Source organism: Dendropsophus ebraccatus, chromosome 6 (genome assembly GCF_027789765.1).
Source record: "Dendropsophus ebraccatus isolate aDenEbr1 chromosome 6, aDenEbr1.pat, whole genome shotgun sequence".
Classification (NCBI taxonomy): Eukaryota; Metazoa; Chordata; class Amphibia; order Anura; family Hylidae; genus Dendropsophus; species Dendropsophus ebraccatus.
This window is the reverse complement of record NC_091459.1, coordinates 54353816-54642173: the sequence shown is the minus strand read 5'-3', so window position 1 is coordinate 54642173 and position 288358 is coordinate 54353816. Positions and strand designations below refer to the sequence as shown.

Sequence of the window (288358 nt, the reverse complement as noted above, 5' to 3'; positions counted from 1 at the left end):
CCATACAGAACCATACAGTACAATATACAGCCATACAGAACCATACAGTACAATATACACCCATACAGAACCATACAGAACCATACAGTACAATATACACCCATACAGAACCATACAGTACAATATACACCCATACAGAACCATACAGTACAAAATACACCCATACAGAACCATACAGTACAATATACAGCCATACAGAACCATACAGTACAATATACAGCCATACAGAACCATACAGTACAATATACACCCATACAGAACCATACAGAACCATACAGTACAATATACACCCATACAGAACCATACAGTACAATATACACCCATACAGAACCATACAGTACAAAATACACCCATACAGAACCATACAGTACAATATACACCCATACAGTACAATATACACCCATACAGTACAATATACACCCATACAGAACCATACAGTACAATACACACTCATACAGAACCATACAGTACAATATACACCCATACAGAACCATACAGTACAAAATACACCCATACAGAACCATACAGTACAATATACACCCATACAGTACAATATACACCCATACAGAGCCATACAGTACAATATACACCCATACAGTACAATATACACCCATACAGAACCATACAGTACAATATACACCCATACAGAACCATACAGTACAATATACACCCATACAGTACAATATACACCCATACAGAACCATACAGAACAATATACACCCATACAGAACCATACAGTACAATATACACCCATACAGAACCATACAATACAAAATACACCCATACAGAACCATACAGTACAATATACACCTATACAGTACAATATACACCCATACAGAACAATATACACCCATACAGAACCATACAGAACAATATACACCCATACAGAACCATACAGTACAATATACCCACATACAGAACCATACAGTACAATATACACCCATACAGTACAATATACACCCATACAGAGCCATACAGTACAATATACACCCATACAGAACCATACAGTACAATATACACCCATACAGTACAATATACACCCATACAGAACCATACAGTACAATATACACCCATACAGAACCATACAGTACAATATACAGCCATACAGAACCATACAGTACAATATACACCCATACAGAACCATACAGTACAATATACACCCATACAGAACCATACAGTACAAAATACACCCATACAGAACCATACAGTACAATATACACCCATACAGAACCATACAGTACATTATACAGCCATACAGAACCATACAGTACAATATACACCCATACAGTACAATATACACCCATACAGAGCCATACAGTACAATATACACCCATACAGTACAATATACACCCATACAGAACCATACAGTACAATATACACCCATACAGTACAATATACACCCATACAGAACCATACAGTACAATATACACCCATACAGAACCATACAGTACAATATACACCCATACAGAACCATACAGAACAATATACACCCATACAGAACCATACAGTACAATATACACCCATACAGAACCATACAGAACCATACAGTACAATATACACCCATACAGAACCATACAGAACAATATACACCCATACAGAACCATACAGTACAATATACACCCATACAGAACCATACAGTACAATATACACCCATACAGTACAATATACTACCATACAGTACAATATACTACCATACAGAACCATACAGTACAATATACACCCATACAGAACCATACAGTACAATATACACCCATACAGTACAATATACACCCATACAGAGCCATACAGTACAATATACACCCATACAGTACAATATACACCCATACAGAACCATACAGTACAATATACACCCATACAGAACCATACAGTACAATATACACCCATACAGTACAATATACACCCATACAGTACAATATACACCCATACAGAACCATACAGTACAATATACACCCATACAGAACCATACAGTACAATATACACCCATACAGTACAATATACACCCATACAGAGCCATACAGTACAATATACACCCATACAGTACAATATACACCCATACAGAACCATACAGTACAATATACACCCATACAGAACCATACAGTACAATATACACCCATACAGTACAATATACACCCATACAGAACCATACAGAACAATATACACCCATACAGAACCATACAGTACAATATACACCCATACAGAACCATACAATACAATATACACCCATACAGAACCATACAGTACAATATACACCAATACAGTACAATATACACCCATACAGAACCATACAGAACAATATACACCCATACAGAACCATACAGAACAATATACACCCATACAGAACCATACAGTACAATATACACCCATACAGAACCATACAGTACAATATACCCACATACAGAACCATACAGTACAATATACACCCATACAGTACAATATACACCCATACAGAGCCATACAGTACAATATACACCCATACAGAACCATACAGTACAATATACACCCATACAGTACAATATACACCCATACAGAACCATACAGTACAATATACACCCATACAGAACCATACAGTACAATATACAGCCATACAGAACCATACAGTACAATATACACCCATACAGAACCATACAGTACAAAATACACCCATACAGAACCATACAGTACAATATACACCCATACAGAACCATACAGTACAATATACAGCCATACAGAACCATACAGTACAATATACACCCATACAGAACCATACAGTACAATATACACCCATACAGTACAATATACACCCATACAGAGCCATACAGTACAATATACACCCATACAGTACAATATACACCCATACAGAACCATACAGTACAATATACACCCATACAGAACCATACAGTACAATATACACCCATACAGTACAATATACACCCATACAGAACCATACAGTACAATATACACCCATACAGAACCATACAGAACAATATACACCCATACAGAACCATACAGTACAATATACACCCATACAGAACCATACAGAACCATACAGTACAATATACACCCATACAGAACCATACAGTACAATATACACCCATACAGAACCATACAGAACAATATACACCCATACAGAACCATACAGTACAATATACACCCATACAGAACCATACAGTACAATATACACCCATACAGAACCATACAGTACAATATACCCACATACAGAACCATAGAGTACAATATACACCCAGACAGTACAATATACACCCATACAGAGCCATACAGTACAATATACACCTATACAGAACCATACAGTACAATATACACCCATACAGTACAATATACTACCATACAGAACCATACAGTACAATATACACCCATACAGAACCATACAGTACAATATACACCCATACAGTACAATATACACCCATACAGAACCATACAGTACAATATACACCCATACAGAACCATACAGTACAATATACAGCCATACAGAACCATACAGTACAATATACACCCATACAGAACCATACAGAACCATACAGTACAATATACACCCATACAGAACCATACAGTACAATATACACCCATACAGAACCATACAGTACAAAATACACCCATACAGAACCATACAGTACAATATACACCCATACAGAACCATACAGTACAATATACAGCCATACAGAACCATACAGTACAATATACACCCATACAGAACCATACAGTACAATATACACCCATACAGAACCATACAGTACAAAATACACCCATACAGAACCATACAGTACAATATACACCCATACAGTACAATATACACCCATACAGAGCCATACAGTACAATATACACCCATACAGTACAATATACACCCATACAGAACCATACAGTACAATATACACCCATACAGAACCATACAGTACAATATACACCCATACAGTACAATATACACCCATACAGAACCATACAGAACAATATACACCCATACAGAACCATACAGTACAATATACACCCATACAGAACCATACAATACAATATACACCCATACAGAACCATACAGAACAATATACACCCATACAGAGCCATACAGTACAATATACACCCATACAGTACAATATACACCCATACAGAGCCATACAGTACAATATACACCCATACAGAACCATACAGTCCAATATAAACCCATACAGAACCATACAGTCCAATATAAACCCATACAGAACCATACAGTCCAATATACACCCATACAGTACAATATACACCCATACAGAACCATACAGAACAATATACACCCATACAGAACCATACAGTACAATATACACCCATACAGAACCATACAGAACAATATACACCCATACAGAACCATACAGTACAATATACACCCATACAGAACCATACAGAACCATACAGTACAATATACACCCATACAGAACCATACAGTACAATATACACCCATACAGAACCATACAGTACAATATACACCCATACAGAACCATACAGAACAATATACACCCATACAGAACCATACAGTACAATATACACCCATACAGAACCATACAGTACAATATACACCCATACAGAACCATACAGTACAATATACACCCATACAGTACAATATACACCCATACAGAGCCCTACAGTACAATATACACCCATAGAGAACCATACAGTACAATATACACCCATACAGTACAATATACACCCATACAGAACCATACAGTAGAATATACACCCATACAGAACCATACAGTACAATATACAGCCATACAGAACCATACAGTACAATATACACCCATACAGAACCATACAGAACCATACAGTACAATATACACCCATACAGAACCATACAGTACAATATACACCCATACAGAACCATACAGTACAAAATACACCCATACAGAACCATACAGTACAATATACACCCATACAGTACAATATACACCCATACAGAACCATACAGTACAATACACACTCATACAGAACCAAACAGTACAATATACACCCATACAGAACCATACAGTACAAAATACACCCATACAGAACCATACAGTACAATATACACCCATACAGTACAATATACACCCATACAGAGCCATACAGTACAATATACACCCATACAGTACAATATACACCCATACAGAACCATACAGTACAATATACACCCATACAGAACCATACAGTACAATATACACCCATACAGAACCATACAATACAATATACACCCATACAGAACCATACAGTACAATATACACCTATACAGTACAATATACACCCATACAGAACCATACAGAACAATATACACCCATACAGAACCATACAGAACAATATACACCCATACAGAACCATACAGTACAATATACACCCATACAGAACCATACAGTACAATATACCCACATACAGAACCATACAGTACAATATACACCCATACAGTACAATATACACCCATACAGAGCCATACAGTACAATATACACCCATACAGAACCATACAGTACAATATACACCCATACAGTACAATATACACCCATACAGAACCATACAGTACAATATACACCCATACAGAACCATACAGTACAATATACAGCCATACAGAACCATACAGTACAATATACACCCATACAGAACCATACAGTACAATATACACCCATACAGAACCATACAGTACAAAATACACCCATACAGAACCATACAGTACAATATACACCCATACAGAACCATACAGTACAAAATACAGCCATACAGAACCATACAGTACAATATACACCCATACAGAACCATACAGTACAATATACACCCATACAGTACAATATACACCCATACAGAGCCATACAGTACAATATACACCCATACAGTACAATATACACCCATACAGAACCATACAGTACAATATACACCCATACAGAACCATACAGTACAATATACACCCATACAGTACAATATACACCCATACAGAACCATACAGAACAATATACACCCATACAGAACCATACAGTACAATATACACCCATACAGAACCATACAGAACCATACAGTACAATATACACCCATACAGAACCATACAGTACAATATACACCCATACAGAACCATACAGTACAATATACACCCATACAGTACAATATACTACCATACAGAACCATACAGTACAATATACACCCATACAGAACCATACAGTACAATATACACCCATACAGAACCATACAGTACAATATACACCCATACAGTACAATATACACCCATACAGAACCATACAGTACAATATACACCCATACAGAACCATACAGTACAATATACACCCATACAGAACTATACAGAACCATACAGTACAAAATACACCCATACAGAACCATACAGTACAATATACACCCATACAGAACCATACAGTACAAAATACACCCATACAGAACCATACAGTACAATATACACCCATACAGTACAATATACACCCATACAGTACAATATACACCCATACAGAGCCATACAGTACAATATACACCCATACAGTACAATATACACCCATACAGAGCCATACAGTACAATATACACCCATACAGAACCATACAGTACAATATACACCCATACAGAACCATACAGTACAATATACACCCATACAGAACAATACACACTCATACAGAACAATATACACCCATACAGAACCATACAGTACAATATACTACCATACAGAACCATACAGTACAATATACACCCATACAGAACCATACAGTACAATATACACCCATACAGAACTATAGGATATTAATTATTGATAATAATTAGGCACATCTGGTTTCTGGCATGGTGTCATTTGAACAAATAACAATTGTTCTGCATGCTGCACTATTTTGGGTATTTTGGACACGAACTGCCAAAGCCTCACTCCCCACTCGTTCATTTTAGCAAGATGTCCCCAAAGACTTTCATTATGTGACCGTCACAGTCATGTGGCACAGAGCTGAGGGAACATACGGAGCATGGACCTTTCTCACCATCTTATACTCAGTATGATGTGTTCACCCAGCTTTCTACCCATCTTATACTCAGTATGATGTGGTCACCCAGCTTTCCCAGCATCTTGTCAGTATGATGGAGGTCACCCAACTTTCCCAGCATCTTGTAGTCAGTATGATGGAGGTCACCCAGCTTTCCAGCATCTTATATTCAGTATGATGGAGGTCACCCAGCTTTCTACCCATCTTATACTTAGTATAATAGAGGTCACCCAGCTTTCCCACAATCTTATACTCAGTATTATGGAGGTCACCCAGCTTTTCCACCATCTTATACTCAGTATTATGGAGGTCATCCAGCTTTCCCACCATCTTATACTCAGTATGATGTGTTCACCCAGCTTTCTACCCATCTTATACTCAGTATGATGTGGTCACCCAGCTTTCCCAGCATCTTGTCAGTATGATGGAGGTCACCCAACTTTCCCAGCATCTTGTAGTCAGTATGATGGAGGTCACCCAGCTTTCCAGCATCTTATATTCAGTATGATGGAGCTCACCCAGCTTTCTACCCATCTTATACTTAGTATAATAGAGGTCACCCAGCTTTCCCACAATCTTATACTCAGTATGATGGAGGTCACCCAGCTTTCCCAGCATATTGTGCTCAGAATGATGGAGGTCACCCAGCTTTCCCACCATCTTGTACTCAGTATAATATGGTCACCCAGCTTTCCCACCATCTTATACTCAGTGACTGGTAGCCTCGGGGAGCTGTATAGTATATCTATACTGTGCAGCTGAAAACCATATCATCACAACTGTGATAATTGGTTCCCTATAAAGGAGCACTCCAGCCCTTACTACCCTCCTCACATCAGTGCAGGGACGGTAGATGGCAACCCGGGCCTGAACTTCCGGCAGCAGTGATGTTCCAACATTTCGGATAACGTCTCCAGCCCTTCTGGTAATTTGTGACAGGGAATTCCTACTGCTCTGTGTGAAGGGGCCAGAAGTCACTTTGTCAATGTAAGTCTATGGGACTATGGTTCTGTGTCAGCTATGAGCTACCCCATAGACTTATACAGGAAGGAGATCTCCGACCCCTTCACAGCGAGCAGTAGGAATTCCTTGTTTACAAATGACTGGAAGGGCTGAATGTGTTATCCGAAGTGTCAGAGCATTGCTGCTGGAGGAAGTAGAGGTCCGGGTGGCATCAACCTTCCTTGCACTGATGTGGGAAGCGTAATAATAAGTGAGGGCCAGAGTGGTCCTTGAAGGATGGGCCGCTAGCCGGCTACTCATGGGCCACTGCTGTGTGCTTGCCCCCCAGGCTAAAATTTGCCAGCCAGCCCCTGGGTAGTACCCACCCCCAGACACACAGGCACCGGACCTTGGTAGAACTGGTATGAAGTGGAGGTGCAAGGTCTGACGTAAGAGATGACAAAGTCCCAACTTAAACAGTAGTTTAACTTTACTTGAAAAGCTTCAGTGCAATACACAATATAACAAAACACGGCTTACAGGCTTCTAGTGCAAAAATACAGTATTACTTTAGGTAGGCCTTTGAGATAGGCTGATCTGGGGATTACTCCCTCTTCCTTTCCTTTTGGGGGTGACTGTCCTGACTGGAGAATTCTCTGCGTAGACAAGGGTTGGTTCTAATGTCCAGTTACCCCCACTCTAGGGTTTAACACATCATACTTGCTGTTAGAATCTCTGGATCAGAACTAAACTTAACTAGGTCAGAACTTAGACTCCTCTAAAAAATCGTCTGAATTAGGAAAGCCCTATCTTATATAGGTTGGTGTGACAGGAAGCAAGATTGAGAGAGAAAGTGGTGTATGGAGTGTAAACACAGTTAAAGGAAAAGTCCAGAGAAAAATGTTTATGAAAGTATTGTATTGCCCCCCAAAAGTTATACAAATCACCAATATACACTTATTACGGGAAATGCCTATAAAGTGCTTTTTTCCCTGCACTTACTACTGCATCAAGGCTTCACTTCCTGGATAAAATGGTGATGTCACAACCCGACTCCCAGAGCTGTGCGGGCTGTGGCTGCTGGAGAGGGTGATGGCAGGGGGACACTGAGGGACACAGGACACTGGATTGACACTGAGCATCCCTCTGCCATCATCCTCTCCAGCAGCCACAGCCCGCACAGCACTTTATAAGCATTTCCCATAGTAAGTGTATATTGGTAATTTGTAAAACTTTTGGGAGGCAATACAATACTTTAATAAAAAATTTTGCTGGACTTCTCCTTTAACCCTTAGGCAACCCTGGACGTACCCGTACGTCCAGGGCCGCCTCACCACGCTCAGAGCGGGGCCGCGCAGCGGCCGCGCTTTGAACCGCCGCAGTCCCGGGTGCTGCTCGTAGCCCGGGACCGCAGGTATTAGCGGGCACGGTCTGATCGCCGTGCCCGCTAATACAGTAATTGGATGCAGCTATCAAAGTTGACAGCTTCATCCGATTACCGAATGCAGCCGTTCCCTGGTGTCTAGTGGGGAGGATTGCTCCTCTGGGACGTTGTCCCGGAGGAGCAATCCACACATCTTACCCCTTCCGGGGTCAGCGCCGTAATGGCGCTGATCCCGACTCGGCACTCGATTGCTTCCGGCTGCAGCAGCCGGAAGTAATCAATCTGCCTATCTCATGGATCTGTGCTGCATATCTATGCAGCACAGATCTCAATGAGAGATCAGTGCACTTATGCTAGAAGTCCCCCAGGGGGGCTTCTAGTATAAGTGTAAAAGTTAAAATAAAAGTGTTATTATAAGTAAAAAGCCCCCTCCCCTAATAAAAGTCAGAATCACCCCTCTTTTCCCATGTTATAAATTAAAATAAACAAATAAATAAATAAACATGTTTGCTATCACCGCGTGCGTAATCGCCCAAACTATTAATTAATCACATTCCTGATCTCACACGGTAAATGGCATAAGCGCCAAAAATCCCAAAGTGCAAAATTGCGCATTTTTGGTCGCATCTAATCCAAAAAAATTGTAACAAAAAGCGATTAAAAAGTTGCATATGCGCAATCAAGGTACCGATAGAAAGAACATATCATGGCGCAAAAAATGACATCTGACACAGCCCCATAGACCAAAGGATAAAAGCGCTATAAGCCTGGGAATGGAACATATATTTGTTTAAAATGGTTTGAATTTTTTACAGGCCATCAGATACAATGAAAGTTATACATGTTATATATCGTTGTAATCGTAATGACTTGAGGAACATATATAACAAGTCATTTTTACCCCAGGGCGAATGGCGTAAAAACGAAAAACCCCAAATAAAAGAAATGCGTTTTTTTTTTTTCAATTTCACCACACTTTGAATTTTTTTCTGGTTTTGCAGTATACTTTATGAAAAAATTCAGCCTGTCATTGCAAAGTACAATTAGTGACGCAAAAAATAAGGGCTCATGTGGGTTTCTAGGTGGAAAAATGCAAGTGCTATGGCCTTTTAAGCACAAGGAGGGAAAAACGAAAACGCTAAAATTGAAATTGGCAGGGTCCTCTAAGGGTTAAAGGGGTAGTGCGGCGGTAAACAATTATTCACAGAATAACACACATTACAAAGTTATACAACTTTGTAATGTATGTTATGTCTGTGAATGGCCCCCTTCCCCGTGTCCCACCCCCCCCACCCGTGTACCCGGAAGTGTGGCGCGCTATACATACCTGTCACGTGCCAACTCGTCTCCGATCTTCAGTCAGCGATGTCGTCTTCGGCCGAATCCCTCCGTCCGTCCTGAGTGCCGGCTGCCTTCTGCCGCTTCATCGGCTGCTCAGCCGCGATTGGCTGAGCATAACTGTGCTCAGCCAAATCACGGCTGAGCATATGATGACGCTTAAGAGGGCGGCCAGCACTCAGGACGCTCGGAGGGATTCAGCCCGGCCGTCCGAAGACGACATCGCTGACTGAAGATCGGAGACGAGTCGGCACGTGACAGGTATGTATAGCGCACCACACTTCCGGGTACACGGGTCGGGGTGGTGGGACACGGGGAAGGGGGCCATTCACAGACATAACATACATTACAAAGTTGTATAACTTTGTAATGTGTGTTATTCTGTGAATAATTGTTTACCGCCGCACTACCCCTTTAAGGTAAAGTAGGACTGCAGCTATGCACAGAGGAGTGAGACTTCTAGTGGCTGGAGTGGAAATCAGCAGCTACCAGCACTTGGTGTGACACCTAAGAGAGTTACTTTATCTGGGTGGTATAAAGACTCAGGCTGTGTTCCCACGTTCAAACACGGACGTGGATTGCCTGTAACAGAGTCTTCCCCGCCCGGACAGCATCTGTAATTAGATGCTGGGAGTGGGGGAACTGTAAAGATATGCGGCGCCCTGTAATGACAGCGCTGCGCAGCTGATTCATTACAGCGCGGCGCATATCTGTACAATTCCCCTGCTCTCAGCATCTTATCACAGATGCTGTTCAGGCGGGGGAGACTCTGTTACAGGCAATCCACGTCCTTGTTCCGTGAGGAACAAGGAACGTGGGAATACAGCCTTAGGGACCCACCTGTGGTTGGACAATACAAGATCATTGGCCACTTTTGTGAGGGCAGTTTCCTTGAAGTTGTGAGGGGCTGAAAGCGAGATTGTAGATTGTCCAAAAGTGACTTGGATGAAAAGCTGGTCGATGATTGATTGGAGCAGAATAAATAGAATCTGGTTAGGAGACCAAGGGTTAGCAGAAATTAAACCAGTGCTCACAGAGATGGGGATAGTATGTGCAGTAGCGGATTATAATAGGTCCTTTTCGGGCTGTAGCCCGGGGCCCTGAGCTCCTGGGGGGCCTGAGGCCACCCAAAAAGACTTATACTTTCAGAAGTGTTGTCTCCTGGCTACAGTTCTGCAAAAATGCTGCTTTTTACTATAATTTTGCACAAATCAGGGCATTAGAGATGAGCGAACCGTCTGGAAAACTGGGATACAGACATAGCCATAGGCTGTATCCCAGTTTTCTAGGCGGTCCTCAAGCTGTATCCACCCTCTCCATGGAGCGGCAGACAGCGGGAATAAGAAGCCGAGAGTTCAGGTTCAGTTTGACTAAACCATATAGTTATGGTTTAGTCAAACTTTATTGAATCACATAACACGGTACTGGTTAAAGTACAATGAGCTTAATGAAAAAAAAAATCGACTATAAGAGAGAGGATGATTAAGGAAGAACTAAATAATTGAAGAACCAAAAAAGAAAGCAATATTCTCAAAGGACAACTGCAACCCAGCAATACAGTTAAGACAATGACAGACTCACATACAGCATATACAAGACAAGGGGACATCACTTTCAAGTACAGCTCATTGAGGACTTTCCAGAATGGTGAAATAACCTAGCATTACCAAAAAACATACAGATTGGTGCCCCTCTGATGCACCAATCTCTGATGCACGTGCTGCCGGGGGTAGGACGGGACACCCCCGGCAGCCGCACATCAGCCGAGGGCAGAAGGGGGCTGCAGAACAAGAGAGGCTCGACGGGGGAGCGGGTGGTTAGGTAAGTTATGTGTCTTTTTTAATTTTTTTTATTTGCTTGCATGGAGGAAAGAGGGGGCCATCTATAGGAGGGGTGGAGGGAGAGGGGGCCATCTATAGGAGGAGTGGAGGGAGAGGGGCCATCTATAAGGAGGGGGAGAGGGGGACATCTTTATGGAGGGGGAGAGGGGGCCATCTATAAGGACAGGGGAGAAGGGGACATGTATAGGAAGAGGGGAGAGGGGAGCCCTCTATAAGGAGAAAGAGGGGGCTATCTATAAAGGGGGAGAGGGGGCCATCTTTAGGGGGGCTATCTATAAGGGGGGAGAGGGGGCAACATAGGGGGAGAGAAGGGCCATCTATAAGGGGGGCAACATAGAGGGAGAGGGGGCCATCTATAAGGGGGTGCAATATAGGGGAGAGGGGGCCATCTATAAGGGGGCAACATAGGGTAACAGGGGGCCCTTTATAAGGAGAAAGAGGGGGCTACCTATAAGGGGGGAGAGGGAGCTATATATAAGGGGGGAGAGGGGGGCTATCTATAAGGGGGGAGAAAAGGGCCATCTATAAGGGGGCAACATAGAGGGAGAGGGGGCCATCTATAAGGGGGTGCAACATAGGGGGAGAGGGGGCCATCTATAAGGGGGGGCAACATAGGGGAAGAGGGGGTCTATCTATGGAGGGACAACATGGGGGAAGAGGGGGCCATCTATTAAAGGGGGCAACATAGGGGGAGAGGAAGCCATTTATAAGGGGGGAAACTATAAGGGGGACAACACAGGGGGCCATCTATAAGAGGGGATACACAGAGGGGCATCTAAAAGGAGGCTACACAGAGGGGGGCATATACTATAAGGGTGTCACATAGAGTCAGCCTACCCACTAAATAAGGGTGTAAAGGGGCCAATACAGATGTGCAGTTTATAGAGAGATAAGAATGGTGCCAGAGTGAGGAGCCTAATATCTCTGTCTGGCAGATTCTGTGGATTCGTGGCTCGGAGAAGTTCTAATGGCCCAGGGCAGATGGAGAAGAAGATGAAAATGGAAAAACTCTGATCAGAGAAGACGTCCCCTGTGAGTCACCGGATATAACTGCACTGTAATGTATATGATGTACAGAACCTGTGTAGAGCTGTGTCCACCTCTATATGACTGGATGAGGTGATAGAGTTTTGTGTATAGTGGATCGTATTCAGTAGCACCAGTGGTGTTAGTCAGTATGTGGTGGTATTAGTTAGTATGTGGTGGTATTATTCAGTAGCAGCGGTGGTGTTAGTCAGTATGTGGTGGTATTAGTCTGTATGTGGTGGTATTATTCAGTAGCAGCGGTGGTATTAGCCAAGTTGACCTCTCGCACCAGGGCCCAGGAGACAATAGCTACATCCCTGTATCCAAGCAATTTGGAAAGATCTGTTCATATCTCACCAGGGTGCTCCCAATACGAAAACGATTTAATTTTTTTCCCTGAGGCTTACAAGAGACCAAAGCTCTGTATGTGAATATAAAGACCCCAAGACATTGCTCAGGATCTAATGTGCCATTTTGTGGAATGCCAGTGGCTTTTCTATTATTACATGAAGATATGGGGGGAGATTTATGAAAGGGTGTAAATATACACCTGGTGTAAACTGCCCACAGCAAACAATCACAGCTCAGCTTTCAGCTCTGGTAAAATATAAGAGGAGCTGTGATTGGTTGCTGTGGGCAGTTTGCACCAGGTGTATATTTACACCCTTTCATAAATCTCCCTCATGGTGTCAAGAAGCCATCAATGGCTAAACTATGGACTTTTCATTTCTGCAGTATATTAGCTATGTCTGGGCCTCTTTTTCTTTCAAGAGTTCAGTTGCGCTAAAGCGCACCACATGAATAGTTCATCATTCCATTCCTTAAATCCTTAGTGAGTCCCTATAACATACTGACCAGGTCCTCTGGAAAAAATAGACGTTCCTTGTAGCCAGTAAACGATCTCCTAGTTTCCCTCTATATATTCTGACATTCAGTGGTATGTGTTAATGGGCAACCATGCAGTGAAGGACGACTACTTTTTGGAGTCAATGCAGTAATCTTTAAACTTTAAGACTTTGAGAAGTGAGTTATCTTTTACTTTTGTTTAAAGGGGTACTCAAACTGAAGGAATGCACAGTATTTAGAGAGAATAGGAAAATAGCAGTTAGTTTGAATATTACTGGTTGTGGATAGAGATGAGCAAACCAAATCTTAAGAACTGAGATTCGTTCCAAACTTTGCAAAAAGTTTAGTTTGGTTCCAAGACAATCTTTTTGCACAGGTTGGAACAAGTTCATAAATGTGGCGGCCTCACAATAAAATACAGGTCTCTGGTATCTCTAGCCTGCTCAACCAATCACTGACAGAGACCGGACAGCGCTGCAGCCAGGGATTGACAAGAATGACAGCCCTCTTAGCCAATCACTGGTTGTTCCATCTCTGTCAGTGAGTAGGCTGAAGACAGCTGGAGGAACACCAAGATACAAGGACGAGACCAGAGATGAAGGACGCCAGGGGAGTGTGGACAAGTAAATAGAGATAGGTGAATTTGCAGAACCACATTAAAACAGCTAACAGCCTGCAATTGTTTAATAGTTGGGTTCGGGCAAACTCGAACTTTGCCTCAAAGTTCGTCAAACCTGCTAAACCAAACTTTTGAAAAGTTTGCTGATCTCTAGTTACTAGGTCTTTCTGTTATATGTTTGTTAAAGTGTTTCTTTTCTTTCGAGTTTCTTCTTCCATGTATACTTTTTTTGTCACTTCATTATTGGAAGAAACTTGTATACTGCACGCTCCCAAGTACTAACACTGATTGTTTTTAGATCAATAATATAGCTTTACTTCAGATGTATTTACTTATATCCGGACAGTCCTGATTTAACTTAATAAATGAGAGAAGACTAAGGCTCTAGACGTTTTGTGCTGTAGTCTCCTGCATAATTTCCACCACGACATTCACACATAATTTACTGTACGTCTTTTACAAATCAAAATATCAGAATCATTGGGAATTCAGGGTTCCCGTCACCCTCATCCTTCACCTTCGTTTTCCTGAAATCCTCTGATTTAATAATATGTAAATTAGGCAGCTTGGTGCACTGGGGGTGGGACAGCAGCCCTTGGTGCACTGACCTGCCCACCTGCCCATCGCTCCTGATGAATATTTATCCAGCACTCTGTAGTGGTGTGTGGACAGAGCAGGGCTGGCTTCAGCGCCTGGCTTATTCGAGCAAGTGCTGGAGCCCACAACACCTCTAGGGGCCCATTACCGCCCAGCATAACCTGTCAGCCAAAATAATAAGGGCTTGACCCAAATGTTTTTGTCCCCTGCCATTGCATTGGGGTCAGTATTTGGGGAGTAACCAGTATATGGGGCAGTATTGAGATTTGGGAGGGATTGGCAACTATATGGTGCACTATTGGGGGCTTAACTACTATATGGGGCACAACTGGGGGATTTTAGTATATAGGTCAGTATTTGGAGGGATTACCTACTGTGGGCACTATTGGGGATTAACTACTATATGGGACACTAGTACAGGATTACTTACAGCATGGGGTAACTACTGTGTGGGGACACTATTAGGGATAACTAATGTGGGGGGGCACTATAATAAAGTAACTTCTGTATGGAGCACTATAAAGGGGTATTTTTAAAGGAGTTAATACTGCATGGGCCACAGAAGGGAATATTATTACCATTTAGGGCACAAGTACAACTAGTAAGGACCTGTGATAAAGAAAAGAAAGGAAAAACAAGTAAAAATATGTTTCTTAACTCTCACAGTTTATACAGACTACTTCGCAAACTTTAAGGGGTGATTCCACATTTTAATTTATTTTATTTAATGAATTCTCTTAGCCTTTTACATGCTGGTAACAACTAGAAAGTACATGTCCACCTACATAAGGTGAGTGCTGCTGGACACACATGCTCAGTCACTCCGCACAACCATTTTACTCCTCTGTTCATTGTAGAGCAAATTATAGAAATAGCTTTCTTCCCTTTATACCATGCACCATGAAGTATAAATAACACATTACCTATATTCTATCCATCTATACGAGGCATTGCGGCCCCTCTTCAGTGCAGATAGGGTGTTGGCTGACTGAGGAAAGGACAATAACCGCCAAACAGCTGTCTGCATTTGGGAAGTCTTTCCTTTTGCTGAGACTGTTTGGCTTGGCATAGATCCCCAGTCAATGCTCTCAGTCCCCTAGATAAAGTGAAACACTGGATTGAAGGGAGACGGCTTTGCCTAAGTAGTGTGAGAGCTATTTTGCATATCCTTTCTTATCAGAATTTCCAGTGGAGCAGAAATGGCCTTTAAGTTTTCACATGACTTTATGATGGACTCTCCTTAAGGAGAACTAGTATCCCTTTGCCCCTAATTTATTGGACATTTACTGGAGAATAAGGTGCTTAACCAGTGGATATGAGAACACAGGAGGGCTGACAAAACTCCTCAACTCCAGGCTTGATAGATATAGTTTTATTTTACAGTCAAAGCATCTTTGTCCTGCACAGCTCACCCACAGCCATGAATGAAAGACGTATAGAACAGATCTCCATTCAGTCATGTCTAGCAAACATTTAATGTGAAAGAATGCATATATGCTTATATGCTAAAAGGTATTTTAGTCATTTACTGCCTTTTGCTATAAAATATATATTACATTTGTGTCCTTGTATTTCATTTTATTATTATTTTTTTATACATAAGATTTGGAAACCAACATTCATGTTTGTCATGTTTTCCGGTCTCAGACCGCATTTAAGAACATCTATGCTTCAGATTGTAAGAATAAATATAGGTTTACACATTGGATTTCTCTTCACATAATTCAGTACATTTACTAGAACTCCATAGTACAAACAATAAATAATATTTAAAGTTTTTTACAATTTAAGAAAGTCCACGTTTTACAAGGCTTACATCATCGTAGTGCAGTACTGCGTCATACTTCTGTGCACAAGTCACTTGAGTGAAGGAGTTGTAACAATATATTATTTTGAACACATAATTCATGATGTATAATATGATTTTTCTTTCCATATGACGATTCTGTGCATAAACAGAGAACTGTAAGGAAAATGTGCGCTTTACTATTGTTATTCTTTTGGAAGAAAATTTGGATTAAGCCATCTTCACACGCCATCAAGCCATCTTCATCTTCATTACTTTTTAAAATGCTTTGTAAAAAAATATCATGCTTTTCACACGTGTGTGTGTGTATATATATATATATATATATATATATATATTTATATATATCTTTGTTTAAGGGTTTTTCTTGCTTGTTCTTCATTTTGCTTAATTTAAAGTGTACGTGTCACAAAAGTGTTTTTTTTTTTAAATAAAATCAACAGGGGTTGTGATCATAAGAAGTTTTGCAAAATTTTCTATGCTTACATCAACTTTATAAATACAGCCAAACTATGGTCCATGCTCCCTCCGTGCTGATATTTGGTCTTTTCTCAGTTAAAAAAAGAGACCAAACACAGGAAGTCCCAGTCCTTTGTGCGCTCACACAAGGAAAGACACCTGTTCATCATGCAGGGTGTATATCAACTGAGGGCAATTAACGTGGGCTAATTATATATCGGCACAGAAGGAGCATGAACCAGAGTTTGATAGGAAGAGGAACACCTAGTGGTCATAAGTATAATGTTAATTTAAACTTAGAAAACCTAGAGGTTGTCTAAGAAAAATTTACTTTTCCCCTCTCCACAGGACAGGGGAAAAGTAAGAGATTGTGGGGGGGTCGGACCTCCTTGCCCCCTGCCGATCTCTGTATCAGGTCCCAGCTCCTTTGTTATGAATAGAGCTATGGGTAAGGCACGTGACCTGTCACTCTAATCATTTTTTATGGAGGTGCCATAAGAATAAAGCCGCCGGTAAGCACTCCATTAGAAGGAATAGGAACACAGGTCACATGCTGTACCCACGGATCTATTCCAAACAAAGAAGCCAAGGGTCTTATATGGAGATTGGCGGGGAGGACCGGAGGCGGGACCCTTGCAATCTCTTACTTTTTCCCTATCCCGTTACTTTCCCGGCCAACCTCTTAAAAAAAATGAATAAAAAGAGTATGATACAAAACTGCTTACGATCACAACCTCTGTTGAATTTGTGACAGATAAACTTTAAATTGTGTTTTTTATTTTGGCATCCTAAAATCCTAAATAGTGGCTTATGGAGAAAAATAAAGAAAAAGCCATACCCAATGTATGCTATGTTTTTAGGGAAAAAATGGAAAAAATATAAAAGCTGTATACATACACTTTGGAATAATTTGCCATATACATATGGCTGCAGCATACTTGACCAAAAAAAACAATGTGAATTTAACCAAACAATTAACACTATGAGGGAGATTTGTCAAACATGGTGTAAAGTGAAACTGGCTCAGTTGCCCCTAGCAACCAATCAGATTCTGTGAGGAATTAAAAGTGGAATCTTATTAGTTGCTAGGGGCAACTGAGCCAGTTTTACTTTACACAGTGTTTGATAAATCTCCCCCTATATCTTCATGGAAATATAGACCATAATCATCACATAGAATCTTCTGTTAAAGGGAAACTCCTTAATAAAAATTATCTCAAATTAACTGGTTTCAAAAAGTTATATAGATTTGTATTTTACTTCTATGTAAAAATATCCAGGCATACAGTACTTATCAGCTGCTGTATGTCCTGCAGGAAGTGGTGTACTCTTTCCAGTCTGACACTGTGCTCTCTGCTGCCACCTCTGTCCATGGCAGAAACTGTTTAGAGCAGTAGCAAATCCCCATAGAAAACCTATCCTGGTCTGAACAGTTCCTAACATCGACAGAGGTGGCAGCAGAGAGCACTGGAAAGAATCCACTACTTCCTGCATACATACAGCAGCAGCAGATAAGACTTGAGATTGTTTAAAAGAAATAAATCACTAATCTATATAACTTACTGACACCAGTTAATTTGAGAGAAGAAATGCAGGCATTCCCCTTTAAGGTTATTATACAGTCTTTATGGCCTATTCCTGCTTATCTATCTTAGATTGGTAGGGGTCTGACTCCTGACACCTCCACCAATCAGCTGTTTATGCTTGTATGAGCATTGCAGCTTCTTCCGGGTTTACCTCAGTGTTGTCCCATTCATTTGAACATCCACCACAATATCTTTAAAATGTTGGTCGATGGGGGTGCCAGGAGCCCTGCCAATCTAATACCAATAGTTTCTCCTCAGGATACACTATCAGTTTTTAAAGGATGGAAACCCCCTTTAGGTCCATTAATAGAATATTTGCATCACATTAATTTGTGGACTGTAATCTGTTTTGAATTGTGGACTGTAGTCTGCTAAAATTTGAATTAATCTGTTAGAAAATACATGTAATTAACCACTTAAAGGGGTCATCCAGTAACTGAGCCAATCTGTCCATGGGTCTAAGCTGGATGTGAACAGGGACGCCTATTTAAATTTTAGAGCATAAATATCAAAGGACTATCACCAATTTACATTTACAGTATATTCTATCTAACTGATTATCTAGGGATTAATGACCCAGGACAAGAGTCTGATTAAAACAGGTTGAGTTATAGGCTCCCTCTCTATTACATTCAGAAGCACATAGCAGAACAACATCTGGATCACATTCACATTATACACAGAAAGCTTTGGACCATGTGTAATACAACAGAAATGTTACTTTTGCACGGATTTTGAGAATATTATCTATAATCCCCTATATGTGTGGTTTGGACCTTAGAATTATAATTAACTTCTCATTTTACAATTTCATTATAAATTCTCATTAAAGCCATAGTCAAGCTAAATTTTCTTTTCTTTCAAATAAACTGGTGTCAGAAAGTGCCAGAGATTTGTAATTTACTATTAAAAAAAATCCTTAGTCTTCCAGTATTTATCAGCTGCTGTATGTCCTGCAGAAAGTGATGCATTCTTTCCAGTCTGACACAGTGCTCTGTGTTGCCACCTCTGTCCATGTCAGGAACTGTCCAGAGCAGTAGCAAATCCCCCCAGAAAACCTCTCCTGCTCTGGACAGTTCCTGACATGGACAGAGGTGGCAGCAGGGAGCACTGTGTCAGACTGGAAAGAGCACACCATTTCCTGCAGGACGTATAGCAGCTGATAAGTACTGGAACACTTGAGATTTTTTTTTTGATAGAAGCAAATTACAAATCTCTGCCACTTTTTGGCACCAGTTCATTTGAAAGAATATGTTTTTAATTGAGTACCCCTTTAAGTCTTATATTTGATGTAATGTTACTTTTAGGAGGGTTATTGGAAGCACCTGTGATAAGTTATGTACAGAAACGCATGAGCCCTCTCCCATCAGTAGATAATGCCGGGGCTACACTGTGACTATTTGTAGCACTTGATTGATTTTAACTGTTTAGTCACAGCTGTCATTTATTAGATTGCATAAAACTCAGTGTGGACTATGGACTGAATCTGTAGCTTCGGAGTTAAAATGAATCTTGTAGCGCTATAAATAGTCTCAGTATAGCCGTAGCATAAAGCTATATTATGTATGGCTTAGATCAAGGCTGGCTCCAGGTTTATATGGACATTTGGGTGTTAGAGCCTTATTCACACGTTCCATAAATCTGTCCAGAATTGCAGATGAACAATTACAGACAAACTTGGGGCCATGCACACACACATATAGGTAGCCCACCAGGTAGTTAGCCCCCCAGTAGGTAGTATGCCTCATCTCTCTGCAATCACTATTTCAACATACTTTCTGCAGCCATTGAGATAAAGATTTGTTTATCTCTTTGGACTTTTTGTTAGCTTATAGAGGCTAGTGCTTACTATGAGTCTGCATTTAAAAGCTTCTCGAAAAATTGTCCATGCAGTCATTCACATGATCTGTGCCGTGACCCGCACCATAAAAAAATAGGACATATCGCGGCCCGGATCACCCACCACCACCTGGCAGCAGAGGTGACCGGGGAGCATGATGTGCGCTCCTGTCATCGCATCTACTACTCACTTATTCCCCCATGCTGACCGGCTTACATATTCACCAGAAGTGGCCTGGGCTACGTTGCCTTCTTCTTCCGGGAACGTAGTCCCAGCCACTTCCGGTGAGGGTGTGTAGCCAGCCTGAAAGGGGGAATAGGTGAGAAGTAGATGCGATGGCACACCTCATGCTCTCCTGTCATCTTTGCTGCTGGGGGGATCAGTTCCAGGCAGGACGGATCTCAGCACGGATCGTTTGAATAGGGCATTAAAGGGAACCAGTCAGCTCCCCAGTACCTTGCAGCTGCCGGGCACAGCAAGCATGAGTAGTTGACAGGATACTGGAGGTAACATGACTACATGCTGCTACAGCTGTGCCCCCACGCCTACTTATCTGGACTCAGGAGCAGTAATTCAAATTGCTTAGTTTGAAGATGCGGCCTCACGGGAGTCTGACAGACACAACATCCATTCAGATACCAGGTACCATTGATCATTTATAAACCATAGGGGAACTGAATGGTGCCTGTTAACCCGTGATCCCTTCCATAGATCAGAGTATAATCAGAAGGGAAGAAGAACTTTCAATGGGGCACCTGACAAATTGCAATTAAAGGGGACCTCCATGTAAGAAAATTTTGACCCTTGAAGCTTGTGTGTAATAGGTTTCTATTACATGAATTGGGCTGTTTGTCAGCAGCACATCCTGACTCACACCCTGAAGCTGCTGAAAATCCTCCCTGCCTGCTCCACTCTGTCTCCACTCCTCTGTCCTCCCCCTCCCTTCTGAGACACAAGTCACATGATCTCTTTCTCTTCTGTAGCCAGGCAACTGTAACACCTTATCTGTAACCCTGCCCACCATTGACATCACATAGTGATCACATGAGAAAAGCAGGGAAACCCTCTCTCTTGATTAGTACAGGGGAGAGAAGACACGCTTGATCTCTCTCTCTCTCTCTCTCTCTCTCTCTCTCTCTCTCTCTCTCTCCCTCCCTCTCCAGTCTATTTATGTAGATGAATGGATGGGAAACAACTACAGGGGGGGATATACAGCATGGGTTCCCTAACTGTGCAGAGGGGTGGGTGTATACAGTATGGTCAGAAGGACTACAGAAAGGGGAGGGTGGTATTACAGTATGGGGAAAGGACTACACAGTGGGGAGGGTGGTATTACAGTATGGGGAAAGGACTACACAGTGGGGAGGGTGGTATTACAGTATGGGGGAACAACTACAGAAGAGGAGAGAGGAATACAGTATAGAGGCCTAACTACAGGGCAGTGAGAAATTTGTGCCGTGAGAAATGTGTTCCCCAGCTCACTGTCAGAGTAGATTTAAACTTCTGTTGCAAAAGGAAAGAAAAAGTCTGCCATTTTAGGCATAAAACCAGCATCAGTAAATTCCCCCCTTATAATTCAGATTGTACCCATAGCTAAAATCCTCTCCCAGATTTTGAAGTCTTACTAAACTGTATATTATGCACCATATCCTTCCTGACTTAGTAAAAGAATGGTTTGTGATAATGTCATCCAGTGGAAAAAGGAATTCCAATAATAATGGTGTCAAAAAGTTATGTAGATTTGTAATTGACTTCTATTTAGAAATCTCCATTCTTACAGTACTTAGTACTTTTCAATACTAGTACAGTACAGTACTAGCTTTTCTTTCCAGCCTGACACAGTGCTCTCTGCTGCCACCTCTGTCCATGACAGGAACTGTGCAGAGCAGCAGAGGTTTTCTATGGATCTTTGTTGCTGCTCTGGACAGTTCCTGACATGGACAGAGGTGGCAGCAGAGAGCACTGTGTCAGACTGGAAAGAATACACCACATCCTGCAGAACATACAGAAGTAAATTACAAATTTATATAAGCGAAACCAGTTGATATGAAAGAAAAAATGTCACCAGAGTACTCCTTTATTGAGTTCTATCCAACGAATGCACTGCATTGTTTAATGTTAAAAAGAAAAGTGGGAATTAAATCAGTCCATTAGGTAATGTTATATAGGAAACATTGTTAAGTGTTTCCTATATTACATGTACCAAACTCTTTACCAATTTCAAATGCCCCTTGAAGGAACAAATGGACTGTATCACAAACAGTTTTATTTATTATTTAAAGGGGTAGTTCATTAAAAAAAATCAAATCAACTGATTCAAGCAAGTGACAGAGATTTGTAATTTACTTCTGAAAATTTAAAGTCTTCCAGTACTTATCAGCTGCTGTATGTCCTGCAAGAAGTAGCGTCTTCTTTCCAGTCTGACACAGTGCTCCCTGCTGCCACCTATGTCCATGTCAGGAACTGTTTAGAGCATAAGCAAATCCCCATAGAAAACCTCTTCTGCTTTCCAGACTAGCTGCAGGACATACAGAAGCCGACAAGTACTAGAAGATTTTTCTAATCTTTTTACTAAAAAAATGTTTCTACTTGAGATTTTCTAATAGAGTTAAATGACAAATCTCTGGCACTTTCTGACTACCCCTTTCAGGATGCATTCTAGAAGATTCAAGAAGTTTGTAGAACAATCCTGTGGCATGACATCATAGTATGTGCAGAGATTTAATAACATGAAAGGAAACTAGTCTTCTTTAAAAATCTGGTACCTTGTTCTTTTAAGTTACCTTTTTACTGAAATATGAATGGTGCATCCACATTGACACACTACTGGAAAAGGAGTTTTATGTGATCAGAATACCAGATATACACCACCAACAAACACCAAACTGATCCGATTTTTGTAATAATGTAAGTCAATAGAAATCGGATCCTAACGGATGGCATACGAATACATTTGTTTTACCATTAATGCTTTTTTTTTTATAAAATGGATATGATAAATGGACAGCAAAAATGTACTACAGAATCCGTTTTCTATTGACTTACAAAAAAAATTCTTTTTTGTACGTACACAAAAACCTGGTTGACCTAATTTTTGTCTACATTAAAGTTAAACTTACAAAAATGGAAACCATGAGACGTATGGGAAAACGCAGTGAGCACCTAGTCTTAGGAGGTTTTCCCTCCAACAACACTCATCACCTATGCACAGGAGAGTGACTTACTGGTGGGAGCACAGCTGCGGGGACCACACCTATATCATACAAACAGGGATCCCCTACGCAGCTGAGACACTGATGTCACTGCAAAACTTGCAGGATGAATTGGGGTCGAGGAGGTAAGTGTCTATTTTTTTCACCCACCCAAGTTTTAAAAATATGCCTGGACTTCTCCTTTAAATAGTACAGTAGCCTGAATATTTAAACTGCGCCCCAAGCACCATAAAGTACTCGGTCGAGCACTTGACCAAGCACTGAGCTCAACATTGATCTTATTGACACTTATCATTAATGCAGATAGGTAGAGTGTTTTTGGTAAGCAAGTCCCCTTTAAGTACAATCAAAACTTTTCTATTTAAATAAGGAAATTTTTAGAATTACATGCGGTGAATCCTAAAATATCTGCTATATCCTTCTGACTCACCAGACTGATCATAATGGATTACATTTAATTTAGTGGCTAGCTGATGGAATGCCCCATTTGTTGTGTGTATAATGAATGTTCCGTACTCGCGTAGCATTTAGTGGTGAATGTAAATAAGCATCCTCTGGTTAAATTTCCTGTTTCCCATATTTCTCAGACGAAGCATACACATTTTATTTTTACCTTTGTAGGAAGACTGTAATAATGTATACATGATAAATATGTATGACTGATAAAACGAAAATATAACGCTCTCTATTACAGAAGGAAGATGTCTTAAAGGGGCGTGTATGAATATTTGTCTTGTCCCTTTGCAAATGAATAGAAAATGTAAGTTCCATAATTACCATCATTTCCCTAAATGTTATGTTAAGGACTAGGAAGTTCCTCATTTTCTATAAGGTAATCCTTCTTTAAAAATCTAGTACCCCTGACCATCCTCCATACTCCAAGATATGCATCTTTTAAAAGACTCCTATTCTCTTCCTCAGAAGTCTTAGGTGGGCCATGTGACTGTAGAACATCGGCCCATGTGCTTTCTTTCTTCTCCTCTGGATTCTCAGCTTCGGCCGCTGGCTTTTCTGGTGCCTGTCCTTCAGAACTATTGTCCTGTAAAATTTCTTCCATTACAAAGGGTGAAGGCTGTCCATCTTGTGCCTCCTTTTCATCTTTCATAGTTTCTTTTTCCAAATCTTCATAGTTGATCTGTCTCCGTGTTTCAATGTATTTGGCCACACAGTAGATAATGGATCCAAGTGTATTGACGACTACACCGGCAATGAAAAGAGAGGTGGGTGCCACGTCATTAAAGGCAAGCATACCTACTGTTATGGTGGCAATGCTTTTCACCACTCCCACAAAACTCGTTGTGACCGCTGAATTTATATACGTACAATGTAGGGTGGTAAAATTCATGGCACAACCGATTAGAGTACATGCAATGAAAGTACAGACCATGACTGGATCTTTCCAACCTGGGAAGGACCATGCATTGATCATGTCCATACTGGCAAAGGAGAAAATAATAAGCAGAGGGGTTGCAGTAATGGCAATGATGTACTGTGCAGTCAGAGGCCCATGGTCACTATCTGTACTAGTCTTTTGGATAATCACAAGATATGCAGCATGAACTAATACAGCCAACACTCCAGTTATGTATCCTACAGGTTCTCCACTCAGGTCACCAGCCCCTGTTTGGAATAAAAGAAAAAAAAGGTGATTAAGCACAATATCTTATTTAACAACCTTCTAGACTTAGTTCCCACAATGTCCTTTTTGGCCGCTTTTTGGACATTTTGGCTAAATTACAGTCATTATTACATAATGATGGCCATTATTTGTACAATAACGGCCATCATTATGGCCGTTTGGCCAAAAAAGACATTGTGGAAACATAGACGTAAAGGGGTACTCCAATGAAAAAAAACCCTTTCTTTTAAATCAACTGGTGCCAGCAAGTGCCAGAGATTTGTCATTTAGTTTAAAAATCTCCAGTCTTCCAGCACTGCAGGAAGTGGTGTATTCTTTCCAGTCCTACCCTGTGCTCAATGTTGTCACCTCTGTCCGCAAAAGGAACTGTCCAGAGCTGTAGCAAATCCCTATAAAAAACCTCTACTGCTCTCCAGACTGGAAAGAATACAACTTTCTGCAGGACATACAGTACTGGAAGACTGGAGATTTCTAAGTAGAAGTAAATTACAAATCATTGGCACTTTCTGACACCAGTTGATTTGATAAAATAAATAAATTAGCTGGAGCACCCCTTTTAAATGAATGACATCCTTAGAGAAGCCATCAATATAAGATTAGCTGGGGTCCTACACCTGGCACTTCTGCCAATCAGCTGTTTAAGAGTCTGCAGGACTTGTGTGAACGTCACAGCCTCTTCAGTGTTTACTGCTACTTGTCCTGCAATTGCTGTAATTATAGTAGCAGCAATTAAGGGAAATGCATTGTTGTCCCAGTCAGTTATTAAAATTATAGCATTTAAGAGGATGCAATGCTAGTCTTCAGCGAGTATCAGGGGGTTTGAACAAGCTCGATGCTTAGCCGAGCACCTCCTTCAATCTTTTGGCCTTCAGTTATATCTCCCGTCTGCTGCAGTAAACTATTAAATTTTTTCGTTTACATTTTTGCATGTTGAAGGGATGTTTAAATGAAATATACAAAAATTGGTTTCTGCAAGACACATTAGAATTCCAGCAGTATGCTAGCAATTGACAGCATACCACTTCCCACTTCCCTTCAAGGGACAAAATATACAAAATAATAGAATGAAATTTTTTTTAAGTTATCCAAGAAGCCTCCGCTCTGCCAAGCAGATTAAATGCACCACTCTCCCATGGATTTCAATGGGGTTCATTACTCGAGTTGCAATTTTAGTGCTTTCTCAACCAGGGCCGATTCTGGGGTTTCTGCCGCCTGAGGCAAACCTCAGGCGGCCGCCCCCTGACAACCCCCCCCCCGCCGCCGTAACCGGATCACCCGCGCCGGCACCCCCCGCACCCCCCCCCCACCCCCCCCCGCCGTAACCGAATCACCCGCGCCTGCACCCCCCGCACCCCCCCCCCCCACCGTAACCGAATCACCCGCGCCTGGACGCCCCGCACTCACCTGTCCTGCAGCAGCCGTCCCGTCCCGCTCACCGCTGTCTCCCGACCCTGCAGCCGCTCACCTGTCCTGCCGCAGCCGTCCCGTCCCACCGCTGTTCCTTTCCGCGTTCCAGTGCCGTCAGTCAGCAGCTGTCATCGCCCTCCAGAGAGTCGTGAGTGCCTGGGGTCAGCGGGGGCATCGCAGCCCCCGCTGACCACGGGCACTCACGACTCGCTGGAGGGCGATAACAGCTGCTGACTGACGGCGCGGGACAGCGGTAAGCGTTGGCGGCGGGACCGGACGGCTGCGGCAGGACAGGTGAGCGGCTGCAGGCGCAGGGCTGCTGTCTGCCGCCCCCTGCAGGGGCGCAGAATCTGCCGCCTGAGGCGGAATACTCATTCCGCCTCATGGCAGAAACGGCCCTGTTCTCAACACTTTGCAATGCACATGTGAATGATGCAGTCTCTTCAAACAGCGGATTGAAGGGGGTGCCAGGTGTCAAATCTTCACTGATCTGATGTTAATGGCCTATCTGGAGGATATGGTTTTAAAAAGACAGAAAATCCCCTTAATGGTGCGTTCACACCTACAGGATCTGCAGCTGATTTTCTGCAGCAGATTTCATTTAAATAACTGAACACAGCATCAAATCTGCTGCAGATCCTGTAGGTGTGAACGGCGCACACGGCGTATATGCAGCAGATACGCAGCAGATTTGATGCTGTGTTCAGTTATTTAGATCTAATCTGCTGTGTATCTGCTGCTTATCTGCTGTGTATCGCAGCAGTAAATACGCAGCGTATACGCTGTGTGTGTTTGTACCCTTAGGGTACGTTCACACGTACCGAATCTGCAGCAGATTTTATGGCGTAGATTTGAAGTTGCAGATTTGCTTTGAATCTGCAACTTCAAATCTGCGCCATCAAAACTGCTGCAGATCCTGTAAGTGTGAATGCACCCTTAAGAAAACTAAACTAATGTAGTAAGCAGTCATTTAAGCATATACATTTGCTACCCCCCCCCCCCCCCCCCCCCGTCACATCCCATTCGGCAAACTGCCTTTTTTTGTGGTTTCCTCACTATGTACAGCCCATGTGATCTGCCCTCCTTGTATCCTTCTGTGCTTTTCCCACAATGCTGCTTTGTATATCCCTCTTCTCCCTACTGCTATGCTTAACACGGAGAGAAGGTAATAGCAGAAAGTTCATCTTATTTACTGTATATCATATCTCTACAATTAATGACTAGCGGACTAATGCGTAAACAAATAGATAAAGAAAATCAGATGCCCATAGGCTGGGAAAGCCTCCACAAAGCCTCCATATATGAAGATCTAAGAGCATTGTGAAGCTTTTATTTTTCACTGGAGACATAGTTTAAAGTTCTGCATTTGCCTGTAAAGCTTGTTTTTGTGACCGTGCAGGTTCTATACAAATTACAATTGACTTCCATGAAAAAATGGGAACATGAATGTTTAGCACTAGTATGGCCAGGTCTCATTTTATAGTGAATTCAATTAATTGGACCATTGCCTGTGTACTGAAAACAAGTTCCATTTTTTGCTTAATAAATACAATTACCGCTGCTCATTACCTTATTTTGTTTCTCTTATTCAGAGCAATAAGACATTATAGTAAAATAACATAACAGCCTCGAAGCTATGATACCTTAATGGCTAACGCAAGTACTTAAAAAGAAATTATATTAAAGGAGAACTCCAGCAAACAAAAAATCAAATCAACTAGTTTTAGAAAGTTATATAGATTTGCAATTTTCTTCTATTTATAAAGTTTCCAGTACTTATCAGCTGCTGTATGTCCTGCAGGAAGTGGTGTATTCTTTCCAGTCTGACACAGTGCTCTCTGCTGCCACCTCTGTCCATGACAGGAACTGTCCAGAGCAGTAGCAAATCCCATAGAAAACCTCTTCTGCTCTGGACAGTTCCTGACATGGACAGAGGTGGCAGCAGAGAGCACTGTCTCAGACTGGAAAGAATACACCACTTCCTGCAGGACATACAGCAGCTGATTTGTACTGAAATGATTAAGATTTTTAAATAAAAGTTAATAGCTAATCTATATAGCTTTCTGACTCTAGTTGTTCTGACCCCTTTAAAGCAAAAAAAATCACACACACATCTGTGCGCCTGTGCACTGGGTGGGGCAGGGTGGGGGCCCTGGGTTCATTTAATTTGCCCCTGTTACAGACAACCTCCAAAACGTAATAAACAGTTCCTTGTCCTCACATACACGAGAAGGAACCTATCTCTGCAGTTGTAAGAAGTTGTTTCATATAATGACCACAGACATAAACCAGATCCCCAATATACTGTTATGTGTAACTTGGAAAAGTGATGATTGTTTTCCACTTTTTATATCTTCACTTGAATATCAGTCCAACACAACTATAGCAATGGGATCTCAGTTAGCAATTTTTACTAAAAACCCCCAAATCTCCCTTCACTCAATGTTCTATTCATTACACTGATTCTGATTCACCAGTCTTAGGCTATGTTCACACATCGTTTAACAGCGTCCATAGCATAGCAACGGACGCTGTTAAACAGCCGGCCACCGGGCTGCCCTCAGCCCGTTCCTGCAGCCAAAACCTCTGTATCTGCTGCAGGAACATTCTTTTTTCACAATTGATTTGCGGGCACCATTGGATGTATCCGCAAATCAATTAGCCATTAACTTTAATGCAATGTAAGGCCGCCGCTGCACATTGCATTGTGTGAACAGCTGATGTTTCCGGACGCTGTTCAGTGAACAGCGTCGGAAATAATTGACAGGCACATTATTCTAATGCCCGATCTAAAGATTGGGCATTAGAATAACGATGTATGAACACAGCGGGCGGCATTGCATTGACTTCAATGCAATGCCGCCCCTGCAGTAAAGAACTGATGCTGATGCCATTGCAATCAGCGTTCGTTCTTTACTAAAATAAAACAATGTGTGAACCTAGCCATATACTGAAGTTGTGCCAAGCTGTCCCCTATAATAAATCTATGGTCCATCCACCAATCTCTGCAGTCTCTACAAACAATAAACAGATGCAAGACACCGCAAAATATAAATATAAATGGCTGACTGCAAATGGATTTTCTATTCAAATACATTAGTACCAAGGGTTAAATAGTATATTTATATACCCCCTCAAGGAAGGGTTTGGGCCATAATATTCTGGGCTTTTCTATGAACTTTTTCATTTGTACTTGTGAGTCTGTGTTCACACACTGTCAAGATAACATTATTTAAAACACAGACATTATTATACAGATAAATGACAACCATCCTATAAAAATGGACGTTATTTCAACAGTGTGTTTTTATTATTATGATCATCACTTGATGTTTGCATGATAAAGTCTAAAAGGGGATAGGTGGAACATAATTTACAAAAACACCATTTGTCCTCAAGCACTTCGCTTTCTTGGATGTCCGTCATTAACAATCCTCCCTTTTCTCCAGTAGTAGCAAAAGCAAGGTCCCCCTTCCTTAAATCTGGATAAATTACACTTGTATTGGGCATGGACACCCTTCAATATTTTTCCTAAAGGGTGTATATTCCATAAATTAGGTCAAAAACATACCTAATTATAGTATAGGCCTATCTGGAGGCCTAGGCCCTGCCCCTTTCACAGAGAGAAAGGGAGCTATGCCCCATTCTGATGACACTGCAGAAGGGACTGGGCCTAGACATCTATGACATCACAGGGTGATAGGCCTACGGCACCGATGTGGGTGGAGATATAGGGTTCTACTGACGTTAAGCCCTGCCCCTATAACACTGTTTACCAACAATAACATGCATTTTTGAGGGGAGAGACCACAAATAAAACCTTTATATGGTAAGATATGAAATGTCCACAATATAAGTTAAGAATTGTGCTGAGAACTCCTGATATGGAAAGGGGGTGATAATATCACTTTAAATGCAATACAGTGATTGACAGAGCCATTGGCTCTCCACCCTGCCAATCACTATTGTGGCTGGAGGCAGCATTATACCTCTGTCCACAAGAGGCTGCTCTTTCCCCCAGCATTGCAGCACACAACTGATGTCACTTATGCGCCCGCAGAGCAGGAAGAGACTGAGACGCTAGAGGAGAGCCCTACACCAGCTGTACAGCAGGTGAGTATGGCTTATTGTTTGTTCTTTTCTCTGTTGAGTTTTTACTGTCAGAAAATACTGATGGTTATCTGAAACTTCATCAAGCAATTCCTGATTAGTATTTCTTGACAGTAAAAATTAAGTGAAGTGTCCTACCACGGGTGTTGCTATTGGTTACACCCTTCGTAAAAGCCTGTACTTATTGTAAGTAAGTGGTGATAAAGTAGTGTTAGAGTTTCGCCACTAGATGTCATTATTACAGATGTATGTACACAGATGCTGCACGGCTGAAGTATGGAAAGGGTTATTGTTTATTTGTGTGTCACATGGATTTGTGAACCAATGGGAGTATCTTCTTCTTCTGTCCTATCATCTCTCACTTTACTTCTTCTTACGCACTCTTTACCCACTCACAGCGCCCTTTAGATACGCTGGAGATAGGAAGTCACATGGGTAGAGAAAGTGTGAAGGTCTTTTGTGTTGGATGTTGTAGGGGAAGGACGCAAGCTAGAACGCCCCCTGCAGTGGTCCCTTTGGGCCCTGGCCCTCTACAAGGTCCTCTCACCCTAAAGTGTTAGTCTTAGTCAGGTCCCCGTATGGGTAGGAAGCAAGACAAGACACAGCTAACAGTTTCTCCTCAGCTTACTCTACACAACACTATGCATTGTTAAATTCCTACAGGAGTAGACAAGTCAAAGATCATCTCTACCCACGCTGTGGACTAGGAGAGTCATAATGCAGGACAATATCCACAGACATCAAAAAGCTAGGAACTGATCCAGATAGAGCAAAGTTGCTGAGAGCCTAGGAACTCTATCTCGCAGCGCGGTTGTCAGCAGAGAACCCTCAGCATTCTGCTCATCCCAGGTAACGGGGTCTGGGGCTTGTCTTACCCTCATAGGATGGGTCACCCGACACTGATGGGCATAAGGTGGTGCGAAGACCCAAAGGTCAAAGCACAGGTTTAAGTATTCTCTTCCTCTTCTTTAGTATTCTTCTACCTCATCCTCCAAAATCCCAGCAGAGCACAGTACTACTTGGGTTGGGACTCTCACGACATCCTCCTCTCTGCTCCTCTGATTCCTTGCATCTCTCAACACGCAACTTAGTCAGCACGACTATACTCTTTACAATACTTCTATCACAGAACTCGATCCTGTATTGTCAAGAGTATTATCAAGTGTTTTGAAGAGAAATGTATCCTATCAATGCACAGCTGTATATTCTGCTGTACACCAGAACTTTCAAAGTAAACAAGAGATTATTTATGCTAAAGAGACTCTGTGATTCTTTGCCCCACACCAACACAGTGTACACTACATCCTTTCTGTGGGTACATTTCCCCTTTCTGTGGGTGGCAGTACCGATAGTCCAGGAGGGTCACAACACCACTCTGGCCCACCATGATAATAACCCAAGGGACCCCGTAGCAACCCGTCAGGTCATTGACCACAGGGGAACAAGGTAAAACCGGACCTTTAAAATAAGCTGAGTGCACAGTGCCTGGTTCACCTATTGCATTTTTCCATTCAAATTTTTTTTATTTTAGCCCTTGAAGGGATTTGTAAAGAAATATACAAAAATTTGAATTAGTGTTTAAACAGTTTCAGCGCTCCCGGCATCATCGTGAATGATGTGGGGAACTCTGAAACTGTTTGAATATTCACACTACTACACACTAGGGTGAATATTTAAACAGCACCACAAATCAATCCAAACAGTCACAGCAGCACAAGACAAAAAATATATGGGTGCAAGTCTCACAGGACGCATTTACGTAGAAATCCAAAAAAGAGATGAAGGAGACCACACATCCAAAAAAGATCTTCACTTGTTAATCACACCAGTGCAACGTTTCAGCTATATATATAGCATTTCTTAAGCATTGTATTGGTGTGATAAAAAGTGAAGATATTTTTTGGGTTTTTTTTAAACAGCCCCATGAGGTACTGTACTTGGTCGAGAGTCGAGCTCAACACTGGTTAGTGCATAAGATGAGAGTGCTTGAGCCGGGGGAAATAGAATTGTATAAATAACTGGCTGAGGGTCACAGTTACTAGTGGGAGACCACAGGGGTCAGTATTGGGCCCTATTTTTGTTATATTTAGCAGTGATCTTGCAGAGGGATAGCACAGAAAGCTGTCAGGCAGCTGCCACCAAAGCAAAAAAAAAAAAATCATGGGGTGTATAAAAAACATGGAATGTACATGCGCATGACTAAGAAATATTTCTAACTTTGTACAAATCTCTAGTCTGGAGATATTATTTATAGTTTTGGGCAACATGGTAAAATGAAGACTTGCATAGAGAGTTCAGAGATGTGTAACCAAAGTAATTAATGGAATAAGAGGACTACAGGACCCAGAAAGATAATCAAAATTAGGGTTATTTAGTTTCGAAAAACAATAACTGAGGGGCGACCTAATAACTCTGTGTGAGTATATGAAGCTGCAGCGAAGCAGTCGGTTTGCCGTTGGCCGGGGTAGCTTTGAGGGTGTTGTGGCTGGTAGGTGGATGTGGGGCACTCGGGCACTTGTTATGGTAGCCTAAAGTTGCGTTGGTACCCACTCCCAGTCAGACAGAATAACCAGAATAACGTCCATATACTGTACTTCTTCAATGCAATACAAAAAAAATAAGGATTCAGTAACTGCATATGCAGGTGAGAAGTATAAGAAGTAGTAACTGTAGAAGTGAGAGAAGAATAGCGTCTTGAGGGCCCTGTCCAATGTAGCTGAATACTCTGCCCGGATAGCGTGGTTGAAAGGAGAAGAAGAGGAAGATATACTCGTACTCATGTATACATGCCTTACTTCCTTACTTGATCTGACCACTTTATGCCCTACAGTGTCAGGATAACAGTCCTATTAGGGTAGTACGAGGTCCCAGGTCCCTGCACTGGGTTGAGCAGACTTCCCAAAACTTTTCAGAACAACTATGTGTTACAGCAGGATACATAGGCGTAATCTGCAGCTTTGTCCTGCTTGGGTCAATACCAAATTTAGGTATGCTGCCCTGTATCTTGTTGAGAGCATCCCTGGTGTAGACAATGTGATCCTAAGAGGACGTCCTTTCTCCTGGGGGGTCTAGCACTGCATGCTAGCGGTGGTTACTTTTATAAAGAAAAAGTCTATTTCTTGGTCCCTGATAAGCGTCCTGGCCTAAGCCAGCATTGCAGCAGGAACTGTGTCTCTGTCTGACTCTCTCGCACTGACTAAACTGAAAGACCCTCCCACCAGGAACTAACCTTGTTTTATAGGGTCAAACTAGCTTACTTGTGATTGGTGGGGCTGTGTGGTGTAAGAGAGAGGGTGCAGGAAATAGGATAGAAAAAGTAAGGAAACAGGCCTGCACCTGTGACAGATGGAGAACAAACATGTGAATAAAACAAATAAAGGACAACTTCAGTGGGGGGTAAAAGACAAAAGAAAAACAACAGCAAACGCTGTTGCTATGCTCACCTTCCCTCATGGGTCCCACCGATCGTGGGTCCCCGGAGCTCCCGTCAGTGGGGTCTTCCTTCTTCTTCGGCCAGCAGCCAATCGGAGTCATGTCCCAGGGGACTGGAGAGCAGGATGACTGGGAGCTTACTCAGCCAATCAGAGCTGAGCAAGCTGTCATACATCTGCTGACATCTCACAGTGGGGCTAGCTCGCTGTAAAAACGTCATTGACACAAGATGGCGGCGGCCTGGTCAACAGGGATCAGGTACGTATGAGTTTTAATACTTCGGGGGTGGTAGGGAAGAGGGGTAGAACACTAATTACAAAGTTATAAATCTTTTGTAATGTGTTTTAATTACCGAGGGGGAAAAAAATCACCGGAGTTGTCCATTAACCAAATGCTTCCTTCAGCTGTGCAGAACATAAGGTATACAAAAACATAGTAGTGACACCCATTTCCCACTGTGCCAGGGTGCATAAAAGACTTACTGGCACACATGTGCGTGGCCACCTCAAAGGGGCAGCACAAAGATCTCTCCCAACATTTTTATTATTATTGTTAAAACGGGACATCCTTTATGTCTGGGGGGGGGGGGGGGGGGAATAAAGTTTCTACACCAGCACAGAGAAGAAATGTTATCCTGTATCCTGAGCAGTGGGACTATAGAACTCTCCCAGAGGATGTCGTAGGTTTGAGGTTCTCTAGATTCTGGGATTTTTTGATCCAGGAACTTGCTCAGATTTGGAGTTTGGAACACATTTTTTCTGTAAAATAAGAAAAACTGGTTTCTACTTCATAGTGGTTTTTCTGAAGTGCTAAAGTAGCCTTGTAGTGTCCCAATACGGGTGGTCCACTAAGTCTTGTGTCACCTAGGTCAAAGGTAACTCTGTCAGGTGTCACACAAAGAGGATGAAGCTGCCTTTTGCACATTTAACACTTGACCTCTCACTCTCCCCTAAATGTCTGTAAGAGCACAGCTGAGGGTGAAGGGTTAACTATTGCACTGTATGTTTTCTGTTCTGACCAATCACATTTGCAGGTACCACACACAGCTATCAGCCAACTACACTTCTTCTTTCTCCTCTTTCTTACATAGCCCCACCAATAGGAGGTTAGACACGGTCAACCCTATTTAAGCCTAGTTAGTTCCTGGTGGGAGGTCTTCAGTCAGTCGTCTTCAGCGAGAAGAGACAGAGAGAGAGAGAGTATTCTGCTGCAGTTGCAAGCCAGGCCTGGCTTAGGCCAGGGCCCTGGGAATTTTTAGTTGGCTGGTTTTGGAGAGGGAGAGACTAAAGACACAGACACAGATTCTAATGAGAGAGACTCTTACTATGATGCACTGCTAAACCCACAGGAGAAGTAACCATCCTCTAGGGACCCCCATCTCCATGCAAGGGACCCTTCTAAAGTTTCGGGACAGTTTAAAGAAGGTACAGGACTGATCCTTAGTAAGGCAAAGCACAACAAGCCAAAGTATCCTATTGGTTTCCCACAGTTGTCCTGGGAAGTCTTGGGAAGTCTACTACTATGACAGTTGGTCATTACTTCACACACTACAGTCACCTGCAATTGTCAAGTTCTGACTATTGTTACCTGTATTGCACTGAAGTTTACAAGTAAAAGTCATCTTTGGTTAAGTGCTCGACTGATCTTTTTTTTTTTTCGCCACCAGTGCTACCATTTCAAGCGCACTGCCCATGTGTCTGGGGGTGGGTAACACCACTCCTGGCCACTGTGACAAGTGTCCCAGTAGAAACACCAAAGCCCAGCTGCTGCATAACATCCTTAGCAGCCACGGCTGCCTCTCTCCATTTTTTAGACAAGGGCAGCTGCCCTGTCACTGTAGATCTTTACAATACAAGGTAGTCATCAGGCCCTGGCCCACTCCCCATAATACCATCCTTTCTGCTGCAGCGTCTACTTGGTTCTGATGTTAGCACTACCTTAAGGGATTGGCTAACATTTATTTGGAATTCCTGATGGGAGGGATGCCCCCCTACCCACCTGATGAATCCTGTGACATCATGTTCACTGGAAGCTACGGGAAGTCAAAGCTTCCAGACTACATGACATCACAACAAATAAGGAAACCACAGACAAAGCCGTAATGTGACCCAGCCTGGAAACACAAGAAGTAGAACATACAACATAGAACAGCAACAAAAGTCAATGCAACTTCAGTTTATTGAGTCATTCATTTCTGTTCCCATTAGAAATGCTTTAATTTTATCCCGAGATTTTATTTTGCCATGTACCTCGACAAGAGACTCTTACTAGAGATGAGCGAACCTCGAGCATGCTCAAGTCCATCCGAACCCGAGCGTTCGGCATTTGATTAGCGGTGGCTGCTGAACTTGAATAAAGCCCTAAGGCTATGTGGAAAACATGGATATAGCCAATGACTATATCCATGTTTTCCAGACAACCTTAGAGCTTTATCCAAGTTCAGCAGCCACCGCTAATAAAATGCCGAATGATCGGGTTCGGATCGACTCGAACTCGAACCCGGTTCGCTCATCTCTAACTCTTACATTTTCTTGCCTACCTTTCAACTCTGTTCCACTCCCTGCCGCTCCTCCCCAGGTACCAGGAAAAGCTGGATCCAGTCCTGGGAAACTTCTCCCAGTTCTCAGCTATGGAGTATGGAGTGAAACTGTTAGTCTCACCATGGTCAGCAACATATCAAAATTTATGTTTGAGTGGAATACCCCTTTAAGAAACCCAACAAGAGGTTTACTACAGATTTTTTAAATAAATGCTGGCATTTTGTGGTGAACAAGTGTCACATTTGGGTGCAAAAATAATCTGCTTAAAAAAAATGCTAGAAATAGAAAAACTTTGTTGCAGGAAAAAATGTTGTAATGTAAAAAATTACTGACAGCATGCGCTACTTTTAAAAGTCAGGGAACAGCTGAGAACACAAGCAGACTTTTTAAAGATTTTTTGGCTGGGTGCACATATATCCAGCAGTCCGGCTGAGTTGTTCTAATCAGAAACTGATGACAACTGCTGTCACTAGAGATGAGCGTAACTCCAGCATGCTTGAGTCTGACCATTGGCATTGGATTACCGGTGGCTGTGGAAGTTGGATGCAGCCCTAGGGAGTCTGGGAAAACATGGCTACAGCCTATGGTCTAAGGCAGTGCTTCTCAATTCCAGTCCTCAGGCCTCACCAACAGGTCGTGTTTTGAGGATTTCCTTAGTATTTCACAGGTGATATAATTGTACTCAGTGCATCAGGTATTAGCACAGGTGTCCTTTGTATGGGAAATCCTCAAAACATGACCTCTTAGTGAGGCCTGAGGGCTAGAATTGAGAAGCACTGGTCTAAGGCTGTATCTGTGTTTTCCAAGTCCCCCTAGGGCTGCATCCAACTTCTTCAGCTACTGGTAATCAAATGCCATACAACTGGACTCAAGTTGCGCTCATCAATAGCTATCACAACTTATGGCAAAAATGCATCAGATATTATCAGGCTTTTTTTTTTTTCCAAAGAAACCATCAGCTCTTGGACATGAAGGACAGGGGAACGCTAGATGGGGGACATTTATCAAACATGGCGTAAAGTGAACCAATCAGATTCCACCTCAGACTCAGATTCCTCATAGACTCTTTGGAAAATGAAAAGTGGAATCTGATTGGTTGCTAGGGGCAACTGGGCCAGTTTCACTTTACACCATGTTTGATAAATCTCCCCCGATGTGTTTTCCTGTTAGGCCTGTCCAGCGTTCCAGCGCCTAGAGGTGGACACATTTATGTAGATATTAGAATCCTGTTAAGCCACCCAAGGAGCCTAGAGAAGATTTCTAGGTTTACAGGCTCCTTGAAACATGAACTTAAAAAAAAAAAATTTCATAAACAACCTGAACATATGTAATGAGAAAAGAGAAGAGAACCTCAATTAATCTGCAATTTTAGTTTAAAAAGTAAGCAGTTTAAATAGGGGGGAGGGACATATTACTTACTAGAACAACAGCATAATGTCATCAGATTAGAGTCATACAGTAAATATCGTAAAATAGCTAAATATTTTGTATTAATAGATGAACAGAGGAACGTGTACTGAGCAGATGGATTTCGTAATTCTTAATCAATGGTAAATATAATATTAAGATAAGATGATTACCCTTTCTACCTTTATTCTATATCTGTTTTAATTTCAATTACATGGTATGGTCTTAGGGTCCTATTACACAGGACGATTATCGTGCGGGAAATCATTATATCGTTCGAATTTAAATGATAATTATCCTGTGTAATTGCAGGCAATGATCAAAAAATTGTTTGTGTGTCGTTGATCAAATCGTTCACTGTAATTCCACATTTGTTCACTAATCGTTCAGTGTAATTACGCATTGTTCCTTCTTCTGCTGGGATTAGATGGAATAAGCGATCATAGTAACCATCATGGTAACGATCATAACTAGCAACTATCGTTCTGTGTAATATGGTGAACAATTTCAAGTTAACGGTAAAACAATATCCTTTGTGACCGTTTTTTTGAAAGTTTTTAATTGTTAAAAATCGATTAGTCTAATAGGAACCTTAGCTCAATGGTCGTCAGCCTGTTTTGTGTGAGACCAGAAAGTGCAGTCTCAGAGATTATACTATTCAGGAGTTTACTGCCACTTTGGGGGGTCCTAGTGCAGGAATATTCTGTCTACAATTATTATAACCAATAGAAGAAAACATTCCTATTGAAAGCGTAAAGAAGCAATACTCAGTGATGTGACCAAATTGGCCAACTAGCCATGTACCATACATGTGATCTGTTCCTTTCAAGTGCACTTATTGCATTCCGAATAATCAGGTGGTCTTAGCACTGATTGTGAAGATTATAGCGTATAATGTCAAATAAGGGGAAAAGAAATGAATAATTCCTGAAAACATGCCAGCAGCAGTGTTAAATATACACATTCTACTCACAGATCTACTCACTGTAACTATACTGCATCTACAGTATGTTAGTATCAGGACAGTATATCATTTATATAACTCAACCTGAAGCTTTACTTCTATTGAAAAATCTTTCTGTACTCATCAGCTACTGTATGTCCTGCAGGAAGTGGTGTATACTTTCCAGTCTGACACAATGCTCTCTGCTGCCACCTCTGTCCATGTCAGAAACTGTCCACAGCAGTAGCAAATCCCCAGAAAACCTCTCCTGCTCACCAGGCTTAAAGAATCCACCACTTCCTGCAGGACATACAGCATCTGATGTACTGGAAGACATCAGGTTTACAGAAGTATATTAGAAATATCTGTCACTTTCCGGCACTAGTTGATTTGAAAGATTTTTTTTTTTTTTTGCTGGAGTACCCTTTTAAGAAGAATAACAGGCAGGCAAATACAAGAACACTTCAATTCTGTTTTCCTCAGGATTAGGGCTTTACACTTGATCAAAACTCTTCTTCCATGGATGAAAGCAATGAGTTAAATGTAGCTTACAGATTTTTTGTCTTGATGCCAGTGTTCTTTTGCTTGGAAGCCTATCTGAGGGCTTTCTGGCCCCAATTGCTCTCCGCTTTATAAACTCATGTGTAGGTGTCAATGGAAAACTTGATTGATTAACTACTGTAACTCTCCAGTGAAGGTAAATCAAGTGTATTTAAGACTGTGGCCATAGCTGGTATAAATATACTGAACTATCGTATGAGAAAAACACCTAAAAATCACACAAATGAGGTTTAATGGAAAATGCTAATATTCCTGCAATAGCTTCAGCTATAATAGGAAGACAAGGTGCACTTAATGTTAATTGTATCTAGCAGTATCTTTGGATACCACTTATTTTTAGATATATGCACAAAACAAGACCCTGCAGATTTCTTCTTCATGCTTTTTAAATTAGCATGATAATACAGGAGAAAAGCCAGGCTGTTAAATACAGTACAATCTGACATAATAAATACAACGTTAAACTGAGTAAGTTCATAAGAAGACAGGTTAATGGGGGATTTCATGGGAGGTGCGGGGGTGACTACAAAAACATCAGACATGACACAAAGTCATTATATCACACTTTGCTTCGATAACCTTTTAGTCGAAGGCTAATAAAATATAGAAATATGGATACAAAATATCAGTTTTTATACTGCAAAATATAATGTATAAAAAATCAGGTCAACACTGCAGACTGCATATGTCTGTCAAACAAACGCAGAATTTTACAAAAAAAGCTTGATTTCATTGGTAAGTCACTTACTTCTTCAATGAGACTTGGAGTACACCCTCACACTAATTTCATATGATTTATTATACAGTATGGTCCCTATATGTGAGTATCTGGGACAAGTGAATGTAGAAGTTTGTCCAGAGTGTCCTCAAAGTCTCCTTATTTCCAGTAAAGTCACCACATTCATTCTGACAGGACCATAAAATCCAATCATGTAAAAGATAATGTAATGGTACAGTAAGATCCTATATAAGCAGGTAGCTTACAGGGGTGATATGATACATGTACAGGTCCTGGAGATATATAAGGTAAGGTAGTGATTGTGGGGACAGGTTTTCTGCATTAGATAGAGCAGAGAGTTGCATCCTATGATGTATAAAGTATTGTGGAAGCTAAAGCAGATGTAGCTGAATGCAGTGCCTGCTGGATAGTAGTAGTGCACTTACCTGCTAGAGCAGCCCCACAAGTGGTGATGAATACTGCAATGAGCACCCCTACAGAGGGCAGCCCGTTCCTCAGCACCAGCACTCCAATTAAGAGAGTCACCAGGGGCAGACATCGCTTGAACACAACGTACATAGGGAGGCTGAGTCCTCGCAGAGACCAGAGGGTGAGGCTGGACTGCAGAGTGGAGAGGATAGTTACCCCTGCAAACATCCTGGCGAGCTGGAAACCATATGGAGGGACTGAGATCTTCCCACATCGCCTGAGCACCTCCAGGGTGAGAGCTGCAGTGGAGCTGGTCATGCACTGCACTAGGGTCAGGAAGGAGAAATTGTATTTGCTTATTAGGAACTTAAGCAGAATGTTGAGGGAGCCAGAGAACACCCCATGTGCTATGGCCACAGAGATCCCCAGGGCACGTCCCTTGCAGAGCTGCATCCTGAGCTGCACAAGGCAGAAACTCAGCACCAAGAAGACTTTCTGCACAGAGGGGAATCCCCTGATGTCTTAGAGCCTGAGACTCTGTGCACTAACTGTAGCCAGTGAATCCCCTTCTAGATACTGTGTGCTCAGCCTATGGACAGCAGCTGGAGCACAAGCATCACCTCCCTATTGGTGAAGCTGAAAAAGAAGAGGAGGAAAAAGTAACTCCCTGGATGAAGACAATCAATAGGGGAACAAAAATTGTACAGTGTATAGGATAAGTGGAATGCCTCCCCCCACCCCACACACAGTGATCTGACTGACGCATTTGGACAAGGGTGTCTGTGCAGATTCAATGCAGTTCATCCATTGTGAGGAGTCTGATTGCTTTTCTCATGTATCATAAAGATATATATATATATGTGTGTGTGTGTGTGTGTGTGTATATATATATATGTAAATATATGTAAATATATATATATATATATATATATATATATATATATATATACACACATATATATTACTTTAGTGGTATTTGAATTTAGTGACTAGGGGATCAATGAATTTCCCTTAATTGATTGGTGGTGACAGAGGTCAGAGGACAATAGCTCTCAGTGGTCACAGCAGCAGGTATTGAGTGGCTACTAAATCAAATCAACCAAACTATTAAGTACCAGGACCAATTCTCACTAATGGAAGAGACTATTAACTAAAGCACAGTCCAGCTTCATGTGAGGTCCCAGGAGCTGCTCATCTAAACTTCTAGATGTCTGCTGAATGTAAAGATTTGTGATTTATCTTCTAGATATGGAAGAGAAGAGGTCACACAGTGGACATTGGAATAGGATGCTAGTCTTTGGGAGGTCACCATGCTGAGATGGAAATGTGGAGGAACATATAAGCTTTCATTCAGGTATAATAGATCTGCTGCCCTTGTCTAGAAGAATTGCTTACTGGAATGAATAAGGTTTCAAGGTAAAACCTTGTTGAGCTATAACCATGTGATAACCCTGCCCTGAACTTTTCCCAGCACTCTGTATATGTAGTGCAGTGTAAAGGTGTTAGGCAGCAAGAAGCTCACCCTAGGGTCCTAGTTCAAGCTTGCATCCTGCTTCCTAGCTGCAGGGGATGGAGGGGACAGGAGATGGAGGGGGGGGGGGGGGGTGGAGGGGACAGGAGATGGAGGGGATGGAGGGGACAGGAGATGGAGGAGATGGAGGGGACAGGAGATGGAGCAGGTGGAGGGGACAGGAGATGGAGGGGGTGGAGGGGACAGGAGATGGAAAGGACAGGAGATGGAGGGGATGGGATGGGGGGCAGGAGATGTAGGGGATGGAGGGGACAGGAGATAGAGAGGACAGGAGATGGAGGGGATGGAGGGGACAGGAGATGGAGGGGATGGAGGGGACAGGAGATAGAGAGGACAGGAGATGGAGGGGATAGAGGGGACAGTAGATGAAGAGGACAGGGGATGGAGGGGACAGGGGATGGAGGGGACAGGAGATGGAGGGGACAGGAGATGGAGGGGACAGGAGGTGGAGGGGACAGGAGATGGAGGGGGTGGAGGGGACAGGAGATGGAGGGGTGAAGGACAGGAGATGGAGGGGTGAAGGACAGGAGATGGAGGGGGCAGGAGATGGAGGGGACAGGAGATGGAGGGGGCAGGAGATGGAGGGGGCAGGAGATGGGGGGGTGGAGGGGACAGGAGATGGAGGGGATGGAGGGGACAGGAGATGGAGTGGATGGAGGGGACAGCAGATGGAGGGGATGGAAGGGACAGGAAATGGAGGAGGTGGAGGGGACAGGAGATGGAGGGGATGGGGGGCAGGAGATGCAGGGGATGGGGGGGACAGGAGATGCTGGGGATGGAGGGGACAGGAGATGGAGGGAACAGGAGATGCTGGGGATGGAAGGGACAGGATATGGAGGGGATAGAGGGGACAGGAGATGCTGGGGATGGAGGGGACAGGAGATGCTGGGGATAGAGGGGACAGGAGATGCAGGGGATGGGGGGACAGGAGATGCTGGGGATGGAGGGGACAGGAGATGCTGGGGATGGAGGGGACAGGAGATGCTGGGGATGGAGGTACAGAAGATGCAGGGGATGGGGGGACAGGAGATGCTGGGGATAGAGGGGACAGGAGATGCTGGGGATGGAGGGGACAGGAGATGCTGGGGATGGAGGGGACAGGAGATGGAGGGGATGGGGGGCAGGAGATGCAGGGGATGGAGGGGACAGGAGATGCTGGGGATGGAGGGGACAGGAGATGCAGGGGATGGGGGGACAGGAGATGCTGGGGATGGGGGGACAGGAGATGCTGGGGATAGAGGGGACAGGAGATGCTGGGGATAGAGGGGACAGGAGATGCTGGGGATGGGGGGACAGGATATGGAGGGGATAGAGGGGACAGGAGATGCTGGGGATGGAAGGGACAGGAGATGGAGGGGATGGGGGGCAGGGGATGGAGGGGACAGGAGATGCTGGGGACAGGAGATGGAGGGGATAGAGGGGACAGGAGATGCAGGGGATGGGGGGCAGGAGATGCAGGGGATGGAGGAGACAGGAGATGGAGGGGATGGGGGGACAGGATATGGAGGGGATAGAGGGGACAGGAGATGCTGGGGATGGAAGGGACAGGAGATGGAGGGGATGGGGGGCAGGGGATGGAGGGGACAGGAGATGCTGGGGACAGGAGATGGAGGGGATAGAGGGGACAGGAGATGCAGGGGATGGGGGGCAGGAGATGCAGGGGATGGAGGGGACAGGAGATGGAGGGGATAGAGGGGACAGGAGATGCAGGGGATGGGGGGCAGGAGATGCAGGGGATGGAGGGGACAGGAGATGCAGGGGATGGAGGGGACAGGAGATGCAGGGGATGGAGGGGACAGGAGATGCTGGGGATGGGGGGGCAGGAGATGCAGGGGATGGAGGGGACAGGAGATGCTGGGGATGGGGGGGCAGGAGATGCAGGGGATGGAGGGGACAGGAGATGCAGGGGATGGAGGGGACAGGAGATGGAGGGGATGGGGGGGGGGCAGGAGATGCAGGGGATGGAGGGGACAGGAGATGCAGGGGATGGAGGGGACAGGAGATGGAGGGGATGGGGGGGGCAGGAGATGCAGGGGATGGGGGGGGCAGGAGATGCAGGGGATGGGGGGGCAGGAGATGCAGGGGATGGAGGGGACAGGAGATGCTGGGGATGGAAGGGACAGGAGATGGAGGGGATAGAGGGGACAGGAGATGCAGGGGATGGAAGGGACAGGAGATGGAGGGGATAGAGGGGACAGGAGATGCAGGGGATGGAGGGGACAGGAGATGCTGGGGATGGAAGGGACAGGAGATGGAGGGGATAGAGGGGACAGGCTTGTGCAGCAGGCAGCCTCCCTGAGCAGGCGGTCCTGGCTGGTGCTGAAGGACAGCTCCTCATTCCTAGCAGCTGCCTGGGTGCATGTGTCGCAGCATTGCGGCACGTGCTGCTGGCCAGACAATTGTTGCAACTTGTGACTTCTAAGATTTATGACATACCTGGTGTACAGATCAGCCTGCAATAAAGTTTTATGTAGATTTTAGGGGGCACATGTGGGTGCATATTGTCACACCCTTATGACTGATATTATGATAAGTATAAGCTCATTGAGGAAGGTGATCTCTTACTGAGCTGATTCAGACCCTTTTATTATAATTGACTACAAATAAATAACATGATTTATATAAAGCCATATATGACTGGTCAGCCTTAGAGTTATGCAGGTGGTGGTGTTTATTATGCTTCTGTCTGTATTTCCCAACCTGTGGCTCTCCATCTGTTGCAAATCAGCATGATGGGAGTTGTAGTTTTGCAAGAGATGAAGAGCCTCAGGTTGGAGAACACTGTTGTATACAATGTGCAAATGAGTTCACTTAGTTGCCTTGCAGGGGTGCTTTCACTGGTGTCCACTCGGGATATCCCTGTTATTAAGGAAGCTAGTGTGGCAACCCTCTATTCTTATTTTGTTAGAGTTGGTACACACCAGCTGTCCTATAATAATTGTACTCTACCAGCTTATATCCAGAGTGTTCATACATGAACTCAACTAGGTGTTCTAGCTCTGCTCCAAAATGCATTGAGAGCAACTGGGTTATAAACTTCCTGTTTAAGTAGATGTGTTCCAGGTATGTTAAAGGGGTATCCCAGCTTTTGTTTTTATTTAGTTACTGATCTAGTTTACTGATGACATATAGCGACTTTGTAATATTTGTGATTGGGTCCTCTGCTATTTTTAGTATACTGTAAGCCTCTTTGCACATCCACCTAGTGAGGGGAGGGCTGGTGGACACACATGCGCAGTAAGAATGGGACTTCAGCCACATCCTAGGAGCACACAGGTACATTAATACACCTTTTGCTCTATCTCAATTCCTGTTATGTCTGTAGGCAGTATGTACTACACACTATATTCAATACAGCAGAAGAGGGGGATTGGTTTGGAGACTCCAGGAAGTGCTCCAGGGAGGAAGAACATAAGCTATAAAAAAACAATCAAAGTTATTGATTAAGCAAACTCCCCAGTAGTGTACACAGCAGTGTCACCATTCCTTATCACCACCATGATTTCTTCCAGGCATGATTCAGACAAATTTAGATTTTACACTTTCTGACTACATCTCACGCTCTCCACAAACCTCTTTCTTGCTGACCCTGTAACCTACAGAGACCCATTTAGTCACAGACCAAGTTTCCCATCTTTCATTCCTACATGGAATTACCAAATTTGTTTGTCCAAACTAAGGTTAGTTACCTAAAGCAATAGAACGGCCTAGTTTCAGAGATCCTGAAGAAACATTGCTTATATATTATATACAGACCAGTCTACTGGGACCCCTCCTATACCAATCTAAACCTGTAAGGGTAAGGTCAGTGTATATATATTGTGTACTGACTGGACACTGGATAGTTTGTACAAATACAGGGTACTGTTCTCTGGGATATTATGGGCCATACATATTTATGATTTGTCTGCATATGATAATTATCTCCAAAGGATTAGAGAGGCTGCAAAAAGAAAACATATATATATATATATGTATATATATAAAATTTTGCACCCTCTCTAGTCCTTTGGAGATAATTATTATATATATATATATATATATATATCCACTTAAGAAGAAGACACAGCAAACTGTGTGTGAGCTCCTCCTCCTCCTCCCTTCTGAGACAGCTCATGTAAACAGCATCCCTGGCCAGCTGTCTCTCCACTCAGTAATGCTGGGAGGGTTAATCACAGTGAGGTCACCAGTAACTTGACCTCAGATAAACCCTCCCAGCATTACAGAGTGCAGAGACAGCTAGGGATGCTGTTTACATCAGCCGTCTCAGAAGGTTGGAGAATGAGGGGGAGAGAACAGCTCACACACAGTTTTCTGTGTCTTCAGCAGAAAGCAGCATCTCAAAACTCAGGGAAGGAGACTTAAAAGATAACAGAATGAACTGTTAGTATCCAGCAGGGGGAGGGGGTGATTCAACATGTTATTTTACCTGACCAGAATACCCCCTTAATAGCAGTCCTGGCTCAGTATGACACAGATGATGGCAGCACGTCTTTCAATGTTGCAACACAGTGTCTGTGTGTAAGCTGAGGTTCTAATGGAGCGAAGCCTGCTGGCTGCTGCTGATACTGCTTAGGAGAGGGAAGAGAATTACTTGTCTCCTTCCTTATCACTCTGCCACCCCAGGAAAGACACAGAGGTTACTACTTAAAGTCTAGTGGGTTGCTGCCCTAATATAACCCAATATTGGGAGGAGGTCTTTGATCTTATTTCAAAAATAAATTCAGCTCCATGTGGTAAGCACCCCTCTCTAGCCATTTTAGATATCCATTTGGCTACTTTTCCTATCTCCATTAGAAATGTTATACACAATATCTTGATTGCTGCCAGATTTTGCTAGAGCCTGGAAGCCGCCCACACCTCCTTGCTTAACTGATGTCCTTAGACGTGTCAACTGTCATTGCTGCCATGAAGCTTTCTTGTCCCCTGCCTTATTATCTGCCAAGAAGATGCTTCAGAGTGTGCACCCATGGACTACTTCGTCTCATTTCAAGCAATTATGATAATGTTTAAGTTTAAATATTGTAGGCATGTATGCAATTGTTTCTTGTTTACTGTCATTGCTTGTTTTTTGCCCTATTGTATGGTCGTTATGGTTGCATTAAAATTTAATGCAAAAAAAAAGTTCAGTGGGTGTCAGGAAGTTTAAAAAAAATGTCCCTCTCTACTGGCATGACCCTTCACAAAATGCCAAACCTAGACACGGGATATGGCAGCCTACTTCTCTTTGTGAACAGAACATGTAGGGTTTTCTCTCTGATGACTCTTACAGGACTCCATGCGTGTCCTCACACATTAGATTTAGTTTGAGTCGCTTATTGGGTGGATTTAACAACACATAATAGCCAACAGATTATCTTTTTCTGGCTGTGCTTGAAATTTTTACCTGATAATTGCTAGTCCATTATTCCATAGAGGATGTTTTGAGAAGGAACATTTCCAGAAAGCTCATTCTTCCTTCTCTAAGTGTCATTGATCATGGTTGGACAGAAGGACTAACTGTAATAGTTGATAGTTCATATGTTCAGAACAGAGGGAAGGGATAAGCTGCTGCTAGTGGGAATATAAGGATCAGGCAGTTCAACTTCAACATGCATAACCCATCTGTCTTTTGACACCATCTGTTGGTGCAGAATTGTAAGGTCCCCATACACATTATATGGTGGACCGGTGCTGCCAAAATTGCCATCTAATGGTACTAGGTTTAGTTTCATGGGAGTCAAACTTCCATCCTAGTCCAGCCATGATGTAGAGGATATCAATCTCTTTTGTATGACCAGTCTATAAGGAGGTCTGCCATGTGCCAGGGAAGCTGTGCAGTTTTGTGGCGGGAGTGTGGGTGTTGGGTCACTTGGGCTCTTGTCATGGTGGCCAGGAGTGGAGTTAGAACCCACCCCCAGACAAACTGGCACTGCGCTCAAGGTTTGGATAGCCCAAGTGTAACCTGGTGCATAGGTGCAGGTGCAATAAAGAATAGACCAGAGTCCAAGACTTAACCAGAGGAACTTCCGTTTACTTAAAATCTTTAGTGCAATACAAGATAATAAGAAGACTTTGGCATGCAGGTGCAGGCAGGAGGTAGCAGAGTTGTAAGAACAAAGTAGAGGAGAGGAACGTCTTAAGGGCCCTGTCCAATGTAGCTGTGTACTCTGTCGGGATAGCATAGTCGAGGATAGAAGTAACAAAAGAAGAAAAAGATACTCATACTCACAGTATCTTATACTGACCGCCTTTTGCCCTATAGTGTCAAGTTACCCATCCTGCTAGGGTAGTACAAGGTCCCTGCACTGGGTTAAGCAGACTTTCCAAGACTTCCTAGAATAGCCGTGCACTGCAGTAGGATACGTAGGCTTACACTCTGCTCTGTCCTACTTGGGCCAGTACCTAAACTCAGGAATACTGTCCTCCTCTGCTGCTGAAGGTATCCCTGGTGTGGACAATGTTCTCATCAGAGGACGTCACTCCCTCCTTTCTAGCGATGCATGTTAGTGGTAGTTAAAACCAGGACAAAACACTAAAGTTAACACTAAAGACAAAAGACCCACCCACCAGGAACTAGCTTCTTTTTTATAGGGGTTACCTAGCTAGTGTATGATTGGTGGGGCTTCTTTTGTGGAAGAGAGAAGGGAGGTGATAGGGTGAAAGAAGAGGGGAAAAGGCCTGCACCTTTAATAGGAGGAAAAATAACATGTGACAAAAATAGTTAAACTTTGAGACCTTCAGCTGTGCTTAGTACAGTATACATAAGAAATACAGCAGCGACACCTTTTTGTGAGACCTGGGTGGGTTACTTTACCCAGGTGCATAAGAACTTATTGGCACACCTGTGCTGGGACACTACAGGTCTAGCAGTGATTTTTTTGATCTTTTAGGTCTAGTCTTTTAAGAGAAATTGTGCAATTTTGATCGTTCTTCCGCCAGTTATCTCTTGCATTCAGTCCCCCTCCCCATACACAGGAACATTTAGAACGGCAGAGCATTCCTGTGTTCTCTATGGGGAGGGTTAAGCCAGAGAGCCACATACACAAACCATTCCCAAACTATACCAACAAACGATGGGCATGAGGTGTAGGGGGATCTTAACTTCTGTTTATAATTACAATTCAAAGTGTGAAAATTTTCTCCCAGGAAGTGCCTACATGAATCAACGTCTACCGAGTGTTAGTGCAAAGGTTTCAAGGGTAGCAGAATGCATTACGTTCTGGAATTTTCTACACCTGATTTAGATTTAGGTCTAACAAGCTAATTAAGTCAATAGAAAAAAAAATCAACTGGAAAGACATCCAAGCATTTGCAGGTGACATTTTTCCCTACAGGTTGTGTTCACTTACCAGGCTGTGTAATTTGACAAGAAGTGCCCCGAATACTCGCATAAGACTGTAAATCTATAGCTATGGTATGTATGTGAGAAATAGTCTATTTTTGGCATTACTAGTGCTCTAGGAGTTAACAAAAATGATAATATCCAGATGTATTATGTTTTCATGTCAGACATCTCAATGTGCTCGTCTTCACTGTTTTGACATTGTAGTCAGGCTTTAGAAACTTTGCATATGTAGCAGCGCGCTTCTCCTCTTAAACTCATAAGTTAAAATAGACAACAAAATTCATGTTGTGACATGTAACTGGGTCAATTATGCAATGGATCTCCCATTTTTTTGAGACTTTAGTGTAACATTGTCAAGAGACGTGTGAACATTTATGATCTTGAGATGACATTTCCATTAGAGATATTCTCAGACAGGTTCTGCAGGTATGTGCTGTGCTACTCAAAAATATCAAGTGACTGAGGTATGAAGGTTTTGGGTATAATCATTTAGCATGTACTAATAAAGTGACAGTGACTGTTCTGATGTTTAAGATGCTCACTGTCCCGTGCAGAAGATAGAGGGTGAAGGCTCTGCGGCTGCACAAATATGAGAGGAGGAGGCTTCCTAATAGTGAAGTCAAGTGGAGGTTTGTCAATCTTTGTACAGTACTGCCAAATATGATGGTGCCATGTAAATAAATACATATCAGCAGGGGCTCACATACCATAGGACAGACCATGCAGCTGCTATGGGGCCTTTAGAGAGAGGGTCTCTAGCCATAGCTGGTCCTATTCTTTTTGCCACCAGTAGAAAACTGTACATGGCTCCTCTTTATAAGGTACTGCATTGTCACAAAACAGGGGTAGAGATGAGGGAACCTCGAGCATGCTCGAGTCCATCCAAACCTGATTGTTCGGCATTTGATTAGCGGTGGCTGCTGAAGTTGGATAAAGCCCTAAGGCTATGTGAAAAACATGGATATAGTCATTGGCTGCATTTTCCAGACAACCTTAGAGCTTTATCCAACTTCAGCAGCCCCTGCTAATCAAATGCCAAATGATCGGGTTTGGATGGACTCGAGCATGCTCGAGGTTCGCTCATCTCTAAACAGGGGTATATGGATATTATTCTAGAGGGTTATGGAAAGCTAGGGGGAATAAACAGGTCCTAGCGTCCATGAGAGGCAAAATCAGACACCATTATAGGAAGCCCATTTTGATCTTTGCATTGCATGCAACAAAAACTTTCCGATTCTTGCTCTGTTTTCCTGTGTACACCCCTGTATTATGTACCACACTGATGATGTTTACTAGAGATGAGCGAACCTCGAGCATGCTTGAGTCCATCAAAACCCGATTGTTCGGCATTTGAGTAGCAGTGGCTGCTGAAGTTGGATAAAGCTCTAAGGTTGTCTGGAAAACATGTATACAACCAATGACTATATCCATGTTTTTTAGATAGCCTTATGGCTTTATGCAGCTTTAGCAGCCATCGCTAATCAAATGCCGAACGATTAGGTTCGGATGGACTCGAGCATGCTTATCTCTAATGTTTACCAATTCACTTTATAAAATATCTTTTTCTTGTTCTTCTACAGAGCTTCAAATCCCCTGCATAGTTATAGATATAAGGAACAACCTGCTGACCGCCGGCAGCCCTATTGAGTCCAGTGTATGATACAATGCAATACGCTTCTAATCTCCTTCTAGTGGTAGCTCCAGGCAGTCAGCGTGTAAATGTTTAGATCTATGTCTATGCTGGCGATTTACAGCTCTACAGCAGAAACACAACACTACGGTCACTATAACAAAATAATCAAAAATTCATAAAGATATTCATCAGCGCTGAATTTTATATCTATTTAGATACATAAGTGAAGGGACATTCAAGGGTAGACATTCACTTTAAGATTCTGCAAAGAAGAACTGAAATGATCAAGATAAGTCTATGGTTATATAAATGGAAGAAGATAAATGATGCCATCTTTGCTTGCCTTGAGTACAGTATGTAGATAAGTAAGGAATTTATTTTAGTTATCAAGCATGATGCACTGATGAAAAGTATACGGGTAACCAATGTAAGCCATCAAGTTTGTAGGGAGCAGTGCAGATAAAACTAGGATTTGCATTTTGGTATTTTGATCATGTATTTATAAGCAGTTAAGAGTGCTGGATACATACTGCAGGATTCCTTAAACACGGCTGTTCCTAGGGTACCATATTATCTAATAGTCAGGAATAATTTATCTATAAACAGTCTATGGGGGCAGATGTACAGATATAGCATATATTTAGCTTTTCTACCTAATTACTAGCCTACGTTATCACACTGAACTGGAACAAAAGGAGAACAGGGATCATCATTACACAGCATAAATGTCATGGAACTATTAGCCAGAGACATATGCTTAAGATATTCACTAAATAAGAGACACTTGTGGCACATACGGGGAGCACACTTCTTTCATTATACACTCTTCTCAGGCTTAGTGTTCACCAGATTTACAAGCCACTTCTTATTTTGCAGAAGTGTTCACCAAAGCTTCAAGGTCAGACGCATCCACATTCATCTCAGCTTATGTCCAGCAGCCTCTGCAGAGGGAGCGGTGACTGCTATCACTGGACTGCTATCACCGCTCGCTCTGTTAGTGGTTCTAACACAATGATAGCATTCGCCGTTCACTGTGCAGAGGCTGACGGACACAGCGATCATGGAAGACAGCCTCCCCACTGTGTGCTGTATATAAGTATGGTATATACAGTACACAGGAGGAACAAGACCCTGCTTTGTATAGCGCTGTGGAACAGAGCAGAGCATCGGGAACTGCTAGGGAAGAATCCTGCAGTTCCTGACACAAACATTGGTGGCAGCAGAGGGAGCCGTGTCACCCCTTACTGCTGCCACTCAACAGAAATGTATACGTAAATAAAAAAACAATAATTTTTTTTTTTTTACAATAAAGTCCGCATAGAAATAAATAAAAATGTAAGTCTGATAAGGCTCAGCTTGTGAAGTTTATGTTTCTTATATAAAATAAAACATCTACTTTTTTTTTTACTGTGAGTGCCGTTGCTTTGCTCTTCTCGACTGGATTTTTAAAAAATAAGGTTATATTAATTAAGTAATGTTACTTTATTCAAGCACTAAATTGAAAGTTAAAGGGGAACTCCAGCGGGAAAAAAAATATCTTTCAAATCAACTGGTGTCAGAAGGTTATATAGATTTGTAATTTACCTCTACTAAAAAAAATCTTGTCTACCAGTACATATCAGCTGCTGTATGTCCTGCCGCAGTGGTGTATTCTTTCCAAATGTGCGTAATTTGTCTAGGAAATATGCTGCAAAACTGAAAAAAAAAATGATTTGGCTGGTGGAATTGAAAACAAAAAAAGCAAAACATTTTTCAAATTCTGTTGGCGAAGGATGGATTGATTTTACGCTGTCTGTATATTCCTCAAGTCAGTAACAATACCCAATTTACTGTATATAACTTTTATTTGTTTTTAAAAAGTAAAAATTTTTTAAAAGAAGTTAAATAAAATAAATGTGTTTAAAGTTGCTCTATTCTGATCATTATAACTGTTTTATTTCTTGGTCTATGTGCCATGATCTGTAGTTTTTATCAGTACCATAGTTGTGTATATGCGACTTTTTGATCATTTTGTATACATTTTTTTCTGGGATTTGATGTGACCCAAAGCAGCAATTTTGCACTGTGGCGGGTTTATGCGCTTATGCTGTTTACCGTGTGATATTGTTAGGGCCACGGCGGCGTCCCGCGCTCCGGACCGCCGCCGTGATTCCTCACCCAGTTCTGCAGCAGCCGGTGTCCACATGCAGGGACCCAGCCTCCTAGGGCGCACGCGCCCCGGCTATCTCAGATTTAAAGAGACAGTGCGCTCCTAATTGGTTTTAGTGTCAATCACTCCCCTATAAGTTCCAGCCCTGCCCCCTCCCCGGTGTTGGAGCCTCTACATGCTTCCCATAGCGTTTAGCCCAGCTCCCTGTTGTTCCTGACCTCAGTCCTTGTTCCCAGTTCCTGTCCACTGTCCCTAGCTCCTGCCCGCTGCTTAACCCGTTGTTTCCTGAGTACTGTCTGCCACCTGCGGTTACGCCTACAGACCTCTGCCTGCACTATCTTCTGCCTACTGCTCCTGCCACGCCTCGCCTGCTGTCACTAGCAACCGAGCCAGGGGTAGCGACCTGGGGGTTGCCTGCCGCAGCAAGTCCATCTCGCCTTGCGGCGGGCTCTGGTGAAAACCAGCGGCCCCTTAGACTCCGCTCCCTGGTGAGGTTAGTGCCATCGCTAGTGACGGTTCAGTGGATCCACGACTCCAGGCGTTACAGATATTTTAATACTTCTGACTTCGGCTTCTAAATGGTTAAATAGCTGTAACGAAGGATCACTCCGTGCTTGTTATCTGCAGTGGCCCCTGGCAGGGTGCCATGTATAATGCGGGTTTGAGTCCTGAGTGCGCTCTATACATTGTTGATGGCACCAAGAGGAAAATACTTGCCCACTGTCTGTGTCGTCAACCAGTTAACAGGGCAGTAGCAGAAGCCAAAGCATAAAGCTATAGCATGGCATTCTTTATTAGCAATGCAAATTCATATCAATTTACAGGAATATTAGATCTGTCTGATGAAAAATTTAATTAAAGGGGTTATTCAGCCTATACAAATTGATGTCATATTCTCAGGCTAGGCCATCAATTTTAGATAAGTGGGGGTCCAACTCCCAGCCTCTTGTGTGGTCAATATTTCATTTAAACAAGGAAAACCATATGTTTTTCAGTTGACTGAAGTTTGAAATATTCATTCTGTTTACCTATATAGTGCAGCAGATAAATCTTGCAGCAGTGGAAAGTTGACAACATTGACTTGGAGGGATTTGGTTTTAATGAACCATAAAAACATGTATGATTTTCTACCCAGAAATAAGCAAATAACAGCAACTCCATTAAAAGAACACCTAATGTAAAATACACAAGCAATCCAGCAATTATAAATTCTTTCTTAACATACCCTGGACTTTGCCTCTGTCACATACTGAAATAAGAATTTTTCTATTTGTCTCAGTAAATCTTCTGTTCCTCTCTTCCTCTCACAACCTCAGATCCCACCTCTTCATGGCTGTATGGAAACTCATTGCAGCAGGAGCCCTATCCCTGTCTTAAAGGGGTACTCCGGGCCGGGGGGAATTTGGGGGGATCGCCGGGAAAGGGGTGGAAATTGAAGCCGGAGGTTACTTACCTCCCCTGTTCCAGCGCCGATGCCCGGATCGCGCCGCCCAGTACTCCCATCCTGCAGCCGCTTCCTGGTCAGGGCTGCCACATGAGACGTGATGTCTCAAGGCAGCTCTGCCAATCAGCATCCGTAGCAGAGTCCCACCTCGGCTGCTGAATAGCAGAGCTGCCTTGAGATGTCACGTCTCATGCAGCAGCTCTGACAAGGAAGGGGCCACAGGACGGGAGTATGACCTCCGGCTTCAATTTCTACCCCCTCCCCAGTGATCCCCCAATATACCCCCCGGCCCGGAGTACCCCTTTAGTAGCTGCATGCCATTTTTGCTGAACTGCTAAATATAAGGCCTTGCCGGAAAGCAAAGTTTTTGTTTGGGCATGCAGCTGTGATTCCTTTTAGCCTGACACCACTGTCTCCTACCTTCGCCATCTGCTGCAGAACAGCTGCATGCAGGACATAAAAACCATCACCTGCCGCCAGCCCTGATGTTCCCTTCCAAGGCTGATCCCTACTGCCAGATGTAGAGCTGCACACAGTCTGTCATTGTCCTAACACCTGGCGCCATACCATATGATTTCCCTGGTGTGCTGGATGAGTGTTCTGTGGTGACCTCCCCTGGTGGCCGGAAGCCGCCATACTGTACACTCATACTTCATGGAAAAATAAGACAGCACCAACCCCTACCAAGTGCAAAGGATGAGATGGCAATGGTCCCAGATTGGTGATTGCTGTCATTGATGGATCTGTACTGACTTCCGGATTGTAGCATCAGAAAACTATTTAAGGCTATGTTCCAACACAGTATTTTTGCTCAGTATTTTGCAACCAAAACCAGGAGTGGATTCAATTGACTCCTGCTTTTGGTCGCAAAATACTGAGCAAAAATACTGTATAGCCATGGCCATGTTGACATGCTGTAAAGCAGCGGCCGTTCTGTGACACAGCCGTCTGAGATGTTCAACCCGGCCGGCCATGTTAACATCACTTCTTTTTAATTGGGATACAGGAACATTCGGTGTGCTCTCACTCCAATTAGCCATAGCAGGTAATGTAAAGTACGCACGGAGCCGTACTTTACATTGTCTGCACAGTCTATTTCGTGTGGCCGCTACTTAAGGAATAACGGGCACTAAAATAGTCATGTCAGTTTTCTGTGTGGCGCATTGGGAACCCGGCCGGACTGTATACAGTGGGAGAAATATATATTTCTCACATCTTTTATTCATCAGAGATTAAAGGGGTATTCCTGCTATCTCATAAAAAAATAAAATGCACTAAAAGAATATAGGTGCACTCACCGACCCCCACTGATTGTTTGTGTAATGTGTGGCAGGCTGTTTAGTTGCCCATTTTTCACAGACACCAAAACTGAACAGAGAATCCTATGCCAGCCATGATGACAAAATTGAAAGAGTGACTGGATTTGGCGAAGCATGGGTTTCGGGACACAAACAGGTAGGGTGTCAAATAAATATAGGAATTTAAGAAGACCAATCATCTTATGGGCAGCTTCGTCCACATAGTGTGTCATTTGGAAACCTCAGCAATTAACCCCTTAACGACAATGGACGTAAATGTATGCCATGAAAGTCGTGGCCCAAATGACACATGGCATACATTTACTTCTTGTTGTCCAGGGGCACTCTGAAGGGAGCTTAGGAGCTGAGCTTGCTTCATAGAGACTGAGGGCTGACTGCTATGAGCAGCCGGGTCCTCACTGTTAACAATGGTCTACCGCGATCCCGCGGCCGCCCGCCATTAACCCTTTCAATGTCGCAATCACGGAATAGCAATGATGAGTGTATGGTATGTAATGCATGTAAGTTATAGTCCCCTAGGGGGACTTAAAAAGTGTTAAAAGGTAAAATAGAAAAAGTTTTTATAAATGTGCCCAAGCCCCTCCCCCAATAAGAGTTGAAATCCCCCCTTTCCTATTTTATAAGTAGGGATGCAGCCTGTTGTTGAAGTACTAATTTTGTTACCTGACATCTGGCCAAAGGTCACAACTAAAGATGAGCACGGCACAAGCATGCTCAAGTCTGATCATTCAGCATTTGATTACTGGAGGTTGAAGAAGTTGCATACAGCCCTAGGGTGTCCTAAAGAACAGTCTGTGACCTTATCCATGTTTTTCAGGACTCCCTAGGGCTGCATCCAACTTTTTCAGCCACCGGTAATCAATTGTCGAACTATTGCACTCCAGCATGCTCCAGTTGTCCTCATATCTGGTCACAAGAAGCTTATGGAGAGAGGGAAAGAGTGTCAGGGATTGTGCGATAGTCATCAGTACATCATCTGAATAGTAAAATACTTTTTTGGATGGCTGGTTACACCTTATTAAGCAATTTACCCCTTCAGTTAAAACTGAAAGTTGTGGGACTATAGAAAGTATAGATGTGGTAGAGTTACTATTGGTTTTAGTTGCCTCAGCAGACCGGATATTAAAATGGTGCAGAGTCAGTAAAAATGACAACTAGAACATTATAAACGGTATGGTGTTAAGGATAAATGGGGGAGGACACAATAAATCATACGGAAGAGCAGTAGAAAACCGGTTGAGTTATATACCACAGCAAACATAGCCCCTACGTAGTAGAATGCAGTGTTGAATTGAACATGGGAAGATGAATTGCCTCTCAGAACATGCAGAAGTGATTACGTTTCAAAGAGCAATCTGTGTAATAAGGGGCATGAGCTTTATATGCTGTAAAACCGATGCCGGTTTATGGTTCTTTTATTTACAACTTATGTTTCTTCTATTACGTATAATGAAGTCATTATACGAATCGAATGGAAAAGAAGTCACAAAATCCACATAGTAGTTACTTCAAAGAATTCAGAGACTGTGTGATCTCTTCCAGTAATTTTGTTTAGATTTTCAATTTCACAGTGGGCAATAATGGGGCTTGTGAACTGGGGGCAAATCCAGCACTGAAGCTTCAATTCATTTCACCCGTTTTAGTATAAAAAAAGGCAAAATTTGTGGATCAATTATGTATCCTTAAAATACTGCATATATATATATATATTTTTTATTTGTTAAACAAGGAAAATCAACATCAGTGCATTCACAACTGTGTGCAGTCACAAGCAACATATAATGCACTATAGTACAACAATACAGGTTAAATTATAGAAGGGTAACAGTGGTCTGAGAGGAAATCCTTCATCTCTTTATACGTAGATGCATTGTAATAAGCATATCAGGCCAACATTCATTCATTATATGTTCACGCAACCCTCTAGTGCTGTGCTTCCTCTGTCAGCTGTGCAAGTGGTTTAGGGCTTTAACTCCTTAAAGACCGGACCAATTTTCATTTTGGCACTTTCTTTTTTCCTCCTTGTGCTTAAAAGGCCATAGCAGTTGCATTTTTTTCATCTAGAGACTCACATGAGCCCTTATTTTTTCCACCGCTAATTGTACTTTACAATGACAGGCTTAATTTTTCTCTCATTGAGATCTATGCAGTGTAGCTGCCGAAAGCAATAGAATGCCGCGCCCGGGATCAGTGCCATTACGGCGCAGACCCCGACCTGGCAGAGATGCAGGGGTCGATCCTCCGCGATCATGTCGCAGGGGCGATCCCCCCCCACTAGACCACCGGGGACCAGGAAAGGCAGCATTTTAAACGCAGCTGTCACCTTTGACAGCTGCATTTAAAAAGCTAATTAGCGGGAACTGTCCAATTGCTGTGCCCTCTAATTAGCTTTTTAAATGCAGCTGTCAAAGATGCATAGTACCCTGGATCACGGCGGTTCAGAACGGGGGCGCCGTGCGGCCCCCCCTCTGAATTACCTTGACGACGCAAGGGTGTATATTTACGCCCTTGGTCGTTAAAGGGGTTATCCAGCGCTACAAAAACATGGCCACTTTCTCCCCTCTCATGACTCCAGTTCAGGTGTGCTTTGCGATTAAACTCCATTTACTTCAATGGAACGGAGTTTGAAACCCCACCCAATCTGGAGACAAGAGAGGGGGAAAAGTGGCCATGTTTTTGTAGCACTGGATAACCCTTTTAGAGTGCGTTCACATATACAGAATCTGCAGCAGATTTGATGGCCCAGAGTTACTTTGCATTGATTCTGCAACTTCAAATCTGCGCCATCGAATCTGCTGCAGATCCTGTATGTGTGAACACACCCTTAAGGGTTTATCCAGTGCTACAAAAACATGGCCACTTTCTTTCAGAGGCAACACAACTCTTCACTTCAATGGAACTGAGCAGAAAAACACTACCCAAGTTGGAGACAAGAGCAGAGCTCTCTCTGGAAGAAAGGGGCCATGTTTTTGTAGTGCTGGATAACCCCTTTAATTAAAGCAAATGTATATCGTTTTTTGTTTATTGTGGGAAAATATCCAACAATCATGCAGTCTTTTATAGACAAGGTAGATAAAGCTTTTTTTTTTTTTTTAACCCCTTTAAGACAGAGCCCTTTGATGCACAAAAGTCCGGGTCAAATTAATGCAATGTTCCTCCCTGCCTTCTAAGAGCCACAACGCTTTTATTTTTCAACCTACAGGGCTGGTTGAGGTATCATTTTTCGTGCCATGATCTCTAGTTTTTATTAATGTCATATTGGTGTAACAGAAAAATTTTGATTGCTTTTTATAATTCTTTTCCTGATATATCACTTTAAAAAAATCAGCAATCCTGGTGTGTTTTTTTTCCGTTTATGCCGTTCACCGTGTGGGAAAAATAATGTAATGACTTAATAGATCGGACAATTCCGCATGCTACGATATGTAATATGTGTATTTAATTTTTTTTTAAATATTTTTATTTTTATAATGGGCAAGGGGGTATATTAAACTTTTATAATTTTTCCTTGATAAATTTCATTCTATGTGTTTAATTAAACATTATAAAACTCTTTGTAAGCAAAGACTAAATGTGATACTTTTTTTAAAAAAAAATTTTTTTTTTTTTTTTTAAACTGAAAACTCGAAGCATGCATTCTATAGCTATAAAAACAGCATACATCTGAATTTGGTGCAACTAATTAAACCTGACTTACCAGTTGTGATTCTATGTGAGGTCAGAGGAGGTGCTGGGTGAAAAAAATAACATCCACTAACCTCCCCTGTCTCCGCTGCTCTGGTCCCAGGTGTCTGGCCACTTCCTGTTCCTGAGATGTAATGTAGCAGGCCTGTTTAAACATTCAGTGGTAGAGGCAGGACATAGCTACAGCCAATGAATGGCTGAGCTGACCTATCACTTCTCAGGATCAGAAATAAGCCGGACATCGACCGGGGGAACAGAGCAGCGCAATGCATGAAGCAGCATGGGAGCCATGAATGTAAGTTGATATAATTGTTTTCACCCACCCCCTCCTGTCCAGAGTGCCCCTTTAAACACAATTTCCTTCAGTAATAAATATGCATTTGTAATTGTCAAAGTGATGGTAAGCAGTGGTGAAATGACAAAAATTTTATTAATAAAAACAATACAAATAAAGATCTTTTAGAACTGTGTGTCATAAAGTGACATTCTCTTTTTATTCCCTGGTATATTAGTACTGAATGAAAGGTCAGGGGAAACAGCTTATTACAATGAATGACATTATCTGTCCATCATCACATTACACTCCCGCCCACAAAACATTATGATCCCAAATCTGCAGAGACATAGAGTGTACAGTTTATGTGCTTTTACAATAAAGTGTGAGGTCAGAAACACCCTTTAATTGAGAAATCTGAGGGCGAAATAAAATGTTGTTGTGGACATCTGATTTGTAAAAATATTCATTCTAAGTGTAAGCTGCAGAAAAAGCTGTCTCTATAAAACGCTGTGGATCATTTCACAGTCAAATAAACAGATACATCTGAAAACTTAAAAGGGTTTATTTTACCACCACTGATTCAGAAAAGGGAAATTTAACCGAGAAATAAAAAAAAGCACAAAGAAAAAAATACTTAAAGAGGAAGTATGGGACCTCTCCTTTAAGTGTTAACTAGCAGAGCAAACTGGTGCACATTTATTCATAACTACACAGATAGGGTGTGTTTAACTAGAGATGGGTAATAGCTAAAGATGAGCGAACCTCGAATATGCTCGAGTCCATCCGAACCCGATCGTTCGGCATTTGAGTAGCGGTGGCTGCTGAAGTTGCATAAAGCCCTAAGGCTATGTAGAAAACATGGATAAAGTCATTGGCTGTATATATGTTTTCCAGACAACCTTAAAGCTTTATCCAAGTTCAGCAGCCACCGCTAATCAAATGCCAAACGATAGGGTTCGGATGGACTCGAGCATGCTCAAGGTTCGCTCATCTCTACTAATAGCTAGAGATGAGTGAATCTCAAGCACACTTGGGTCTATTTGAACCGAAGCGTGCAGCATTTTTATACTGGTGTCTGAAGAAGTTGGATGCAGCCCTAGGGAGTCCTGGAAAACATGGATACATGCATTCCAGGCAGCCTTAGCCTTATCAAACTTCTGCCGCCACTGCTAATCAAATGGCACACGCTCAGGTTTGGATGGACTCAAGTATGCTCAAGGTTTCCAATCTCTAGTAATAGCATGTCAGATCTTCCACTGTTGACAGAGCAATGGAGATAAATAATTGCCAGAGACTAGTATTAACTGAAGTTTGTGAGCGGAATTAGGTCACAAGGGGGGACTTTTATCATTTGTGATTTTTTTTTGGCTAGCGCACTTTTCACGTACTGTACAGAAACCATGTGCAAAATTTAAACTATGCCCCCCATGAGCAAAAAATTTCAAGAATTTGACAGCTGTCGCAAACTGCTTAAAAATAAATGATAAAGGATGCTTAAACATTTACGCTGTGTTCTTATTTACCGTTCATTGTTTAGCTTATAATATGGGAGTTGTTCCTAGCACTTTTTGATTTTATTTTTGTTTTTACATTTAGTAATTATTTAATTCATACAAATATGGTAATGTCAGTATGCAAAAATAGGATTTCTATCATTTTCAGTGTAATTGTGAAACTAAGATTTATGTCGCTTCAGTATGTCATCACAGAATATCCTCACTTTCAAGTCCAATTAACTTCTTTTCTGATGACATACTGTTATTGCATTAGGGTTAAACATTAAAGAGACTCTCTATTAGTAGGTTTATGCTGTTCTGTGATGCTGATTCGGAGATATCCTCCTGAATAACATGAAAAATAAGTAGTCCCCTTCATTATGTACATGTGCTCAGTAGTGCTGGATATTCATGAGCACCAGCACACTCCACCCTTCAGCCGTTGATTGGCAGTGGTCTATCTATACTGTGTATAGGCAAACAACTGTCAATCAGCAGCTGTGGGATGGAGAGAGTGTTGCAGGATGAAGCCCAACCTTCTGCATATTAGGAAAACAGCTGAACAGAATGATTTAAAGGGGTTGTCCGGCGATAAAAAATTATTCACAGAATAACACACATTACAAAGTTATACAACTTTGTAATGTAGGTTATGTCTGTGAATGGCCCCCTTCCCCGTGTTTCCCCCCACCCACGCTAGACCCGGAAGTGTGGTGCATTATACTCACCGCATGTCGTGTCGTCCACGGTCTCCGATCGTCAGCAGTGACGTCTTCTTCGGGAGCTTGGCGGATCTTCCCGAGTGCCGGCCACCCTCTGCAGCGTCATCCGAAGCTCAGCCGCGATTGGCTGAGCATAACTGTGCTCAGCCAATCGCGGCTGAGCGGCTGATGACGCGGCCACGTCATCAGCTGCTCAGCCGCGATTGGCTGAGCACAGTTATGCTCAGCCAATCGCGGCTGAGCTTCGGATGACGCTGCAGAGGGCGGCCGGCACTCGGGAAGATCCGCCAAGCTCCCGAAGAAGACGTCACTGCTGACGATCGGAGACCGTGGTCGGCACGCGACAGGTAATGTATAGCGCACCACACTTCCGGGTACACGGGTGGGGGTGGTGGGACACGGGGAAGGGGGCCATTCACAGACATAACATACATTACAAAGTTGTATAACTTTGTAATGTGTGTTATTCTGTGAATAATTTTTTATCGCCGGACAACCCCTTTAAGTAATACATTCAGCATTTCCATCAGATGGTAATGCACCATGAACCTAGTGAAAGATTTCCTTAATAAAATGAGCACTAGTATCATAACTAAGCTAGTGAGTTTCTGTGGACCCTACTCCTGGTACATCCATCGAGTAAATAGGGGACTATTGGGGAAAACGTTTCTAATTTACAAAAAAACTAAGCAAAACTTTCTTTCCTAACAGGTCGAGATTTTTTTGGTGAACTTATAAACAGATTACAAACACACAATGTTTTGCTGAGGGAAAATTATTCTTCTACAAACAACAAAAGATGTTAGGTTCTTAGAGCTTATACATAAATATCAGCAATCATTTCAACATTAAGTAATATTTCCTTACAGTATATCCACCTTTTAGTTATACTATCTAATACATATGCTTTGAAGCACTGATTGTTAATTGGTAGATGATGGTAGCGAAAACAATCAGGGATTTACAAACCACAAGTTAAAAAACCCAAAAACAAAACAATGGCAGAAATAAGGTCACAATTGAATGATAATCAGTAGAGGAAGATCTCCTTTTCTTCTTTGTAGATAAATGAATATCATTGAGGTACTGATAGAGAAGATGGGGCATATACTTTAACAGTTTCATCCCACGCACAGTCTGCTACCTGAAAAGATTAAAAAGAAAAAATCTTAAATGAAAGACAATAAATATGGAAATCAATTATATCCTCCCCCCCCAAAGGAAAAGAAGAGCAATGGAAAGCTGTATACTTCTAATCTCTTTCAGGCTCATTACTAGAGATGAGCGTATGAACGTGAACTATCGGTTTCTGATTGCCGCTGCCTTCCCGCACCGTGGAGAGGGTGGGTACAGCCTGAGAACCGCCTGGAAAACTGGGATACAGCCATAGCCATAAGCTGTATCCCAGTTTTCTAGGCGGTCCTCAGGCTGTATCCACCCTCTCCATGGAGCGGGCAGACAGCGACAATCAGAAGCCGAGAGTTCAGGTTCATACGAACCCGAACCTCAGCCGGTTCGCTCATCTCTACTCATTGATAGAGATGAGCACAACTTGGGCATTCTCGGGTCTGTTTGAATCTGAGCATGCAGCATTTGATTACTAGTGGCTAAAGGAGTTGGATGCAGCCCTTGAGAGCCCTGGAAAACATGGATACAGCCTCTAGCCTATGCAACTTCTACAGTCACTGCTAATAAAATTCTGCAGCCTCAGATTTTAACAGACCTGAGCATGCCTGAGTTGCGTACATCTCTATTCTTTACTAATTTCTCACTTTGGCAATGTGTAGAAATACCTGCCATTTTTAAACTGTTTGGACAAGTCCTAGTGACACATCAGAGGTTTTCACTGCTGTCGGGTGCCACTGTCAGCCGCCTGTCTCCTGCAGTTCTTCCAGCTGCAAAGTCACGTTTCTGTCACTGCCCCAGTCTCTGACTGGTTGAGTGGGCAATCGCTCAGTCGACCCCTGACACTGCAGCTGGAAGAGCTGGGTATGTCACATACCCAGTTCCAGTCGAAAATTACAGCTGGTGGCTGTAAGTGGGACCTGGAGGCAGCACTATGGAGGCACAAGGATGAGCAAGTTTACTTTATTTTCCCACACCCGTCTGCCTTCCTCCCTTTTTGCAGGACTTCTTTAATGCATTTTTTTCAATTATTATACAGTCCATATGTCTTAGGCCAGAAGACAAGGTGACACGCCATGCAGCAGGATGCAGACTTCATCCACCATCACATCTGTCTGTAAAATGGTGGTGGTGAGTTGTGAATAACAACCAAACCTCCTGCATTTCTGCTGAACTGAACTTATTTGTCTGTAACCAACCTAAATAATATAGTAATACCTATCCATCATTCACTGAGAACTGAAGCTATGAATAAGCTCCAAGGGATCAATGCAATAAAACTCTGCACTGGGGCAAACCATAATAAATGTATTATATCTTTAAAAAGGATTATCAAATATAAGGAATATTTACCATAGTTTTTTTTGTTTTTTTTTAGATTTTTAACGTGTATAACAAATTCAATGTCATGAATAGCCAGAGCATAAAATGGATGATTGTAAGATGATGTCCTGCTTAACTGAAGCACAACTGCACTGTACACGGGCAGCAGCTAGGCTGGAATTGACTAGTAAATCAATCCACTGATCTAGTAAGATTACCAGACCGACGGAATATGAAATAGAGTCATGGGAGATGAAGTTAAATTGGTAATTGACTTCTTCTCAGCCATGGAATTTAGCTTGATGGGAATACTATATAGCACACAATACTTGGTATTGACATAATAGCGCTTATACTGTTTGTGTCATGGTTTTGATTTTTACCTAACGTTAGCGCTATTATGACCGGAATACAAAATAAATTAAGAAATTTTAAGGGTCATCACTAAAATTGAAAAAAAGAAAAAAAGAAACAAATAAATAGGCTATGTTATTGATTAATATATTGAAACAGGTATTACAAGAAACAGGCTCTTAAAAATATTTTCATATTTGTGGCTACCGTAGATTTCAGCTGTAATCTACACTGATTTCAGGTATGAATTATAGTGGGTCTGCTGGCCTATGACAGGACAAGCCCCTTCCACAAAACCCTGGTTAATTTTTTGAAAATGTGGCATAAAAGTGGAATAAAATCTTTAACTCCTTCAGGACCAGAAATGTGACTGTACGTCCATTTTTGTGGTGCAGTCCCCTTCTTGGGCACACAGTTACACCCTCGGATGTAACAGGCGCAGAGGCTACACTCGGATCCCGGCAGTTAACCGTATAGATGCTGCAGTCAGTGTGATTGTGGCATCTTTAGGGAAAACCAGAGTGCAAAGCAATCAAACAGCCCCAATGGTAGCTATAACAACTGGAGACCTCCAGTGTCACAGCTACGGAAGCTGATCAGGCTCAGCGTTAAGGCAGAGTCTGATGAGCAATGCCTAGGACAGGCACAATAAACTGCACTGTATTACGCCTGTCATCAGGCGATCAATGGGACAGTAAAATAAAGTAAAATGTACAATAAATAACCTCCCAATGCAAATAATAAATGTAGAAGGAAAAAGAAAAACACATGTGGTATTGCCACATGTGAAATGACGCTTGCAAAACCATTATCACATGATTAAACCCACACGTTGAAAATATAAAGTTAACAGACTGTAAATTTTGCCTTTTTTTTTTTCCATAAAATGAGGGCATTTTTCACAAAAAGATTGTACATTGGCCAACATTTACCAAAAACCCAAAGTATCAGAATTAGACATGAGTGAATTTACAAGCTGACTGCTGAACTAACCAAGTGCTTCGCTTCATTAATACTGTAAATTCACTCATCTCTAATCAGAATCGCATTGATTCGTTAAAGCATCACAAAGCAATAACCACATAAAGTGAGACAGGTCAGAATTAAAAAATGGAAATTTGCCCAGTCATGAAAGGGTTAAAGTCACAATTGTATGTACAAAACAGGCATGCACAAAAAGCTGCAACTTACTTAAAAGGAGTTGCCTGGTTTGGGGGAAAAACTGTTTTAAATACCCAGTTTGAGGGTTCTTTTCACACAAATTTTTACACTGGAATCTGTGTGAGAAAGCTGGTGGATTTTATTTCCAATTGTTTTTAATGTAAATCTTCACTATAGTTCACACTATGGCAAGTTATGGGACTATTGTTTGGCTGTAAAAATAAAGACGCGACACGTCTGAGCACTTGTGGTGCTGCATGGCTATAGCTATGTGTCCTTATTATCAGGACACCTTATGGTAGTGTTATGTTGGTACTGTTAGGCTGGGTTCACACTACGGTTTTCCAATCCGTTTTTTTCAACAAAAACAGATGCAAAAAACTGATGTATGTGTGTGCATCCGTTTTTCCATTGAATTCCATTATTAAAAAAATAAAAAAGGGATCAAAACGGATCAGTTTTTTTTACGTACACAAAAATGAGGTCAACTGCGTTTTTTTGGCCGTCAATGGAAGTCAATGGAGAAACAGATCAAAACGTATGCACACAGTTGCATCCGTTTTTTTTCACCAGTTTTTCGCAAAAAAATGGATTGCAAAAATGTAGTGTGAACCCAGCCTTATTTAGGCATAGTACTGTAAGGTAGGGATCATTACAGCCCTGCTTTCACCCACAGCCTCTGCTCCTATTTACTTGGATGATCTGCCAGGGGCGTAGCTAAAGGCTGATGGGCCCTGGTGCAAAATTTTAGCTTGGGGCCCCCCATCTCACCCGATCAGGCAAAGTCCTATCTAACGTTATATCCAATTACTCTTATGTGCCACCATGTTCTAATGCCCTGTCACTGCCTCCACCTCATGTACTGCACTACTGCCCCCTATAATTAATGGACTGTACTGTGTCATTGTCTAATCATTGTATTCCAATCTTTGACTCTCCAGCTAAAAAACTACAACTCTCATCATGAACTGCCAGTTGGATATGATGGGGGTTGTAGTGCTGCAACCTGAAGAGCCAAATGCTGCAAAACTCCCATAATAAACTATCAGCAGGGCACGATGAAGTTTGAACTTTTGCAACCTGGAGAAGTCACCTGATATCACCTGCAGTCCTATGTAACACCAAAGATAACACAGTAATATCTGAGTACAGATAATGTAGTAGTCACCTGCAGTCCTATGTAACACCACAGATAACACAGTGATATCTCTGAGTACAGATAATGCAGTAGATGTCACCTGCAGTCCTATGTAACACCACAGATAACACAGTGATATCTCTGAGTACAGATAATGTAGTAGTCACCTGCAGTCCTATGTAACACCACAGACAACACAGTGATATCTCTGAGTACAGATAATGTAGTAGTCACCTGCAGTCCTATGTAACAGAACAGATAACACAGTGATATCTCTGAGTACAGATAATGTAGATATAGACCCCCTGTGTAGCCCCCCCATAGTATAGACCCCCTGTGTAGCCCCCCCACAGTATAGACCCCCTGTGTAGCCCCCCCACAGTATAGACCCCCTGTGTAGATCCCCCCAGTACAGACCCCCTGTGTAACCCTCTCATAGTATAGACCCCCTGTGTAGCCCCCCCTCCCATAGTATAGACCCCTTGTGCAGCCCCCCCAGTATAGACCCCTTGTGCAGCCCCCCCAGTATAGACCCCTTGTGCAGCCCCCCCCAGTATAGACCCCTTGTGCAGCCCCCCCCAGTATAGACCCCTTGTGCAGCCCCCCCCGGATAGACCCCTTGTGCAGCCCCCCCCCAGGATAGACCCCTTGTGCAGCCCCCCCAGGATAGACCCCTTGTGCACCCCTCCACCCAGTATAGACCCCTTGTGCAGCCCCCCACCCAGGATAGACCCCTTGTGCAGCCCCCCCCAGGATAAACCCCTTGTGCAGCCCCCCCCCCCAGGATAGACCCCTTGTGCAGCCCCCCCCAGGATAGACCCCTTGTGCAGCCCCCCCCCCCAGGCTAGACCGCTTGTGCAGCCCCCCCCCCAGGATAGACCCCTTGTGCAGCCCCCCCCCCAGGATAGACCCCTTGTGCAGCCCCCCACATAGCAACATTTATGTAAACAATGAAAAAAAACAAAAACAAAACTAAATAAACTCACCTCACCTGGATCCTTGATCTCCCTCAGGCCTGGCAGCTTCTCTTCAGTTCAGTGAGCTTCCGGGATGCCGGCCCTGGCTGGAAGCTCACTGATGCAGGACCGCGGCGCCCGGATTTCTCCTCTCTACTGCACGGCGGCTGACATGTGACGTGATGACGTCACATGTCAGCTGCCGAGGAGGAGAAGTCCCGGCGCCACGGTCCTGCATCAGTGAGCTTCCGGCCAGGGCCGGCATCCCGGAAGCTCACTGAACTGAAAGAGGTCCGGCGCGGCTATTTAACTGCACGGGGGGCGGGGGGCATATACCCTGCTGCGGCCCCCCCGGATTGGGGGAGCACAGGAGGAAGTGGCAAGGGGGGCCGGTCGCCATGGCGACCCCTATAGCTACGCCACTGTGATCTGCCCTAAATGGTTGCCCCCCAACTGGGCAACAGTCCCTACTATGAACTACATTGCAGGTGAGGAATGGAATAAATGGACACAGATAAACAAGCATAACCAGATTAGCAAAAGTCAAAACATAAATAGTAGAATTGAGTAAACTTTAAAGCACGCTCGGGTTCAGACGGCATTTGATTAGCTGCGTCTACTGCTGAAGTTGGATGCAGTCCTGGATAACATGCATACAGCCTATGGCCTCGAAGTTTGCTCAACTAAACACCAGTACAGTACAAAATCAGAATTCAACAGAGCAATCAAAACATGGAGGGTAAAACCAGGGTAGCACATCCAGAGACAGCAAAGGCAAGGTTAGAAGACAAGACAGACAATTAGGGCTGAAGGAAACAGAATTCTCATAAGGCAACTGGGACTAATTACAGGCAACTGGGACCAGGGAACAGACGCAGCTAGTTTAAAAAGAGGGCTGGGACGCCTGCAGCAAGCCTGCCATTGACAGCACTGGTAACCAGGGGTCTATGTCAGGATGCTCCCCCTGGCTTTACTGCACAGATGGACATGGCACTGGAGCATGGATAGGTGAGAGTTCCTGACAGTATGACATTACTTAGGCATTATATTGCAGTATATTGGGCACTGTATGGCTTTTTACTATAAAAACATTGCTATACTACACTGTTATAAAGATAGTTGATGGCACTATTATGAGGGCATTAAGAATATTAACTGTGCATATTAGAGGTAAAGAAAAAGAATAAGGGGGAAGATTTATCAAACTGGTGTAAATGTAGAACTGTCTTAGTTGCCCCTAGCAACCAATCAGATTCCACCTTTCATTTTCCAAAGGACCCGTGATGAATGAAAAGTGGAATCTAATTGGTTGCTAGGGGCAACTGAGACAATTCTACTTTTACACCAGTTTGATAAATCTCCCCCAGAGTGCTTAATAAACACTTGGTTAAATGGATTGATTTGTCTTAATTCAATAGATGTTTAGTGGTACTCAAACTGTTACCAAGAAACTCTAAGTAGGGGTCATCTGGGATTAGAAAAACATGGCCGATTTCTTCGAGGAACAACATCTATCCTGTCTCCATTTCAGGTGAGGTTTGCAATTAAGCTCCATTCGCTTCAATGGAAATGCAAAACATGCACCCAAACTGAGACAAGAATCATGATGTTTCTGAAAGAAAACGGACATGTTTTTCAAAGCCTGGATTACCCCTTTAATACAGGATTTGTACATTTCAAGTAAGTTTCTGCTTAATTTAACATACATATGTGGCAAACTATTATATATGAGGCATCATGTATTGTAGATGACGCCTCATATGGAATAGTTTGCCACATATATAGGTTAAATTAAGCAGAAACATACTATCTAAGTCTTGTATTGTTGGAAGATGTGTGAGGTGTGAACCCACACAATGAACCTTTTTCGCAGCCATATAAATTATTGTTATAGGTTGTGCGTGTTCCTGCCTAAACAAGTGATGTGCGGCCAAAAGGAATGCATTTAAATGACTTCTGTTTAAAAAATCTCAAGTCTGAGTGTGTGAAATTGAGTATTAACCCCTTAAGGTCCAAGCCAATTTTCGTTTTTGCACTTTTACTTTTTCCACTTTATGTTTAAAAGTCCATAGCGCTTGCATTTTTTCACCTACAGTCGTATATGAGCACTTATTTTTTGCGAAACCAATTGTACTTTGCAATGACAGGCATTATTTTTCCATAACATATGCTGCGAAACCGGAAAAAAATCATTTGCGCTGTCAAATTGAAAAAAAAAAAGGAATTTGTTTTGATTTCGGGGAGTTTTGCATTTACGCTGTTCGCCCTGTGGTAAAACTGACTTGTTATACATGTTCCTCAAGTTGTTACGATTACAACGATATGTAACATGTACACTCACCGGCCACTTTATTAGGTACACCTGTCCAACTGCACGTTACCACTTAATTTCTAATCAGCCAATCACATGGCGGCAACTCAGTGCATTTAGGCATGTAGACATGGTCAAGACAATCTCCTGCAGTTCAAACCGAGCATCAGTATGGGGAAGAAAGGTGATTTGAGTGCCTTTGAACGTGGCATGGTTGTTGGTGCCAGAAGGGCTGGTCTGAGTATTTCAGAAACTGCTGATCTAATGGGATTTTCACGCACAACCATCTCTAGGGTTTACAGAGAATGGTCCAAAAAAGAAAAAACATCCAGTGAGCGGCAATTCTGTGGGCGGAAATGCCTTGTTGATGCCAGAGGTCAGAGGAGAATGGGCAGACTGGTTCGAGCTGATAGAAAGGCAACAGTGACTCAAATAGCCAACCGTTACAACCAAGGTAGGCAGAAGAGCATCTCTGAACGCACAGTACGTCGAACTTTGAGGCAGATGGGCTACAGCAGCAGAAGGAAACACCGGGTGCCACTCCTTTCAGCTAAGAACAGGAAACTGAGGCTACAATTTGCACAAGCTCATCGAAATTGGACAGTAGAAGATTGGAAAAACGTTGCCTGGTCTGAGGAGTCTCAATTTCTGCTGCGACATTCGGATGGTAGGGTCAGAATTTGGCGTCAACAACATGAAAGCATGGATCCATCCTGCCTTGTATCAATGGTTCAGGTGGGTGGTGGTGGTGTCATGGTGTGGGGAATATTTTCTTGGCACTCTTTGGGCCCCTTGGTCCCAATTGAGCATCGTTGCAACGCCACAGCCTACCTGAGTATTGTTGCTGACCATGTCCATCCCTTTATGACCACAATGTACCCAACATCTGATGGCTACTTTCAGCAGGATAATGCGCCATTTCATAAAGCTAGAATCATCTCAGACTGGTTTCTTGAACATGACAATGAGTTCACTGTACTCAAATGGCCTCCACAGTCACCAGATCTCAATCCAATAGAGCATCTTTGGGATGTGGTGGAACGGGAGATTCGCATCATGGATGTGCAGCCGACAAATCTGCGGCAACTGTGTGATGCCATCATGTCAATATGGACCAAAATCTCTGAGGAATGCTTCCAGCACCTTGTTGAATCTATGCCACAAAGAATTGAGGCAATTCTGAAGGCAAAAGGGGGTCCAACCCATTACTAGCATGGTGTACCTAATAAAGTGGCCGGTAAGTGTATAACTTTTATATTATCTGATGGCTTGTAAAAAAAATTCAAACCATTGTTAACAGATATACATTCACCGGCCACTTTATTAGGTACACCTGTCCAACTGCACGTTACCACTTAATTTCTAATCAGCCAATCACATGGCGGCAACTCAGTGCATTTAGGCATGTAGACATGGTCAAGACAATCTCCTGCAGTTCAGACCGAGCATCAGTATGGGGAAGAAAGGTGATTTGAGTGCCTTTGAACGTGGCATGGTTGTTGGTGCCAGAAGGGCTGGTCTGAGTATTTCAGAAACTGATGATCTACTGGGATTTTCACGCACAACCATCTCTAGGGTTTACAGAGAATGGTCCGAAAAAGAAAAAACATTCAGTGAGCGGCAGTTCTGTGGGCGGAAATGCCTTGTTGATGCCAGAGGTCAGAGGAGAATGGGCAGACTGGTTCGAGCTGATAGAAAGGCAACAGTGACTCAAATAGCCAACCATTACAACCAAGGTAGGCAGAAGAGCATCTCTGAACGCACAGTACATCCAACTTTGAGGCAGATGGGCTACAGCAGCAGAAGACCACACTGGGTGCCACTCCTTTCAGCTAAGAACAGGAAACTGAGGCTACAATTTGCACAAGCTCATCGAAATTGGACAGTAGAAGATTGGAAAAACGTTGCCTGGTCTGATGGGTCTCGATTTCTGCTGCGAGATTCATATGGTAGGGTCAGAATTTGGCGTCAACAACATAAAAGCATGGATCCATCCTGCCTTGTATCAACGGTTCAGGCTGGTGGTGGTGGTGTCATGGTGGGGGGAATATTTTCTTGGCACTCTTTGGGCCCCTTGGTACCAATTGAGCATCGTTGCAACGCCACAGCCTACCTGAGTATTGTTGCTGATTATGTCCATCCCTTTATGACCACAATGTACCCAACATCTGATGGCTACTTTCAGCAGGATAATGCGCCATGTCATAAAGCTAGAATCATCTCAGACTGGTTTCTTGAACATGACAATGAGTTCACTGTACTCAAATGGCCTCCACAGTCACCAGATCTCAATCCAATAGAGCATCTTTGGGATGTGGTGGAACGGGAGATTCGCATCATGGATGTGCAGCCGACAAATCTGCGGCAACTGTGTGATGCCATCATGTCAATATGGACCAAAATCTCTGAGGAATGCTTCCAGCACCTTGTTGAATCTATGCTACAAAGAATTGAGGCAGTTCTGAAGGCAAAAGGGGGTCCAACCCGTTACTAGCATGGTGTACCTAATAAAGTGGCCGGTGAGTGTATGTTCCTTAAAATGGCCCTATTCCCATGCTTACAGCGCTTTTATCCTTTGGTATATGGGTCTGTGTGAGGTGTCATTTTTTGCGCCATGATGCATTCTATCAGTTCCTTGATTGCAATCCATAGCAATCTATTGCCGAGCCAGGATCAGCGTCATTCCGGCGCTGAGGCCTGGCACGGGCAGAAGAACGGATCTCCCCACGATCGCGGGGGGGAGATCCGTCCCACTAGACACCAGGGACGTGAGATCTGAAGCCTCTAAGTGCAGCTGTCAGGTTTGACAGTTGCACTTAGAGGCTTAATTAGCCGGCGCGGCAACAGGACCCGCGCCGGCTAATAGAGGCACTGCCCGGCTGCACATGTCAGCCGGGATCAGCGCCGTTCAGCTCTGAACACCCCCCGCAGCACCATGACGTATCAGATACGTCATGGGTCGCTAAGGGGTTAAAGAGAAAATATGCAGTGTCAGAAAGTTATACAGATTTGTAAATTGCATCTATTTCAAAATCTACCTTCTTCCAGTAATTATCAGCTGCTGTATGTTCTGCAGGAAGTGGTGTATTCTCTCCAGTCTGACACAGTGCTCTCTGCTGCCACCTCTGTCCTTGTCAGGAACAGTCCAAACAGGAGAAGTTTTCTATGAGGATTTGCTCAGGACAGTTTCTGACATGGACAGAGGTGGCAGCAGAGAAAACTGTGTCAAACTGGAAAAAATACACCACTTCCTGCAGGACATACAATAGCTGATAAGTACTGGAAGACAGTAGATTTTTAAATAGACACAATTTACAAATCTGTTTAACTTTCTGACACCAGTTCATTTGAAAACAGTTTATTTTCTCTTTAATACTCCATTAAGTCTTCGCATAAGAAATGTGAAAAGATCATGCAAGAGTTAAATAAAGCCACAAACACAATCTGAAGAGAACAAGAAAGATTTCTCCCTGTCTCCTCAAGTGATCATATAAGTAGAAGAAAAAAAAAAAAAGGTGAAAAAAACTCTTTCTACTAACTCTATACCTGATGTATTGTGTATAAAAAGCCTGTATATACAGTAAATTGTCTATGTTGCAAACAATGCTATTCAAAGAATAAGGATTACATATTTCTTTTCATACAAGAATAGCCAGTGAAGTTGACATTACCTAGACACTGGTGTAAGAGACAAGTTAGAAATATATAATTTAGAGAATGGTTTCTTACTGAATGCTTATGAGGAAGAGAAAATCAGCCTAGCACGTGTAGTGATGCATACCATAGCAAGCACGTAAGCGAGCCACTTGACAAAGAACGCCAACTTTATGCCTATAAATGAAACATGAAGAAAACCAACCATAACATGTAATAAACTTTAAGCCCTTACTTGGATATATCAACCAATAGAATAGCAAACAGAAAAGACTAGTATCAGCCCATTATCCAGATTTGTTACACCTACATGAGAAGCTTATATATGTATATTTTCTAGGCTGAAAATCTGACTTTATACTATTAAATTGGATAGAAATCTTTTTATTCTTTTCTTGTTATTGTAACAAGGGTGTTAGAGGAGGTACAGTACTCTTTACTAGAGTGTTGTGATAGACAAAGGACACAGAAATTAGGTGGACGTTGATCATAAGGGATGCATTTGGTCAGCTGCAATATTTATCAGGTTTGTGCATAGGAATCTGCTGATATCTCCCAGTAGCCGTCTACCTCCTCTTTCCATGGATACTCTTCTTATCTCAGTGTGTCCCCACCGTTTTTTTTAAAAAATTTGACCCAACAGAAATATATAAATGAGTTGCTTTGGTGCATTGGGGGCGTTCCTCAGCCTCAACAAACAGGTAGGATTTAGCCTGCTCAGCCAATCAGTGACTCCATCATGTCCCATTTCAGTCACTGATTGGCGTAGCTGCAGGGCATCTAGAACAGGGGTGTCAAACTCAAATATACAGTGGGCCAAAATTTTAAGATTGGTCAAAGTCGCGGGCCAACCTTGATAAATATTGAAGCACGAATGCGGCGGCCCTGGCACTGTCAGAGCAGTGTTTCTGGCATCAGTGGTGTACGTCTCCCAGCGATATGATAAATGACATGATAAATTGCTATGATATGAATAAACCCCAACCCATGTAATAGCCAACCTCCCTAATATTGCCCCATGTAGTAACCAACCCAACCAAAACTGACCCACATATTAGCCAGCCCTCCCAATAGTGCCCAAATAGTAGCCAGCCCCCCAAGTGTCCCATATACTAGCCAGCCCTCCCCAATGGTCTTTTATAGTAGCTATCCCTCCCCTGTAGTCTCATATAGAAGCCAGCCCTCCTCAATAGTCTTTTATAGTAGCCAGCCCTCCCCAAAAGTCTCATATAGTAGCCAGTCCTCCCCAATATTCTCATTTAGTAACCAGCCCTCCGCCATGGTCTCTTACATAGTAGTAATTGAAATTGAGTGTAATTCAAACTCTGAATTGCCCGGCGGGCCAAAAATGATTGCGCTTCGGGCCAGATTTGGCCCACGGGCCAGAGTTTGACATGACTGATCTAGAAGGACTGTCGGTGGGGGTCCAATGCGCAGGCATCAGAACAGGTAAATATTAGAGATGAGCGAACCTCGAGCATGCTCGAGTCCATCCGAACCCCGTCGTTCAGCATTTGATTAGCGGTGGCTGCTCAAGTTGGGTTGGATAAAGCCCTAAGGCTATGTGGAAAACATGGATATAGTCATTGGCTGTATCCATGTTTTCCAGACAACCTTAGAGCTTTATCCAACTTCAGCAGCCACCGCTAATCAAATGCCAAACGATTGGTTTCAGATAAACTCGAGCATGCTCGAGGTTCGCTCATCTCTAGTAAATATACCTTCTTCATTATGTCCCCCCCCCCCCAACCCCAAAATATTTTTTTTCCCCACTCCGGGATTCTTATTTAGGGTGCCTTCACACCTACCGGATCCACAGCGGATTTCACGCTGCCGATCCAGTCCCATTCATTTCTATAGAGCACATGCTCGCAGCAGGATCCCGCTTTGAGTATGTGGTTTAACTCCCTGCCGCCCGCAGCCCTGCCGCCGAGATCATACATTACCTGCTCTGGTGACGCGGCTGCATGTCAGGTTCCCGACTCCGGTGCCGCTTAGCCAATCAGTGGTGCTGATTGGCTGAGCGGGACTGAAGGGCCTGACATGCAGCCGCGTCGCCAGAGCAGGATGTATGATCTCGGAGGCAGGGCTGCGGGCAACAGGGGGTTAAAGCACATACTCAAAGCGGGATGTCAGTCCCGCTGCAAGTATGTGCTCTATAGAAATGAAATGGGACTGGATCCACAGCGGATCTTGCTGCTAATCCGCAGCATGAGATCTGCTGCGGATCCGGTAGGTGTGAAGGCACCCTTAAGGTAAAAGCTCTCCTAAAAGGTGCTGTCCGGCAACTTTAAGTATACTGCTGCTGTTATATATGAATCTCCATTGTCCTCCACCGATCACAGCTACCTCCAGTTCACAGACAAACTTGTCTTGGGAGGTACAGTCTGCTCAGCCAATCACCGATTGAGACAGGACTGCACAGTGACCAGTCATTGCAGGCTGTCCGTGTTAGTCTTGGAAATGAAGATGGCTGCGATCAGTGGAGAACACCAGAGACCTGCAGGAGGACACCATGGGACCACAGAGAGGTAAGAAAAGGTCTTCTAGATGAAAGCATACTAAGGGCCCTATTCCACCGGACGATTATTGTTCAGATTATCGTTAAATCGTTCGAATCTAAACTATAATCGTTCGGTTGAAATGCAGTTAACGATTAAGGACCGAACGAGGAATCGTTGTTCGCTTTATAAGACCTGGACCTATTTTTATCGTTGCTCGTTCGCAAAACGTTCGCAAATCGTTCGCATTGAATAAGACATCGTTCGGTCGTTTGCAATAGATACGAACGCAATAGCGAATAAATAGCGAAGAAAAAACAATCGCAATTACGATCATAAGTAACGATTATCGTTCCATGGAAATGAGTGAACATTTTCAGGTCTTTCGCAATAGCGGTCGTTTGAGATCGTTAATCGTTAACGATTATGCAAACGATAATCGTCAGGTGGAATAGGGCCCTAAAAGTTGTCTTAACACTGGACAATCTCTTTAAGAAGAAATATTATCCATTTGGTACCATAAAGATTATTTATAAAACACAAGCATAAGAGTGAAAAAGTGGCTTCTTTGCAAAAGGTTATGTGCAGAAAAAAATTATACCCTCAACAGCAAATATATGTTAATTTTTAAATAGCAGAAAATAAGAGAAGCATATTTTGCATTTCATTCATACTTTTCCTGTAAAGATGTGTCACTAACATAACACAGGCAGTTGCCTTCAGCTAAATTAGTCCATGCATACATTAATGGTTGACTTTATGACATCCACTGAACTGGAGGCAAATCATGGCATTTCTGCCTCATGGTGGTTTGAGGAGACTACCATATGGGCAAAATTGCCTGTCCGCCTCAAAAATCTCCTAATGAAGAAAAGGAAAAAAGTCATTTTGTAATGGTTTAAGAAGCAAAAAAAGATACCTACTGTAGCAAAGTACGCCACACATTTGTTTCAAGAGGCACACTTCTGTAAACTTTTAATATATAAAGTTATATGTGATAGTAATTTTTTTTTATTGTATAATTTCCTACACTATTGCATAGCACTGATCAGTGATATTAAGCAGATCACTGATCAGACCGCACAAAGGGAAAACGATTGGAATCGCTGCAGGTTTAGATCGGACACTGACAGGTGCAGCTCCTGTCCCAGAAACACCCAAAGACTGTGATTGCTTTAGGTGGCGGTGTTTATGGCGTTAATGGCGGACAGTAGCTTGATCGTTGCTGTCTGTAACAGACATTAGTCTGACATGATCTGCCTGCAATAAAGCCATGCTGGTTCGGATCCATCATATTACCAATTTTAAGTATTTTTTTTTTTTATACAGTGTTCCCATCATTTTTACTACTTCAGATGTCAAACTAACTGGCCTGTAGTTATGGGGCTCTTCTCTACAGCCCTTCTTGAGGATGGAAATACCACTGGCCATTCCCCGATCATCAGGAACACCTCCTTGGTTATACAGATCCATCAGTGGGGAAACAATCACAGAGAGGAGTTCTTTAAAGGGGTTATCCAGCGCTACAAAAACATGGCCACTTTCTTCCAGAGACAGCCCCACTCTTGTCTCCAGCTTGGGCGGGGTTTTGCTGCTCAGTTCCATTGAAGTGAATGGAGTTTAATTGCAAACCGCACCTGAACTGGAAACCAGAGTCGTGTTGTCTCTGAAAGAAAGTGGCCATGTTTTTGTAGCACTGGATAAACCCTTTAAGAATTGATCTAATGTCTTCCTTCTCTACTGGTGTGACATTTCAATGAAAGGCTATGTTCACACTACGTAAAAGTACGGCTGTTGTTGCCGCGGTGTGGAACACTGCCTATTCTTCGATGGGATCCCGGCTGGAGCGTATACACATAGTATACGCTCCGGCCGGGATCCCATGCAGCGCCGCAAAGAACTGTCACGTCAGTTTTCTATGGCCGCAATTCATTGATTTGCGGCCGCAGAAAGACCTGTCAGTTGACACAATGAAGCGAGCGGGTCCGGACGCTTGCTTCATTTTGTGCTATGGGGAGTTCTGATGCAGACGCCCGCTGATGCGCCCGCATCAGAACTCTGTGGCCGGGAAGATCATCCGGCCGGTACTGCAGTACTGTCCGGGATGATCTTTGCACCTAGTGTGAACATAGCTTAATGCTGTACAGATTACATTCCACTAACCTCTTCCTAATCGTTATGGCCGATAATAGTCCTGTGTAATAGGAGGCAGCGATCAGCCGGAACAATGTCAGCTGATTGTTGCAGTTGTTTGTCTTTCAACATGTTGAAAGACAAACGACTTAAACAGCAGCAATCTGATGCCATCACTCTGCGGACTAGGAGCGGCGGCAGCAGACTGCTGCTATCTGCTATGGGCTGCCCAGATGATCTAGCAATCAACCAGGCAGCCCCCCCCCCCCCCCCCCCCGCAGCTCCCCCTGTACTCACCCACTGGGGGAACAAGGAGCAATGGATCACTGACAGCGCTTTCTTCTTTACAGAGAAGGAAGTCTCAGTTTAGTTGGAAGCCGAGTGCCAATATGTTAACATAAAAACTTGATTTAAATAAGAGATCTTTTTGATTCCACATTCCGTTACATCTAGTACCTCTTGGAGGTTTAAGTTACTCTACAGGGTGTGTGTGTGTATGTATCTATATCTATATCTATATATATATATATATATATATATATATATATATATATATATATATTGATCAGGTTCCCTCTGCTCTTTCCAGAAAATTATCAATAGTACGGGTTAACTCTAAAAAAGTGAAAACTGACCGTAATGTAATAAATATAATAAAAGTAGATAGATTAATTTTTTTTTGCACTAAATAAATTTGCAATAAAAACAAGTTTGTATTACCCCAAGGGGCCTGGCTGTGTATATTAGTAAAATCAGTGGTCTTTTTTCCTCCTATTGGAAGAGTAATGGCTTTGAATAAGAGTAATTAATTATATAGAATGAAAGCCAGAAGAATGTTATGTTTTATATCTGCTGCGTTTGTGTGCACGTAGTCCAAAAAGAAAGCATTATTAGTTGGAACTTCTTTTTAGCTATTTAATCACTGAACAGATTTTAAGGTTTATGCAAAAAAACTTCTTTTTAGCTATTTAATCACTGAACAGATTTTAAGGTTTATGCAGCTTTATTCTGAGGGGAAAGAAAGTTTAGATATTATCTATCCATAGAGGCACAGTGAGTCCTGACTAGAACCCAGCCTACTGTCCCTGCCTACTAGGATGCCCTAGGCAGCAGTCCCCAACTAAGCGACGTTCCCTAGGCTACTAAGTACGGGGCCCATCAGGGAAGGAATGATAAATAGTCTGCGTCAGAAACCAGCCAAGCATAGATAAGCCAAAACACAAACTAGAGAAGTCTGAATAACAAGCCAAGAAAGCAACTTTAGGAACCTAAGAACAAGGAGAACAGAAAAATGTTTGCAGTCTGCTCTCCACTACCTGTTGGGTCTAGTAACAGAGCAAGACAAATTTTACAGGATGTGGGGGGCAGAGTTTAGCTATGGGCAAGAAATGGGGCGGGCCTGGGCTGCACGCTTGCAACGTGTGAGCCTATCTGCATACTGAAGATGACCCAGACTGTTACTAAAAGGTAAACCAGGGCTTCCCTTTCATCACCTATAAAGCTTCGGCAGCTATCTATAGTATGAACAGCAGTGTATCTATGGCTGTATGTCCAAAGTGCTGCAATGTAATCCACCCCCTCCCCCCTTAGTTTCTTAGAAGCAATAATAGTAGGCCAATGTAAATTGCTTCTGCTATATCTTAATTTCTCACATAGCACCTTGCAAAACCAGCAAAAAGTATATTCTCCCCTCCACATGCCATCTACAGTAATATACTGTGTAAATAATTGTTGTGTGTGTGTGTGTGTAATACTGCAATACTATGCATACAAATTGCCCTGAGGAAAAAAATTACCCACTTCCCAACAACCTAATAAAACATAGAACTTCATTCACTACACTTAAAATTATAAAGCATTTGACGACCACTCTGAAAAAAATAAAAATTATTCAAAAAAATTTGATTCTAATATATGTGTTCTATATGGCCACTAATGCATTCAAAACTTTATTTCCCCTTTAAATAAATCTATGGTTTGTCACAATAATCTTTTTATTATTTATTTATTTTTTATTTTTTTGAGCTTCAAAATCGCCCCAAATCAGGCATACGAATTACTGGTGCCTGTAGCGTGCATGTGGATACATTAGCCATATATTATGACTTATTTATTCTGTCATGGTGGTCATTTTTGTAGTCATTTCTCTACATTTCGATTGAAAAACAATTTCCTTTAAATGGCTCCTATTACAGTTTATACAAGGATTCGATGGTTAAAAAGTTAAAGGGGTATTTCCGAAAATAAAAACTGCTTTTAAATTAACTGATGTCAGAAAGATATACAGATTTTTTTTATTTCTATTAAAAAATCTCCGGTATTCCATTACTTATCAGCTGCTGTATGTCCTGCAGTAAGTGGTGTATTCTTTCCAGTATGAATGAGAGAAGATAGGGGTACACGACAGGTCTCTGGTTTTGGAGGTGCTTCACACGGAAGAGTAGCAACCCAAAGTCATATACTAAAGAAAATCCGGAGCACTCTTTAGTAGTACTACTAAAGAGTGCTCCAGATTTCTTTACTATATTCTTTCCAGTATGACACCGTGCTCTCTGCTGCCACCTCTGTCCATGTAAAGAACTGTGCAGAACAGGAGAGGTTTTCTAGAGGGATTTGTTGTTGCTCTGGACAGTTCCTGTCATGGACACAGGTGGCAGCAGAGAGCAATGTGTCATACTGGAAAGAATACAACACTTCCTGCAGGACCTACAGCAGCTGATAGGTACTGGAAGACTGGAAATGTTTTAACAGAAATAATTTACACATTTGTATAACTTTCTGACACCAGTTGATTCTTTCTCCAAAGTACACCTTTAAAATGACACCACCACCTAGGCTCTAACCTCCAGCTCCCCCCACCATGTACAACTCATCACTGAGGACACTCACTATTGATCCCCTAGCAGTGACGTATATATTCTACTGGATGCCGTAAATAACAATCCAAAGCGAAGAAATAAGGCAGTAGTATTTGAGTGACTAACACATTTATATTCAAATACAGATTATAACTACTCCCCTCTAGTGTTGTGTTTATCCATGCATATGTGTGTCTACTATCATTGATGGTCATATAGGGCTTGTATTATATATATGTATTAAAAATAGATCGGTTCAAAGAACTGTAATTTTTTTCAGTGAAATACTTTAATATTTTTAATATAGGGAATAAAGTTATTTTTTTTCTTTTTGCCTCAGAGCAATTTGCATGCATATGTTGTTATCCTTCCACACATCAGGATTCCTTTAAAATACTTTGTTTATTACAGGTAAATAGCTCTGGTCCAGTCCCCTGAAATGGAAACAATGAGAAATAGGTGTGCACCATGGAGGGGACTCTGGGGCTTAATAACAGCTGTCAGAGCACTAAAATCTCCTTGTCACCAAAAGTTAAAGGTTTTTTTTTTCTTCCCCTAAAACAACTGGTGTCAGAAAGTTATATAGATTTGGAAATGACTTCTAATTGAAAATCTAAAAAGTAAGTTACAGATCTATATAACTTTCTGACCCCAGTTCATTTGAAAAAAACATATCCCTACTGTAGTACCCCTTTAATAACAAATTCAGGTAGGTTTTTAAAAAAATCTTTTAAAACCATCGGTTCACTTTAATGACCTAAAGAATAGGTATTTAGGGGTTAAGATAATAAGAATAGGGAAGAGCTTTCTGTTACTAATGCTGACATTTATTGTATATTTTAACATATGTATTTAATATTATACTTGTGTTTGCAACAATGGTCATTCCCTATGTACTGCTACTGGTATATCACACTAGATACTGGTCTGGTATACAATCACAAACAATTTTACATTGTAGTAAGCTTGTCATCAGTAGATACATACATCAATTTATTTCCAATCTCTTTTCTGACAAGCACTGTGTGGAACTGTCATAGAGGCAACCTGGGAATCATCAATCTACATCCTCCCTGACTTCACATAATGGATCTGCTCTATCTTAGTACTCCATACATAGACACTAATGATAACAGGTATAATATGAGGTCTGAGCAAATAATGGCCCACCAAAAAAAAAAAATGGACAACCCCCATATTTAAATTCATACCTTCAATAATAATACACTATACTATAATAACTATACTACACTAACCAACTCTAATAGTTATTATATGCTGTTATATATGATGATGTTTAAAGGGGAACTCTCAACAGGTTAGATGTATCTAACCTGCTGATAGCTTCTCTGTTGCGCAGAAGGTGTCAAGGATAAAGGTATGTCACTTGCCTTCATCCTTAGTCATTTACTCCGCGGTCCAGTGAGACAGTTTGGATTCCTGGGGCGTAGTTAGGAGCACTGCCCAGCCCCCATAGTGCTGATCCACACCCAGATGGCCTACCCTTTCTAATGATTATCAATGAAGCAGGCCGGATCGGAGCTAGGTGGGCAGGGCAGTGCTCCTGATCAAGGAGTACCGACTAAGTGTACAGAACGGTGAAGAGGATGAAGGTAAGAGACATAACTTCATCTTTGGTGCCTCCTTGGCAATATGGGGCCATTAGCAGGTTAGATTAATATTTTCCCTTTAATAAGATTTGGTTCTCAACAACACCGACATTTTTTGGATATGGACCAATGACAAACATACTTGCTTGCAATAGTCTCTGGGGTTAATTTTGTTTTGGATTTACTTGGATTTCTGACCTCCATTTTTGCCAGCTGTTTTATACTGTTTTGCCATCTTCGGTTTCATCTGCGTCATTCTTCTTTACTGTGTTTTTCTGTCTTGCTCTAGTTTACTTACCCAGCCTGGGGACCATCACCCAGTTGTTGACGACCGCCTACTGTGGGGCTGAGAAGCAGGCAGGGACAGACTTAGGGGCCAAGTGGTAGAGCTTACACAGTCTGTCCCTGTATTCCATCCAGGCCTTGGGTTCCTTTACAACATGTTAGGATGTCAGCAATAGCAAAGAATAAAGTTATAGGAAACAAAAAAAGGCCCCTACTTTTTTAACACTGGGAACAGGGTGTCTGTGGCCCCTAGATTATTGGCTATTTCACATATTATGTGGCAGAGGCTTCATTCATAAAGTGCAGTCATATCTAACTGAACTTAATGGAGATTATTAGTTAACATGGCTAACTTTAGTTATTATTTATATACCGGCTCTTACACTCAGCACCACGTATGTGCATTACATGAACGTTCCAGCAAACTTGTATATGCCTCGAATGATGCCACTCTAATAGAAACAGGACCTTTAAGGAAGGAACTGCAGCAGCTCTGAGTATTTGAGGTAGATACTCAGATACAGGTAGATACATATACATACTCAATAACAACACGACTTGGGTTTAGAACAAACTCTTCTTCAGAATTATGTCTTAGGGTACCGTTATGCACTAACCTGACAAACCATTCAATCCGAATGAGAGATGAGTTACTGTATGTAACAAAGAGTGAGTGTGAACCCGCTGTGCTACTCAATCAGTTTGGCTTTGGGCCGCACAAGGGAGCAAGAGTCTAAATGCCCTCTAGGTTTTCACCCTTTATACCTCTTTAGGATGCAGAAGCTGGACTTCTGCTGCTAGAGGACACCAGATAATTCTACAAGTGTAGTGCCAGTGTGAGCGGGAACTCTTTCCCAAGAACCTGGCAGAGTCGGGGAAAGGCACTGGAGAACAATGAAGGATGAGACAAGTATTGCAGTCAAATAGGTGAGGGGTCAGGGCAGGCAGCTTCAGAGGCAGGTCAGGCAATCAGAGTCAGCAACAGGTAAGTGATAGGAGAGACAGGGAGAACAGAAGAGGGTCAGGCAGAAAGCGTAAGAACAGGCAAGGGTCAGGATTCACAGGAATACAGCAGGAACTGCGGAAAGACACCTTCACTTGGAATGCTAGAATCCAACAATGCACAGGCAAATAAATGGCAGGTGGACCTAGTTTAAAAAGATGCAGGTGGCTCTGGATTAGCAAATGGCAGTAGCAGTTGAAGACATGCTAACTCTATAAATTCTAAGCAGATGGCCACATGCACAGTGGCCCTAGTGGCCACAGTTGTCACTGGAGCAGAGACCAGAGGGAAGAAGACGACGCCGGAAGACAAGGACGAGCAGCCCCAGTACCAGCACAGAACACAGCAGAGGAGTGGACAGGAGCACAGTGAGGAGTGGGACTTGAGAGTATAACACTGTGCATGTATGTATCAGTAGACTTCTCTCTGAAATGCTCAGAAATACTGGAGTTTTTATCCTTAAACTGCGCTGGTGAGGCAGCATCACTGTACAAGTTTGATGTGATTTCCACTACAGACAGAACCATATCCTCTGGGGATGGACCCAGGTTAAAGCTACAATTACTCTATATATGTATTTTAGGGTGTTCATCTTGAGGTCAGTGTGGTCGGTTCTTTACCTTGTTCCATCTCCTGGTATCATCCTACACATTGGCACTCTCCCTCTGTTTCTTTTACTATTGGGTTTTATGAAAGTTTTTCACTCTGTGCATACTTTCTAGAAGAACATTGTTGCCCACTATTACTCTGGGTACTTTCATTTCAGTGATGTGTAAACTATCTTAATTGGTAGCCGGCAAGAGATTGTACTTCTCAAGGGAAAAGCCTTTCCATTATGTGGTCCAGCAATTTCTTCCTCCTTGAATATAGAATAAAAGAAAATTTTCTTTGCTAACACCAATAGGCTAGTCGTCTGACATTTCAATAAAAATTATGGAAAGGGAGAAAATATTGTACAGATATCAAAAGTCAGGAGCACGTTTCTCCACATATATAGATGTGTGTACATTCGTTTTCCTTTATGAAAACGTCCAAGGAAATGTTCCAGTTCACTCTGTAGTACAAATTCAGTGTGATAAGAATGAAAGAGGTTTCTTCTCCTCCTGAATTTTTATATTAATAGATTGATGCATTCACCTATGTATATGTTTTACTTTGTCGAGAGAATGTTTTGAAGAATGAGTGAAGGGTGACTGAGAATAAATGTGGACAGACAGCCTCCATTGTTCCCACCAAATTTGATTTATATACAGTAGCACTCCTTTTAAAGTCTACATTCACAAAACGGCAAGCATTTAAACACTTTCAGCACTTTCCGATTCAGACACTGCCTCTCAATACATAATCCACGCATTGGCTGACTAAAAGGAAGGAATTTGCATGATAAAAAAAATGTTGGCATAATATAGAGTGAGTGTGATTCACAAGGCTCGAGTCACATAAACAAATGTTAGATTGAATTAGTCTGTTTTGCTTACTTTGCTCTAAATTTACAGAATAATTCTCTATAGGTGTGCAATAGATGATTGACTCTATAGATACAAATAATGCTTAAGGGATACATATGCTCTATAAATCTGCTTTTAAAGGTTTCTTTTGTATATAATGAGTCCATGAATTACATCATGATAATAGAAGTTCTCAACAACAGTTTGCTAGGGGAACAAACTGGTATTATCATTCATAGTCTTAAAAATTGTAGACACATGCTACACATTAATATAAGAACTCATTTACACGTTAAGGGATTATTTGTGGTCCAGACATTAATGTTAGCAATCTTGTCCCTTATTCGAAGAAAAATCATCCATAGTGCATATCCATGTTTCCCAGGACTCCCTAGGGCTGCATCCAACTTCTACAGCTAATCAAATACCGCACGTTCGGGTAGACCTTAGCATGCTCGAGTTGCGCTCATCTCTATTAGTAATACTAACAACGCTTTCCCTTTTGATAAAATAAACATCAGACATCACTGACAATAGTTGATGCCAAATACAAGCAAGTTCCAACAGCACCAAAGCACCAAGGAACACGGTCCAGGCAACATCTCGACCCAATGGGTCTTTGTCCAGCATCATCTTGCTTGACAAAGACCCATTGGGTCTAAACGTTGCAACTTTGTACCAAATTATGTAAATAAACCTTGGACTTAATTTATCTACGGATACTGTTGGATTATTGACAATAGTTGACAGTCCAAGCTTAACTAATGCCTTCAAACCTCTACCACAGAAGCCAATAACCATCACCATTGTACGGCTATAGACTGTGTTGGCTGCTGTAAAACACCTCTATAAATTCTGTTAACAGCAGTTCAAGCAAGATGGCCATTCCCATAATCATATACAGAAAATCTACCATCCAAAAACAAAAACATAAAAAAAATGTATATTTATTAGTATTTGGTTTTAATCTGTAAAAACATGGGTGAAATATAACCTCTAACATAGTGTATTTACAGGAAAATCTGTCTATGCATATCAATGTCCATATTACACTACAGATCCAGCATTAAATATAAAGTCTGATTTCAGCATTGTACCGAACAGTCTAACAATCTACAGTACATTTGTAATATATTGTTTACAGTTCCTGGCTACATGGCTTGGTGGTCAAGCTGTGTGGTAAGTTAAAGAAACATGCAAGGATTTCAAGCTGCAAGAAAACCTGCCTGCCTCTAAAACTCCAACTGTGAATTTTAACTCCGTAGCCACTTTTGCCCAAGCTCTATTTTTAAAATCTCACCAGCCTCATATTATGTGCAGATAATCTAGTGGAACTTAAACCTATTACTTATATTAAGTTAGACTGGGTTCACACTGTTTAACATATACAGTTTATGGAAAAAAGGGATTCAAAATGGATGCAATTGTGTGTAATCTGTTTGAATCTGTTTTTCCATTGACTTTCATTATAAAAAAAAAAAACGGATCAGAACGGATGTTTTTTTTTTCTTTTTTTTAAGTGTACACAAAAACACTGTTGACCACATTTTTGTGTACATTAAAAGTAACCATTTAAAAACATAAGTTAAACGAACTTCCAAAAAGCAGTGGGAACTCAGCCTTCTGATATTGTTTTCTCATGATAAAATGTGCTTCATGTTAGTAGCAAATTTTGGTTGATATGTTACCCCTTTTTTTGTGAAAAACTGTAAAATCTCATTAAAAAGTTGAATTTGCATTTTTTTGAGGTTTGAAAATCTCTGCGTGTAACAAAGATAGTGACCCAACACATATGTCTACTGTATGTCGGCATTATTTGGTGAGGGTTCTTTTACTTTTTAGAATTATATAGGTCTTAGAAGTTTAGCAGAAAATTCTTAAAATTTCTTGTACAGTAACAGCAGCGACAATCAGGTACATTAACAGAAGCGAATATTGCTTACAGAAACAGAAGCGACAATCACATACAGTAACAGGAACGATGATGATGTACAGTAACAGGAGAGATGGCCACACACTAATAGTGGCAACAATTAGGTACAATAACAGGGGTGACTATAGGTACAGTAAAGGGGGAAGGGGTGGTTCTAGGCACAGTAACAGGGGAGAAAACAGATTATCAGACACAGCAACAGGGAACAGGGATGACTATTAGTTACAGCACGAGTGAACCTGGGCGACTATTAGGTAAAGCAACAGGGGTCAGGATATGACTATTAGTTAAAGCAACAGGGAACTGGGAAGACTATTAAATAAAGCCAAAGGGGTCAGGGGTGACTATTAAGTTTTGACTTCCTCGCAAAGACAACAGAGGAGATCAGAACAAAAAGAGTGTCCCTTCTTGTCATTCTCACTGTAATTGATCTGTGATTGGACCAATAGTAGCAATCTCCAGTAGAGGGGAGTGGTGATAAGTTCCTGGCTAGTTGCCAGGACCTGTCACTACTTGCTAACATCATTCAAAGTTAAACTGTCGCCATGCAGACAGTTTAACTCATTGATGTACATGTACGTGGTGTTGTGCTAACATGCGGGCACCCCAGATGTGCGAGGTTAAACCCATTTTTTCATTGTGGAAAAGAGGTTACTGTTCAGCACAGCACATGAATGATTCACAAGAAGTGAGCTAAACAATACATTTACAAGTGATACTGAACAAAATATATGTTCAACTGTACAGCTCATATTAACATCAACACAATTCATTAAGTTGTCTATACATTTAAAAAAATCCTTTTTGTGTTTTATTTTTTCCTCTGTGCTTTAATTTCTCCATGTACAGGGTGGTCATATAAGGACTTTTTTTTTCTATTCTATGCGAGTCTACAGGGATTCTTCCAATTCCATATACCGTATGCTTTAGCAGCCAGTTACACACTTGCCGGGAAGACTGAATGCTTATCCTGCCAATGCAGCAAGATGATAGTTACCCTATCAGGGTACCTAGGGGTTAATGATAATTAAAGGAGAAGTCCATCCATTAGCATAATCTCTAAGCTGGCAGGGGAGAAAATAACACTCAACCATTGCTTACTGTGCCCACGATGCGCCGCTTGACTGGCTGCAGGATCTCCGCCAGAAGGCATTTCCCCCCGAATTGTAGTGTTGTCACAACCTGGAGGAAAAAGCCTGCTCAGCCAATCACTGACTGGAGCGGCATCTCGTCCCTGTCACTGACTGGCTGAGCGGGCTTTCCATCAGCCAGGGTGCGACGTCGACTCTGCTGGATATTTCGGAGCCCGGCGATCCAGTGCTGGAGAGGCACAGGGAGAGGTGAGTTGGTGTAGTTTATTATGTTCCCCCCATGCCCTGCAGTTTGAAAAAAATCCCAGTGGCCGGACTTTTCCTTTTTAAGTTGTTTTAATTACTATATACCTATTCTGTAATTATCCATTACATTACCCTATTCAGCCACCATTTTTCAATAATGTACATATAAAGAGACCATTAGGAAAAAAATGTATACATACCTGTCCTGGATTAAGAACACTGAAGTCAAGGCCACAAGTAAACTCTGTATGATGCTCCACACTTTCAAGTAGTGGTGATGGTTTAGAAAAGTCCCATAGCCTGTAGAGAAAGCAAAACTGTATGTTTATAATTCACACACATTTTTATTTTTGTTAAAGGGGTAGGTCTCCCAAGAAAAAATTCTTTCAAATCAACTGGTGCCAGAGATTTGTAATTTACTTCTGTTCTGTTTACTAACAGAAAGCGACCACTCCCCGAGGGGCGCACTCCCAAAAGGCCTGGTGACGCCAGACGCGCCGTGCCCGTGTGGCCTTTATCAGAGTGCACGGCCGCCGGCGCTCCTGCACCACGGGAGGACAGTTCTCCATCTTCTCAAGACAGCTCTGTAAGTTTCTTCAGTCTACTTCTTACACTATATGTACTAAATGAACGCACTAAGGGGGAACTTACCTTTGAATATCATTTTCCTTTGGACGGACATCCCTAGGATTACTGTGCACTTAGAATCATGAGCACTGAGGGAGACTAAGTATATAAACCTATCTTTGGGGTTTTACGGTGGGATCGGTTTAGCAGCACTGACACCCACGTATTTATTCCTCATAGCGTCTACTTTAGCCACTGCTTATTAGGACCATCCCTCTGGTCGTTCTTGACACCAGGACAGTGAGTAGCCACAACAATTGCTGTCCTCTGAAATTATCAACAGTCTCTTTATTTCTATATGTGTACTGTATCTAACTGTATATACACTGTCACTAATAAGCTAATGCCTCGGCGTCCCTGATGAGGTCACGGATACTAGTGACTGAAACACGTTGGGCGAGGTGTTACATAACACGTGATTCATGTGACTGACTCTTGTACCTATACACCCAAACTGGACATAGTTATTTGGTTGGCAATGCCATCACGGTGTAGGCTTGATACAGATACTGTTCATGGATCTGGTTACAGCTGATAGACAGACAAGGGTTTCTGACTGTACTGGACAGTTTGGACATAGGGAAAGAACGACACAACATGGTGCATGAATTTCCACAACTAGCAGACCTCTAGAGATTTATATTTGTACAAAATTGTATATAATGGTGAAGGTGTTACCTAAATAATTGTTGTTTCATTAAAGTGTCACTTTTTTTGCAGAAATCAATAGGCAGGCGATTTTAAGAAACTTTGTAATTGGGTTTATTAGCCAAAAAAGGCATTTTTATCATGAAAAAGCAGTTTGAAGCTCTCCCCCCTGTCTTCATTGTTCTCCTATGGAGAGAGCTAAATAAAACACCAAAACAGGACAACAAAGAGTTAATCTACAAATACCTCACCCGTTATCCTCTCTGACAGTCACCACTGACCTCTCTGACCTCTGAATACAGCTGTCACCCAGCTCTGTGCCTGTAATTCCTTTGTTCTCAGCTTTCTGCTGTCGGCTAACTCCCTCCTTCCTCCTCCCCCCTCCCCTCTCTATAGACCAGACTGGGTATGTCCGATGCAACAAGTCACAATTTCCAGATTTTTTTCAGTGGATGGAAAAGAGGAGGAAGGGGGGACCTGGGAAAAGGATTTTTAATTGCAGATAATGGCATATTTGGCTAATAAACCCAATTACAAAGTTTCTTAAAATCACCTGGACTATTGATTTCTGCCCCCCAAAAAATACGACAGTGACTCTTTAAGCATATACTGTTTTGTAGTTATTGTAATCTACTTTTATTGAGAAACCTCCCCTGTTCCAGTACTTATCAGCTGCTGTATGTCCTGCAGGAAGTGGTGTATTATTTCCACTCTGGAGAGCAGGAAAAGTTTTCTATGGGGATTTACTACTGTTCTGGACAGTTCCTGACATGGACCGAGGTGGCTGCAGAGAGCACCGTGTCATACTGGAAAGAATACACCACTTCCTGCAGAACATGCAGCAGTTCATAAGTACTGAAAGACTGGAGATTTTTTATTTGCAAATGGTAACCAAGAGCCTCATTACTTTTATGGAGATTTTTTAGCAGCTGGGGGGCTGCTTTTAGGTAGCTTCACACGTACAGACTCGGCTAGGTCCTGGCAGATCACTTTCACTACATACACGCAGCGGTCTGAACGACCGCTGCGTGTATGTAATTCTGCCAGCCCCTTAACCCCTTCAGCTGCCGCCCGACTCCAGCTCTGTATACATTACCTCTCCTTGCTGCACGGGTCCCGGCGTACTGCTCTCCCGCACGTGCGGGATCAGTGGCTGCGGCAGGGCAACACACTGATTGGCCGGGCGGGAGAGCAGTATGCCGGGACCCTGTGCAGCGAGGACAGGTAATGTATACAGAGCGGGAGCGGAGCAGGAGCCAGGCGGCAGCTGAAGGGGTTAAGCGGCCGGCAGAATTACATACACGCGGCGGTCGTTCAGACCGCTGTATGTAGTGAAAATGATCTGCCAGGACCTAGCCGACTTGCAGCGTTATTAACCCTGCGAGTCGTTACGTGTGAAGCTACCCTTTAGCGATTTTCATATCTCTGTTGGGTCTGTATCTTGCCATTGCAGTGAGCTGTTGCATTCCTTTGTGTTTTTGTATGTGTACATATGTAGCCAGCATCATCTTGATCTTACATAGTTAGAATGGCTGAAAAAACACATCTTTGATGTGTTAATCCCAATGCTGTGGGATATGGAATCGCAATGCTGACTGTGTCGAGGTAATGCATCGAAGAAACCTATGGCTACATCTGCATGTAGAAGAGCAGTCTGTTTTTGTAGGAGAACTTTGTGTATGAGTGTTTATGTAGCAGAGCTGTTTGTACAGTATGTGTGTATACAACAAAGCTGTGTATGTAGCCGGACTGTGTATGTGTATATATGTAGCAGAGCAGTGTAATTATATATACAGTATGTAGTAGAGCTGTGTGTTTATTAGTAGATGTGTGTGTATGCATATTAAAGGAGTAGTGCCGCGCTAAACATTTATTCACAAAATAACACACATTACAAAGCTATACAACTTTGTAATGTGTGTTATGTATGTGAATGGCCCCCTTCCCAGTGTTTCCCCCCACCCACGCTAGACCTGGAAGTGTTGGTGCATTATACTTACCGCATTCGTGTCGACCCCCATCCGCCAACTTGTGACAATGACGTAGTCTTCGGGAGGCCGGCTGAACCGCTCCATCCGTCCCTCATGCCACGTCATTGTCACAAGATGGCGGACAGGGGTCGACACGAATGTGGTAAGTATAATGCACCAACACTTCCGGATCTAGCATGGGTGGGGGGGAACACGGGGAAGGGGGCCATTCACATACAAAGCACACATTAAAAAGTTGTATAGCTTTGTAATGTGTGTTATTTTGTAAATAAATGTTTACTGCCGCACTACCCCTTTAAGCAAAATTGTGTATATGTAGCAGAGCTGTGTGTAAATGTGTGTAAACATGAAATAAAGCTGTTGGTGTATATAGCACAGCAGGACTGCGCATATGTAGCAGAATCGTGTGTGTGTGTGTATGTATCTGGTGGTGCAAGGTGGCTGGGGCAGGTGTGTGTGCTGGCTGCTCTGTTCCTAGGGGATGTTGTGATCTGCTCTGTGTGTGCAGGCTCTACGCTTTGACAGACTGTGATAGGCCACTCTAAGCCCCCTGCAAGTGCAGGCTGCTCTATGCTGCTTTGAGACGCTGTCCCCCTGCGGCTACGGTTGTACCACAGAGAAAGGGACTGTAAATGTTGTAGCACTATGGAGGCAGGCCATGCTCTGCCCCATAGCAGTCATGTGGTCGTTCTCCATGGTAGCTACGCCACTGTGCTTATTTTTAAAGGAGGTGGCACAACACCTGGTTAGCACTGTGTGCTAGCGTCCCCTTTTGATCGATGGGGTGATGTGTCCCAGCTCTCTTCAGGTCATTGACCAGGTTCTCCTGTGTAGTTCTGGGATGATTGCTGACCTTTTTTAGAATCATCCTTATCCCATGAAGCGAGATCTTGCATGGAGACCCAGAGCAAGGAAGATTGATAGTCACCTTGTGTTTCTTCTATTTTCTAATAATTGCACAAACAGTTGTGGATTTCTCACAAAGCTGCTCATCTACTGTCCCAGCCTTTTGCCCATCCTAGCCTTGTACAGGTCTACAATTTTGTCCATGGTGTCCTTAGACAGCTCTTTGGTCTTGGCCATAGTGGAGAGGTTGGAGTGTGATTGGAGAGTTTTTTTTTTTTATATATACAGGTAACATGTTTACACAGGTGTAATAAATACAGGAAAAAAGTGCAAAGTAGTAGGAGCTTCTTAACCTCTTAAGAACCCATGATGTACCAGTACGCCATTAGATCCACAGGCTCTATGAAGATTCAAAGAAGGTAAGGATTGCGCCGCTGCCCGTTCAATCGGGGCATTTAAGTGCCAGCGACAGGAGTGGCTGTGTTTAAAGGTGTCAGTGAAAAAGTACCTGTCACTGACTAACCGGGACCCCAGGAGCATGACTGTGAGAGTCCCGATCACCTTCCCCGACAGACGGAGGACTATTACTTACCTCTGTCCTGTCGGATCAGCAATTTTCTCATAGAGTCAGCCCTCAGGCAGAGAATAGTACTCATCAATGCTAGTCCGTAGGGGTACTTAAAAAGTGTGTAATAAAAGTTTAATTTCCTCCCTTTCCCATTTTACAAATAAAAATATGTAGGAAAAAAAAGAAACATATTGTAGCATGTGGAATTATCTGATTGATATAATATTCTTACACTGAAAAAGTAAAAAAATACTAGAATTGATCATTTTTATTATATATATGAGGGGGAAAAAAATTATAAAAAGCCATCAAAAAGTGCAACTTACACTGATATGATGCAAACCTAGAGAAAAAGAAATGGCTGCACCTTACATCCATGGCTCACACTCATGCCTCTGGGGGGGGTTTGGGGTCGGGCGGCCTTCACCCCGGAACGGGGGATGACAGGTCTCCTTTAAAAACCAACGCCAGAATGTTGGTATGTAACTTGATCAAACCATATTGCGTCATGTACCGCGTGCAGGTCTTCTGGTCCCTAAACTTACACTGATATGATGCCAACAAAAAAAATATAGATCATGGCCCCCAACCAGCCTTCTAAGAGCCGTAACTCTTATTTTTTCACCTACGGGTAAAAAATAAAAGCGTTATGGCTCTTAAAAGGCAAGGAGAGCACTGTTTTAGTGTGACCTGGACATGCAGGCATTAACGACCTTTGGTCATGAAGTTGTTAATAAAATTTAAAAAAAATTACGGACCATATACTCTTTCAGCTAGATATTTTTTACAGTGCAACTTGAAATAGACACCTAGTTTTCTGAGCTGAATACTTGTTGCTGCATTTTCCCCCACTCGTCTGAAAGACACAGAGGGTTTCCAGGCAACTCCAAGGTACCACAGTCCAATGATTTACCATCTTTTGATTACAATTAATTATAAGCCAGGAGATACGTATGAATAGTCTATTGCCTTAAATAAATGCTTTAGAGATGAGCCAACTGACCCTACAAAAGAAATGATGCTGTGAATGGGCCAGGTGTGTTGTTGCTAAATTGCTTATCTAGTCCTGTTAGTTATCTTTTGTCATTTGTATAAGAGTTCGAGAAAATTGTACTGTGCAGTCTTATTACATGCTCTCCTTAAACCACTATAAAGTCTAGCATTAGAGTCCTACCGCCTTTTCCAAAGAAACAGTAATTTCATGTGTGACTCACAAACTCCCTTCAGTGAGAACGCTAGAATCAAACCAGGTTGAGCAAACAAAAGTCTGAGAGGAACATTTGCTTAGTGAGTCCATGCTGCTATGAGGTAAACCGGCACGGAAGCACATTGTCATCAGAATTATTTACTTTGTTAAGTATCTTGTTAACGTAAGCCAAATTCATAGAACATGATTGTTCTATGGAAATCTGTTACTCCATTCTCATGATTAGTTACTGTTTACAGTACTTATCCCATTCCTTTCACAGGTGGTTTAATCCCAATATCTCTTCATTCAGAGTAAAAGTGACAGTGTTGAGTTGTCCACAAATAGCTTACGTTTTTGTTTTTTTTGGCTTGATCTAAATATTTTATCTAGCCAACTTCCGATTCCCAACATGCAGCAAAAGAAATCCTGATTAAAGGATTATTTCACTCAAACATAACTCTTCAAATATAGCCACCCATGGTGAAAAAAATCATATCCTGGTATTCCCTGGTGCCCTCCCACAGCATGTCTTGGTCTTGACAATCCCACCTCCACTTCCGAGACGGCCTCATCTGAGGGTGACAGCCTGCTCATTTAATCACTGAATGTGTCGCTACGCAGTCTCGGCCAATCATTGGCTGAGCGGACTGTCACCCCAGATGAGTCCATCTCGCAAATGGAGGAGGGATCAACTTGACAGGGACCTGAATTTGCTGTAGGTGCACACCAGGGAGTGCGGAAGAATAGTCTGTTTGTTAATTTCCAACCATAGAACCATTCAACCAGCAACATATGAAAATTTATGTTTAATGGAACCCTGTCATATGAAACAATTTTATTCAATCTGACAGCCAATGTGATGATTTCAAACTTAAAGTGAAACCTCTGTAAATGGCCACTTCTTTGAGAAGACAATACATTATGCATAGAGACAATTTGCTTTGAGAACCCCACCACCACCACCACAGAAGACTATTTCTGATGTAATATTGGATGGTCTTCTAATAGTGTAGCTGTCATGATATATAAAAAATAAAAAAAATCCCAACAAATATATATAGTTAATATATGCCTTATGGATGCTTTTGGTCTTGATTTTAATATCATCCCTCAAGTGGTATATTTAGTGCCCCAATGCACTGCTTATGCCTTTGCATTTCACTCTGAGCTGGTGGTAAGATCACAGGAAGCAGGGATGAGGCTTGGCTAAAACTATGCAAAGCAGAGAAACTGTGTGCATTCAATCTGGGCCTGTCTGCTTCTTCCAGAGGATCTATGTTGTGCCTTAAATGTAAATCAAGTCTTCCCATATATCTTTTACCAATTATAATGGACTGCACAGGTGACCCTTATGTAAATACCTGTTGCTGCTATGTACCACAGTGCTACCTCCTGAATGTAATGCCCTCTACCCTTACCCTAGTCATAATTAAAGATGAGCGCAACTCGCGCATACTTGAGTCTGATTGTGTGGTATATAAATACTGGTGGCTAAGGAGGATGGATGCAGCCTTAGGGAGTCTGGGAAAACATGGATACAATCTAGGCCAAACTATCAGTCTTGAGCATGCTCAAGTTGCACTCATCTCTAGTCATCATTATCTGGAGGTTACTGCTTAGACCAGGGATGTTTGTGTGATGTAACCTCTTCTTTGGTGTAATTTTTTCCTGCTGCTGTTTGTCTGATTTTTTGCTCACATGGCACCTTGAACATCAGGTATAATCCTCCGAAATATATCATAAATAGCTTTAGCCCATTTATACAAACCATAAAAAAACTAAAGAAGTGCCCAGAGGCTTACCTCTGTGATGCTACAAGAGCGTTATTACAACCAGAGCAAGATCAGTGCAGACTACAAGTGTACAGTAGTATGGCACCAAACGCACCATGACGGTACAAGCTATGAGAACGTGACACTGAACATGAACATGCAGTGACAGTGTCACAAATTGATTTATTACAAACAACGTGTCATTTACTCTGAGTACTAAAACAGATGCAGATGAAAGAACTGTGAGTTAGAATAGCAAGCACGTGTGGAGGAGACGCTGGGATATTTATTATGTTAACATATGAACAATGGTAACTAAAATTAAAAACTGCATTTATAATGTAAAACATTGCATATTACCTAATACATATTTAGACAATATCTCTATTCTAGTGACTTGAAAGCCTGAATTTTCATGAATACATGACATAGTTCAGCAGGAAAATACTTGTACAAGTGATTCATATTAACGTGGAAAAATACATTTTTGCAGAAATGTAAGCTGGCTGACAACACCACTAAGTAAATGTTAACTGATATTTTTTGTCTTTTTGTAAACTTACAGTATGACCGCTGGGGAAAGATACCTGTCATGACAGCAATGACTGGATCTGCGTTAGATCCAGTCAGCATCTTCCACTGTAACGAATGGGCGAGAAAAGACTACTGGAGAGATGTGCACCGGCAGCCTTTTCATTGGCTGGATTGCAGCTTGCTTGCTCAGCCAATCAGTAGTGAGCAAGCTGGAAGCCACCTTATGCGCTCCAGCCAATAAACACATATGACAAAGTTATACAAGTTTGTAATGTGTGTTAATTAAGGAGTTGTCCTTTGAAACAACTTTTGTTAATTTCCTGACATTTGCCTACCTCTCTGTATGCGGCAATTGTTATCATATTGGTCTATATTGTACTTTTCAAAATTGAAGGGGAAGAAAAAAAAAGAACTTTTATATTTCTATGTTTTTATTTTAAAGTTACATAATTGGTAAACTTTTTGCAGATTTTATTGAACTCTGTCATTTTTGAAGGCTACAGATGACCCCTCCAATTTGTATTTGTTAATGCCTTTTTTGTCATTTATAGCCCTTCTGATATTAGTTTTAAACCATGTGGGATTTGATTTTAATTGTTTATATTTGTCACCTGCAGGAATAGATTTGGCAGTGTAGTTATGTGGTGTTGATTTAAAGATTTCCAATTTATCATCTGTACCAGTATTTGACAGCAGCTGCTCCCAGTCAATGTCCTGAAGTTAACCCAGGGAAATTGCCCTTTTTTAAATAAAATTTTTTTGCCCTCCCAACAAGTCTATATTTTCCTAATTAGTGCATGCAAAAAACGAAGAGTGGTCAGCACTCACAACAAAAAAGTCCCTTTAGATGGAATGTGGTGTTCTTATTATGGCTGTATGCCTCTCCACGAGCACGCGAGAAAAAACCCCCGGACCCAAGGGCATCCAACAAGGTATAAGCACGAAAGTACTCTCCAGCTCGCTTGATTACTTTTAAACCTTTATTGTATAATGTTTAAAAGGCCGACGCGTTTCGGGCTCTCTTGCCTTTATTCATGGCTCTAAACAACATGGAATACGGTGTGTTAGAACATACATATCTGCATATACAACCATGTAAGTAACAAAACAGATAAAAGAAAAAACCCACATATAAAGCATATATACATACAGAAATGTGAATGACATGCACAAGAACAAATACATGAAATTAGTAATGTTAATATTAAAACATGCAATGTCACGTATGAATTGAAAAAAGTACTGGGATGAAAAGAAAACTGGAATGAAAATGCTAGGATAGGAAAAAAGAAAAAAAAAAACAAACAAACAAAAAAACACAAAAAAACACAAAACACCCTCTTATATGATGTGTCCTGAATGTGCCTATCTGGTTCCTACTTCATAGAAATATGTCTAGGTACTAATTGAACATGGGTTTACCTTATACCTATAGACATGTGTATGTAAAGACTGCCCGAATACACTGGTATGATGAACTTATTATATGTACAAGAGAAAACCTTGTTTGACTATCGGTTCAAATGATACCAAATGTTATTTAAAATGCTTTATATGTGGGTTTTTTCTTTTATCTGTTTTGTTACTTACATGGTTGTATATGCAGATATGTATGTTCTAACACACCGTATTCCATGTTGTTTAGAGCCATGAATAAGGGCAAGAGAGCCCGAAACGCGTCGGCCTTTTAAACATTATACAATAAAGGTTTAAAAGTAATCAAGCGAGCTGGAGAGTACTTTCGTGCTTATATTTTCCTACACTCCCTTTCACAGTATATCACTTCTAACATACAGACATACTCCTCCTGCCTTCCTGCTCACCCTGGTCCTATTAGACAAAGCTATTTTTAACTATTAACGATCGCAAACATTTATTGTTAACTTGAAATCATCAACCATATTACACAGAGCGATAGTGGTTAGTTACGATCAGTACTGCGATCGTTTTCTCCATCTGAATCCAGCAAATGAAGGAATGATGTGGAATTACACTGAATGTTTAGTGAACGATTAGTGAATGAATGCGGAATTACAGCAAACGATTAGCAAAGGGTTAACAATGATTTTGGTGTCAGCACCAAACTAACAATGAAGGTTTTCTCTTTGGTTGTTTGATCATTGCCTGCATTTACACGAAACGATTAAATTTAAAAAATATAACGATAATTCACAGGAAAATCACCCCATGTATTAGGGCCCTTAGACCCTGAATACTGGCAACCCAGACTTAAGGTGTCCTGCCATGTCTCAGTGACACCAACTACATCAATGTGTTCCTCCAGAATCAAGGCCTCAAGCTCCCTCTATTTTGCTGGCTAGACTTCTAGTATTAGGGCTTTTTCCCACATTCTGTTGAACACACATCCTATCGAGGGGGAACCCCTTTAGTGGACTCTTTCCCTACTGACATCATGTATAAATATGATGCCAGGAGCGGGAAAACTGTTTGAATCTTCGCGGCACTGTAATGAAAAGGCTGTGTGGCTCTGTCTTTACAGTGCCACGAAGATTCAAACACTTTTCCCACTCCCGGCATCATATTGATACATGATGTTGGGTGGGGAAAAAAGTCCACTACAGAGCTTCCTCATCCATTGGATTCGCATTTCACGGATTGTGGGAATAAGCCCTTATTGAACACACTTTTCAATATTCTTGAATATTCGCTTGGTGTAATAGGGCCTATACAGTAAGAGTTAAAGGGGTTGTCCCGCCAGTACTCCTTTATGCGCTATGCCCAGGTAGAGGGCGAGTATAAAAAATTACATGCAATTACTTCACTGACTCCCGTAAATACTGTGCTGCTCTGGTCCTTATTGTGTGGCCCAGTATGGCGAAGTGATGTAGCAGGCCCATTCAGCCCTTCAGTGGCAGAGGCGGGACACAGCTACAGCCAGTAAATGTTATTTATTTTTTATGACAATTATTTTGATGGATACTATGAATATACTTCTAGTCTAGGGAGGCGACAACTGCGACGACTAGGGCTACACTATATGATCTTCTATTGACCTCATGTGTATATAATACCCTAATATTTTTGGCCATACCCTGTCCTTCAACCTATCCCGCCGCATCTGCTCTAGTACATTTAGGGGAACATTTAACATCTTTTTGGGCGCTTGAGCAATTTTTTTTTTTTTTTTGCTAAAACAGCTTGGCTAAAAAACTATGCAAGGATAGGAGTGGATTACAGCTGTATGATTTTTTGCACAAGAACTTAATAAATGCACATGATAAATCTGCCTAATAAAGTAGCTAACATGATACTACCCCCCCACCCCAGCGTAAAAAAAATGAAAAAAGGTGCAGCTGATGCAAACTCCTAAAAAATACTCCATAAACCTTGAGCAAAATTTTAAGTCTTGTGCAAAAATTCAAAATTAGCCAAAATAATAGGAGAAATACAATGATTATGAGCCCCTTAATGTCTATTCATCCAGCTAGCTCATTAAAGCCAGACAGGGATCACCAAAAGTACCAGACAAAAACAGCACAGCATGCTGCAGTGTTTTGTCTAGTAAAATGATGGACACCATGATGGAAATCTGATGGACAGCATTAAAGTCAATTGGGTCTGTTATACACTACTGGTGATCAGGTCCGCTATTACCATTTCTTTTTCATTGTTCTGCTCCAATGACGTAGTTCCACATGTTTCAGCAATGAAAAATAATAAATGTAAGCAATAATAACCTGGAACCAAGTAGACATAGCACGTACAAGACACAAAATAAACTACCTCCTCAATCGAAAAGCAAATAGTATATGAGTAACAATTTCTAAAGAACGTTCTAAATGGTATGTTATATATGTGTATACACTGTATATAAATTTATATACACTTAATGGCCACTTTATAGGAAACATTAATCTTACAGCACTTTAACCCTTTCAGGACCAGTTGAAAAATGGTCTTAAGGACGAGAGCCCATTTTTCAAATCTAAACTGTCTCACTTTATGTGATTACAGCTCTAAGATGCTATAACTTATCCTAGTGAGTTTTTTCATGACATATAGTACCTTAGGTTAGTGGTAAATTCAGGACAGAGTCTGATCGGCTTCTGTAGCTATAACACCGGGGGTCTCCTGGAGGCCTCCGTATATCATAGCTACCATCGGGACTTTGCGATCCATTCACAGAGCCTGGATGATGGACAGAGGGAGAATTCTCTATCTGTTCTCCCTATAGATGCAGTAATTTCATTGACTGCAGCATTTATATGGTTAACTAGCAGGATCTGGGTCCCAGCAGTTGCAGCGGGTGCCCAGCTATCACTGAAAGCGAGGACCCACCATGGAAGGCGCGAGCACAGCCTCTGTGCCCTTTTTAACCACCGATGTAACTGTATGTCCATGAGTGGGAACTCACCACTGGTCGTATCTACGGTCCTAAACGGGTTAAACCTCACAGCGTCACAACCACAGCAATTAATTGCGGCATAGATTCCATTAAGTGTAGAAATCGTTTTGCAGGGATACTGAACTTTGTGTACAGGATAGCTTCTAACATCTGAAACAAATTAGATGTAATGACATGTTCCTAACAGCCTATTCACACTATAAATTAAGGGACAACTCTGGGGGGGGGGGGGTGCAGATTTGCATAACTGGACTTTTACATCCAGAAGGAACACCTCCTGAGCTTTTGGAGCATTGGTTGGGTGGTACAGTAGGTTCACATGTGTTGCCTTTTACAGCAACATATGCCACTGTAAGCCTACACACTGGTAAACATTAGAGGCTTCCATCAGAGGTTTAAATAGAAAGGGTTAAACTAATAAGGCTTTCTGTACAAAAAAAACCCTTAAACCACACAGTTTTTTCATTTTTACAATGGTTGTCAATGACCGACATATACCACTGTATGCTATAGAGCAGTGGTTCTCAACTGGCTACATAGGGGGTAGGTATCTGGCTACATAGGGGTAGGTATCTGTAGCCAGATACCTACCCCTATGTAGCCAGATACCTACCCCCTATGTAGCCAGATACCTATCCCCTATGTAGCCAGATACCTACCCCTATGTAGCCAGATACCTACCCCTATGTAGCCAGATACCTACCCCTATGTAGCCAGATACCTACCCCTATGTAGCCAGATACCTACCCCTATGTAGCCAGATGCCTACCCCTATGTAGCCAGATACCTACCCCTATGTAGCCAGGTATCTGGCTACATAGGGGTAGGTATCTGGCTACATAGGGGTAGGTATCTGGCTACATAGGGGTATCTGGCTACATAGGGGTAGGTATCTGGCTACATAGGGGTAGGTACCTGGCTACATAGGGGTAGGTACCTGGCTACATAGGGGTAGGTACCTGGCTACATAGGGGTAGGTACCTGGCTACATAGGGGTAAGTATTTGGCTACATAGGGGTAGGTATCTGGCTACATAGGGGTAGGTATCTGGCTACATAGGGGTAGGTATCTGGCTACACAGGGGTAGGTATCTGGCTACATAGGGGTAGGTATCTGGCTACATAGGGGTAGGTATCTGGCTACATGGCGGAGGTATCTGACTAAATGGGGAGGTATTTGACTACATGGTGCAAGTATAAGCTATAAGGAGGGATCTTGCTACATAACGAGATATTTGAGTACATGAGAAAGTATCTGGCTATGATGGGGGAGGTATCTGGCTATGATGGGGGAGGTATCTGGCTGCAGGGGAACATATTTAGCTCCATGGGACATATCTGGCTGCAAGAGACTTACCTAGCTGAAAGAGGCATATGTGGCTGCAGGGCATCTGGCTCCAGGGCCACATCTACTGTAGCTGAAAGGGGCAGATTAAACTGCAAGTGGTGTATCTGGCTGCAGGGGGCATATCAGGTTACAGGAGGCAGTGCAGCAAGCTACAGGTTGGGCATTATTACGGTCCACAGGGGGCATTATTATTGTAGAAGAGGGCACTATTATATGACATTACTTGAGCATTATTACTTGGTCCTACAGATCAGTCACGTTGTTATGGGGGGATCTTATCTGTAAATCAATTGCTAACAGAGAATTTATCCAGAGCCTATGGCTGCAGTGTGATCCTGTCCTAATTAGGGGTAGATTCACATGTACAGAGATTGTAGCGGAGTCCGCTGCAATACTCTGTGCTGTTATGGCCTGTGGCGCTGCATTCTCACAGCAGATTTTCATTGTGCTGTGAGAATAGGCAGTGGCAACATTCTCTCAGTGCAGGGCCATAGGCCATAACAGTACAGAGTATGGCAGTGGATTCCACTGTGAAATGTACAGGTGAATCAACCCTAAGACAATGTTTATAAATCGATTACATTCTTGGGGGTACTCGGCTGGGGCATCTTGTTGCCCGGGGGTACTTGGCTTGAAAAGGTTGAGAAACACTGCTATAGAGTGACATGCTTCCAGAATACACCTGGCATCTATTTCCAAATAAAAGACAAAGAGGGATTTGAACAGAGTCTAAATCTGGCCTTTTAACAACAAATTTCCTGTTCTCTTCAAGTGGTTCTTGTACTAAACAAGTAACAATCCCCCATGCATTTCAAATGCAATTATGCCTAGTGTAAAGACCAGGCATCAGACTGGCACATTTAAGGCTTGCACATATACTGATTACTCTACCTTTGGCAAGTTGTAGCCATATTTGTAAGAAGTAATGGTTGGTATGTCTGTGATAACAGTCCTCTACAGTATGAAAAACTGTGTTGCAAAATTCCTCCTGAGCTTATTCCATCAGCCTTATAAACAGTGTGCAATACATTCTGCATAATCTCCTTTATCACAGGTTTGCAGAGCTTTACACAATCTTCAACCTGTATTCCCATACTTCATTTAGCATACTTACATTTATTCACAGCAGAGTAGTGGCATGCATAGACACAGACTATGATAAACTATATTAAGCTATTAAGCTGGTACATGGCCAGTACACAAATCTTATTTCATATGCAAAAAGTTGTCTGGACAAAGAAAAGAATTAATAACACTTGCGGCAAGCGGGAAGTCACCAGATCTATGCACATAAATAATAAGCCAAACAAACCTCAGACTACTAAATCTTCGCTTTCACACTATGTGCTACCAATGCATTTGTCACAGTCATCTGCTTAGTAAATGTACGGTGAAGTAAACTAAATAAAAATGTCACCACTTCTTGGAAACAAAACTCTTCTTTTGGTAAACCACAGATGTTACATAATGGTCATATGGAAAGAGGTAAAGGTAACTGTAGGGTCAGACTACAAAGGGTTTGCTGATAGTCTGTAACAATGGAAACAGACTGGTGTCCATAGATTGTGTAGGCCTTAAATGGTATGGTTTCATTTTTTTCCCCGCTATTTGCAAGCTTGTACTACCCTGGTTGAATATGGCTCTGTAGGAATACCCATTTGATTAGATTTCTTTACACACAGCATATAGTTATCCATAAAATAAATTATATACCTGTTGACTTTTAAGATGAAACCTGACACTATTACAAGGTACCACTCCATCAGCATGCATAGTCTACAGCTGTGCTGCTCAAAACTTTTCAAATACATATTTGGCACTCCTGTATATTTGGGAAATATCCAAAGAAGCAGATCAAATGGATGGGTTGGGGAGGCCAACAACTCTATGTGGACCCACTGAGAAGCCCAGGGCCAACCTGTCTGCCTGATTTCCTGGGGTTTGGCATGGCCTAGTGGAAGTGCAAGGTATATAGAGTGGTGGAGCCGTCCCCTCCTTCATGGGTACCCCACATAAACTTCAATATATCCGACTGGAAGCAATCTAGAGCAGCAATGTGCAGTTAACTTTTTAAGCACCCAGCACTTTGTCCCTATTGATTTGGCAATCAGTGGGGGCCTCAGCATCCAGACCCCACCAATAAGGCCCCGTTCCCACTGAGCAAAACTAGCGGAGTCTATGGGAGGTGCGCGCTCCTGCCTTGTCCGCGCTGAAGAATGAACATGTTCATTCTTCAGCGCGGACAGGGCAGGAGTGCGTGCCTCCCATAGACTCCCATTATGTCCGCCGCGGAATTCCGCTAGTTTTGCTCAGTGGGAACGGGGCCTAACACTTTCCGACAAGTGTGTGTATATATACACACAGTGATGCCTCAACTTACAATTTCCTTTCTGGACCATTGTTACCATTGCGGGGCTAAGTGGCGCTAGTGCCGTGAGGCCACGCCCACTTAATACAATCTGCAGTTGATAAAAGGACACTTTTTACTTGAACAAGCACCATGACGTTTGATATGAAATAAGGTATAAAAAACGCTAAATTTACCCTTAACACCTGTGTAGAGATGTCAGAATGCACAAAGGGGGTGACAGTGTCACTTTAAAATACAATGCTAAAGACAGCTTGGATGTGCACACATATAAATAATTAGATGATCAACCAATAAAGTGGCAATTTTATTGGTAAAACCCCAGTATTGCTGAAGTGCATGCAATGTTTGGCTGTCTAGCAGCGCCTCCTTACAGCACAGTGCACTGCTATTTATCTGTACAGTACCTCTTTACCTGTGCCAAGATCAGTTGCTCCTTTGGGCACCAGGTGAGGGCGTTTTTACTTTTTTTTCTCCAGTAGCTCTTTATGACTGTTATATGTATGGACTTGCTTTATCCATATTATTAAGCATTGTATTTTTCTTTAAATCTTTATATTTTTTTTTTTTCATTTTTGGATTGAGGCTTTAGGACCAATTACCAGTTTTCCAAAGAGTTTTGTTCTCAAGATAAAATATTTTTAACATACAATGGTCGTCCTGGAACCAATTAATATTGTAACTTGAGGGACCACTGTGTGTATAAATGGTACAATTGCAGGCAACTAAACTGATAAGAGGCACGGATCTGAAGACCCTTTTACACAGGCCAATTAGAAACACTTAATCGGTCTATGTTAGGGTCCGTTTACACACACAGATTATTTGACAGATATCTGACAGATTTTTGAAGCCAAAGCCAGCAATGGACTATAAACAGGGAACAGGAAAGACTGGTCATAAAGGAAAGACTGAGATTTCTCTTTTTGTTTAAATCCATTTCTGGTTTTGGCTGCAAAAATCTGTCAGATAATCTGTGTGTGTAAATGGACCCTAAAGGTGCCAGTCATCAGTCGATCAATCAATTTTTTTTTGTGCAGCCATAATATTTATCATTATCGTCTGTTCATAGAAGAAGAAAAGAAAAACATCCATGAACAGACCCCACTTTACTGTGCTAGAAAATATAACAAAGTCCATTGTTTATTAATATATCCAAACAAAAAATTACAACAGGTTAAAAAAAAACACAATTAAAAGGTAAAAAAAAGACTGGTTGGAGATCTATAATAATCTTGTAGCTAAACAATCAACCCTGATAGGTATCAAAGTATTGACAAGCATATTATTCAACAGTAACAAAGGAATACAAAGGACCATTGTGTCCTACTATAATAAGATGCAACAAAAGAAGTGAACAGGGTAAAAATACAGTATATACAATAAGACCTATTCCTGCCAGGTGACTTGTTTTTTCCTTACTGGGCCCTAACGTAGTTATTTACCTAAAGGTTGTCTTACACATCTCAGCCGCACTGTAAAAGAGCACAGATCTCCTACATCAGCACATATTTTCAGAGCCTATTACAAGGCTTGATGATCGTATGGCCAGGGTTGCACTAACAATTACAAAGGGTTAAAGAGGCTTTCCTGAGCTCCTAAAGTGCAGCAAGCTGTAGCAGTATCTGATAGCAATCAATTATATGTTCAGAAACTGTGTGGGTGGCTTCATAATGATGTATGGATAGCTGCAAAGCTATCCATACTAGTGATAGGCTCCCTTTAAAGGGGTTGTCCAGCAAAAATCTTGTTCTTTTAGAAAGTTATATAGATTTGTAATTTACCTCTATTAAAAAATCTCAAGTCTTCCCATACTTATCAGCTACTAAATGAGGTCCAGGAAATGTCTTATTTTCAGTCTGACACAGTGATCTCTGCTGACATCTCTGGCCGATACAGGAACTCTCGGTTTTATATGAATCCCCGTAGAAAACCTCTCCTGCTCTGAGATGTCAGCAGAGAGCACTGTGTCAGACTGAAAATAAAACAACATTTCCTGCAGGACATACAGCAGCTAATAAGTATGAGAGGACTTGAGATTTTTTTGTAAAAGTAAATTACAAATCTATATAACTTTCTGACACTGGTTGATTTAACCCCTTTAATGTGCATTTACACTTAGATGAGCAGCATGTCACTAAAAAGCACCTTTATCTTAATGGGCATTGCTTAAAATCTGAACAAGTTTTTTTACACATAGATTTAATTCTTACATTATATTTCAGATGATTGATAAAATATAGGTAAAACATTATTATTATCATTACTTATTAATGTTAATAAGATATTTCTAAAAGTAATAATATTAATTGATTATTATACCAACAGCTGCACTAGTTTAATCCTTTAATGACGGAGCCAGTTTTAATTTTTGCACTTTCGTTTTTCCTCCTCGTGTTTAAAAGGCCATAGCGTTTGCATATTTTCACCTTTTTTTGCGACACCAATTATAATTTGCAATTACAGACTTCATTTTTCCATAAAATCTGCTGCAAAACCAGAAAACAATTATTTGTGTAGTGAAATTGAAAACAAAAGTGCATTTCTTTTTATTCTATGGGGTTTAGTGTTTCCGCTGTTCACCTTATGGTAAAACTGACATGTTAGCTATGTTCCTCAAGTCAGTACGATTACAACGATATGTAACGTGTATAACTTTTAGTTTATTTGATGGCTTTTAAAAAATTAAAACCTTTTAAAAAAAATTAAATGTCTTTAAAAATTGCTCCATTCCCATCCTTCTAACGCTTTTATTGTTTGGTCTATGGAGCTGTATGAGGTGTCATTTTTTTTGGCACCATGATCTGTTCTTTCTTTAGGTACCTTGTTTGTGTATATGCTTTTTGATCACTTTTTATTACATTATTTCTGGATTTGATGTAAACAAAAATGCGCAATTTTGCACTTTGGTGGGTTTTTGCACTTACGCCATTTACCATGCAAGATCATGAATGTAACAATTTAATAGTTTGGGCGATTACGCACGTGGGCGATACCAAATATATAATTCAAACTTTTATTAGGGAAGGGGATTTTTTATGAATAAAAACACTTTATTTTTTCCCCACACATATTAATTAGAAGTTCCCTGGGTGACTTCTAAATACACAGTACTAATCTCCCATTGAGATCAATGCTGTGTATATAATAGAGCACTGACCCATCAGATCAGTGCTCTATTACTCCGGTCTGCAGCAGACGAGATACACTGATTGCCGAGGCGGGATCAGCGCCATTCAGATGCAGAGCCCCGGCCGGATCAGTAGAAGGGATCTCCCCTCCGTGATTGCATCGCAGGAAGAGATCCCCCCACTAGATACCAGGCACAGATACTATTTAAATGCAGCTATCAGCTTTAACAGTTGCATTTAAATAGTTAATTAGCCGGGAGCTGTGATCAGCCGCGCCAGCTAATACCCGTGGTCCCCAGGTGCACATAGCAACCGGGAACCGTGGGATGCAGAGAGGGTTTTACGACGGGAGCCCTCTTTGTTTACCTTCAACAGCGCATGAGTATACTCGTCATGCGTCGTTAAGAGGTTAAACTTTGTTGACAACATTCATTTACTGCTTTCCTAAGTTAAAGGGGTACCTCTTCAAAAAGAAAAAAAAAAGGTTTTCAGTTCAACTGGCATCAGAAAGTTATACAGATTTGTAAATTACTTCTATTTAAAAATCTTCATTCTTCCGGTACTTATCGACTGCTATATGTTCTGTCATGGACAGAGGTGGCAGCAGAGAGCACTGTGTCATAATACAATGGAAAGAATTCACCACTACCTGCAGGACATGCTGATAAGTACTGGAAGACAGGACATTTTTTAAATGGATATAATTTATAAATCTGTATAACCTAAAACCAGAAGATTTGAAAACATTTTTTTTTTCATCAGAGTACCCCTTTAATCCATGATGTTATGGGGAAAAAACTGCTTTAGTTCTACATACACCATATGTTAATTTTTGTACATGCCATTTTTAAAAAATCTACATGGTTATTGAACTAGGGGAAATGATGGTATTAATATAGCTGGATGGGGCTTTATACCAGAGAAGGAAATTGAGCAGAGCCCAATAAATAACATGTCCTCCTATAACGTAATAGGAGCATGTTTTAGATACAAATAAAAATTAAGCAATTTATTGCCGCCGGTAAGACATGAGCCTGAGTCAGCTCTGGCAGAGGTTCCGCTGTGCATCGTGCTGCACTTAAACAGCCTCAAATGGGCTTCTGGCTTTGTCTACCTGAAAGGAGCAATTAGCAGGGTGATAGATCTTTTCAGTTGACTGACACAAGAAATAACACCCATAGCAAGCAGATAGAGAGCAGAAGAGTAAGGAAATAGGGAATCTCACACTGCTTAGCTTCTGACCGGAGAAATCAATACAAAGGAACAGATTAAAAGACTTATCCTGTTTACAGACATAGGGCACACCGTTGTAGCATCTCTTAGAATATAGCAGCCCAGTATGTGTTAATAATACAATCATTACAGCAGCTGCACTCACTAAAACACTCCTGGACGAGTATTGTGGGGACGAGAAAAAGGCCAGCACTGTCCAGAGTGAAATCTGCAAGCCACGTTTTATGCTTTATAATAAAATCCATTACGCACATATAGACAGAATATGGTGTAAACATGTTTCAAACAGCGTATGGCCTTTTGTAACCATCACCATATTCTAAAAAGGGAATCAGAGACAAAAAAATACTATTCCAGTCAACACTGATTAACCCCTTGTAAGTGTCTGTATTTAAAGGGGTATACCCATCAGGGACACTTATGGTATATTCACAGGACATGTCATAAGTGTACCTAATGGACTACGCTGTTTGTGCTGAATACAACAAAAGTGTCCTGGATGAGTATACTTTAGGCTATGTTCACACTGCGTAAATTACCAGCTGTTGCTTTCACCCGGCCGGACACGTTCACCTGAAACTACGTTTACATTTGCTTCCTAGCATGTTTCTAAGCGGGCTGACACAGGTCATTTACTTTAAATACTGCGCCCAGCCTGAGAAACCACTCAGAACATTTTTTACATTAAAATCAAGTTTAATTCGGCAGATATAAGTTTTACGTTCGCGGCCTCATTAAAATCCACGGCTGTTGTTGGAGCATTACCGGCCGGAAATAATTGACATGTTCATTTTTCACGGGGCCGTGTAAACAACGGCCGTTGTCTGATACGTAGTGTGCATTGTACGACCGGAGTTCGTATATATTGCAGGCAAGTTTATAAACCTCAAACCAACGGCCGTAGTTTTGCGGCGACGATTACGGCCATTGTTTTACGTAGTGTGAACATAGCCTTAAACTTATCGCCTGCTTGGACACTTGGCCATGAACATGCACCTGTAATATGCTTGTGTAAAACTGGCTTTTCTGATCTCTGAATCCAATACAGAACTGAACACAAGTCACTGGATGTGTCTACGTAACAGTTAAAGGAGAACTCTGATCAGAACCCATTTTTTTTCAAAATGCCTGGGGAGGGGTTGGGTGCACACAATAACATGCACTTCTTCTTCAAGCTCTAGCACTGCCACCTGCATTACGCTGCTCTGGACCCCTGTGGCCAGCCACTTCCTGGTCTAAAGGCCCTATATTACACCAGCCGATTCAGAGGAGCAAGCGAGGGCCGACCTGTCAGAACACATGCTCCTCATTCCCCACTTGTTGCCGGAGCAATTACAAGCTCGGGGTCACTGTGAGCTGCGGGGATCATCCGGGGAGCCCACAGTAGATAGCGATGGTCTGCTGCCTATTACACGGAACAAGGGCAGCAGATTGTTGCTAGGCTGATCGTTTTGTGTTTCAGCCTGTTGAAAGACAACAATCAGCCAACATTGTTTTATCGGTTTATCGCTGCCTTTTATTACATGAAGTGATTAGTGGCTATAATGGCCCATATCGGCCGATAATTATTTTGTGTAATAGGGCCTTAAGACAGGATTTGGGACCTGATGTGGCTGGCCCGCTCAGCCATTTAGCAGCAGCAGTGGGACACCACTACAGACCCTAAATGGCTGAACGGGCCAGCCCACTTCATGTCCCATCTCAATAAGCGGACGGACGTTAGGGATGGGAGTGGAGATATGCGGGCAGCGAGGAGTTAAATGGATGCTATTGTTTTCACCCAGTCCCTCTCCAGGCGATTTGAAAAAATGTGTCCTGGTCAGACTAGCCCTTTAAATCTCACTTAGACACATCAAGTGACTAGCGTTCAGTGATAGTTATGTTACATTTTCTACCCTTTCATTTCATGCTCTCTCTTCTTTTTCCATAGGAATTATTTTATTTTATTTTTTGCATTTGAAAAATCCCATGTTTCTGTAGGTTAAACTTGGACTCTTGTCTTTTTTCAACCTTATTAACTATGTTACTATGTTGCATTAAAGCTACAGTAGGTGTACGTGCACCTTTCACATTACCGTAAAGGAAAAATGCTGAAAAACTTTCTAAAATCACTGAGAAATCTCATCTAGCAGGATCCATAATAAAGTGTACGACTGTCACAAATAAATGAAATTTACATGCTACTTAATGTATTCTAATGAACAGTGACTGTTGTGTAGACCCAGCCTGAGACTATACGAGACCTTTTACATGGCAACTGTCATACGGGATTTATCATTCTGAAGCTTGAAATATAAGCCACTTCTCCTACTTTTAGGCACTTCCAATACTGTAGGTGGATAAAGGGTATTACGGTGATGGGTTAAGGTACAAGACATTAATTATTGCTATCACTTTCAGAATCCACATAAAACCTACATGGTTAATTGGTCATGAGCTCTGACTGCTCAGGGCCGCCAGACAGGGAGCTGACTGTAGAACAGTCAGTACTTGAGGGGTATACAGCACACTGCACACGAGTCGATGCTTAACAAACTAATTGTTTTAATGGAGGTATCCTGCAGTTCTGAAAAAAAAAAATCACTAAATGACAAATTTTATTTGTGCACTTTAGCAATTAGTAAGAAATGCTGACGTCCCCGAAGCCAATGATTTAGTCACTCAGACTAATCATTTTATTTAGAGCTGAATATCAACAATTCTTAGATTGAAGGATGGAGGCACATGTAACAGATGAGGGATGCCGCTCAGACTATACGCTAACCAACCATAGTATTGACTCAAAGAGAGACAATTATTAACTAAAGTGCAAAGCTGGACATATCATAGACAATATATGGCTTTTCATTGAACACTGACCTGGCGATACATAGTATTAGGGTATATACCCAGATATAGGTAGCAAAGGCATTTACACATTTGAAAGTCCGTGTGACTGCTGCGCCGCAGGACTACATTTATTATCCCTACAAATATAACAAAAATAAACAAAGGAGGGATTCATCAGGACAAGTACACCAGCTTTCTGGTATAAAAAATAAATAAATCACAAAATATAAGCATTTTACATTGCGGTTGACAGTTAAAAAAAGTGTGTGGGATTTAGCTTAAAGGGGTACTCTAGCAAAAAAAAATTATTTCTTTCAAAGCAACTTGTGCCAGAAAGTTATACAGATACGTAAATTACTATTTAAAAATCTTTAGTCTTCCAGTACTCATCAGCTGCTGTATGTCCTGTAGAAAGTGGTGTATTCTTTCCAGTCTGACACAGTGCTCTCTGCTGCCACCTCTGGCTATGTCTGGAACTGTCCAGAAGGTAGCAAATCCCCATAGAAAAATCTCTCCTGCTCTGGGAAGTTCCTGACATAGACAGAGGTGGCAGCAGAGAGCAGACTGGAAATAAGAATACACCACTTCCTGCAGGACTTACAGCAGCTGATAAGTGCTGGAAGACTATGGAATTTTTTTAAGTAATTTACAAACCTGTAAAACTTTCTGGTACCAGTTGATTTGAAAAATCAATATAAATTTTTCACTGGAGTACCCCTTTAAAGCTCTGTAAAATTAATGAGGCTCTTGGCATAGCATTTGCAATTACTGTATACCAGTGCTTCTCAAACTGTGAGGCTGGCCTCACCAGTGAGGCGCCCCCTAGTTGTTGGTGAGGCCCAGCTGGAGAGCCAGTTTTCACAAAAGTAACTATGATCTGCACAACCCTCTTGCCCTTTGCAAAAATCTCCATTTTAGCAACATTATTAATTTATTTTGTACTTGCTTTGTTGGTATATAGAGCTTGGGAGATGGGTGAGAGCTAGTCCTAGCATTATTTTCAGCTTTTAAATGGACTTTCACCACTGATGGTGAGGCCCGGCATCCTCTTAGTCAGTCTGGTGAGGCCCAGGCATTGCCCTGGTCTGTTAAGTGAGGCTCCAGTAGAAAAAGTTTGAGAAGCACTGCTGTTTACCATCCTACCAAGCTAAGGTGGCCTCACGCCCGGGATGGAACCTACACTAACTCTGCCCTCTCCAAGGCTAATAATAAACCTGTACTCTGGGCATGCAGGATCCAACTGATACTGACAAAAATAACCCCCAGAGTGGGATGTGTGGAGCGCACGACTAAGCAGAGGCAGCTACTCTGCCCATGTGGAACACAGACAAAAAGACATATTTGGTCAGCTCTCCTACAGCACCATTCACACTAGACAGGAGCATGTTGCTATGGCGGAAATTGCAGATACACAAAAACACAAAAAATGCAACAGCTCACCGCTAATGGCAAGATACAGACCCAATACAGATAGAAAAATTGGTAAAAGCAGCCCCCCAAGTGCTTAAGAAAATTTCCATAAAAATGAGGCTCTACCATTTGCAAAGAGTATGTACCTCCTCACCATGATGAGGTGGCCTCATGCCCAGATTGAACCTACTCTAAACCTTGGCCTCTCCTGGGCTAATAATAAGCTAATAATATCCAAAGAGGATACAAATGATACTGGCAAAAATATGGAATAGGTGGAGTGCACGACCAAGTAGTGTTTCTTCAATTTTAGACATAGCAACGTGCCCCTGCCTAGTGTGACTGGTGTAGTAGGAGGGCTGACAGAATATGTCTTTTTGCCTATGTTCCAGGTGGGGGGAGTGGCTGCTTCTACGTGGTCGTACACTCCACCTATGCCACCCTGGGGATTAATATTGCCAGTATTAGTTGGATCCTACAAGTAGAGGCCAGAGTTAGTGTAGGTTCCATCCCAGGCATGAGGCCACTTTACTGTGGTGGGATAGTACACACTATTTACAAATGATATGCAAAGAGCCTCATTATTTTTATGGAGATTTTTTTTAGAAGTTGGAGGGCTGCTTTTAGTGATTTTCATGTATGTATTAGGTCTGTATCTTGCCATTAGCGGTGAGCGGTTGCACATTTTGTGTTTCTGCAATTTCAGCCATAGAAATGTGCTCCTGCCTAGTGTGAATAGTGTTGTAGGAGAGCTGTCTTTTTGTCTGTTCCCCTTTAAAGCGAGTGCAGCTATCTGTGGACCTCCAAATTTACACCAGAACACTGGCATAAATTACAGCTGAAACATCTGCAAGCTCCTAGCTGGTGTAGATGTCAGTCTTTGGTGTCCATCAGAGGTATATGTCAGAAGTTTTTCTCGGCTAACACATCTAACAGAGGGCAATAGCTTGATGTGGTTAAGGTCAATCCTCTACTAAAGATGCCATTTTTTTTAAACAGGCTTTATTTATAATTTAAGAACAATAATAAATGAACCAACAACACATTGGTAAGCAACATACAAGGAATGAAACCTTGTTTTAAACTGCGGCAAAGTCAGGAGTGAAATTGACTCTTAAAAGGGATGGCGACTTAAAGCAAAGGAGGTACACGTGTACCACATACATATTTGTAAAGACGTACAAATATTCTGTTTTTAGTAAAGAAGCCAACATTACAGCTAGTGGATGTTTGTTGGGGTGGAACTAAGGGCAACAGGTTATCAAACAACACAGACACATGGGGGATTAGTGAGTCTATATCTCCCAAACGATACTTTTTAAGAATTGCTTGTAAATTGGAAATATGTTACATTTAACTTAATGCATTACTATAGACTTAATTTTCTTCGAGACACAATCACTTCAATCCAGTAATCCTTGGTTATGAAAGGATCAGAATGGAGGTATCACACATTTCCATCATGTGTGGTTTGTAACGAAAGATAACCATGTGATGGAGAGTCAACTTCGCAGCTGATCTGGTAGTGCTGGCAGGTACTTTGTTAAGTGTATGTAAGAAACTTTGTAAGATATTTTATCAGGGTAAATGCCTATTTTTCCTCTTATAAGGCTCCTTTCCTGACACCGCACCTCCCAAACTTTTGTTCATATTAAGAAAACAGCTGAATTCCATTGTTAATAAGGCAGATTAGAAGTTCACTGAATGAACATGTTACATACTGTACATAAAAGTCTATGGAAAGGGAATGAAGAGTGATTGGACAGCCAAAGGCATACAATGACGGTGAAGATTACACAAGTTTATTGTGAGCTTAAGATCCTATCCCAGTACTGTCCTCTATGCTGCTGCTGCTTCTCATGGTGTGGTATGAAGACGTAGCAGAGCAGGGTCTCCTATTTTGTGTGTGTGCATGCAGCACATGAGTTTAGTCTCCACCCAGTAGCTCAGGGACAACAAAAACATTTACAGTAAATTAACCCTTTGAGGACTAAGCCCAAAATGACCCTGCGGACCGCGCCAATTTTCATTTTTGCGTTTTCCTTTTTTTCCTCCTCCCCTTCTAAGAGCTCTAGCACTTTCTTTTTTCTTTCATTCTACCATAACATGTATGATGGAACCCCAAGAGCTGCTCCTGTCACTCACACTTGAACGCTGCGATTGCACTGTTAAAGGGGTTAATGACAGGCTGCAGCGCGATCACTGCTTAGAGACCCAGGACGTACATTAACGTCCAGGGTTATCTGGTGACAGACACCCATGACGTCACTGTACATCCAGGGTCGTCTAGGGGTTAAAGGGGTACTCTGGGCCTTTTTTTTTTTTATCTTTCATATATTGCTGCACTGAAGTCAAACACTGCTGTCATAACCCAATATTTAAATTTAAAGGGTACCTGTCACCCCCCATGCCGGGGCAGAGCCCGGCCGACCCCCCCGAGGCCGACACATATACTTACTGCTCCCACGAAGTCCCGGAGCCCGTCCTGCCGCAGAGATATCCCCGTCCGAAGAATGACGGCTCCAGTCATTCTCTATGGACACCGGACTCATCTCTGGGGAGCGCACGCGCAGCTTCGGACGAGGATATCTCTGCGGTGGGACGGGCTCCAGGACTTTGTGGAAGCAGTAAGTATGTGTGTCTGCACCGGGGGGTCGGTCGGGCTCTGTCCCGGCACGGGGAGCGACAGGTTCTCTTAAATCATGCATCCTTACCAGACAGTAAACTTAATATATATAAAAAAGTGTGGTATGTAACACTAAGTACCAGATGATTCCAAAAATCCTAGAACTACAGACAAGAATAACAAAAAATAGGATATGCTTTAATAAGGAGTATTTATTAAGGTGACACCTTCACCAATATTTACAAATTAGGTAAATTATGGAAATTCATGCACATGGTCGTGCCATTCTTTCCCTATGTCGAAATTGTCCAGTACAGTCCAGAACCTTTGTCGGTCTATTAGCTGTAAACAGAGATAACGTATAATACCAATCAACTCTGAACGAGGCTCGGGCGAGGCATTTTGTAAATTGTATGGACTAATACTACATAAAACGTGATTGGTTAGACTGACTACTATACTCGTAGATTGACACGGGACGGAGTAGCTTGGTTGTTGATGCCATCACGGTGTAGAGTTGATTGATTGGTATTATACGTTATCTCTGGTTACAGCTAATAGACCAACAAAGGTTCTGGACTGTACTGGACAATTTCAACATAGGGAAAGAACGGCACGACCGTGTGCATGAATAAACACCATAAACAACACCTGTTAGAATTCACATCAAAGAACCTGTTTGGAAAAAAGTTGCTTAGGCTAGGTTCACATCTGCGTTTGTCTCATTCATATATGTATCCATCCATATTAAATAAATGGATAATCACAAACTGATTGTAAAATTATCTTAAAGGTCTGTTTGCATTTTGGCTTTAAAAAACTGACTTTAGTTTATCGGTTTGCTTCAGACGGCAACTGTTTGCATATGAGTTTATATTCCTTCCTTGATTCTCTCCTTTTCTGCACATGCTCAGTGAAGAAAATAGCTGGTGACCGATAACCTGCAATAACATGTGAACGCAAATACCTTCTGCAAATTCTATGTCCATCTAAAAAACAGAGCACACTAAAAACCCATTGAAATTAATGGGTAGTATGACAGATCTGCTATGTTCCAAACTGGAAAAGAGAAACAGAATTGTGGTGGAGGGTAAAACGCTGGTGTGAACCTGGCCTAACATTGATGAGATACATAGAGCACAGAATCACAGAGAAGACTTATAGACATTTATTTAATAGTGATTACAATTCCTACCTCACAGTGAAATCATAGGAACATGATCCTAAAATACTTGCATGAAAGGGAGAAAACTAAAAGAGAAAAGAAAGAATAATCAGGTAAAACACACCACTGATGTTCCTATATTACAAGAAATAATACAAGCAAATCTAAGGAGGAATCACAAACCAAACAAATATTTCTATACGACTGATCCATAATAAACATGTTTAAATGCGCCAATGTTCCTTTAAAGCTGCATTCTGAAATGCCTAAAGTAAAATGTTAACACAAAGTAATAAATCTGTTATTATTTTGCCAACAACTCATAAGTTATATATTGACAGCTGCGATGCCTTGGGCATCATGTAAAATTAGTTCGATGGTGGTATACCCCCATGTTGTGTGAATGCGGCCATGTGATGAACAGCGACAATGACAAATCTGCTTTATACTTACATATTGTAATAGTAACTAACATTTGATTAAATCACTTTGGGTTATGAATATACTATGATTGACTTTCTATAAACTAAATTGGACATACTGTTGTTTTTGTTGTTTTATACAGAGCACGGTATACAAATACTATACATAGGGAAAGTGTGTATATTTCATGGTTATATTTTATACTCTGCTAAATTCACTTGTGGTTTATATTTTGTATCAAATTATAATTTGACCCCCATAATCCTTTTCATGTCCCGGTACATGCCTGTACTCTTGTATTTCCCCCACTGTCCAGAAGACACTGGCAACTAGATAAAGTGGCATGCGGAATCTGTATCTGTCTGTAGCTACAACAGGTGAATGTACATTTGTACAGACCAAAAGAGGACTACTGAGATATTTTCTGACCACAGCCAGGATGGTGATCCGTAGACATTAGAAAACAACTGATGTCTCTTCCATTAGGGAATGGCTCTTGGGTAGTGATGAGTAAACTTGCCGCACGTTCAGGTTTGGCCGAACCTAAACATTCACCATTTGACTCCCGATGACTAGCAAAGTTGGATGAAGCCCTAGGAAGTCCTGGAAAACATGGATACAGCCTATGTTTTCCTGGCAGCCCTAGGTCATCCGACTTCTCCAGCTGTCGGGAATCAAATGCCGAGCTTTTGGGTTCAACCAAACCCTGAACGATCAGTAAGTTCGCTCATAAGTAGGGGTGGGGCTTGATTTCTTGCACCGAAATAAATCTCTAATTAAGCTTTTGCAGCTCAGTTCCACTAAAATGAATGGAGCTGAATTGTAATACATACAACCTGTGGACAAGGGTAGTGCTGTTTTTGCAAGAAAGTAGCCAAGTCACTTGGTCAATGCTGCCAGAGAGCCAATAGCCCTGGTTTGCTACATTATCATGTACCATCTTTTCTGCTGGAATGTTTTGCCCTACTGCTTGATATTTTCCGCAAATCTGCAGGTGCTGTTTGTAATTTCTTTTTATGGAAAATTTAATAAAACTCATTAAAAAAAAAAAAAAAAAGAAAGAAAGTAGCCACGTTTTATCTAAGGGCGCTATTACACAGAGTGATAATCTGCTGAATCAGGTCGATTCAGGAAGATAGAGCTCCGTGTAACAAAGACAACAATCAGCCAATGAAACAATTGGCTGATCATTGTTTAATCCAGCTCAAAAAACAGTGTCCGCCACATGCACATTGCCAAGCGTAATATCAATGTGTGGCCTAATAAATGTGTAAAAAAAAAAAAAAAAAAATTATACATACCTGTCCTTCTAGCTTCTGCTCTCCTCATTGCCACTGAAGCTTCAACACCGGTCTTTACAGTACCAGGCCACTAAGCCAATCTCTTTCGGAGGCGCTGTCCCATCTCAGCCAGTGATTGGCTGAGCAGCCTGTCACTTCAGAGACCGGCTCAGAAGTTCGGGTGGCAGCTCTGAGGAGCGGATACAAGCTAAAATGACATCAGGTAGCATGGAGAGGTATGTATAAAGTTTATTATTTTACAGTTAAGGCAAGGGCTGCACGGACATCGCTGCACGCTTATTAAGGCGCGTAACAGGCTCAGTTAACATTAGTGATTGGGGTTACAGCTATGGAGAGATTACCTTCACAGTCCTGTCCCCTGATGTAAACCCCAGCCTGAAGTGGATCTGCTATGATTTGGAAGGTGAGGGAGACTTCCTGCGTCAGAGTACAGGGCTGTAGACCCCGCTACGCAGACCATGCCCCTACCCCACTTACGTTCCCACCCAGTACAGGGAGCTCTTAAACCAAAGCAATGCTCTTACACAAAGTCACAATTTTGAAGAACTGTGAGCTCTTAAACCAAATCGCTCTTAAACCAAGGTACCACTGTACTTCTATTTAAAAGACTCAAATCTTCCAGTACTTCAGCTACTGAATGTCCTGCAGGAATTGGTTTCATGACCCCTCTCTATACCCCCTTCCCAGCATCACAACACAACTGTACGTTAGGATGCATAAAGAGGTTAATTAATGACCGCGGCGCAGAGGATAAAGGTAAGAAATCTACCTACAGAACATTCTCAGCATCCGCTGCTCTATGGAAGCAAAACAGCAGATTAGAGACTTACTTAAATATTACTCTCTTAAATGCTTGGGCAATGTTGGGTTTTACCTTAATAGTAATCCTGGTTTTAGACTGGCAGAATATACTGTGGGAAATCTACAGACACATGCATAAAATGGTCACACAATTTATTTTATTTTGTCTTTTAAATAGTAATTTTAACAAATGCAAATTAAAAATGTGGAATGAGCAGTGTAAACGCCATTATTTCATATAGTGCATTCAGATGGTAGTTGGTAGGTCTAGATGTATGCAGACTGCTTTGATCTTGGGAAAGGAAACATTCATTAGGTGTATCTTACCCGCCATTTACTTAATTATCTGCTGAAAGGAATTTCTTTGCTTTATGCACAAAAGATTGAAAGCCCCACTGAGTCATGGAAGTAAATGGCCAGTTATTAAATGAACAACAAATGAGAACTTTTGCCTGAGCCAAAAGGCCTTTGTATCACAGGATAATAGTGGAAAATTGGTTACCTAACAGATTATATGCAGATTAGGTCTGCACAATCCGCAGCTACAGCATAAAATGTGGATATTTACAGGAGGTACAACACAGCCAAAGAGATTTCTGTACACTTTGGGTGTGCGACTGTAGGTGTATACACTTTTTACTATATACTGACTGACTGCCTATCAGGTATATTTTCTAGAATGTAATAAAACCCACACCCCTTATCCACTTGCCCCAGAATATCTCAAATTCGGCTGCTAGACCAATGAAGACATTCTTTATCACACAGTGGATAGACTACAATCATAAAAGGGTGCAGACAGTTGTCATTATAGAGCTTGAAAAAGCACTTTATTGTAATCCGTATTCTTCTTCTTCCGTTTCTTCTTCCAGCCATTCTTCTGTGATTAATTCAGCTCAAACCCTTTGCGCTCCACTTTCGAAGCCCTCTGCGGTGACAGGTGTGCTATCTAGTTTTGGTTACAATCAGATTTGTCGTTTTTAAGAAATTTACGTTCAACCCCTTAAGGACCGGGCCTGAAATGGCCTTAAGGACCGGAGTAAATTTTATGAATATGACCAGTGTCACTTTATTCATTAATAACTTCGGGATGCTTTTACCTATCCGGCTGATTCTGAGATTGTTTTCTCGTGACATATTGTACTTCACATTTCTAGTAAATTGGAGTCGATACTTATAACAAATCTTTATGAAAAAAAACAAAATAGCGTGAAAAATTGTGAAAAAATGCATTTTTCCAACTTTAAAACTTTTCTGCTTATACAGAAAATGGTTATATCACATAAATTATATATTAAATAGCATTAGCAACATGTCTATTTTATGTTGGCGGCATTTATTAAACTATCTTTCATTTTTTTTAAACAATAGAAAGCGTAAAACATTAGCAGCAAATTTCCAAATTTTCGGTAAAATTTCAAAATCAGATATTTTTAGGGAACTGTTCAGGTTTAGGGTACAAACCCACTTGACGTATTTGCTGCGTGAATCAGTGTTAAAAATAAGCAGGCAAAACGCAGGTTGGCTTTATACAATTGTTCTGTGTTAAAATACGCAATTGCGTATTTTTGAAGCATGAAGCTACATGCGTTTTCACTGATGCTTTGCTTACAACAAGCTTCACGCTTCAAAAATACGCAATTGCGTATTTTAACGCAGAACAATCGTATAAAGCCAACCTGCGTTTTGCCTGCTTATTTTTAACACTGATTCACGCAGCAAATACGTCAAGTGGGTTTGTACCCTTAAAGTGTATTTGAGGGGACTGTGTGTTAGAAAGCCGCACAGTGCACCCCATTTCAGAAACTGCACCCCCCAAACTCTGCAAAAGCATATCCAGAAAGTTTTTTAACCCTTTAGGGGAGTCACAGAAATAAAAGCTAAGTGTGTAAGAAATTTGAAAATTTTTATTTTCAGTGCAGAGATTTTATTGTAATCCAATATATTTCATAATTATAAACCTATTACCAGAGAAACGCACCCCAATAATTATTGCCCCGTTTCTGCAGTTTATAGAAATACCCCATATGTGGCCCTATTGCGCTATTTGACGCAACCACAAGCCTCAAATACAAAGGAGCGCCTAGTGAATTTCAATGGCTCCATTATATTTGGTCATTTCTGACTGTACCACTTCAGGTTGGCAGAGGCTCTGGGGTGCCAAAACATAAGAAACACCCCTAAAGGGACACCATTTAGAAAACTAAACCCCTCAAGGAATGTAACAAGGGGTGCGGTGAGCATTTGGACCCCACAGGTGCTTCACAGATTTTCCGAACAATGTGGCGTGAAAAAAGACAAAAGTATTTTTTACACTAAAACGTTGTTCTAGCCTTCAATTTTTCATTTTCACAAAGGGATAAAAGGAAAAAAAAGACACAAAAAGTGTAGCGCAGTTTCTCCCGAGTACAGAAATACCCCACATGTGGACATAAAGTGCCAAGCGGGCGCAGGACGAGCCTCCAAAGGGAAGGAGCGTTTGGAAGCTGGATTTCACTGGAATGGATTTCAAGGGCCACATCGCATTTACAGAGCCCTCGTGCTACCAAAACACTGGAAACCCCCCACAAGTGACCCCATTCTGGAAACTACACCCCTCAAGGAATCTAACAAGGGGGGCAGTGAGCATATGGACCCCACTGGTGACGGGCACAAATGGAACAATGTGACGTGAAAGTGAAAAATTTCATTTTTTCACTTTCACGGCACAAATGTGCCCGTCATCAAGGGGTCCATTTGCTCACTACACCCCTTGTTAGATTCCTTGAGGGGTGTAGTTTCCATAATGGGGTCACTTGTGGGGGATTTCCACTGTCTTGGCAGCACAAGGGCTCTGTAAATGCGACATGGTGTTCATATTCCATTCTAGCCAAATCCAACCTCCAAAATCCAAGGCTTGCCCTGCGCCCACATGGCGCTTTATGTCCACATGTGGGGTATTTACGGACTCGGGGGAAATTGCTCTACATATTTTGTGTTTTTTTTCTCTTTTAACCCCTTGTGAAAATGATAAATTCAAGGCTAGACCAACATTATAGTGTAAAAAATGAAATATTTCATTTTCGTGCCACATTGTTCCACATTTGTGCCCGTCACCAGTGGGGTCCATATGCTCACTACACCCCTTGTTACATTCCTTGAGGGGTGTAGTTTCCATAATGGGGTCACTTGTGGGGGGTTTCAACTGTCTTGGCAACACAATGGCCTTTTAAATGCAACATGGCCCCTCGAAATCCAATCCAGCCTCAAAAAACCAAATGGCGCTCCTTCCCTTTGGAGGCTTACCCTGCACCCGCATGGAGCTTTATGTCCACATGTGGGGTATTTCCGTACTCAGGAGAAATTGCGCTACACATTTAGTGTTTTTTTTTACCTTTTAGCCCCTTGTGAAAATGAAAAAATCATGACAAGATTAATGATTTAGAGTAAAAATTTTAAAAAAATTACACTAAATGTTGGTCTAGCCTTGATTTTTTTCCATTTCCACAAGGGGTTAAAAAAGAAAATGAACACAAAACGTATAGGGTAATTTCCCCTGAGTACGAAAATACCCCACATGTGGGCATAATGTGCCATATGGGCACAGGGCAAGCCACCAAAGGGACAGAGCGCCATTTAGAGGCTTGAATGGAGGATGGAGGCCACGTCGCAATTACAAAGCTCCTGTGCTGCCAGGACAGTAGAAACCCCCGACAAGTGACCCCATTCTGGAAATTACATCCCATAAGGAATCTAACAAGGGGTGCAGTGAGCATATGGACCCCACTGGTGACGGGCACATGTGTAGAACATGTGCCGTGAAAATAAAAAATACCATTTTTTTCATTTTCACGTCCCAAATGTGGCCGTCACCAGGGGGCCATATACCCGCTGGCCCCCCCCTTGTTAGATTCCTTATGGGGTGTAGTTTCCAGAATGGGGTCACTTGTGGGGGGTTTCTACTGTCCTGGCCGCACAGAGGCTTTGTAATTGCATCATGGCATCCTCTAATGGGAATGGCGGCCATACCTACTTAGCTGGGGAAAAGGGACAATTCTAATTTATTTGGGAGTATTAGGCCAATTATTAGTTTATAGGGTTGAAAATGACAGGTGTCCATCAAACTCAACCTGTGTTGATCCAGAGGAAGGCAAAAAACCCTCGTGAGGCAGACGACAGTAGCCTCATCACTGGGAAAAATTCCTTCCCGACTCCATAATGGCAATCAGAATAATCCCCAGATCAGCGTGACCCCTGAAATAGGAATAAGGGACAAAATTTAGATAATGTAGAATCCCAATGACGTGTGGTGCGCCTTGAAGTGATCCAGTATGCAGAGGCCAGGGGGATCAGGACAGGTGTCACACTGGAAAATGGTGTCCTTCCTAAACCCCCTGTTACGCCACACTCTGCACTTCTTCTGGGGTCTCCCGTTCTCCAGTGTGGGGGACGTCACCTGGAAAATGTTGTCCTGGTGCGATACAGGGTCCTTCATATCCAGAAGCGCTGGGTCCGCTCCATGGCTGCTAAATATTAGGGCTCTGTTACGGCTTCTGATATGTTCGGATCGTGCCGCAAGCTACAGTAGCTCGGGCAGCGAGGGACCAGAAGAGGGGGTGCTGGTATAAAAGTTATCCCCGTACAGGTGGTGACCTTTATCCAGCAGTGGGAAGATCAGTTCCCGGCCGATCTTCCCACTTGTTCCAAGGATGGGGGGGGGGGGCATCTGGGGGCTGCATTCGGGTGTCCCTTCCTACATACACTCTAAGGGTACGTGCACACTGCGGAAAGGCGAAGGATAACCCTTCGTGCATTCCGCAGTTGGCACCCACCGGCGGACTCATGCGGGCGCGCGTCTCCGTCCGTGTCATAGACTCCATTCTATGCACGGGCGGATTCCGCTCTCTGTCCAACATATTCATTCTTTGGAGGGACGATGGAATCCCCCTGTGCATAACATGGAGTCTATGACACGGGTGGAGACGCGCGCCTGCATCAGTCCGCCGGTGGGTGCCAGCTGCGGAATGCACAAAGGTTTATCATCGCCATTGCGCAGTGTGCACCTACCCTAAATCTGTAAGAGTACCCTGAGGTACGCTCACAGAGTTAGTAGAATTTTACGCCATACTGTGATCTCTTATTGGGATGGTACTGGTGGAAAAGACGTGTCTGGGAGGCAGCATACACTACGCTACCCCCAGACACGTCACTGGAGGATGAGGATGAATGGAGGAACGAAGGATCCCCCCATTTATCCTCACTGGCTGTTTCGGTGTCGGAGGCAATAATAACGTATCCCTCTGACGCCGAAAACACCCTGGGGGTCATCTTTATATGGGGACTAGTATTTGGGGTATGTAGTGGTGTAGTGTCAAACTTTATTCAATGTAGTGTAGTGTGGTGTAATGTAGTGTTTTTTACGTGTTTTTTTACAGTAAGTATAAAAAAAAAAACCTACGCCAAAAATGGTGTTGCTGATAAATGCCGCACTTATCAGCAGACCGTGGCAGTAGGATAGAGAAAAAAACACCCTACTCCAAAAAGGAGGAGTTGCTGATTAGCAGCGCACTTTCGTGCGATGCTGATCAACACTCAGCGGCGATAGGGTGCGGAAAAAAGAAAAAAAAAAAAAAAAACTTTATTACATACTGAACATCCCTGTAGCTGCTGATAAGTGTATTACACATATTAGCCGCTAGAGGGCAGCAGAGCGGAAAATCCCGAAAACCCGACGCTGGAGCCGAAAATAGCCGAACGTGACGTCACGGAAGAAGCCGAAGACCCGAACGAGACCACGAGGACGCCGCGAACCCGGAAGACGCCGATCAGGACCCCGGGACAGGTGAGTAATGTACGAATACCTGTTCTGGACCCCTCAGCTACCTAGCTGAGGGGTCCGGAGCAGGTAATGATAACTTTTGGGGACTTTGATCGCCGTGAACGGCCGGCCGTTCACGGCGATCGGGCCAGTGGCACCTGGCCACCATTACTTTTTACAGTAATGGCGGTTGGTGCCGTCCTCGGACAGCACCGACCGCCATTTTTTCCGGGTCATTGGGTCACGATGACCCGGAAAGGTTCCGATCGCCGCTATTGGCTGATCTGAACTGATAAGCCAATAGCGGCGATCGTCGGCATGGGGGGGTTAACAACCCCCCATGCCGACAGGGAGAGATGGCCTGCAGTGTATTTCTGCAGGCCATCTCTCCCGATCGCATGCGGCCGGTCCGCGGCGCCCTCTTAAAGGACCCGCGTACCGGTACGTCATGGGTCCTTAAGTGACAGTGATCCATGACGTACCGGTACGACATGGGTCCTTAAGAGGTTAAAGACCCCTAATTTCCCATAGGAAATAATGGCCACACTGTAAACGCTAACAGCCAATTACAGCACATATGCAAATAGCTGAAATATAGCAGCCAATAGATATTCTAAGGTCTTGTCAGTCAATGAATCACAACATCCACACATTCACATGTCCACTATTGGTCAATAAAAGATGTAGAAGATGGAAGGTCCTTAAAGGGGTAGGGCGGCGATAAGCAATTATTCACCAAATAACACACATTACAAAGTTATACAAGTTTGTAATGTATGTTATGTTAGTGAATGGCCCCCTTCCCCGTGTGTTATTTAGTGAATAATTGCTTACCGCCGCACTACCCCTTTAACCCTTAGGGGACACAGGCAGTTTTCATTTTTGCAATTTTGTTTTTTCCTCCTTGTGTCTTGTTATATATGTTCCTCAAGTTGTTACGATTACAACGATATGTTACATGCATTATTTTTATTTTATTTAATGACTTTTAAAAGATATGTTCCTTAAAATCAATTTATTCCCTGGCTTATAGCGCTTTTATCCTTTGGTTTATGGGGCTGTGTGAGGTGTAATTTTTTGCGCCATGATGTGTTCTTTCTATCGGTACCTTGATTGCGCATATGCGACTTTTTGATTGCTTTTTATTACAATTTTTCTGGATTTGATGCGACCAAAAATGCGCAATTTTGCACTTTGGGATTTTTTGCGCTTATTCTGCTTACCGTCCGAGATCGGGAATGTGATTAATTAATAGTTTGGGCAACTGTTCATTGTTATATGTTGAAGTATTGAATATAAAACAAAGAATCGTAACACATGTGTCAGTACTTAATTGATTGGACTTCTAGTATAAGTACACTGATATCTCATTGAGATCTATGCTGTATAGATATGCAGCATAGATCGATGAGATAGGCACATTGATTGCTTGCGGTTGCTGCAGCCGGAAGCAATGGAGTGCCGAGCCAGGATCAGCGCCATTACGGCGCAGACCTCGGGGCGAAGTAAGATGTGTGGATCGCTCCTCTGGGACGTTGTCCACCCCCCTAGACATCAGTGATGGCTGCATTCAAGTAATCGGATGCAGCTGTCAACTTTGACAGCTGCATCCGATTACTTTATTAGCGGGCACGGCAATCGGACCATGCCCGCTAATAGCCGCAGTCCCGGGCTACGAACGGCACCCGGTACCACGGCGGTTCAGAGCGTGGCCGCCGCACGGCCCTGCTCTGAACACATGGAGGCGCCCTGGATGTACATGTACGTCCAGGGTCGCCTAGGGGTTAAGGGACTGTACCAATGTTGCTCTTAAAGAGACAGTACCAAAGTTGCTCTTAAAGGGACTGTACCAAAGTTGTTCTTAAAGGGAGGGTATCAAGGGTTAAAGTTTCTCTTAAAGAGAAGTCACTGTTAAAGGGGCACTCTTTTTAAGCACTATGTATTTCCCTGGAAATGTAAATCTAGTTTAATATTGTCATTTAATATTCAGGTGATAAGAAGATGAGACTATAAGAAAATAATTGATGAATGTTTACACCTATTTTGTCCTTAAATCGAATGTACCACATGAATGCATATATTAAGTTTTCCATAAGACTTTATTAACACTGAAGCACTGATTCTGCCTGTCTGGTCCTTTTTTTAACCCTCAGCCCAGTTCCTGATATTTTCACAATTTTATACAGATTCTAATGCAGTCTTCTGGTGCACTGGAAGCTCTGGGCCTGGGGCCTCTAGTGCATAGGTATGACCGTTCCTGGCAACTCACGCCTTCTATATTCCCCCAGCCCCAGCTTCTGTGTCAGCTCCGGCCTACAAGTGGCCTGCCTACGAGCTATGTCATCAAAGCAGGCCGGGCCCAGAGCTGACATAGAAGGTGGGGCTTGGGGAAGACAGAAGGCGCACGTCACCAGGAGTGGACATACCCATGCACTGTCGGCTCTGGGCCTGCCAACAGTGCACCAAAACACTGCATTAATATATGTATAAAACTGTGACTATATCGGGAAACAGGCCCTTAAAATAACGACGTATGGAATGAATATGCATTCATATGGTACCTTCACTTTAATAGTGTTGAGCAATAGTGTCTGTCAAAATGTTCAGGGTCGGCAATATTATCCAAATTCAGATGCTCAGCATTTGATGCCCTGCTGCTGCACAATTTCGATGCCAACCTAGGGAGTCATGGAAAATATAGATACAGACATACGCCATAGACTGCATCCATGTTTTCCTGGCAGCCCTGTGGTGGCATCCAACTTCTGCAGCTATGGGGCACCAAATACCAAGAATTCAGGCTTAGAGAACACTACTATCAATATTTTTCAGTCTGTCTGTATTGTATATAAAATGTAACCGTTAGAATCAATGGAGCCGCGTCATACAGGGGAGGGACCCGCCCTTGAGCACCGGCCCGGGACCCGTGGATAGAACGGTGCCGTTCACGGAACCGGTCCACGGATCGAAAAACAGATCACGGTACTGGCTTCCCGTGACGGCGCGGTTCTATCCCTGTGTCAAATTAAAGAGGATGTACCTGGTGGTACATCCTCTTTAAGCTATTGGACCAGCCTCTTCCATCGGCTCCACGTCCCTCTTCCATCTGGATCAGCTTCTTTCTACCTCCTTATGTGTATCACCGGAAATAATACATCAATAAATAAAAGATAAGCTCTTGTTATTAGTACCCATTGCCTGCAGGGTTTGAAACACCCTTTTGAAACACCCTTTTTTGACAATTAGCAAGAAAACATGTATTTTCTAACACCATGCACTTCTTTCCCACCGAAATCTGCAGTGAAATATTTGTTTGGATATCCCTTAGAATAATGTTATATGGTTTACTTTACTGGTTGCGCTGGTTTTATATTAGTAGCAAACTAAGTTCTTAACCACATGCATAAGGAAAAAACAGTTAAATGAAATAGACCCGCATGACGCTGGGTAATTTATATATATATATAATATATATATTTATTATTTTTTTAACTTGTTTCAAGACTTGAACATTTCTATTGTCGTATTTTGTTTATTTATTTATTTATATTAAATAAAAAACAGGTAGAAAAAGGAAACTGGTAGAATAGAATGGGAAAAATTAATGGTTAGGTCACTTCAATTACGTTAGGTTCACGCCGTGCTTCTTTTTGACATACAGTTAAGGTATATGTTGTTAGTTTTATTTCCATGTCCAATTTACCCTACAGCTGTTCACACACAGTAAAATAAAATCAAAGTACAAGTGTAAAATAAGGAAAAAGTATTGATATTTTTCAAATCTAATATTCTGCTACATTAAAAAGATATTCTGGCCAGAACTTCTTTTAGAGCTATGCCCAGTGTGAGAAAAATACCATACATTTAATTCCCCTGGAAGCAAACCCAGAGATACTGTACATGTATGTGAATTTGCGTCAAGAGTTTAAAGAGGTAGTTCTGCCAGTACTCCTTCTATGCTCAGGGAGGGGGGAGTGAAAAAAACAACATACACACACTTCGCTGGCTCCTGCGCTGCTGTCTATACTACACTGCTCTGATCGCCATTGTTTGGCTGCTTCCAGGTTAAGGGACGTGATTAAGCAGGTCTTAGCAAATGAGCAGCTGCAGCGTTGTCCCGCCTCAGCCACAGAATAGCTGAGATCTGCCACGTCATGTCTTGAATCCAGAAGCGGCCGACCAATGGAAACCACATCGGCGTAGTACATCTTAGGGAGCCAGGGAGGTTTGTATATGTTATTTTTTTCACTCTGACCCTCCCTGGGTATAGGAGTACTGGCCGGACTACCTCTTTACAAGCTTGATACAAATTCAAGTACACGTAGGTCTGAAGTTAATGCCCTTTAGCACAATCCCAAATACACGTACATGAATAAGTTAAACTATCACCACACAAAATTGCACCGTGACAGTTTAGGTTTCCCTGCGGCCAGCAACTGGTGACTTGTCAGGAATCACTAAGGTTGGCCCATCATTACAGGTGGAAAAGTCACAGAGTAAAATGACAGGAGGGGGTAGCTTTTGACTGGCTCTGGTCCCCTCTGTTTTGTGCAAAACTAGATCAGAGCCGGAAAGGAAGAAAAGTCCCACACCACAGCAAAGTAACAAACAAGGAATAAAGACAAGTCATCCCATTACTACCCTGATTGTTACCTCTGTGCCCTGTTGCTGTACCTAATCATTGCCCCCTGTCCCCTGTTGTTGTACCTGACAGTCTCCATTTCCCAATTACTGTACCTATTATCATGCCTGTTGGTCTACCTGATCGTTGCCAGTTACTTGTCACTGCTGTTAATGTAAAAATTGCTGATAAAAAGTCCTAAAACATTCTAAAAAGTAAGAGGACCTTTACCATATAATGCTGAAATTAAGTAGAGATATTGTAAATGTAAATTATCTCATTTGTGTAACATGAATTCAATTTTTTTAATGAAATGTTAGCCTATTTTAGTTTAATGTTAATTTATCAACCAAAATTTACTACTAAAATGAAGTACATTTCAAGGAGAGTGATAAGGATTGGTTAGGGAAACTATTCTGTAAAGCTTGGAAAGAAATTAAAAGGGTGTGTAAGGTAGAAAGTAGTTTGGAGATCACAGAGATTTGGCATAATAAAAACTTTAATGACACAACAAACTATGGGCATGAAGTCTGAATCATAACACAAATTCTTTATTTACCATGATTGTATCGATAACATGATAGAAACAATAAAATAAAACAAGATATATAGATTTAAAAACAACCATATACTGATAAAATTGCATATATTTAAAAACAGACCACATAGGACGAATGGATTCATAAGTACTGGGTGCAAAGGGATAGTCTGATAATAATAAGTGATTCAAAGTGATTATATACGTGTCACTTTATAACTGTATAATCACTTTGAATTATGCACATCTATATAGAGTTAATGTTAATTATAATTTGGTACACATATATATATATATATATATATATATATATATATATATATATATAAATTCTTTTTATTGGCATAATTATTCTATATCACTGTTTATTTAGTTAATTGTGACTATCATGTTGCATTACGATTATTGCACTATATCATGCGTATACCAGTATCATTGTATTTTTAGCCACCGCTGTCCCAGGTAGGTTAGAGTTAATTGGGGAGTGCATTGTAGATGGGTGAGCGCGCCGGATCGGTCGTTAATGCAGCAGTCACTTCCGGGCGGCCGCCGCGGTGACGCCGCGGTGGTGCGTACTTGGGGTGAGCTGCTGACCCGGAAGTGACGCAGTCTCGACTTCCGCTCCGGCGCGCCGACAAGCCCGGAAGCAGTGTTAACTCATAGAGTGGCCCGGTATGTATATAAGGGAGACGGGGATTTAGGGGGGCAGTTCCCTGAGAAAGCCTGGTTGAGGCGAAACGTACGTAGGGATAGCTGTGACCCTCATAGTAAGAATGGGTGAGTGTTGATAAGATAAAGGGTTCTTTTTGTCTTTTTATAATATTGCCTGAATAATTGTTTATTTTATTGAATCCATGTTTACAATTGTATAGGCACTTTATCAGACTATCCCTTTGCACCCAGTACTTGTGAATCCATAGGGTCACTTACAATGAAGGTATTCACAATATTGTAAATATTAAAGGAACAAGGCACTTTATGTCTAAAATATATAAAATACCGTTGTCACAGAAATACGATTAATTTTTAAGATCATACATAGAGTACAGTATACCCCAGCACTAATGAAGAGAATTGGATTCAGGGAAGACTCTAATTGTATGAAATGTGAAATGGAGGGGGCAGGTCTGTATCACTCATTGTGGTCGTGTCATGTGATTCATAGGTTCTGGTTAGAGGTCATGGAGGAGTTGGAGAGAAGGGGATTATTGGAAGACAAACTGACCTTTGAACAGGCAGTACTAGGTGAGGAAAAGGAGAAAAAGGAGATAAAAGATTAATGAGTACAGTACTATTTGTACTATTTTTGGCTAAATTAAGCATTTTGAGGAATTGGCTCTCTCCTAATAGTCCATCGAGGCAAGAATGGCTTAACCTGGTGAACAGGGTTAGATGTTTAGATGGCTGGTCTCAGAAGGCAGAAGGGAGCAAAGTCGTAAAGAGGTGTACCAAGAGACTAAGTACTGATTTATGGGGGTTTTATTCTTTGTTTGTTTGTATTTGTTTTTTTTTTCCTCCCTTGTATGGAGGGGGGGGGGGGGGGCCGGATATGAGGACAAGAGGATATGTCTAGATATGTTTATATAAAATGTTAATTGCTATTAATGATGATATGTACAGGTCTATTTTTTCTGGAAAATGTATCTGGAATTTTTTTATGTGTCCTCTTGTTCCTTTTTTATGAAAATTATAAACAATAAAAAAAAAAAAAGTACATTTTGTTACGAAAAATAATTCTCAGAACCAGAATTACCTCCTCCTGACCTCTAACTGCAACCAAGGTCGGCTTATGGCCGGAGTGTGCCACGTAATATTTGGTGCCTTTTCTGTCGCACATGCCAAGGGCGCAGACTTTAAGATAACATATTATTAGATAAGAAAATCGGCCAAGTTGTTTCTATATTTTATGGCCGTATATTGCTTTAATTTTACTGTGTGTGAGTCAAAGGCTGCAACATATGTGCATTCAGTTTGTATATGAAATAAAGACAGTAAATTAAATATTTTAATAATGTATATGAGATGGTACTGCAATACTTACTTTCACCCGCCTGATGGCATAGGTATGACCATGGAGTTCAAAGACTGGTTGACGGATCGCCCTTAAATCCCAGCCTTTTAAAGAGCAGTCAACTGCACCCGTTACAAGCAGATACTAAAAGAGAGAAAATAATACTATGAATACCATGAAAAGAAGGAAAATGATAATGCTAGAGGCACAATCACAATAGACCAATTTTCTTTTTCAATACTTCTAAAATCTTAGAATATTAACATAAAAGACCAACTTATGGTTACATACACTATATAAAGGAAAATATTGGAAGACACCTCTTAATCCCTTAATTCAGGTGTTTCATTTAGGCCCCATTCACACATCTATGGACATTTTTACGGCCAAGAAAGACTGATCTCCCAGATCTTTCACTATCAACGGTGGGTGGTATTATTGAAAACCGGAAGCATTTAGGAACTACAGAAACTCAATAACTGCAGAGTTCCAAACCTTACCTGACATTAAAGGAAAACTACCAGGTCCCTTAAGCTGTGGACTTTCCACACATTGAATATACTTCAACCTAGGCCAGTGAACTGACTTAAAGTGACACTGTCATCCCCTTTTTGCATTATAACTTCCCTACACAGGTGTAAAGGGTACATTTTGCAGTTTTCATAGGCTAATTGTGCATTGCTACTGGTAATAGTGATGTGCGGACTACTAAACTTATGCATACCTGTCCGTGCTCCCTGATGTTCTGCTAGCTTCGGCCCACTCACTGCAGTGTCTTAGTGTAAGGCCACTCAGCCAATCCCCGAATCAGTGCCACGGCCAGTGGCTGGCTGAGTGACCGGTCACTTCAGACAGTGTTACATGTACTGATGTGCGCCCAGCAGCCGTTGATTGAAGATCAGGAGCTAAAGACACAATTAGCCGATGATCGCTGTCATCGGCTAACCGTTGTCTTCATTATATGGAGCGATGATCTGCCAAATCGGCCTGTAATAGGGCTCTTAGCCTTGAAGGTCTCTAGAAGAGTCCAGTATAGACTTCTGGATGATGTGTGTTAGGATAGCAAGAATATCACTGAATCCACAAGCCATTTTAGGGCTTTCTATAGTGAGGGACAAGTTGCAGCTATGGTTACACATATTACAGCAGTCACCCCTGGAAGAGTAGCACCCAATTAGGGAATAATAGGGAGATACAATCCCTACACTAGGACTCAAAAGACATTATAACAACTGGAGCATGCTCGAGTACGATCATTTGGCATTTGTTCACTGGTGGACTATGGCTGTATCCATGTTTTCAATGGCTCCCCCTAAGGCTGCATCCAACTTCTTCAGCCATCGGTATTCAAATTGCCAATATAGTTTGTTAAATTATTTACTACATTGGTTTCCACAACTACAGTACATTGGTTTAAGGGTTTTCCCAAGTAAAGCAGCACTTAGAATTAGTAATAAATGTCAAAAGTGTTGATCAATGGGGGTCTGGGTGCTAAGAACCCCACTGCCTGCTGGAGGCGATTGGCTGAGCGGTTTGTAGGATACGGGTTCCATAGAGTTTCTACAGAATCTGTGCAGTGAGTAAAGAGATGTGGTGAGGGTCTAAGTACCCAAACCTCGACCAATCAAAGGTTGTGACATTAAAAGTTGTTAAATAACGGTAACCCTTTACCATGGTGGGTGAGTGATGAATACACTAACAATATAACGTAAAAACGTTCTATCACATTACATTTGTGAAAATGTTACCCATAAGTTTACCTGTAACAATTCAGCCTTTCTAATCTTATACTTGCAGGAAGATCCTGTAGTCTCTGATCGGTTTTCTTTAGGCTCTCTCCAATCACTCCTCCTCCCATCTCCCTCTTTGCCCCTCCACTCTTCTTAGATTTGTATGGGAAACATGTAACCTAATCCCTCAGTGAGCCACTAGTCTGTCTTGTAAATGCAAGCTGGAACTGTGATATTTTTCAAACAAAAATAAAATTTGGGGAGGAGGGCAGGACACAAATTCCTGCAGGACATACAACAGCTAATAAGTACTGGATTTCAGATTTTTAAATAGAAGTAATTTACAATTCTGAAACTTTCTGACCAGTTGATTAGAATTTATTTTTCACTGGAGTGCCCCTTTAACAAGTGACTGCAAACCATGTTCACATGAAATTTAGTGCAGCTTCATTGCTGCTTTGCGGCTGTAGGGTGGATGCTCCATGTAGCCGTACCCTTAAGAGTTTGCTCAGATTGTGTCCAGTCATGACAATTCCCTGTGAGCTAAACACAGCATAAGATCAAGCCTTTTCCTGTCCTCAGGATTTTTTACAGTGCATCAGACCGCATAAGAGCTTGCAGCAAGGAGCTCAATCTGTTTAGCTCTCGGAGCTGTTGGATCTGTATAGTTCTTTATTCTATGATTGCTTCAAATCCCTAACAACAAGCAGAGACCTTGAAAACTGTGACAGACAGAAATGTACAGAACATTACAATATAGTTAAATATGTTGTTTTTCCATGCATTTACACAGCTTTTGGGGATTTTTTTAATTCCTGATACATCATCACTAAATTATAAGGACCCCCAATAATAATCACTAGGCAGACACAAATGACTGCACATTTTATTTTTCAAGGACGAGACAATACTTATCGAGAGTTAAGACCATACTCTGTCTTTCCTCAGGGTGGCTGCAGCTGCAGTATAAAGTAATTTATTATGACCTGAATCACTGCCAAATGTAATTCAAGGGTAATGTCAAATCACGGGAGACATAAGGAACCGCAAGAGATAATTATTATAAAACAAGACCAACTTTATTTTCTAAGTTATCTGGAGCTACTGTATGACTGCTCCAAGAAATAATGCAAAAGTCCAAGGATTCAGACCACTGTACCCAGCCAGTCTGGGGCAATTATTGGCTTTAGCCTGTTAACTAAGCCTGGAACAAATAATGATTCTCAGTGGGATATGCTATCTGGAAGAGCGAGAGCCTGAGCAGAGTTGCATTTCAATGAATGAAGCTGAGTTTTAACGTTTCATTGTGCAAACAGGAATCTATCTACATGAGGATGGCTAAAACAATAAACGGTTCTGTCACCTTGCTACATTGGGGTGCACTTCTCCTCTTAAAGGGATCCCAGCAAACTTTGCAGTGCTTAACATTGAAGTATTAAAAGGAAAACACATTCATGGTAACAAAATGCAAATGTTACAAATTGTATTAAAGGGGTACTCATTTATTTCTATTTAAAAATCTCCAATCTTCCAGTACTTATCAGCTGCTATATATCCAGCAGGAAGTGGTGTGGTGTACTGGAAGTGGTGTACTGTCTAAAGCAGGGAGGTTTTGTGGGGATTTGCTACTGCTCTGGACAGTCACTAACATAGATAAAGGTGGCAGCAGAGAGCACTGTGTCAGACTGGAAAGAATACATCACTTACTGCAGGGAATACAGCAGCTGACAAGGAAAAGAAGACTAAAGATTTTTTAATAGAATTAATGGTGCGTTTACACAGACAGATTTATCTGACAGATTTTGGAAGTCAAAGCCAGGAACAGACTATAAACAGAGAACATGACATAAAGGAAAGACTGAGATTTCTCCTCTTTACAGATCCATTCCTGGCTTTGGCTTCCAAAATCTGTCAGATAAATCTCTCTGTGTAAACGCACCATTATAAACATCTATACCTATCCTATTTGACACCTGGTGATCTCGGCTACATTTAATAACTGGTGCAGTGGTGAGTGGTAAGGCCTTGTTCACACTTCTGTTGGTTGGTGGCCGCTTTCTCAGTCGGTGGCGCCTGCTGGGTTTGCAGGGGCCCTTGGGGTTTGGTCCTGTGACAGTGAGGTTGCAGGGCTATTCTGTGGCCCCCCTTCCCTGCTTGCGCTCGCTTTGCAGGGTTGGCGGTCGCTGACCTACACAGTGTGGGTTTAGTGTAGGGACCCATGTGGGCCAGGAGACCGGCTTGGGGTACATGAGGCAATATGGTTTGATCAAGTTTGATCAACACATCCTGGTGTTGGTTTTTAAATGTAGCCGAGAAGCATTAGTGTCAGCCATAGGTGTGAGGTGCAACAGCTCCTTTCTCTCAATGTCCATAATTACCTAAAACTCAATGTTATTCTAATTAGAAAAAAGCCAGTCAAAATACATGTATAATGCTTCATAGCTAACAAAAGAGATTTTTTTTTTTGTACTAAATACACTAATCCTTTCGTCTAATACTCTCACTAGGTAGCTGTTGGTAGGGAAGTACAATTTTAATTTGCTGCTGTGTTACAAATGACAGAAGAGCAAGTCATGCATACTAACATTATGCATAATTATTGGCAATGGACCAGGCTACAGTACACAGAGTCTTTTTTAACTGTTCACCTTGCAGCAGACCAGAACGGTCAATGCAAGTCAATGAATGTTTTACGTGTCATCCCTTAATGATAGGTATATTTCTTCAATTCTATTGCTATAGTAATCTGATATTTATTATTAAAGCATTGACATATTCTGCAGCCGTTTTCAATTCATATATAATTTATAGGGAAAAAAGAAAAGCCCTGCCTACATTCTTAAGAGAGATATGCCATGGATGTCAGGGAACAAACACCAAACCTGAAAGGAAGATAAAAGGTGACAAGGGAGGACATGACTTTGTCCCTTACCCTGGCCATGCATATATCACTGTAATATACAGACCATCCTCCCCAAAAAGCAGACCATGCAGAAAGCTATCCTTACTGCACACCCTCCAAAATCCTAACTCTACCATCCTAATATGTTTTCTAGGTCAACAATGGTTCTTCGGAGGATGAGATGGACTTTTGAATGATGTTATGGTGTTAAAGGGGAACTATCAGCAGGTTAGAGGAATCTAACCTGCTGATAGCCCCCTATAGCGCCCAGGATGCTGAGGAGGGAGGTATGTGTTTTACCATCCTCCTTGGTGCTGATGCAGCAATGTTAGTCGGAGTAATCGTCGCTCCGTTGCACTGTTAGGAGCACTGCCGTTTCACCGGCCCACTCCTTCTAATGCTAATCAATGGAGCAGGTGGGCAGGATGACGAGACAGTGCTCCTAACAGTGCACTGGAGCGAAGGTTACTCTGACTAACATCGCTGAACCAGCGGCGGCCGGTCTTATATTAGACCCCGCCCCCCTTTCCCTGGCAGGATTCACTAAAAGGCGCATGCCTCACAGGGAATCTGGCTGGCCGGGCGCCCCAACCTGCGCCCGGCGTACTAAATCTACACCTGCTTCTAAGCAGGTGTAGATTTTGATCATGATTTACGCCTGAGAGCATGATTTACAGCTGCGAGGCCACGCCTCCTCCCCGCCTTGTCACGCCCCCTCCAGCTCCCCCAGCCCGCCCATCGAGCAAGCGGGGCGTACACCTCGGGCATATGTTTCATAAATGTCCCCCATGGTGTTTGAAAGGTTTACAGATTTGTCAATTAGTTCTATTAAAAAAAAAACCTCAATCCTGCAAGTAACTATCAGTTGCTGTATGTCATGCAGAAAGTGGTGTTTTCTTTTCAGTCAGGAATAGTCCAGAGCAGTAGCATATGAATATATACCCATAGAAAACCTCTCCTGTTCTGGACAGTTCCTGATGGACTGAGGTGGCAGCAGAGAGCGCTGTGTCAGACTGGAAAGAATACACCAGTTCCAGCAGGACATACAGCAGCTAGAAGCAGTACTAGACTTGAGATTTTTAAATAGAAGTTAATTACAAATCTATATAACTTTTTCACACCAGCTGATTTGAAGGGGAAAGAAGATTGCTGGATAACCCCTTTGACAATGGTTCCTTGAAAATTCAAATGAACTCATGAAAGTAGCTGCGTCTTTTGTGGTGTTGAACTCTCCTGTGAAAATCATGTGAAAATCAAAACTGGCATGTAAAAATCGCACCAAACACGCAGCGAGAATACACATACATTGACTTGATAGCAATCAGTACCGCTGTGGATTTATGTGCAAGAAACTCTCAGCGATAAATACGCAGTGAGTCTGCACGTGTGAACAGACCCTTACACCACAAAAAACGCAGCTACTTTTGTGCGAGTTTCATGCGAGTTTCGTTCAAGTTTTGTGGGATAAATACGCAGCGATACGATATGTGTGAAGGCACCCTAAGGGTCTGTTCACACGTACAGACTCGCTGAGTATTTATTGCTGTGAGTTTCTCGCACATAAATTCACAGCGATACTGATCGCTATCAAGTCAATGTATGTGTATTCTTGCTGCGTGTTTGGTGCGATTTTTAAATGCGAGTTTTGATTTTCACATGATTTTCACAGGCAAGTTCAACACCACCAAAAAAACGCAGCTACTTTCATGCGAGTTTGATGTGAGTTCTGTGCGAGTTTTACGCAGCGAGTCTGTACGTGTGAACAGACCCTTATAGTTATGATAGAATAAATACCCTTTTCTTTCTAACCAATTTTTTTATTGTGATCAAGAAAAAATAGAAGAACATTTTCCAGAAAAGTAATAACAATACCCTTTTTGAATTCTGCATTTTCACCTGCCTGAGATTTTCAGGAGCAAAGGGTACTTCTAGCAAGGGTCACAGCTTTTCATATCAAACAACATTAAACCGATACTCTGTATATGTGCCAGCACTACAGTATCCGTTCTTTATCCTTTTCTGCTTTCTTTCTGTATTAGAGACGCTTAAGGGTGGGTTCACACTATGGAATCCGCACGGATAAGTTCCAGCTGATTCCGTTGCGCATCTCTGCTGGCTCTATAAACACCATTCTATGGCCGGGCCAATTCTGCTGTCCGCCAAAAGGGCTAATGTGTCAGTTCTTTTGGTGGACAGCGGAATTGGCCCGCCCATAGAATGGTGTCTATGGAAAGCCGCGGAGCCGCCAACAGGAACGAGGGACAGAATTGGTCGGGCCAAGCCCGCTGAAACAACCGACGTGCCAATTTGTCAACGGACAGCGTAATCGGCCCGGCCATAGAATGGTGTCTATGGAGCCGCGCTGGTGTCTATGAAACTTATCTGTGCGGATTCCGTAGTGTGAACCCACCACATGACAGTCCATGGGAAGCTTGCCTGCCTCCTCTCTCCGCGCTGAAGAATGGACATGTTGATCAAAAGTTGCCTGCCTGCAATGCAATGCAATGCCTGCAATATGCTCCCGTCTCCCTTTTCCTCTGTGAAAGTTATCAGCAGACGGTCAGAAGGAGGACAGAGAGCAAGAGAGGTAGGACCTTTGCTGCTCTCCAAATAACCCCTTAAGTGGACTTATCTGCAGGAAAATAAAAACATAGAAGATTGTAGACAGAAAAGGCCCCCCTGGTCCATCTAGTCTGCCCTTTTAGTATGTCCCTTCTTATTATCTTAGGATAGATATATGTTAATCCCAGGCAGGTTTACATTTAGTTATTGTATATCTGCCTACATGCTGCATTATGTTTTTAAGTAAAATGGCAAACACCATGACGAAAACACCTTAAAGCCGTCAATATGTCCATCAGCTGTCGATGGTGTCCTTTGTGCAATCGATCTATTTCATTGTTCTGCTACATAAGCTGGCAAATGCAGATGTAAATAGAGCCTTAGACTTTTGATGAAAACTTTCAAATTTCGTCTGGAAACCAGTAAAACAACAACAACCTAAACAGCAGCACAGTGACAACGTCAGACACAAGCAGCTTTGATTTGCAAATATTGAGGCCAATTCAACATCTCAAGTGTGCAAGAATAAATAGAATCCAGAGAGTGATAAAGCATGAAAAGGCTCTGTAACTTCATTAGCAGACAGAATTGTTAAAGATAATTTAATGCATCATCTGCACATTCATATCATATACGAATTGCAATGTAGCAATGTCTTTTTTAATTAATGTTCAATTATCACTTTTAATGTTACATGTTATTGCTGAGTGGAAGATTCAATGCAGAAACAGAAAAGATAGAGATAGATGCCTATCCTATAATTTAAAATCCTGAATATGAATCCTATTGACCTGAAGCATTCAATCCATACAAGAAATATAGCCATAGGCTGCTTGCTGTCCTTCTTTACAGGATATAGGTCTTGTGTCATGTAAGGATAAGGGGAATAACATGGGAGAGGCAGCTTGGATTGACGACTGGAAGTAAAAGTGACCACTGAATGAAATAATTTTATTAGCTAATACTATTGGAAATGGCATTCATCCGTGACAAGGCTGCAAAATGTGAGGTTCTTATTGTGAAATATGGGAAAAAGGCATTGTCAAATGGTTTAGTATATTCTACAAAATAATAGAAGGTTTAATGGCCTGATGTAGAAATTGAAGCGGCTTTCAGATATCATAATGCATAAAGATATAGCAAAAAAAATTTACTCTGATTTGTTTTCCGACTTGGTTATGCATTTTCATGTCATTGACATCTTAGAATACGTAATGCAGTACTAAGAGTAATATAAAAAGTATTTTCTTAAATGTGGAAAATGTGTTTTCTTCTTGCATACACACCTTGGAAACCTGTCTATATCTCTCTGTATGCAAATGACAGCTGACAGTCATTTTACTCAAACCAAGGGGACAAGGCACTACCTAAAAGGATAACAAAGGGTGCTCTACCCAATATGGCATAAAGGCATATACAACACAAAGACAGAGAAAAGAATGCCATATACTAAAGGGGGTGGCACATCCAAAATAAATGAACTGTATTCAAAAAAAATTATAAGCAATATAGAAGTCTTTATTAATACATGAAACTACAGGTGCAAAACAAAAATTAAAATCATTTAAAATACACACAACACATATGGGATTGTGCAAAGTCAACACAGACCCAAAGGTACCCCGACATAAACAATTGCATCAACCCGCTCGATTTTATAGATCAGGCTACTAGGTCAGAAATCAAATGTGAAATATGCAAAACATTATATGTATGAGCCTGCAAACCAATATGTACTAATCAAGGAGTGGCAGAAAGTAAATATGGCCAAATAGGGCCAATCACAAAACAATTTATATCACCATGAAAGGAGGTCCATGTCGGGGTCCACTGAAACCCACGCGTTCCGTCTCAGCACCGAGACTTCCTCAAGGGTATTGATGTCATACACATATCACATATATATAGAGCCCGTAATTAAAAGAATTGGTATCCATACTCACATGCTATCAATTGTGGTAGATCCCCCATAGATTGTGGTCTGCTCTGCATTCCTAAACATGGCCGCGGCGTCTCCGGACTCGCACCGCGCATGTTCGAGCCCGACATACACTCCCCCTATGACGTCAGGCATGACGTGAAGTCTGCCCAACTTTATTAGTCCACAGTAAGAACAGCCCAATGCATTACACAGCAGAACAAGTCCGCTACGGGAGACATTTAGTAAATCGGGTTAACCCCTTCATCTTGATACATGAAAGTCCTCACAGCGCATATAACTGTAATATTTAGAGTGCACAAACAAATTCAAACCCATAAAATAAGACCAATCACAGTGCCGCTGATACAAAATCATATGTAATAAATAAATAAATAAATAAATAGATAAATGTAGTCCACTGGGAATTATATATAGTGATCAAATTAACCCCTCCACCCAACTACAAGCAGATCCTACCAGCACATACATCTATTAGCATATGGTACACAACGCAGTTATGGTCCTATAATAGGAATAAATGAAGATACCACTGGTAACGGATTAATATAAATAAAAAGTATATAAAATGAGTAAAGAAAGAAAAAAAGAAAACAGAAAAAGAAAAGGAATACAGATGGTGTAATATACTAATTAATTAGAGTATGCATGATATAAAATACTATAATACACAGCCGGGAAATAGCCCCCGAACTCAGGTTGATACATCATAAATAATAGAGTGCTAGAGTGCACAGGATAAAGTATATAATACACAACCAGTTACTAGTGGTATCTTCATTTATTCCTATTATAGGACCATACCTGAGTTGTGTACCATATGCTAATAGATGTATGTGCCGGTAGGATCTGCCTGTAGTTGGGTGGAGGGATTAATTTGATCACTATATATAATTCCCAGTGGACTACATTTATCTATTTATTTATTACATATGATTTTGTATCAGCGGCACTGTGATTGGTCTTATTTTATGGGTTTGAATTTGTTTGTGCACTCTAAATATTACAGTTATATGCGCTGCGAGGACTTTCATGTATCAAGATGAAGGGGTTAACCCGATTACTAAATGTCTCCCGGACTTGTTCCGCTGTGTAATGCATTGGGCTGTTCTTACTGTGGACTAAAAGTTGGGCAGACTTCACGTCATAGGGGGAGTGTATGTCGGGCTCGAACATGCGCGGTGCGAGTCCGGAGACGCCGCGGCCATGTTTAGGAATGCAGAGCAGACCACAATCTATGGGGGATCTAGCACAATTGATAGCATGCGAATATGGATACCAATTATTTTAATTACGGGCTCTATATATATGTGATATGTGTATGACATCAATACCCTTGAGAAAGTCTCGGTGCTGAGACGGAACGCGTGGGGTTCAGTGGACCCCGACATGGACCTCCTTTCATGGTGATATAAATTGTTTTGTGGTTGGCCCTATTTTGCCAGATTTACTTTCTGCCACTCCTTGATTAGTGATAAAGGGATTAATTCTTGTTCTGGTATGTCCCTTTGGTCCGCTCCTAGTCTGGTACCTTTGTTTCCTGTATAGGCCGCTTACTCTATATTATATATAGTATACACACCCACCGGTCCTTCTCCCACTACTGGAGTAACATACAACCCTCGCAGATATGTATAAAACTACTTTACTAACAACATAAAGATGACAAGGACATTATACATTATATACAAATACAATACATTACATAGAGATCACAACCACACACAGCTGCCTCCTTTCCTACCCCCCTGGATACCAAGCACCATGTGACCAATGCTGTGTATGTATATACAGTATAACATATATCCAGATCCCACACCGTATCCTGGATCTATACTTACTAACAAAGCCACATCCAGCAGCCGACCACTAGTACATGTACATATAGAAACTCATGCATAAACAGACTTATACCTAGAATATCTATATGTACACGTATACAGTCTACTGTGATGCTATTATACTTATATTGCTATATACACACACAGAAGGCCCACATATATTATACCTGTTCCTAAGTGCTTGTTCGTCCAGGGCCGCAGGAAAGAGAGCGAGACCTAGAGTATTACATGGTTTATATCCCCTAGGATTTGTCCCAACCCATCTATGGACTCCACCCTAAGACCACTCATATACCTTACAGTGGGGGAATGGAGAATGTTGACCAAGTGGTTAAATTAGCTTCTTCCTGGACTCAGGGCCTTTGAAATGCTAATGTCCAAATGGTCTTTAGATACAGTGAGAGCTCAGTGAATGCCTGCTATCAGTATATACTATATACCTGCACCAGGTATATAGTATATGTGGTCACAGCTCCTGTAACATATCCCCCTGTTGTCGGTATACCGACACACTATGTAGGAGGCCTGATCTTCTGTGTGTGGCGGAGCTTAACAAAAACAAATAGAAAAATAATAAAAACATGAAAACGAGATTGTCCTTCAGAAGAGGCGTATTGGGCTCAGTCCATATGCAAACACAGAATAAACAAGTTCATTTATTCATCTCGGGTCAGTCTTTGGGCATGGATGGTTCTGGTTATCTCTTTGTCTTGGATGGGATAGGATATCCTCTGGTGCCTTCATGATGTATCTGGGCCGATGATCGGTCAGTTTCTTTGGTTAGGGCTTTCTTTATTTGCTCTGTGCATCTGTTTGCCTGAAATATCAAAAGAACACTACGCTCCTAGGTGGAGTGCGAGGTTAACACATCTCCTCTCTGCATACAGTTCATTGTCCTCCCAGGTAATATGCCAGTTATGTTAGTCCATCAGGAGATTTGATGGTCTCCCCCTGTGGACAGTGTCTGTACATTAGCAGTTTAGCATACCACTCTGTATCACCTGGCACCCCCAGTGTATACGGTATAAACCAAGGCTGGGGACCTCATGGACCGGCTGCGCCAAAGATCCGTGTCCGACCGGACGGTCGTTGTTCCTTCAAAGCGCCTCTGCTGTTCACTGTGGTATTACCCACTCCCTCGCAGAATCCTCAATAGGGAGAGCTATGCCCCACGGCCTATTGGCTGCGCCACGGACTTTATAGGTTTGCGCCATAAGTGCACCGTATGTGCCCATGGGTCACTGCTACCCATTGTGGGATCAGACATGTCATTTTGACCTGACCAGCTGCCTACATGTCAGTGCTCACACATAGAGAAGTCTAGTACACTCAGTAGGCAGCTAAACTCCATCTGATCCACCCTCTACCGTATTAGATTACTAGGGTGCCATAAACTGGGAACAGTGGTATAACAGACAACTGGGAGAGTATTAGAGCTTCGACAATTAACAGGTTACACAGATGCACAAAAAGAATATCTTCACTTGATGTGCAGGAACTAATACACAGGAATAAGTGTCCTACTGATCAGCAGTTCCAGGTCACTCTTGGCCGGCTATGCAGCCTGCAGTAAGTTAGCTGGCTTACAGACACTGACCCACCAATATTATTGCAAGCCCAAATCTTGAACTGTCCAATATTACAAGGCTACAATGATTTTAGAAACATCACATTACCTCAATGTATTGTTTACTACTAACAAGCCCAATAGCCATTGTCTTCACATATGCAGATTGCCAGTGATAAAACAAGAGTCACCATGTCTGTGTGACTGGCCTGGCCCCTGAGGGGCAACACTTGTGAATTGCACCACTACATCTAGCCAGGACATGGGCCATAAATACCTGAGCATATGTTTTATAGACCAGCCTTATCTGAAAAACATAACAAATGGACTGTACACAACAAAGAGTCCTAAAACAGTAATCCCAATCCGATCCCTCCCCCATTGGTGACTATCTCCTCTCACCACACATGGAGGATTCATGTTTACCACACAATAATCACACTTTCTGGCCATTATAAGAGGTATCCCTGACATTTAATCTTAGGGCCAGATCTTTAGGGATCCCCACTCAAAAATCTGCTATAACAGATCCCCATTGGGGGTATCTGTTGTACCAGTGTCCATGTCTGGTGTTATTTCATGCATTGCCTGCGCATTCACAAGGGAAATATGTCTCATTGTCTGTCCTTGGAATTGGTTGTATGGTTGTGGGACCGCCCACCTTACAGACTTGTAAACCCTTTGTGGACAGACCCGTTTTATATGGCCATATTGCAGACAATGGAAGCAGCGAACATTCCCCCATTTCCGCAGCTGGGGTACATTGGGATGCCCAGGTATATGGCTATGAGCTCTACCCTTTGCCGCATGGCCATCTTGCAATTTGCGGGCGACTGCTACCTCTTTACTCATAGGAATGGACTCACCACTATTTAGCAAATCCTTTCTAAACTCCTCAATGACCATTGCTGCTTCAATGAGTGATGGCTCTTTCATTGCATTTACACGTATTGCAGCATGAAGATATGGAAACTTCTCCACAAAAATGCGGATCATCCCCTGTGGGATTCCCACACTATGATCCTTTGTCACCCTCCTATACATAGCTTCAAACCTCCCACACAGAGACAAGGGCTCATCATGGATGGTCGGCCTGAAGTTACTTAGGATATCTGGGGTGACATCTGAATGTCCTGTTGCCAGTCTTATGAGGATGGAAAGTCTGTCTTCCTCATCATAAAACTGCCCATTTCTAGGGTCACTTCTCCCTATGGCCTCATATCTTTGATGAAGATGTGTAGGTAACCATAGTCTGAACAGTTCCATGCGATGTTCAGGAGGGACGGAAAATTTTGCACAGTGTCCCTCAAAAATATCACAGGAAGTGAACGGATTTACCTTTGGATCATAGTTAGGAATCTGTTTACATATCTTCATGAGGAATTGTATCCTCTCCATATTATGGAAAGAATACAATTCTGCTGCGTTACTCTGATGCATTTGGGAGTAAGAAGAGGTCTCTAAATTCTCCAAACCACTTCCTAATTCAACGTCTGCATCACCAGCCGTAGCTGCGGCACCATCACAACCAGTCCCGTTTGGGTCAGGCCTTGTGGAGGTACGGTCTGAAGAGATCACAGGTATAGACTATACACACCCACCGGTCCTTCTCCCACTACTGGAGTAACATACAACCCTCGCAGATATGTATAAAACTACTTTACTAACAACATAAAGATGACAAGGACATTATACATTATATACAAATACAATACATTACATAGAGATCACAACCACACACAGCTGCCTCCTTTCCTACCCCCCTGGATACCAAGCACCATGTGACCAATGCTGTGTATGTATATACAGTATAACATATATCCAGATCCCACACCGTATCCTGGATCTATACTTACTAACAAAGCCACATCCAGCAGCCGACCACTAGTACATGTACATATAGAAACTCATGCATAAACAGACTTATACCTAGAATATCTATATGTACACGTATACAGTCTACTGTGATGCTATTATACTTATATTGCTATATACACACACAGAAGGCCCACATATATTATACCTGTTCCTAAGTGCTTGTTCGTCCAGGGCCGCAGGAAAGAGAGCGAGACCTAGAGTATTACATGGTTTATATCCCCTAGGATTTGTCCCAACCCATCTATGGACTCCACCCTAAGACCACTCATATACCTTACAGTGGGGGAATGGAGAATGTTGACCAAGTGGTTAAATTAGCTTCTTCCTGGACTCAGGGCCTTTGAAATGCTAATGTCCAAATGGTCTTTAGATACAGTGAGAGCTCAGTGAATGCCTGCTATCAGTATATACTATATACCTGTACCAGGTATATAGTATATGTGGTCACAGCTCCTGTAACAATTAGTACATATTGGTTTGCAGGCTCATACATATAATGTTTTGCATATTTCACATTTGATTTCTGACCTAGTAGCCTGATCTTTAAAATCATTGAGGGGGTTGATACAATTGTTTATGTCGGGCTATCTTTGGGTCTGTGCTGACTTTGCACAATCCCATATGTGTTGTGTGTGTTTTAAATGATTTTAATGTGTTTGTTTTGCACCTGTAGTTTCATGTATTAATAAAGACTTCTATTTTTTTGGGATACAGTTCATTTATTTTGGATGTGCCACCCCCTTTAGTATATGGCATTCTTTTCTCTGTCTTCTTTGTGTTACAGCTGACAGTCATATCATGGCCAGTAGATCACTATTAGGCTGGTTTCACATGGTCTCATTTTTCTGCCATTATCACGGCCACAAGCACTGGGCTGACAGTGGATCTAATGGCCTGAAGTGACAGCATTATAGTGATCTATGAGGCTGTCAGCTTGGGTCTATAGGCCTATGGTTAGGTCAGGACTTGCAGCTGCAGTACAGCCACAAAAATGCAACCGTATTACGTTCATTTAAAACCATGTGTGATCTGCATTCAAGGGAATGCTGGAGAAACACAGATCGTATCTCCCCAAAATCCTCAAACCCAGAGGATTAATGTGGCTATATTAGGTAAAAGAAGAAAGTCACATAAAAAAGAGAAATAAATAAACAAATAAAAGGACACAACATACCAGCCTCTCATCTGTGGAAGTTATCAGCAGAGATGGGCAGATGGTGGAGGAGGGGCACCAGGGAGCTGAAGAGGTGGGACCTGTTCTGCTCTCTGGCGCCCAACCACCACCACCATCTGCCCATCTCTGCTGATAACTTCCACAGATGAGAGGATGGCATGTCGATCAAAAGCTTCCTGATGCTACCGCAGTGACATTGGGCAGCTTTTGCACATTGCATGCCAGTGTGGTTTCACCCGCATGCAATGCCTGCAACATGCTTTCGCCCCCCTTTTCCTCAGTGAAAGTTATCAGCAAACGGTCAGAGGGAGGAAGTGGAAGAACAGAGAGCAAGAGAGGTAGGACCTTTGCTGCTCTCCGGAAAACCCCTTAAGTGGACTTATCTGCAGGAAAATAGAAACAGAAGATTGTGGACAGAAAAAGCCCCATGGTCCATCTAGTCTGCCCTTTTAGTATTTCCATTCTTATTATCTTAGGATAAATAAAGGTTTATCCCAGGCCGGTTTATATTCAGTTATTGTATACTTATCTACTACATCTGCTGGAAGTTTGGTCAAAGCATCTAATACTGTTTAAGGGTATAAACCCACACACCGTATATGCAGCAGATATGCAACAAATACGCAGCAGATTTGTTGGTACAGATTTGATGCTGTGTTCAGTTATTTAGATCTAATCTGCTGCGATTTTGCTGCGATTTTGCTGCGAGTTTGCTGCGTATCGCAGCAGTAAATACGCTGCATATACGGTGTGTGGGTTTATACCCTTAGTAAAGTAATACTTTCTCATGGTGCTTCTGACATTTCCCCCAACAAACCGCTTACTTTGTCCTCTTGTTTTTGAAATCAGTCTTTTACTAAACACACTTCCCGCCTGAATCCATTCAGTTCTTTAACATATTTAAAAGTTTCGATCATGTCCTCCCTTTCTCTTCTTTTCTCTAGATATGTAAATAAGTGTCCTATTAGACAAAGCAATTTTTCATTTCCTCCAATTAATGATTGCAAACGACAGCTTTTGGGAATGACCTTAAATAATTTGCCATAATACACAGAACAATAATCAGTTAGGATCGCAATTACGATCATTTGTATACTCTAGTTTATGAATGTTTGTAATTACAAACGAACAATGTGTACATCCACCAAAAGATTTGCAAATGACTAATGAACATTTAACAATGATAGTATGCTCAGCGTAAAGAATGCGATCAATGACATACAAAGAATTTTAATTTTATTTATCACTTAAATTCGAACGATATAATGATTTATTTGCACGATAGTATTTCTGTGTAATAGGGACCCAAGACAAATGGCTGGATAGGGCTAGTCGACCTGATTGTGAGCATACCTCATATCCTTTTTTTCTCCATTGTCCCTTCCAGTGCTTCCCAACCCAAGTATGTCCTCTTTATCTAGTGGCTGTCAGTGAAATGGAGTAAGCGTATGCAAGCAGGTAAAAAGATGGTGAATTACACAGATAGATTATCTGTACCCACAATCTGACCCCCCCCCCCCCCCCCCCAAACCACTTGTACCTTCGGATAGCTTCTTTTAATCCAACATCTGTCCTGCGGTCCGTTTGGCAGGTGATGCAGTTATTGCCCTAAAAAAATACTTTTGAATTTGAAGTCCCGTGCCAAACACCAGTATCTGCGTGCTAACTTTGCACCACCCCTCCGTCCCTCCTCCCCACCCTCTTCAGCATTAGGAATGCCACTAAAAAATTTTCTCCATGCTTAACATTGCACAGGTGCTTAACGATCCAGCCCATGTGCCGGGCTGCCACAGGTGGGGAATTGGAGGCAATCTGCCTGGAGCATTCCTAATGACGAAGAGGGTGGGGAGGAGGGACGGAGGGGTGGTGCAAAGTTAGGGCACAGATACTCCCGTTTGGCACGGGGCTTCAAGTTTTAAAGTATTTTTTTAGGAAAATAACTGCATCACCTGCCGAACGGACCGCAGGACAGATCTTGGATTACAAGCAGCCATCTGAAGGTACAAGTGGTTTGGGGGGTCAAATTGTGGGTACAGAGTCACTTTAATCTGAGAAAATTAACAAAAAAACGCTTTGTCTAATAGGACCCTAAGAGGACATAGGCTAGACTTGCCTGGGGATTTACCACGCTAGGGAACATCCCATAGGACTTTTGGGCCTCTTTTTTTACAAAGTAACAAAAAGGTTTACATCTTAGAAATGCACTGGAAAGGAATATGGAGATTAAAAAAAAAATGTATGACCGGAAACATGATGAGGAGCCCTATCAAGCCACAGGTTTATTCACACCCATGTTTTCCTGCTGACATGCCCACTTTAAAATTAAAATAAAAAAAAAAAAAACAGCCACATTCATTTCAAAGTTTTCTATAAGGAACTTAGCAGCCAATACAAATAAATGCCAGGACATCTGATGACAATGTACAAATATATGAATGGACCGCACAGAGCTCTTTCCAGTGATCTTTTTACACCCAGGTCTGTATCCATGACAAGGGGGCCTCTACGTCTATAGGAAAGAAGGTTTCACCACCAGCACATACTTTACTCTGTGACAGTTCTGGGCACCGAGTCATATAAAGGATGTTCTGGAGCTGGATAAGGTACAAAGGTGACAACTAAACTAATAAGGGGAATGGAGCTTCTTGGTTATGAGGAAAGATTTTAAAGAATTAAATTTATTTAGCCTCAAGAAGAGATGTTTAAGGGGAGATATGAATAATTTAAATATAGAAATGGCCCCTACAAAAAATATGGGGAAAAGATGTTCCAGGTAACACCCCCTTAAAAGAAATGGGGGCACTGCCTCTGCCTGGAGAAAAGAAGGTTCAATCTCCAAAGGCGACAAGCATTCTTTACCATGAGAAGAGTGAATATGAGGAAAAGTCTACCCTGGCATCTGGTCACAGCAAAAACAGTAGAGGACTTCAAAACCGGCCTAGACAAGTTCTTAGAACAAAATAACATTAATGCATACGTATAGAACCTATCCATCATCCATCCCCACCTTGAACTTGATGGACTTTTGATGTGTCTTTTTTCATCCGTATTAACTATGTAACAGATAGAGGTGGCAGCAGAGAGCACTGTGTCAGACTGAAAAGAATACACCACTTCCTGCAGGACATACAGCAGCTGAAAACTACTGGAAGACTGGATATTCTTAAATAAAAGTAATTTACTACTCTGTATAACTTTCTGACACCAGTTGATAAAAAAAAAATCAAATCACAGCAGTACCCATTTAATGCTATTTAGCCCCATCTGCCCAACTTTTTTTTTTCAACGTTATCCCTATGGATGACCCTTTCAGCATGCATCCTTCATTATGTCCTATACACCGGCCCTGACAGAAGAATTGTTGAAACAGTGATGTCAGGTTCACACTTCAAAAAGAAATGAAACACCCAGAAACGCAATTTCCTTTTTTTATTATTAAATATCAAAGTCTTATTACAAAGGGCTTCTTAACTATTTGAGCAAATATTGTTTTTCTACCTAACATTTTACCAAAAATTCATTCAAATCAAATTTTAATGATAACACTTTCCCCCTGACAGTAATGTAAAAGGTCAGAGCAAAAATTACTTACTTTATCATTAAGGCTGTGTGTCCTTTAACAACTAAACAAAGCATTGTGGGAAATGGTTCATTCAGTTTGCGGTGCCAGCACCGTGCACTCATCTGTGGTTGGTGCAGTAAAAGTTAATTACCATTTGTTCTCCTCTTTAAAAGGAACAAATTATTATTTTTCTTTTTTTATTATTAAAACCCCCCCTTCATACACAGTGCTCTCTGCTGCCACCTTTGTCCTGACAGGATCTGTCCAGGGCAGTGGCAAATCCCCATAGAAAACCTTTCCTGCTTTGGACAGTTATCAGCTGCTGTATGTCCTGCAGGAAGTGGTGTAATTTTACAAGTCTGACACAGCACTCCCTGCTGCCACCCCTGTCTGTGACAGTAACAGTCCTTACCAGGAAAGGTTTTCTGTGGGGATTTGCTATTGCTTAGGACAGTTCCTGACATGGACAGAGGTGGCAGCAGAGAGCACTGTGTCAGACTGCAAAGAATACGCCACTTACTGCAGGACATTCAGCAGCTGATAAGTACTGAAAGACTGAAGATTTATAAATATAATTATAAATTTATTTATATTATTATAAATAAAATTACAAACCTATATAACTTTCTGACACCAGTTGATCTGAAAGACCTTTTTAAATTAACTGGAATAGAAACCCTTAAACCTGGTTATGGTATATAACCCTGGTTATATAAAAATTTGCTATGAAAAAAAAGCAATAGGCATACACCTTTCTCACATGAAAGGTCCCAAGATGATGAGCTGATCACAGGGGTCCGCTGCTGATCAGCTGCTTTCACTGGGAACCAGTCATTCAAATCAATGAACAGTATGTGTAAAGCACAGACACATGCTAGTTCCTAAGGGCTGTTGCTATTTGCAGTGGCTGGATTCTTGGCAGGGTCCCACAGGGAATATGGAAACGACTTGTCTTGTTCATTCATTTCAATGGTTGCCATGTAAAACTAAACCTTTCTTGTTGTGGTCACCTGCAGCTTGTACTGTAATAACCACTGATCATCAGCGGGGACGACCCTGTCATGTTTATTCATATTTTGGTAACTATTGTTTGTCTGGATAGATAAAGTAGGTGACAGATCAATACATTTTTTGTGTGTTTATATGTTTGCATTGCATTGTAGTGAGTGAACCTGAGCATTAACCTCATTTAGACCCTTAGTTGGTTTTAGGTAGCGCAAAGTATAGCTGGGTCCTAAATGGCCTGAGTTCATTTGGAGGCCTAGCACCAGCAGAGGTGATTCCATGTAGTTTAGGGTCACATCTTATAAGGTCACCTTAAGGCTATGTTCACATGCTGTAATACAACAGCCATTGTATTACAGCACAGAGACCGGCTAGCATGTAGCATGTTCCTTAGGCCGATAATCATTATCTTTTTTTACTATTTGGATTGTGGGCACCTTTGGGTATGCCCGCAATCTAATTAACCATTAACCATAGTGGAAAGTATGGCCAGGAGCATTACTTTAACCCCTTCAAGACTAAGCCTATTTGGGCCTTAATGACCAGGCTAATTTTTCAAAATCTGACCTGTCTCACTTTATGCGCTCATAGCTCAGTGATGCTTTAACGTATGCTAGTGATTCTGAGATTGTTTTTTCGTCACATATGGCACTTTATATTAGTGGCAAAATTTGGTCACTACTTTGTGTGTTTTTTGTGAAAAACATCAAAATATCATGAAAAATTTAAAAAATTAGCATTTTATGAACTTTGAAATTCTCTGCTTCTAAAAAAAAGAAAGTCGTAGCACATAAATTAGTTACTAAGTCACATTACCAATATGTCCTCTTTATTCTGGCTTCATTTCATAAACATATTTTACTTTTTTAGGGTGTTACGGGGCTTAGAAATTTATCAGCAAATTACCACATTTTCGTGAAAGTTTCCAAAACTGATTTTTTTGATGGACCAGTTCTTTTTTTTAAGTTGATTTAGGAGGCTTGTATACTGGAAACCCCCATAAGTGACCCCATTTTGGAAACTACACACCGTAAAGAATTAATCTAGGGTATAATGAGCATTTTAACCCTACAGGGGCTGGAGCAAAGTATTCACCATTAGGCCGTAAAAAAATGAAAAATTAAAATTTTCCAATAATATATACATTTAGATTAAAGTTTCTCATTTTAAAAAGGAACATGATACAAAAAGCACCCCAAAATTTGTAACGCAGGTTCTCATGAGTACAACGGTACCACATATGTGGGCATAAACCACTGCATGGGCACACAGCGGGGCTCAGAAGGAAGGGAGCGCCAATTAGCTTTTTCAATGCAGATTTTGCTGTAGAAGTTTCTGAGCGCCAGGTGCGTTTGCAGAGCCCCTGTAGTGTCAGCGGAGTTAAATCTCTCCATAAGTCACCCCATTTTGGAAAGTAGACCCCTCAGAGAATTCATCTTGGGGTAAAATGAGCATTTTGACCCCACAGGTATTAGAGGAAAGTATTCAAAATTAGACAGTAAAAATGAAAAACTCGAATTTTTCCAATAATATGTTCGTTTAGTTTGAAATTTCTCAATTTCACAAAGAACAAGAAAAAAAAGAACCCCAAAATCTGTAACGCAGGTTCTCCTGAGTAGAACGGTACCCCATATGTGGGCATAAACCACTGTATGGGCACACAGCAGGGCTCAGAAGGGAAGGAGCGCCAATTAGCCTTTTCAATGCAGATTTTGCTAAAGAAGTTTCTGAGCGCCAGGTGCGTTTGCAGAGCCCCTGTAGTGCCAGCGGAGTAAAATCTCCCCATAAGTCACCCCATTTTGGAAAGTGCACCCCTCAGAGAATTTATCTTGGGGTGTAATGACCATTTTGACCCCATAGGTATTAGAGGAAAGTATTCAAAAGTAGACAGTAAAAATAAAAAACTCGAATTTTTCCAATAATATGTTCGTTTAGTTTGAAATTTCTCAATTTTAGGAGAAACAAGAGATAAAAAATTACCCCAAAATTTATAACGCAGGTTCTCCTGAGTAGAACGGTACATCATATGTGGGTATAACCACTGCATGGGCACACAGCAGGGCTCAGAAGGGAAGGAGCGCCAATTAGCTTTTTCAATGCAGATTTTGCTGTAGAAGTTTCTGAGCGCCAGGTGTGTTTGCAGAGCCCCTGTAGTGCCAGCGGAGTAAAATCTCCCCATAAGTCACCCCATTTTGGAAAGTACACCCCTCAAAGAATTCATTTTGGGGTGTGGTGACCATTTTGACCCCACAGCTATTAGAGGAAAGTATTCAAAAGTAGACAGCAAAAATAAAAAACACGAATTTTTCCAATAATATATCCCTTTAGTTTGAAATTTCTCAATTTATTGAGGAGCAGGAGAGAAAGTTCACCCCAAAATCTGTAACGCAGGTTCTCCTGAGTACAACGGTACCCCATATGTGGGCATAAACCCCTGTATGGGCACACAGCCGGGCTCAGAAGGAAAGGAGCGCCAATTAGCATTTTCAGTGCAGATTTTTCTGAAGAGGTTTCTGAGAGCCAGGTGCGTTTGCAGAGCCCCTGTAGTGCCAGCGGAGTGAACCCCCCCCCCCCCATAAGACACCCCATTTTGGAAAGTGCACCCCTCAAAGAATTCATCTTGGGGTAGGATGAGCATTTTGACCCCACAGGTATTGGAGGAAAGTATTCAAAATTGGCCATTAAAAATGAAAAACTCGAATTTTTCCAATAATATGTTCATTTAGTTTGAAATTTCAAAATTTCACAAGGAACAGGAGAAAAAATGTACCCCGAAATCTGTAACGCAGGTTCTCCTGAGTAGAACAGTACCCCATATGTGGGCATAAACCACTGTATGGGCACACAGCAGGGCTCAGAAGGGAAGGAGCGCCAATTTGCTGAAGCAAAACCGCAGCTAGTAATAGTTATTAGAATAGCGCAATTACTAAAATACAATAAAGAAAATGAGATTACAGGTAACGTGGGGTGGTTACGGACAGTCTGGGGTGGTTCCGGGTAATCTGGAGGTGGTTACGGGCAACCTGGGGTGGTTACAGGTAATCTGGGGTGGTTACGGTGAACATAGGGTGGTTACGGGTAATCTGGGGTGGATACGGACAACCTGGGGTGGTCACGGTGAACATGGGGTGGTCACAGGCAACCTGGGGTGGTTACGGGCAACGTGGCGTGCATACGGACAACCTGCTGTGGTTACAGACAACCTGCTGTGGTTACAGACAACCTGCTGTGGTTACAGACAACCTGCTGTGGTTACAGACAACCTGCTGTGGTTACAGACAACCTGCTGTGGTTACAGACAACCTGCTGTGGTTACAGACAACCTGCTGTGGTTACAGACAACCTGCTGTGGTTACAGACAACCTGCTGTGGTTACAGACAACCTGCTGTGGTTACAGACAACCTGCTGTGGTTACAGACAACCTGCTGTGGTTACAGACAACCTGCAGTGGTTACAGACAACCTGCTGTGGTTACAGACAACCTGCTGTGGTTACAGACAACCTGCTGTGGTTACAGACAACCTGCTGTGGTTACAGACAATCTGGGGTGGATATGGTCAACATGGGGTGGTCACAGGCAACCTGGGGTGGTTACGGGCAACGTGGGGTGGATACGGACAACCTGCTGTGGTTACAGACAACCTGCTGTGGTTACAGACAACCTGGGGTGGTTACAGGCAACGTGGCGTGGATACGGACAACCTGCTGTGGTTACAGGCAACCTGGGGTGGTTACAGGCAACCTGGGGTGGTTACAGGAAACCTGGGGTGGTTACAGGCAACCTGGGATGGTTACAGGCAACCTGCTGTGGTTACAGGCAACCTGCTGTGGTTACAGGCAACCTGGGGTGGTTACAGGCAACCTGGGGTGGTTACAGGCAACCTGACAAGGATACGGACAACCGGCTGTGGTTACAGACAACCGGCTGTGGTTACAGACAACCTGCTGTGGTTACAGACAACCTGCTGTGGTTACAGACAACCTGCTGTGGTTACAGGCAATCTAGGGTGGTTACAGGCAATCTAGGGTGGTAACAGGCAACCTGCTGTGGTTACGGGCAATCTGGGGTGGTTACGGATAAACTGAAATGCTCATAGGTAATCTGAGGTGGGTACGTGTAATCTGGCGTGGTTATGGGCAATCTGGAGGGGGTCATTGGCAATTTGGGGTGGTCAGTGGCAAGGTGCGGTGGTCAGAGGCAAGGTGCGGTGGTCAGAGGCAAGGTGCGGTGGTCAGAGGCAAGGTGCGGTGGTCAGAGGCAAGGTGCGGTGGTCAGAGGCAAGGTGCGGTGGTCAGAGGCAAGGTGCGGTGGTCAGAGGCAAGGTGCGGTGGTCAGAGGCAAGGTGCGGTGGTCAGAGGCGACCTGCGGTGGTTGCGTGCAATCTGGGGGGGTTACATGTAATCTGGCATGATTACGGCAACCTGCGGTGGTTAGGGCAACCTGGGGGGGGTTACAGACAATCTAGATTTGTTACGGATAAACTGAAGTGCTTATAGGTAATCTGGGGTGGGTACATGTAATTTGGGGTGATTACGGACAATCTGGAGGGGGTCACGGGCAACGTGCGGTGGTTACGAACAACGTTCAGTGGTTACGGGCAACGTGCGGTGGTTACGGGCAATGTGCGGTGGTTACGGGCAACGTGCGGTGGTTACGGGCAACGTGCGGTGGTTACGGGCAACGTGCGGTGGTTACGGGCAACGTGCGGTGGTTACGGGCAACGTGCGGTGGTTACGGGCAACGTGCGGTGGTTATGGGCAACGTGCGGTGGTTACGTGTAATCTGGGGGGTTACGTGCAATCTGACGTGATTATGGACAACCTGGAGGGTTACGGGCAACCTGCGGTAGTTACGGGTAATCTGGGGGGGTTAGGGGTAATTTAGGAGTAAACTGCAATTATTACTATAATAAAAAGTGTGTGTTTTATTTTTTTGTATGTTTGTCACTTTTTGTACTTTACAAATTCATTTTCACTGTATTACTATGATTACTGTGATATTTTCTATCACAGTAATCATAGTTCAGTGACAGAGACCAAATTGGTCTCTGTCACTTTAAATTTTCAGAGTTGGCTGGTTATGTAGCGCATGCGCACTTCATAACCAGCCAGGACGTCGAGGAGGAAGGAGCTCCAGGATCAGGTAACGTATAAGGGGTAGGGGGGGTGACTGGGGGACAGGGGGTGACTGGGGGGGGTGGGGGGCGACTTGGGGGACGGACCCTGACACTTTTTATCCCCTGTCACCAATCATTGATGGTGACAGGGGATAAAAAGTGCATCCCTGCACTGTAAACAGGCGATCGGCGGTATATAGTATATACCGCCGATCGCCTGTTCCGGGACCCCACAGGGGGGTCCCCGATCACTGCCCCATGCTCTCCGCTACCTCCGGTGGCGGAGAGCATGGGGTTTTAATTCATTTTTACATTTCCATCGCTGTGAACAGATATACTCATGTTCACAGCGATGGCGGCGGCCATCTTGGATCCGATGTCCGCCGGGGGAGGGGGGTTAGTGACTGGCTACTAGGAGGGGGGGCTGATCTGGGGTCTGATTCACTTATTTCATCTTCCCCCACCGTGGATTCACGGTGGGGGGAGATGAAAAGCACTGCAGCGCCGGCCCATTAGTGACCGCCGTATCGGCGGTCACTAAGGGGTAAACTGCCGGGATCCGGGCTCGGCGCGGATCTCGGCAGTTGCGGCGGGTGCCCGGCTATCACCGACAGCCGGGCCCCGCCGGGGATGACAGGAGTGCAGCTCCTGTGCCCCTGTCATCCCGTGGACGTACCGGCACGTCCATCTGCAGGAACTGTATGCAGATTTGGACGTGCCGGTACGTCCATATGCGGCAAGGGGTTAATTTGTGTGCATGGACTATTTTCTACAGCCGTGTAGCAGCCTGGAGTGAGGGGAACTCAGGGAGGATAGAGATTATGATGAATAAGTAAAGAAATATCCTGTCAGAGGCAGAGTGGTAATAACTCTCTCCCTCTTCCTGAGGTAAACACTGTCACAGAGGTTAAAGAGAGGGACTGAACCTAGGTGTTTGGTGATGATGGTAGTTCTCCCCTGGGGCTTCTCTATTACTGTTGCCTGAGGTGTTCATGGAGAAGCCCTAGATGGTGATGAGGTGCAGAGAAAATCAGACAACAGGGAGTCTGAGGTGCAACAGTGACATTTACTAGCATAAGAAGTATATAACTTCTACTGTTTCTTTTTTCCTAATATCCCTCAATATGACCGACTGCCAGAGATGGGTCACTGATGTTAATCTGGAGGTATGATGGTATATGTGGAGTCACCCTTTGTGAATTGGATAGGTAGTGAACCACAAACGAGTGGAATGGAAGTCCTTTAGGGTTACCTGGGCCCAAGGGTTTGTCGAGGAGTTGCTCCTCAGTGAAGACCTTGCAAGTAAGTAAGTAGATCAGGCTCGCTCTCTTCGTAAGTTTATCAATAAGATAAGCTCCTTGGCTCAACAACTCCCATATGTCGCACTCTCTCTATTAGTTTTGGTACTCACAGGCTGTAGTCCCCTCAGAGGATGTTACTCCTCCACAGCTGCACTCAATTCCTGTGCCAACAGCCTCTTAAAAGGAGCTCATTAGAATAGCTCCGCTCTCTTTCTAGACCTTTCTCCTAGCTAGTGTAGTACACTAAGGAGGCAGTTGGTGTTGCTATGGTAACCAATATATTAATAAATCTATGTCAATATAATAGTCCATTCTTTGCCCAACCTTAGGGAAAACACCTGGATCTCCTCTTACCTCTGCAACAGCACTTTCGGTGTCTCCCACTCCCACACCTTCTCCTTTCCCTGTCCCCTCACTGTTGATGTCCCCCAAGGCCTCTTCTCTTCTCCATCTATACCTTTGGCTTCGGACACATAATAGAATCCCACAGCTTCAAGTACCATCTCAACGCCCATGACCATCACATTTACCTCTCCGGTCCGGATGTCAACTCTCTGTTATCCATAGTCCTAGTGTGTCTATCGGCTATATCTTCCTTCTCCTCCCACTTTCTAAAACTTAACATGGACAAAACAGAACTAATCATCTTTCCCCCCCATCTCGCTCCACCCCTCTATCTAATCTCTGCATAATCTGCTGCCTTGGGGTCACCTTTGCTGTTTGCTGATTGGTGTAACCTTTTCCTTGCTATGCTGCTTTGTTACGTTCTGCTCACATTGCACCTTGCAAACCCAATGCATCAGTAACCTCCGTTATTTGAGGCTAATCTGCATATAGACACATATGGCCTGGAAACATACATTGTAAAACTTACCTATGTAGGCACGGGGGCAGTCCTCAGCTGCTTACTAGTTACAGCTGGTGGGAAAACTGTTCATTAATTACGCCTCCCTGAGAGCGCCAACTCTCAGGAACCGCCCCTCTGCGATGCTACTGGCTTTCATATAATTAATGAAGAGGTTTGCCACCAGCTGTTACTAGTTAGAAGCTGAGCCTACATAGGTGAGGCTTTGAAAGTATGTTATCGGGTCATATAGGTAATGCTCATAGCAATTACTTATATGGCTGGAAACAGTGCTTGGGGCCATATAATCATGTATTTATAGCTGCAGGGGGGATTTGAAAGTGATTGGTTCGGGGGGGGGGGGGGCGTGGCTTAGCCGGCAATGTGAGCAGACGTGCCTCAGTGAGCTCCATCAGCTAATCCTTCGTATATCCTGGGCATCCTGCCATCCACTACATTTTCCTGCCTTAGACCGGGTGAAGTATCGACCGGTTCTCTGCTGAGACGGGAATGAGCCACAAAAACAAGAACTCGACTAAGGATAAGACGAAGAGGGGAGGAGGAGCGCAGGGGTCTGCTGCCCCGGCGCCATCTTCACAGACGGACACAGCGGCTAATATTACTGGGTGGCTCAGGAAATACACCCGCACGCAGGAAGAGTCTAATCCTGCGGACGACTGGGGAGATATCGGGTCCGCACAGGCAGAGTGGCTATCTCCTGGGACCGCGAACTCCGGGACGGTGGCGGAGGCCTCCGCTCCAAAGATGGCGGCCGCACCTGAGGTGAGCGCGGGAAAGACTGGGGAGGAAGAAGCCGGGGCTTCTGACCAGAATGGCGCTACCCCCACTTTGCAGGACGTGCTAACAGCTATTGCAAGAGGCAACAAAGACCTCACGCTACTCATGGGGAACATGTGGGAGGATATCAACTTGCTCCGCCATGATTTACAAAAAGTCTCTGAAAGAATGGGTGCAGTGGAGGAAAGAGTGGGAGACATAGAGGATCAAGTGAATCCCATGAAAAGAGACATGAAAAGGGTGGTGACTGGCTTAAATGCGTTGGCTGCAAAGGCGGATGACATAGAAAACCGCCTGAGGCGGAATAACGTGCGCCTTATAGGAGTACCGGAGAGAGTGGAGGGGAGAAACCCCAGCGAATTCTTTGAGACATGGCTGCTGACCACCTTTGGCAAGGACACCCTAACGCCTTAATATGCGGTGGAGCGAGCTCATTGAGTGCCGTCCCGTCCATTACCCCCGAGGTCCCCTCCCAGAGCAGTCCTGATCAGGATTTTACATTACAAGGACCGCAACATTATCCTGCGAAAAGCCCGAGAATTAGAACGTATAACCCTGGAGGGTCATAATATCTCTGTGTTCCCTGACTTTTCGGCAGAGGTGCAGAAGAGGAGGGCCAAATATATAGACATTAAAAAGAGACTGCGATCCTTGGATGTCCCTTATTCCATGCTTTATCCCGCCTGCCTGCGCTGGGCAGCACGCATATCTTTGAGGAACCTGCGGCGGCTCTCTCCTGGCTGGATGAAAATGAAAGCAGACTCCGCAATTCCAATAGACGCAGACCGGACAGAGATTAACCTTGTGGATAAGGATTGCTGGGACGATGATATACCTTGCAGCAGATCTGCAGGGCTCTTGGGAGTATTCCTGTTGCGGATATTAACAGAAAGAAACGTCCTGTAACTGTTTTTTATTTCAATGTGCAGGAAGAGGGATATGCTGTGATATCCCCAGTTGCCTATGGAAGAAACAGCTCATAGGGTTTTCTCTTCTTTTATTTCCTCCGCTATCCCTGTCTCCCCATCTCCCTGTGTACTGTGATTATCTTTCTTTTCTTTAGTTTACCGTTGCCATTGGAGTTAGGTATACTGTGTGCCTAAAGAGATTATTTAGGCTATTTAACTATTCTGTACGATGTGGTGCAGGAGGGAATATGAGCTGTGGTGTTCACTGTCTACTGTTAAAGAGGCAGAACGTACTGTTAAGCCTCCTCCTTCTTTTCTCCTTTTTCTGACCTATTCGCTATCCCTCTCTTCCCACCTTCCCTTGTATTGTGCCTGCCTTTCCTTTCTTTTGAATGTTGTTACTACTGAGGCAAGATAACGCAAACACTTAGGGATGTATTACATGTTCCACAACTGTCATTTTAGCTGATAAGCGAGATGGGATGTCTGCTATAGGGTCTGTAATGTACTACGGGAGGGGCGGGCTACAACATCCTACCTCTTTTCTACAGTTTCTTAGCTATCCCTGTCCCCCTGCTTCCCTTTGTATTGTGTTCATCTTTCTATTCTGTATGTAGTGGCTGGGCCCAAGTTTGTTAAGGAGCTCAGCAGAAGTTCACGCAAGCACATGAAGTGGCTGCTAGGAATGTTATATGTTCTGCTCTCTTGTTGGGTCTTTTGTTTGTACCCCGATAACCGCCAGTTGCGGATATGTTTCCAGTTTTTTTATAACAAGTTATTTTTCTGAAGGATGGCTATTATATTGGAAGGTTGTTAATATGTGCTATACTCACCCAAGTGCAACTCTCGTATTGGAGGCTGTATATATGTGTATTTCCTACCCCCCTAGCGTCCACATGGCACAGCAACTAACAATTATAGCATGGAATGTGAGGGGGTTGGGCTCTCCCACAAAGAGGTTAGCGGTATTTCAGGCCCTACATAAATTCCAACCTGCCATATTATGTCTATCAGAAACACATCTTACAGACGACACTAAAGACATATTGAATAAGTCTTGGGTGGGACATGCATATCACTCTACCTTTTCTTCACATGCAAGGGGAGTCAGTGCTCTGGTGCATCGGACTCTGATGTACAAAGAGCTTAAGTCACTGGTGGACTCTGAGGGTCGATATGTATGTCTCTACTGTGAGATTTGGCGGGTGCGCTATGTAATAATAGCATTGTACATTTCCCCCCCCCCCCTTACTCTCATGCCACGCTACGTAGCATACTTACCTTTACCATGACATTTACTCACCCCTCGAGCATGTCACAAGTGCTGGAGGAGTCAGGCATGTTGGATCTCTGGCGTGCGAAGCACCCACAGAGTACTCAGTTCTCTTGTTACTCCTCATCACATGGCACACTGTCTCGCATTGATCTGGCAATAGGAAATAATTTAATGAGGCAGGCTACTTTGGAGGTGGAATACTTACCTCGCGGCCTATCTGATCACTCTCCTCTGAAAGTAGACATAGGGAGAGGTACCCCATTGGGTGCTCTAAGAGCCCCCTGGCGGTTGAATCCGTACTGGCTTGAAATTATCGGTACTACTTCCCGCTTAGCTGTTGAAATAGAATTCTTTCGCCATATAAATAGGGGTACCGCATCTCCTTTAATAATATGGGACACACTAAAGGCATATATCCGAGGTCTTCTCATAAAAGATATAAACACCTGTAAAACTAAATCAAAACGTATTCATGACTCGCTACAGAAAAGGGTGGTGGACACGGAACGGCGGTTTATTAATAGCCCCTCGGAAACTACAAGGAAGACATGGGACGAGGCCCAAACAATTTTTAAAGAGCACCTAGAACACACTGTGGACAATAAAAGATTCTTTCAAAAGCTAGCACATTTTGAAAGTGGGGAGAGCACGGGTAGGCTACTCGCTAGAATAGCCTCAGCACAAAGGGGACCGTCATTTATACTGCAATTGAACGGACCAGATGGTGGGTTAATTACTGGGGACGGGGACATCTTGCAGGCAATGGTGTCGTTTTACAAGGAAACTTATTCCTCTACATTGTTGCCCACTTCTAGTGAAATAATGGAGTTTGTCTCTAACATTGATCTCCCTTCCCTGACACAGGCACAGAGGGAACAATTAGATGATCCCCTGACAGTGGAGGAGTTGGAGGGGGCATTACAAGACTTTCCCAATGAACGCTCGCCTGGGTCAGATGGTTTGCCCAGTGAATTCTTTAAATTACACAGTTAGTGCCTATTGACACAACTTTTGGCCACCTTTGACTCCTCCACGGCAGAGGGAATATTGCCTGCCTCTATGAGGGAGGCAATAATAGTCCTCATTCCAAAGCCGGGCAAAAACTTACAACAAATGGGTTCATACAGGCCAATCTCACTATTGTGTGTAGATATCAAAATCATAGCCAAGGCGCTGGCCAATAGACTGATTCGGGTTATCTCGGGTCTGGTCCATGGAGACCAGACTAGATTTATGCCTGAAAAATCCACTGCAGATAATATACGACGTGTATTCTTTAATTTGCAGGCGCCAATTGAGGGGGGGGAGGGGCAGCGGGCGATGCTCTCACTCGACGCTGCCAAAGCATTTGACAGCGTCGAGTGGGAATACCTATGATGTGTGCTGTCTCACATGGGATTCGGTCCTAGATACATTTCGTGGATTAAACTAATACCGAGCCATCTGCGCGACAACTGTCTGCTGTCCGAATCATTCCTCCTCCAACGGGGTACTAGGCAGGGGTGTCCCCTCTACCCGTTTTTTTTTTTTTTGCATTGGCTATTGAGCCACTAGCCTGCATGATTCGGGCCTCAAATGGTGTGGTGGGTTTTAGACATGTAAGGATTGAGGATCGCATCGCACTGTACGCTGATGACATGCTCCTGTTCCTGAGGGATGCAGCGAGTTCCCTACCACTGGTCATGGACCTTCTTTCTGTATTTGGCAGGTATTCGGGGTTGACAATCAATTGGGACAAATCGGCGCTGCTGCCCTTGGATGCTCCCCCGGAACAATTCCGGTTGTTGGATGCAACTGTCCCTGTTGTTTCTCAATTCAGATACTTGGGGGTGCAGGTCACTTCGGATGTTTCTAAATATCTATCACTAAATCTGTCTCCTCTAATGGTGAGGTCGGCTAGTAAGATAAAGATATGGCACAAGCTTCCCCTATCGCTTGTAGGTAGGTCTAATTTAACAAAAAATGATACAGATGCCGCAGTTTTTGTATATATTGCATAATGCACCAGTATGGGTGCCTATGACATATTTTAATCGCATTCAGTCCTTGTTTCGAGAACTGATATGGGATGGGAAGACACCTAGAATTCAGTTAGACACGTTGCAGAGGGGTAAAGATCGGGGAGGATTGGCGGTACCCAACCCTTATCTATATTATTTGGCTGCGCAGCTTCAACAGCTCAGAGGATGGGCAGGATTGGGGAACATGGCTCCCACGGGCATACTGTTTCTAAGTGTGGCTGAAGGGCGAACTCCTATATATTTGCTAGAAATAGCGTCTCAAACAAGGCCGCCGGATGTGTCTCTCCTGTTGCCTATGCTCAAAAAGGTCTGGTCACAGGCTAAATCCTTCTTAAATTGTACGTCTTATACTCAATATACCCCACTGTGGCATAATGCAGATTTTCCTCATTTGTGCACTCTAGACGGGTCTACCTTCTGGGATACAAAAGGGGTGCATACACTTTCACAACTGTATAGTGAGGGAACCCTAAAAACACATGCCCAGCTCCAGGCCGACTATGATCTACCACACTCTGCCTTCTATAGGAACTTGCAATTACGACATGCCTTGGAGGCACAGTTTGGTGGGACTCCAGTCACCATATCCACACCACCAATACTTGACACGGTTCTCACTGCGTCAGACTCTATAAAGGTCTGATATCTCTAATATATCAGGAACTGCTAGAGGCCTACCTCTCACGACGACCCCTGGTGGTTAAGGAGCAATGGGAAGTAGATATAGGCCCAATAACTGACGAACAATGGACAAATATACTTGCCCTAACTCCCAAATTGGCTGTATCAGAGACACATAGATCCTCTCAATTGTTCTTACTACACCGGGTGTATAGGACACCCAAGTTTCTCCATAGGATTGGGGTGCGTGCTGATTCCAATTGCCCTAGTTGTGGCTAAGCTGACGCACATATTATTCATCTGATGTGGAGTTGCACTGAGCTGGAGGGTTATTGGAGGGAGGTTGTAGCCCTCATACGAAGGGTGTATGGAGTTGCTGTGCCAGTGGAACCCCTAAAATGTATACTGGGTCTGATACCTGAGGAAGATGAGCCTACTGGTATTGAGCTGGCTATATGCAGAATTCTATACCAGGCACGTAAATAAATTGGCCGTCACTGGATACAGGCGAGTGCGCCCACCATCACGGAACTCGTAGCCAGACTTAATGAGGTTATACGTTTGGAAAAAGGGGAATATCAGAAAAGAAAGGCATCCAAGAAATGAGAAAGTATATGGGGCCCCTGGCTCGATGCACCTGGTATACAGTCTAGAAATCTTAGACGCAATCCAATGGAAGCCCTCTTATTATTGTCAGACCAGACTGCGGCAACTGTTCGCCGTGATGGGACACGGGGAGGGAGGAGAGGTACTATACGGTAGATGATTGAGTTATCCTGATGGTGAGTGCCCTGACGGGACTGTTGGGCTCAAGATAGGGAGGCTCATACCCAGGTCTTTGAACATACCACTGTGCCTTATTGTTCTCTAATGGATGATACTGAGGAGAGTTGCACTTTATGATCTTATTTTTATGATAATAGTTTTTATCTGTATAGCCTAACCAATGTTGTTGCCTTCATACAATTATTATTATCCCTTTGTGATAGGGAAGTTGGTTCGGGGGGGGGGAGGGGGGTTGTTACTTTAAGATGGGTGGGGGGAGGGTGGGGGGTCTGTTTTGTTTGTATGTTTAACAGAAAAAGACACGCTTTTTGTGTGTGGAAAATACTGTTAATAAAAACAATCTGATTAAAAAAAAAAAAAGTGATGGTTCCCCCTTAATCTATGCACAAGAGGGGACAATTACAAAGTCAAGTTCCTTACATTGTTCCTTACATTACATTGAGTTCTGGTACATTTACAATGTCTTACCTGGTCATATTTGCACCAATCACAACTTAAAATCTCTGCTTGGTGAGCAGGGATGACTAGTTTAGATACAGGTGATTTCACATCCCATATCCTTAACGTCTGATCTCCTGAAATAAAAAAAAGATAGTAAGATGAGAAACGTAGCACTCTTAAATGTTACAAGATTTAGGAATCAAGGCGGCAGCTATATTAGGGCTGTGTTTTGCATGGAACCAGAATGGTGGATCCACAGACAAGTACAAGGCTCTTCCATTACAGTACAAAAGTAAAGAAATTGGAGATGAGTGAAAATTAACTTCCCAAGCAGAGAGTAGTTCGGAACTTTGCAAAAAGTTTGTTTCAGTACTGCACTTGAGCATGTTTGGAAAGATGGCGGCTGCACATCTAAAAACAAAAAATAAAAAATGGTGTTCTCAACATTCCGCACTTTGATGTCCTGCTCTGGCTCTTCGGTGTCCGCTGCTGATTGCAGCCCGTTCAGCCAATCACTGACTGAGACGGGACAGTGCTTTGGCCAGTGATTGACTGAGTGGGTAGCCACTCGTCTCGAGAGTGACAACCCGCTTAGCCAATCACTGGCCCTGGCACTGTCCTGTCTTAGGATTGGCTGAATAAAATTTTGGTGGCCGTGGGGGACACAGGATCCTGGAGAAAAATGACACTTGGGGGGGGGCATTATTTCACACTAGCACAGAATCTCTATAATGCTATGAACCAATGGAGACGCTGACATACATTTATTCAATCAGTGCATTCATTCACAGGATATGTAAGATTTTGATGCTAAAAAACTAGTAAAGTAAATTGTTTAATTAGGATATGAATAACGTTAGAAAATATTGATGTCCTTATAAGCCAATGTCATACAGGAACGCTCATAATAGTATATTGTATTTTCAGGCTCTGTCCCTAGTCAAATCAAGGTTTATACTGCCCCAACAGGCAGAACAGCAAATCCAAGTAAAGAAGCAACACCACTTTTCCTTATACATGGGAAATAACAGTACATCTTAAATAAGCCTTAAGCTACAAAAATCAGGCAATTAACATCTCTTCTATTTCTGAACTGATTTCTCAATCCAATTTATTTCTAAAGCCTCTTAATTCAATTAAATAGTTTAATAGTTAATTTATCACGCAAGAAACATGCTGCAAAAGGGGAAAAATCTACCTGCAACTGTTTTATATGAAAAGGAAAATAGAAAAATGTTTATTTTAAGAACATTTCCTTTAAAGGGAACCTGTAATCCCGGCACCCAGGGCAGAGCTCGCCCGACGTTCCAGTACAACCCCAGATACTTACCCGCTCCTGCCGGTACTGCTCCTGAAGCCAATCCTGCTGCAGAGAAATTGCTACCCGACGGTCTGGGCGCTCAATATGTAAACGAGAAGAGAGGAGTCCAAAGTACCAGTCATTTCCTATAGACGTCGGACTCATGTCTTCTCATTTACATATTAAGCGCACAGCAATTCCTCTGCGGCGGGACCAAATTCAGGAGCCAGGGGGGAGGGCGGGCTCTGCTCTGGGTGCCGGGGTGACAGGTTCCTTTTAAAAGGGTACTCCAGTAATTTTTTTTGTTTAAATCAGCTGATGCCAGAAAGTTATATAGATTTATAATATACTTCTATTTAAAAATCTCAACCAGTACTTATCAGCTGCTTCATGTCCTATAGGAAGTGGTGTATTCTTTCCAGTCTGACACAGTGCTCTCTGCTGCCACCTCTGTTTATGTCAGGATCTTTCCAGAGCAATAGCAAATCCCCACAGGAAACCTTTCCTAGTAAGGACAGTTCCTGTCACATACAGGGGTGGCAGCACCTTTTCCTGCAGAACATACAGCAGCTGATGAGTACTTATCAGCGGCACTGAGTTTTCTTTGTGATCTGTAACCTCAAAGTCAGCATAGGAGCTGTAAACCCTGAACAGTCCTATTATATAAGGAAATCTCGGATACAGCTATATATTATTCTAGTCTATTCAATTATTCCTTATCATAAACAGTAAAATAAAGGTTATAACATGAGCTGAGATATTTTTGACTCCAGCTAACACAATGTCAAAGGTGGCAAAGAAAATCTCTAATTATCATATCTGCCCCCAAAAAAGGAAGTCTTCTGAATGTCCTATAATGAGCAGATGAGAGACTAATGGTAGACTCTTGTAAATGACTCGGAGTATTGTAGAATGTCAACAGCACACTCATGCATATTTATCTATCCTTAAAACTTGATTGTTCTATTATTTCCACTGTGAAAATAATGTCTTGCTAATCATAACTTGTTTTCGCCCTGTTATTTTTGCATACGTTCACTGCAGCTGTTCAAGCACGCTCCTGAACAAAACGGTTCTGAATTACTGAAAGTGCTCCACACGGGTGGGTGGGAAAAGAAAAAAAAAAAAAAAAAAAAACTGCGGCGGAAAAGAGAATAGAGCGACAATCAGTAGCTGAGACTCGCGGCTTGTTTTAGAAGGTGTGCAGCAATCTGTACAATAGCCAAGAAGGCCACATTCAGCATTCACTAAATACCTGCAGTTACTGGGAGCTCACATCACAATGCTTTACTTTCAAAGGAAGCACAAAAGTGGGGTGGCCAGCGCACCAGAGGTGAAGCTCATTGCGTAAAGTAGATACAGTATGCTAGCCTTTTCAATGGATTCGGTTAAAATGACATACACATAGAATCTGTAATATTGTAGTAGAAAGGGACCAGGTGTCTTTCCAGAAAGAGCTAAGTTATGGCTACAAAACAAGTTAGTTATGTATAGGAGAAAATAAAAACGTAGAGGCTAAATGTGGAACATGTTATTTGCAAAAAGTTTCTGTTTTTCTGCTGTCCGCCCACTTTGATCTGGGGCAAAGCATAAAATTCTGCCCTCCACCGAAGGCCTCATTTACACCTTGCATGGTTGAGTACTCCCCTAACACTGGCTGTATGTAATGTATATACCGGGCTGTAATGTATGTACCGGGCCGCAGGGATTAAGGGGGCTGACTTTTACATACTGATGACAATCCCGCTGTGAGTGTGGATTCTCATTGAAAATGACAGATAAGGATCTGCAGAGAATTTCGCTGCGTATTCAGAGCGTGAAATCCGCTGCGGAACCATTAAGTGTGAACCCACCCTAAAACAATGTTTGTGACACAGTCAGTGCAGTCTCCATGCCCAGACTGCTCTATCCCGCCTATTCCAGTGATAGATTAGAAGCATTTTGATGAAAATCATACCGCATTGGAGAGGAGGCAATTTCCTAGAAAAATCTATGTTTCCTAACTGAATGCATGATGGTCATATTATACCCCTAGAATACTGTGCTGGTGCATGGTTTACTCTTTATATAGTGTGTCTATAGATTCTTGTAAAGTCACTTATCCCTATGACTTACAGTTTTGATAAGTTAACCCTTAGGGGCCACAGCCAGTTTTTATTTTTGTGCTTTCCTTTTTAACTCCTTGTGTATATAAGGCCATAGCGCGTGCATTTTTCCACCTAGAGACCCAGATGAGCCCTTACTTTTTGCGTCACTAATTGTACTTTGCAATGGCAGACGAAACTTTTGCCTAAAATATGCTGTGAAACCAGAAAAACTTATATGTGTGGTGAAATTGAAGGAAAAAAGAGACGCTTTTTTATTTGGGGTTTTTATGCCGTTCGCCCTAGGGTAAAACTGACTTCTTATATATGTTCCTCAAGTCAGTACGATTACGGCGATATGTAACCTGTATAACCTTTATTTTATTTGATGGCTTTTAAAAAATTTAAACCTTTTAAAAATATATATGTTCCTTAAAATTGCTCTATTCCCATTATTATAATGCTTTTATCCTTTGGTCTATGGGGCTATGAGAGGTGTAATTTTTTGTGCCATGATGTGTTCTTTCCATCAGTATCTTGTTTGCGTATATGCAACTTTTTGATTGCTTTTTATTACAATTTTTCTAGATTTGATGTGACCAAAAATGCGCAATTTTGCACTTTGTAATTTTTTTCAGCTTACCATGCAAGATCAAGAATATAATAATTTAATAGTTCAGGCGATTACACACGTAGCGATACCAAACATGAATGTTTATTTATTTATTTTTATTTATTTATAAAATAGTAAAAAGGGGGCGATTCAAACTTTTATTAGGGGAGGGGATTTTCTATTATTAAAAAAATTATAATTTTACTTTTCACACACATACTAGAACCCCCACGGGGGACTTCTAGTATCACTGTTCTGATCTCTCAGTGAGATCTCTGCAGTATAGATATACTACATGGATCCATGAAATCAGTGTTCTATTGCTCGCGGATACAGCCGGGAGCAACAGAGTGCTGAGCCGGGATCAGCGGCTTTACGGCGCAGACCCCGGCCCGATAAAGATGCGGGGATCGCTCCTCCACGATTGCTTCGCGCGCCCGGGGGGGGGGGGGCAATCCCCCTACTATACCACCAAAGATGGGGGACAGCAAGCATTTAAACTGCATCTAAATGTCTAATTAGCGGACACGGCGATCGGACCGTGCCCGCTAATAGACGCAAGACCCCCCCCTCTGAACTCCTCTAGCAACGCCAGGAAGTACAGTAATGTCCTGGTGCGTCTAGGGGTTTATTAAATATGTGTTTTTGTGGATTTCCTCCAGGTATTCCGGTTTCCTCTCACACTCTAAAGAACAGAAAGGTAAATACGAAACTTAGATTAGGGGTCTATTTTATCTTATTTCGTGCACTGAACCTGGAAGCACTGCAATACCAGGTCAATGCCTGGAGAGGACAGAGCAAGCTCTTTTACCATCTCCCGATTTTAAAAATCCATTCAATATATGGTCCCCAGATAGGAGACGTATCAGATATTAAACTGATGATAACAGATTTTTTTTATTATTATTGAGAGTCTGTCTCATCCTGCCTCTGTCTGTCTTCCTGCCTCGTTCTGTCTACCTGAATCTGTCTGCCTCTCCATCCATCAGTCTATATGTATCTAATCTATGTATGGATAGCTACACATTGATAACTATTTATTAAAGAAAAACTATGGTGAATTCTCATCAGTGCAGCCGTATTAACAAAAGCATACACTGGCCCCCAAAGAATCCAAATTAAGGGTGCGTTCACACCTACAGGATCTGCAGCAGATTTGATGCTATGTTCAGTTATTTAAATGAAATCTGCTGCAGAAAATCAGCTGCAGATCCTGTAGGTGTGAACGCACCATAAATGGTTTAAACTGCACCTACCTGCGTCTTCCTTGCTGGCAAGCAACCGACCAGCCTACCTGCTTGGTTGCCTGCCTGCAGATGAACTGCTAGTCTTTCTATCAGCCGTATATATCAGCACAGCCTTGATGACATCACAAGCCCTGCCCTGGCAGGCTAGTGGTAAAGAACTTTGTTGCCATGGCAACAGGCTGCCAGAGACAAACAAGTGTTTACCAAACAAACTTTTATTAGCAATGCAAAGCCTTAAACCTTGGGGTGCAGCAGCACACCCAACTTGGGGGGTGTTTCTTGCAATGCCGTTTCAGAGGTGCGGCTGCGCACCCTTTAGGGGTTCTGTTTTTAGGCAACCTAGAACCTGGAATCACTGCAATACCAGGTCAATGCCTGGAGAGGACAGAGCAAGCTCTTTTACCATTTCCCTGTTGTAAAAATTCATGTAATATATGGTCCCCAGATAGGGGACGTATCAGATATTAAACTGATAAGAACAGATACTACACTTGATCTTAGCCAAAAGTGAAGTCGAGAAGAGATAGATTATGGGGTATATTTGACATGACCCCACCTTACAAGATAACACAGTTAGCAGCATATTATTACGGAAAGATACTCACATGGGTGCGTGTCAGCAGTTATAACTTTACACAAGTGACACAAAAATCCAGATTGGAAGCTTTCACTTCACTGCCCTCAGTTATTCTTCACATTACTTAACTGATGGAAGACTCCTGCCAGAGGCACGGCACTAAGCATCCTCCAGATAGGACGCCATTTGCTGATATTGTCCTTTAGATTAAAGTACCCTCAAGCCTACTATTTGTTTGAGTGCTTAGACAACTAATATGGAAAGTGATGATGTTTAAAAGTGTAGAGAAGTCTCTAAAGGGAAATTTCAGAGATACCTTTCCACGGTCACAATAGTTAAAGTAGTAAATGGAGGAACAGCACTTCCAAATGCTATAAAAGGTGGATTAAATGGATTTCAATTACCTGTGGATAGTTATTCATTCAAACCTCTCCAACAACAATGCCTTCTGCAGTTGCCTTGCTCTATTCCAGTCCTGTTCTCCATGTGGACATGTAGTGCTTAGGCTAGGTTCACACTGCGTTTTAAGCATCCGTTTAACGCATTTTTTGCAAAAAACGCATGAAAAACGGATTGCAAAAAACGGATTCATTTGTGTGCATCCGTTTTTCCATTGACTTCCATTATAAAAAAAAACGGATCCGTTTTTTTTGACGGACCAAAAAACGTTGCTGACCCTATTTTTCTGGACGTTAAAAAAAACGGATCCGTTAAACGGATGCTGAAAACGCAGTGTGAACCTAGCCTTAGACTATGCAAACCCAAACAAGCACTTCTTCAGTGGTTAGAGGAGTGCTTTTTATTATGTAACATGGCATACGTCTTTTTCTGAAAGACTAACTGTTCTGCAGCTTCTCATATTACTTCCTGATATTTTTGCAGTTTGACTTTTAAAGGGCTTTTCCTTTCAGATCAACTAGTGTCAGAAAGTTATATAGATTTGTAATTTACTTCTTAAGTCTTCCCATACTTATTACCTGAGGTACTGTATGTCCTGCGGGAAGTGGCGTATTCTTGCTAGGCTGACATCTCTGTGTCAGAGTGAAAATAAAACATTTCCTGCAGGACATACAGCAGCTGATAATTATGGGAAGACGAGCTTTTTTTTAACAGAAGTAAATTACAAATCTATAATTTTCTGATATCAGTTGATTTAAAAAAAAAAAAAAAAAAAAAAAGATTTCCGCTGGACAACCCCTTTAATGAGGAAAATACAAAAGTACCACATACAGTTTTCACATAGATTATCCTCAACATCCTATTTTCCATTTAAATATTCCACTATGACTAACAAATGCATTCTTAAAGGGCTACACAGCAAAAAAAAATCAGCTTAAATCAGATCAACTGGTGTCAGAAAGATATACAGATTTATAATTTATTTCTATTTCAAAACTCCAGTTTTTCATTACTTACCAGCTGCTGTATGTCCTGCAGGAAGTGGTGTATTCTTTCCAGTCTGACGCAGTGCTCTCTGCTGCCACCTCTGTCCATGTCAGGAACTGTCCAAAGCAATAGCAAATCCCCACAGAAAACGTTTCCTACCAAGAACAGATCCTGTCACAGACAGTGGCAGCAGCAGATAGCACTGTGTCAGACTGCTAAAATACACCACTTCCTGCAGGACATACAGCAGCTGATAAGTACTGAAAGACTTGAGATTTTGAAATAGAAGTAAATTACAAATCTACATAACTTTCTGACACCAGTCGATCTGAAAGAAAAAATAAATTGTCGGCGTTCCCCTGTAAGGTCCCTATACATATACACCATTGATAGTTCGGCCATCAATTTAAGGTGTATGGTGCTCTCCCAACTGACCTCCAAAGCTCCCAGGGGGACCATGTCCGCTCAGACTGTCCATAAGGTAATTTGGGACAGGTCACCGACCAGCTACTTTCATCCTAAGGGCTGTCCCACAAGCGCTGTGTGCAGCAGTCTGCAAGCTCTGAATCTTTCCCTTTTTACAGCTCTGTGGTCCCAGAGGGGAGTTTTTACAGTGGAAGAATACAAGATGCTGCACACAAAGTAGCCTTACAGCTGATATAGTGCAATAAGGTGTTATGTCATGTCTCTAATTAGGGATCCAAAATTACTATCCACACTCTCCGTATTTTCAATGATCCGCAATTCCCCAAAGAAATGGCTACGACCATGTCACAGACATGCTCACCTTTCCCTTCTTTGCTAATCCACAAAAAAAAAAAATAAATGATTGTGGATAAAGATTGCAGACATCGTACAGTATATGGTCCAGAAAAACTGAACATGTGAATATAACCTTACACTCAGCAGAGGCATGGGAATGTGTGGGGGAACGTGGGGCACACAGGAGGATAGTAATTCTTGCAGGGGGAATGTGGGTGGCTGGAAGAGCATAATAAACTTATAGGGGGAATGTGGGGGCACAGGGAGTATGATAATCTCATAGGAGGAATATGGGGGGCACAAGGGGCATGGCTATCACACAAAGGGAATGTGAGGGTCACGGTAATCTTATAGTGGGAATGTTGGGGCAGATAAGGCATGGTATTATTATAGGGGAATGTGGGGAGGGCACATGATAACCTTATGAGGGAATGTAAGGAGCACAGGGAGCATGCAGCTCAATTCACTCCAATGGGACAAGCTGCAATACCGGATACAGCTGCTACTCAATATCATGGTTAATGCTTTGGCTGTGCAGGCACAATTGTACCTGTAGTTCGGAAACATCTGGAGGGCTGAAGGTTTCCCATCCCTATTCTAGGCCCATTATAACCCTCTTTATTCAACTGCCAAATATTTCATGTAAACAAAAGCTGCAGCCACCAACTATCTTAGAAAAACAGAATTAAAAAAATTTCATACCAAGATTTCATTATAAATCCCGAGAACTGAAAGAAATCCTAGGATGACTATGTTACTGGGAAACAAATGGCTCATGCAAAAAGCTCACATACAGCGACAGAGGAAACGGACGCGGAAGCCGGCTTCAACATTTGTGTGTTCTCAACTTTGTGGCACTTTGATTTCCCGGTAATAAAGTGGGATTGTGATGGAACAGCACAATGACTCACAGGATCCTTTTCAGGCATCAGGCCCCCATTATTTATGTCATTTCTTTAATCACATTTTCCAGATGACCGGAGTTTCTTTGTTAGCTAGACATTGATCAGGTCCTCTACCGCTGAAACACATCCTCTCTGGCTCCTGGCTTATCTTATCTGCTCTAAAATTGCCTGTGACATCAGTCTAGGAATGGCTTTAAATAAAAAAAAAAAGAAGAAAAAAAACCATCACAACTAGCAGTTCATAGTCTTAAATATAAGAAAATAATAATAAAACTGGTATTAACCTACGAGCTTTACAAGTCAGTACAATTACAATAGGCAATTTGTATAACTTTTAATTGATTTTAGAAAATTAAAACCTTTTTTTTTTTTTTTTTTAAATGGAATGTTCTATCGCTCTCCTTATAACGCTGTTTTTTTTATTTTTTTTTGGTCTATGATGCTGTATTAGGTGTAATTTTTTGTGCACGATCTGTACTTTCTATCGGTAGCTTGCTTGCGTATATGCGACTTTTTGATCACTTTTATTCCAATAGTTTAATAGCTCGGGTGATTAGGTGTGCGGCGATAGCAATTATGTTTGGTTTTTTATTTACTTATAAAATGGGAAAAAAGGGTCGATTTCAACTTTTACTGTGGGATGGGATTATTATCTTTTTTTACAGTAACTTGTAGTTCCCCTAGGGGACTCCTAAAAGCAATGCATTGATTGTTCATTGGGATCAATGCAGTACATATGTACTGCATTGATCAATGTTATCTGGGCTTGATTACTAAAGGCTGCTGAAGTCCCTAGTAATCTAACACTGACCCGGGGCCAAGCTCATTACATCGCTGAGGCCGGTAAGTATAAAAGATTTTGTTCTTACAGTCGAATCTTGAGAACCCGATTTGCCCCTAGACCAACAGGGAAAGCTTTTAACGCCATTTAAATGAGACTATCAGTTTTGACAGCAGCATTTAAATGGTCAATTAGCTGGAGTTAACAAAATTTTAACTTTAAAAAAGCAAGAGAGGACGCAAACAGCTCAAACATGGATAGGTGACAGCTGTTTCACACGCACTGTTTGCTGCTTTTACTGTCAAGAAACACTGATCAGGAAGTTTTTCAGGAAGTTTCAGGAAACCATGTGTGTTTCCTGTCCGTAAGAACGGAGGAGAAAAAAAATAATCATACTCGCCTGGTGCTCCCCTCCGTTTTCTCCTTTACTTTTCTGGTGTTTCGTGCATGCAAGTGATGTCATTCATGCACCACAATGCTGGGGGGTGGTAGCGCCTTATGTGGCCAGAGGTATTATGCTGCCACCGGCCATAAGAGTGATTGACAGGGCTAGGTGCCAGTGGCTGGCGGCCCTATAAATCACATCATCGCATTTAATTATGTGCTCTTGATTAGGAGTGCATACAGTTAAAGGTCCAGCATCAGCGCTTTCTCGGGTGTTAGTGCTGGCCCAGGCTGCCATGCAATGCATCCGGAATTCCGGAGCTATTTCTGGCATGTACACCCTTCAGGAAAAACTATGAAGGGTATCTGTGTCTAATAGAAGCCTATGGGTCCAGAAATTTATCCAGATTTCCTGATAAATCCAAAGAAATTTACCTGATGTGTGTAGGGGGCCTAATACTTGGCTAATATGCTGCTGAAGAGCGTGGTACAGAAATATCTGTTAACAAAACAAACCATCTAAAATAGCCCAACACAAAGGGCGCAGCAAGCCTCACTTATAAAAAGCAAACTATATTTCTTCTACAAAATCACTGAAGCATTATTGTGGCCCCGAAACAAAAGTAACAATTATCTATTAATTACAATATGCTGAGGCCATGTCAGGGTGGTTTGTACCTTAGAAAGCCATAAAGATCAGTAACCTAGAAACAGACAAGTTAAATTAGGGATTACATCCAATTAGTCCCCAAGCACTACAAAGAGATCTTGTCTGGGCGGCAGCACGCCTGCTCTCTGTGTGTTCATGCGATACTGTGTCACTTCTATGGAAAGTACCACATTATCATCCAGTCTTGTTTATTATTAGCCACGCCATCAAGATAAAAGAGCAGTTCATGGTGGGGACCTTTTACCAGCTCCTGCGTCTATGGTGAGAAGAGCGCTCTTATGCTTAATTACATTAACAGCCATTGACATGATAAATCCAATGTTCTACTTCTTTATAGATATGGATAAAATAGTCACAGAGCTATCACTCTAAGCTTTCCATTAGTTTATTATACAAACACTGTGCCTAGCAACAAGGTGGCGGGTTACTTTGTAAGAGTGTGATTCTTCTACAAACAAAGGCGACTGATGGGGCAAGGATGCCAAATATTCTGGGTTATCAGATAAACCTGCTCAAAAATGTGCTAAATGCTGGCATACGGGACTTTTTGGACAAATGCCAGAAGTGCTTATGTATAAAAAATAAAACCACCTGGTCCATATGTGTTATTACCAATGTAGAATCAATAATAAGGGGCAGTAGTCTGCTCACCTGCCCTATTAGCCCTTCTTCACACGTCAATGGCCATTTTTGCAGTCAGGAAACACTGATCAGGCAGCTTCAGGAAAACATTAGAGGACAAAAAAAACCACAGTCACCGGCTGTAGCGGTGTTGCGTGCGCACAAGTATTATCACTAGTGCGCTGCAACACTTAAAGGTGAGGTTGTGGCATATATAATGTATAATGCTGTCTCCGCCACAAGAATGATTGTGAGGGTGGGGAGCCCATAGCTTCTGACCCAGTCAATCATAGCGCGTACAGTTAAAGGGGTTGTCCGGCGAAAAAAAATTATTCACAGAATAACACACATTACAAAGTTATACAACTTTGTAATGTATGTTATGTCTGTGAATGGCCCCCTTCCCCGTGTCCCACCACCCCCACCCGTGTACCCGGAAGTGTGGTGCGCTATACATTACCTGTCGCGTGCCGACCACGGTCTCCGATCGTCAGCAGTGACGTCTTCTTCGGGAGCTTGGCGGATCTTCCCGAGTGCCGGCCGCCCTCTGCAGCGTCATCCGAAGCTCAGCCGCGATTGGCTGAGCATAACTGTGCTCAGCCAATCGCGGCTGAGCAGCTGATGACGTGGCCGCGTCATCAGCCGCTCAGCCGCGATTGGCTGAGCCCAGTTATGCTCAGCCAATCGCGGCTGAGCTTCGGATGAAGCTGCAGAGGGTGGCCGGCACTCGGGAAGATCCGCCAAGCTCCCGAAGAAGACGTCACTGCTGACGATCGGAGACCGTGGACGACACGACATGCGGTGAGTATAATGCACCACACTTCCGGGTCTAGCGTGGGTGGGGGGAAACACGGGGAAGGGGGCCATTCACAGACATAACATACATTACAAAGTTGTATAACTTTGTAATGTGTGTTATTCTGTGAATAATTTTTTTTCGCCGGACAACCCCTTTAAAGGGTTAGGACCATGGACAGGTAGAAGGTCAGTTTCAGCACCCGGCGGTATTTTCCCTGCTGCTACCCCAGACTGCCATGCCATGCATCTGGAATTCTCCACAGATTGCAGATGTGCATCCAGAGCTGTCCGGAATTCTGGATGCCTCCATAGGGTGCTATGAAGCATCTGTGCCGGACAAATACAGGACACACCCTATGTTTTCAAGAGCTATTTCCTGGCATGGACACCATTTAGGAAAAATCCTGAAGGGTATCCGTGCCCAATAGAAGCCTATGGGCACTGATTTCTTGAAAATAAATCCAGATAGATTTACCAGACAAGTAAAGGGACTTTAATAGGGGGAAAGTAATGTGCTCATGTGGCCTACAGTGGCAATTGCTCCATGGTAATAGTAGGGGATTTGGTCTTATGCAAAAAAAAAAAAAAATCTATAAATGTTTTATTCGGGGACATCATTGCCATTTAGGGGTGAGCTTGGTCTACCGCAATACTTTAGGTAGTTAGTATTTGTCAAACTTAAATCCACATGAATGCCAGGACCTAAGGTTTCCCAGCAGAACACTAGCAATAGCATCACCATGCCAGCTTGCCTGCTTCACACAGTGCATCCTGGTGCAGTTTTTTCTGGTTCTGCTAATCATATGCCTATTGTAGCCACTTTCAGGACCGGGCAGTGGTCAGCATGGGCACTATGAATGGTCTGCAGCTATACAATGTGCTGTGGTGCACTGCATGTTCAGTGCATCCTCTTATTGAATCTTGGATTCCTATATCCTTGTCACCAGCTATCCTTCAAAGGAAAACCTTTAATTGGTACTAACCACTGCATACCAGGAATAAGCCATAAGACCTGCTATTGTCAAAATGCCCCAAAACAGCCAATACATCCAGTCATCTAGTCATCACAATATGTCTTTGCTGCTCAACTTTAAAACAGGACAAGCCAGTTGCTGCCCTATTATATCCCACCACTAAGCAAATCTCACAAGAAAATCAATGTTCTTTCCCTCTTCTCTTCTGCCTGTGGCTCCATTGCTGTTTTAGGCTTTCATTATTTGCGCAGTTATTGTATTGGTGTTATAATTGTGTTTTGAAGATTCAATAAACTCAGAATAATAAAAAAAAGAAAGAAAATTAAAGTTATTCATAGTGTAAATCCTCTCTTACATAGCACTTATAAAAGATCATATCCAACACAATTGGCAGCTTTCTCTACCTTATATTATATCTGCAAATGATGACACAGTAGAGAACAGGTAGCATTTTGCACTGGGATTATACCTCCCGTATGCACTACGTCTCTTTGTAGTCCACATCATATTTCTGCTTCATTCCTCCTAATCTCCGGTACATATCCTTTCTAGTTTACACCAGACTATGAAACTATTTCTTGTCAATTCAATATCTAATAATGCTACTTCTCAACTGCCAATAAATGAGCTACAGATGCTATAAAATTATTAACAAGTGACTTTCATAGGCTGGGTTCACACTACGTATATTTCAGTCAGTATTGTGGTCCTCATATTGCAACCAAAACCAGGAGTGGATTAAAAACACAGAAAGGCTCTGTTCACACAATGTTGAAATTGAGTGGATGGCCGCCATATAACAGTAAATAACTGCCATTATTTCAATACAACAGCCGTTGTTTTAAAATAACAGCAAATATTTGCCATTAAATGGCGGCCATCCACTCAATTTCAACTTTGTGTAAACAGATCCTTTCTGGACCGCCAGAGGTCTCTCACCTGCCTCCATGCGGTCCGATCGGCGATCTGCTGCACTAAGCCTGCACAGGCAGGCTCAATGAGCAGAGCGCCAATAACACTGATCAATGCTATGCCTGTGGCATAGCAATGATCAGTGTAAAAATCAAAGTACTTCAAATGGGACTTCAAATGTGTAAAAAAAAAAAAAATTAAAAACACTATTACACTACCCCAAAATCCCTTCCCCAATAAAAGTCTAAATCACCCCCCTTTCCCATTATATAAATAAAACACATAAAAATAAATAAACAAATAAACATATATTTGCGTAATTGTCCGATCTATTAAAATATAACAAGCGTCATTGCGAACGGTAAATGGCGTAGACGAAAAGAGAGAAAAAAGTGCGCGGATTACCGATTTTATGTTACATTATATATATAAAAAAAAAATAATAAAAAGTGATCAAAACGTCCGATCTTCACAAATATGGTATTAATAAAAACTAGAGATCATGGCGGAAAAAATGACACCCCATACAGCCTCATAGGTGAAAAAATAAAACTGTTATAAGAGTCACCATAGGGCTATTTCATTTATAATTAATTGCCAAAAAAAAGGATTTCATTTAAGGGTACAAACCCACTTGCCGGATCTGCAGCGAGTCTCCTTGCTGCGTTTTTGCAGCGAGACTCGCTGCAGATCCCAGCCCTATACTTTCATTAGCAGAGAAACTCGCAGCAGGGATGTACATCCCTGCTGCGATTTTGTCTGCAGCCCTCCCCATTAACCCCCTAGCCGCCGGTCATTATACATTACCGGGTCCCCGTTCCTGCTTGCTTCGGGGCAAGCAGGAGCGGGGACCTGGTAATGTATATCCTGCCCGCCCCCCCTGCAGCCCCGATCGCCCCCAGCCCCATGATCGCCCCCCCCCCCGCCGCACGATCGCCCCCCGCAGCCCCCGGCCGCACGATCGCCCCCCGCAGCCCCCGGCCGGGGGGCGATCGTGCGGCCGGGGGGTGCAGAGGGCGATCATGCAGCCGGAGGGTGCGGGGGGCGATCGGGGCTGCAGGGGGGGCGGACAGGATATACATTACCAGGTCCCCGCTCCTGCTTGCTTCGGCGGCTCCCGGCACGTTCTGCCTGGCCAATCAGTGCGCTGCCCTGCCTCAGCGCACTGATTGGCCGGGCGGGCCGTGAAGACACCGGGAGCCCCGAAGCAAGCAGGAACGGGGACCTGGTAATGTATAATGTCCGGCGGCTAGGGGGTTAATGGGGAGGGCTGCAGACAAAATCGCAGCAAGGATGTACATCCCTGCTGCGAGTTTCTCTGCTAATGAAAGTATAGGGCTGGGATCTGCAGCGAGTCTCGCTGCAAAAACGCAGCAAGGAGACTCGCTGCAGATCCGGCAAGTGGGTTTGTACCCTAAAAAAAATATATAACATTAGAGAATCTGTGTAAACCTGCATGTGGTTGTGTTCGGACTGACCTATAGAATAATTGTATAATGTCGCTTTTACCATATAGTGCATTACGTAGACACAGGAACCCCCCAAACTTTACCATATTGCATTCTTTTTTACGATTTCACCTATTTATATCTTCATCTATATCATAAAAATCAAAGTCTGTCTGTCTGTCTGTCTGTCTGTCCTTCTGTCTGTCTGTCTGTCTGTCCTCTATAGACTTCCAAACGCCTGAACCGTTTGACCCCAAATTTGGCACACAGATACATTGGGTGCCCGGGAAGGTTATTGCGAAGGTCCCGTCCCCGCCAGATGTACAGGAGGGGAGGGGGAGGGGAAAGAGAGGCGTTCCATAGAGATGAATGGGAAAATCTCCTCACTGCACACACAGGTGATATAATTAGCTGCAGCAGACACGGCAGTTGGAGCCTTAGCAACCAATAGGATTCCTGCTTTCATTTTCACAGGGAGCAATGGTTGCTAGGGAAGCTGCCTCACAACATCCACAGTAATAACTGGTAGACCCCCTACTCCAACTATACAGTACATGTACATATGTTTATACCAAACTGTGACTGGGTAACACTGCTACACCAGACCTGACCAATACCGCCATACTGTGCTGGATAACACTGTCATACCAGACCTGACCAATACCGCCATACTGTGACTGGATAACACTGCCAGACCTGACCAATACCGCCATACTGTGACTAGATAACACCTCCATACCAGACCTGACCAATACCGCCATACTGTGACTGGGTAACACCGCCACACCAGACCTGACCAATACCGCCATACTGTGACTGGATAACACTGCCACGCCAGACCTGACCAATACCGCCATACTGTGACTGGATAACACTACCATACCAGACCTGACCAATACCGCCATACTGTGACTGGATAACACTGTCATACCAGACCTTACCAATACCGCCATACTGTGACTGGATAACACTGTCATATAAGACCTGACTAATACCGCCATACTGTGCTGGATAACACTGTCATACCAGACCTGATCAATACCGCCATACTGTGACTGGATAACACCATCATATCAGAACTGACCAATACTGCCATACTGTGACTGGATAACACCGCTATACCAGACCTGACCAATACCACCATACTGTGACTAGATAACACCCTCATACCAGACATGACCAATACCGACACACTGTGACTGAATAACACTGCCATACGGGTAAATACAACCCTGAAGGTATACAGGACACTACAGGTATACAGGACCCCAAAACTATACACTACAAGTGCACGGGACCTCCACAAAACTATATACTACAGGTATACAGGACCCCAAACTTTACACTACAGGTACACAGGACCCCAAAACTATATACTACAGGTATACAGGACCTCCACCAACTATATACTTCAGGTATACAGGACCTCCACCAACTATATACTTCAGGTATACAGGACCTCCACCAACTATATACTACAGGTATACAGGACCCCAAACTATACAGTACAGGTATACAGGACCCCAAACTATACAGTACAGGTATACAGGACCCCAAAACTATACACTACAGGTATACAGGAACTCCACCAACTATATACTACAGGTATACAGGACCCCAAAACTATACACTACAGGTATACAGGAACTCCACCAACTATATACTACAGGTATATAGGACCCCAAACTATACACTACAGGTATACAGGACCTCAAAACCATACACTACAGGTATACAGGACCTACACCAACTCTATAATACAGGTATACAGCACCTTCACCAACTCTATACTACAAGTATACAGGACCCCAAATATACTACAGGTATACAGGAACTCCACCAGCTATATACTACAGGTATATAGGACCCCAAACTATACACTACAGGTACACAGGACCCCAAAACTATATACTACAGGTATACAGGACCTCCACCAACTATATACTTCAGGTATACAGGACCTCCACCAACTATATACTTCAGGTATACAGGACCTCCACCAACTATATACTACAGGTATACAGGACCCCAAACTATACAGTACAGGTATACAGGACCCCAAAACTATACACTACAGGTATACAGGAACTCCACCAACTATATACTACAGGTATATAGGACCCCAAACTATACACTACAGGTATACAGGACCTCAAAACCATACACTACAGGTATACAGGACCTACACCAACTCTATAATACAGGTATACAGCACCTTCACCAACTCTATACTACAAGTATACAGGACCCCAAATATACTACAGGTATACAGGAACTCCACCAGCTATATACTACAGGTATATAGGACCCCAAACTATACACTACAGGTATACAGGACCTCCACCAACTCTATACTATAGTTATACAGGACCCTCAAACTATTTACTACAGGTATACAGAACCCCCGAACTATATACTACAGGTATACAAGACCTCCACCAATTATACACTACAGGTATCCAGGACCCTCAAACTATAAACTACAGGTAAACAAGACCTCCACCAACTATACATTACAGGTATACAGCACCAACTATATACTACAGGTATACAGGACCCCCAAACTATACAGTACAGGTATACAGGACCTTCACCAACTGTACACTGCAGGTATACAGGACCTCCCTCAACTATACACTATAGGTATACAGCCCCCCCAACTATGCACTACAGATATGCGAGACCCCTAAAAACTATACATTGTGGGTATACAGAACCCCTCCAACTATGCACTACAGGTATACACTAATTCCACTGATTAACTCAGATGAAACAATACCTTTAGCTTGGCCTCCTGGGCACCTTAGAACAAAACTAATTAACGCACTGACACTTTATACCCGGGCAGCGCCGGGTACATTTTCTAGTAAATAATATATTTGGGATTCCATCATACATGTTATGGTAAAATGAAAGACGCCATTAAAAAAGTACAACTATTCCTGTAAAAAACAAGCACTTACATGGGTTGTAGATAGAAAATTGAAAGTGCTAGAGCTCTTAGAAGGGGAGGAGGGAAAAACGAAAACACTAAGATCAAAATTTGCGTGGTCCACTGGGTCATTTTGGGCCGGGTCCTCAAAGGGTTAATTCAAAACTATTACACTGCCACCTGGTGGACACATGGATTTATACACAAGGACAGGACAGCCATTTATAAGCAGAAATAATAAGACTTCATAGGGGGCATTGTTGTCTGTATAGTGCACCACATATGTGAATTATGTGTACCAATCGCTAAAATTTTATTTGGTGGGGGGATGCTGTTGGCGCGGCCCTTTTTTTGATCTGCCGCCCGTTTCACGAGCACTGGCTGGCATGAAGCACCAGGGGTGGGCCCGCCGGGCCCAGTGTTACGGTATCTCTGTTTCGTCACACTGGGGGCCAACGGGTCCACCCCCCGATGCTTCATGCCGGGCTGAAGCTCGGGAATAGCCGGCGGTATGCACTGGAAATGGGTGGAAGAAACCATGCCACCAGCATCCTCATGCTGATGCCAATACATTCAGGTTAAAAACCCAAAGCAATGTACCTTATGGTACATTCTCTTTAAATCAACAATGCATATATGGCAAATCTGTGGTCCATGCTCACTCTGTGTAGACCAAAGACAGGAAAGTCCCAGCCCTTTGCGCCCTCACACAAGGAAAGACACCTGTACATTATGCAGGATGTATATTAGCTGAGGGCAATTACCTTTAACTAATTATATTATTAACTATTACTAATCATATTATCAGCTCTGCAGCTTACCAGGAGACAATGCTCTTTGTTATGTAACAATTGAGTCTAATGTCACTATGTGGTTACAGAGGTTTTGGTGCTGTGTGACCAGAGAGTAGTCCATATAATGCGGGCACCCCCAGGATTCTCTGCTACCGAATGTGAACTGAATGCGATCACAAGCAGTTTTGCAATTTACCTGCTTTAATTTTATTACAGTACATATGGCCAATCTGTGGTCTATGCTCCCTCTCACACAAGGAAAGACACCTGTTCATCATGTAGGTTGTATATCAACTGAGGGCAATTAACTTAGGCTAATTATTAAATTATACCAATTATATTATCAACTACGTACCAGGAGACAATGTTCTTTGTTATGCAAAAATTCTGTATGGTTACAGAGACTTTGGTGCTGTGTGACAGGAGAGCTGACCATGCTACTGAAAGTGGACACCCAGCAGCTGTTCACATATGAAGTGAAGGGAGACACCTAGTGGCAAATATATATAACGCCGATTGAAAGGAGAAGTCCGGCGAAATATTTTAGTAAAGTATTGTATTGCCCCCCAAAAGTTATACAAATCACCAATATACACTTATTACGGGAAATGCACATAAAGTGCATTTTTCCCTGCACTTACTACTGCATCAAGGCTTCATTTCCTGGATAAAATGGTGATGTCACGACCCAAATCTCAGAGCTGTGCGGGCTGTGGCTGCTGGAGAGGATGATGGCAGGGACACTGAGGGACACAGGGCACTGGAGGGACACTGAGCATCCCTCTGCCATCATCCCCTCCAGCAGCCACAGCCCGCACAGCTCTGGGAGTCAGGTCGTGACATCACCATTTTATCCAGGAAGTGAAGCCTTTTCTGCCGTAGTAAGTGCAGGGAAAAAAGCACTTTATGTGCATTTCCTGTAATATGTGTATATTGGTGATTTGTATAACTTTTGGGGGGCAATACAATACTTAAATAAAAAGTTTTCACCAGACTTCTCCTTTAAACATGGAAAACTTAATAATAATGATAGTGGGGCATATACCAGGCTGTACCCCTTGGCTGGGTCCTTCCCGGAGGGATATCTGGCTAGTCCTGTGTTTTGAGACTCTTTGATGAGGCTCCACGGGCTCCTCTTTTGCATATTCATGTTTCCCAGGGGGCAATGCACCTAGGACTTTACTGATTTGAGCGCTTTCACTAGCAGCCGGCGGTGTTGTCATTTGGCTGGTCTCCCTGAGATCAGCGATCTGTTTCTCTTATGGCTCTACTAGGCATTGCTCCCACATAGCCAGAATCCTGCTCCACACTGATGAGGGGCAACACCCCGAAACAGCTGTATGTGGATGGTTACCTGGCCTTGGTTTTTCCCTTGTCATTACATTGACTTATAGGGCCACTTAATATGGTGGATTTGGTGGTTTCCTTACAGGAGCCACCCCTTGGCTGGGTCCTTCCCGGAGGGATATTTGGCTAGTCCTGTGTTTTGAGACTCTTACATGAGGCTCCACGGGCTCCTCTTTTGCATATTCATGTATTATAATATGCACTATTATAATGTGGACAAAACCATGCAGTACTTTAGCTTACCTGATGCAGATGCAAAACAGCCTGCTATATGAGGTGACCAGATTGTGCTGTAAACTATATTTTCATGACCCGTAAAGGTGCACAATGACTTTCCAACAGAAGGATCCCACTACACAAAAAAAGAAGAAATTATTACAAACAGACAGATACTATAACATACATCAACAAAATGGGGGGGGGGAAACTGTATGGTGACAGGCTCCAAGAAAACACAGAAATACAATGATACTATACCTGCAAACTGTGAGCGGAATGGGCTTTACAAGACACACCTTAAAGAGACTCTGTCACTATATTTTTACGCTGTCCCATCTAAGAGTAGCATAATGAAACTGAACAGAATGATATATCACTTACATTGTCCAGTGCAACTGACTTGGAGATATCCTCCTGAGTAGCCAGGGCTCTGAGCACAGCACACTAGTCCTTCACATTAAGTGTGTGCTCAGAAGTCCTCAATATTCGTGAGCAACAGCTCCCTCTGCCCACCAATTTAAAGTTGTCTGTCTATCGTGTGAATATATACAGTACTGTGTATAGGCAGACAACTGTCAATCAGCCACCAGGGGAGAGGTGCGACACAAGGCCCGTTCTCCAGCATATCATGTAATGTTGTAAGTAATATACCAATCTGTTCAGCATTTCTGTTCTGCCCTAATTTAAGGCACCATAAACCTAGTGGCAGATTCCCTTTAACTCTTCACTGAAATTTACATCAGCCTTAATTTTTACGTCAGGTTGCAAATAAATATCTTGTATGTATACTCAGTCCACGTAATATTTGGTGCCTGAAGGCATCTAAGTGTCAGGAAGCATCTAAAGTCACACAGACTAAGCCTTCATGGATGCAACACACTCCAGTATCATCATAAAAGGGCAAATGTGTCATAATGTGACAACCTGTTATTCATTCATCTTTAGTCCTCCCAATCTGTAAGCCTTAGCTATGGGGAAGGTTTACATTTACATTTTAGTGTGCGTACACATGAGATAATGATAGATAGATAGATAGACAGACAGACACATATACAGAGAATTTATATATAAAAAACATTGTGAATGTGCTTCATTTATGGATATGCCGATATCAGCTGAACCTTATGGCTAGGTCCACATGGCATTTTCATGTGTATATTCCGTGGTGTATTGCTTCCTGTCATGGACGTCCTGAAGTGGACATGTCTCAGCTCTTAGTCAACATGTAGAGGTGGAGAACACTGTCATTATAGAACATTGTGGTCACAGTATGTTATGACCTGATCTTGCTGTGGTGCTGCCTAAAATATGGATCCAAGAAAAAATAGGCTATAAAGAATGTATTCAGGATGTTTGGAGGCCAGGTGAAAACTAGTACTGACCGAGTGACTATAAAAAAAAGACTTTAGTCAAATCCAAGTGGGGGGAAACATTTGAAGTTAAATTTATCATTGTGCGCCAATCTAATATTGATGGCTTTTAAGCATTTACAGGCTGGATAACCCCCTTTAACTGCTGCGGTTCCTTTCTTGCCTTTTCCTACATAATGAAGCTTCTGGCCACCCACTGTGCAGAAATCTGCAGTAGAGCTATGCAGCAGATCCCTGCAGGGGGCTGGGAGTGCCGCTGTGCAAGGAAATACTGTGTCATCATCATAAGGATCATGGGGGTCCCAAATGTCTCCATCAAATAAAATGGTATATCCTAGCAAAATAGTGTATCACTCCTTAAAAAAGTTCATGCAAGTACCTGCCCATCTGCTACTATAGGCCAAGACAACATTTTTTTATTCTTAAAGCACATTCCATATCGCTTTCTATGTAAGTTGATAAAACATAGTAGGAAAACATTGGCTGCTGATCTGATTTACTAATATATGACCTCATATATGACTTAATATAAGACTTAATGTGATACTGTCATCCCCCTTATTCTCGTTTCATTTTATCGGTGATCAGTGTCACCAAGGCAGGGTGATAGGGCCCAAATGCTGTTAAAGGGGTAGTGCGGCAGTAAAGAATTATTGACAGAATAACACATATTACAAAGTTATACAACTTCGTAATGTATGTTATGTCTGTGAATGGCCCCCTACCCGTGTCCCACCACCCCCACCCGTGTACCTGGAAGTGTGGTGCGCTATACATACCTGTCACGTGCCGACTCGTTTTCGATCTTCAATCAGCGATGTCGTCTTTGGCCGAATCCCTCCGTCCGTCCTAAGTGCCGGCCGCCCTCTGCCGCGTCATCGGCTGCTCAGACGCGATTGGCTGAGCCAAACTGTGCTCAGCCAATCGCGGCTGAGCATCTGATGATGCTGAAGAGAGCGGCCGGCACTCGGGACGCTCGGCGGGATTCGGCCCGGCCGTCCGAAGACGACATCGCTGACTGAAGATCCGAGACGAGTCGGCACGTGACAGGTATGTATAGCGCACCACACTTCCGGGTAGGGGTGGTGGGACACGGGGAAGGGGGCCATTCACAGACATAACATACATTACAAAGTTGTATAACTTTGTAATGTGTGTTATTCTGTGAATAATTGTTTACCGCCGCACTACCCCTTTAAGCTCCGCCTTGATAGAATAAGGTGGGGGGCTGACAGTACTACTTTAACAGTATGTGACCTAAACGATTTCAAATCCTACAAAACAGATAGAGGCTCATGCAGGTATACACATGCATAAATAAGCAGAAAAATCACAACACATCAAAAATTTTGAACAATGTAGTCAGCTGCCTTACTAGTTTTGCAGTATGATCCCAGGATCCAGACACCAGAAGCTGCTCTCCTCTTGTCTGACTCCAATCCACGCTATAAACCTGTGTGTGTAACATATATTCATTATATGCAGAAAGCAGACAAGAAAACGACACACGGAAAGCCATTAAAGGGGTACTACAGCCAGAAATAAATATATATCTGTAATTTAATTGTATTTAAACATCTCAAGTCTTCCAGTACTTATCAGCTGCTGTATGCCCTGCAGAAAGTGGTGTATTCTTTTCGATCTGACACAGTGCTCTCTGCTGCCACCTCTGTCCATGACAGGAACTGTCCAGAGCAGGAGAGGTTTTCTATGGGGTTTTGCTACTACTCTGGACAGTTCCTGATATGACATGGACAAAGGTGGCAGCAAAGAGCACTGTGTCATAGTGGAAAGAATATGCCACTTCCTTCAGGACATTCAGCAGCTGATAAGTACTGGAAGACTGGAGATTTTTAAATAGAAGTTAATTTCAAATTTATATAACTTTCTGACACCAGTTGATTTGAAAGAAAACTATTTTTCGCCCAAGTACTTGCTTAAAAAGAACCATTAGCTGACGTTTACTATAGAGATCTTGTTGAATACTCTCAGGACAAATTTTTCTAAGACTAAATTCATTATAGGTGCAGTATTTACAATCCCAAAGCCACAACGTTAAGAAACCAGTCACCATAAAAAACAGCAATAAAAGTATGTAAAAATAAGTAATTTAAAAGCGCATTTTCGTGATGATCAAACAAAACCCAAAACAAGATGAACCCGACTAATGCACTGAATTAATGCATTGTTTAAGACTTTACTGGAAAACTGCATCGGGGTCCATTCAACAGTCCAATATACTGTATGACAAAAGAGTTAAAAAAAAAAAAAAAAAAAAAAAAAGAACCACCTCACGCTGGTCTGAAGAAACCTTCATCTGTGTTGCTCTTCCTAATTGCTTTGGCTATTAAAATTCATGTCTTCCTATTGCAGAAAAGGATTACCATAAAAGAACTTTCGTAAAAGAAAACCCTTTCTCCCAGCAGTAGGAAGGCTGTATCATTAATCCGCCGTCTGTGCCGCACCACAACACGTGCCTATTAAAAGTCAAGAAGGGCACTCACAACTGGTTCCATCAAACTTTCAAGCGTTTTCCCCATGGGTAATAAAGAAAAGATGTTCATTGAATCACATGTGAACAGTTTTTTATGCAACACTATTCTATCTTTGTACTACTGAACTGGAGCCAGAAGCTCAACTAGAGTTTCATTGTACATTCACACATACCTAATCTAGTGCCGAAAATACGCAACAGATATTTTCTGCATGGAAAATGACCTGCTGGGACTTAACCTGGATAATCAAGGAGGGCAGGAGAGGTTTTATGTGGGGACTTTCTTCTTTCTTCTGCTCTGGACAGTTCCTGACATGGACAGAGGTGGCAGCAGAGAGCACTGTGTCAGACTGGAAACGATACACCACTTTGTGCAGGACAGCAGCTGATAAGTATTGACCCCCCCCCCCCCCCCATACCACTCGTACCTTCGGATAGCTGCTTTTAATCCAAGATCTGTCCTGGGGTCTGTTTGGCAGGTGACGCAGCTATTGTCCTAAAAACAAACTTTTAAACTTGCAGCCCTGTGCTAAACGGCCGTGGCTTAGAGTGACTATGTATTAGGCTGGCATAACCTCTCTGTCCCTTCTCCCTGCCTTCTTCATCATTAGGAATGTTTCAGGCAGGTATTTTCCTATTCATCAGCTGTTTGAACACTGCACATGGGCTGAATCGTTTTAACGCCTGGAGTAGTGGATCCACTGAACTGTCACTAGCGATGGTGGTAACCGCACCAGGGAGCGGAGTCTAAGGGGCCACTGGTTTTCACCAGGGCCCGCCGCGAGGCGGGATGGACTTGCTGCGGCAGGCGACCCCCAGGTCGCTACCCCTGGCTTGGTTGCTAGTGACAGCAGGCGAGGCGTGGCAGGAGCAGTAGGCGGATGGTAATGCAGGCAGAGGTCTGTAGGCGTAACCGCTGGTGGCAGGCAGAGCTCAGGAACAATGCGTAAGCAGCGGAGAGGGACTAGGGACCGGGACAGTGGGCAGGGACTAGGAACAAGGACTGAGGTCAGGAACAACAGGGAGCTGAGCCAAACGCTATGGGAAGCATGTAGAGGCTCCAACACCTGTGGTGGGGTATGCTGGGATTATATAGGGAGTGACCAGAGCAACTACCAATTAAGGGCGGACTGGCCCTTTATATCTGAGACAGCCGGCGCACGCCCTAGGAGGCGGGGACGCGCGCCGGCCGGGACAGACAGAGACAGGAGCAGGGCGAGGTAAGGCGCCCCCCCCCGGGGCTGAACTAGTGGCAGCGCCGGGTCCCTGAACATGGACCCCGGCGGCTGCATGAGGCATGGGAAAGTTGCGGCGGCGGCGGCCCGGAGCACGGAAAGACCGCCGCAGCCGTGACAATCGTTAAGGCACCTGTGCAGTGTTCACTGCAGAGAAATAGGAAACCTCCTGCCAGTGGCATTTCTAATGATGAAGAAGGCGGGGAGGAAGGTGGTGCAAGGTTAGGGAACAGATACTCTAAGCCCCGGCCGTTTGGCACAGGGCTGCAAGTTTAAAAGTTGTTTGTTAGGACAATAACTGCATCACCTGCCAAAGGGACCCCAGGACAGATCTTGGAGTAAAAGCAGCTATCCGAAGGTACAAGTGGTTTTGGGGGTCAGATTGTGGATACAGAGTTGCTTTAAGATTTTTAAATTAAAGTAAATTACAAATCTTTATAACTTTCTTTATAACTTTGCTAAAAAGAAAGGACTTTGTCTATGTATATAAGTGCTGCAGAATCTGTTGGCACTATATAAATGAGAATTAATAATAATAATAATAATAATATTCTTTCTGACACCACATTTTAAAGAACTTTTTTGCGGGAGTACCCTTTAATTTTTTTTTTTTTAAGTATATTGCTAATGTGCATAACTGTGCATTATGGATTACATTTTAAGGAGGGCACAATTTGATGCTGCAGTTTGGCTACCCGTTTTTATCTAAAAGGCAGGAAGCACCACTATTTTGGTGATCACTACCCCAGGCCTAACAGTTTACTATATTTCCTGGGATACTGGGTCAGCATCTTGTTATCCTGCAATGCCAGAATTGTACAAAATTTTGCAAGCTTGTTAGCAATGCAGGAGTGAGAAAATAGAATTGGTAACGTTTAAAGTGTTTATAAGGCTGCAGTAAAATATAGTCCATAGTGTAAGTCATCATAATATATTCAGAAAGCTTAATCACAGTAATTACAGGGCCCTCCGTGCAGAGCTGCATCTGGATATTGCATATACACATAAAAGTAAACGTTAGCATATTTTAAAATAGCACAGGGAAGGGAAACACATTAGTGTACCTGAAACTGTGACATAGCTTCTATGCATGAGAAATTACTATGGCAATAATATTAATTTAAAAAGGCAGTCACAAATGTTTTTTGTTCAAAATTTTTGTTCAACAGGGGTTGTGATCACAAACAGTTTTGCAATATACTCTCTTCATTTTTTCTTTGTTTAAATCAACTTTATACATGGCCACTAGGTGTCTCCCTTCAATGCGCATGTGTACAGCCATTGCACGTCCAAATTCAGTAGCAGAGAATCCTGGGAGTGTTCACAGTGTACGGTCAGCTCTCCTGTCACACAGCACCAAAAGCTCTGTAACCACACAGTGACATTATGCTGACTGAATTGTTACATAACAAATAGCACTGTCTCCTGTTAAGCTGCAGAGCTGATAATATAATAATATAATTTGTAAAAGTTAATATAATTAGTTAATTACCCTCAGTTGATATACAACCTGAACGGGTGTCTTTACTTGTGTGATTGCACAAAGGACTGGGACTTCCTGCGTTTTTTTTTTTTTTTTGAAACAGAGAAATGACTAAACATCTGCACAGATAGAGCATGGAGCACAGTAAGGCCATATGTAGAACGTTGATTTAAAAATAGAAAACTTAAAATAAAAGTAAAGGGAGTGTATTTTAAAACTGCTTGCAATCACAACCCCAGTTTTCTTTAAAAAAAATAAATAAAATTGCATGGGAGAGAGATATAGATGTTTGTTTTTATACAAACTCTACAGATTTCATACCTCTTGTGTGTGCTCTCTGAATACATGCACGGGTCCTTGTGGTTTGGATATGTCCCATAGTTGCAATGATCCATCTCCACTTGATGTTACCAAAATATTCTCACTGATTTCACTCCATGTCACATCAAACAGTGCATCGCTCCACTCAAAGCTAGGTCAAGGAAAAGACAATATTATAAATTTAAAAAAAGAAATTACTCAAAGCGACTCTGTACCCACAATCTGCCCCCCCCCCCTCAACTACTTGTACCTTCGGATAGCTGCTTTTGATCCAAGATCTATTCTGGGGTCTGTTCAGCAGGTGATGCAGTTATTGTCCCATAAAACAACTTTTAAACTTGCAGCGCTGAGTCAAATTGGCAAGGGCCTATAGTGTGTGTGTGTGTGTGTGTGTGTGTGTGTGTCCTAGGCCTGCAACGCCTCTCCATTCCTCTTCACTGCCCTCTTCTTAATTAGGAATGCCCCCGGCATTTCTCATATTCACTCATTTTTTGAACACTGCACATGTACAAGATCATTAAGGCACATGTACAGTGTTCAGACAAGTGATGAATAGGAGAAATCCTACTCAGGGGCGTTCCTAATGATGAAGAGGGCGGAGAAGAGGGACAGAGAGGCGTCGCAGGCCTAGGGCACCAACACTCTTGGCCACACCAATTTGACACAGCACTGCAAGTTTAAAAGTTGTTTTTTTCCGGAGAATAACTGCATCACCTGCCGAACAGACAGATCTTGGATTAAAAGCAGCTATCTGAAGGTACAAGCGGTTTGGGGGCGACAGATTGTGGGTACAGAGTTGCTTTAAAACCTCTAACCATTTGCAATCATTTGGGGACACCTGTTCAGTTTTTACACAAAAGCAGCCAAAGATGCTAAATCACATTAAGGGTGCCTTCACACATACTGGATTTCACATTGCAAGTTCCACAGCAAAATCTGCTGCGATCCTGTGTTCTGTAATTTTCTATGGGTTTGCATACTCACATTGGGTTTTTCATTTCACTGCGAGCATGTAAATCCCCGTCCACTTAACCCACCGTTGCCCAGTTAATACGTTATCTGGCCGTGTTCCTGCTTGCTTATCAGGCTCCTGGGTGTCCTACTCAGCCAATCAGTGACTGCGGCGGGACAGCGCACTGATTGGCTGAGCGAGACACCAGTAAGTCGGGAGCCTGAGCAGCAAGCAGGAGCGCGGCAAGGTAATGTATTAGTAATGTATAAGTGTAATGTATTAGGTAATGTATAAGTGGGAAGGGGCTTTACATAACAAAAAATTCAGCTGCGAGTATGTAAACCCATAGAAAATGACAGGACAAAGGATTGCTGCAGAACTTGCAGTGTGAAATCCACTGTGGATCCTGTACGTGTGAAGCTGGCCTAAAGTTCTGGTATGTAATATCATATCAATGTATTTTACTTTCTATTCATAAATGAATGCAATTGAAATGGTCCAAGAGATGCTGTTCTATATGAAGCTACCAAGATCCTCCTAAGCTATAAAACAAAAACAAAAAAACCTCATCACTAAACCAACCATTTCAATATGCTGCGAAAGGTTGTCCCAGATTAGTTGCACATTAGTATATGTAATTATACAGCACAATCTGTGCAAGCACCAATGTGTCCCATGAAAACCAGATTAGCACACTCTATACATTGTTTCCACATTAAAGGAGAATTCCAGTGAAAATTTTTATCAAAGTATTGTATTGCCCCCCCAAAAGTTATACAAATCACCAATATACACATAAAGTGCTTTTTTTCCCTGCACTAACTACTGCCTGTAGGCTTCACTTCCTGGATAAAAATGGTGACGCCACAACCCAACTCCTAGTTGCTCAGTGTCCTGTCCCTCAGTGTTGGCTTTGTCGCCCTCCTGGTCTCTACGCCACTGCTGCAGCCTCTCTCTCCCCGCTGCAGAGACCTTTCAACGCTCTCCCCCAGCATGCCCACTTTGAACCCCACCCGGTGGGATCTGCTCCAATGTCCACCCCTACTGTCTCTCTCTCCCGCACCCGGGACTCCACTCCTCACATGCCCCTGCAGCAGCGGCAGCTGCACGGACATCTCCGCGCCAGGAATCCAGGCCAGGGAGCAGGTCACGACTGGCAGGATGGGGAGAGGGCATGCTGGGGCAGGTGTCCCCGAGCTAAGGGAGATCGGCTGTGGGAAGAGAAAGGCTGCAGCACCGGCGGAAAGACCTGGAGGGGGACAGAGCCGACACTGAGGGACAGGACAGGAGTCGGGTTGTGGCGTCACCATTTCTATCAAGGAAGTGGTGATTTGTATAACTTTTGGGGGGCAATACAATATTTTAATAAAAAGTTTCTCCAGATTTTTCCTTTAAAGGTTGCAATTTGTTTTTTTAAAATAAATCAACAGGGGTTGTGATCGCATGCAGTTTTGCAATATACTATTTTATTTATTCTAGTTTTCTATGTTAAAATTAACGTTATACATATGGTCACTAGGTGTCTCCCTTAACTGCACGTGTACAGTTGCTGCAACTCCACATTCAGTAGCAGAGAATTCTGGGGATGCTTGCATTGTATTGTCAGCTCTCCTGTCACACAGCACCAAAGCATGCAAAGAATTACCAGAAGGTATGCTGCATTTACACAGAGTGATAATTCGCCCAATCGATCGTTTTACGATTTTGAAGCAATAATTTTTTTTAACGATCAGCGTTTAGAGAAAAAAAATCATCGTTATTGCGATAGTTTTTAAGATCGCTTTAAGCCCATCTTTTACATAGGGTGAATCTTTGAAAGACTGTTTACACGAAGCGATCTGCAAATTTTTAGCAAACGTTGAAAGACCAAAATGAACGATTTCTCGCTCGTCGCTTGCTGTGTTTACACGGAACGATTATCGCTCAAATGCAATCGTTATTGCGAAAATTTGAACGATAATCGTTCCGTGTAAACACAGCATAAGTAATATAATTAGCCTAAGCTAATTGCCCTTAGTTGATATACAACCTGCATGATGTACAGGTGTCTTTCCTTTGGTGAGCACACAAAGGACTGGGACTTCCTGTGTTTGGTCTTTTTTTGAACAGAGAAAAGATCAAATATAGGCAAGGGCTGCAGTTTGGCCAGGTGTATAATGTTGATTTCAACATAGAAAATATTTAAAAAAAATTTGCGACAGGTACACTTAAAAACTAAAGGCCCTTTCACGTGGGTTGAAAATTTTTAACAAGTGCGTGCAGCCAGTAACATCACTGTTATTGGCCACATCACAGCAGTTTGACAGTATGTTTTCCTTCTTTGCCTTCTCCCTGCCCAAATACTGTAAAATCTCCCAGCCTGTTTCTCATCTTCACCTTTTCCCTGCTTACATACTGGACTTTCAGGGTTGCTTAGCAACCCTAGAATCTTCTCCTTTCTACCAATTGTTGGCCTTCGTTTAGACGAAAAGCCTATTGTAGTAATTCGTCATTTACTCCTATTGCTCCTGTCATTCTTCAGTCCCTCCTTGTACACCTCTCGTACCATGTTTATTAACCATAAAAAGGGCACTAATGGGTGGATCAACTTTCCAGTTTCTTAGCAGATATTTTTGAATTTTTATTTAAATTGTTTATGTATTAATTGTACAAGAAAGATTCTAGTTCTGTAATAAAAACATGTTGTATTAATGAAGGGATGTGAATTTGCTTCAATAAACGCATCTTCTTTGCATTGTTTGTTGCTCTGGTGATGCCCGTGTATACCTGTCATTTACTTCTAAGCTTGTAGGCACTGGGCTGGTCATAGAGAGAAAGGCATGTTGAGTAGTGTTGTCATCTTCCCAGTAAGAAAATTGCGTACATATAGCATTTCTATAGAGCTGTCAGCAGTTACTGCAACAATATTTTTCCAAAAACATTAACCCCTTCAAGACAGAGCCCATTGATGCACGGATGTCCCGGTCAAATTAATGCAATGTTCCTCCCGGCCTTCTAAGAGCCGTATTGCTTTTAATTTTCCACCCACAGGGCTGGTTGGGGTGTCATTTTTTGCGCCATGATCTCTAGTTTTTATTAATATCATATTGGTGTGAGAACATTTTTTATCGCTTTTTATTCATTTTTTTCTGATATATAATTTTAAAAAAATCAGCTAACATGGTAAAAAGTGAAACTGGCTTAGTTGCCCCTAGCAACCAATCAGATTCCACTTTTCATTCCTCATAGACTCTTTGGAAAATGAAAGGTGGAATCTGATTGGTTGCTAGGGGCAACTGAGCTAATTCTACTTTACACCATGTTTGATAAATCTCCCCTAATATGTTTATTTATTTATTGTTTATATTTTTTGTTTTATAATGGGCAAGGGGATATTTTAAACCTTTATCGGGAGGGGGGATTATAAGGGGTTTTTAATACTTTTAAAAACTTTTCTTATTACACTTTTTTTTACAGTAAACCATGGAATCATTAGATTGCATGTACTGATCTATACTATGCCATAGCATAGCAGAGATCAGTGTTATCGGCGATCTATGCATAGAGCCAGGCTGAGAGCAGACTCTATGCATGGATGGCCGATCCGACAGGACGGAGGTAAGTGACTTACCCCACCCGTTGGTACAAGTGATCGGGACCCCCACAGCACTGCTACTTCATGGGGTATGTGCAGTAGGAACGTATATATACAGATTACTGACGTGAAGTGGTTAATGTAGCACATTGTGAGATTGAAGATATGGCTGCATTTTATACCTATTTTATTTTATTTTACTGTATATGCCTATAGCTGAGAGTCAACACTTCAATCACAATAATTTACTGATTTATTTCAAATTCTGATTGTTGCTGCCCAAACACTTTGAGGCACACCTGTACATGTGTGCACTTTAATTATGTAATTTTATTTTTCATATAAAGTTATTGAATTGTGATACTTTCTTCTCAAGCACCAATGAAAAACATTAGTTTAACAACACTGTCTAATGTTTAACCTCTTAAAGAGTCACTGTCGTATTTTTTATTTTTTATTTTTTTTTTTTTTGCAGAAATCAATAGTCCAGGCGATTTTAAGAAACTTTGTAATTGGGTTTATTAGCCAAATATGCCATTATCTGCATTTAAAAAGCCTTTTCCCAGATCCCCCCCCCCCCTTCCTCTTTTCCATCCACTGCAAAAAATCAGAAAATTGTGACTTGTTGCATCAGACAAGAAAGCTGAGAACAAAGGGATTACAGGCAGGGAGCTGGGTGACAGCTGTAATCAGAGCGATCCTGGTGACTGTCAGAGGAGATACAGGGTGAGGTATTTGTAGATTAACTCTTTGTTGTCCTGTTTTGGTCTTTTATTTAGCTCTCTCCGTAGGAGAACAATGAAGACAGGGGGAGAACTCCAAACTGCTTTTTCATGATAAAAATGCATTTTTCAGCTAATAAACCCAATGACAAAGTTTCTTAAAATTGCCTGTACTATTGATTTCTGCAAAAAAAAAAAAATTCACAACAGTGACACTTTAAGGACCGGGCCTGAAATGGCCTTAACCCCTTAAGGACAGAGCCTGAAATGGCCTTAATGACAGAGACAAATTTTATGAATATGACCAGTGTCACTTTAGTCATTAATAACTTCGGGATGCTTTTACCTATCCGGCTGATTCTGAGACTGTTTTCTCGTGACATATTGTACTTTACATTTCTGGTAAATTGGAGTCGATATTTATAACAAATATTTATGAAAAAAACCCAAATAACGTGAAAAATTGTGAAAAAATGCATTTTTCCAACTTTGAAACTTTTTTGCTTATACAGAAAGTGGTTATACCACATAAATTATATATTAACCCCTTAACGACATCGGGCGTAAATTTACGCCCTGATGCCGGTAAGGGAGTTCAGAGCAGGGCCGCGCGGCGGCCCCGCTCTGAACCGCGCCGGTCCCGGGTGCTGCGTGTAGCCCGGGACCGTAGGTATTACAGGGCTCCAGATGGCGACCAAAATGGTCGCCAATGCGACTGACGTCTTGCAAATGGCGCCCAGATTTATTAATCTGGGCGCCATTTGCGACTGGCCCCGGCGGCGCGCTGTCTCTTTAAGGACTTCCGCCTTCCGCACGCTGCGCCGAATCACGTAGCGCCTCTGCGGCCGTCCGTCCAATGAATGACGGACGTGCTGGATGACGTGTGCGGGGACACGCTTCTCCAGTGACGTCATCCAGCACGTCCGTCATTCATTGGACGGACGGCCGCAGAGGCGCCACACTCCTCCAGCGCTTCTCTCCCGCCTCTCCTCACCCGGCGCCGCGGTTCTTCAAGTTCACCCCAGCGGCACCAAGCTTAGATAGTGGGTGAGTACAACCGGAGGGACGGCAGGGTTGGCGGCCGGCCAGTAATGTGTGTGGGGGGACCGAGGCCTGGGCGGGGGATTGAGGCTACTCGCTCATGGACGAGATCGCCTCTTGTAGGGGGCGGGGCTATGAGGCTGCAGGACATGGAGGGTTCGCTGCTGAAATGGACCAACTACTTGTTTGGTAGGTGCTGTGCTGCAGCCAGGGACTGGGAGCTGGCGGGGTTATAGATACAAGTGCGGCTGTGGGCATCGCTGGGGTGGAACTTTATTTTTACAGGTGGAGAAATCCTTTTTGTAGGTGAGCTGGGACTTGTAGTTCTTTGTCGATGCAGCCTAAGAATGACATAAAATATAGCATGCTTCTGTATAGGCGTTTCCAAATCTATGGCCCTCCAGCTATATATAGACTGCACAGTACCACTTCCCTCAGTGTGTATGTATAGACTGCACAGTACCACTTCCCTCAGTGTCTGGATGTATAGTCACAGTACCTCTTCCCTCAGTGTCTGTATATATAGACTGCACAGTACCACTTCCCTCAGTGTCTGTATGTATAGACTGCACAGTACCACTTCCCTCAGTGTCTGTATGTATATACACTGCACAGTACCACTTCCCTCAGTGTCTGTATGTATATACACTGCACAATACCACTTCCCTCAGTGTGTGTGTATGTATACACTGCACAGTACCACTTCCCATATACATTGCCACAGGGGCTATATGTCATCGGCTGCCGGGGGCTATATATATATATAGTAGATCATTGCCGGTAAGATGGCAGCTGGCTGAGGGAACACACCGGCAGCAGGGGGGTATATGGTTGTCAAGTTGCAAGTTTCCATGTTGAACGTTTTCAAACTAAGAAAAGAAAGGATCTAAAGGAGGAGGCTGCTGCCGTGGCCTCTGCACACAGCAGTAAGTCCCATTTAACATAACATTAATTTTACATGTTTTAAAATGTTGGCGACCAAATATTCTATTTGGCGCCTAAATTTTTCAGGTTAGGAGCCAATGGCTCCTAGGTAAATTTTTTAGTCTGGAGCCCTGTATTAGCGGGCACGGTCCGATAAAAGCGCTATAAGCCTGGGAATGGAGCGATTTTAAGTGTCGTATATTTGTTGACAATGGTTTAAATTTTTTACAGGCCATCAGATACATGTTATACATGTTACATATCGTTTTAATCGTAACGACTTGGGGAACATGTATAACAAGTCAGTTTTACCCCAGGGCGAATGGCGTAAAAACACATTTCCCCCAAATAAACAAAATGCGTTTTTTTTTTCAATTTCACCACACTTTGAATTTTTTTCTGGTTTCGCAGTGTACTTTATGCAAAAATTCAGCCTGTTATTGCAAAGTACAATTAGTGACGCAAAAAATAAGGGCTCATGTGGGTCTCTAGGTGAAAAAATGCAAGTGCTATGGCCTTTTATGCACAAGGAGGAAAAACCGAAAACGCAAAAATCGAAATTTGCTCTGTCCTTAAAGGGTTAAATAGCATTAGCAACATGTCTACTTTATGTTGGCGGCATTTATTAAACAATCTTTTATTTTTTTAGACAATAGAAAGCTTAAAACATAAGCAGCAAATTTCCAAATTTTCAGTAAAATTTCAAAATCAGATATTTTTAGGGACCTGTTCAAGTTTAAAGTGTATTTGAGGGGCCTGTATGTTAGAAAGCCCCACAAAGCACACCATTTCAGAAACTGCACCCCCAAACTCTGCAAAAGCACATCCAGAAAGTGTTTTAACCCTTTAGGGGAGTCATAGAAATAAAAGCTAAGTGTGTAAAAAATTTGAAAATTTTAATTTTCTGTGCAGAGATTTTATTGTAATCCAAGATTTTTCATATTTATAAACTTATTACTAGATAAATTCACCCCAATATTGATTGCCCCGTTTCTGCAGTTTATAGAAATACCCCATATGTGGCCCTAATGCATTGTTTGACGGAACCACAAGCCTTAGATACAAAGGAGCGCCTAGTGAATTTCAATGGCTCCGTTATATTTGGTCATTTCTGACTGTACCACTTCAGGTTGGCAGAGGCTCTGGGGTGCCAAAACCTAAAAAACACCCCTAAAGGGACACCATTTAAAAAACTAGACCCCTCAAAGAATGTAACAAGGGGTGCAGTGAGCATCTGGACCCCACAGGTGCTTCACAGATTTTCAGAACAATGTGGCGTGAAAAAAGAAAAATGTATTTTTTACACTATAACGTTGTTCTAGCCTTCAATTTTTCATTTTCACAATGGGATAAAAGGAAAAAAAAAAAACACAAAGCGTGTAGCGCAGTTTCTCCCAAGTACGGAAATACCCCACATGTGGACATAAAGTGCCAAGCGGGCGCAGCACGAGCGTCCAAAGGGAAGGAGCGCCAATTGGCCTTTGCAAGCTGGATTTTACTGGAATGGATTTCAAGGGTCATGTCGCATTTACAGAGCCCTTGTGCTGCCAAAACACTGGAAAACCCCCACAAGTGACCCCATTCTGGAAACTACACCCCTCAAGGAATCTAACAATGGGTGCAGTAAGCATATAGACCCCACTGGTGACGGGCACAATTGTGGAACAATGTGACGTGAATTTTCATTTCATTTAAATTTTCATTTTTTCACTTTCACGGCACAAATGTGGCAGTCATCAAGGGGTCCATATCCTCCCTGCACCCCTTGTTAGATTCCTTGAGGGGTGTAGTTTCCAGAATGGGGTCACTTGTGGGGGGTTTCCAGTGTTTTGGCAGCACGAGGGCTCTGTAAATGCGACATGGCTTTCATCATCCATTCTGGCCACATCCAGCCTCCAAAATCCAAATGGCGCTCCTTCCCTTTGAAGGCTTGCCCTGCGCCCACATGGCGCTTTATATCCACATGTGGGGTATTTACGGACTCGGGGGAAATTGCTCTACACATTTTGTATTTTTTTTCTCATTTAACCTCTTGTGAAAATGAAAAAATTAAGGCTAAACCAACATTATAGTGTAAAAAATGTAATATTTCATTTTCACACCATATTGTTCCACATTTGTGCCCGTCACCAGCGGGGTCAATATGCTCACTACACCCCTTGTTACATTCCCTGAGGGGTGTAGTATCCATAATGGGGTCACTTGTGGGGGGGTTCAACTGTCTTGACAACACAGGGGCCTTTTAAGTGGAACATGGCCCCTTGAAATCCATTCCAGCCAAATCCAGCCTCCAAAAACCAAATGGCGCTCCTTCCCTTTGGAGGCTTACCCTGCACCCGCATGGCGCTTTATGTCCACATGTGGGGTATTTCCGTACTCAGGGGAAATTGCTCTACACATTTAGTGTTTTTTTTTATCTTTTAGCCCCTTGTGAAAATGAAAAAATTAAGACAAGATCAATGATTTAGTGTAAAAATTAAAAATTTTTTACACTAAATGTTGGTCTAGCCTTGATTTTTTCCTTTTCCACAAGGGGTTAAAAAAGAAAGTGAACACAAAACGTGTAGGGTAATTTCCCCTGAGTACGAAAATACCCCACATGTGGATATAATGTGCCATATGGGCACAGGGCAAGCCACCAAAGCGACAGAGCGCCATTTAGAGGCTGGAATGGAGGATGGAGACCATGTCCATGTCGCAATTAAAAAGCTCCTGTGCTGCCAGGGCAGTAGAAACCCCCCACAAGTGACCCCATTATGGAAACTACACCGCATAAGGAATCTAACAAGGGGAGCAGTGAGCATATGGACCCCACTGGTGACGGGCACATATGTGGAACATGTGCCGTGAAAATAAAAAATTCAATATTTTAATTTTCACGGCCTAAATGTGGCCGTCACCAGGGGGCCATATCCCCACTGCTCCCCTCGTTAGATTCCTTATGGGGTGTAGTTTCCAGAATGGGGTCACTTGTGGGGGGTTTCTACTGTCCTGGCAGCACAGAGGCTTTGTAATTGCATCATGGTATCCTCTAATGGGAATGGCGGCCATATCTATTTAGCTGGGGAAAAGGGACAATTCTAATTTATTTGGGGGTATTAGGCCAATTATTAGTTTATAAGGTTGAAAATGACAGATGTCCATCAAATTCAACCTGTGTTGATCCAGAGGAAGGCAAAAAACCCTTGTGAGGCAGACGACAGTAGCTTTATCACAGGGGAAAAATTCCTTCCTAACTCCATAATGGCGATCAGAACAATCCCCAGATCAACATGACCCCTGAAATAGGAATAAGGGACAGAATTTAGATAATGTAGAACCCCAATGACGTGTGGTGCGCCTTGACAGGTGTCACACTGGAAAATGGTGTCCTTCCTGATCCCCCTGATCCTCCTCTCTGCACTTCTTCTGGGGTCTCCTGTTTTTCAGTGTGGGGGACGTCACCTGGAAAATGTTGTCCTGGTGCGATACGGGGTCCTTCATATCCAGAAGCACTGGGTCCGCTCCATGGCTGCTAAATATTACGGCTCTATTACTGCTTCTGATATGTTCGGATCGTGCCGCAAGCTACAGTAGCTCAGGCAGCGAGGGACCAGAAGAGGGGGTGCTGGTATAAAAGTTATGCCCGTACAGGTGGTAACCTCTATCCAGCAGTGGGAAGATCAGTTCCTGAATGATCTCCCCACTAACTCCGAGGATGGGGGGGGTTTCATCTGGGGGTGGATTTGGGTGTCCCTTCCTTCATACACTGTAATGGTACGTGCACACTGCGGAATGGCGAAGGATAACCCTTTGTGCATTCCGCAGCTGGAACCCACCGGCGGACTGATGCAGGCGTGCGTCTCCGTCCGTGTCATAGACTCCATTCTATGCACGGGCGGATTCTGCCCTCTGTCCAAAGAATGAACGTGTTCATTCTTTGGACGGACAACGGAATCCGCCCGTACATAGAATGGAGTCTATGACATGGGTGGAGACGCACGCCTGCATCAGTCCGCCGGTGGGTGCAGGCTGCGGAATGCACAAAGGGTTATCCTTCGCCATTCCGCAGTGTGCACGTACGCTAAATCTGTAAGTGTACCCTGAGGTACTCTCACAGAGTTTGTAGAAATTCACGCCATACTGACATCTCTTATTGGGACGGTACTGGCGGAAAAGACGTGTCTGGGGGGCAGCGTACGCTACGCTACCCCCAGACACGTCACTGGATGATGAGGATGAATGGAGGAAAGAAGGATCCCCCCATTCATCCTCACTGGCTGTTTCGGTGTCTGAGGCAATAATAACGTATGCGTCCGACACCGAAAACACCCTGGGGGCCATCTTTATACGGGGACTAGTATATGGGGTATGTAAATGTGTAGTGGTGTAGTGTAAAACTTTATTCCATGTAGTGTAGTGTAGTGTTTTTTACGTGTTTTTTGACAGTAAGAAAAAATATCCCTACACCAAGAAAGGAGCTGCTGATAAATGCCGCACTTATGTGCGGCACTTATCAGCAGACAGTGGCGGTAGGATATAGGGGGGAAAAAATGCCCCTACGCCAAAAAGGAGGAGTTGCTGATCAGTGGCGCACTTATGTGCGATGCTGATCAGCACTCAGCGGCGTTAGGGCACAAAAAAAGAAGAAAAAAAAATTGGAAAACAATAAAAATAAATCTTTTTAACCCAAAGCAACTGATCAGTGAATGATATTCACTGATCAGCCGCTAGGGGGCAGTAGAGCGACGCTGCCGGAGATTGCCGAGGCCTGCGGAACCCGAGGACCCGAGCGATTACGAAGATTTCCGACGCTAGACGACCGAACCCGGAAGTGACCCGAAGAAGACGCGAGGACGGCGCGGACCGCAGATCTTCGCTCCGGACGCCCAGATCAGGTGAGTATGGTACACCTGCACCACACACACCTGTTCTGCACCCCTCAGCTACCTAGCTAAGGGGTGCAGAACCCGGCAAAACAGTTTTTTTACAGTTTGATCGCCATGATGGGCCGGCCGATACTGGCCGGCCTATCACGGCAATCGTGGGGGTGGCATCGGCGCCATCTTTACACAGTACACTAATGGCGATTGGTGCTATCTCGGACAGCACCAATCGCCATTGCTTTCTGGGTCACCGGGTCACCGATGACCCGGAAAGCGGTTTTCAGCTGCTATATGCGGATCTGTATTGGCCTGCTATACATTACATTATGTGAACACACAGCGATCGGGGTAACATCGGGCGTAAGTATACGCCCGTTTGCGTTAAAGCCCACCCTGCGGGGGCGTATGCTTACGCCCGATGTCGTTAAGAGGTTAAGGACTGAGCCAATTGTCACTTCTGCGTTTTTGTTTTTTCCTCCTCGCCTTCTAAGATCCATAACTGTTTCATTTTTCCACCTACAAGGCCATGTGGGGGCTTGTTTTTTTCAGGAGAAGGTGTACTTTGTAATGGCATCTTTCAATCAGTAATAAAATGAATGACGGATCCCCTAAAATATCATTTATGGGGTGAATTTCGGTCAAAAAATTAGATTCTGCAAATTTTTTGGGGGTTCCATGTTTACATATATGCAGGTTTACTAGGTTTTCTATCATTTTACCATTTTTATTAGCAGTAAAACATTTTTTTTTGCAAATAGGCATATTTAAAATGGCCCTATTGTAACTCCTATAGCGCTTTTATTTTTTCACCTACGGGGTCGTATAAAGTGTCATTTTTTTGCGCCATCACCTCTAGTTTTTATTAATAAAAATTTTTTCTAGATCAAACGTATTGATCACTTTTTATTATTTTTTTTTTATACATAAAATGTCATTTAAAAAAAGCAATCTCTGCGTTTTCTTTACAGCTTTTTGTTCACGCCGTTTACCGTGCGGGAATAGTATTTTTTATTCTAACAGATCGGGCGATTAGGCATGCTACGGTATATAATATGTTAATTAATGTTATTACTTTTTACGTGTTTAATGTATGATATGGGAAGGGGGGGGGTGATTTTAACTTTTATTGGGTGAGGGGCGTTGGGGCATTTTATAAAACATTTATTTATTTATTTATTTATTTTACACTTTTAGGCAATGTTCACACTACGTATGAGACCGGCCGTTCCGTGACCCCGGCCGGGTCACGGAATGGCCGGTCTCTGGCCGGATCATCTCGGCCGGGTGATCTTTCCAGCTTTCCGGAGCTTACCATAGAGATTACCGGAGCCGCTCGCTTCACTGTGTGAACTGACAGGTCTTTCTGCGGCCGGAATTCACTGAATTTCGGCTGCAGAACTCTGACCTGTCAGTTTTTTCCGGTGCCGTATGGGATCCAGGCCGGAGCGTACACGATGTGTGTACGCTCCGGCCGGGATCCCATTGCACATAAGGCTTTGTTACACACCGCAAAACTACGGCCGTAGTTCTGCGGCGAGAACTACGGCCGTAGTTTTACGTTGTGTGAAAATAGCCTTATAGTTCCCTTAGGGAACTATCACTTTCATACATTACATTGCAGACAGTGATCCCTGCTATGCCATAGCATTGCAGGGATCGGTGTCATCTGTAGGGGACAGCGTCATGACCAGTGATTAGCTGAACAGCCTGTCACTGCAGAGACGGCTTCAGAGATAACGGCAGTGAGTGGGCAAAAGACAGGACAACATTGGTGGTGCGTGGAGAAGTGAGTAATGGCATTAATTTTTTCTATATACTTTCATCAGCCACCTCCTATTTACACGGAGCGTTGCGCAGTCAATGGCCAAATTTTTTTAACCCCTTAGTGCTGCAGCTAGTTTGGGCTTTAAAGATGAAGCTACATTTTCTAAATCTGACCTGTCTCACTTTATACAGTTATAGTGCCCTAAAGCATTAACATATGTTAACGATTCTGAGAATGTTTTTTTTTTTGTGACATATTATACTTTATATAAGGGACAAAATTTGGTCACTATCTTGTGTGTTTTTTGGTGAAAAACATCAAAATATGAAAAATTATCATTTATTTTTCCTGTTTTTAAATATCAAACATACGCTATTCAGCTTAAGGTAAAAATAACATAATGTATTCTCTGGAAAAAAGCCTGCAATGAGCTAACAGGCAATCTACACAGTCATGGCCTCTGGCACATTGGCACTGGGATTGCCATGACGCCGATCGGAGGCCTGCACCTCGGCACGGGACTTCCGATCAGGTGAGTATAGTACCGCACCTGACCGGAACCCATTACATGCCACTGTCATAACTTGACAGTGGCATATAATGGGTTAAAACTATCCAGACCAGTACATTACGGCTCCGAGTAGTTGCAGCAGAAGGTCAGCTGTAATACCAACAGCTAATCTCCTGCGGAACCGGTGCTCCTGTGCTGGAAGCATTTATTCTGTCCCCAATGTAAAAAGCTGACGGGACAGACTAAATCCCAGTAGCTGATATGGCAGTTAAACTTGCTGAAAGACAATGATCAGCTGATGATCGGCTCCTCTGCAGATTGTTGTCTTTATTACATGGGGCAATATCTGCCCTACATCATATTGGTGGTCATTTGGAAGAGCCCAATAAATTTTAAGGCCCTATTACACAAAATGATTATCGGCCGTATTTGGACGATATCAGCTGTTACGGATAATAATAGTCTTAAGTAAAAGAAGGCAACGATCAGCTGACATGAACGGTGTCGGCTGATCGTTGCAGTCGTTTGTCTTTCAACATGTAGCAATGAACTGCTGCTGTCTCTCTGTGTAATAGAAGTGGCGGCAGCAGACCACTGCTATATGCTATGGGCTGCCCGGACGATCAAGTGATCACCCGGGCAGCCCCCCCTGTACTTACCCGCTCGCTGCTGCGTGTAATAGCAGTGGCAGCGAGCAGGGAACGAGGAGCAGTTGAGCGCTGACAGCGCTCGTTTGCTCCTCAAGTCGCCCCGTGTATTAGGGGCTTTAGTTGTATGGGGACCTTTACTTACTATTAGAATACCTAAATGTATTAAACATTTATTGAGGAAATTATTTAATGATCAAATTTTATATTAGCAGATTATTAGCTTATAAAGTAAAAATTACAGCTAGAGAAAACAGCACCTTAAATCTCAATGAAGCTTCTATGAAACTAATCCTTTCCCCTTGCTAGGAGTAGCGCTCTCCTATACCTTATTTCGTTGTGACTTATGATTATTCATGGTAAAAAAAAAAAAAAAAAAAAAGCTAAACAAAAAAACATTACCTTTTAAAACAAAGAAGTCCCGAATCATTTTGGTCTAGCAAGAAAAGCGTTCCACAACCTAAGGAAACAAGCCACAAAGAGAGTATATGTAAACGTAAGGTCAAGGTATAAAAGCTAAAACAATTACTGTAGACATTTAATCAAAATTAGGTCAAATAAAATTAATATAATATAAAAAAACATAGGCCATAGGCTGTATCCATGTTTTTCGGGACTAGGGCTACATCCATCAGTAATCAAATGCTGCACAGATATACAGCCACTACAGGATGTGTATACACAGGCATACAGCTATGTACACCCTATAGGACATGAATATACAGGTATACAGCTATGTTGTACACACTACAGGACGCATATAGAAAGGTATACAGCTATCTAGTACTGTGGTGCTTTGGATTACAAGCATAATTCATTCCAGGACCATGCTTGTAATCCAAATCACTCTTATACCAAAGAAAATTTTCCCATAAGAAATAATGGAAATGCAGACAATTGGTTCCACACCCTAAAATATATTTTTTTAAAATTCTGAATAACATGTAAAACAAATAAAACAAACATTCAGAAACAGCAGAATATGTGATATTATAGGTTACTGTACAGTAAAGGAGAGGATGGGAAACACAAGGACTGACAGGGACTGCAGGGAGCATGAAGGAATGAGCAGGGCAGATGTGGGCACATACATGCATCACTCTCTGTCCGGGGAGAGAGGGGTTACAGCTATGAAGAGATTACCTCCACAGTCCTGTCCTCTGATACAAGCCCCAGCCTGAAGTGGATCTGCCATGAGTTGGAAGGTGAGGGAGACTTCCTGGGTCAGAGTACAGTGTTGTAGACCCCGCTATGCAGAACATGCCCCTCCTCCACTCACGCTCCCACCCAGTACAGGGAGCTCCTAAACCAAAGCAATGCTCTTAAACCAAGTCATAATTTTGAAAAACTGTGAGCTCTTCTTGCAAAATGCTCTTAATTCAAGTTACTCTTAAACCAAGGTACCACTGTACATAGCTTTATACCGTTATATACACATCCTGTATTGTCTGTATACCTGTATATACACACCCTGTAGTGGCTGTGTACCTGTATATACACATCCTGTAGTGTGTACATAGTATAGTGTTATACCTGGTATATAGGGTCCCATTATACGCATCCTTAGGAAAAGTCATCAGCTGTTTGCCAAAACTTTGTAGCTGGGACACAGTGTGAAAGAGAGCAGGAAGAAAACAGCTCCACCTACTATGTAGTGGCAAAAATTGGTTACTACAGCTCAGCTCCCATGCAGAGAGCTCTAGGTACCCAACAAAATGCGCCCTGTGACTGGCTGTAGCATCACTTGAATAACGTATGTGATGTACTCACAACAGGACTGGCAGAGGTCCGGACAGTAGTCACGTATTTTTCTATTTTATGCTAGTTTCTGCTTGCAGACAATTTTCTTAAAATCCCAGATAACCACATTAAATCTTATTAACTCCAGTCTGCTCCTAGATTGTTCTGGAATTCTGTGAGATAAATTGTTGGATAACAGGAAAATCTATAATAATGTACATATAAATCATAGTCACCAGGTCAAACACTGCGTCCATCAATACACAGCCAGGACTGGCCGTGACCTCTGACACTGTGCACCCATACCCTGACTACAGGGGAATCCAACCTAGTCCTATGACAGGAGGCAGCACTATAGAGCAGATTTGCACTGTTCTGGATGACCGTATAAATGCCCCAGGACAGATGTATATGGGTGTGGGTGTATGGGTGTGGCCCACAGCCAAGATTACATGGGGCTGCAGAGCCTGCACTGGAGAGGGTGAGGGGCTCCATCAGGGGATGTCCTGGGCTCTCCTGTATTGTCACTCTGCTTCATGCACATGTCCAGGCTCAGGCTTCCTGCACAAGTGCCAGTGTGCTGCTGCGGCTGCCTGTGCTCTGAAGATAGGGAGCTGTCACCAAAGGGGAAGGGGCTCTCAGCGGCACCGCAATGTATATATAAAATATTATAAATAATGCATTTTATAAAATGGCTTACTATATAAGTACACTCTGGTCCAAGGAGCTACCGCCGCTGCTAGCAAAAAAATATATTGTGACGTCTATTCCATAACTAAGAAAGCGTACTGCAGACTACATCTACACTCACCGGCCACTTTATTAGGTACACCTGTACAACTGCACGTTACCACTTAATTTCTAATCAGCCAATCACATGGCGGCAACTCAGTGCATTTAGGCATGTAGACATGGTCAAGACAATCTCCTGCAGTTCAAACCGAGCATCAGTATGGGGAAGAAAGGTGATTTGAGTGCCTTTGAACGTGGCATGGTTGTTGGTGCCAGAAGGGCTGGTCTGAGTATTTCAGAAACTGCTGATCTACTGGGATTTTTACGCACAACCATCTCTAGGGCTTACAGAGAATGGTCCAAAAAAGAAAAAACATCCAGTGAGCGGCAGTTCTGTGGGCGGAAATGCCTTGTTGATGCCAGAGGTCAGAGGAGAATGGGCAGACTGGTTCGAGCTGATAGAAAGGCAACAGTGACTCAAATAGCCAACCGTTACAACCAAGGTAGGCAGAAGAGCATCTCTGAACGCACAGTACGTCCAACTTTGAGGCAGATGGGCTACAGCAGCAGAAGACCACACCGGGTGCCACTCCTTTCAGCTAAGAACAGGAAACTGAGGCTACAATTTGCACAAGCCCATCGAAATTGGACAGTAGAAGATTGGAAAAACGTTGCCTGGTCTGATGAGTCTCGATTTCTGCTGCGACATTCAGATGGTAGGGTCAGAATTTGGCGTCAACAACATGAAAGCATGGATCCATCCTGCCTTGTATCAACGGTTCAGGCTGGTGGTGGTGGTGTCATGGTGTGGGGAATATTTTCTTGGCACTCTTTGGGCCCCTTGGTACCAATTGAGCATCGTTGCAACGCCACAGCCTACCTGAGTATTGTTTCTGATTATGTCCATCCCTTTATGACCACAATGTACCCAACATCTGATGGCTACTTTCAGCAGGATAATGCGCCATGTCATAAAGCTAGAATCATCTCAGACTGGTTTCTTGAACATGACAATGAGTTCACTGTACTCCAATGGCCTCCACAGTCACCAGATCTCAATCCAATAGAGCATCTTTGGGATGTGGTGGAACGGGAGATTCGCATCATGGATGTGCAGCCGACAAATCTGCGGCAACTGTGTGATGCCATCATGTCAATATGGACCAAAATCTCTGAGGAATGCTTCCAGCACCTTGTTGTATCTATGCCACGAAGAATTGAGGCAGTTCTGAAGGCAAAAGGGGGTCCAACCCATTACTAGCATGGTGTACCTAATAAAGTTGCCGGTGAGTGTATATTCCTAACTCAACAGGTGCCATCACCTCCTCAGCAGCCATTGTGAAGACATACTTGCCAACTTTTAAGAAGGGACATCAGGAAGATTCAGTGGTGTTTACACCCCAATATATGATCCCTTCTGCTGAGCCCCTAAATACAGAAAGACCTAAGACGGGACCCCCAAAAATACAGACACCAAACAAAAGCAGATGTGCAGATACCTAGCTTTCTTGTAAGGCTGCGTTTACACCAGTCTAGGGTATGTTGACACAGAGAACGTTCTGGTACCGCTGCCTCCTGCACCCAAGACATCCCAGCCGCCCACACACAGGACATCCCTGACGCCTGCATAGAGAAATACTGAAAATACCGACCTGACAATGATCAGGTCAGTTAGCCGACGCCTTAGATGGTATCGGTATTTTAATGGTATATCGCCAGCCCTAATGAAACCCTGAAACCTGTTGTAAGAGGGGCTTAGGGAGGAATTTTTTAGGTTATACAATAGAAAGGATAAAGACAATGTTGCTTTATTTTCACACAAACATTCTTTCATTTATTGTGCTGGTAGTGGATCTATGTTTCTAGATTACTGGTATAATATGTTACTATACAGGTATATTTAGACTATGGTCACATTGATTTGAGTCTAAATGTGCGGCTATTAAAGGGAACCAGTAAGTATGATTGTGCTGATATGGTTCCCAGCAGCACAGTATAGATCTACTGTGCTGCCCAGATGACTAGTTGCCAGCCTAATAACACATCTTTTTCCCTTTGTAAGGCTACTGCTGCAGCCACGGCTGGTATGCTCTGCGAGCTGCACAGTAGGTCTATACTGTTCTGCTGGGAACCATATCAGCACAATCGTGCTGATTACCCTATACCATACTTTATCCCTTTTCCTGGCCATGGCCCGCTGTACTGGAGAGTGCAGTCTACTACCATTCCTATACAGTAAATGTTGTTTGCACCATCCTTATGTCCCCATTAGTCGGACCTATCGGTGCATAGTACCAGTGTGCACCCTATGGACCCCAGGTGGACCCTCCTCACACCCCTTTAGTAACACCTATCAGTGCATAGTACCAGTGTGCACCGTCTATACACCGCTATTAGCCACACCTATCAGTACATAATACCAGTGTGCATCCTATGGAGCCCAGGTGGACCCTCCTCACACCCCATTAGTCAACCCTATCAGTGCATAGTATTAGTGTGCACCTTCCATACACCCATATTAGCCACATCTATCAGTACATAATTCCAGTGTGCATCCTATGGAACCAAGGTTGACTCTCCTTACACCCCTTTAGTGCATAGTACCAGTGTGCACCCTATGGAACCCAGGTGGACCCTTCTTATGCCCCTATTAGCCAGACCTATCAGTGCATAGTACCAGTGTGCACCCTCCATACACCCTTATTAGCAAACCCTATCAGTGCATACTACCAGTGTGCACCCTCCTCACATCCCTATTAGCCAGACCTATCAGTGCATAGTACCAGTGTGCACTCTATAGACCCTCCTCACACCCCATTAGTCACATCTATCAGTGCATAGTACCAGCTTGCACCCTCCTCACACCCCATTAGTCACACCTATCAGTGCACAGTAACAGTGTGCCCCCTATGGAGCCCAGGTGGACCCTCCATACACCCCATTAGTCACACTTATCAGCGCATAGTACCAGTGCGCACCCTCCTCACACCTAGCAGTACCAGTGCGCACCCTCCTCACACCTAGCAGTACCAGTGTGCACCCTCCTCACACCTAGCAGTACCAGTGTGCACCCTCCTCACACCTAGCAGTACCAGTGTGCACCCTCCTCACACCTAGCAGTACCAGTGTGCACCCTCCTCACACCTAGCAGTACCAGTGTGCACCCTCCTCACTCCTAGCAGTACCAGTGTGCACCCTCCTCACACCTAGCAGTACCAGTGTGCACCCTCCTCACACCTAGCAGTACCAGTGTGCACCCTCCTCACACCTAGCAGTACCAGTGTGCACCCTCCTCACACCTAGCAGTACCAGTGTGCACCCTCCTCACACCCCATTAGTCACACCTATCAGTACCAGCGTGCACCCTCCTCACACCTAGCAGTACCAGTGTGCACCCTCCTCACACCTAGCAGTACCAGTGTACACCCTCCTCACACCTATCAGTACCAGTGTGCACCCTCCTCACACCTAGCAGTACCAGTGTACACCCTCCTCACACCTATCAGTACCAGTGTGCACCCTCCTCACACCTATCAGTACCAGTGTGCACCCTCCTCACACCTAGCAGTACCAGTGTGCACCCTCCTCACACCTAGCAGTACCAGTGTGCTCCCTCCTCACACCTAGCAGTACCAGTGTGCACCCTCCTCACACCTAGCAGTACCAGTGTGCACCCTCCTCACACCTAGCAGTACCAGTGTGCACCCTCCTCACACCTAGCAGTACCAGTGTGCACCCTCCTCACACCTAGCAGTACCAGTGTGCACCCTCCTCACACCTAGCAGTACCAGTGTGCACCTTCCTCACACCTATCAGTACCAGCGTGCACCCTCCTCACACCTAGCAGTACCAGCGTGCACCCTCCTCACACCTAGCAGTACCAGCGTGCACCCTCCTCACACCTAGCAGTACCAGCGTGCACCCTCCTCACACCTAGCAGTACCAGCGTGCACCCTCCTCACACCTAGCAGTACCAGTGTGCACCCTCCTCACACCTAGCAGTACCAGTGTGCACCCTCCTCACACCTAGCAGTACCAGTGTGCACCTTCCTCACACCTAGCAGTACCAGTGTGCACCTTCCTCACACCTATCAGTACCAGTGTGCACCCTCCTCACACCTAGCAGTACCAGTGTGCACCTTCCTCACACCTAGCAGTACCAGTGTGCACCTTCCTCACACCTAGCAGTACCAGTGTGCACCCTCCTCACACCTAGCAGTACCAGTGTGCACCCTCCTCACACCTAGCAGTACCAGTGTGCACCCTCCTCACACCTAGCAGTACCAGTGTGCACCCTCCTCACACCTAGCAGTACCAGTGTGCACCCTCCTCACACCTAGCAGTACCAGTGTGCACCCTCCTCACATCTAGCAGTACCAGTGTGCACCCTCCTCACACCTAGCAGTACCATTGTGCACCCTCCTCACACCTAGCAGTACCATTGTGCACCCTCCTCACACCTAGCAGTACCAGTGTGCACCCTCCTCACACCTAGCAGTACCAGTGGGCACCCTCCTCACACCTAGCAGTACCAGTGTGCACCCTCCTCACACCTAGCAGTACCAGTGTGCACCCTCCTCACACCTATCAGTACCAGTGTGCACCCTCCTCACACCTATCAGTACCAGTGTGCACCCTCCTCACACCTATCAGTACCAGTGTGCTCCCTCCTCACACCTAGCAGTACCAGTGTGCACCCTCCTCACACCTGGCAGTACCAGTGTGCACCCTCCTTACACCTAGCAGTACCAGTGTGCACCCTCCTCACACCTAGCAGTACCAGTGTGCTCCCTCCTCACACCTAGCAGTACCAGTGTGCACCCTCCTCACACCTGGCAGTACCAGTGTGCACCCTCCTTACACCTAGCAGTACCAGTGTGCACCCTCCTCACACCTATCAGTACCAGTGTGCTCCCTCCTCACACCTAGCAGTACCAGTGCGCACCCTCCTCACACCTGGCAGTACCAGCGTGCACCCTCCTCACACCTGGCAGTACCAGCGTGCACCCTCCTCACACCTAGCAGTACCAGTGTGCACCCTCCTCACACCTAGCAGTACCAGCGTGCACCCTCCTCACACCTAGCAGTACCAGTGTGCACCCTCCTCACACCTAGCAGTACCAGTGTGCACCCTCCTCACACCTAGCAGTACCAGTGTGCACCCTATGCTGGAGGACACAGCCCTATATGCAGCACTACAGTAATAATCACAGTCAGTATAACATGAGCTGTCACCACTGTGCTCCTTCACCTGAGATGCCATAGTTCTGGGAGGCGGCACATGCCAGTCGAGTGGGCGCATAAGGAGAGAACTCCACAGAGTAACCGTGTCTAGAAGGGAGTCGGAGCGCCCTGGTTACCCGACCAGCTGATGCCATACTCTATACCGCAGCTTCCTGGGCATAGCCGCCCGCGAGCACCCAGCAGCTCTACACGGTAGGAGGTGACAAGCTTCACTTCCCGGTGCACAGTACACACTACGGCGAGCAGTGCGTTCCGGGACAACGAACCAAGCCTCGCTTTCACGCAGATGGCAATACTCTAGTCACATGATTAACTTGTGAGCCAATAGGCATAGAGCGGGTAATAAAAGGTTTTGCAGGGCACAGAGCGGAGGTGATAGGAGAACACGGTGATACAGACAGCGTACAGCGCGGCTCCCCTCAGTGTAGGATGTTTGTATAGTGAGCAGGTTCCGATATGTAATCACTATCAGCTCTTGTGTTATGTACTAATAGGGAGCGGGTCTTACAATGTAGCCGCATTCACACCTTCAGTGATGTGTCAGCACAGATAGAGGAGACTATCAGGTACAGTTAAAGGGATGACTATAGGTACAATAATGGAGGATAAGGGAGACTATTACAGCAACAGGTGACAGAGATGACTATTAGATACAGTAATGTGACGGGGCAACTGTTAGATACAGTAATAGGACAGGGGCAACTGTTAGATACAGTAATAGGACGGGACAACTGTTAGATACAGTAATGGGACAGCGGTGACTGTTAGATACAGTAATGGGACAGGGGCAACTGTTAGATACAGTAGTAGGACGGGGCAACTGTTAGATACAGTAATGGGACAGCGATGACTGTTAGATACAGTAATGGGACAGGGGCAACTGTTAGGTACAATAATGGGACAGGGGTGACTGTTAGATACAGTAATGGGACGGGCAACTGTTAGGTACAATAATGGGACAGGGGTGTCTATTAGATATAGTAATGGGATAGAGGCGACTATTAGATACAGTAATTGGACAGAGGCAACTAGGGCTGGGCGATATACCGTCAAAATACCGATACCGTCTCTGGTGTCGATTAACCGACCTCATCTTTGCCAGTATGGCTGGATGTGCAGAGATGAGGAGGAGATGCGGCCACTACACCTGTGAGGATTTGCTCGCTTGTAAAAACGGATCAATTGCTGCGATCTCCAGCCGAGGCAAGCGATGGTAGGTCCATGGCTGGCTCAGATTTGTTGTGCGGTGACAGTTTAACCCGGACATATATGCACATGAATTTGCCTCAAAGGGTGAAACGGATATAGAGGGTTGAAGGTTTTTGTTTTTTTAAATAAATGTGCCCAGACTGACTTAAAAAGGGAAAAAACTGTACTCACCTTCCCTGCTCCCTACAGCCTTCATTATCATGGCACCTGCTCTCCAATGCACTTAACTTTCTGGCGCTGGGGTCAGGACAAGACATTGCAGCCCAGCAAATCACTGGCTGAGTTGGGACACTGATGCTTCTAGCCACCTAGCTTGCAGCCATCACACAGTAGACACCGTGTACACTGTACTTCCCTGTATTCTCATTCTCCATACACAACATGCTTCCTTCCCATCTCCTTGTCATGGAGACGTTACCCCCGTTACTCCCCCAAAAGGCAGAAATTGTATTTTACCACCCCTTTCCTGCCCTCAGCAGTATTACAGCCACATTTCCCCTTTCCCTATCCTCTTTATCTGGAAGTATTACTATTCTCCCCACTACTTCCTCACTGGGAGGCTGTAATGGCTCTCTCGGCACCTCTCCCTCACAGGAGCCACCATTCTCCTACCTCTTATCCATTGGCATTACAGCATTATCTCTCCTTCTCTCCTACTGGCATCAGTATTCTACCATCCCTCTCCTTTTGGCAGCAGCATTTAATACCTTCTAACCCCTTCCTCACTGGCACCAATATTCTTACCACTCCTCACTAGTAACAGTTTCTATTCTCCCTTGCATACTAGTAGCAGTATTCATCTTCCTACTCCTGCAGTAGCGGTTATTCTACTCCCCTCCACCACATGCAGCAGCATTCTACTCTCTGCTGCCACCTCTGTCCATGTCAGGAACTGTCGAGAGCAGTAATAAATCCCCATAGAAAACCTCTCCTGTGCACTCCCCAAGCCAGGCAAGAGTCAAGAAGTCGCACAAAACTTCAGACCAATATCACAGCTTAATTGCGACCTAAAAATATTTGCTAAAATGTTAAGTAAGACTGGCATCGTTAATGCCTGGTCTTATCATATCTGAAAAAATCTGGTGAAACAGCTGTTATTCCTTCTAGATGCCAAGAAGGCGTTCAACCGCATAAATTGGTCATACGCCTTCTTGGTGTTACAACGGTTAGGGATTGAGGGCCCTATACCTAAAGCCATAAAAGCTTTATATTCTGCACCATCTGCACAAGTTCTTGTAAATCGCTTACTGCCATCATTATTTCAGATAATTAATGGCAGCCGTCAAGGGTGTCCATTGTCCCTTCTTATTTTCGTCCTCACAGTGGAACCATTGGCACAACTCTTACGAACTAGTGAAACAGTCAAAGGTATAAAGATTGGTAACAGTGTGCATACACTTTCTCTATATGCAGATAATATCATCTTGACTGTATGTGACTCAGTTGAATCTCTTCAATCTATAAATACACAACACCTTCATAATTTGCTGTATCTTTATCTCAATCTGTAAGTCTTTACAATATATAAGAATACCTCACCACGGTGCATAGAAGACATTCGGTGTGAGCAGGACGGATAGTAACTTCGCCCATGTAGGGCTAATGGATCCCAGTCGACATTCAGAGACATCAGCTAAAACACACAGATAAGCTAGGTGGATAACGTCCATACAGGCTAAGTGGATAACGTCCACACGTCTGCGACATTTCGAGGGACACATCCTCTTTCTCAAGCATGTAGTGACAACACCCACCACAAGATAAAAAGTCAGGAAGTCTCGCAAGAATTCTTACCTGACTAATTAGAAAAGAGACAAATTAGATGTTATACATAGAAAAAGCGGATAAATATACTACTTCTAAATGAATGCACAGTTTGGTACAAATATTAAAATATATACTTAGCACACATATTGCACTTCTTCATTGCACTACTATAGTATATGCAAATACATAATAAAACATAACCGCTGACTATGACAAGTGTCCCGAATAGCATAAGGATGAGGCTAAGTTTACAGGAAGACGCTGAAGTTACATACTTCATTCCTGCCTTTCGGATATACAGTATCCAAGGTCTGGATCCAATACACCTCTTTTTGTAGTAATCGCTTACGTACGTCATTATCATTATCATCATAGACTTCTTCCAACACCATCCAGCGAAGTTCGCTAACAATATGCCTATGTTTGATGAAATGCTTTACAACCCCAGCTTCACCAAATCTAGTCTCTGACTCCTCTGCACCTTTCTGAATGCCTCTCCGGATTGCTGCACGGTGTTCGCCTAATCTGACCTTGGCACTACGGGAAGTTTGCCCAACATAACACTGTCCACACGGACATTTCAATAGGTAAATTACATGTACACTCTTGCAAGAATACCAGCCTCGGAATTTATAGTTGTTCCCCTTCCTGGGATGTGAAATTAACCCCTCCCGGATGCTGGAACTACAATTTTGGCGTTTACCGCATGGTTAAGTCCCTCTCTTGCTAGTACCCTAAAACTTCTTTCGCAACGTTTTTTTCTTTTTAATATCAGCTCTAATCAAATGATTGGCAATACTTCTACCTTTTTATATACCTTTTTTATTAAACAAACGGCCATATTTGGGTTCATGTCTCAACATTTTCCATTGCTTAAAAATCACTTTTCGCACCATCTCTGAATGTTTATCATAGGTAGAAATAAACATTAATTCATCTTGTTCGTTCTTCTTTTTTTGGATATTTAAGCTTTTCCTTACTTCGTCACCTATTCTCACCAATTTTGCCCTTTCATAGCCTCTCTTTACATATTTCCCAATTAGTTTCACTTTATTTTTGTCATACTCCCTATCTGTATTGCAAATTCTTCTAATTCTGATTAATTGCCCTTGTGGGATGCCTTTAAATGTCTCAGGGGCATGCGCTGTCTCTCCGTATGCATTGTTTTTATCAGTGGGTTTTGTAAACAAGGTGGTGGTTAATGTGTTATTCTGCTCTTTGCGTACTCTGACATCCAAAAAGTGTATGCGATTTTTATCACACTCTAGCGTGAACTCTATAAGAGGATGACATGAATTTAAATAAGAAACAAAGGTATTTAGAGTGTCTCTATCCCATGTCCACATCATACAGACATCGTCGACATATCTGGTCCATAATTTTACATACTTGCTCAATTTATGTCACCATACAAAAGAATTCTCAAAACTAGCCAAAAAATGTTTGCGACACTAGGTGCTGCAGGGGACCCCATCGAGGTCCCCTGCAGCTGAAGGTAGTAGTCGTCACCAAAACGGAAGTAATTCTTTTGCAAAATTACATCCAACAAGGACATCAAAAAAGATATCTGTTAATTTTTTTAAGGCAGCATTTAGACACAATTGATCCCGCATGGCTTGCATCGCATCACTATAGGAAATGTTAGTAAAAAGACTCTTGATATCCATAGTACATAACCATGTGACATTACTAAGGTCTATTGTGTCTACCATATCCAAAAACTGTCTTGTATAATGTAAACAATTCTGTAAATTCTTAACTGATTTTTGTAAAAAACTGTCTACATAAATAGCCAGTGGGTGAAACACAGAACTAACGCCAGAAACTATTGGCCACCCAGGAGGTTTATTTAAGTCCTTATGGACCTTGGGCAATAAATATAAAATGGGAGACCTGAGATGGTCATTAGTTAGTGCTTGTTTTTCAGTATTATTAATAACAACGTTTGAAAAGGCCTTTTGTAGTATATCAATTTCTTTCTTAAATACTAGTGTAAGGGCCCCCTTTAATCGTTTATAGACTTTTTCATCATTTAATTGCGACATAGCCTCCTCCACATACATTTCTTTGTTCATCACAACTACCCCTCCACCTTTATCGGCTTTTTTAATTACCAGCCCCTCATTCTCTTTAAGTTGTTTCAATACATTAAACCCTTTTTTAGATAAATTACATAGCTGTTTGCTACCACATTCTTCCCATTTTTCCAACACTTCAGCTTTCAACAGAAACTTGCCAAATTTGAACGTGACATTAGAAATTACCAGCTTGACCAGGTCTATACCTGGGCCGAGGAGAGGATTCTTCCGGCAGAGCAAAAACTACCAACAGCAAAACTGCTGTAAAGAAAAAAACAACAAATGTGAGCTAATCATCAATATTTTATCTAAAACTCACTAAAGATCAAGAGAGTATGATTAATAAGGGCCTAGGCTTTGTACCGACTTAATCGTTCCAGACATTTGATTTTTTTATTAACTTCTATAAGTTTTGTAGGAGTGTGCGATTAAAAATGCATTTTTTATGTGAATTGAAGCAGAAAACGCAGAGACAATGAACTACAATATAAATTACGTACCAGAAGTTCTTACAATCCGATAATTAGTAGTACAATTTTTGAGAGTTTTCAGGAGGTGGTAAAAGCTGAAGTGTTAGAAAAATGTGAAGAATGTGGTAGCAAACAGCTATGTAATTTATTTAAAAATGAGTTTAATGCATTGAAACAACTTAAAGAGGATGAGGGGCTGGTAATTAAAAAGGCTGATAAAGGTGGAGGGGTAGTTGTGATGAACAAAGGAATGTATGTGGAGGAGGCTATGTCGCAATTAAATTATGAAAAAGTCTATAAACGATTAAAGGGGGACCCCACACTAGTGTTTAAGAAAGAAATTGATGATATACTAGAAGAGGACTTTTTAAATGGTGTTATTGATAATACTGAAAAACAAGCACTAAATAATGACCATCCCAGGTCTCCCATTTTATATTTATAGCCCAAGGTCCATAAGGACTTAAACAAATCTCCTGGGCGGCCAATAGTTTCTGGCGTTAATTCTGTTTTTTAACTCACAGGCTATTTATGTAGACAGTTTTTTTTACAAAAATCAGTTAAGAATTTACAGAATTGTTTACATGATACACGACAGTTTTTGGATATGGTAGACACAATAGACCTTAGTAATGTCACATGGTTATGTACTATGGATATCAAGAGTCTTTTTACTAACATTCCCTATAGTGATGCGATGCAAGCTGTGCAGGATCAATTGTGTCTGAATCCTGCCTTAAAAAATGAACAGATATCTTTTTTTATGTCCTTGTTGGATGTAATTTTGCAAAAGAATTACTTCCATTTTGGTGACGACTACTACCTTCAGCTGCAGGGGACCTCGATAGGGTCGCCTGCAGCACCTAGTGTCACAAACATTATGGCCAATTTTGAGAATTCTTTTGTATGGTCACATGAATTGAGTATTGAATATTGAAGTATGTAAAATTATGGACCAGGTATGTCGACGACGTCTGTATGATGTGGACATGGGATAGAGACACTCTAAATACCTTTGTTTCTTATGTAGATTCAAGTCATTCTCTTATAGAGTTCACACTAGAGTGTGATGAAAATTGCATACACTTTTTGGATGTCGAAGTATGCAAAGAGCAGAATAACACATTAACCACCACCTTGTTTACAAAACCCACTGATAAAAACAAGGCATACGGAGAGACAGCACATTCCCTTCAGACATTTAAAGGCATCCCACAAGGGCAATTAATCAGAATTAGAAGAATTTGCAATACAGATAGGGAGTATGACAAAAATAAAGTGAAACTAATTGAGAAATATGTAAAGAGAGGCTATTATAGGGCAGAATTGGTGAGAATAGGTGATGAGCGAACCGAGTTCGGGTTCGAGTCGATCCGAACCCTACCGATCGGCATTTGATTAGCGGTGGCTGCTGAACTTGGATAAAGCTCTAAGGTTGTCTGGAAAACATGGATACAGCCAATGACTATATCCATGATTTCCACATAGCCTTAGGGCTTTATCCAAGTTCAGCAGCCACCGCTAATCAAATGCCAAACATTCGGGTTCGGATCGACTCGAGCATGCTCGAGGTTCGCTCATCTCTAGTGAAGAATTAAGAAAAATTAAGAGGGAAAGCTTAAATACCCCCAAAAAAGAAGAACGAACAAGATAAATTAATGTTTATTTCTACCTATGATAAACATTCAGAGATGGTGCGAAAAGTGATTTGTAAGCACTGAAAAATATTAAGACATGAACCCAAATATGGCCGTTTGTTTAATAAACCACCTAAGTTTGTTTATAAAAAAGGTAGAAGTATTGCCAATCATTTGATTAGAGCTGATATTAAAAAGAAAAAAACTGAAGTTTTTGGGTACTAGCAAGCGGGACTTGCCAGAGGGTAAATGCCAGAATTGTAGTTCCATCATCCGGGGGAGGTCATTTCACATCCCAGAAAGGGTAACAACTATAAAATCCAAGGCTGGTATTTTTGCAACAGTGTACATGTAATTTACCTATTGAAATGTCCGTGTGGACAGTGTTATGTTGGCCAAACTTCCCGTAGTGCCAAGGTCAAATTAGGCAAACATCGAGCAGCAATCCGGAGAGGCCTTCAGAAAGGTGCAGAGAAGTCAGAGACTAGATTTGGTGAAACTGGGGTTGTAGAGCACTTTTTATCGAACTTAGGCATAATGTTAGTGAACTTCGCTGGATGGTGTTGGGGAAGAAGTCTATGGTAATAATGATGATGACGTACGTAAGCGATTACTACAAAGAGAGGTGTATTGGATCCAGACCGTGGATACTGTATATCCGAAAGGCATGAATGAAGTATGTAACTTAAGCGTCTACCTGTAAACAGCCTTATCCTTATGCTATTTTGGACACTTATCGTAGTCAGCGGTTATGTTTTATTATGTATTTGAATATAATATAGTATTGCAATGTAGTAGTGCAATATGTGTGCTAAGTATATATTTTAATATTTGTACTAAACTGTGTATTCATTTAGAAGTAGTATATTTATCCGCTTTTTCTATGTATAACATCTAATTTGTGTCTCTTTTCTAATTAGTCAAGGAAGAATTCTCGAGAGACTTCCTGACTTTTTATCTGGTGGTGAGTGTTGTCACTACATGCTTGAGAAAGAGGGTGTGTTCCTCGAAACGTCACAGACGTGTGGACGTTATCCACTTAGCGTATCTGTGTGTTGCAGCTGGTGTCTCTGAATGTGGTCTGGGATCCATTAGCCCTACATGGGCGAAGTTACTATCCGTCCCTCTCACACCGAATGTCTTCTATGCACCGTGGTGAGGTATTCTTATATATTGTAAAGACTTACAGATTGAGATAAAGATACAGCAAATTAGGAAGGTGTTGTGTATTTATTGATTGGATTACGGACTGGTCTGACAAGCTCCAGTACACATACCATCGTGAGAGCAGACTGCAGTGTGGCTGAATAGCCTTTTTGTGTTTCCAGTTGAATCTCTCCCAAACATATTAAATTTCCTTGAAGATTTTGGCCACATACAGTATATTATAAGCTGAACACCACTAAAACTTAAGCACTTCCTGTAAATATGCCAGTAGATATCGTATCCCTCTTGAAATCTACATTTTCTTTAGATTCGCAGACGAGTCATTTAACGTATTTAGGATTCAAGTTGACCGTAGCTGTAAGGGATTTATATGTAGCCAATTACACTCCTTTATTAAGTATGTTACGCTTTGAATTGGAACAGTTCATTAAAAATGATCTTTCTTAGTTAGAAAAAATATATTCTTTTAAGATGTTCTTATTACCAAAACGACTTTATATTCTTAGAACTGTACCTATCTGTGTGCCACAGAGTTTCTTTTCATCAGTTAAATCCATATTACTGTCATACGTTTTGGCGCTCAAGCGAATCTAGAGTTTCCTACCAAATTCTTACCAAAGACAAAATAGTGGAGGGCTTGGGATTGCCTAATATTCAGCTATACCACAGACCTATTATGCTATCCCAATCATATGCTTGGTTGCAATCTCCTACCCAACCACCCTGGTTGCTAATAGAGAAACATCTGCTTAAACCACATTCGCCCTCATATTTGATGTATGCTTACTTATGGCATATCCCAACTCCTAAGATTTCCTCACCTACGATTATGGCAGCACTGAAAACTTATATCACATAGCTTATCTGGAACTAGATATAATATACTTCTTCCAAGGACTCTATTGGACCTCCTTTACGTAGCAATACCCAATGTAGCATTACAGTCATGGATAGCCTTGGGCCTAACAGATCCTAATTCTTTCTTTCATGAAAGGGTTCTCCGCACTTATTTGGATCTTCAGGCTGAGTTTGGTCTTCCTTCAGAAGACTTTTATAAATATTTAAAAATTAAAAATTTCTTGTTTTCCAGAACAGAAACCACAGCAAAATTCAATTTACACATATTACAACTCTTAAAAACCAACCCAAAGAGCTAAAGCATATCTATAACATATTAGATAAAGAAATGATATTTGAACCCATTGGTCCATATGTGAAATGGATGAAAGAATTAAATATATCACCCTCAGCGGATGATTCAAAGCTTTACATTGCATATCACATATTTAAGCTGTTCTTAAAACTAGATTGCATTGGTACCTAACGCCCATTAGATTACACAAAATGTATCCCACAGCCTCCATGTTGTGCTGGCGTAATTGTACTGGTAATGGTTCATTATTGCACATTTTATGGGAGTGTCCACTGGCTGGCAGATACTGGAAGGAGATCTCTGCCTTAATAGATGAGGTTTTTCAATTCCATATCCCCCTAACTCCTCAGTTAATGTTAGGCTATGTTCACACAACGTCAAAAACAGAGAAAAGGCGGCCGATTTTGATATTTTAAAAAGCATCCGTTTTGCCGCAATTTAGCTGACTGCAATGGCATGGCATTAAAGTCAATGGGAAGACGGACATCCAATGCACACAATGCATTGAATAACGGACTTTTTCACCGCAGACGTCAAAATATTGAACATGATCATTAATATAGGACATCTTTTGCAAACAAGGGGAGGCCAGACAGCTAAATAACGTCTGTTATTTTAGACTCAAAATGGCGGACGTAATTTTAAACGCAGCTGAAAAAACGTTGTGTGAAAATAGCCTTACGGTTATTGGATATCCATAAAATTTTACCTATTCATCGTATATTGCTATGTAAGATAGTAACAATTGCCAAACTAATTGTCAGGAACGGACAAACACAACCCGACAGTGGGCCCTGATCTGAACCCACCCACTGTCCCTGCCTAATTGCCTCAGTCGCCTCTTGGCGGTCGTGGACAACCACGAAGACGTTCCCTGCACGAGTACGTGGGACACAAAACTCGACAGACAGACAAAACACAATAAAGAGTAGTAAACGAGCTAGGTCAAACCACACGGCCAACGTGGTACAAAAATCGGCACACAAAGAATAGTCACAGGTCAGGCGGGAGGTCAGGAACACAAGTAAGCAGGCAGAAGGGAATTATGATGGGAAACGCAGGAATAGACTGGGGAGAGCTGGGACCAGGGGTTACCTAATAGCCAGCGATTTCATACTGGCAATGATTAGACTTTATACTGAACCAGGCTGATTGGTCCGGCCTCCTGAGTCCAGTCTCACTGCAGCTGGTGCACTGCAGGCTGAGTGGCCGGGCGACCTGTCACTCAGCCTGAGTGCAAGACACTATAGCTGCGTGCCGGCCGGCCGGTCTCGTCCCCGATTGCTAGGGACGCCGTCGGGTCTCCGTGACGTCACTCGGCTCCGGCGGCGGAGCGACGGCACACTCCCGAGCTGACCACCGGAGCCGAACTGGAAGGAGACGCCGCTGGAGCCAGGCAAGGTAAGTTGCTGACACTAATATTAACAAGGTATTGGAAATCACCTAATATTCCCAATATAACAGAAGTTACCCAGACTATTAATAATACCTACAAGTATGAAGAAGCCATAGCATATGGGAAAAACTCTATAATTTCCTTCTGAAAAATATGGCATGCATGGACCCTCAGTCCATACTATACTTCATTATTTTCATTCTTTATACATTGTTATACAAGATTAGTGCCTTCTTTTTACTCTAATGATTATTATGTTCTATGCTAATAAACACTGTTTTAGATATATAGATCTCATGCTATTCTATATTGTTGTTTCTGACTTGTTTTGTATGTGATATAGCTTGAATATCTTTGATGCAACTTTAATATGATGTTGTAATTCTGACATTTATTATATGAAACATTTAATAAAAAAATTGAAACAGAAAACCTCTACTACTCTGGACAGTTCCTGACATGGACAGAGGTGGCAGCAGAGAGCACTGTGTGAGACTGGAAAAAATACACCACTTCCTGCAGGACATACAGCATAGGGCTGGGCGATATTGACCTAAATCAATATCGCGGTTTATCGCACATGTAGCCGCGGTAACGATAATTCAACGATAATTATGACACGCCCCTTTTTGCAAACCACACCCACTTGCCGTGCCAAACTGACGACATTTTGATTAAAAAAAGTAAAAAAGAACTCACTGAGCAGCAACCCGTGGTTAGTCTATTATCATTATTATTAGTCATTATTAGGGGACCTGGACATGTATATACAGGTATACAGCCTCTACAGGATGTGTATACACAGGGGGTCACATAGGGATTGTTGTGTATAACTATACGGGGGTGGGAGGGGGGGTGGCTAGGGGTGTATTACTATACAGGAGGTACATAGGGATGGGGGTACGGGTCTATACATGGGAGTGCATATGGATAGAGATGTATGACTATACAGGGGAGGTGGATAGGGGTGTATGACTATACAGGGGAGGTGGATAGGGGTGTATGACTATACAGGGGGTGGATTGGGGTGTATGACTATACAGGGGGTGGATTGGGGTGTATGACTATATAGGGGGGACAGGGGTGTATAACTATACAGGGGGGGCGGATTGGGGTGTATGACTATACAGGGGGGGACGGATTGGGGTGTATGACTATACGGGGGGGGACAGATTGGGGTGTATGACTATACAGGGGGGACGGATTGGGGTGTATGACTATACAGGGGGGGACGGATTGGGGTGTATGACTATACAGGGGGGGACGGATTGGGGTGTATGACTATACAGGGGGGGGGCGGATTGGGGTGTATGACTATACAGGGGGGGACGGATTGGGGTGTATGACTATACAGGGGGGGACGGATTGGGGTGTATGACTATACAGGGGGGGACGGATTGGGGTGTATGACTATACAGGGGGGACGGATTGGGGTGTATGACTATACAGGGGGGGACGGATTGGGGTGTATGACTATACGGGGGGGACGGATTGGGGTGTATGACTATATAGGGGTGTATTACTGTACAAGGAGCACAGGGAGGTGTATGCTGTGACCTGTAGTCCCCTCAGTACAGGGCTGTAACATAGGAGGAATGAATGGGCTGCAGCAGGCAGAATGCCACACACAGCAATGTCTCCTATAACTTATCCTGCCTGCTGCAGCCCATTATTCCTCCTATGTTACAGTCCTGTACTGTACTACAGGAAAGCCGCTGCCAAGTGCTGCTGTGACATGGCCGCGTCCCTGCACACACAGGACAACATGTGCATGCCGGTCCCCCCTCCCGGACCAGTCCCATCCAATCGCCCCCACACCCGGCCGGCGCGGCCATGTCACAGCAGCACTTGGCGGCGGCTTTCCTGTATTCCCCTTAGTGTGCAGGGACGCCGGACCGGACGGGTGGTGGGCGCTTTGGCAGGACAGGTGCGGTGGGACGGAGCCTCGGACCGGACAGGTGGGTAGGGGGGACAGGTGCGCGGACCGGACGGGCGGTCGCTTGGGGAGGGGGAAGGGGGGAGCATTCGCACCTGGACCCTGCTGCTGCTCCTCCACCTCCCGCTGATACCAGCGCTAGTGCCGGGCCGCTCGTGTGTGTGCGGGGGGCTCTGACAGGACGGGCGCAGGGAAACAGAAATACAAAAATACCGCAAATACCGTCCTGGCCAAGTTGAAGTCGGTTAACCGACGCCAGTGAAGGTATCGGTATTTTTGCGGTATACCGCCCATCCCTAATACAGCAGTTAATAAATACTGGAAGACTGGAGATTTTTAAATAAAAGTCATTTACAAATCTATATAACTTTCTGACAAGAAAAAAAGTACCATGTTAAAGAGATTCTTGATTTCTGCCTTTATTCAATGTGTTACATTTTACATACTGTACGCTATTGACTGGCAGCTAGACAGCAGCTCAGTGACATCAGGGGAGACCATGTGTGATAGTTTTTCCACAGTTGTTACAATGAAGTCTGTGAGTGTGGGGCGAACAACAGGTGTACATGTTTGTGGTGAGAAAGAGGTCTGTTTGTTGGTGAGTTTGTGATAATAGCTGTTATTCTTCAGCCACCGAAGAAATGCTGAATGAATGAATGAACTGGAGTATGCTGGAGTAGCGCTCATCTCTAGAAGCTACCTAGAGAATGAATGGAGCGAATGAACAGCCCACAGCTACTTATAAGCAGCTTTGTTGGCCTTAAAGAGGATGTACCACTAGGTACATGCTCTTTAACCTGAAGCAACGGATCGAACGGCGCCGGCACGGGGAAGCCCGTGCCGCGGTCTGTTTTCCGTACCGAGGCCCGGTTCCTGTGCATGGCGCCATTCTATGCACCGGAACCGGACGATGCTCAAGCACTGGAGGTCGGCCGGCCCGCCCCCAGTGGGAGGGATTTCCCTCCCCTCCATGACACGGCTCCCTTAGATTGAATGGAGCCGCGTCATATAGGGGAGGGAATTCCCTCCCACTGGAGACAGGCCGGCCTACCTCCAGTACTTGAGCACCGGCCAGTTCCGGTGCATAAAACGGCGCCGTGCACGGGAACCGGGCCCCGTGCCGGCGCCGTTCGATCCGTGGCTTCAGGTTAAAGAGGATGTACCTAGTGGTACATCCTCTTTAAGTGTATTGCCTATGACTGTATCCATGTTCTCCAGGATTCCCTAGGGCTTCATCCAACTTCTTCATCTGCTGCTAATCAAATGCTGCACGCTTGGGTTTTTTGATGATGGAGAGGTTGTGCTCAAGGGAAGCATGTTTCCATATTGGCAGAAGGTTCAAAATGCAGATACTGGCCAGTCCCAGGTATTAAAGGGGAACTCCAGGTAGAGGGGAGAAAAAAACATCTGCAAAAGCATATAGCATTACTTACCTATTACTACCAAAAATCCATTTGTTTTGGGGGGGTTTGTTCTGTATTGTGTGGCTGTACTTCCTGGTTGAGCAGTTGTACTCAGTACTACAGGTTCCAAAATGCAATGCTTTCCCTCATCTGTTCATCACAGTCCCCCACCCTGCACATTCCCCACCCAAATCTGTTGCAAAACATCTAAGCTGTGTGTACACATTGCCGTTTCTTTGTGTTACTGAATTATTTGCAGTACTTTATAATTTCATTGTAGTCCCACCCTCACAGCACACTGTTATTGTAACGCTGATATTGGTATAAAATAAAGAACTTTTAAAATTCTCCACACACATATTATGATCAAGCATCTTTATCTTTGAGGATGAGCCCCACAATAAGCACTTTAGCCGATATTATCCTACGTGGGATATACTGTTTATGCCTTGTTTTTTGTCCAGGTGGGATTGGCAGTGTTGCTGCATAATTTTTGTGAAGATGCTGCAGTACTGCAATGGCACTCCAACATGTGTGAAAACAGCCCGAATTTCACTGCAGAGTTTTGCCCAATCAGCAAAGTTGCAGCAGCTGCTTCGGGCTGGTCAGAGATGGTGAATCACTCAGGAGATTGGTAGATCCAGCCAAGCCTCCTGTGACATCACGGCATGCCCCCTGTCTGTGCTCAGCAAATACACACAATGTGAGACAGAGGCATGGAATCTTTGTTTTCTAAGGGGGCACAGCAGAGGTAGCAGGAGACAATGTGTATTGGCACAGAGGCCATTTTTCTTCAATTCCTGGATTTCAAACAGCTACCAGTGTGGCAGAACCGCACAGATATGGTAATACATTGTATAGACACATTTATATACCTTTTAATGTACTTTAAATTAAAAAAAAAGTTTTCCTTATGTGGAGTTCCCCTTTAACACCTTTTAGGCTAGGACAGTGAGGGGAAAGACTACCTGAGCAGTCTTAAAAAATTATGCTGCAAAACAAAGCTATTCAAAATGTTTTAGTCTTGTGCTGAGACTTGTGTTGAGACCAAACACATGAAGTCTGCTCTGTACAGAGTGTCAGGGCTCGATGTGTCAATCAATTAACCCCTTAAGGACAGAGCCCAAAATTACGTTAATGACCGCGTCAATATTCGATTTTCCATTTATGTTTTTTCCTTCTTGCCTTCTGTGGGTGTGTGCACACTACGGAATTCCCACATATGACCCGCAGCGGATTCCGTCGCCCATACCCGCACGCGGCAGCACGCATCTCTGCCCGTGCCATAGACACTACTCTATGCACGGCCGGATTCAGCATTCCGTAGTGTGCACGCACTCTAAGAGCTATAACTGCCTTATTTTTCCATCTTCAGGGCCATGTAAGGTCTTGTTTTTTTCAGGAATGTACTTTGTAATGACGCCTTTCAATCTACCATAACATGTATGACGGAACCCCCTAAATATTATTTATGGGGTGACATTGGAGAAGAAAATACAATTCTATAAATTGGGGGGGGGGATGTGCACCATGTTTTTGTAATGATCGTTACCGTAAAACTGATATGATATTTTTATTCCATAGGTCAGTCTGAATACAGCAACATGCATGTTTATATAGCTTTCCTAATGTTTTACCATTTTTATTTTAACAATAAGTGTGAATACAATGGCCCTATTGTGACTCTTATAGCGCTTGTATTGTTTCACGTATGGGGCTGTATGTGGTGTAATTTTTTTGCGCCATGATCTCTAGTTTTTATTAGTATCAGATTTGTGTAAATGAGACGTATTGATCAAATTTTATTAAAAAAAGTTTCAAAATAAATTGTAATAAAGAATCATCAATGCTATCAGATATCTATCGAATCCTTAATTCACCAGCTGATGGCTCCCAGGCTAGACATTGATACATGGACAAATGGGAAGCAGTGTTGGGTAGACAACTCCCACCGGAATGTTGGACTGTGATATGGGAAAGGGCGGAAAAATCCTCCATTTGCACTACATATAAAGAGTCCCATTACAAGCTATTAATGTTATGGTACCATACACCTGAGCTCCTCCATAAGCTAAATAATACTATCCCTTCACTTTGTTGGAGATGCACGGGCCATGTGGGTTCGCTCCTCCATACTGTATATTTTGGGACTGCCCCCTTATTCATCCATTTTGGGTAGAGGTATGTAGGATGGCTTCGGCAGTCCTGGGAACTACCATTGATAGAGACCCGGGAGTTTGTTTGTTGAATCTATTCCCTAAGACTCTCCGGAAGAAACAGACCAAATTGCTACTCACCATTCTAACAGCGGCCAAATCCTTAATTGCTCGTACTTGGAAGCAGACGTCCCCTCCTTCCAAGCTTTGTCTGTTTACCAGAATTCGGGAGTTACGCTCCCTAGAAAAGCTTACTGCTTCTCTCAATAATAACATTGATAAGTTTGAGTCCGTATGGACTACATGGGACTCTTTTGATATAGCTTCTTACTCCTCTGGCAGTAGACCCTAGTATCCCCCTCTCCCCCACCCTCCCTTCCTTCTTTCCCTGCCTCCGTCCTCTCTGTGTTTAGTCCTGTCTTGGTCTATATATGTTATCTGTCTCTCCTGTGTTCCATTATTGGGGTGTAGTACTGTGGTGTAGTACTGTTTTGATACCATGCTGGGGTTGTGAGTGGAGGATACTCCTCCTCTGCTGGCAGCTGCTGCATTGTTACCCTGTGTAGTATCTACTTATGTCAGTACATTGTGCCATTATACCTATGTAAGAGCTGGCTCTTGCCAATGTTGCTTCTATATGCCCTTATTTGACATGTTTCATACTACCAATACCCCTTCTTTCTTTTACTTTGCGTATTATTATGTGCATGTTTTTTATTTCTCTTGGTTGTCTTTGTTAAAAATATGAAAAATCTTTTCAATAAAAAATTACAGTTATTAAAAAAAAAAAAGAATCATCAATGCTGGCGTTTTTTTACCACTTTACCACACCTAAGCCGTTCACCGTGCTTAGGTGTAAGGGTAAGTAGTCAGTAGTAAAACCACATCCACACCATTCACAGTGAGCGGTAGATCGTACACATGGACAAATTTGTGAGCGCTCAGGTGACCTAGGAAACACTGGACTTTCTAAGGGTGCCTTCACACCTACCGTATCGCAGGAGAAAATCCGCTGCGGATCCGCAGCAGATTTAACTAAATGAATGAACACAGTATTAAAAACGCACTGTCAAATCCACTGCGGATCCGCAGCAGATTTGTAAGTGCGGATTTGATGCTGTGTTCATTCATTTAGTTAAATCTGCTGCGGATCCGCAGCGGATTTTCTGCTGCGATACGGTAGGTGTGAAGGCACCCTAAGGGTGATTTATCAAAGGGTGTATAATTTAGACAGGTGCAAAGTGCCTACAGCTACCAATCACAGCTCTTCTTTCATTTTACCAGAGCTGAAAGCTGAGCAGTGATTGGTTGCTGTGGGCACTTTGCACCAGTCTAAATTATACACCCTTTGATAAATCTGGGCCTCTGTGTTTAGACTCTGAAAAAAAAGAGAATACAGGAAGTGCTATTTTTCCATGATAACTGAAAAAAATAAAAATAGTGTAAATTACAAACATGCTTTATATCACCAGGGGCGTAGCTAATGTCTCTTCGGCCCTGGTGCAAAAGGGTCAACTTGCCCCCCCCCCTCCTCAACCAAGCGATGCTATTGGGGTATATATATATATATATACAACAAAATCGCAATTGAAGACAGCGTCTTTTAGAATATCAAAAAAGTTTCTTCTTTTATTTTATTTTAGCCATATGCGTACAAAAATATCAGACAACGTTTCGGCCCTTCAAAAATACATACTGAGCCTTTCTCAAGTATATTACAACAATGTGCAAACAGAAGTTTTATATATCAAGTGACCAATCACCACCAACATACAATTAAGAAAGTGCCAATCATAGGAGACTAGGGGCGGGGGCATTCATCGGTTAACCAAACCTTCACAGTTATATCCATAACAGTAAATATAAAGTATACATTGTCCCTGGATGGACTAATTCTGGAATATCTCTGCGTTAGCGGTTGAGTCCGCGTTGAATATTAAGCAGAGAGAAAGACAAGCCGCTGAGGCGGTAATCCCAGCTGTTCGTATTGGACTATGTAGAAGCCTACAGATTCGGCTGAAATGATGGACGGTGAATATATGAAGCAGTCAACTCTGGATACAAGCATCACAACCATGGTAACATCTACGTCTATGGTCGCTTTAAGCGTGTCGATCCTGAACCAATGGGAACATAAGCATCATAGCCATGGCAACGCTTACACCAATTGCCGTTCTGAGTGTGCGCAGCCGCTCTCTCTTTGTTTACAAGCCAGGGCAGGACGAGTGGAGTCGCTCATCGGATGACCGCTCACCCGGAGAGGATCCGTGATCGTGTGAGCTCATGTACGGAGGGTGTATCGGGTTAGTTCCCGGAGGGGACAATGTATACTTTATATTTACTGTTATGGATATAACTGTGAAGGTTTGGTTAACCGATGAATGCCCCCGCCCCTAGTCTCCTATGATTGGCACTTTCTTAATTGTATGTTGGTGGTGATTGGTCACTTGATATATAAAACTTCTGTTTGCACATTGTTGTAATATACTTGAGAAAGGCTCAGTATGTATTTTTGAAGGGCCGAAACGTTGTCTGATATTTTTGTACGCATATGGCTAAAATAAAATAAAAGAAGAAACTTTTTTGATATTCTAAAAGACGCTGTCTTCAATTGCGATTTTGTTGTGGATAAAGTACTGGGAACGAGCCAACCTGGTGGAGGACTGTGCGTCTATATGGGAATACCGCTGCTTTCACCTGGGAGATATATATATATATATATATATATATATATATATATATATATAAAATAGAAGAAAACTGTGGCACTCAGAGTAAAGTGAAAAATAAGTGGTTTATTCGGCCAAAAAAACGCAACGTTTCAAACTCACAATGAGTTCTTTTTCAAGCAGTGTTAGGGTCACAAGGGTGCTTACTGGTTGGCACCAGGACTTTTTTCGATAAAGGAGTGCTGCACTACAAGATTATTTTGTATATATATATATATATATATATATATATAAATTAGGGATGGTCCGAACCGAGTTCGGTTCGGGTTCATACGAACCCGAACCCTCGGTAATGATTCCCGCTGTCTGCCCTCTCCGTGGAGCGGGCGGATCCAGCGGGAGGACCGCCTGGAAAACTGGGATACAGCCATAACCATAGGCTGTATCCCAGTTTTCCAGGCGTTCCTCCCGCTGTATCCGCCCGCTCCACGGAGCGGGCAGACAGCGGGAATCTGTCTCGGCAGGTTCGGACCATCCCTAATATAAATATCTCAAGACTGATATTACCAATAATACCAGTAAATGGAAAATATCACCATACATATTACCGCCATACTGTTACTAACCAAATCCTGTAAACTGAGACCAATATTGCCAATAATACCAGTATATAGGAAGGAAATATTACCACCACACCACAACCACCATATATTATTACTGACCAGATCCTGAATACTAAATCCAATACAAGGATGGGTTCAGACTGAGGAATTCTCGCGGAAAATGTCTGCGGAATTCCGGCAGCTGTCCTATAGAGGTCATATAGAGGTACCCAGCTCCACACAGGTCCTGTACACCATATACATTACAGTGCAGTTACATCAGGTGACTCACATGGGACGTCTTCTCTGATCGGAGTTCTTCCCTTTTCATCTTCTTCTGTCCTGAGCCATTATGAGAACTTCTCCGAGCCACGAATCCACAGAATCTGCCAGACAGACATTTTACTTTTGTCACTATCCTCATCTCTCTACACACTGCACATCTGTATTGGCCCCTTTACACCCTCATTTAGTGGGTAGGCTGACTCTATGTGACCCCCTTATAGTATATGCCCCCCTCTGTGGTCCACTATAGTACATGCCCTATTGCATGCACTCCCCATGTAGTCCCCCTTATAGATTCCCCCCCAATGATTCCCCCTTATAGATGGCCCCCATTGTAATCCCCTTTATAAATGGCCCCCATTGTAATCCTCCTTTATAGATGGCACCCATTGTAATCCCCCTTTATAGATGGCCCCCATTGTAATCCCCCTTTATAGATGGCCCCCATTGTAATCCCCCTTCATGATGCCCATTATAATGGCCCCCAGTCTGTGCAAAAAAAAAACAAAAAAAACACAACTCACCTGAACACTCGCTCCCTCGCCGTGTCTCTCTCCTCCTCGGTCCGTCTGTCGGCTGCCGCGCGGCTCCCAGCTCCATGTCTGTCCCGTCTCTGGCTGCACACGCACCATAGAGCTCTGTGCGTGCCAGGGATGTTACATGGCTCCCTTTCCCCCCTGCTTATAGATGGCCCCCCATCCCCCCTGCTTATAGATGGCTTCCCTCTCCCCCCTCCCTTATAGATGGCTTCCCTCTCCCCCCTCCCTTATAGATGGCTTCCCTCTCCCCCTTCCCCCCCCCATTATAGATGGCCCCCCTTTCCCCACTTCCTATAGATTGGCCCCCTCCTCCCATCTCCCTCCCAGTGCATAGCAGATAACAAAAAAAAAACAATTCACCTGCCATCCGCTCCCCCGTCGAACCTCTAACCTCCTGGTCTGGTCCTCGGCTGATGGAGCATCCCGTGCGCCGGGGGTGGGACTTCCGGCACAGGAGCGTCTCTGATGTGCGCTTCCTGTGCCGGAAGTCAGGGCGCCAGGCAGTACAGGGAGTTCACTGATGCGCACGCTGCTGGGAATAGGACAGGACACCCCCGGCAGCCGCGCATCAGCCGGGGACAGAGCAGAACTCTTGTGACCACAAGCAAAACTATGCTTGCGGTCACAAGAGAGTGCAGTGGCGAGGGGGGGCCTCGCGGGCCCCGGCGACCGCTGCGACCCTGGTAGCTGCGCCACTGCCCGGGGACCGCCTAGAAAACATGGATTTGTACGAAGCAAAATTAATCTGATTTGCTCATCTCTAGTGGCCATCCATGTTGTGTTTGAGGGGTATTTACTTACAGGCTCTGTAACACCCACCCGCCCGATCCATTGTGGCCATCTAGTGGCTACTGCAGTGTTGATAGGAGAGAGCAAGATCTTCACTAGCATAGCTCCTTCTACTGGGCATGAGATGAATGACGTTACGCAAGGGGCCTGGTTTACAGAAATAGTTTAGGATCGTGATACACAGCCAGGCCTCGTTTCAGAGTGCGAATCACGTGATGTTCGTCTCCTGCAAGGGGGGCAACAAAGGGAGCAGAATACAAAGTGGCTCATTGCCAGGTGGTAAATGATGTGCTGATGAAGCATAATAAGTAAGCCATATTGGGTTCTGTTACCAAAGTTTGAGCCAAGAAATACAGTTCTGTCCAAGATGAAAATGTCCATTTCTCGCCACATGTGATATGACTTGCTTAGGATCCATTCTTTATAGCTGCAGCAAAGAAGCTATGCAAACAAAAAGTTTGTTCACATGATTTCACTTTTTAATATAACTTTATTAAAATAAATAGATTTTTAGCTATTGTTCAACTTCTGTTGAGTGGCAGCAGTAAGGGGAAACATGGCCCCCACTGCTACCACTATTTGTGTCGGAAACTGCAGGGCTGTCTAAGCTGTGCATTTGTTCCTGCTCTGTTCAAGCAGTGCTGCACAGTAATATACAGAGCAGGGTCCTGTTTCCCCCTTGTATATTCTTATATACAATATTATTATATATTCTTATATACAGTACGAAAGAGGTTTCCCAACACCATCGCTATGTGATTGCTTTTTCTGAGTCTCCAGAGTACCCTTTTAATTATTCTTCTCATAGACCTATAGCATACATGAATAGACCATTAGGCTATGTTTACACACACACCATAAAACAAAGGTAAAATACAGCCATATATAATTTTGAAGCAAAAATACTGGCGCATTTTCAATATAATAATGTGTTCCAATTAAAGGATAAGTCCGGTGGATTATTAAAGCCAGCAGAAGGCGGGGGGAAATTGATTACAAGCAGTTACTTACCTTTCCCAATGCCCGCGGTGACTGGCAGGGCCGCCTGCAGGACCCCACTGGAAGGTATTTTCCACCAAGTTGTGCTGACGTCACAACTCCGGGGAAAATGCCGTTCCCGGCTGATGGACTCGCCGCTCAGCCAATCAGTGACTGGAGCGACATCCCGCCCCAATCACTGACAGGCTGAACGGCTAGTCCATCAGCCTGGTCGTGACGTGTCAGGTCCCAGAGATCCCAGAGCCTGGAAGAAGGTCCCGTAGCTGGTCCTGCCATTCACTGTGGGTACGGGAAGAGGTAAGTTGTTACTTGTAATCAATTTCCCCCCTGCCCCTGCAGGATGCCGGCTTTTATAATTCGCTGAACTTCTCCTTTAAGTAAATGGGATGTTTGACAGCAGTGCACACATCATACATAATAATGGCGGTAAAAAACATAAATGAACATGCTAAACACTTACCACCTGCTTTTGCAAATACAGCCTTTTAAAATCTGTTAATGCATTGTTTTATTTTCACTCAAAATGACGGTCATACCATGTTTCCCTGAAAATAACACAGTGCCTTACATAAAATTTCACTCAAAAACAGCCACTTTGGGGGAGATTTATCAAACTGGTGTCAAGTAGAATTGGCTCAGTTGCCCCTAGCAACCAATTAGATTCCACTTTTCATTCCTCACAGATTGTTTAAAAAATGAAAGGTGGAATCTGGTTGGGGCAACTAAGACAATTCTACTTGACACCAGTTTGATAAATCTCCCCCTATGTCTTATTTTCAGGGTATGTCTTATTTCTCCTCCCCAGACCTCCACTGCATCAGGAGTGGGGCGGGCGGCGGTATGCGGCGGGGCGTGGGGGCCATGGACCAGGCTGCCTGCAGTGCTGGCTGTGAAGGTCCATGAGGGAATTAGGTGAGTCCAGGAAATCCCCTGTTCCCTTTTACCATCTCCCTACCTCTCCATCCATCGATCTATATGATTATCTATCTATCTAATCTATGTATGGATAGCTACACATTCTTTACTGTTTATTAAAGAGAAAATATGGTGAATTCTCATCAGTGCAGCCGTATTAACAAAAGCATACACTGGCCCCCAAAGAATCCAAATTAAATGGTTTAAACAGCACCTACCTGCTTCTTCCTTGCTGACAAGCAACCGACCAGCCTACCTGCTTGGTTGCCTGCCTGCAAATGAACTGCTAGCCTTTCTGTCAGCTGTATATGTCATCACAGCCTTGATGACATCACCAGCCCTGCCCTGGCAGGCTAGTGGTAAACAACTTTGTTGCCATGGCAACAGGCTGCCAGAGACAAACAAGTGTTTCCCAAACAAACTTTTATTAGCAATACTAAGCCTTATATCTTGGGGTGCAGCTGCGCACCCTACTTGGGTGGTGTTTCTTGCAATGCTATTTCGGGTGCATCTGACTGTATTTGGAGGGTTCTGTTTTTAGGCAACACATTTGTGGGGTGCACTGAACCTGGAAGCACTGCAATACCAGGTTAATGCCTGGAGAGAGGACACAGCAAGCTCTTTTACTATCTCCCTGTTCTACAAATCCATTCAAAATATGGTCCCCAGATAGGGGACGTATCAAATATTAAACTGATAAGAACAGATTTTTTTAAATTATTGAGAGTCTGTCTCTGCCTGCCTCTGTCTACCTGTCTTCCTGCCTCGTTCTGTCTACCTACATCTGTCTGCCTATCCATCCATCCATAGCTCTATATGATTTATCTATGTATCTAATCTATGTATGGATAGCTACACATTGATAACTATTAATTAAAGAAAAACTATGGTGAATTCTCATCGCTGCAGCCGTATTAATGAAAGCATACAGAGGCCCCCAAAGAATCCAAATTAAGTGGTTTTAAACGTCACTTACCTGCGTCTTCCTTGCTGGCAAGCAACCAAGCAACCAGTCTACCTGTTTGGTTGCCTTCCTGCAAATGAACTGCTAGCCTTTCTGTCAGCTGTATATGTCAGCACAGCCTTGATGACATCACCAGCCCTGCCCTGGCAGGCTAGTGGTAAAGAACTTTGTTGCCATGGCTACAGGCTGCCAGAGACAAACAAGTGTTTACCAAACAAACTTTTATTAGCAATGTCAAGCCATAAATCTTGGGGTGCAGCTGTGTACCCCACTTGGGGGGTGTTTCTAGCAATGCCGTTTCGGGTGCTGTTGACTTTATTAGTAGGTGCAGCTGTGCACCCTTGAGGGGTTCTGTGTTTAGGCAACACATTTGGGGGTGCACTAAACCTGGAAGCACTGCAATACCAGGTCAATGCCTGGAGAGGACAGAGCAAACTCTTTTACCATCTCCGTTCTAAAAATCCATTCAATATATGGTCCCCAGATAGGGGACGTATCAGATATTAAACTGATAAGAACAGATTTATTTATTTTTTTAATTATTGAGAGTCTGTCTCTGCCTGCCTCTGCCTGCCTGTCTCTGTCTGCCTGTCTCTGTCTGCCTGTCTGTCTTTCTGCCCCGTTCTGTCTACCTGCATCTGTCTGCCTTTCCATCCATCCATCACTCTATATGATTATCTATGTATCTAATCTATGTATGGATAGCTACACATTGCTAACTATTTATTAAAGAAAAACTATGGTGAATTCTCATTGGTGCAGCCGTATTAACAAAAGCATACACTGGCCCCCAAAGAATCCAAATTAAATGGATTAAACCGCACCTAACTGCGTCTTCCTTGCTGGAAAGCAACCAAGCAACCGACCAGCCTACCTGCTTGGTTGCCTGCCTGCAGATGAACTGCTAGCCTTTCTGTCAGCTGTATATGTCAGCACAGCCTTGATGACATCACCAGCCCTGCCCTGGCAGGCTAGTGGTAAACAACTTTGAGTCCATGGCGACAGGCTGCCAGAGACAAACAAGTGTTTACCAAACAAACTTTTATTAGCAATGCCAAGCCTTATATCTTGGGGTGCAGATGCGTACCATACCTGGGGGGTGTTTCTTGCAATGCCGTTTCGGGTGCAGCTGACATTATTTTGAGGTGCGGCTGTGTACCCTTGAGGGGTTCTGTTTTTAGGCAACACATTTGGGGGGTGCAATGAATCTGAAAGCACTGCAATGCCAGGTCAATGCCTGGAGAGGACAGAGCAAGCTCTTTTACCATCTCCCTGTTTAAAAATCCATTCAATATATGGTCCCCTGATAGGGGACGTATCAGATGTTAAACTGATAAGAACAGATTTTTTTTATTATTGAGAGTCTGTCTCTCCCTGCCTTTCTGTCTTCCTGCCTTGTTCTGTCTACCTGAATCTGTCTGCCTCTCAATCCATCCATCGGTCCATATGATTATCTATGTATCTAATCTATGTATGGATAGCTACACATTGATAACTTTTTATTAAAGAAAAACTATGGTGAATTCTCATTGGTGCAGCCATATTAACGAAAGCATACACTGGCCCCCAAAGAATCCAAATTAAATGGATTAAACCGCACCTACCTGCGTCTTCCTTGCTGGCAAGCAAACAAGCAACCAACCAGCCTACCTGCTTGGTTGCCTGCCTGCAGATGAACTGCTAGCCTTTCTGTCAGCTGTATATGTCAGCACAGCCTTGATGACATCACCAGCCCTGCCCTGGCAGGCTAGTGGTAAAGAACTTTGTTGCCATGGCAACAGGCTGCCAGAGACAAACAAGTGTTTACCAAAAATTTTTTATTAGCAATGCCAAACCTTATATCTTGGGGTGCACCTGCGCCCCCCACTTAGGGGGTGTTTCTTGCAATGCCGTTTCGGGTGCAGCTGACATTATTTGTAGGTGGGGTTCTGCACCCTTGAGGGGAGAGAGGACAGAGCAAGCACTTTTACCATCTCCCTGTTCTAAAAATCCATTCAATATATGTTCCCCAGATAGGGGACGTATGAGATATTAGGCTATGTTCACACTACGTATTAGACCGGCCGTTCCGTGACCCGGCCGGGTCACGGAACGGCCGGTCTCTGCCCGGATAATCCCGGCCGGTACTTAAGTTCTGGCCGGATGAGCTGTCCGGCCGAAGGGTTCTGATGCGGGCGCATCAGCACGCGCCCGCATCAGAACTTCCCCTTGCATACAATGAAGCGAGTGGCCGGAGCCCTGTCAGTCTCTGTGTGAACTGACAGGGTTTCCTACGGCCGCAAATGTGAAAAATTGAAAAAATTGCATTTCTCTAAATTTGAAAGTCTCTGCCAATAAGGAAGATAGTTATGCCACAAAGGTTATTGATTAATTCACTTCTATAATATGTCTTCTTTATGTTGGCAGCATTTGGTGAACATGCTTTAACTTTTTTAGGATTTTAAAGGCCATAATTGTTTAGTAGTAATTTTCAAAATTTTTGTGAAAATTTAAACTCAAAATTTTTTAGGGACCAGTTCAGTTTTGAAGCATATTCCAGAGGCCTGTATACTAGAAACCCCCATAATTCCCCCCATTTTGAACTCTTCACCCTTTGAAGTATTCAAATTGACATTTAAAACAGTTTTTAACCCTTTAGGCATTTCACAGGAATAACTGCGAAATAAGTGTGAAAAGTAAAAATTTCCATTTTCTTTGCAGACATTCCAATTCAATCCTATTTTTTTCATACCAAATCTCCTATAAAAAATGAAATGCAATAAAACATTTATTCCTCTGAATCTGCAGTTTTTACAAATACCCCATTTGTGGACCTAAAGTGTTGTGCAGGCGCACAACATGGTTCAGAAGAGAAGCGGCACCCTTTAAATTTTGGAGTGTGGATTTGGCTGGAATAAATGTAGGAAACCATGTTACAGTTACAGAGCCCCCCTAGTGCCGAGACAGTGAACCCCCCCCCCACAAGTGACCCCATTTTGCAAACCACACCCCTTAAGGAATGGAACAAGGGGTACAGTGGGCATTTGGACCCTACAGGTTTTTCACAGTTTTTTGCAAAAGTGGGCCGTGAAAATTAAAAATCACATTTTTCACACTTTTACATTGGTGAAACCCCAAATTTTTCAAATTTTTTAAAGTTCGGAGAAGAAAAAGCCCCCCAATATTTGTAAAGCAATTTTTTCTAAGTAGGAAAATACCCCATTTGTAAAAGTAAATTATTGTATGGGTGCACAACAGGGCTCAGAAGAGAAGGAGCACCTATGTCTATGTGTGCACTACTGCTGTAGCAGTAAATGCACGGACATTTACTGACAATTACTAACGGACACTGACTGACGTTTACTCACACTTACTAACGGACACTGACTGATGCTTACTCACACTTACTAATGGATGCCGACTGATGATAATTTAACTGACACTGATTGATGCTCAGTAACGGACACTGACGGACTCTTACTATTGGACGCTGACTGATGCTGGCTGACACTTACAGAAAGTGACTGACGCTTGCTGACACCTGCTAATTGACGCTGACTGACTCTTACTAACGGACATTGACTGATACTGACGCTTACTAACGGACACTTACTGACACCAAGACTTACTAACGGACGTTGACTGATACTGACGGACACTTACTGACGCTTACTAACGGACGCTGCCTGACACTTACAAACGGACGCTGCCTGACGCTTACAAACGGACGCTGCCTAACGCTTACAAATGGACACTGACTGGCGCTTACTAACGGACGCTGACTGACGCACACTGCCTGATGCTTACTAACGGACGCTGACTGACGCTTACAAACGGACACTGACTGACGCTTACTAACGGACGCTGACTGAGGCTTACTAACGGACGCTGACTGAAGGACACTAACTAACTGATCTCCCTTAATACTGGGAGATCACAGGGGAGGGGGTACTTTTTATTATATGTGTGTGTGTGTGTGTGTTTTTTACACGATATAGGCTCTGATTTCCTCACAAAGTGAAGGATGGGGGGGGGCGAGATGGCACAGCAGCAGGGGGAGGATCGGGGGAGGACACAACATCAGGGGATGGGGAGGAACGGAGGACACAGGACACTGGAGGGGGGGTACGGAGGACACAGGACTTGGCACCGGGGGGGGAGGACAGGAACACACGGCAGCGGGGGGCGGGGACGGCGCGGCAGCAGCTTCCCCCGGATCCCGGAACTCGGCAGAGACCGGGACCCGGGGCTTACTGCTTATTTCACCGGCATCCGTGGATCGTTACCCATTCAGGGGGTCCAGCAGCAGCTACACTAAACTGTCAGCTATCAGCTGACAGTTTAGTTGCTGTTCCCGGTCACTGTTTATGTAAACAGTGAGCAGGGCCGGGACAAGGTGTTTTGGTGCCCTAGGCAGAGAAGGTAAATGGCTCCCCCCCCCCCCCCATATATATATATATATATATATATATATATATATATATTTCCATAAAAAAGATTTTTTTTTAAACATATTCAATACAAAGCAGTCATGAATTTATGTTATTAATATAGGGGGGTGGGAGGTGGTTGGAGCTATTAATCACTGCTGAGTGAGGTCTGGAGGGCGGTGCTATCCATGAGTGCCAGACTGGAGCACCTTTATTAGAGGGCATGAGGTAATATATATATATATATATATATATATATATATATATATATATATATAAAATTAAGGGACACAGTGTATATTATACAGAATTTCAGGGCATCATTGTGTGTAATTTAATACATTGTAAGGAGTAAATTGTATATTATAATGAATTTCAGGGAGCTGTACAGTGTATTATTATGAGTTTCAGAGTACCACAGTGTTTATTAACCCCTAGACGACCCAGGATGTAGAGTTACGTCATGGAAGTCTGTCACCAGACGACCCTGGACGTAACTCTACATCCTGGGTGTTTCTCCAGCTATGAAGCGCGCTCCGGAGCGGAGCGCGCTTCATAGCAGGTGGGGGCCGGCTGCAATCAGCAGCCGGGACCTCACCGGTAATGACACGCTGCAGCGATCGCGCTGCCCCGTGTCATTAACCCCTTAAATGCCGCGCTGCGGCGTTTAAGTGTAAGTGACAGGGGGAGTCCCCTGTCACTTACCGATCGGGACCCCCGCAGTGTGACTGTAGGGGTCCCGATCGGTAACACGGACCGCCGGAGGTCTCTCATCTTCCTCCGTGCGGTCCGATCGGCGATCTGCTGCACTAAGCCTGCACAGGCAGGCTCAATGAGCAGATCGCCAATAACACTGATCAATGCTATGCCTATGGCATAGCAATGGTCAGTGTAGAAATCAAAGTATTGAATGTAAAAGTCTCTCAAAGGGACTTCAAATGTGTAAAAAAAAAAAAGTTTAAAACACTATTACACTACCCCAAAACCCCTCCCCCAATAAAAGTTGAAATCACCCCCCTTTCCCATTATATAAATAAAACATATAAAAATAAATAAATAAATAAACATATAATATACCGTAGCGTGCGTAATTGTCCGATCTATTAAAGTATAACAAGCGTCATTGCGAACGGAGAATGGCGTAGACGAAAAGAGTGAAAAAAGTGTGCGGATTACCCATTTTATGTTACATTATATATATAAAAAAATTCATAAAAAGTGATCAAAAAGTCCGATCTTCACAAATATGGTAGTAATAAAAACTAGAGATCATGGCGGAAAAAATGACGCCCCATACAGCCCCATAGGGGAAAAAATAAAACCGTTATAAGCGTCACAATAGGCCCATTATATTATTAACTAATTGCCAAAAAAAAGGATTTAATAAAAAAAAATATATATAACATTAGAGAATCTGTGTAACCTGCATATGGTTGTGTTCGGGCTGACCTATAGAATAATAGTATCATGTCGCTTTTACCATATAGTGCATTACGTAGACACAGGAACCCCCCAAACGTTACCATATTGCATTCTTTTTTACGATTTCACCTATTTATATTTTCATAAATAATATATTTGGGATTCCATCATACATGTTATGGTAAAATGAAAGACGCCATTACAAAGTACAACTATTCCTGTAAAAAACAAGCCATTACATGGCTTGTAGATAGAAAACTGAAAGTGCTGGAGCTCTTAGAAGGGGAGGAGGGAAAAACGAAAGCGCAATGATCAAAATTTGCACGGTCCACTGGGTCATTTTGGGCCTGGTCCTCAAAGGGTTAATGGATTTCTGGGGACCATGGTGTGTATTAGAATAAAGGGAACACAGAAGTGTTTTTGGAGGGTACAGTGCATGGAAATATTAAGTGGGCACAGTGTGTGGAATTGTGGCACTAGTCTTCATACGGAGAATAAGGACTGGCTCCCTGCAATTAGGGTGCAGAGGGGAAGGGGTGGTGATTGGAAACATGACAGGATGGACACACACATATATACACAACACACCCACACTTATGCATGCACACACACACACATACATCTATACACAATGCACACACACATCTATACACAACACACACACATAGGAACCTCCTCTGTCTGTCTCCTTACTTGTATTACACTTTCATCCAGGGCAGCAGTGAAGAGGTCTGGTCCTGTGTGGTGTCTCCCGTTCTCGTCTGGCTCCTGCACTGTGAGCTGAGGGGGCGGGGCCTAGAGAGACGGGCCTCACTGCTGCAGGACAGACACATAGAGCAAGTACAGCTCACTGTGTCTGTGTAACTAAACTATACACAGCAGATAAGTAGCCCTGCAGCAGGGATTCTGACACCTGGGGCAGAGGGGAGCGCACTGGAGGTTTCCCTCTAGTCTGAGCCTAGCGCCCCCTGCCCTGGACCACTAGATGCCGCCCTAGGCCATCGCCTATTCCAGCCTATGCTTTGTCACGGCCCTGACAGTGAGCATCGGGAGCCGGGCAGTAATAGTACGGCCTGGTGCGGATAGTACTATAACTGCCTGATGTGGCTAGGGGTTAAATCTTGGGGTGCAGCTGTGCACCCAACTTGGGGAGTCTTTCTTGCAATGCTGTTTCGGACGCAGCTGACTTTTTTTGAAGGTGCGGCTGCGCACCCTTGAGGGGTTCTGTTTTTAGGCAACACATTTGGGGGTGCACTGAACATGGAAGCACTGCCACTTTGTTTCCATGGCAACAGGCTGCCAGAGACAAACAAGTGTTTACCAATTGAACTTTTATTAGCAATGCCAAGCCTCAAGTCTTGGGGTGCAGCTGACATTATTTGGAGGTGCGGCTGCGCACCCTTGAGGGGTTCTGTTTTTAGGCAAGGGGTGCACTGAACCTGGAAGTACTGCTATGCCAGGTCAATGCCTGGAGAGGACAGAGCAAACTCTTTTACCATCTCCCTGTTCTAAAAATCCATTCAATATATGGTCCCCAGATAGGGGACGTATCAGATATTAAACTGATAAGAACAGATTTTTTTTTATAATTGAAAATCTGTCTGCCTGCCTCTGTCTGTCTGTCTTCTTGCCTCGTTCTGTCTACCTGCATCTGTCTGCCTCTCCATCCATCCATCGGTCTATATGATTATCTATGTATTTAATCTATGTATGGATAGCTACACATTGATAACTATTTATTAAAGAAAAACTATGGTGAATTCTCATCGCTGCAGCCGTATTAACGAAAGCATACACTGGCCCCCAAAGAATCCAAATTAACCCCTTAAGGACCGGGCCTGAAATGGCCTTAACCCCTTAAGGACCGGGCCTGAAATGGCCTTAAGGACCGGAGCAAATTTTATGAATATGACCTGTGTCACTTTATTCATTAATAACTTCGGAATGCTTTTACCTATCCGGCTGATTCTGAGATTGTTTTCTCGTAACATATTGTACTTCACATTTCTAGTAAATTGGAGTCGATACTTAAAACGAATCTTTATGAAAAAAACCAAAATAACATGAAAAATTGTGAAAAAATGCATTTTTCCAACTTTAAAACTTTTCTGCTTATACAGAAAATGGTTATACCACATAAATTATATATTAAATAGCATTAGCAACATGTCTACTTTATGTTGGCGGCATTTTTTAAACGATCTTTCATTTTTTTTTAGACAATCGGAAGCTTAAAACATTAGCAGCAAATTTCCAAATTTTCAGTAAAATTTCAAAATCAGATATTTTTAGGCACCTGTTCAGGTTTAAAGTTTATTTGAGGGGACTGTGTGTTAGAAAGCCCCACAAAGCACCCCATTTCAGAAACTGCACCCCCCAAACTCTGCAAAAGCATATCCAGAAAGTGTTTTAACCCTTTAGGGGAGTCACAGAAATAAAAGCTAAGTGTGTAAGAAATTTGGAAATTTTAATTTTCTGTGCAGAGATTTTATTGTAATCCAATATTTTTCATAATTATAAACCTATTACCAGAGAAATGCACCCCAATATTGATTGCCCTGTTTCTGCAGTTTATAGAAATACCCCATATGTGACCCTATTGCATTGTTTGACGCAACCACAAGCCTCAGATATAAGAGAGCGCCCAGTGAATTTCAATGGCTCCGTTATATTAGGTAATTTCTGACTGTACCACTTCAGGTTGGCAGAGGCTCTGGGGTGCCAAAACCTAAAAAACACCCCTAAAGGGACACCATTTAGAAAACTACACCCCTCAAGGAATGTAACAAGGGGTGCGGTGAGCATCTGGACCCCACAGGTGCTTCACAGATTTTCCCAACAATATGGCGTGAAAAAGGACAAAAGTATTTTTTACACTAAAACGTTGTTCTAGCCTTCAATTTTTCATTTTCACAAAGGGATAAAAGGAAAAAAAAAACACAAACCATGTAGCGCAGTTTCTGCCGAGTCCGTAAATACCCCAGATGTGGCGATAAAGTGCCAAGGGGGAGCAGGACGAGCCTCCAAAGGGAAGGAGCGCCAATTGGCTTTTGGAAGCTGGATTTCACTAGAATGGATTTAAAGGGCCATGTCGCATTTACAGAGCCCTCGTGCTGCCAAGACACTGGAAACCCCCCACAAGTGACCCCATTCTGGAAACTACACCCCTCAAGGAATCTAACAAGGGGTGCAGTGAGCACATGGACCCCACTGGTGACGGGCACAAATGTGGAAAAATGTGACGAGAAAGTGAAAATTTTCATTTTTTCACTTTCACGGCACAAATGTGCCCGTCATCAAGGGGTCCATATCCTCATTGCACCCCTTGTTAGGTTCCTTGAGGGGTGTAGTTTCCAGAATGGGGTCACTTGTGGGGGGTTTCCAGTGTCTTGGCAGCACGAGGGCTCTGTAAATGCGACATGGAGTTCATCATCCATTCTAGCCAAATCCAACCTCCAAAATCCAAATGGCGCTCCTTCCCTTCGGAGGCTTGCCCTGCACCCACATGGCGCTTTATGTCCAGATGTGGGGTATTTACGGACTCGGGGGAAATTGCTCTACACATTGTGTGTTTATTTTCTCTTTTAACCCCTTGTGAAAATGATAAATTCAAGGCTAAACCAACATTATAGTGTAAAAAATGTAATATTTCATTTTGACGCCACATTGTTCCACATTTGTGCCCGTCACCAGTGGGGTCCATATGCTCACTACACCCCTTGTTACATTCCTTGAGGGGTGTAGTTTCCATAATGGGGTCACTTGTGGGGGGTTTCCAGTGTTTTGGCAGCACGAGGGCTCTGTAAATGCGACATGGCGTTCATCATCCATTCTAGCCAAATCCAACCTCCAAAATCCAAATGGCGTTCCTTCCCTTCGGAGGCTTGCCCTGCGCCCACATGGCGCTTTATGTCCACATGTGGGGTATTTACGGACTCGGGGGAAATTGCTCTACACATTGTGTGTTTATTTTCTCTTTTAACCCCTTGTGAAAATGATAAATTCAAGGCTAGACCAACATTATAGTGTAAAAAATGTAATATTTCATTTTCACGCCACATTGTTCCACATTTGTGCCCGTCACCAGTGGGGTCCATATGCTCACTACACCCCTTGTTACATTCCTTGAGGGGTGTAGTTTCCATAATGGGGTCACTTGTGGGGGGTTTCAACTGTCTTGGCAACACAGGGGCCTTTTAAATGCAACATGGCCCCTTAAAATCTAATCCAGCCTAAAAAAAACTAATGGCGCTCCTTCCCTTTGGAGGCTTACCCTGCACCCGCATGGTGCTTTATGTCCACATGTGGGGTATTTCCGTACTCAGGGGAAATTGCTCTACACATTTTGTGTTTTTTTTAATCTTTTAGCCCCTTGTGAAAATGAAAAAAAAAGACAAGATCAATGATTTAGAGTAAAATTTTTTTTAAAATTACACTAAAAGTTGGTCTAGCCTTGATTTTTTTTCCATTTCCACAAGGGGTTAAAAAAGAAAATAAACGCAAAGCGTGTAGGGTAATTTCCCCTGACTACGAAAATACCCCACATGTGGACATAATGTGCCATATGGGCACAGGGCAAGCCACCAAAGGGACAGAGCGCCATTTAGAGGCTGGAATGGAGGATGGAGGCCATGTCGCAATTACAAAGCTCCTGTGCTGCCAGAACAGTAGAAACCCCCGACAAGTGACCCCATTATGGAAACTACACCCCACAAGGAATCTAACAAGGGGTATAGTGAGCATATGGACCCCACTGGTGACGGGCAGAATTGTGGAACAATGTGACGTCAAAATGAAAAATTTAATTTTTTACACTAAAACATTGATGTAACTTTGAATTTTTCATGTTCACAAGGGGTTAAAAGAAAAAATAAACCACTAAAAATGTAGAGCAATTTCCCCCGATTACAGGAGTACCCCATATGTGGAAACAAAGTGCAAAGTCTGTGCACGGAAAGCCTTCAAAGGCAAGGAGCGCAATTTGGATTTTGGAAGCTGGATTTGGCCAGAATGGAGGTCGAAGGGTTCGCAGAGCCCCCGTGCTGCCAAAACATTGTAAACCCCCCACAAGTGACCCCAACAAACTCAGGAATCTGTGGTTCGTTGGGGTTGGGCTTGACATCCCGCTGCGTGTAAGTAAGTTAACCCCCCCGCTGGCCGGAGTATACATCACCTCCTCCCTGCTACGGCTTGCTTCAGGGCTCACGGTGTCTGCTCATTCCGCGCAGCCAATCAGTGTGCTGCCCCGCCGCAACCACAGATTGGCTGAGCAGGACATGCTGCCGAGAACCTCCGAAGCAAGCTGGAGCGGGGAACAGATGATGTATGCTCCGGGCAGCGGGGGGTGAACTTACATACACGCAGCAGGATGTCAAGCCCACTGCGTGTATGTATTCTCATAGGGATGAACTAACACTGGATCCGCTGCGGATCCGGAGTGTGTGAAGGCACCCTTAGAGGGGTGTGTAAGTGTTATGCTTCTACACGTGAAAGTGTGTGTGTGTTTTATGTACTGTTTTTACATTTTTATTTTATTTTATTTTTTTACTTTACATTTTTTTTACTTGGCAGGCACACCGGGAGAAGGGGGGGGGGGACGCAGAAAAAAGAAAGAAATTTACACTAAAGAAAAAAAAACAGCAAAGGGCAGAGGGTGGCAGAAGAGGAGAGAGGGTTGCAGGAGAGGGGCGGCAGGACGGAGGAGAAAGGGTAAGAGGAGAGGGTGGTAGCAGAGAAGGGGAGAGGGTGGCAGGAGAGGGGCGGCAGGATGGAGGGGAGAGGAAACGGTAGCGGCAGGACAGAGGGTGGCAGGGGCGGGGAGAGGGTGGCAGTGGAGGACAGAGTGTGACAGTGAAGGGGAGAGGGTAAGAGGCGAGGGTAAGAGGAAAGGGTGGCAGGACAGAGGGGAGAGGTTGGCAGGACAGAGGGGAGAGGAAAGGGTAGCGGCAGGACAGAGGATGGCAGGGGAGGGGAGAGGGTAAGACGAGAGGGTGGCAGCAGAGAGGGGAGAGGGTGGCAGCAGGGAGGGTGGCAGGAGGGTGGGTGGCAGCAGGGAGGGTGGGTTGGTAGGTGGGTGGGTGCCAGCAAGGAGGGAGGGATGGTGGGTGCCGGGAGGGATGGTGGGTGCCAGCAGGGAGGGATGGTGGGTGCCAGCAGGGAGGGATGGTGGGTGCCAGCAGGGAGGGAGGGTGGGATGGTGGGTGCCAGCAGGGAGGGAGGGTGGGAGCGTGGGTGCCAGCAGGGAGGGAGGGTGGGATGGTGGGTGCCAGCAGGGAGGGAGGGTGGGATGGTGGGTGCCAGCAGGGATGGTGGGTGCCAGCAGGGAGGGTGGGTGCCAGCAGGGAGGGAGGGTGGGATGGTGGGTGCCAGCAGGGCACAGGGAGAGAGGGAGGGAGGGTGGGATGGTGGGTGCCAGCAGGGAGGGATGGTGGGTGCCAGCAGGGAGGGAGGGTGGGATGGTGGGTGCCAGCAGGGAGGGATGGTGGGTGCCAGCAGGGATGGTGGGTGCCAGCAGGGAGGGTGGGATGGTGGGTGCCAGCAGGGAGGGAGGGTGGGATGGTGGGTGCCAGCAGGGAGGGAGGGTGGGATGGTGGGTGCCAGCAGGGAGGGAGGGTGGGATGGTGGGTGCCAGCAGGGCACAGGGAGAGAGGGAGGGAGGGTGGGATGGTGGGTGCCAGCAGGGAGGGATGGTGGGTGCCAGCAGGGAGGGATGGTGGGTGCCAGCAGGGTGGGATGGTGGGTGCCAGCAGGGAGGGAGGGTGGGATGGTGGGTGCCAGCAGGGCACAGGGAGAGAGGGAGGGAGAGAGGGAGGGTGGGATGGTGGGTGCCAGCAGGGAGGGAGGGTGGGTGAGTGCCAGCAGGGAGGGAGGGTGGGAGGGTGCCAGCAGGGAGGGAGGGTGCCAGCAGGGAGGGAGGGATGGTGGGTGCCAGCAGGGAGGGAGGGATGGTGGGTGCCAGCAGGGAGGGGAGGGTGGGAGGGTGCCAGCAGGGAGGGGAGGGTGGGAGGGTGCCAGCAGGGATGGTGGGTGCCAGCAGGGAGGGTGGGTGCCAGCAGGGAGGGAGGGTGGGATGGTGGGTGCCAGCAGGGCACAGGGAGAGAGGGAGGGAGGGTGGGATGGTGGGTGCCAGCAGGGAGGGATGGTGGGTGCCAGCAGGGAGGGAGGGTGGGATGGTGGGTGCCAGCAGGGAGGGATGGTGGGTGCCAGCAGGGATGGTGGGTGCCAGCAGGGAGGGTGGGATGGTGGGTGCCAGCAGGGCACAGGGAGAGAGGGAGGGTGGGATGGTGGGTGCCAGCAGGGAGGGATGGTGGGTGCCAGCAGGGAGGGAGGGTGGGATGGTGGGTGCCAGCAGGGAGGGATGGTGGGTGCCAGCAGGGATGGTGGGTGCCAGCAGGGAGGGTGGGATGGTGGGTGCCAGCAGGGAGGGAGGGTGGGATGGTGGGTGCCAGCAGGGAGGGAGGGTGGGATGGTGGGTGCCAGCAGGGTGGGATGGTGGGTGCCAGCAGGGAGGGAGGGTAGGATGGTGGGTGCCAGCAGGGCACAGGGAGAGAGGGAGGGAGAGAGGGAGGGTGGGATGGTGGGTGCCAGCAGGGAGGGAGGGTGGGTGGGTGCCAGCAGGGAGGGAGGGTGGGAGGGTGCCAGCAGGGAGGGAGGGTGGGAGGGTGCCAGCAGGGAGGGGAGGGTGGGAGGGTGCCAGCAGGGAGGGGAGGGTGGGAGGGTGCCAGCAGGGAGGGGAGGGTGCCAGCAGGGAGGGGAGGGTGGGAGGGTGCCAGCAGGGAGGGGAGGGTGGGAGGGTGCCAGCAGGGAGGGTGGGATGGTGGGTGCCAGCAGGGAGGGAGGGTGGGAGAGTGCCAGCAGGGAGGGTGGGATGGTGGGTGCCAGCAGGGCACAGGGAGAGAGGGATGGATCGGCGGCATGAGGGAGAAGGAGGAAGCATGGAGCGGCTAACGGGGAGGAGGAGGAAGCGGGGGCAGCATGGAGCGGCGGCGGGGAAGAGGAGGAAGCGGGGGCAGCATGGAGCGGCGGCGGGGAAGAAGAGGAGGTACCGGGGAGGAGCGGGAGAGAGCACAGGGAGATCAGAGGCTGCTGATCTCCCTGTTATTGGCGGCAGCATGAGGGGGCCAGAGGAGGAGGAGGCAGTACGGGGGAGGAGGCACCCGGCGCCCGGCACACACCAGGTATGCACCGGGCGCCGGGCTCACTGCACAGTACTCCCATCATCTCCTTCTCAGCTCGCCGATTCCGGCGAGCAGAGAAGGAGATGATGGGAGTAGTAGTAACGATCGCCCATGAATGGCCGGCCGGTGGTTACCGGCCAATCACGGGCGATCAGGGGGCCGGATCCACGGGCAGGTGACGCCCGGGCACAGCAGTGATTGGTGCTGTCTCGGACAGCACCAATCACCGCTGAATTCCGGGGTCCGGTCCCGGAAACAAAGTACATTGCTATGATTGGCCGATGAGAAGTCATCGGCCAATTACAGCTATCGGCGTCACGGGGGGGGCAGGGAAACTGCCCCCTACGTGACACAGGAAGATGGCTGCTGATAGAATCAGCAGCCATCTTCACCGGAGCGCCGCGCGATTTCGCGCGGCGCCCGTTTAAAGGGTCGACGTACCGGTACGTCATGGGTCCTTAAGTGACAGTGATCCATGACGTGCCGGTACGTCATGGGTCCTTAAGAGGTTAAAGAGAACCAATCACGGAAGAATTTTTTTTTTTTTTATTCCTTAATTCTATTTAAATTACTTTTTTATTAATATTTGTAAATAGAATTTAAAAAATTTCTGTCCGCGTTTTTAATTTATTCATGTCTCTCTTCAGTGTCATGCGCCGGCTCTTTTCAAAAGAGCCGGCGCGTGACAGGAAGCTCCCGGCATGCAGAGCGGCAGGAAGAGCTCCCATGAGCCCTTGCCCGCCGCTCTGTAAATACACAGTGATCTCATGAAGATACAGACTGCATTTGCAGTCTGTATCTTATACTTTACCTAATCCTATGTAGCAGTGTAGTGAGCCGGGCGCCATCTTGATGACTGGAACGCAAATGACGTCATCAAGATGGCGCCCGGCATTACTGCACCGCTACAAAGGAGTAGGTAAAGTATAAGATACAGACTGCAAAGGCAGTCTGTATCTTTATAAGTAGACTTTATGGAGATACAGACTGCCTTTGCAGTCTGTATCTTTTACTTTGCAGTCTGTATCTTTTACTTTACCTACTCCTTTGTAGCGGTGCAGTAATGCCGGGCGCCATCTTGATGACGTCATTTGCGTTCCAGTGGTGCGTTCCAGTCATCAAGATGGCGCCCGGCTCACTACACTGCTACATAGGATTAGGTAAAGTATAAGATACAGACTGCACAGGCAGTCTGTATCTTTATAAGTAGACTTTATTGAGATACAGACTGCCTTTGCAGTCTGTATCTTATACTTTACCTAATCCTGTATAGCGGTGCAGTATTCCCGGGCACCGCCATCTTCATGACGTCAGTTGCGTTCCACTGCTGGAACGCACCGCTGGAACGCAAGTGACGTCATCAAGATGGCGGCGTCCAGCAATACTTACACCGCTATACAGGATTGGGTACAGTATAAGATACAGACTGCAAAGGCAGTCTGTATCTTCAGGAATAGACTTAGGGAGAGAGAAACTTTTATTATAGGGACAGTTAATTTTAGGTGATTGGTTCTCTTTAAGGACCGGAGCAAATTTTATGAATATGACCTGTGTCACTTTATACATTAATAACTTTGGGATGCTTTTACCTATCCGGCTGATTCTGAGATTGTTTTCTCGTGACATATTGTACTTCACAGTTCTTGTAAATTGGAGTCGATACTTATAACAAATCTTTATGAAAAAAAACAAAATAGCGTGAAAAATTGTGAAAAAATGCATTTTTCCAACTTTAAAACTTTTCTGCTTATACAGAAAATGGTTATACCACATAAATTATATATTAAATAGCATTAGCAATATGTCTACATTTATTAAACTATCTTTCATTTTTTTTAGACAATAGACAGCGTAAAACATTAGCAACAAATTTCAAAACTTTTTGTAAAATTTCAAAATCTGATATTTTTAGGGACCTGTTCAGGTTTAAAGTATATTTGAGGGGACTGTATGTTAGAAAGCCCCACAAAACACCCCATTTCAGAAACTGCACCCCCCACACTCTGCAAAAGCACATCCAGAAAGTGTTTTAACCCTTTAGGGGAGTCACAGAAATAAAAGCTAAGTGTGTAAGAAATTAGAAAATGTAAATTTTCTGTGCAGAGATTTTATTGTAATCCAATATCTTTCATAATTATAAACCTATTACCAGAGAAATACACCCGAATATTTATTGCTCCGTTTCTGCAGTTTATAGAAATACCCCATATGTGGCCCTATTGCATTGTTTGACGCAACCACAAGCCTCAGATACTGTATAAAGGAGAGTCTAGTGAATTTCAACGCCTCCGTTATATTTGGTCATTTTTGACTGTACCACTTCAGGTTGGCAGAGGCTCTGGGGTGCCAAAACCTAAAAAACACCCCTAAAGGGACACCATTTAGAAAACTACACCCCTCGAGGAATGTAACAAGGGGTGCGGTGAGCATCTGGACCCCACAGGTGCTTCACAGAATTTCAGAACAATGTGGCGTGAAAAAAGAAAAAATTATTTTTTACACTAAAACATTGTTCTAGCCTTCAATTTTTATTTTCACAAAGAGATAAAAGGAATAAAAACCAAAAAAATGTGTAGCGTAGTTTGTCTCGAGTACAGAAATACCCTACATGTGGACATAAAGCGCCAAGCAGGCGCAGGACGAGCCTCCAAAGGGAAGGAGCGCCAATTGGCCATGTCGCATTTACAGAGCTGTTGTGCTGCCAAAACACTGGAGACCCCCACTAGTGACCCCTTTCTGGAAACTACACCCCTCAAGGAATCTAACAAGGGGCGCAGTGAGCAAATGGACCCCACTGGTGACGGGCACAAATGTGGAACAATGTGACGTGAAAGGGAAAATTTTCATTTTTTCACTTTCACGGCACAAATGTGGCCGTTATCAAGGGGTCCATATCCTCACTGCACCCCTTGTTAGATTCCTTGAGGGGTGTAGCTTCCAAAATGGGGTCACTTGTGGGGGATTTCCAGTGTTTTGGCAGCACGAGGGCTCTGTAAATGCGACATGGCGTTCATCATCCATTCTAGCCAAATCCAGTCTCCAAAATCCAAATAGTGATTTTTTTCCATTTCCACAAGGGGTTAAAAAAGGAAATGAATGCAAAACGTGTAGTGTAATTTCCCCTGAGAACAAAAATACCCCACATGTGGACATAATGTGCCATATGGGAATAGGGCAAGCCACCAAAGGGACAGAGTGCCGTTCAGAGGCTGGAATGGAGGATGGAGGCCATGTTGCAACTACAAAGCTCCTGTGCTGCCAGGACAGTAGAAACCCCCCACAAGTGACCGTATTCTGGAACAAACACCCCTCAAGAAATCTATCAAGGAGCATATGGACCCCACTGGTGACTGGCACATATGTAGAACATGTGGTGTGAAAATAAAAAATATCATTATTTTTCATTTTCCCAGCACAAATGTGCCCGTCACCAGGGGGCCATATCCCCGCTGCCCCCCTTGTTAGATTCCTTATGGGGTGTAGTTTCCAGAATGGGGTAACTTGTGGGGAATTTCTACTGTCCTGGCCGCACAGAGGCCTTGTAATTGCATCATGGCAAGTCTCTAATGGGAATGGCAGCCATACCTATTAAATTGGGGAAAAGGGACAATTTTTAATTTTTGGGGGGGTATTAGGCCAATTATTAGTTTATAAGGTTGAAAATGACAGGTGTCCATCAAATTCAACCTGTGTTCATCCAGAGGAAGGCAAAAAACCCTTGTGAGGCAGATGACAGTAGCCTCATCACAGGGAAAAAATTCCTTCCCGACTCCATAATGGCGATCAGAATAATCCCTGGATCAATGTGACCCCTGAAATTGGAAACAGGGAAGGAATGTAGAACACCGATGTCCAATGACGTGTGGTGCGCCTTGAAGTGATCCTGTATGCAGAGGCCGGGGTGATCAGGACAGGTGTCACACTGGAAAATGGTGTCCTTCCTGATCCCCCTGTTACGCCACACTCTGCACTTCTTCTGGGGTCTCCTGTTTTCCAGTGTGGTGGACGTCACCTGGAAAATGTTGCCCTGGTGCGATACGGGGTCCTTCATATCCAGAAGCGCTGGGTCTGCTCCATGGCTGCTAAATATTAGAGCTTTATTACTGCTGATATTTTCGGATCGTGCCGCAAGCTACAGTAGCTCAGGCAGCGAGGGACTGGAAGAGGGGGTGCTGGTATAAAAGTTATCCCCATACAGATGGTAACCTTTATGCAGAAGTGGGAAGATCAGTTCCCAAATGATCTTCCCACTAACTCCGAGGATGGGGGGGGGGGCATCTGGGGGCTGGATTCGGGTGTCCCTTCCTTCATACACTCTAAGGCTATGTTCACACTATGTATGTGTGCGGCTGTAAATGTGCGGATGAAACTACGGCCGTGGGAAAAAATAGACATGCGGCTGAAAACATACGGTCATTTACTTGGAAATCTGGTTCAACTAAAAATAACAAATAACATCTTAAGAAAGTGATGAAAACACCTCTGGATGCATCTGGGAAAGCAGGGAAACAGTTTACATGAATTGCTATTACCGGGGTTTGCGATCCTCTGCAGTATGCCGATGCCGATGCCTCTCATGGTTAATATATTGAATTAATAAAACACATTTTCGTTGTAATAAAGTCCCTTTCATTGTTCAATAATTAAATTTAAACGATTCCATCATTTTGCAATTAAATATACTGTAAGGGTGCCTTCACACCTACCGGATCCACAGCGGATCTCACTTCTGCGGATTCGAAGCGAGAACCGCTGCGGATCCGGTATCAATTCACCCCTATGATAGCACATATTCGCAGCGGGAATGACATCCCGCTGTGAATATGTGCTTTAACTCCCTGGTATCCCCGGCACATCCCCCCCCCATCCCGGCCACATCCCCCATCCCGGCCACAAACCCCCATCAGCCCACCTCCATCCCGCCACCGCCTGCATCCCGCCGCCGCGAGCATACAGAACCTGCTCGGCGGCGCGGCTGCAGTGAGGCTGCCGGCTCCGGGCCCGCTCGGATCAGCTGAGCGGGAACGGAGCCGGGAGCCTCACTGCAGCCACGCCGCAGAGCAGGTACTGTATGTTCGCGGCGGCGGGCTGGAGATGGGATGATGGAGGGATGTGGCCGGGATGAGGGAATGTGCCGCCGCCGGGGATGGGGGATGCGACGGCGGGGCTGCGGGCATCAGGGAGATAAAGCACATATTCACAGCGGGATGTTAATCCCCTTGCAAATATGTGCTATCATAGGGGTGAATTGTTACCGGATCCGCATTGGTTCTCGCTTCGAATCCGCAGAAGTGAGATCCGCTGTGGATCCGGTAGGTGTGAAGGCACCCTTAAAATAAATATATATATAAATAAATGTATATTTATATATATATATTTATTTTTTGACAGTATATTTAATTGCACAATGATGGATTCGTTTAAATTAAATTATTGAACAACGAAACTGATTTTATTTAAATGAAAATGTGTTTTATTAATTAAATATTAATTAGTACAGGAAGCTCCAGTAAGCCGTTAATTCATATTGCCGGCAATAGAGCATTCTGTACTAATCATCACTTTACTTTAATTAAAACATCAAATGTTTCTTCTAATTATGTTATCACAATAGCATTATTAGAAGAAACATTTAGAATTATATGTGCGCTCAGCTGATTGGCTGATCGGCTGAGCGCACATATAAAGAGCCGGGCTGCAGTACAGTGACTTCATTGTGCTGCGGACCAGCGAAGAGACAACATCGGGGTGAGTATAGAGCTCTCCCCACCCCCTCCCCAGCACTGCACCCCTCCTTGCTGGGATGGGTGCAGTCTGACATCAGTCTGGCCCCCAAGGGGGCCAGACTGTAAGCAGCGATCTGTAAAGATGCAGCATACTGTAAGGAGCACAACACCGCTCACAATGATGGGTGTTGTGCTCCTGTTTGTGTGTTTTTTGTGTTTCTCCCTTTTTGTTTTTCAGATATCGGTATCCTGTGGATTACGTCGGATTCCGTGGACTACGTCGATGACCAGGGGACCCTTTGCGTTTAAAAAAAAAAAAAAACGCATAAGGTCCCCCCTATTTTTATAACCAGCCGGGTTAAAAACCAAACGACAGCAGCCTGGTAACACCAGGGTGGGAAGAGCCATTGGTTTAGGCCCTCCCCAGCCTAAATCTTACCAGCCTGCTGCCGCCCGGTCCAGGAGCGCCAATTTTGACGCTCCGGGACCACTGGCACCCGACTCTTCCCAGTACCCCTGGTGGCATTGGGTACTGGGGTAATAATAGGGGGTTAGTGTTAGCCATTTTATACCGGCTAACACTAGGCCCCAACTTAGTAATGGATTCCGTCTATTAGACGGCTTCCACTACTAAGTCTATAAAGTAAAGAAATAAAGACAAGACACAAGTTAAAAAATTTTTTTTATTCAAATAAAAACACCCCCACACCCCTGACCATTTTATTAAAAAAACAACAACAAACAACCGCTGGTCATCGACGTAGTCCACGGAATCCGACGTAATCCCCAGGATACCGATATCTGAAAAACAAAAAGGGAGAAACACACAAAAAAACACACAAACAGGAGCACAACACCCATCATTGTGAGCGGTGTTGTGCTCCTTACAGTATGCAGCATCTTTACAGATCGCTGCTTACAGTCTGGCCCCCAAGGGGTTAAGGGAGGATGTATTGCATCCCCCTTAACCCCTTGGGGGCCAGACTGATGTCAGACTGCACCCATCCCAGCAAGGAAGGGGTTAAGTGACCCCCCTTCCTTGCTGGGATGGGTGCAGTGCTGGGGAGGGGGTGGGGAGAGCTCTATACTCACCCCGATGTTGTCTCTTCGCTGGTCCGCAGCACAATGAAGTCACTGTGCTGCGGACCCGCTAATTATATGTGCGCTAAGCCGATCAGCCAATCAGCTGAGCGCACATATAATTCTAAATGTTTCTTCTAATAATGCTATTGTGATAACATAATTAGAAGAAACATTTGATGTTTTCATTAAAGTAAAGTGATGATTAGTACAGAAAGCTCTATTGCTGGCAATATGAATTAACGGCTTACTGGAGCTTCCTGTACTAATTAATATTTAATTAATAAAACACATTTTCGTTGAAATAAAATCAGTTTCGTTGTTCAATAATTTAATTCTAACGAATCCATTATTGTGCAATTAAATATACTGTCAAAAAATAAATATATATATAAATATACATTTATTTATATATATATTTATTTTAACAGTTTATTTAATTGCAAAATGATGGATTCGTTAGAATTAAATTATTGAACAACGAAAGGGACTTTATTACAAAGAAAATGTGTTTTATTAATTTAATATATTAGCTATCATCGGCATTCGGCATCATTGCCGGCTATTTTTGAAGTACTCCGTACGGACCGCCTGTCAATCCACGGCCGCATTTCCAGCTGCAAACAATGGTCTTGTTCATTTTTTACGGGTCCGTTTACGATAGGGCCGTAGATTCATACATAGTGTGCACTGTGCAGCCGTATATCATATACTTTCCAGCGTACGCATGAACCACCAAAAATACCGCAGCACAATTACAGCCGCAAATGCAGCCGCACAGTTACATAGTCTGAACCTAGCCTCAGGGTACGTGCACACTGCGGATTAGCGAAGGATAACCCTTTGGGCAGACTGATGCAGGTGCACATCTCCGTCCGTGTCATAGACTCCATTCTACGCACGGGCAGATTTCACCCTTTGTCCAAAGATGAACACGTTCATTCTTTGGATGGACGATGGAATCCGCACGTGCATAGAATGGAGTCTATGACATGTGCGGAGACGTGCGCGCTCGCATCAGTCCGGCGGCGGGTGCCAGCTGTGGAGTGCACAAAGGGTAATCCTTCGCCATTCCGCAGTGTGCACGTACCCCATATCTGTAAGTGTACCCTGAGGTACTCTCACACAGTTTGTAGAATTTCACGCCATATCTTCATCTCTTATTGAGATGGTACTGGCGGAAAAGACATGTCTGGGGGGCAGCGTACGCTACGCTACCACCAGACACGTCACTGGATGATGAGGATGAGTATGAATGGAGGAAAAAAGGATCCCCCCATTCATCCTCACTGGCTGTTTCGGTGTCGGAGGCAATAGTAGCGTATGCGTCCTCCACCGAAAACACCCTGGGGGCCATCTTTATATGGGGATTGGTAAATGAGGTATGTAAATGTGTAATAGTTCAGTGTAAAACTTTATTTCGTGTAGTGTAATAGTGTTTTTTACATGTTTTTTTAACATTAAGTATAAAAAAAACCTCCACCAAAAATGGTGTTGCTGATAAATGCCGCACTTATGTGCGGTACTTATCAGCAGACCGTGGCAGTAGGATATAGGAAAAAAACACCCTACACCAAAAAAGAGGAGTTGCTGATTAAAAAATTTGGAAAAAAAAAAAGAAACTTTCTACAATCCTATAGCTACTGATAAGTGTATTATATACACTTAACAGCCGCTAGGGGGCAGTAGGACGCAAATTCCGGGAAAAGCCGAAGTTTGCCGACTCTGGAGCCGACGATTGCCGAAGGGGACCAAAGAGGCCAACGAAGAAGAAAATGCGATCGGGATGCTGGATCAGGAGAGTATGGATCTAGCTTAGGTGTCCACAGCAGATATTTAACCCTTTCTTGGGCAACTTATATCGCCGTGATTGGTCAGCTACACATTGATTAATATTTATTAAAGAAAAACTATAGTGAATTCTCATCAAAGCAGCCGTATTAACGAAAGCATACACTGGCCCCCCAAGAATCCAAATTAAATGGTTAAAACGGCAGCTACCTGCGTCTTCCTTGCTGGCAAGCAATCAAGCAACCAACCAGCCTACCTGCTTGGTTGCCTGCCTGCAAATGAACTGCTAGCCTTTCTGTCAGCTGTATATGTCAGCACAGCCTTGATGACATCACCAGCCCTGCCCTGGCAGACTCTGGCGTAGCGACCACGTGGGTCCCCCCGATCCCGGCACTTCCCCGGAATCAAACAATCTTGTGTCCGCAAGCAGTGTTTTGCTTGCGGTCACAAGATGCTCAGTCCGACTGGCCCCCGGCTGACGCTCAGCTCCGCTCCCTGGGGGTGTCCCGTGGATTACCTGGCAGCACATGCACCAGGGAGCTTACTGTGGCCGTCGCCTGGGACTTCCGGTACGCTCTCTGCACCGGAAGTCCCAGCCGACGGCCACAGTGAGCTCCCTGGTACGTATGCTGCCCAGGAATCCCCGGGACACCCCCAGGGAGCGGAGCGTCAGCCAGGGGAGAAGAGAAGAATACAGCAGAGACGGGGGAGCGAGTTGTAAGGTGAGTTGAGTGTTTTTTTTTTCTTACACAGTATTCTTTACACAGAGGGGCCATCTATAAGTGTCTGGGGGGGCGGACAGAGGGGCCATCTATAAGTGTGTGTGGGGGGGCACAGAGGGGCCATCTATAAGTGTGGGGAGGGGGGGACACAGAGGAGCCATCTATAAGTGTGGGGGGGACACACAGAGGGGCCATCTATAAGGAGGCTACACAGAGGGGGGCATATACAATAAAGGGGATCACATAGTGTCAGGGCTGCCCACAAACTGAAAAAGGGGTGTAAAGGGGCCAATACAGATGTGCAGTTTGTAGAGAGATGAGGATGGTGCCAGAGTGAGGAGCCTAATATGTCTGTCTGGCAGATTCTGTGGATTCATGGCTCGGAGAAGTTCTCATAATGGCCCAGGGCAGATGGAGAAGAAGATGAAAAGGGAAGAACTCCGATCAGAGAACACCCCCCTGTGAGTCACCTGATGTAACAGCACTGTAATGTATATGGTGTATAGAGCCTGTGTAGGGCTGGGGCTACTTCTAGATTATTGTATGAAGTGATAGTGGTCTGTGTATTCAGTAGCAGCGGTGGGATTAGTCAGTATGCGGTGGTATTAGTCAGTATGTGGTGGTGTTAGTATGTGGTGGTGTTAGTCATTATGTGGTGGTGTTAGTAGCAGCAGCGGTGATGTAAGTCAGTATGTGGTGTTTTTAGTCAGTATGTGGTGGTGTTATTCAGTAGCGGTGGTGGTAATATTTTTTGGTTATCTGGTACTGTGTTTTATTGGATCTAGTATACTGGATTTGGTCAGTAACAATATGGTGGTGATGGTAGTGGTTGTGGTGTGGTGGTAATATTTCCTTCCTATATACTGGTATTATTGGTCTCAGTATACAGGATTTGGTCAGTAACAGTATGGTGGTAATGGTAATAATATTTCCTATATACTGGTAATATACTGCTATATACTGGTATACAGGGCCGCCATCAGGGCAGTATTGGCGGTACAGCTGTCAGGGGCCCGAGCTCAGACTAACATCCAGGGGGGCCCGGCCATCCAGCCTCCCTGCATGTAAGCTCCTGACAGCTGTACCGCACAGGCAGGAAGACACAGGGCCCTCTTTCTCACTCCCCCTGGGCCCCTCCCTCACCCCTCAGACCTTCTCTGGCTACTTCCTCCTGTGCTGTGATGTCGGAGGAGAAGGAGGGGGAGGGGCCCGGAGCCGTGCGTGTGAGGACCAGGAGGCAGCAGCACATGGGCCCTGGAGCTTCCCTGCAGAGAGTAAGTCTGTGAATGCTGTGTGTATGTGTGCTGCTGTGTGTATGTGAACATGGGTGCTGCTGTGTGTATGTGTACATGGGTGCTGATGTGTGTATGTGTGCTGCTGTGTGTATGTGTACATGTGTGCTGCTGTGTGTATGCGTACATGGGTGCTGCTGTGTGTATGCGTACATGGGTGCTGCTGTGTGTATGTGTGCTGATGTGTGTATGTGTACATGGGTGCTGATGTGTGTATGTGTGCTGCTGTGTGTATGTGTACATGGGTGCTGATGTGTGTATGTGTGCTGCTGTGTGTACGTGTACATGGGTGCTGCTGTGTGTATGCGTACATGGGTGCTGCTGTGTGTATGCGTACATGGGTGCTGCTGTGTGTATGTGTGCTGATGTGTGTATGTGTACATGGGTGCTGATGTGTGTATGTGTGCTGCTGTGTGTACGTGTACATGGGTGCTGCTGTGTGTATGTGTACATGGGTGCTGCTGTGTGTATGTGTGCTGATGTGTGTATGTGTACATGGGTGCTGCTGTGTGTATGTGTGCTGATGTGTGTATGTGTACATGGGTGCTGCTGTGTGTATGTGTGCTGATGTGTGTATGCGTGCTGCTGTGTGTATGCGTGCTGATGTGTACATGGGTGCTGCTGTGTGTATGTGTACATGGGTGCTGATGTGTGTATGTGTACATGGGTGCTGCTGTGTGTATGTGTACATGGGTGCTGCTGTGTGTATATGTACATGGGTGCTGATCTGTGTATGTGTACATGGGTGCTGATGTGTGTATGTGTGCTGATGTGTGTATGCGTGCTGCTGTGTGTATGTGTGTTGATGTGTACATGGGTGCTGCTGTGTGTAAGTGTACATGGGTGCTGATGTGTGTATGTGTGCTGCTGTGTGTATGTGTACATGGGTGCTGCTGTGTATATGTGTACATGGGGGCTGATGTAGGTATTTTTGCTGATGTGTGTATGTGTACATGAGTGCTGCTGTGTGTATGTGTGCTGATGTGTGTATGTGTGCTTGCTGCTGTGTGTATGTGTACATGGGTGCTGCTGTGTGCATGTGTGCTGATGTATGTATGCGTGCTGCTGTGTGTATGTGTGCTGATGTGTACATGGGTGCTGCTGTGTGTATGTGTACATAGGTGCTGCTGTGTGTATGTGTACATGGGTGCTGATGTGTGTATGTGTACATGGGTGCTGATGTGTGTATGTGTGCTGATGTGTGTATGTGTACATGGGTGCTGATGTGTGTATGTGTGCTGATGTGTACATGGGTGCTGATATGTGTGTGTGCTGCTGTGTGTATGTGTACATGTGTGCTGCTGTGTGTATGTGTACATGTGTGCTGCTGTGTGTATGTGTACATGGGTGCTGCTGTGTGTATGTGTGCTGCTGTGTGTATGTGTGCTGCTGTGTGTATGTGTACATGGGTGCTGCTGTGTGTATGTGTGCTGATGTGTGTATGTGTACATGGGTGCTGATGTGTGTATGTGTGCTGCTGTGTGTATGTGTACATGGGTGCTGCTGTGTGTATGTGTGCTGCTGTGTGTATGTGTGCTGCTGTGTGTATGTGTACATGTGTGCTGCTGTGTGTATGTGTACATGTGTGCTGCTGTGTGTATGTGTACATAGGTGCTGCTGTGTGTATGTGTGCTGCTGTGTGTATGTGTGCTGCTGTGTGTATGTGTATATGGGTGCTGCTGTGTGTATGTGTGCTGATGTGTGTATGTGTACATGGGTGCTGATGTGTGTATGTGTGCTGCTGTGTGTATGTGTACATGGGTGCTGCTGTGTGTATGTGTACATGGGGGCTGATGTAGGTATGTGTGCTGATGTGTGTATGTGTACATGGGTGCTGCTGTGTGTATGCGTGCTGATGTGTACATGGGTGCTGCTGTGTGTATGTGTACATGGGTGCTGCTGTGTGTATGTGTACATGGGTGCTGCTGTGTGTATGTGTGCTGCTGTGTGTATGTGTGCTGATGTGTACATGGGTGCTGATGTGTGTATGCGTGCTGCTGTGTGTATGTGTGCTGATGTGTACATGGGTGCTGCTGTGTGTATGTGTACATGGGTGCTGCTGTGTGTATGTGTACTGATTTTTTTAGGGACCAGTTCTTTTTTTAAATGGATTTAGAAGGCTTGTATCCTGAAAACCCCCATAAGTGACCCCATTTTGGAAACTACACACCTTAAAGAATTAAACTGGGGGTACAATGAGCCTTTTGACCCTACAGGGGCTTGAGGAAAGTATTCACAATAAGGCTGGGTTCACACTATGTATATTTGAGGCTGTATTTGTGAGGCTGTATAGCAACCAAAACCAGGAGTGGATTGAAAACACAGAAAGGCTCTGTTCAAATAATGTTGTAATTGAGTGGATGGCCATCATTTAATGGCAAATATTTGCTGTTATTTTAAAACAACGGCTGTGGTATTGAAATAATGGCCGTTATTTACTGTTATATGGCGGCCATCCATTCAATTTCAACATTGTGTGAACAGATCCTTTCTGTGTTTTCAATCCACTCCTGGTTTTGGTTGCTATGAGGACCTGACATGAGGACCAAATACTGCCTGAAATATACATAGTGTGAACCCAGCCCCCGGCCGTAAAAAATTGGAAAATTTAAATTTTCCAATAATATATACGTTTAGATTAAAGTTTCTCATTTTCAAAAGGAACATGAGAGAAAAAGCACCCCAAAAGTTGTAATGCAGGTTCTCTTGAGTACAATGGTACACCATATGTGGGCATAAACCACTGTATGGGCACACAGCCGGGCTCGGAAGGGAGCGCCAATTAGCTTTTCCAATGCAGATTTTGCTGAAGAAGTTTCTGAGCGCCAGGTGCGTTTGCAGTGCCCCTGTAGTGTCAGCAGAGAGAAAAAACCCCATAAGTCACCCCATTTTGGAAAGTACACCCCTCAAAGAAATCATCTTGGGGTGTGGTAACCATGATAAGGTGAATTCTACCTTTTCATCCACCCTATTCCTAAGGGCCCTATTCCACCGGACGATTATCTTTCAGATTATCGTTAAATTGTTAGAATCTAAACGATAATCATTCGGTTGAAATGTAGTTAACGATTAACGACCGAACGAGAAATCGTTGATCTCTTTATAAGACCTGGACCTATTTTTATCGTTGCTCGTTCGCAAAACTTTCGCATTGAATAAGACGTTCGGTCGTTTGCATTAGATACGAACGCAATAGCGAATAAATAGCGAAGAAAAACTATCTCAATTACGATCATGAGTAACGATTATCGGTCCATGGAAATGAGTGAATGTTTTCAGGTCTTTCGCAATAGCGGTCTTTAAGATCGTTAACGATTATGCAAACGATGATTGTCCGGTGGAATAGGGCCCTAAGTGACTATCCCTGTCCAAATTGAATAAACTTAAATGCTAGCGACGAGGAGAAAACACCAGACACAAATAGTCGGTATTGCCTTCTCTCTCAGCTGAGATAGAAGTATACTACCCTTTATTTAGTTTCCCATTGATTATATGTTCCTTCATTATAGGCGGAGTTTCAAGTCACAAAGAGCATACATATAATACTGTGATTGGTCATTCCATAAATGGTTAGCTATTTCCTGTTCGGCGCAGTGAGCTGGGTAGTGGTTAAGTGTTATCAGTTATTAGACATCATCTTCTTATTTTGTGAGTTCAGGGTGAGATCCTCTCGGGGGGTGGGGGGGAGTGGGCTGCCAACATTCCTTGTAGACCAGCTAGAAGCGGTTCCAAAGCTGGAGACATCTGAGAGATTACAATGTTTTTCAAAAAGTATTAATCCTTCATGGTCACCTTCACAACCATTTTGACCCCATAGGTATTACAGGACAGTTAGACAGTAAAAATGAAAAACTCGAATTTTTCCAATAATATGTTCGTTTAGTTGGAAAGTTCTCAATTTCACGAGAAACAAGAGAAAAAAAAGTACCCCAAAATTTGTAACATAGGTTCTCCTGAGTACAACGGTACCCCATATGTGGGCATAAACCACTGCATGGGCACACAGGAGGGCTCAGAAGGGAAGGAGTGCCAATTAGCTTTGTGGAGTAAAATCTCGCCATAAGTCACCCCATTTTGCAAAGTACACCCCTCGAAGAATTCATTTTGGGGTGTGGTGACCATTTTGACCCCACAGGTATTAGAGGAAAGTATTCAAAACTAGACAGTAGAAATGAAAAACTCAAATTTTTCCAATAATATGTTTTTTTAGTTTTAAAATTTCTCAATTTCACAAGGAACAAGAGGAAAAAAGTACCCCAAAATTAGTAATGCAGGTTCTCCTGAGTAAAAAGGTACCTCATATGTGGGTATAAACCACTGTATGGGCACACAGCAGGGCTCAGAAGGAAAGGAGCGCTAATTAGCTTTTTCAATGCAGATTTTGCTGAAGAAGTTTCCGAGCGCCAGGTGCATTTGCAGTGCCCCTGTAGTGCCAGCGGAGTAAAATCTCCCAATAAGTCACTCCATTTTGGAAAGTACACCCCTCAGAGAATTCATTTTGGGGTGTGGTGAGCATTTTGACTTCACAGGTATTAGAGGAAAGTATTCAAGTAGACAGTAAAAATGAAAAACTCGAATTTTTCCAATATGTTCCTTTAGTTTGAAATTTCTCAATTTCACGAGGAACAGGAGAGAAAATCCACCCCAAAATCTGTAACGCAGGTTCTCCTGAGAAGAACGGTACCCGATATGTGGGCATAAACCACTGTATGGGCACACAGCAGGGCTCATAAGGAAGGGAGCGCCAATAAGCATTTTCAGTGCAGATTTTTCTTAAGAAGTTTCTGAGCGCCAGGTGCGTTTGCAGTGCCTCTGTAGTGTCTGCAGAAAAGAATCCCCCCAAAAGTCACCCCATTTTGGAAAGTACACCCCTCAAAGTATTGGTGTGCGGTGAGCATTTTGACCCCACAGGTGTTAGAGGAAAGTATTCAAAATTGGCCAGTAAAAATAAAAAACTCGAATTTTTCCAATAATATGTTGGTTTAGTTTGAAATTTCTAAATTTCACAAGGAACAGGAGAAACAAATGTACCCCAAAATCTGTAACGCAGCTTTTTCTGAGTAAAACAGTACCCCATATGTGAGCATAAACCACTGTATGGGCACACAGGAGGGCTCAGAAGGGAAGGAGCGCCAATTTACTGGAGCAAAACCGCAGCTAGTAATAGTTATTAGAATATCGCAGTTACTAAAATAAAATAAAAAAAATTAGATTACAGGTAATCTGGGGTGGTTACGGGTAACCTGGGGTGGTTACGGCAACCTGCAGTGCTTACAGACAATCTAGGGTGGTTACGGGCAACGTGGGGTGGTTATGGGTAACCTGGGGTGGTTACCGGTAATCTAGAGGTGGTTACGGGCAACCTGGGGTGGTTACAGGTAATCTGGGGTGGAAAGGGACAACATAGGGTGGTCACGGGCAACCTGCTGTGGTTACAGCAACCTGGGGTGGTTACAGGAAACCTGCTGGGGTTACAGGCAATGTGGGGTGGTTACGGGTAATCTGGAGGTGGTTATAGGCAAGCTGGGGTGGTTACAGACAATCTGGGATTGTTACGGATAAACTGAAGTGCTTATAGGTAATCTGGGGTGGGTACATGTAATTTGGGGTGGTTACGTGCAATCTGGAGGGGGTCACTGGCAATTTTGGTGTGGTTACGGGCAATGTGGGGTGGTTACGGGCAATGTGCGGTGGTTACAGGCAACGTGCCGCGGTTACTTGTAATCTGGCGTAATTACGGGCAACCTGGGGTGGTTACGAGCAACCTGCAGTGGCTACGGGCAACCTGCGGTGGTAATGGGTAATCTGGGAGTAAACTGCAATTATTACTATACTAAAAAAGTGTGTTTTATTTTTTTGTATGTTTTTCACTTTTTGTACTTTTACACAGTCATTTTCACTATATTACTATGATTACTGTGATATATTCTATCACAGTAATCATAGTTCAGTGACAGGGACCAAATTGGTGACTGCTTCTGGAGCGCATGTGCACTTCAGAAGCAGCCTGGACGTCGAGGAGGAAGGACCTCCCTGGATCAGGTGAGTATATGGGGTGGGGGAGTGACGACTTGGGGGGGGACGGACTGTCACCAATCATTTATGGTAACAGGGGATAAAAAGTGCTAATCAGCACATGGCACAAGCGATCAGTGTTATATAGTATATACCGCTGATCGCTTGTACCGGGACCACAAAGGGTGGCGGAGAGCATGGGGCTTTGATTTACTTTTCCATTGCTGTGAACAGACTATGTCTGTTTACAGCGATGGCGGCGGCCATCTTGGAAATGATGGCCGCCGGGGGAGGGGGGGGTTAGTTACCAGGGCACTAGGGGGGGCTGATCTGGGGTCTGAGGCAGCGGCGGCAATGCCCGGTACCGGTGGACGCTGCTATAACGTTAATAGCGGCGATCGCTGGTACGGGGGCCGGACGGGACCGCCCCACACACTGCCCCAACCCCTCAGCTACCTCCGATAGCTGGGGGGACAAGGTGGGGGCCTTCCCGGCGCCGCAGCCTTATTCTCTGCCATCGCCGTAAAAAGCTGATGGCAGCAGAATAAGGCCCCTTAGTGACCGCCGTAAAAAGCTGTATCGGCGTTCACTAAGGGGTTAAACTGATAAGAACAGATTTTTTTTTATTATTGAGAGTCTGTCTCTGCCTGCCTGTCTCTGTGGGTCTATCTGTCTTCTTGCCTCGTTCTGTCTACCTGCATCTGTCTGCCTCTCCATCCATCCATCGGTCTATATGATTTTCTATGTACAGTGGTACCTCGGTTTCCGAACTTAATTGTTTCCGGAAGGCAGTTTGAGAACCAAGCAGTTTAAAAACCGAGCAGTGTCTTCTTATAGGAAATAATGTAAATGTGATTAATTGCTTCCAGCAGCCTCCAATAATTACCTACAATACTCATTTATTACACTGATAAGTGCTCAGTATAATCACTACAGTACAGTACAGAACAGCACTATACTGTACAGGACATTAAACATAAGAAATGTTCATCAGAACCAGCAATTATAGTACAGTAGTCACCAACTCCTCACCCATCCTTTACTATATAGCATCCCCCCCATCCAAGCACTGTAATGTATGGGAGATGGTGGTGCACTGCCTGTACTACTACTGCACTGTATATGCACTCCAGCAGTCTTATACAGCACTGTACTGTATGTGAAGCCTCACCACTGCTTACCTCGCCAGGTACAACCCACCATCCACGCTCGCAAAAACGTTCGAAAAACCGAGCAAAGTTCGAATTCCAAACACTACTTCTGGGTAAATTTTCGTTCGAATACCAAGCAGTTCGAGTTTCAAAGCTTTCGAAAACCGAGGTATTACTGTATTTAATCTATGTATGGATAGCTACACATTGATAACTATTTATTAAAGAAAAACTATGGTGAATTCTGATCAGTGCAGCCGTATTAACAAAAGCAAACACTGCCCACCCCCCAAGAATCCAAATTAAATGGTTAAAACGGCACCTACCTGCTTCTTCCTTGCTGGCAAGCAACCAACCAACCAACCTACCTGCTTGGTTGGTTGCCTGCCTGCAAATGAACTGCTAGCCTTTTTGTCAGCTGTATATGTCAGCACAGCCTTGATGACATCACCAGCCCTGCCCTGGCAGGCTAGTGGTAAACAACTTTGTTGCCATGGCTACAGGCTGCCAGAGACAAACAAGTGTTTACAAAACAAACTTTTATTAGCAATGCAAAGCTTTAAATATTGGGGTGCAGCTGCGCACCCCACTTGGGGGGTGTTTCTTGCAATGCCGTTTCGGGTGCAGCTGACTTTATTTGGAGGAGCGGCTGTACACCCTTGAGGGGTTCTATTTTTAGGCAACACATTTGGGGGGTGCACTAAACCTGGAAGCACTGCAATACCAGGTCAATGCCTGGAGAGGACAGAGCAAGATCTTTTACCATCTCCCTGTTCTAAAAATTCATTCAATAAATGGATAGAGGACGTATCAGATATTAAACTGATAATAGATTTTTTTTTATTATTGAGAGTCTGTCTCTGCCTGCCTCTGTCTGCCTGTCTATGTCTGTCTTCTTGCCTTGTTCTGTCTACCTGCATCTGTCAGCCTCTTCATCCATCCATCGGTCTATATGATTATCTATGTATTTAACCCCTTCCCACAATATGACGTCCAGGGACGTCATGAAAAGCAGTGCCAGAACGCATCATGACGTCCCTGGACATGGTCATGGTTTCCCTGCCTCCCCCCACTGCCCCTATCTGAGATCGGGAAGCAGGAGTCACACAGCCTCCTCCTGCTGCCACTGCCCGGAGCATAAACGCTGCGGTCATTGCGATCTGGTGATTGGGCGGCTGGAGGAGGCTGCAGCACGTTGCCTCCTCCTGCCGCCACTGCTGTAATGCTCCCCCCAGGCACCCCTTCCTTTCCGATGTAGTGCCCGGGCTCCCCCGGCCCCGGTCCAGCCCCCCGGCCCCGATCCGGCCCCCCCGCTAGATCCAGCTACCCCTGCCCCGATCCAGCTCCCTCCGTGCTCCCCCGTGTTCCCCCTGTGTCAGCTCCCTCCGTGTCCCAGCCTGTGTTCCTCCCGTGCTCCCCCATGTCAGCTCCCTCCGTGCTCCCCCCCCGTATTCCCCCCATGTTCCCCCGTTCTCCGTGCTCCCCCCGTGTTCCCGGTCCGGCTTGCTATCCATTCCCGCCCCCCCCCCCTCTGCATTCAGCACACTAACCCTACCTGTGCTGTGAAACGATCAGGTCCCTGCACTGATCGTTTGAATTAGCTGCAGGGACCGGATCCTTTGAATGAGTGTCAGTGTATAACACTGACACTCATTCACTCTATAATGCATTATAGCACTGATTATGTGCTGTAATGCATTATATATACACCACACCTGCAAAAGTAAAAACACACAATACATAAAGTAAAGCAAATAAATTCATTAAATACATAAATAATTAAAATAAATATACACATTCCCCATCCCCCTTTATAAATGATCCCCTATAAATAAGATACACATATTTGGTATCATTACGTGCGTAATGACCCCGTCTATTAACCTGTTACATTAATTATACCACCCAATTAACGCCTTTAAAAAAAAAAAAAATTAACCAAAATGACAATTTTTTGTTAATCCCGCCCCCTAAAAAATATAGAAAAAAAGCTATCAGAATGTCACATGTATGCAAAAGGTGTACCACTAAACGCCAGCTTATGCCGCAAAAAAGCCCCTACATAACTCCATTGGCGAAAGATTTAAATATTACTGCTCTTACAATATGCAAGACACAAACAGTATGTATAGTATAAATGCCGTAAACTATAACAAAAGCTGTATCGCTGTATCGCTGTAATTGTACCGACCTGAGGAATAAAGATAACATGTCATATGTAACGAATAGTAAAAGGCGTACCAAAAAAATGGTGAAAAGCTGCTGCTAAATTTTGTTTTTTTATTCGTATCGCCTCATAAAAAATTAAATAAAAAATTATCAGGGTGTCACATGTCCCCCAGAATGGTACTGATGGAAAAGTCAACTTGTCTTACACAAATATTTTGGCACCGCAAGGCCTCTGTGACATGGTATAATGGCTAAAAAAACCTGAAATTAAAACAGGCCCCAAAATTCACTAGGTCTCATTCATGTCTTCGGCCAGTGGTTGAGTCAGGTGACGCACTGCGGCCACATATGGGGGATTTCTTAAAACACTGTAATAGGGAGAATCAATAGCCTCAGTTAGTATTTCCTGTGTAAGAGGAAAAAATTAATTAAAATAGAATATCTGCCAAAATAATGAAAATTTAAAATTACCCGTCCAACTTGCTTAAATTTCTTCAAAACACCTAAAGGGTTAATAAACTTATGAACTTATTACTTTGATGGATGCAGTTTTTACAGTGGAGGGATTTATAGGGGTAACTAACATACAGGCCCCACAAATCCACTTCAGAACTGGACTGGTCTCTAAAAAAGTCTGAATTTGAAATTTTCCTGAAAATTTGAAAAATCGCTGCAGAATTTTGAAGCCCTCTAACATCCTAAAAAATAAAAGGACGTTCACCAAATGACGTCACTATAAAGTAGACATGTTGTAGATTTTGCAGTAATAATTAGTTCATGTTGTATGACTATCTTTCTCAGAAAAAAGAGAATTTTGAATATAAAGGATTGTAAATATTTCTATTTTTTTGGACAAATAATGTGATTTTTACAAAAAAGGAGGAGTTCTGTTTTTAGGCAACACATTTGGGGGGTGCACTGAACCTGGAAGCACTGCTATGCCAGGTCAATGCCTGGAGAGGACAGAGCAAGCTCTTTTACCATCTCCGTTCTAAAAATCCATTCAATATATGGTCCCCTGATAGGGGACGTATCAGATATTAAACTGATAAGAACAGATTTTTTTTTTATTATTGAGAGTCTGTCTCTGCCTGCCTCTGTCTGCCTTCCTGCCTCTGTCTGTCTGTCTACCTGCTTGTCTGTCTTCTTGCCTCTTTCTCTCTACCTGCATCTGTCTGCCTCTCCATTCATCCATCGGTCTATATGATTATCTACGAATTAAATCTATGTATGGATAGCTACACATTGTTAACTATTTATTAAAGAAAAATAATGGTGAATTCTCATCTGTGCAGCTGTATTAACAAAACCATACACAGGCCCCCAAAGAATACAGATTAAATGGTTAAAACTACACCTACCTGTGTCTTCCTTGCTGGCAAGCAACCAACTAGCCTACCTCCTTGGTTGCCTGCCAGCAAATGAACTGCTAGTCTTTCTGTCAGCTGTATATATCAGCACAGCCTTGATGACATCACCAGCCCTGCCCTGGCAGGCTAGTGGTAAACAACTTTGTTGCCATGGCAACAGGCTGCCAGAGACAAACAAGTGTTTACCAAACTAACTTTTATTAGCAATGGCAAGCCTTATATCTTGGGGTGGAGCTGCGCACCCCACTTGGGGGATGTTTCTTGCAGTTCAATTTCGGGTGCAGCTGACTTTATTTGGAGGTGCGGCTGCGCACCATTGAGGGGTTCTGTTTTTAGTCAACACATTTGGGGGGTGCACTGAACCTGGAAGCACTGCAACTTTGTTGTCATGGCAATAGGCTGCCAGAGACAAATAAGTGTTTACCAAACTTTTATTAGCAATGCCAAGCCTTAAATCTTGGGGTGCAGTTGCGCACCTCACTTGGGGGGGGGTTCTTGCAAGGCCGTTTTGGGTGCAGCTGACTTTATTTGGAGGTGCAGCTTGAGGGGTTCTGTTTTTAGGCAACACATTTAGGGGGTGCACGGAACTTGGAAGCACTGCTATGCCAGGTCAATACCTGGAGAGGACAGAGCAAGCTCTTTTACCATCTCCCTGTTCTAAAAATCCATTCAATATAAGTACCCCAGATAGGGGACGTATCGGCTGTATATGTCAGCACAGCCTCGATGACATCACCAGCCCTGCCCTGGCAGGCTAGTGGTAAAGAACTTTGTTGCCATGGCAACAGGCTGCCAGAGACAAACAAGTGTTTACCAAAAAATTTTTATTAGCAATGCCAAACCTTATATCTTGGGGTGCACCTGCGCCCCCCACTTAGGGGGTGTTTCTTGCAATGCCGTTTCGGGTGCAGCTGACATTATTTGTAGGTGGGGTTCTGCACCCTTGAGGGGAAAGAGGACAGAGCAAGCACTTTTACCATCTCCCTCTTCTAAAAATCCATTCAATATAAGTACCCCAGATAGGGGACGTATCAGCTGTATATGTCAGCACAGCCTTGATGACATCACCAGCCCTGCCCTGGCAGGCTAGCAGTAAACAACTTTGTTGCTATGGCAACAGGCTGCCAGAGACAAACAAGTGTTTACAAAACAAACTTTTATTAGCAATGCCAAGCCTTAAATCTTGGGGTGCAGTTGCGTACCCCACTTGGGGGGTGTTTCTTGCAATGCCGTTTCGGGTGCAGCTGACTTTATTTGGAGGTGCGGCTGTGCACCCTTGAGGGGTTCTGTTTTTAGGCAACACATTTAGGGGGTGCACTGAAGCTGGAAGCACTGCTATGCCAGGTCAATGCCCGGAGAGGACAGAGGGTGTGCCACTTTGGGCCTTCTTAGCCGCTCCCTGGGGGCGTGCACAAGATGGCGGCATTTCTAAAGCACTGTCCTGTCTTGGTTGCCATGGTAACCAAGGGCAAAGGTCGTATCCAACCAGCTCGTAGGGCAAAGGTCGTGTCCAGCTAGCTGACATGATGTCATCAAGACAGCGATGACCTATATAGGTGCATACATAGGCAAGAAGCTTAGTTGCAGCCAGGCTGGCAACCAGGTAGGTAGCATAGGTAGGTAGCTGGCAAGGTAGGTGTAGGCAGGTGCTGTTCAAACCATTTAATTTCTATATTTTGGGGGCCAATCTAGACCTCTGCATGCCTCTAACATTCTGAGAAGTTACCATAGTTTTTTTTAGAGTAGTTATTTACTAATTTTTAGCTATCTATCTAAATGGGTGGATGAATGGATGGATGCATGCATGCATGGACGCACGCAAGGACGGACAGACAGGCAGACAGAGCATGTGCCATGTGCAATGGGAAATGTAAATGGAAGGGAAAAAATAATATTAATAATAATAATAATAATAATAAAAAAATGCGGTGGCTGGTGTTGCTAGGTAGTTGACACAGGTGCAGAGATGGGTATTAGCTATGCCGTGACAAGAAACAGCTGCCCAGCGCCAAAGGGAATTCAGCGTGGCGCCTGCTGCAGAAGTGGCAGTAGGCATTGCATCTCTGCCTTTTGGCTAAGATAACGTGTGGTACGATGACCAAACGTGTTACCCCAAAAATAAAGCCCTTGCTATGTGCGTAGCAGTGTTTGTGTGCCACTTTGGGCCTTCTTAGCCGCTCCTTGGGGGCGTGCACAAGATATCGGCATTTCTAATGCACTGTACTGTCTTGGTTGCCATGGCAACCAAGGTCAAAGGTCGTATCCAGCCAGCTCATAGGGCAAAGGTCCTATCCAGCTAGCTGCCGTGATGTCATCAAGGCAGCGATGACCTATATAGGTGCATACAGTGGCGTAGCTACAGGGGTCACAGTGGTCGCGACCCGCCCCGCCAGCTAGGGGGCCCGGTCTGGCCCCCGCTGCCACCTCAATGTGCCCCCCCCCCCACTTTAAGAAGCTGCTTGCATTCATGGGTCACATAGACATAGACATAAACAGCAAGTCGAGTGGGGGTTCCACCCACATCCCACCCGTTTTCCCCGGCCACAGCTGAAGCCTAGTGTGGGCCCGCCCATGTCCCGCCCACAGCCCACCCACGTCCCATCCGTTCTGGCCAGTCAATGCAGCGATGGAGGAGAGTGGGGGCCCGCCTATGTCCTGCCTGTTCTCCACCTGTGCCCCACCTATTCTTCAGCTGCAGGTCATCCCGGGTGCCAGAGGCAAGTGGAGGTACTGCCTGTGTCCCACCCGTTCTGCTCCATCACCCTGCTCTGTCTGTGTGTGTGGTGGATCAGTGTTTGTGTCCTGTGTGTGTGGTGGACCTGTGTTTGTGTCCTGGGTGTGTGTGGTGGACCTGTGTTTGTGAGCTGTGTGTGTGCTGTGACCAGGGGTGATTCTAGCCTCTCTGCTGCCCGAGGCGAACTATAGAATGACGCCCCCCCCCCCCCCCCGTCAATCCGCCCACATTATAATCCACTACTGCCCCCCCCCCCCCCCCACTGCTGTCCCCAATAAACATAATGTTTGGTCCCTTTCTGCACAGAGGATGTCAGGAGAGGAGGGGGGCTGACTTTATAGGAGAGGTCCCAGCAGCACAGAGGATGTCAGGAGAGGAGGGGGCTAATCCTATAGGAGAGGTCCCAGCAGCACAGAGGATGTCAGGAGAGGAGGGGGCTAATCCTATAGGAGAGGTCCCAGCAGCACAGAGGATGTCAGGAGATGAGGGTGCTAATCCTATAGGAGAGGTCCCAGCAGCACAGAGGATGTCAGGAGAGGAGGGTGCTAATCCTATAGGAGAAGTCCCAGCAGCACAGAGGATGTCAGGAGAGGAGGGTGCTGATCTTTTAGGAGATGGTCCCCCTCTTCCCCCCTTATAGATGGTCCCCCTCTTCCCCCCCTTATAGATGGTCCCCCTCTTCCCCCCCTTATAGATGGTCCCCCCCCCTTATAGATGGTCCCCCTCTCCCCCCCCCCCTTATAGATGGTCCCCCTCTCCCCCCCCTTATAGATGGTCCCCCTCTCCCCCCTCCCTTATAGATGGTCCCCCTCTCCCCCCCTCCCTTATAGATGGTCCCCCTCTCCCCCCTCCCTTATAGATGGTCCCCCTCTTTCCCCTCCCTTATAGATGGTCCCCCTCTCCCCCCCTCCCTTATAGATGGTCCCCCTCTCCCCCCTCCCTTATAGATGGTCCCCCTCTTTCCCCTCCCTTATAGATGGTCCCCCTCTTCCCCCCCCCTTATAGATGGTCCCCCTCTTCCCTCTTCCCTCTCTCCCCCCCCCTTATAGATGGTCCCCCTCTTCCCCCCCCTTATAGATGGTCCCCCTCCCCCCTTATACATGGTCCCCCTCTCCCCCCTCCCTTATAGATGCCCCCTTATAGATGGTCCCCCTCTTTCCCCCTCCCTTATAGATGGTCCCCCTCTCCCCCCCCCCTTATAGATGGTCCCCCTCTTCCCCCCCCCTTATAGACAGTCCCCCTCACGCCCCTCCCTTATAGTTGGTCCCCCCCTTATAGATGGTCCCCCTCTTTCCCCCCTCCCTTATAGATGGCCCCCCCTTATAGATGGTCCCCCTCTTTCCCCCTCCCTTATAGATGGTCCCCCTCTCCCCCCCCCCCCCTTATAGATGGTCCCCCTCTCCCCCCCCCCCTTATAGACAGTCCCCCTCTCCCCCCCCTTATAGATGGTCCCCCTCTTCCCTCTCTCCCCCCCTTATAGATGGTCCCCCTCCCCCCCTTATACATGGTCCCCCTCTCCCCCCTCCCTTATAGATGCCCCCTTATAGATGGTCCCCCTCTTTCCCCCTCCCTTATAGATGGTCCCCCTCTCCCCCCCCCCTTATAGATGGTCCCCCTCTTCCCCCCCCCCTTATAGACAGTCCCCCTCCCGCCCCTCCCTTATAGATGGTCCCCCCCTTATAGATGGTCCCCCTCTTTCCCCCCTCCCTTATAGATGGCCCCCCCTTATAGATGGTCCCCCTCTTTCCCCCCTCCCTTATAGATGGTCCCCTTCCCCCCCCATAGATGGTCCCCCTCTTCCCTCTCCCCCTCCCTTATAGATGGTCCCCCCTTATAGATCGTCCCCCTCTTTCCCCCCTCCCTTATAGATGGTCCCCTTCCCCCCCCCCTTATAGATGGTCCCCCTCTTCCCTCTCCCCCAACCCCAACCCCCCCCCCCCCCCCCTGCACAGCAGATAAAACAAAAACAAAAAACAGCACACAACTCACCTACCCTCCGTTCCCCCGTCGAGCCTCTCTGGTCTGGTCCCGGCTGATGTGCGGCTGCCCGGGGTGTCCCGTCCTGTCCCCGGCAGCGCGCGCATCAGAGAGCTCCCCGTGCGCCTGTGGCTGTGACTTCCAGTGCACAGGGAGCTCTCTGATGCGCGCGCTGCCGGGGACAGGATGGGACACCTCCGGCAGCCACACATCAGCCGGGGGACTAAGGCTGCATTCCCACGTTCCGTGATCCTGACGGATCACGGACGTGGAATGCATTTACCGGAGTCCCCCCGCGCCCGGACAGCATCTGTAATGAGATGCTGTGAGCGGGGGAGACTGTATTCATAAGCGCCGCACTGTAGTAACAGCACCGCGCGGCTGATTCATTACAGCGCGGCGCTTATGAATACAGTCTCCCCCGCTCACAGCATCTAATTACAGATGCTGTCCGGGCGCGGGGGGACTCCGGTACATGGTACGATCAGTGGCGGATTATAAAGAGAGGCCGGACGAAGACGAAGTTGGAGGGAGGCCGGCATGACAGGGAAACTGTCGGGAAGGGGTTAAAAATAAGGGGGCAGGAGGAAGGAAGAGGGAGGGGGAGTGGGGGCGGTTGAGCAGGGGAGGGGATATAAAACCCCTCCTCTGTTCAACACGTGCAGCCACGAGTGGAGCAGGCAGCAAAGAGTGAGGAGTTAGGCACGAGAAGACCATCAGCTTACCATGTCACTGACGGTGGAGGAGCTGCTGCGGCGGCTGAGAGAAGTGGCGGCGACAGTAGAGGACCGGGCCTGGCTGGACAGCCAGGTACACTCCATCCTAGAGGTCCCGGCTGCGGCTCCTGCTTCGGGCCTCTCCCCCAGGTCGGACGGCCCTGGCATGTCGGGGGAGGCCTCCCCAGAATCGGCGGGCACGTCGGCGGAGCTGTTCCCTGAGGTAGAGTCGCCACCCCCGCCCCCACAGCGACAGCGCAGCTCCCGGCGTGCTCGGCCCCCTGTCCAGTTAAGTCCTGGCTCCCCTCCTCGGGCTCGGCGACGGCGCAGGAGCCCCTCCGGGGACCCTCCAGGCCGGGTTATCCCTACTACATCCTCGGGCCGGGGGTCCCGGTCTGAGGGGAATCCGCCAGCGCGGTCGGGCTCAGCGGACCGGGGGAGGAGGAGGTCCGGGGCCCCGGCCCCCCTCCCTGCGGCCGGTCGGCAGTTGGCTCCGGTGTCGGCCGCCCCCCCCCCGGCGATGTTCCGGTCGGGGTGCCGGGCAGTTTACCTGGTCGCCAGCAGAGGTCACGTGGGGCTTCGCGCCGGTCGCAGCCGGCGGCCGGGCGCAGGAGCGATGACGTCATCAGCGGCGGCCGTCCCAGTACTCCTCTGCGGTCTGCAGTTTCCCGGCCTTCCAGCGGTGCCTCAGCGGGGGGGGGCCTGCGGGCTCCTGCCTCTGCCTCCCTTGGCGATCCTGCCTCCAATGAGAGTCCGGTGCCCAGTCGGGGCTTGGTGGCCAGTCCGGGCCCTGCTTCCAAGGCGGTCCCTCAGCGTCTGGATCTGGACCCTCCGGCTGTCGGGCCCACAGCTCCCGGGCAGCCTGGTGAGTTGTTCTCTGTTTTGTCTTCTGTGTCTGGGCTCAGTGGGGTGGCCAGGGGGGTCGGGGGTGAAAGGGGTTTCAGTGGTCAGGCAGGGGGTGTTGGGGGGCAGGGAGTAGGCCCGGGGGCCGGCTGGCAGGAGTTCTTGGAGGGTTTGCGGCAGTTGGTGGCGGGGGGTACAGCTGGTGTGGGGACGGCTCCGTCCCCGGTGGCGGCCTGGGTTGGCGCGGCGCCCGCAGCGCCAGGGGCGGCAGGGGCTGGTGCTAGTAGAGTTGCGGCTGCGGTGCAGACAGAGAAGGATAAAGAGGTGGACTGGGTGCGGCTGGATGATAGGGCGCGAGGGGAGGTTTATGTCTGTTTTGAGGGGCCTTTAGGGGCGCATTTAAAACAGGAGGTTCGGGAACGGATTTGGCGGGACGAGTATGTGGAGATTTTCTCCCTGCTCCCGCTTGAGAAGTTCAACTTGGACAAAGGGAAGCGATTCGAGCTCAAGAAGGAGGAGGAGGAGAAGCGCCGGTGGCGCCTCATCCCCCAAACGTTTTCGAATTGGCTGCAGGCGTTTGCCATTTTGGCCAGTGTCATAGGCGAAAAGGCGCCCGATAATTGCTCGGGCCTTTTTTGTTACATGGATTCTATCGGGGAGGCATACCGAGTCTATGGCGGACAGTTGTGGCTCCGGTATGACGAGCAGTTTCGGCAACGGAAGGCGGTTCGTCCCACCATAAAGTGGGATCAGAAGGACATTGGGCTATGGCTGCGGGTCATGGGGCCAGCCAGGCTTGGCCAGTCCTTTCCAGGTGGGGCCGGGTCTTCCGGCCAGTCCTTTTCCGCAGGTCAAGGCTCTCACGTTGGGGGGGGCAAGGCCGGGTTGTGTTGGCAGTTCAACGACGGCCAATGTAAATACGGGACGGCCTGCAAATTCAAGCACGCGTGCGGGTCTTGCGGGGGCACCTCTCACGGAACGGCTCGGTGCTATAGGAAGGGTAAGAGTCGGGGAGCAGGTGGTTTTGGCTCGGGGGGAGACGCCGGTGAAGGTGGGCGCGATGCGCCCCTTTCTAGAACGTTACCCGGACAGGGCCAAGGCGGCTCTGCTCACTGAGGGTTTCACCACAGGTTTTGTCATCCCCTCCCCTCCCTATGTGGTCCCCTTTTCGCTCCGTAACCTCCGGTCGGCTTATCAGTTCCCCGGCGTGGTGTCGGAGAAGTTGGCCAAGGAGGTAGCTCTGGGCAGGATGGCTGGGCCTTTTTCTGCTTCTCCCCTCCCGGATTTGGTTGTGTCACCGTTGGGGGTTGTCCCCAAGAAAGAGCCGAATAAGTTTCGGCTCATTCATCACCTGTCGCATCCGCAGGGTCTATCTGTCAACGCCGGCATAGATCCGGATCTGTGTTCGGTCGTTTACACCTCATTTGATGCGGCGGTGGCTTGGGTGCAGTCGTATGGGATGTGTGCTTTGATGGCAAAGACGGACATTGAATCCGCTTTTCGCCTTCTCCCCGTCCGCCCGGAAAGCATGAGGCTGCTGGGTTGCCACTGGGAGGGCTTGTTCTTTATTGACCGGTGCCTTCCGATGGGGTGCTCTCTATCATGTGCCTATTTCGAGGCTTTTAGCTCTTTCTTGGAGTGGGCGATTCGGGACTTGGCGGGCGTAAGCTCAGTTATTCATTATCTCGATGATTTCCTGTTCTTGGGTCCGCCCGGGTCGCCCATTTGCCGTACCTTGTTGGGAACCATGGAGTGGCTTTCGGGCCATTTTGGGGTTCCATTGGCGCTGGACAAAACGGAGGGGCCGGCGACTGTTCTCAAGTTTCTTGGAATCACGATTGATTCCGTCCGGATGGAGTGCAGGTTGCCTGAGGACAAGCTGGTGGCGCTTAAATGGGAGGTGGACAGGGCTCGGGGGGCAAAAAAGATCCAGTTGCAGGCTCTCCAGTCGTTGCTTGGAAAATTGAATTTTGCCTGTAGAATAATGCCCATGGGGAGGGTGTTTTGCAGGTGTTTGGCGGGGGCAACGGCGGGGGTTCGTTCGCCTCGGCACTTCGTCAGGCTGACAAGCGACCTGAGGGAGGATCTGGCGGTGTGGGCCTCCTTTTTGGAGACCTACAACGGGAGATCGTTGGTCATGGCGCCCGTGGTGGACAGCTTCGACTGGGAGCTCTATACGGATGCGGCGGGGAGTGTCGGTTACGGGGCCTATTGCCAGGGACAGTGGTGCGCGGGGGAATGGCCACGGGCGTGGCACGAGTCGGGGTTGGTGCGGAATCTGGCTCTTCTGGAGTTGTTCCCCATAGTGGTGGCGGTGGTGGTTTGGGGGGACAAGTTTCGGGACAGAAAGGTACGCATTCATTGCGACAATATGGCAGTGGTCTCGGCGATTAATTCAGGTTCGGCTTCTTCTCCCCCGGTGGTGCGGCTGCTTCGGCATTTGGTGCTGCGCTGTTTAGCTCTCAATTCGTGGGTGGTGGCGGTTCATGTGCCGGGAATCAATAACTCAGTGGCCGATTCTCTTTCTCGCCAGGAGTGGGAGCGTTTCCGGTCGTTGGTTCCAGAGGCCGCCGCGGAAGGGATCGCCTGCCCGGAGCATCTTTGGCGGTTGGTTTGAGGTCGGCGGGGGAGCTGGTGCGGGCTTCTCTGGCTAGGAACACATGGTCGGCTTATTCGGCAGCGTGGGAGGAGTGGACGGAGTGGGAGAGAGGATGGGGTGTAGTGCAGACGGATGGAGACCGGGTGCTGGCAGTGCTGGCCTGGTTGGGTTGTGCTTCAGCGGCGGGCTGGTCAGTGTCGCGGGTGAATCGCATGGTGGCGGCTCTGGCTTTCGGTTTCAAGTTGAGGGGGCATCAAGATCCTACGAAGGATTTTATGGTCCGTCAGGCCCTGAAGGGGTTCAGGAGGGGTAAGGCGCGGCCTGATACGAGGAGGCCGGTGTCGTTTCGATTGTTGGAACGTTTGGGCGATGCTTTGGTCGGTTTATGTAGCTCAGAGTTGGAAGTGGCGCTGTTTAGGTTGGCATATTCGTGGGCGTTTTTTGGGGCCTTGAGGGTAGGGGAGCTGGTGTCCCCGTCGGCCAGGCGGGCCGGGGGTTTGCTGCGGGAAGATGTAAGACAGGAGCCAGGTGGGGTGGTTTTTTCGCTTGCGCCGGTCCAAGACGGATCAGGAGGGTAGGGGGCGAGATGTGCAGTTGAAGGAGGTCCGAGGGGCAGTGATGTGCCCGGTGCTGTGTCTGGAGCGTTTCTTGGTGTTCAGGGGGACTCAGGCGGGCCCGCTACTGCGGCATGGTAATGGGTCGTTTTTGTCGCGGTACCAGTTCACGGCGATTTTTCGTCGTGGATTGGAGGCCCTGGGGGTGGATAGCTCGGCTTTTGCGCCGCATTCGTTCCGAATCGGGGCGGCCACGGAGGCGGCTGGTAGGGGCTTGGGGGCAGAGGCGGTGCAGCGCATAGGGCGCTGGAAGTCGGGGCGCTATCGGTCCTATGTTCG

At 43.8% G+C, this 288358-nt stretch overlaps 2 protein-coding genes, 2 non-coding genes and 7 pseudogenes across 6 annotated transcripts; all 11 read right to left on the bottom strand.

The window, feature by feature from the left end:
* Positions 1-25095: 25095 nt before the first annotated feature.
* SLC35D3 (solute carrier family 35 member D3) lies at positions 25096-42089 on the bottom strand. The gene is made up of 2 exons (XM_069973732.1): positions 41654-42089; positions 25096-26070 (listed from the first exon to the last, which is right to left on the bottom strand). The coding sequence occupies exons 1-2, from the start codon at positions 42087-42089 to the stop codon at positions 25250-25252; spliced, it is 1257 nt and encodes a 418-aa protein (XP_069829833.1). The 3' UTR covers positions 25096-25249.
* Positions 42090-63692: 21603 nt separating this feature from the next.
* PEX7 (peroxisomal biogenesis factor 7) lies at positions 63693-219382 on the bottom strand. 3 transcript variants are annotated; one of them, XM_069973729.1, is made up of 10 exons: positions 219146-219382; positions 211825-211882; positions 196422-196572; positions 192264-192341; positions 189543-189651; positions 168792-168898; positions 134521-134634; positions 119029-119084; positions 90549-90648; positions 63693-64362 (listed from the first exon to the last, which is right to left on the bottom strand). In XM_069973729.1, exons 1-10 carry the CDS (start codon positions 219270-219272, stop codon positions 64294-64296), a joined length of 969 nt encoding a protein of 322 aa, XP_069829830.1. In that variant the 5' UTR covers positions 219273-219382; the 3' UTR covers positions 63693-64293. The 3 variants fall into 3 exon arrangements, with proteins under 3 accessions (XP_069829830.1, XP_069829831.1, XP_069829832.1); XM_069973730.1 differs by lacking the exon at positions 90549-90648 and having other exon boundaries at positions 64326-64362; XM_069973731.1 differs by lacking the exons at positions 63693-64362; positions 90549-90648; positions 119029-119084 and adding an exon at positions 133094-133720.
* Positions 173500-173679, bottom strand: LOC138796175 (U2 spliceosomal RNA; annotated as a pseudogene).
* On the bottom strand, positions 174339-174533 carry LOC138796141 (U2 spliceosomal RNA). Its single transcript, XR_011363749.1, has one exon. It is a non-coding gene; the product is annotated as a U2 spliceosomal RNA (small nuclear RNA).
* Positions 219383-242860: 23478 nt separating the features above from the next.
* LOC138796171 (U2 spliceosomal RNA) lies at positions 242861-243029 on the bottom strand (annotated as a pseudogene).
* A 614-nt stretch (positions 243030-243643) lies between these two features.
* LOC138796164 (U2 spliceosomal RNA) lies at positions 243644-243826 on the bottom strand. The gene has a single exon (XR_011363762.1). It is a non-coding gene; the product is annotated as a U2 spliceosomal RNA (small nuclear RNA).
* A 638-nt stretch (positions 243827-244464) lies between these two features.
* On the bottom strand, positions 244465-244640 carry LOC138796179 (U2 spliceosomal RNA; annotated as a pseudogene).
* A 5886-nt stretch (positions 244641-250526) lies between these two features.
* LOC138796154 (U2 spliceosomal RNA) lies at positions 250527-250704 on the bottom strand (annotated as a pseudogene).
* A 25043-nt stretch (positions 250705-275747) lies between these two features.
* LOC138796090 (U2 spliceosomal RNA) lies at positions 275748-275915 on the bottom strand (annotated as a pseudogene).
* Positions 275916-278134: 2219 nt separating this feature from the next.
* LOC138796163 (U2 spliceosomal RNA) lies at positions 278135-278311 on the bottom strand (annotated as a pseudogene).
* An 857-nt stretch (positions 278312-279168) lies between these two features.
* Positions 279169-279296, bottom strand: LOC138796105 (U2 spliceosomal RNA; annotated as a pseudogene).
* Between the last annotated feature and the right edge of the window lie 9062 nt (positions 279297-288358).

Bases quoted from the DNA above. Each gene is read 5' to 3' on its own strand.
- SLC35D3 (XM_069973732.1), bottom strand. From the start codon at position 42,089: ATGCAGCTCTGCAAGGGACGTGCCCTGGGGATCTCTGTGGCCATAGCA. The intron at 26,071-41,653 runs GTAAGTGCACTA...TATTCCAAACAG, and splicing joins TTGTGGGGCTGCTCTAGCAG to GGGCTGGTGACCTGAGTGGA.
- PEX7 (XM_069973729.1), bottom strand. From the start codon at position 219,272: ATGGCATCAGCTGGTCGGGTAACCAGGGCGCTCCGACTCCCTTCTAGA. The intron at 134,635-168,791 runs GTAAGACATTGT...TCTCTCTTTTAG, and splicing joins ATTGGTGCAAATATGACCAG to TATCTGCTTGTAACGGGTGC. The intron at 90,649-119,028 runs GTAGGAATTGTA...CTTTCTCTACAG, and splicing joins TCCTATGATTTCACTGTGAG to GCTATGGGACTTTTCTAAAC.